Source organism: Ranitomeya imitator, chromosome 3 (genome assembly GCF_032444005.1).
Source record: "Ranitomeya imitator isolate aRanImi1 chromosome 3, aRanImi1.pri, whole genome shotgun sequence".
Classification (NCBI taxonomy): domain Eukaryota; kingdom Metazoa; phylum Chordata; class Amphibia; order Anura; family Dendrobatidae; genus Ranitomeya; species Ranitomeya imitator.
This window is the reverse complement of record NC_091284.1, coordinates 606,969,248-607,257,605: the sequence shown is the minus strand read 5'-3', so window position 1 is coordinate 607,257,605 and position 288,358 is coordinate 606,969,248. Positions and strand designations below refer to the sequence as shown.

The following is a 288,358-nucleotide window of genomic DNA, read 5'->3' as shown; positions in this document are numbered from 1 at the left end:
TCAGACTTCTGCAAAACACAACTGATGGTCCCAACACCATTTGTAAGGCAAGATTTGTAAGTCTGTATGATCATGTTCACACACCACCAAGAAACCTGAAGACACAAAAGAGAATAGTAAAACCAAAAACACTCAGTTTGAAAAAATGTTGCAGTAATCCGCAAGTGCTAGTAAAAGATGTAAAAAACAGGGTATTTGGTTGATACGTTTTTTGCAAAAAATGTATACTAAGCTGCTCTACCAATCTTCACGGTATACCCTTATCAGAGCAGTCCTAACTAATGTATGCAATCCCTATCTGATGTATTTAAAAACCTGATCATCTGTATATAACCTGTGTGAACAGGGTTCAGAGAGGAAAAATCCATGTGTGCATACAGGGTAGAACAGCTTTTGTGCAGATAGCCCAAGAGGAGTGGTGGAACTCCCCAGTCTTGTAGACACAAGAGAACAATTATGGAAACAGGAACACATGGGCTACTTGCACAGTGAACAAGTCTGTATGATCATGTTCACACACCACCAGTTTGGTACTATCCTAATAGAGGAAACTCTATTAGGTATATACTCACCCTCGGACGTGCCCTGCTTCTTTCCGGCAGCCTTCCTTCCTAAGAATCAGCGCTTGAAGGACCTTCGGTGACGTCGCAGCTTGTGATTGGTCGCGTGAGTGGTCACATGGGCGGTCGCGTGACCAATCACAAGCCGCGACGTCATCTAAGGTACTTCACGCGCTGATTCTAAGGAAGGAAGGCTGCCGGTTAGTACCAGGGCGCGTCAGAGGGTAAGTATAGCAATATTTTTTATTTTAATTCTTTATTTTACACTTAAATATGGATTCCGATACCGATTTCCGATATTGCAAACATATCGGAACTCGGTATCGGAATTCCGATACCAGATTCAGAAGATCGCCGACCTCATGGCCGACCCCACACGGGGGTCGGGTCGGGTTTCATGAAACCCGACTTTGCCAAAAGTCGGCGACTTCTGAAAATGGCCGACCCGTTTCGATCAACCCTACTGATAACCTATCTGTATCAATATAAGATCAATGGAAGTCCAACAACCAGCACCACCACTGATCAGCTGTCATCACGTCTCACAATGGCTGGATTTTAGCTGTGTACGGAGCAGATCACCACAGCTCCATAGTCGTATAGTGGTCACTGTTTGGTACTATCCTGGATCTCCTCATACCTTTCCAACTGCACATTCAGCATCTCCCACTCCCACACTACCTCCTCATCCCACCCTCTCTCTGTTGGAGTTCCATGGATTCCAGTACCACCTGTATGCAGATAACACTCAGATCTACCTATCTGGCCCAGACGTCACCTCTCTGCTGTACAGAATCCCGGAGTGTCTATCAGCCATATGCTCCTTCTTCTCCTCTCGCTTCCTCAAGCTCAATGTGGACAAATCTGAACCCATCATCTTTCCTCCATCTCATAGATCTTCCTTACCTGACCAATCTATCGCAATTAACAACATCACGCTTTCCCCGGTACCGGAAGTCCGCTGCCTCAGAGTAACCCTTGACTCTGCCCTGTCCTTCAAACCACACATCCAAGCTCTTTCCACCTCCTGTCACCTCCAGCTCAAAAATATCTCCAGAATCTGTCCTTTCCTCAACCGTCACTCTACTAAAATGCTTGTGCATGCCCTCATCATATCCCACCTTGACTACTGCAACATCCCTTTCTGTGGCCTCTCTGCTAACACCCTTTCACCTCTCCAGTCCATCCTTAACACTGCTGCTTGACTAATTCATCTCTCTCCTCGCTACTCCTCCGCTTCCCCCCTCTGCAAATAACTTCACTGGCTCCCATTCCCTCAGCGTATCCAGTTCAAATTACTAATACTAACCTTCAAAAACATCCACAACCTGTCTCCTCCAGATATCTCTGAACTAATCTCCCGATATCTTCCCTCACGTAATCTCTGGTCCTCCCAAGACCTCCTTTTCTCCTCCACACTTATTCGCTCCTCATCCAATCACCTCCAAGACTTCTCTCGAATATCCCCCATTCTCTGGAATTCTTTGCCCCAACACGTCCGACTATCAACCACATTCGGATCCTTCAGACGGAACCTGAAAACCCATCTCTTCAGGAAAGCCTACAGCCTGCACTGACCCCGCTGCCTCCTCATCACTACCGAAGCTACCGCCTCACCAACACCAGAGCTCCTGCAACCCTCAGCCTACTGGCTCCTTCCCCATAATCCTGTAGAAGGTAAGCCCGCAAGGGCAGGGTCCTCGCCCCTCTGTATCAGTCTGTCATTGTTAGTTTGTTTACTGTAAGTGATATCTGTAACTTGTATGTTACCCCTTCTGATGTACAGCACCATGGAATCAATGGTGCTATATAAATAAATAAATAACAATAATAATAATCTATAGACATATCTACAGATAGATATATCCATAGATAGGCCGATGTTGATTAATGAACATAAAGAAAAAAACAGGAAAAAAAATGGCGTGGGCTCCCGTGCAATTTTCTGCGCCAGAGGGGGAAAGCCGACGGCCGGGTAGTAGTGTAGTATGCATGTTGTACAGTACAGACCAAAAATTTGGACACACCTTCTCATTTAAAGATTTTTCTGTGTTTTCATGACTATGAAATTTGTACATTCACACTGAAGGCATCAAAACTATGAATTAGCGCCTGTGGAATTATATACTTAACAAAAAAGTGTGAAACAACTGAAAATATGTCTTATATTCTATGTTCTTCAAAGTAGCCACCTTTTGCTTTGATGACTGTTTGCACACTCTTGGCATTCTCTTGATGAGCTTCAAGAGGTAGTCACCAGAAATGGTCTTCCAACAATCTTGAAGGAGTTCCCAGAGATGCTTAGCACTTGTAGGCCCTTTTGCCTTCACTCTGCTGTCCAGCTCACCCCAAGCCATCTGGGTTCAGGTCTGGTGACTGTGGAGGCCAGGTCATCTGACGTAGGCACCCTATCACTCTCTTTCTTGGTCAATTAGCCATTACACAGCCTGGAGGTGTGTTTGGGGTCATTGTCCTGTTGAAAAATAAATGATGGTCCAACTAAATGCAAACCTAATGGAATACCATGCCGCTGCAAGATGCTGTTGTTGCCATGCTGGTTCAGTATGCCTATCCCCAACAGTGTCACCAGCAAAGCACCCCCACACCATCCTCCTCCATGCTTCACGGTGGGAACCAGGCATGTAGAGTCAATCTGTTCTTCTTTTCTGTGTCTCACAAAAACCAAATCAGCTGAGAGACATAGCTCTCAGTAATCTTCAGTAACAAGGTTTAACTCCTGCCCTGCTGGCACAAGACCACCAGGTCAGAATTTGGGAGAAGAGCTTCTGTTCATCGTATGTGAACGAGGCCCAGAGCGCTGCGGTTCTCTGTAACCTCTCTGTCGTGGTAGCCCCGTGACAGTACCCCCCCTTCTACGAGGGACCTCCGGAACCTCAGGACCAGGTTTCTCAGGATGAGCTGAATGAAATGCCCGGACTAACCTAACCGCATGGACATCGGTTGCAGGTACCCACATCCTCTCCTCAGGACCTTACCCTTTCCAATGTATAAGATACTGTAGAGACCGGCAAACAAATTGAGAATCCATGACCCTGGCTATCTGGAACTCGAGATTTCCATCAACAAGGACTGGAGAGGGAGGTAAAGGTGATGGATTAGGTGATGCCTCAAACCTCTTAAGGATCGATGAAAAACATTATGAATCCTAAACGACTGAGGTAAAGCCAGCCGAAATGCAACAGGATTGACGACGGCCACAATCCTATAAGGGCCAATAAACTTAGGGCCTAATTTCCACGAGGGAACTCTCAGTTTAATATTCTTTGAGGACAACCAAACCCAATCACCCACACATAGGTCCAGACCTTTCATACGTCTCCGATCAGCCGCATTCTTATATCTGGAACTCATCCTCTTTAACTTATCAAGAACCCCTTGCCATATGGACGTGATGGACGAAGAAAACCTCTCCTCTTCAGGCACCCCCAAGGAATCCTTCCTATTAAATGAACTGAATTAAGGATGAAAACCATATGCCTTGAAAAACGGGGACTTACCAGTGGACTCATGAGTACGGTTGTTTATGCAAACTCTGCCAATGGTAAGTACTTTATCCAGTCCTCTTGATTTTCTGAAATGAAACACCCGAGATAAGTTTCAAGATTTTGATTTACACGTTCTGTTTGACCATTAGATTGAGGATGAAAAGCTGAAGAAAACGACAAATGAATCCCCAGCTGGCTGCAAAAAGCCCTCCAAAACTTAGAAATAAACTGCACCCCACGGCCTGACACAATATCTGAAGGAACACCATGTAATCTCACAAACTCCTTAATAAAGATCTGTGCCAGAGTCTTGGCATTAGGTAACGCGGGAAGGGTAATAAAATGTGACATCTTGCTAAATCTGACAACTACGACTAAAATAACTGTATTACCCTCAGAAACCGGTAAGTCAGTGATGAAGTCTATTGACAAATGGGTCCAAATGGGTCCAAGGTCTACTGGGAATCTCCAGAGGTTGGAGAGACCCAGATGGGCGAGTACGAGGGGTCTTGGAACACGCACACGCAGGCAGCGACATATTCCTGTACATCATGATTTACCTCAGACCACCAAAAACGCTGAGTGAGAAGGTCCATAGTAACTTTACTTCCAGGGTATCCGGCCAGGACCTAATCATGATGTTCATTAATGACCCTAAGACGAAGATTAGGAGGAACATAAAGTTTACCTAAAGGACAGGCTGTTGGGGCGTCCCCCTGCGCCTCTAGGACCTCTCTCTCAAGATCCAAATTAATTGCGGCAACAATTACACCCTTCTGAAGTATAGGACCTGGCTCACAATTATCCCCACCCCCTGGAAAACAACGGGATAACGCATCAGCCTTGACATTCTTGCTTCCTGGCCTATACGTAATGTAGAAATTGAACCTGGCAAAAAACAGAGACCACCTAGCTTGCCTAGGTGTGAGACACTTCGCAGATTCTAGATACAACTGATTCTTGTGATCTGTGATCACCATGACTGGGTGAAGTGCTCCCTCCAAAAAATGGCGCCATTCCTCAAATGCCCATTTAATTGCCAACAGCTCCCTGTTACCAATATCATAATTCCTCTCAGTAGGCGATAATTTTTTTCGAGAAAAATGCACATGGATACCACCTACTCGGAGAAATCCCCTGAGACAATACAGCTCCCACTCCCACCTCAGAGGCATCCACCTCTACCACAAATGGCTGCATGATGTCAGGCTGTATTAGTATGGGTGCAGTGGAAAATCACTTCTTCAAAGTCTCAAAAGCCTGACAGGCCGTACTGGACCAGGCAGAGAAGTCCGTGCCTCTATTGGTCATGTCTGTTAAAGGTTTGGCTACTACTGAAAAGTTAATAAATTTGCGATAGTAGTTTGCAAAACCTAAAAACCTCTGTAAGGCCTTAAGGTCCTCAGGACGCTCCCACTCCAAGACAGCCTTGACCTTAGCCAGATCCATACAAACTCCTGTGGAGAATAAGAAATAACCCAAAAGCAGAATCTCTTTGACCGCGAACATGCATTTCTCAAGTTTGGCAAACAGTTTATTGTCCCTGAGTACCTGAAGGACATGCTGTACATAATCCTGATGGGACTCGAGGTCAGGGGAATAAATTAAGATGTCATCGAGATATACCACCACAAATCTACCTATTAGGTGACTAAGTATATGATTGACAAAGTGTTGAAACACAGCAGGAGCATTACTTAACCCAAAAAGGCATAACCAAGTTCTCGTAATGTCCCTCTGGAGTATTAAACACCGTCTTCCATTCATCCCCCTCCTTCATCCGAATTAGATTATATGCCCCCCCCCCCCAAGATCTAATTTGGAGAACCATTTAGCCCCCACAATTTGATTAAAGACGTCTGGAAAAAGAGGAAGCGGGAAAGAATCCTGGACCGTAATTTGGTTTAATTCACGGAAGTCTAAGCATGGGCGTAAGCCCCCGTCCTTCTTCTTTACAAAGAAGAACCTGGCAGCAATGGGTGATGATGAGAGTCTGATATGACCCTTGGCCAGACTCTCCGTGATATAGTCCTTCATGGCCTGTCTCTCTGGGGCAGAGATATTGTATAGCCTACTCTTAGGCAGTTTAGCACCAGGAATGAGACGTATGGTGCAATCATAAGGGCGGTGTGGAGGTAGCTCTTGACTCCCCTCCTCAGAGAATACATCCTCAAAATCTGAGATGAACTCTGGCATAACCTGAGAACTCAACCCGGCCAGCCGAGTGCCCAGGCAATGTTCCTGACAAAACTCGCTCCATCTAGTAATCTCCCGTGTCTGCCAGTCTAACACCGGGTTATGTAACGTGAGCCATGGTAAACCGAGAACTACAGGCGACAGCATACCCCCCAACACATAACAATCTATTGACTTAGAGTGCAATGCCCCTATTTGTAGGCTCACCCCACGGACGATCTGAGTGAAAGTCCCCTGGCTCAAAGGTGCAGAATCAATAGCAATTAGAGGTATGGGTCTAGACAACTCTTGAGTTTTAAGCCCATGTACCTGAACAAACCCAGCATCAATTAAATTAATCCAAGATGAATCTCGGCTGGTAGGAAAAATTGTGGTTTACCTAAGGAGGAAACTAGTACACCCGAGTTGCCAACCTCCCCGCAAACCGGGCTCAATAGTTTTCCAGCGGTTGTCTTTTAGAAGGACACACATTCACATAATGACCCCTTCTGCCACAAAAAAACATGCACCTTCCATACACCGTACTACTGCAGCCCCCTTAGAACGAGAAGCGCCACTCAACTGCATAGGTTCTCCTAGAGTCTCAGATTCTGGTGAGTCCAAATCTGAATTACCCTTGAATAGCGGCGATTCATTAAGTCTCTGGCACAGGCGGTGGTCCACATGGATCGCAAGAGACATAGCTGCCTCCAGTGTGGTTGGTGTCTCCTGTAGGGCGAAGGCATCTTTTAATTTATCAGATAGACCCTAATAAAATTGACTGCGGAGTGCAGGTCCATTCCACATTGTGTCAGTAGCCCAACTCCGAAACTCAGAGCAGTACTCCTCTACTGGCCGGTCTCCCTGTGTAAGAAGGCGTATTGTGGACTCAGGGAGGGAGACACAGTCAGGATCATCATACACTTGACCTAAAGCTCAAAAAAACTCCTCCACAGTCCGTAGCGGCAAAGCATCAGCGGGAAGTGAAAAAGCCCAGGCCTGAGGGTCACCTTGTATGAGCGATACTACAATTCCAACCCTCTGTTCCTTTGAACCTGAAGTGTGAGGACACAACCTAAAATACAAATTACAGGCCTCCCTGAATGTAACAAATTTGTCGCGCCCCCCAGAGAACCTGTCAGGTAACGCAATTTTAGGTTCCAGCGAAGCTTGTGGAGGTGTAGCAACCCCTGCATTGGCCACTGGAGTGCGCTGTACAACCGCCGAGCGGAGGTCAGCAACCTCTAGACTGAGTTGTTGCAATTGTCCAGCTAAAGCAGCAATGGGGTCCATATTGGACCAAGAAAATATTTAAGGTCAGTGATACTGTCACGCAATTAACGGCGATAAAGGGGCAGGACGGCGTACTGGGACCCGCACCTGTCCCTGCCACTATAATGGGGCCCTGTCTTTCCCTTATCTCAGGGGTACCTATATTGGTTAGGAGGCCTGAGCCGCCAGCATATCCCTGTCTCCTGTGCAGGCCCTATCAGTGGCCCCCTCTTCCCCCAAGGGAGGTGGACTGCACCAGTGTATAAATTCGACAATTAAACAGGGTATACAGACAAGGTAACTAAAAGTCTCAAATTCACCAAATGCTCACACAACCACAGAGGAAACACAGAGAAGGGAAGAGAAGGAAACCACTAGGAAGGAAAACAGGTTTAACATGCAACCAAAACAGCAGACAAAAATCTCTTTAAATAAACCTCCAAGCTCCTAATACCACGCTCCTTCTCACTCCAAGCCAGGCAACAGAACTGATCACTGACAATAGTTGTGGACAAAGCTGAGTCTATATAGAAGCGGAGATTACAAAAACCAAATCAAGTGAGAGACATAGCTCTCAGTAATCTTCAGTAACAAGGTTTAACTTATGCCCTGCTGGCAGAAGACAGCCAGGTTAGAATTCAGGAGAAGAGCTTCTGTTCATCGTGTGTGAACGAGGCCCAGAGTGCTGCGATTCTCTGGAATCTCTCTGTCGCGGTAGCCCCATGACACATTCCTTGTGTTCTTTCACCCAAACAAGTCTCTTCTGCGTGTTGCCTGTCCTTAGCAGTGGTTTCCTAGCAGCTATTTTACCATGAAGGCCTGCTGCACAAAGTCTCCTCTTAACAGTTGTTGTAGAGATGTTTCTGCTGATAGAACTTTATGTGGCATTGAACTGGTCTCTAATCTGAGCTGCTGTTAACCTGCAATTATTTTGTTTCTGGTGACTCGGATAAACTTATCTTCAGAAGCAGAGGTGACTCTTGGTTTTCTTTCCTGGGGCGATCCTCATGTGAGCCAGTTTCTTTGTAGCGCTTGATGGTTGTTGCCACTGCACTTGGGGACACTTTCAAAGTTTCCCCAATTCTTCGGACTTACTGACCTTAAATTCTTAAAGTAATGATGGCCACTCATTTTCCTTTACTTAGCTGCTTTTTTCTTGCCATAATACAAATTCTAACAGTCTATTCAGTAGAACTATCAGCTGTGTATCCATCAGACTTCTGCAAAACACAACTGATGGTCCCAACACCATTTGTAAGGCAAGAAATCCCACTTATTAACCAGACAGGGCCCACCTGTGAAGTGAAAACCATTCCCGGTGACTACCTCTTGAAGCTCATCAAGAGAATGCCAAGAGTGTGCAAAGCAGTCATCAAAGCAAAAGGTGGCTACTTTGAAGAACCTAGAAAATAAGACATAATTTCAGTTGCTTAACACTTTTTTGTTAAGTATATAATTCCACATGTGTTAATTCATAGTTTTGATGCCTTCAGTGTGAATGTACAATTTTCATAGTCATGAAAATACAGAAAAATCTTTAAATGAGGTGTGTCCAAACTCTTGGTCTGTACTGTTTATATGTATGTATGTATGCACGTAGTATGTATGTAGTATGTACAGTACAGACCAAAAGTTTGGACACACCTTCTCATTTAAAGATTTTTCTGTATTTTCATGACTATGAGAATTGTAAATTCACACTGAAGGCATCAAAACTATGAATTAACGCATGTGGAATTTTATACTTAACAAAAAAGTGTGAAACAATTGAAAATATGTCTTATATTCTAGGTTCTTCAAAGTAGCCACCTTTTGCTTTGATGACTGCTTTGCACACTTTTGGCATTCTCTTGATGAGCTTCAAGAGGTAGTCACCAGAAATGGTCTTCCAACAATCTTGAAGGAGTTCCCAGAGATGCTTAGCACTTGTTGGCTCTTTTGCCTTCACTCTGCGGTCCAGCTCACCCCAAACCATCTCAAATGGGTTCAGGTCTGGTGACTGAGCATCCCTTCACTCTCCTTCTTGGTCAAATAGCCCTTACACAGCCTGGAGGTGTGTTTGGGGTCATTGTCCTGTTGAAAAATAAATGATGGTCCAAGTAAGCGCAAACCGGATGGAATAGCATGCCTCTGCAAGATGCAGTGGTAGCCATGCTGGTTCAGTATGCCTTCAATTTTGAATAACTCCCCAACAGGATCACCAGCAAAGCACCCCCACACCATCACACCTCCTCTTCCATGCTTCACGGTGGGAACCAGGCATGTAGAGTCCATCCGTTCACCTTTTCTGCGTTGCACAAAGACACAGTGGTTGGAAACAAAGATCTCAAATTTGGACTCATCAGACCAAAGCACAGATTTCCACTGGTCTAATGTCCATTCCTTGTGTTCTTTAGCCCAAACAAGTCTCTTCTACTTGTTGCCTGTCCTTAGCAGTGGTTTCCTAGCAGCTATTTTACCATGAAGGCCTGCTGCACAAAGTCTCTTCTTAACAGTTGTTGGATAGATGTATCTGCTGCTAGAGCTCTGTGTGGCATTGACCTGGTCTCTAATCTGAGCTGCTGTTAACCTGCGATTTTTGAGGCTGGTGACTCGGATAAACTTATCTTCAGAAGCAGAGGTGACTCTTGGTCTTCCTTTCCTGGGGCGGTCCTCATGTGAGCCAGGTTCTTTGTAGCGATTGATGGTTTTTGCAACTGCACGTGGGGACACCTTCAAAGTTTTCCCAATTTTTCAGACTGACTGACCTTCATTTCTTAAAGTAACGATGGCCACTCGTTTTTATTTACTTAGCTGCTTTTTTCATGCCATAATACAAATTCTTATAGTCTATTCAGTAGGACTATCAGCTGTGTATCCCGAAGCCTTCTGCTCAACACAACTGATGGTCCCAACCCCATTTATAAGGCAAGAAATCCCACTTATTAAACCTCACAGGGCACACCTGTGAAGTGAAAACCATTTCCGGTGACTACCTCTTGAAGCTCATCAAGAAAATGCCAAGAGTATGCAAAGCAGTCATCAAAGCAAAAGGTGGCTACTTTGAAGAATCTAGAATATAAGACATATTTTCAATTGTTTCACACTTTTTTGTTAAGTATATAATTCCACATGTGTTAATTCATAGTTTTGATGCCTTCAGTGTGAATTTACAATTTTCATAGTCATGAAAATACAGAAAAATCTTTAAATGAGAAGGTGTGTACAAACTTTTGGTCTGTACTGTATGTAAGTATGTAGTATGTATGTTGTATGTATGTAGCATGTTGTATGTATGTTATATGTATGTTGTATGTATGTAGTATGTAGTATGTATGTTGTATGTATGTAGTATGTATGGAAACAGGAACACATGGGCTACTTGCACAGTGAACAAGTCTGTATGATCATGTTCACACACCACCAAGAACCCTGAAGACACAAAAGAGAATAGTAAAACCAAAAACACTCAGTTTGAAAAAATGTTGCAGTAATCCGCAAGTGCTAGTAAAAGATGTAAAAAACAGGGTATTTGGTTGATACGTTTTTTGCAAAAAATGTATACTAAGCTGCTCTACCAATCTTCACGGTATACCCTTATCAGAGCAGTCCTAACTAATGTATGCAATCCCTATCTGATGTATTTAAAAACCTGATCATCTGTATATAACCTGTGTGAACAGGGTTCAGAGAGGAAAAATCCATGTGTGCATACAGGGTAGAACAGCTTTTGTGCAGATAGCCCAAGAGGAGTGGTGGAACTCCCCAGTCTTGTAGACACAAGAGAACAATTATGGAAACAGGAACACATGGGCTACTTGCACAGTGAACAAGTCTGTATGATCATGTTCACACACCACCAAGAAACCTGAAGACACAAAAGAGAATAGTAAAACCAAAAACACTCAGTTTGAAAAAATGTTGCAGTAATCCGCAAGTGCTAGTAAAAGATGTAAAAAACAGGGTATTTGGTTGATACGTTTTTTGCAAAAAATGTATACTAAGCTGCTCTACCAATCTTCACGGTATACCCTTATCAGAGCAGTCCTAACTAATGTATGCAATCCCTATCTGATGTATTTAAAAACCTGATCATCTGTATATAACCTGTGTGAACAGGGTTCAGAGAGGAAAAATCCATGTGTGCATACAGGGTAGAACAGCTTTTGTGCAGATAGCCCAAGAGGAGTGGTGGAACTCCCCAGTCTTGTAGACACAAGAGAACAATTATGGAAACAGGAACACATGGGCTACTTGCACAGTGAACAAGTCTGTATGATCATGTTCACACACCACCAAGAAACCTGAAGACACAAAAGAGAATAGTAAAACCAAAAACACTCAGTTTGAAAAAATGTTGCAGTAATCCGCAAGTGCTAGTAAAAGATGTAAAAAACAGGGTATTTGGTTGATACGTTTTTTGCAAAAAATGTATACTAAGCTGCTCTACCAATCTTCACGGTATACCCTTATCAGAGCAGTCCTAACTAATGTATGCAATCCCTATCTGATGTATTTAAAAACCTGATCATCTGTATATAACCTGTGTGAACAGGGTTCAGAGAGGAAAAATCCATGTGTGCATACAGGGTAGAACAGCTTTTGTGCAGATAGCCCAAGAGGAGTGGTGGAACTCCCCAGTCTTGTAGACACAAGAGAACAATTATGGAAACAGGAACACATGGGCTACTTGCACAGTGAACAAGTCTGTATGATCATGTTCACACACCACCAAGAAACCTGAAGACACAAAAGAGAATAGTAAAACCAAAAACACTCAGTTTGAAAAAATGTTGCAGTAATCCGCAAGTGCTAGTAAAAGATGTAAAAAACAGGGTATTTGGTTGATACGTTTTTTGCAAAAAATGTATACTAAGCTGCTCTACCAATCTTCACGGTATACCCTTATCAGAGCAGTCCTAACTAATGTATGCAATCCCTATCTGATGTATTTAAAAACCTGATCATCTGTATATAACCTGTGTGAACAGGGTTCAGAGAGGAAAAATCCATGTGTGCATACAGGGTAGAACAGCTTTTGTGCAGATAGCCCAAGAGGAGTGGTGGAACTCCCCAGTCTTGTAGACACAAGAGAACAATTATGGAAACAGGAACACATGGGCTACTTGCACAGTGAACAAGTCTGTATGATCATGTTCACACACCACCAAGAAACCTGAAGACACAAAAGAGAATAGTAAAACCAAAAACACTCAGTTTGAAAAAATGTTGCAGTAATCCGCAAGTGCTAGTAAAAGATGTAAAAAACAGGGTATTTGGTTGATACGTTTTTTGCAAAAAATGTATACTAAGCTGCTCTACCAATCTTCACGGTATACCCTTATCAGAGCAGTCCTAACTAATGTATACAATCCCTATCTGATGTATTTAAAAACCTGATCATCTGTATATAACCTGTGTGAACAGGGTTCAGAGAGGAAAAATCCATGTGTGCATACAGGGTAGAACAGCTTTTGTGCAGATAGCCCAAGAGGAGTGGTGGAACTCCCCAGTCTTGTAGACACAAGAGAACAATTATGGAAACAGGAACACATGGGCTACTTGCACAGTGAACAAGTCTGTATGATCATGTTCACACACCACCAAGAAACCTGAAGACACAAAAGAGAATAGTAAAACCAAAAACACTCAGTTTGAAAAAATGTTGCAGTAATCCGCAAGTGCTAGTAAAAGATGTAAAAAACAGGGTATTTGGTTGATACGTTTTTTGCAAAAAATGTATACTAAGCTGCTCTACCAATCTTCACGGTATACCCTTATCAGAGCAGTCCTAACTAATGTATGCAATCCCTATCTGATGTATTTAAAAACCTGATCATCTGTATATAACCTGTGTGAACAGGGTTCAGAGAGGAAAAATCCATGTGTGCATACAGGGTAGAACAGCTTTTGTGCAGATAGCCCAAGAGGAGTGGTGGAACTCCCCAGTCTTGTAGACACAAGAGAACAATTATGGAAACAGGAACACATGGGCTACTTGCACAGTGAACAAGTCTGTATGATCATGTTCACACACCACCAAGAAACCTGAAGACACAAAAGAGAATAGTAAAACCAAAAACACTCAGTTTGAAAAAATGTTGCAGTAATCCGCAAGTGCTAGTAAAAGATGTAAAAAACAGGGTATTTGGTTGATACGTTTTTTGCAAAAAATGTATACTAAGCTGCTCTACCAATCTTCACGGTATACCCTTATCAGAGCAGTCCTAACTAATGTATGCAATCCCTATCTGATGTATTTAAAAACCTGATCATCTGTATATAACCTGTGTGAACAGGGTTCAGAGAGGAAAAATCCATGTGTGCATACAGGGTAGAACAGCTTTTGTGCAGATAGCCCAAGAGGAGTGGTGGAACTTCCCAGTCTTGTAGACACAAGAGAACAATTATGGAAACAGGAACACATGGGCTACTTGCACAGTGAACAAGTCTGTATGATCATGTTCACACACCACCAAGAAACCTGAAGACACAAAAGAGAATAGTAAAACCAAAAACACTCAGTTTGAAAAAATGTTGCAGTAATCCGCAAGTGCTAGTAAAAGATGTAAAAAACAGGGTATTTGGTTGATACGTTTTTTGCAAAAAATGTATACTAAGCTGCTCTACCAATCTTCACGGTATACCCTTATCAGAGCAGTCCTAACTAATGTATGCAATCCCTATCTGATGTATTTAAAAACCTGATCATCTGTATATAACCTGTGTGAACAGGGTTCAGAGAGGAAAAATCCATGTGTGCATACAGGGTAGAACAGCTTTTGTGCAGATAGCCCAAGAGGAGTGGTGGAACTCCCCAGTCTTGTAGACACAAGAGAACAATTATGGAAACAGGAACACATGGGCTACTTGCACATGTTGTATGTATTGTAGCGTTTCCCCTACTTCGTCTCTTGGGGGGCACTCGCTTGGTACAGGAATAACGCATACAGGCACAGTTTTCTTACAAAACACAGTCTCTTAGGTTTATTTCACAACACTATAAACCACATCCTCAGAAACTTGATAACAGCTTGAACACCGTCTGCCCATATTCAGCTTTACCACAGTTCCTCACTGACCCCGGTCAGCATTACCTATGGTTATCAGACCGTTTTGACAGACTGGCATGTGCCAGGTCCAGAGCCCCACCATGTGCTCTTCAGGAATCCTATTATCCAGGACTTCCAGCACAGACAATTCAGGTCCACACTCAGAGACATGTGACCCACACCCTGGTCACATTATATACCTTTTAACCACTCCCCTGGGTGGGAGTGTGGATGTGTGGCTAGTTTGTCCCCCCCATCTCACATAACTAGCCTAGTAAGTCTCCCTTCATAACTATACAAACTCTTGAGGGACTACAGGTCCCAGAACAACAACATTGCATCAGACTTACCACACAGACTCCCTCTGCGACACATATTGGCCACTCTCAACTCTGCCAGTCACTGTTTCATCACATTTATGCCTCCAAGCGCATCTTGACGCGCACACACAGTGCCCTGTTGTGAATTCTGTTGTCGAGCTCCCTCCTGTAGTCGTGAATGGTACTTCGGCGAGTTCTGTCTATGGGCTCCCTCTGGTGGCTATGAGTGAAGCTGCGGCTTCTGAGGTTCCTTACACAGGTGACGTGGTTTGTTCTTTGGTTGGCTGCTCTATTTAACTCCTCTCAGATCGTTACTCCATGCCAGCTGTCAATGTTTTATCATTGGTTCAGTTCGCTACTGGATCTGTCTGGTGTCCTGTCTTCTCCTGCAGAAGCTAAGTTCCTGATTATTATTTTTGCTCATTGTTTCTTGTCCAGCTGGTTATCATGATTTTGTCTTGCTTGCTGGAAGCTCTGGGATGCAGAGTGGCCCCGCCGCACCGTGAGTCGGTGCGGAGGTCTTTTTTGCACACTCTGCGTGGTCTTTGTAGGTTTTTGTGCTGATCGCAAAGTTACTTTTCCTATCCTCTGTCTATTTAGTAAGTATGGCCTCCCTTTGCTGAACCTGTCTCATTTCTGAGTTTGTGACTTTCATCTTTACTCACAGTCAATATATGTGGGGGGCTTTACCTTTGGGGAATTTCTCTGAGGCAAGGTAGGCTTTATTTTCCATCTCTAGGGCTAGATAGTTCTTAGGCTGTGACGAGGCGCCTAGGGTCTGGTCAGGAGCGCTCCATGGCTATTTCTAGTGTGTGTGATAGGATTAGGGCTTGCGGTCAGCAGAGTTCCCACATCCCAGAGCTCGTCCTGTATGAGGTTTAACTATCAGGTCATTCCGGGTGCTCCTAACCACCAGGTCATAACAGTACAGCTGGCCCAAAGTATTAATGCATCTCAATAGAGGGATAAGAGAAGTTCTGAGACCATTTTTTTTTCTTTGCACTGTGTTTTGTCTTTCTTTTCCCCTAAACCTTTGGGTGGTTCAGGACACAGGTGTAGAGATGGACATTCAAGGTCTGTCCTCTTGTGTGGATCATCTCACTGCAAGGGTACAAAACATTCAAGATTTTGTGGTTCAGAATCCGATGTTAGAGCCTAGAATTCCTACTCCTGATTTATTTTCTGGAAATAGATCTAAGTTTCTGAATTTCAAAAATAATTGTAAACTCTTTCTAGCTTTGAAACCCCGCTCCTCTGGTGACCCCGCTCAACAAGTAAAAATCATTATTTGTTTATTGCGTGGTGACCCTCAAGACTGGGCATTTTCCCTTGCGCCAGGAGATCCTGCATTGCGTGATGTTGATGCATTTTTTCTGGTGCTAGGATTGCTTTATGATGAACCAAATTCCGTGGATCAGGCAGAGAAAATCTTGCTGGCTTTGTGTCAGGGTCAGGATGAGGCGGAGGTGTACTGTCAGAAGTTTAGAAAGTGGTCTGTGCTTACTCAGTGGAATGAATGTGCCCTCGCGGCAATTTTCAGAAAGGGTCTTTCTGAAGCCCTTAAGGATGTCATGGTGGGATTTCCCACGCCTGCTGGTCTGAATGAGTCTATGTCATTGGCCATTCAGATCGATCGGCGCTTGCGTGAGCGCAAAGCTGTCCACCATTTGGCAGTGTTCTCTGAGAATTGGCCTGAGCCTATGCAGTGTGATAGAACTTTGACCAGAGCTGAACGGCAAGAACACAGACGTCGGAATGGACTGTGTTTTTACTGTGGTGATTCCACTCATGCTATCTCCGATTGTCCTAAGCGCACTAAGCGGTTCGCTAGGTCTGCCACCATTGGTACGGTACAGTCAAAATTTCTTTTGTCCGTTACTCTGATTTGCTCTCTGTCGTCTTATTCTGTTATGGCATTTGTGGATTCAGGCGCTGCCCTGAATTTGATGGACTTGGAGTTTGCCAGGCGCTGTGGTTTTTCCTTGGAGCCCTTGCAGCATCCTATTCCATTGAGAGGAATTGATGCTACGCCTTTGGCCAAGAATAAACCTCAATACTGGACGCAATTGACCATGTGCATGGCTCCTGCACATCAGGAGGATATTCGCTTTTTGGTGTTGCATAATCTGCATGATGTGGTCGTTTTGGGGTTGCCATGGCTACAGGTTCATAATCCAGTGTTGGATTGGAAATCTATGTCTGTGTCCGGCTGGGGTTGTCAAGGGGTACATGGTGATGTTCCATTGTTGTCAATTTCGCCTTCCACTCCTTCTGAAGTCTCTGAGTTTTTATCAGATTACCGGGATGTATTTGAGGAGCCCAAATCCGGTGCCCTACCTCCTCATAGGGACTGCGATTGTGCTATTAATTTGATTCCTGGTAGTAAGTTTCCTAAGGGCCGTCTGTTTAATTTATCTGTGCCAGAGCACGCTGCTATGCGGAGTTATATAAAGGAATTCTTGGAGAAGGGTCATATTCGCCCGTCGTCGTCACCATTGGGAGCAGGGTTCTTTTTTGTGGCCAAGAAGGATGGCTCTTTAAGACCTTGTATTGATTACCGCCTTCTTAGTAAGATCACAGTCAAATTTCAGTATCCTTTGCCGCTGATGTCTGATCTGTTTGCTCGGATTAAGGGGGCTAGTTGGTTCACCAAGATAGATCTTCGAGGGGCGTATAATCTGGTGCGAATTAAACAGGGCGATGAATGGAAAACGGTATTTAATACGCCCGAGGGCCATTTGGAGTACCTGGTTATGCCATTTGGGCTTTCTAATGCTCCATCTGTGTTTCAGTCCTTTATGCATGACATCTTCCGAGAGTACCTGGATAGATTCATGATTGTATATTTGGATGACATTTTGGTCTTTTCGGATGATTGGGAGTCTCATGTGAAGCAGGTCAGAATGGTGTTCCAGGTCCTTCGTGCGAATTCCTTGTTTGTGAAGGGGTCAAAGTGTCTCTTTGGAGTTCAGAAGGTTTCATTTTTGGGTTTCATTTTTTCCCCTTCTACTATCGAGATGGACCCTGTTAAAGTTCAGGCCATTTACGATTGGACTCAGCCGACATCTGTGAAGAGCTTGCAGAAGTTCCTGGGCTTTGCTAATTTTTATCGTCGCTTCGTCGCTAATTTTTCCAGTATTGCTAAACCGTTGACTGATTTGACCAAGAAAGGTGCTGATGTGGTCAATTGGTCCTCTGCGGCTGTAGAGGCTTTTCTGGAGTTGAAGCGATGTTTTGCTTCTGCCCCTGTGTTGTGCCAGCCAGATGTTTCGCTCCCTTTTCAGGTTGAGGTTGATGCTTCTGAAATTGGAGCAGGGGCTGTTTTGTCGCAAAGAAGTTCTGATGGCTCAGTGATGAAACCCTGTGCCTTCTTTTCTCGAAAATTCTCGCCTGCTGAGCGCAATTATGATGTGGGCAATCGGGAGTTGTTGGCCATGAAGTGGGCATTCGAGGAGTGGTGACATTGGCTTGAAGGAGCTAAACATCGCGTGGTGGTCTTGACGGATCACAAGAATTTAACTTATCTCGAGTCTGCCAAACGGTTGAATCCTAGACAGGCTCGGTGGTCGCTCTTTTTCTCCCGTTTTGATTTTGTGGTTTCATACCTTCCGGGATCTAAGAATGTGAAGGCTGACGCCCTGTCAAGGAGTTTTGTGCCTGACTCTCCGGGTGTTCCGGAGCCGGCGGGTATTCTTAAAGAAGGGGTAATTTTGTGTGCCATTTCCCCTGATTTGCGGCGTGTGCTGCAAAAGTTTCAGGCTGATAGACCTGACCGTTGTCCTACGGAGAAACTGTTTGTCCCTGATAGATGGACTAGTAGAGTTATCTCTGAGATTCATTGTTCAGTGTTGGCTGGTCATCCTGGAATCTTTGGTACCAGAGATTTGGTGGTTAGATCCTTTTGGTGGCCTTCTTTGTCACGGGGTGTGCGTTCTTTTGTGCAGTCCTGTGGGACTTGTGCTCGGGCTAAGCCCTGCTGTTCTCGTGCCAGTGGGTTGCTTTTGCCCTTGCCGATCCCGAAGAGGCCCTGGACACATATTTCTATGGATTTTATTTCAGATCTCCCTGTTTCTCAAAGGATGTCGGTCATTTGGGTGGTTTGTGATCGCTTCTCTAAGATGGTCCATTTGGTACCCTTATCTAAATTGCCTTCCTCCTCTGATTTGGTGCCATTGTTTTTCCAGCATGTGGTTCGTTTGCATGGCATTCCAGAGAACATCGTTTCGGACAGAGGTTCCCAGTTTGTTTCGAGTTTTTGGCGGTCCTTTTGCGCTAAGATGGGCATTGATTTGTCTTTTTCTTCGGCTTTCCATCCTCAGACTAATGGCCAAACCGAGCGAACTAATCAGACTTTGGAGACATATCTGAGATGCTTTGTTTCTGCTGATCAGGATGATTGGGTGTCCTTCTTGCCTTTGGCTGAGTTCGCTCTCAATAATCGGGCCAGCTCGGCTACTTTAGTTTCTCCTTTTTTCTGTAATTCTGGTTTCCATCCTCGTTTCTCTTCAGGGCAGGTTGAGCCTTCGGACTGTCCTGGTGTAAATGCGGTGGTGGACAGGTTGCAGCAGATTTGGACTCATGTGGTGGACAATTTGACATTGTCCCAGGAGAAGGCTCAACGTTTCGCTAACCGCCGGCGATGTGTTGGTCCCCGACTTCGTGTTGGGGATTTGGTTTGGTTGTCATCTCGTCACGTTCCTATGAAGGTTTCCTCTCCTAAGTTTAAGCCTCGTTTCATTGGGCCTTATAAGATTTCTGAAGTTCTTAATCCTGTGTCATTTCGTTTGACCTTCCAGCTTCTTTTGCCATCCATAATGTGTTCCATAGGACGTTGTTGCGGAGATACGTGGCGCCTATGGTTCCCTCCGTTGATCCCCCTGCCCCGGAGTTGGTTGAGGGGGAGTTGGAGTATGTGGTGGAGAAGATTTTGGATTCTCGTGTTTCGAGACGGAAACTTCAGTACCTGGTCAAGTGGAAGGGTTATGGTCAGGAAGATAATTCCTGGGTTTTTGCCTCTGATGTTCATGCTGCCGATCTTGTTCGTGCCTTTCATCTGGCTCATCCTGATCGGCCTGGGGTCTATGGTGAGGGTTCGGTGACCCCTCCTCAAGGGGGGGGTACTGTTGTGAATTCTGTTGCCGAGCTCCCTCCTGTGGTCGTGAATGGTACTTTGGCGAGTTCTGTCTATGGGCTCCCTCTGGTGGCTATGAGTGAAGCTGCGGCTTCTGAGGTTCCTTACACAGGTGACGTGGTTTGTTCTTTGGTTGGCTGCTCTATTTAACTCCTCTCAGATCGTTACTCCATGCCAGCTGTCAATGTTTTAGCATTGGTTCAGTTCGCTCCTGGATCTGTCTGGTGTCCTGTCTTCTCCTGCAGAAGCTAAGTTCCTGATTATTATTTTTGCTCATTGTTTCTTGTCCAGCTGGTTATCATGATTTTGTCTTGCTAGCTGGAAGCTCTGGGATGCAGAGTGGCCCCGCCGCACCGTGAGTCGGTGCGGAGGTCTTTTTTGCACACTCTGCGTGGTCTTTGTAGGTTTTTGTGCTGATCGCAAAGTTACCTTTCCTATCCTCTGTCTATTTAGTAAGTCTGGCCTCCCTTTGCTGAACCTGTCTCATTTCTGAGTTTGTGACTTTCATCTTTACTCACAGTCAATATATGTGGGGGCTTCCTTTACCTTTGGGGAATTTCTCTGAGGCAAGGTAGGCTTTATTTTCCATCTCTAGGGCTAGATAGTTCTTAGGCTGTGACGAGGCGCCTAGGGTCTGGTCAGGAGCGCTCCATGGCTATTTCTAGTGTGTGTGATAGGATTAGGGCTTGCGGTCAGCAGAGTTCCCACATCCCAGAGCTCGTCCTGTATGAGGTTTAACTATCAGGTCATTCCGGGTGCTCCTAACCACCAGGTCATAACAGTGCCCCCTGGCAGTAATATTGGTCACTGCACCACAGTATGTAGTATATTGTATGTATGAATGCATGTAGTATGTATGTTGTATGTATGTAGTATATATATAGTATGTAGTATGTATGTAGTATGTATGTTGTATGTATTATGTTGTATGTAGTATGTAGAATGTATGTTTGTGTTTGTTTTTACATTCAACACATTAGCCGGATGATGGGACTACTACTGTCCCATTATTGGCTGATGTGTCAATCACTGTCATTGTAGCAGGTATAGCCCGATGGTACTTGTAGTCCCATCGGACGATGCCTGCACACACACACAAAGACCCCTGAGAGGCCCGCACAGACTCCCGACAGGCCCACACAGACCCCCAAGAGGCCCGCACAGACCCCCGGCAGCCCGCACAGACCTCCGGCAGCCCACACAGATCTCCTGGCAGCCCACACAGACCCCCGGCAGGCCCGCACAGACCCCCAACAGGCCCGCACAGACCCCTAGTAGCCCACACAGACCCCCGGCAGGCCTGCACAGACCCCCGGCACCCCGCACAGACCCCCAAGAGGCCCGCACAGACCCCCGGCAGGCCCGCACAGACCCCCATCAGCCCGCACAGACCCCCGGAAGCCCGCACAGACCCCTAGCAGGCCCTCACAGATTCTCGGCAGGCCCGCACAGACCCCCAACAGTCTCCGCCCACGCACCGCCCACACTCCATTATAGTGCATCATGACATAATTTCAGCAGCCAATCACAGCCATGCCATTAGTTAACATGCCTAACATGCCTAACAGGATATGCCCACACCTCTTAGGATCCTCATTGGCTGAATAAAAAGAAACTGGCTCATTGTATTATGGGAACTTTGATATTCTAAAAGTATCGGAACTCAGTATTGGAACTCCGATACAGCGAATATCGGTCGATACCCGATATTTCAGTATCGGAATGCTCAACACTACTCACCACTCTTACAAATTTTAATTCTATTAAGAGCTGCTGGATCTCACTCTTTTTTTTAAGTGCCCAAAAGTGCAATGGGATATTCATACTGACATCATGGGTTCTACTGTACCTTTACAGAATCCATGATGAAATTGATAGCAATCGTACAGCAGATCACTCTTTCTATAATCCTGCTTCCACACATTACAATTGTCACTTCTCCTCTCACTCATCTTACACTGAAAGGAAAGAAAGACTTAAGCAGTCCCAGTGCTTCTGTGAGCACAGGAATTTATTAGCTAGTAAGTTCACCCTAAAGACACTTATTGCTAATCTATGGACAAGACTTTGAAGTTATGTTTGCCATTTCCCTCACTATCACAGAAGATACAAGTGATGATGGTATTAAAAGAAATGAAGTACTGCCTGTATAGAATGAGGATTTTGCACCATGTGGAGATTGGCAGCAGATGGCTATATAAATGACCATAGGGCTTATTACACTACATGTTTTGTGAATATAAGGTTATTCACTAGTCACAGTGACATTTGATTCATCCTAATCTGTGTTGGATTGCCAGTTCGATGATACGTATATACCATGTAACGTTATGTTATGCAACTTCATGTGGTTTTGTACAGTATATAATGAGAACTTTGTTTCTTTGTATTTGTAATTCATTTTATAAGATATATATTGATACATCGGCCCGTTTTTTCTTTCTGTTTTTGATCCTAGTCTGATGAAGGTCTAAATATAAGACCAAAACGTTACAAATATTGGGATTGCTTCATTATAATAAATCTTCACTTGCAAAATTCATTGGAGTGCCAGAATTTTTTATATACAGTATATTAAAAGAAATGAAGCACTGACAGGTAAGATGGTTGAAACCACCATGCATGGTGCCTATTTCAACTGACAACTGTGAACACCTGAACCCTCCCTGCTATCCCTTAGTGGGAATGGCCCTCTCAATTTTTTTTAAAAGGCTTTATCATCCTCTAACACTTCTATAAACTGTTACGGATCTGCAACACAGGACTAAGGTAGAAGGGGGAAAACTGACCATGTACTATGGCTAGGCTGAAACCCTACGATGGAGTGGGTGACCCATTCCTTGCGAATAGACCCACCGACGATCCTAGATTAATCTCAAGCAAAGACCTATAGATAAAGGGTTCCCTAAAAGAACTAAGGACTGGGTACAAAAATGGGTCACCTCCTAATAGAAAACAAAGATAAGGCTGCAGAAACCAATAGAAATCAGAAACTAAGGTTAGTAGAACCAGAGGTACCAGCACTGCACAAATACCACACACAGAAGACAAAGCAAAGCACCAAGCTAGAGCTCAAGCAGATAAACACTGTTGTCCAGCAAGGACCGGGAGGCAAGTGCTAGTTAATAAAGAGTGAAACAAACACCTGACCCAAGACAAACCCAGTACCAGAGGAAAAAGACCAGCAGCCAGAACTCCACAAGAAAATGGTGGATAGTCACAAACTAAACAGATTCTAACGTAAACAACATTAATTACACTAGTAGACCCTTTACAAGCCACATTTTTATAAGAACATTTTTATAAGAAGAGGACAAAAACTTAGAAGGAATCTAAGATGATGGTTTAAAGTTCCATACATTGTATAGATCTTTCCCACTGTAGAATATTTTTTACTTGTCTACGGGTACGTAATACTGTTATGCAGGTTACAGACCTGTGTGTAAAATATTAGACATCAGTGATCATAGGACATCATTATATACTGTAAATCTAGATAAATACTTATATAACAACCCATATCCTCTTTCAGTGTGTCATCAGTAAATGAAATAATTGGTCCACACTGTAGAAGCATTTCCTTTTGCTATTTTTATTGTAGAAAATGTCATAAAGATAAGTTTAGCAGGGTGTGGATTGTTTCAGGGATAAATTTCAGGCGGTTCAAGGTTCTGGGAAAGTTACCTGGGATTTGGAAACACAATTTGGTTCCACAGTCCCAAGGATATAGACATCCTGTTTATTTTTTCTAAATATAATTTGAAGGAAGTGTTACCTGTGACTAGTCTGCAATCTATATTAGATTTGAGTGGTTGTCTTATTAATAATTTTCAAATAAAAGTCCTGAAATGTTGTGATTATTTATTACAACAATATTATTTCAAAATAATATTATAAAATAAATGTCATCCGATCTTGCTTTCATTTGTTAATATTGTTGCTGCTTCTAATCTACATAGTCAGTCTCATTTTCCCTTTGGTAGTTGGCATTTCAGTATTTTCTTACTTATATACAGTGCCTTGCGAAAGTATTCAGCTCCCTGGAACTTTTCAACCCTTTCGCACATATCATGCTTCACACAAAAAGATACCAAATGTAAATTTGTGGTGAAGAATCAACAACAAATGGAACACAATTGTGAAGTTGAACGAAATGTATTGGTTTTTTAAAATTTTTGTGGAAATTCAAAAACTGAAAAGTGGGGCGTGCAATATTATTCGTCCCCTTTAACTTAATACTTTATTGTGCCACCTTTTGCTGCGATTACAGCTGCAAGTCGCTTGGGATAAATCTCTATCAGTTTTGTATATCGAGAGACTGAAATTCTTGCCCATTCTTCCTTGGCAAACAGCTCGAGCTTAGTGAGGTTTAATGGAGATCGTTTGTGAACAGCAGTTTTCAGATCTTACCACAGATTCTCGATTGGATTGAGGTCTGGACTTTGACTTGTCCATTCTAACACCTGGATACATTTATTTGTGAACCATTCCATTGTAGATTTTGCTTTATGTTTGGGATCATTGTCTTGTTGGAAGACAAATCTCCGTCCCAGTCTCAGGTCTTTTGCAGACTCCAGCAGGTTTTCTTCAAGAATGGTCCTGTATTTGGCTCCATCCATCTTCCCATCAATTTTAACCATCTTCCCTGTCCCTGCTGAAGAAAAGTGGCATCAGCATCTGTGTCATGAAGGGAGGATATGTCTGTAAGAGGGAGAAGAGACAAAGAGTGATTGTAAGTTGAGATGTTTGAGATTTCTGCGAGGGTGAGTGAGTTTGTGGAGTGGGAGTTGCACACTAGGAGAGGAGAGGGAAGAGAATGTCAGTAGGTTGTGGTCAGACAGGGGGAGGGGTGTGTTAATGAGATTAGTAAGGGAGCAGAGGTGGGTAACGATGAGGTCCAGCGTGTGGCCATCTTTGTGAGTAGCCTCAGAGGACCATTGAGTGAGGCCACAGGGGGCAGTCAATGATAAAAGTTTAGAGGCAGCTGAGGTGGAAGTGTCAATGGGGATATTGAAATCACCCATGATGATAGTGGCAATGTCAACAGAGAGGAAATGAAGTAGCCAGGTGGTGAAGTGGTCGAGAAAAGTGGAGATGGCTAGTTATGGGGTGTTGTGAATTCTGCTTTTGGGCTCCCTCCGGTGGTTGTAGGTGGTAATGCAGTTGTCTCTGGGCTGCAGTCCTGGACAGGTGTATCTGCTGATTGCAAATCTGACTGGGGTATTTAGGTTTGCAGGACTCATTAGTCCTTGCCAGTTGTCAATGTTTCTTGGGAAGTGTTGGATCTCTGTCTGGCTTCTCCTGCTTAGCTGCCAATTCAGCAAAGATAAGTGTCTGTTTCTTTTTCTATGGCACACAAGCTGTGTGCTTGTTTTTTTGCTTGTATTCCTGCTCTGAGTTTAGTAGTCTCTGGAGTTGCAGATATACGTTCCACGTCTTTAGTTAGTTGGAGGAATTTTATACAAAAAAGATTTGTATAATCTGGAGTTGCAGATATACGTTCCACGTCTTTAGTTAGTTGGAGGAATTTTATACAAAAAAGATTTGTATAATCTGCTGTGGATATTTTTGGAAGGGTTTTAATACTGACCGCACAGAACTCTGTCCTATCCTTTCCTATTTTAGCTAGAGTGGCCTCTTGTGCTAAATCCTGTTTTCTGACTGTGTGTGTCTGTGTGTCCCAAAAAAAAAGTTATACCGAAATGTCTGTAACATAAAAATATATGAATAACTGGAAATTACTAACAACTATATACCTAAGGAATACCTAGAGTTTCAAAATTCTAACTAAAGTAATTTTACAGAAAATAGAAAACAAGTAACCTGGCAGGCCTGCGAGGCCCCAGGTATGCGTTCAAGGGTTAAATTGACAACAAGTTTCTATACGTCAGTACTGTTTGTCATATATCTGCCAGCCACATTCTGCCACTTACATTGTGTAGTGTAATACACAGGGCCTGTTTTTTGCTGCAGTCTCCCCCCCAAAAAAGGGAGATTTTAATTGACAACAAGTTTCTATACGTCAGTTCTGTTTGTCATATATCTGCCAGCCACGTTCTGCCACTTGCATTGTGTAGTGTAATACACAGGGCCTTTTTTTGCTGCAGTCTCCCCCCCAAAAAAGGGAGATTTAAATTGCCAACAAGTTTCTATACGTCAGTTCTGCTTGTCGTATATCTGCCAGCCACGTTCTGCCACTTACATTGTGTAGTGTAATACACAGGACCTGTTTTTGCTGCAGTCTCCCCCCCAAAAAGGGAGATTTAAAGGGAACCTGTCACCCCATTTTTTTAGATTGGTCAGGTCGGGTGGGCGTGGTGACATCGCTCTTTTCTTCCCCAGCTTTGAGATGCAAACTCGGCTTTGGGAAAATGGCCGCCGCGATCTCTTCTGCGCACGCGCGGCATCCCGCGGCCATTTTCCTGAAGCCCCGTGCAGCAGAGCACTCCATCTGCGCACGCGATGCCCCAGGAAGATGGCCGCCCCCACCGATGAAAGGGATAACAGCGCAGATCGCGCGCTGTTTCTTCACGTGCGCGCAGGGAATTCGAAACTTGGACATGCGCACACCACTACGCCACCAACGGAAAGCTGGGGAAGAAAAGAGCGATGTCACCACGCCCACCCGACCTGACCAGCCTGATTGACAGGCGAAAACGGCGACTTTGGTAATGTATTTCTCAGCATAGGTGGGAAATCAGGGTACACTACATACACTATAGTAACGCACAGCGCAGGCCCTATTTAACAGTATTTATATCTCAATCTGAAAAAACGGGGTGACAGGTTCCCTTTAAATTGCCAACAAGTTTCTATGTGTCAGTTCTGTTTGTCGTATATCTGCCAGCCACGTTCTGCCACTTACATTGTGTAGTGTAATGCACAGTGCCTGTTTTTTACTGCAGTCTCCCCCCAAAAAAGGGAGATTTCAATTGCCAACAAGTTTATATACACCTTCAACCTTGTTTAACAGTACCATATAACGGTTGTTATTTTGGTTAGATTTTCCCAAAAAATGAGGAAGTCTGGTGGAAGAGGCCGTGGGCGGTTGTTGTCAGCTGGTACTGATGGTGGTGGTGGAGCATCTGGTGGTAGTGGGAAAAGCAAAATAGCACCTAAGGCTGGAGGTGTTGAGCCAGGGTCATCGTCTGGCTACACAAGGCCTCGAAGGCTCCCTTATCTGGGAGTAGGAAAACTGCTTTTAACCCCTTCCCGACCTTTGACGCCACGTAGGCGTCATGAAAGTCGGTGCCAATCCGACCCATGACGCCTATGTGGCGTCATGGAAAGATCGCGTCCCTGCAGATCGGGTGAAAGGGTTAACTCCCATTTCACCCGATCTGCAGGGACAGGGGGAGTGGTAGTTTAGCCCAGGGGGGGTGGCTTCACCCCCCCGTGGCTACGATCGCTCTGATTGGCTGTTGAAAGTGAAACTGCCAATCAGAGCGATTTGTAATATTTCACCTATTATAACTGGTGAAATATTACAATCCAGCCATGGTCGATGCTGCAATATCATCGGCCATGGCTGGAAATACTAATGTGCCCCCACCCCACCCCACCGATCGCCCCCCCAGCCCCCCGATCTGTCCGGTACACTGTACCGGCTCCCCGCCGTCCTGTGCTCCGCTCCCCCGTGCTCTTGTCCGCTCCCCCCGTGCTCCAATCACCCTCCCCGTGCTCCAACCACCCCCCCTGCACTCCAATCCACCCCCCGTGCTCCGTTACACCCCCCGTGCTCCGTTCCACCGCCCCCGTGCTCCGTTCCACCCCTCCCGCGCTCCGATTCACCCCCCCATGCTCCGATCCCCCCCCGTGCTCCCCCCCAACCCATCATACTTACCGATCCTGCCGGGGTCCATCCGTCTTCTCCCCGGGCGCCGCCATCTTCCAAAATGGCGGGCGCATGCGCAGTGCGCCCGCCGAATCTGCCGGCCGGCAGATTCGTTCCAAAGTGCATTTTGATCACTGAGATAGATTATATCTCAGTGATCAAAATAAAAAAAATAATAAATGACCCCCCCCCCTTTGTCACCCCCATAGGTAGGTACAATAAAAAAATAACAAAATTTTTTTTTCCACTAATGTTAGAATAGGGTTAGGGTTAGGGGTAGGGTTAGGGGTAGGGTTAGGGCTAGGGTTAGGGTTAGGGCTAGGGCTAGGGTTAGGGTTAGGGTTAGGGGTAGGGTTAGGGTTAGGGCTAGGGTTAGGGCTAGGGTTAGGGTTAGGGGTAGGGTTAGGGGTAGGGCTAGGGTTAGGGCTAGGGTTAGGTTCAGGGCTAGGGTTAGGTTTAGGGCTAGGGTTAGGGTTAGGGCTAGGGTTAGGGTTAGGGTTAGGGCTAGGGTTAGGGCTAGGGTTAGGGTTTCGGTATGTGCACACGTATTCTGGTCCTCTGCGGATTTTTCCGCTGCGGATTTGATAAATCCGCAGTGCTAATCCGCTGCAGATTTATGGCAGATTTACCGCGTTTTTTCTGCGCATTTCACTGCGGTTTTACAATTGCGATTTTCTATTTGAGCAGTTGTAAAACCGCTGCGGAATCCGCACAAAGAAGTGACATGTGTACACCGATTTTTGTTTACCATAGGTTTACATTGAACTGTAAACTCATGGGAAACTGCTGCGGATCCACAGCGTTTTCCGCAGCGTGTTCACATACCTTTAGAATTAGGCTATGTGCACACGGTGCGGATTTGGCTGCGGATCCGCAGCAGTGTTCCATCAGGTTTACAGTACCATGTAAACATATGGAAACCAAATCCACTGTGCCCATGGTGCGGAAAATACCGTGCGGAAACGCTGCGTTGTATTTTCCGCAGCATGTCAATTCTTTGTGCGGATTTTGCAGCGTTTTACACCTGTTCCTCAATAGGAATCCGCAGGTGAAATCCGCACAAAAAACACTGGAAATCCGCGGAAAATCCACAGGTAAAACGCAGTGCCTTTTACCCGCGGATTTTTCAAAAATGATGCTGAAAAATCTCACACGAATCCGCAACGTGGGCACATAGCCTTAGAGTTAGGGTTGGAATTAGGGTTGTGGTTAGGGTTAGGGGTGTGTTGGGGTTAGGGTTGTGATTAGGGTTATGGCTACAGTTGGGATTAGGGTTAGGGGTGTGCTGGGGTTAGTGTTGGAGGTAGAATTGAGGGGTTACCACTGTTTAGGCACATCAGGGGTCTCCAAACGCAACATGGCGCCACCATTGATTCCAGCCAATCTTGTATTCAAAAAGTCAAATGGTGCTCCCTCACTTCTGAGCCCCGACGTGTGCCCAAACAGTGGTTTACCCCCACATATGGAGTACTAGCATACTCAGGACAAACTGCGCAACAATTACTGGGGTCCAATTTCTCCTGTTACCCTTGTGAAAATAAAAAAATGCTTGCTAAAACATCATTTTTGAGGAAAGAAAAATGATTTTTTATTTTCACGGCTCTGCGTTGTAAACGTCTGTGAAGCATTTGGGGGTTCAAAGTGCTCACCACATATCCAGATAAGTTCCTTTGGGGGTCTAGTTTACAAAATGGGGTCACTTGTGGGGGGTTTCTACTGTTTAGGCACACCATGGGCTCTGCAAACGCAACGTGATGTCCGCAGACCATTCCATCAAAGTCTGCATTTCAAAAGTCACTACTTCCCTTCTGAGCCCCGACGTGTGCCCAAACAGTGGTTTACCCCCACACATGGGGTATCAGCGTACTCAGGACAAACTGGACAACAACTTTTGGGGTCCAATTTCTCCTGTAACCCTTGGGAAAATAAAAAATTCTGGGCTAAATAATTATTTTTGAGGAAAGAAAACATATTTATTATTTTCACGGCTCTGCATTATAAACTTCTATGAAGCACTTGGGGGTTCAAAGTGCTCACCACACATCTAGATAAGTTCCCTTCGGGGTCTAGTTTCCAAAATGGGGTCACTTGTGGGGGGTTTCTACTGTTTAGCCACATCAGGGGCTCTGCAAACGCAACGTGACGCCCGCAGAGCATTCCATCAAAGTCTGCATTTCAAAACATCACTACTTCAATTCCGAGCCCCGGCATGTGCCCAAACAGTAGTTTACCCCCACATATGGGGTATCACCGTACTCAGGAGAAACTGGACAACAACTTTTGGGGTCCAATTTCTCCTGTAACCCTTGGGAAAATAAAAAATTCTGGGCTAAATAATTATTTTTGAGGAAAGAAAACGTATTTATTATTTTCACGGCTCTGCATTATAAACTTCTGTAAAGCACTTGGGGGTTCAAAGTGCTCACCACACATCTAGATAAGTTCCTTTCGGGGTCTAGTTTCCAAAATGGGGTCACTTGTGGGGGTTTCTACTGTTAAGCCACATCAGGGGCTCTGCAAACGCAACGTGACGCCCACAGAGCATTCCATCAAAGTCTGCATTTCAAAACATCACTACTTCACTTCCGAGCCCCGGCATGTGCCCAAACAGTGGTTTACCCGCACATATGGGGTATCAGCGTACTCAGGAGAAACTGGACAACAACTTTTGGGGTCAAATTTCTCCTGATACCCTTGGGAAAATAAAAAATTGCAGGCTAAAAGATCATTTTTGAGAAAATAATTTTTTTTTTTTATTTTCATGGCTCTGCGTTATAAACTTCTGTGAAGCACTTGGGGGTTCAAAGTCCTCACCACACATCTAGATTAGTTCCTTTGGTGGACTAGTTTCCAAAATGGGGTCATCTCTTTGGGATCTTTAATGTTTAGGCACACAGGGGCTCTCCAAACGTGACATGGTGTCCGCTAATGATTGGAGCTAATTTTCCATTTAAAAAGCCAAATGGCGTGCCTTCCCTTCCGAGCCCTGCCGTGCGCCCAAACAGTGGTTTACCCCCACATATGGGGTATCAGCGTACTCAGGACAAATTGGACAACAACTTTCGTGGTTCAGTTTCTCCTTTTACCATTGGGAAAATAAAAAAATTGTTGCCAAAAGATAATTTTTGTGACTAAAAAGTTAAATGTTCATTTTTTCCTTCCATGTTGCTTCTGCTGCTGTGAAGCACCTGAAGGGTCAACAACATTTGAGGTCCAATTTCTCCTATTACCCTTGGCAAAATAGGAAATTCCAGGCTAAAAAATAATTTTTGAGGAAAGAAAAATTATTTTTTATTTTCATGGCTCTGCGTTATAAACTTCTGTGAAGCACCTGGGGGTTTAAAGTGCTCAATATGCATCTAGATAAGTTCCTTGGGGGGTCTAGTTTCCAAAATGGGGTCACTTGTGGGGGAGCTCCAATATTTAGGCACACAGGGGCTCTCCAAACGCGACATGGTGTCCGCTAACAATTGGAGCTAATTTTCCATTCAAAAAGTCAAATGGCGCGTCTTCCCTTCCGAGCCCTGCCGAGTGCCCAAACAGTGGTTTACCCCCACATATGAGGTATCGGCGTACTCAGGAGAAATTGCCCAACAAATTTTATGATCCATTTTATCCTATTGCCCATGTTAAAATGAAAAAATTGAGGCGAAAAATTTTTTTTGTGAAAAAAAAGTACTTTTTCATTTTTACGGATCAATTTGTGAAGCACCTGGGGGTTCAAAGTGCTCACTATGCATCTAGATCAGTTCCTTGGGGCGTCTAGTTTCCAAAATGGGGTCACTTGTGGGGGAGCTCCAATTTTTAGGCACACGGGGGCTCTCCAAACGTGACATGGTGTCCGCTAAAGAGTGAAGCCAATTTTTGATTCAAAAAGTCAAATGGCGCTCCTTCCCTTCCAAGCCCTGCCGTGCGCCCAAACAGTGGTTTACCCCCACATATGAGGTATCAGCGTACTCAGGACAAATTGGACAACAACTTTCGTGGTTCAGTTTCTCCTTTTACCATTGGGAAAATAAAAAAATTGTTACCAAAAGATAATTTTTGTGACTAAAAAGTTAAATGTTCATTTTTTCCTTCCATGTTGCTTCTGCTGCTGTGAAGCACCTGAAGGGTTAATAAACTTCTTGAATGTGGTTTTGAGTACCTTGAGGGGTGCAGTTTTTAGAATGGTGTCACTTTTGGGTATTTTCAGCCATATAGACCCCTCAAACTGACTTCAAATGTGAGGTGGTCCCTAAAAAAATGGTTTTGTAAATTTTGTTGTAAAAATGAGAAATCGCTGGTCAAATTTTAACCCTTATAACTTCCTAGCAAAAAAAAATTTTGTTTCCAAAATTGTGCTGATGTAAAGTAAACATGTGGGAAATGTTATTTATTAACTATTTTGTGTCACATAACTCTCTGGTTTAACAGAATAAAAATTCAAAATGTGAAAATTGCGAAATTTTCAAAATTTTCGCCAAATTTCCGTTTTTATCACAAATAAACGCAGAATTTATTGACCTAAATTTACCACTAACATGAAGCCCAATATGTCACGAAAAAAGAGTCTCAGAACCGCTAGGATCCGTTGAAGCGTTCCTGAGTTATTACCTCATAAAGGCCCAACTTGGGTCTCTCCCTAAGGTGGCTAGCATGTATGTACCTCATAAAGGGACACTGGTCAGAATTGCAAAAAACGGCAAAGTCTTTAAGGTCAAAATAGGCTGGGTCATGAAGAGGTTAAAGCCGGAGCATCAGGAAAAAGTTTTGGCTTTCCTTGCTGACTCAACCTCTAGCTCTTTCGCCTCCTCTTCAGAAAGTTCAAAATATAAAAGCAGCGAGTCATCAGTGGATGCTCCCGGTCAGGAACAAGTCGCTTCCTTGTGTCCTTCACCCAAAGCAAAAGTGAAGGATGTGGCAGGCGATACTACAGTTTACTCCATGAAGCTCTTTACACATACCGTGCCAGGGTTAGAAACGGAAATAGTTAACAGCCCATTACAAGATGAATAGGACATGGAGTGCAGAGATGCACAGCCACAGCTAGATTATTATGCTGTTCCATTGACTCAGATCACTACATTGCCCTCGCAGTGTACTGAGCCAGAATCTGACCCTGATGAGACTATGGTGCCCCATCCCGAATGCTATAGCACCTTACACGGTAACACTGAGGAAGGTGCACACGACATTGAAGAGGTAATAGATGACCCAGTTGTTGACCCAGATTGGCAGCCATTGCGGGAACAGGGTGACGCTGGCAGTAGCTCTGAAGCGGAGGAGGATGATCCGCAGCAGGCATCTACATCACAACAGCTTTCATCTGGCAGGTCCGTATCTGGCCAAAAACGTTTGCCAAAACCAAAAACACTTTTAGAACAGCGTGGCCATCCGGTGAAAGGAGAACAGCGTGCAATGCCTGAAAAGGTATTCATTAGTAGGAAGAGTGCAGTTTGGGAATTTTTTAACCAAGATCCGGATGATCAGCGCAAAGTTATCTGTAAGAAATGCTCAAAGACCTTTAGCAGAGGGAAGAATGTCCAAAATTTAAATACAACGTGCATGCGTAGACATTTAACCAGTATGCACTTGCAAGCCTGGACTAACTACCAAACATCCCGTACTGTTGGTGCACCTGCTCAGAATGAAGGTAGTCAGCAATGCTACATTGCTTCCCTCACTGAAAGCTCACAGGTTAGGACACCACCAACAGCAAATGTGGAGGTATCGTCGCCAGGCCAAAGTAGTCAGGGAATCACAAGGTTCTTGGTAAGAGACACTGTAGGCCAACATCAAGAATACCATCACCCACACTCTATCAATCTGCCATGTCCACCACCACCCCCGCTAGTTCCACCATATGCAGCTCTCCAGTCCAGCTCACCCTACAAGAGACTCTCGTTAGGAAAAGGAAGTACTCATCCTCTCATCCGCGTACACAGGGTTTGAATGCCCACATTGCTAGACTAATCTCGTTAGAGATGATGCCCTACCGGTTGTTTGAAAGCAAAGCTTTCAAAGCCCTGATGGCCTACGCAGTACCACGGTATGACCTACCCAGTCGACACTTCTTTGCGAGAAAAGCCATCCCAGCCCTCCACCAGCATGTCAAAGGCCGCATTGTCCATGCACTCAGGCAATCAGTCAGTAGAAAGGTGCACCTCACAACAGATGCATGGACCAGTAGGCATGGCCAGAGACGTTACGTGTCCATCACAGCGCACTGGGTTAATGTGGTGGATGCAGGGTCCACAGGGGACAGCCATAGTGGGACAGTTCTGCCTAGCCCACGGTCTAGGAAACAGTTGGCAGAAGACGTTCGACACCCCTCCTCCTCCTCTAAAAGTGAAAGCTCATCCACAGAGCGCAGTCGCCCGACCACTCCATCCACACCTGCCAGTGTTGCACATGAGGTGTCACATTATGGAACAGCTAGTGGTAAGCGTCAGCAGGCTGTGTTGGAAATGAAGTGTTTGGGCAACAACAGACACATTGTGGAAGTGCTGGCCGAGTACTTGCGACAAGAAACTCAGTCATGGCTGGGCAGGGTACATCTTGGGGCAGGCAAGGTAATCAGTGATAACGGAACGAATTTTATGGCTGCCATAGCCATTTCAGAACTGAAACACATACCTTGCCTGGCTCACACCTTGAACCTGGTGGTGCAGTGTTTCCTGAAAAATTATCCGGGGTTACCAGCCCTGCTCCTGAAGGTGCGAAGACTTTGCTCGCACATCCGCCGGTCGCCGCACTCTCCAGCCGTATGCTGAACCATCAGCGATCGCTGAAGCTTCCCCAGCACCGCCTAATAATCGACGTTGCAACAAGGTGAAACTCCACACTGCATATGCTTCAGAGGCTGTGTGAACAGAGGTGTGCTGTAATGTATTTGTGGGAGGATACACATACACGGGCAGGCAGTTGGATGGCAGACATGGAGTTGTCTGGTGTGCAGTGGTCAAAGCTCCAAGACCTCTGTCAAGTCCTTCAGTGTTTTGAGGAATGCACACGACTGGTAAGGGCAGAAGACGCCATCATAAGCATGAGCATCCCAATAATGCGTCTGCTGATGCAAAGTTTGACGCACATTAAGGAGCAGGCGTCTGTGGCCGAGGAGGAGGGAAGCCTTGATGACAGTTAGTCATGTCTGCTCAGGGAACTCTCCTGGATGAGGTGGCAGATGAAGAGGAGGAGGATGATGGGGATGAATATTTATGGGAGAAGGATGCTTCTCAGCGGTGTCTGCCGCTGCTTGTTGTTCTCCTCCACTGTACAAAGCTGAGCCTCAATTTTCATCCTGTTTCGGATATTGAACTGCATTTGGCCTACTTGTTTGGTTGGGCCTACTAACGATGTCTGCTGCTGCTTGTTGTTCTCCTCCACTGTACAAAGCTAAGCCTCAATTTTCATCCTGTTTCGGATTTTAAACTGCATTTGGCCTACTTGTTTGGTTGGGCCTACTAATGGTGTCTGCCGCTCCTTGCTTTTCTCCTCCACTGAACAAAGCTGAGCCTCAATTTTCATCCTGTTTCAGATATTAAACTGCATTGGGCCTACTTGTTTGGTTGGGCCTACTAACGGTGTCTGCCGCTCCTTGCTTTTCTCCTCCACTGAACAAAGCTGAGCCTCAATTTTCATCCTGTTTCGGATATTAAACTGCAATTGGCCCACTTTATTACTTGGGCCTACTAACTGTGTCTGCCACTCATTACAGTTGTCCTCCACTGAACAAAGCAATGCCGCCTGTTTAGTCCTGTTACCACTTTTGAACTGCATTTAGCCTACTTTATTATTTGGGCCTATATCTGTGTTTCCTCCTCATTCTGCCCATTGGCCAGCCACTGCTAGATGAGTCTGCTATTAGATTGACCCAGACCACTACATTCCCCTTGCACTCTACACAGCCAGAATCTCACCCTGCTGAAAGTCAGGTTCCCCTTCCCGCATACGATACCACCTTACACGGGGACAAAGAGGAAGGTGCAGATGAAAGTACAGGTCCCTTCATCAGGTGGGGGGGCATACTCATTGGCACAGGGCCCCTCATAGTATGCAAAAGTGTCTCTGGCAGTGGGAGGCGCCACCCGCCGTCAAACACACCGCCATACTATGAGGGGCCCTGTGCCAGTGCCAACTATTGGGCCCCCCTGCTTGCTCAGGATTGCAGCACTTGCAAAGTTGAAATACTTACCTCTCCCTGCTCCACCGCCGTGACGTTTTCCGCGTTTCCCAGGCCCACGACAATCTTGAGCCAGCCCTACCCCCCACAAGTTTAGCCAAATGAGCCCCTGTTTTCAATGCCTAACTATTATTATAAAGTAAATTAAGATTGACAAGCTTCAGTAATACGAATTGATGTTTTTGGCATTAAAATGGACACTGTAGGTGTTTTCCTGTCCTCCACTCACTGCCGACTTTGATTCCCCATTGACTTGCATTGGGTTTCGTGTTTCGGCCGACCCCCGACTCATCGCAATAATCGGCCGATTTCACCCGACCCGACTTTTGAGAAAGTCGGGTTTCGCGAACCCGAAACGCTCCTAAAAAAGTAAAAGTCGCCCAACTCTCCCTTTGACCTCATGATTCTCATTTGGTCTGACATGCACTGTGAGCTCTGAGGTCTTATATAGACAGGTGTGTGCCTTTCCAAATCAATTCATATCCGCTTAATTAAGCACAGCTGGACTCCAATGAAGGAGGAGAACCATCTCAAGGAGGATCACAAAGAAATGGACAAAATATGACTTAAATATGAGTTTCTGAGCAAAGGGTCTGAATAATTATGGCATTGTGATATTTCAGTTTTTGGAAAAATTTCTACATTTCTGTTTTTTTCAGGCAAGATGGGGTGCAAGTATACTCCTTTAATGTGAAAAAAATAATCTTTTTTGAATGTGGCTGCAATTAAACAGAGAAACAAAGACTGAATACTTTCTATACCCACTGTAAAATATATACAGGATGGTCCAAAAGTAGGCGGACAGAAAATAATAACATTTATTTTGATTTATAAATAAAATTATATTTACTAACACAAGCATAACACTGACAATTAAATTTTATTCGAAACAATAATACAAAAGTCCTTAAATTTTATCAACGCATGTGCTCAAACTGTTTTCCATCACAATTTGCACAGCTTTGAAGTCTGCCTCTTACTCTTCAACAAACATTTTTGCACAAGTCTCTTTGGGTATTAATTTCTTGAAATGCATCTCTTATGTAATTTTTCAAATCACGAACACTTTTTGATTTTCGACTCTAAACTTTGTCCTTGAGTACTCCCCAAAAGAAAAATGCTCCCCAAAAGAAAAAAATCCAATGGGGTCAAATCTGGTGAACGTGCTGGCCAATTATGTCTGGGGGGCAGTGAACATGGAATGGATTGAAAAAATGCTGAATGGAAGGAATACAGCATGGGGAAGACCCCTGGAAGCATCCCTGACTCCCAGATCGCTGCTGAGAACAATGGTGTCACACTTTTATTACACTTTAATGAATGACAATAAAACATTCAAAATCAACGATAAATTGGAGTTTACAGTACAAAAAAGGTTAAGAAACATTTTTTCCTCTATTTCTTCTTTTCCTCTATGAGGCAAAATTTTAAAAGGATTTAAAAAAAATTATAATTTAAGTAAACCAAAATTGATTTTTTATTAAAAAATTTTAAATTTCAGTGCCAAAGTGCCAAAAATTAGGGACTCAGAAACACACTGTATTAGACATAAAGTAGGACCTCATAAATATTCTGCTCAAGTTGTAATTTAGTGGTACTCTTAGGCCGGAATCAGACTATCGTACAACACGGCTGAGTGCTATCGAATAAAACATCACATAGCACTCAGCCCAGTGTCACTCTATGGGACAGCTAATATCTGCGATTATTTTCTCATGCCGAATCGGCATGCAAAAACAATTGCAGCAAAACTCAGAGAAACTGTGCGAAACCCGCAACCATGTAAGTCTATGGGTGCGAGTGACACAACGCACAACACTCAGATATCATCTGAGTGCTCTGCGATATACACTGACACCGGCAGCAGAGAGATGGAAAAACTAATTTCTCTGCCTCCTCCCAGCTGTTCTCCGATCCTCTCTGTGTGAGAGGATCGGAGCACAGCAGCATGACACTTGACACCTGCTCACAGCAGATCGGGAGCCATGGGTCATTAGCATATCGCATTCGATGCTCTCACATCGGATGTGACACACTGCTGTGAATCCAGCCTCAGACTCATAAAGGCTATGCACCAAGTGCAAATCCTGCCAAAAAATACACGCAGGGTCATCTGTACACCTTTGAAGGCACCAACTGTGGTGCCTCATTCAAATAATTTGAACAAAGTGTAGTTGTGTTACTCCTACAGTCATAAAAGCTCTGTACACAGTGTAAAGCATGCCAATAATTACAAGCAGGGTCAGCCATACACCCTTGAAGGCACCAATTGAAGTGCCTCATAAAAAATTAAGACTCTTCTCAAAGTGCAAAGCCAAGAAAAAAATATAAGTAGGGTTATCCAGTCATCCGTAGATCCTAGAAAGCAAAAACTGGCGGCCTCAATCAAATATTTAACATTAAAAACACTTTATGTGCTGCTGTCATCTGGTAGTGAGGAAAAGTCTGGTCTAATCCAAGCTTTATTCATTATTATCAGAGTGAGCTTATCAGCACTTTCTGTTGACAAGTGATAGCAATATAATATCGATAAATTTTTTAACAAGTTTTTTGAGCGTTATATACCACTGAAATGTACCCAAGAAGATGCGATACCCTATGGGTGAGCAATGTGATATTAATAGATTTGGACAAGTTTGTGGAGGTTTATATAGCTACAAAATGTACCCAAGAAGATGTAATACCCTATGGGTGAGCAAAATATGATACCGATAAACTTGGAACAAGTTTTTGGAGGCTTTATAATAGCAATACATTTTTAGCAAGTTTTATGAGGGTTATATACCAGCGAAGTGTACCAAAAAAAATGTAATACCATATGGCTGAGCAATATAATACCAATAAATTTGGAATACTTTTTTGAGGCTTATATAGCAACTATGTGTACCCAAGAAGATGTAATACCCTATAGATGAGCAATATAATACCGAAAAAGGTTGTAAACAAGTTTTGGGAGATTTATATATCAACGAAATATAATGTACTCCAGACCATGGAATAGTCTATGGATGAGCAATATAATATCGATAAAATTTAGAAAATTTTTTTGTAACTTGTAGCAACAAACTTTACCCAACAAGATGTAATACTCTATGGATAAGCAATATAAAACCAATACATATGGAAGAAGTTTTTTGAGGGTTATATACCAAAGAAATGTATTCTAGACCTCTGAATAGTCTATGGGTGATCAATATAATAACAATAACATTTTTAACAAATTGTTTTGAGGATCTTATTGTCACGCCTGCCGCACCTCCTGCACCTCCCTCTGGCTCTTTACATATTTACCTATCCTGGCATGCCTCTGACGCTGATGCCGCTTCTGCTGGGTCTTCATCTGGCTCCCGGCATGCGTGTCCGGCTCTGCACGCTCCCGGGGTGTCCGTGCCCCGCCTGGCCTCCTCTCTTATTGTCTCCTTGATGGATCCTGGTTCTTGGCGGCGGCGCTTGCGCACTTCACCTTCCTCCTCAGGCGGCGCATGCGCACTCCCACAGGCTGGTCTTCGTTCGCTCCGTTCCTCCCCTTCGTGATCCTGGAGGTTGCCTGACCCGGAGGTTCTGAGCTATTCGTGCTATATCAGGTAGCCTCTCCCCCTGCTCTTTGCCTGATTGTCTATTGTGCTTCTCGCTAGCTTCAGATCCCTTGCTTCCCTGAGCTTTCCTGTTTCTCTGCCACTCAGTCAAGTATTTTTGCACTGTCTCGTATCCAGTGGTTCCCTATCCTGTTCCCCTCAGTAGCACTCTCTGTGTGCCTTCTGTCTGTCCCTGTCTGCTCCTTGATCTCCCGTTTCCCAGTCTCTCCTAAGGTTCCTCCCTATGTCCTCCTCTGTCTGTTTTGTATCAGTCCCTCTTGTTATCTCCAGTCTCCGCTTCCCATTTTTTCCTTCACCTGCCTTTTGTGCTTCTCCTGCGTCCTGTCCCCGGGTATCAGCATCCATGGCAATAGTCTCTTTTGGGCCTGCCTGTCCCTGACGCTCCCTGGTTAGGGGGTGGTTTACCAGGCCAGCTCACCCTTGGGAGGTTTGTTGTCGCGGTTCTCTGGGTTCACCTTAGGAGTTCCACAAATCCTACACTTATACTAACAAAATGTACCCAAGAACACATAATACTGCATGGCTGAGAAATGTAACCCAGAACATAGAATAATATACGGGCAAGAAATGAGAAGAAACAAGCTAAATTTTCAAATGCTTTTTTTCTACTGTTATATACCACCAAAAGGTGACAGACAGCATGTACTGTATGGATGATTAAGCTACCGTATATACTCGAGTATAAGCCGACCCGAGTATAAGCCGACCCCCCCTAATTTTGCCACAAAAAACTGGGAAAACTTATTGACTCGAGTATAAGCCTAGGGTAGAAAATGCAGCAGCTACCGGTGAATTTCAAAAATAAAAATAGATGCTCCATACTGTTCATTATTGCCCCATAGATGCTCCATATACAACTGTGCTATATAGAATGCTCTGCACCGTTCATTATTGCCCCATAGATGCTCCATATACAACTGTGCTATATAGAATGCTCTGCACCGTTCATTATTGCCCCATAGATGCTCCTTATAAAGCTGTGCCATATAGAATGCTCTGCACCGTTGATTATGGCCCCATAGATGCTCCTTATAAAGCTGTGCCATATAGAATGCTCTGCACCGTTGATTATGGCCCCATAGATGCTCCTTATAATGCTGTGCCATATATGCTCTGCACCTTTGATTATGGCCCCATAAATGCTCCTTATAAAGCTGTGCCATATATGCTCTGCACCTTTGATTATGGCCCCATAGGTGCTCCTTATAAAGCTGTGCCATATATGCTCTGCACCTTTGATTATGGCCCCATAAATGCTCCTTATAATGCTGTTCCATATATGCTCTGCACCTTTGATTATGGCCCCATAGATGCTCCTTATAATGCTGTGCCATATATGCTCTGCACCTTTGATTATGGCCCCATAGGTGCTCCTTATAATGCTGTGCCATATAGAATGCGGCTGCAATAAAAAAAAAAATCACATACTCACCTCTCTTCTCAGGACGCCGGCGCTTTCAATAATTACCTGCTCCTCTGCGGCTCCGTCTCCAGCACTGACGCTCAGCAGAGGGCGCGCACTGACTACGTCACAGCGCCCTCTAACCTGAGCGTCACTGCTAGAGGACGCTGCAGACGGAGCCGCACTGGAGCGAGGAGCAGGTAAATATAGCGCTGCGCTCCCCTTACCTGCTGCGGCGCGGTCCCTGCAGTCCCTGGCTTCTCCGGCGCTGCAGCTTCTTCCTGTAATTGAGCGGTCACATGGCACCGATCATTTACAGCAATGAATATGCGGCTCCTCCCCTATGGGGGTGGAGCCGCCTATTCATTTCTGTAATGAGCGGTGCCATGTGACCGCTCAGTACAGGAAGAATCTGCAGCGCCGGAGAAGCCAGGGACTGCAGGGACCGCGCCGCAGCAGGTAATTATGACTACACAGCCCCCGCTCCCCCTCCCCTGCCGACACCCGGGTATATGACTCGAGTATAAGCCGAGAGGGGGACTTTCAGCCCAAAAAAATGGGCTGAAAATCTTGGCTTATACGCGAGTATATACGGTAATTCTGAAATATTTTCAACGCTTTTTGCAAGTTTTACCTATCAACAAAATGCAACAATAACCATGCTAAACTGTATAGATGAGTCATTGAATCCATAAAAAAATTTGAGCAAAAAATATTTTGAAAGGGTAGTTGATGTACTTATTCAGTCATAAAGGCTTTGAAGAAAGTGCAAAGCCAGACAGAAATTATGAGAAGGGTCATCCATAGACCCCTGAAAGGCAACAACTGGTGGGCCTGATTAAAATATTGAATATTACTAACACTTTATTTGCTGCTGTCATCTGGTGGTGTGGAAAAGTGTGCACAAATGCAAGTTTTGTTCATTTTTATGAGAGAGAGCCTTCATTCTCTGTTGACAGGTGGAAGCGCCTGTCTGTTATGACCCACCCTTCTGCAGCACTAAAAACCTGCTCAGGCAAGACTCTAGCGGCAGGGCAGCACAACACCTCCAAGGCATAGTGGGACAGCAGCTTTTGGGGAACTGCCCGGTGGACCTTGAGCAGCACCTTCATGATCAAGCCAAAGGGGGCCACTGCAACAGAAACACTTGCCGACAAGTACTCCAAAAACAGGACTTCAGAGGCCAAGAGACCTACCAGCTGGAGAGGGAGTAAGATGAACGTAGTTCCTGCAGTCCCTGCCCCCAAGCCCAAGGTGGCACTTGCTTATGCTTACCTCTCCACAACGGTGGGGGAATTCCAACTATCTCATCTCTGCAGTCATCTGGATCACTTTAAAGCCATGTGTCCCTAGCATCATAAGGTCCCGTCCCCATGCCAGAAATCGTCCACTGTTTTGTGTGTGGGTGCGGGTGGTGGGAGGTCTCTTGACAACCATCAACCCATCACCATAGGCGAGGCCATGGCCATGGGACTTCAGGACACCAGCGCTGAGATGACTCTTGTGCGGCATGAGCTTTTGTCACCACAGGATTTGGTACCCGGAAAAAACCCTTGCCCTCCCCAAGATTGGTGGCTGCCCATTGCCAAGGTGTATTTAGACTGGGGCACCAGTGAGCTGGAGGTAACCTCAAATATTCCCGCAAGTGTTTTGTTGGGATGGACTTGAGGTGGCTAGGGTCCCAGTATGTGGCCACTGAACCCCCAAGACCTTATCCTTCAGACAACAACGTAATGTGCACCTTGGTTGATGTTAATGTGATTAATATGCATACTGATGGATATATGACAGTGGGTCATGTACTGTGTTCCTCTTCCCTCGGGAGAAGCAGATCAATCAAGCAAGCTATAATAATGTATTAGAGTGTAACCAGCTGGCATTCTGGAACCAGTTGTCATGTGAGATTGTCACAAAAGGGACAGACAGGGGGCAAACAGCTGTGAAGGGAAAGCAAGCATTTGAGAAAGGAGCTGTCCCCGGAGAGGTAGGACTCCCAGGTAAGGCTGCATTGCAGGGTTCCTCCACAACTGGGATGTCAGAGAGCCAGGTTAGTCAGTCTGGACTGGAGACTTGGTCGGTAGCAGTGGAAAGTTTTCACTACCCACAGTGGAAGTACCAGGCACCCCTTGGTAGCCCAACAGCTTCCCCCCTTCTGACCAAAGGGATGCTTGGTCAGATGGATACCAGGAGACAGGTCCCAGGGGAATTGATAGAAGATGTGGTGGTCTGGCTACATCCATTCAGGTTTCAGGTGGCGTTGGAAACCGATAACAGTCTAATAGCTCTTAAGGAGCAGGTGACTCAGACCTTCAACGGTTAGTCTGGGACAAAGGACGGCTGTACCGGGTAACAGTCCAGCAATGTTCACTGGAGGTGCAGCCCAGGAACTAACAATTAGTGGTATGGTACCCTATCTGTTCAGGGAGGAGTTGCTGCACAATGCAACATTTTGATGGTTGGACATCTAAAAATCACCAAGACAAAGGCCAGGCTAGCCCAGCATTTCTACTGGCCCAGGATGGGGGCCAATGTGTCTGCCTACTACCTTTTGTGCGACACTTGTCAGAAGATGGGGAAGGCGGAATGGAACCCCAAAAGCCCCACTTGTAACTCTGCCCATCATTGAAAAGGGTGGATGTGGATTTAGTAAGCCCAATGGCCACTCCCAGCAGCTCCAGGAAATGCTACATTCTGATGGTAGTAGACTAAGCCACCCGGTGCCTGAAGCGGTAGCCTTTTTGTCCATTCGGGCTGAAAAAGTGACCACAACCATTCTGGAGATTTTATCCTGAGTGTTTATTCCCCAAGGAAATGCTTACCAACCGGGGGACCCAGTTCATGTTGCAGATGATGAAGTCTCTCTGTAAGCAGATACACAACATCTGGTGACCAGTCCATTCCACCAGCAAACCTGTGTGAACAGTTCAAAGCACCCTGAAGCAAATGCTTAAAGGGAACCTGTCACCCCCAAAATCGATGGAGAGGTAAGCTCACCATCACCAGGGGCTTATCTACAGCATTCTGTAATGCTGTAGATAAGCGTCCGATGTAACCTGAAAGAGGAGAAAAAGGTTAGATTATGCTCATCCAGGGGCGGTCCCGCTGCGGTCCGGTCAAATGGGAGTCTCAGGTCCGCTCTGGTGTCTCCTATTTTCATTCCATGACGTCCTCTTCTGGTCTTCATGCTGCGGCTCTGGCGCAGGTGTACTTTGTCTGCCCTGTTGAGGGCAGAGCAAAGTACTGCAGTGCGCAGGCGCTGGGCCTCTCTGACCTTTCCGGCACCTGCGCACTGCAGTACTTTGCTCTGCCCTCAACAGGGCAGACAAAGTATGCCTGCGCCGGAGCCGCGGCATGAAGACCAGAAGAGGATATCATGGAATGAAGATGCGAGACGCTGTTCTGGACCTGAGACACCTATCGGAGCAGGACCGCCCCTGGGTGAGTATAATCTAACATCTTTTTCTCCTCTTTCAGGTAACATCGGCAGCTTATCTACAGCATTACAGAATGCTGTAGATAAGCCCCTGATGATGGTGAGCTTACCTCACCATCGATTTTGGGGGTGACAGGTTCCTATTAAGATATTGTATCATAGAGAAATAAGGAAGCTTTATGCCAATAAAAACAAGTATACTTTATTAATCAAAAAAACAATAAAAACCTTACAAGTTGTATGTCAATCAATGGGAATACGTATGCAGAATAAGCTGTCTGCACCAGAAATACACCACCATACACCTATAAATAATCAAGTGATCCAAGAATGCCTATACAGAGAGGTTTACAGAGACCACAATATTACTATAGAACACCTAGCTGATATAAATGAGAAGATAAAACACCCGAAAATCACAACAGGAAAAATTCATATATATATATACAGTATATATATATATATATATATATACATATACAGTATGTATAAGCTAATACATAGTCACCTTGTCGGAAATCTACATACACAGTATAAGGAGAGCAAGCCAAGTGGACAAATAAATAATATGAACTCCTAGATGAACATATGTTATGCTATTAGATTTAGATAACGAAAAAATGCGAATATATATATATATATATATATATATATATATATATATATAAAAATACTAGCTGAAGAGCCTGGCGTTGCCTGGGCATAGTAAATATCTGTGGTTAGTTATAGCACCTCACTTCTCTTATTTTCCCATCACGCCTCTCATTTTCCCCATCACGCCTCTCATTTTCCCCCTCACATGTCTCATTTTCTCCCTTACACCTCTCATTTTCCCCCTCACTCCTCTTATTTTCCCCCTCACTCCTCTCATTCCCCCCAACACTTGTCATTTCGACCTCACATCTGTCATTTTCCGATCACTCCACTATTTTCCCTCCCTCCTCTCATTTTGCACACACACCTTTTCATTTTCACCTCACACCCCTCATTTTCACCTCACACCTCTCATTTTCCCCTCAGTATATACATGTTTGTCATCTCCCTTATATATAGTATACACCTGTATGTCATCTCCTGTATATAGTATATACCTTTATGTCATCGCCCCTGTAAATAGTATATACCTGCTGTATGTCATCTCTTCCTGTATATTGTATATACAGTACCTATGTGTCATCTCCTCCTGTATATATAGTATATACCTGTATGTCATCTCTTCTGTATATACTATATACCTGTATGTCATCTCCTCCTATATATAGTATATACCTGTATATCATTTCCTGTACATAGTATATGCCTGTATGTCATCTCCCCTGTATATAGTATATACCTGCTGTATGTCATCTCCTCCTCTATATACCTATGTATCATCTCCTCTTTTATATAGTATATACCTGTATGTCATCTCCTCCTGTATATAGTATATATGTGTGTCATCTCCTCCTGTATATAGTATATACCTGTAAGTCATCTCCTCCTGTATATAGTATATACCTGTGTGTCATCTGCTCCTGTAGATAATATATATCTGTGTGTCATCTCCTCCTGTTTATAGTATATACCTGTGTGTGTCATCTCCCCTGTATATAGTATATACCTGTGTGTCATCTGCTACTGTATATAGTATATATGTGTGTGTCATCTCCTCCTGTATATAGTATATACCTGTATATCAACTCCTCCTGTATATAGTATATGCCTGTGTCATCTCCACTGTATATAGTATATATGTGTGTGTCATCTACCCTGTATATAGTATATACCTGTGTGTCATCTCCTCCTGTATATAGTATATATCTGTGTGTCATCTCCTCCTGTATTAGACCTCGTTCACACGTTATTTGCTCAGTATTTTTACCTCAGTATTTGTAAGCTAAATTGACAGCCTGATAAATCCCCAGCCAACAGGAAGCCCTCCCCCCTGGCAGTATATATTAGCGCACACATACACATAATAGACAGGTCATGTGACTGACAGCTGCAGTATTTCCTATACGGTACAGTTGTTGCTCTTGTAGTTTGTCTGCTTATTAATCAGATTTTTATTTTTGAAGGATAATACCAGACTTGTGTGTGTTTTAGGGCAAGTTTCATGTGCCAAGTTGTGTGTGTTGAGTTGCATGTGGCGACATGCATGTAGCGACTTTTGTGAGATGAGTTTTGTGTGGTGACATGCGTGTAGCAACTTTTTGTGTCGAGTTGCACTTGACAACTTGGTGTAGCAAGTTGTGTGCAGCAAGTTTTGCGCATGGTGAGTTTTGCGCATGGCGAGTATTATGTGTGGTGCGTTTTGAGTATGTGCAAGTTTTGTGTGAGGCAACTTTTGCATGTGTTACAACTTTTGTGCATGTGGCAGTTTTTCCGCGTGTGGCGAGTTTTCCATGAATTAGGTTTGGAAGTGTGGCGAGTTTTGCGTGAGCCTAGTTTTGCACGTGGCGTGTTTTGTGCGTGGCGAGTTTTGAGCGTCAACTTTTGTGTTTCGAATTTTATGTGGCGAGGTTGGTGTATGTGTGGTGAAATGTGTGCTGAGGGTGGTATTTGTGTTCAAGCATGTGGTAGTGTTTGGCGCATTTTGTGTGTGTGTGTTCATATCCCCGTGTGTGGTGAGTATCCCATGTTGGGGCCCCACCTTAGCAACTGTATGGTATATACTCTTTGGCACCATCGCTCTCACTCTTTAAGTCCCCCTTGTTCATATCTGGTAGCTGTCAATTTGCCTCCAACACTTTTCCTTTCACTTTTTCCCCATTATGTAGATAGGGACAAAATTGTTTGGTGAATTGGAACGCGCGGGGTTAAAATTTCGCTTCACAACATAGCCTATGACGCTCTCGGGGTCCAGACGTGTGACTGTGCAAAATTTTGTGGCTGTAGCTGCAATGGTGCAGATGCCAATCCCGGACATACACACACACATTCAGCTTTATATATTAGACTAGCTGAAGAGCCCGGCGTTGCCTGGGCATAGTAAATATCTGTGGTTAGTTATAGCACCTCACTTCTCTTATTTTCCCATCACGCCTCTCATTTTCCCATAAACATCTTTCATTTTCCCCCTCACATCTCTCATTTTCTCCCTCACATCTCTCATTTTCTCCCTCACTCCTCTCATTCCCCCCTAACACTTGTCATGTCAACCTCACATCTGTCATTTTCTGATCACTCCACTATTTTTCCTCACTCCTCTCATTTTGCACTCACACCTTTTCATTTTCACCTCACACCTCTCATTTTCACCTCATCACCTCAGTATATACATGTTTGTCATCTCCCTTATATATAGTATACATCTGTATGTCATCTCCTGTATATAGTATGTACCTGTATGTCATCTCCCCTGTATATATTATATACCTGCTATGTGTCATCTCCCCTATATATAGTATATACCTGAATGTCATCTCCTTCTATATATAGTATATACCTGTATGTCATCTCCTCCTGTATATAGTATATACCTGTGTGTCATCTCCCCTGTATATAGTATATATCTGTGTGTCATCTCCTCCTGTATATAAACAGGAACACATGGGCTACTTGCACAGTGAACAAGTCTGTATGATCATGTTCACACACCACCAAGAAACCTGAAGACACAAAAGAGAATAGTGAAACCAAAAACACTCAGTTTGAAAAAATGTTGCAGTAATCCGCAAGTGCTAGTAAAAGATGTAAAAAACAGGGTATTTGGTTGATACGTTTTTTGCAAAAAATGTATACTAAGCTGCTCTACCAATCTTCACGGTATACCCTTATCAGAGCAGTCCTAACTAATGTATGCAATCCCTATCTGATGTATTTAAAAACCTGATCATCTGTATATAACCTGTGTGAACAGGGTTCAGAGAGGAAAAATCCATGTGTGCATACAGGGTAGAACAGCTTTTGTGCAGATAGCCCAAGAGGAGTGGTGGAACTCCCCAGTCTTGTAGACACAAGAGAACAATTATGGAAACAGGAACAAATGGGCTACTTGCACAGTGAACAAGTCTGTATGATCATGTTCACACACCACCAAGAAACCTGAAGACACAAAAGAGAATAGTGAAACCAAAAACACTCAGTTTGAAAAAATGTTGCAGTAATCCGCAAGTGCTAGTAAAAGATGTAAAAAACAGGGTATTTGGTTGATACGTTTTTTGCAAAAAATGTATACTAAGCTGCTCTACCAATCTTCACGGTATACCCTTATCAGAGCAGTCCTAACTAATGTATGCAATCCCTATCTGATGTATTTAAAAACCTGATCATCTGTATATAACCTGTGTGAACAGGGTTCAGAGAGGAAAAATCCATGTGTGCATACAGGGTAGAACAGCTTTTGTGCAGATAGCCCAAGAGGAGTGGTGGAACTCCCCAGTCTTGTAGACACAAGAGAACAATTATGGAAACAGGAACACATGGGCTACTTGCACAGTGAACAAGTCTGTATGATCATGTTCACACACCACCAAGAAACCTGAAGACAAAAAAGAGAATAGTGAAACCAAAAACACTCAGTTTGAAAAAATGTTGCAGTAATCCGCAAGTGCTAGTAAAAGATGTAAAAAACAGGGTATTTGGTTGATACGTTTTTTGCAAAAAATGTATACTAAGCTGCTCTACCAATCTTCACGGTATACCCTTATCAGAGCAGTCCTAACTAATGTATGCAATCCCTATCTGATGTATTTAAAAACAAGTAGCCCATGTGTTCCTTTTTCCATAATTGTTCTCTTGTGTCTACAAGACTGGGGAGTTCCACCACTCCTCTTGGGCTATCTGCACAAAAGCTGTTCTACCCTGTATGCACACATGGATTTTTCCTCTCTGAATCCTGTTCACACAGGTTATATACAGATGATCAGGTTTTTAAATACATCAGATAGGGATTGCATACATTAGTTAGGACTGCTCTGATAAGGGTATACCGTGAAGATTGGTAGAGCAGCTTAGTATACATTTTTTGCAAAAAACGTATCAACCAAATACCCTGTTTTTTACATCTTTTACTAGCACTTGCAGATTACTACAACATTTTTTCAAACTGAGTGTTTTTGGTTTCACTATTCTCTTTTGTGTCTTCAGGTTTCTTGGTGGTGTGTGAACATGATCATACAGACTTGTTCACTGTGCAAGTAGCCCATGTGTTCCTGTTTCCATAATTGTTCTCTTGTGTCTACAAGACTGGGGAGTTCCACCACTCCTCTTGGGCTATCTGCACAAAAGCTGTTCTACCCTGTATGCATACATGGATTTTTCCTCTCTGAACCCTGTTCACACAGGTTATATACAGATGATCAGGTTTTTAAATACATCAGATAGGGATTGCATACATTAGTTAGGACTAGGGTTGAGCGAAACGGGTCGAACATTTTCAAAAGTCGCCGACTTTTGGCTAAGTCGGGGTTTCATGAAACCCGATCCGACCCCTGTGCGGGGTCGGCCATGCGGTACGCGACTTTCGCGCCAAAGTCGCGTTTCAATGACGCGAAAAGCGCCATTTCTCAGCCAATGAAGGTAAACGCAGAGTGTGGGCAGCGTGATGACATAGGTCCTGGTCCCCACCATCTTAGAGAAGGGCATTGCAGTGATTGGCTTGCTGTCTGCAACGTCACAGGGGCTATAAAGAGGCGTTCCCGCCGACCGCCATCTTACTGCTGCTGATCTGAGCTTAGGGAGAGGTTGCTGCCGCTTTGTCAGAAGCAGGGATAGCGTTAGGCAGGGTCCATTAACCACAAAACCGCTTGTGCTGCAGCGATTTGCACTGTCCAACACCACCCTCGGTGTGCAGGGACAGTGGAAGTTTTTTTTTTTTTTTTTTCCCCTCAGCGCTGTAGCTCATTGGGCTGCCCTAGAAGGCTCCCTGATAGCTGCATTGCTGTGTGTACGCCGCTGTGCAAACCAACTGCTTTTTTCAAAGCACAAATCCTCTTGTTCCTTCCTTTCTGCACAGCTATCTTTTTTGTTTGTCCACACTTTTTATTTCATTTGTGCATCAGTCCACTCCTTATTGCTGCCTGCCATACCTGGCTGAGATTACTGCAGGCAGGGAGATAGTAGCTGCCTGCCATACCTGGCTGAGATTACTGCAGGCAGGGAGATAGTAATTGTAGGACATTCCCTGTGTTTTTTTTTTTTTTTTTTTTTGGTGGGAGATTAAGATTGGCAATTTGGCATTTCTGCTAGAGTGCCATCCCTGTGTGTGCCATCTCTCTCACATAGTGGGCCATAGAAAGCCTTTTCATTTTTCTGTATTTTTTTTTGTGGGGTGTATAAATTCTCCCTGATAAAAATACAGTGGGAGATTAATATTGGCCTTTGGGCTTGTGTGCCAGTCCTGAGTGTGCCATCTCTCTCACAAATAGTGGGCCATAGAAAGCCTATTTTATTTTTTTTTGGGTTTTATAAATTCTCCCTGAAAAAAAGGGAGATTAATATTGGCCTCTGGGCTTCTGTGCCAGTCCTGAGCGTGCCATCTGTGCCAGTCCTGAGCGTCCCATCTCTCTCACAAATAGTGGGCCATAGAAAGCCTATTTAATTTTTTTTTTGGTTTTATAAATTTTCCCTGAAAAAAGGGAGATTAATATTGGCCTCTGGGCTTGTGTGCCAGTTGTGAGCGTGCCATCTGTGCCAGTCCTGAGCGTGCCATCTCTCTCACAAATAGTGGGCCATAGAAAGCCTATTTAATTTTTTTTTTGGTTTTATAAATTTTCCCTGAAAAAAGGGAGATTAATATTGGCCTCTGGGCTTGTATGCCAGTTGTGAGCGTGCCATCTGTGCCAGTCCTGAGCGTGCCATCTCTCTCACAAATAGTGGGCCATAGAAAGCCTATTTAATTTTTTTTTTGGTTTTATAAATTTTCCCTGAAAAAAGGGAGATTAATATTGGCCTCTGGGCTTGTGTGCCAGTTGTGAGCGTGCCATCTGTGCCAGTCCTGAGCGTGCCATCTCTCTCACAAATAGTGGGCCATAGAAAGCCTATTTAAATATTTTTTGGTTTTATAAATTCTCCCAGAAAAAAAGGGAGATTAATATTGGCCTCTGGGCTTGTGTGCCAGTTGTGAGCGTGCCATCTGTGCCAGTCCTGAGCGTGCCATCTCTCTCACAAATAGTGGGCCATAGAAAGCCTATTTAATTTTTTTTTTGGTTTTATAAATTTTCCCTGAAAAAAGGGAGATTAATATTGGCCTCTGGGCTTGTGTGCCAGTTGTGAGCGTGCCATCTGTGCCAGTCCTGAGCGTGCCATCTCTCTCACAAATAGTGGGCCATAGAAAGCCTATTTAAATATTTTTTTGGTTTTATAAATTCTCCCAGAAAAAAAGGGAGATTAATATTGGCCTCTGGGCTTCTGTGCCAGTCCTGAGCGTGCCATCTGTGCCAGTCCTGAGCGTCCCATCTCTCTCACAAATAGTGGGCCATAGAAAGCCTATTTAATTTTTTTTTTGGTTTTATAAATTTTCCCTGAAAAAAGGGAGATTAATATTGGCCTCTGGGCTTGTGTGCCAGTTGTGAGCGTGCCATCTGTGCCAGTCCTGAGCGTGCCATCTCTCTCACAAATAGTGGGCCATAGAAAGCCTATTTAATTTTTTTTTTGGTTTTATAAATTTTCCCTGAAAAAAGGGAGATTAATATTGGCCTCTGGGCTTGTGTGCCAGTTGTGAGCGTGCCATCTGTGCCAGTCCTGAGCGTGCCATCTCTCTCACAAATAGTGGGCCATAGAAAGCCTATTTAAATTTTTTTTTGGTTTTATAAATTTTCCCTGAAAAAAGGGAGATTAATATTGGCCTCTGGGCTTGTGTGCCAGTTGTGAGCGTGCCATCTGTGCCAGTCCTGAGCGTGCCATCTCTCTCACAAATAGTGGGCCATAGAAAGCCTATTTAAATATTTTTTTGGTTTTATAAATTCTCCCAGAAAAAAAGGGAGATTAATATTGGCCTCTGGGCTTCTGTGCCAGTCCTGAGCGTGCCATCTGTGCCAGTCCTGAGCGTCCCATCTCTCTCACAAATAGTGGGCCATAGAAAGCCTATTTAATTTTTTTTTTGGTTTTATAAATTTTCCCTGAAAAAAGGGAGATTAATATTGGCCTCTGGGCTTGTGTGCCAGTTGTGAGCGTGCCATCTGTGCCAGTCCTGAGCGTGCCATCTCTCTCACAAATAGTGGGCCATAGAAAGCCTATTTAATTTTTTTTTTGGTTTTATAAATTTTCCCTGAAAAAAGGGAGATTAATATTGGCCTCTGGGCTTGTGTGCCAGTTGTGAGCGTGCCATCTGTGCCAGTCCTGAGCGTGCCATCTCTCTCACAAATAGTGGGCCATAGAAAGCCTATTTAAATATTTTTTTGGTTTTATAAATTCTCCCAGAAAAAAAGGGAGATTAATATTGGCCTCTGGGCTTCTGTGCCAGTCCTGAGTGTGCCATCTGTGCCAGTCCTGAGCGTCCCATCTCTCTCACAAATAGTGGGCCATAGAAAGCCTATTTTTTTTGGGGGGGGGGTTTTAGAAATTCTCCCTGGAAAAAAAAAGGGAGATTAATATTGCCCTTTGGGCTTGTGTGCCAGTACTAAGCGTTCCATCTCTCTCTCTCTCTCTTAGTCAGTGGGCCATAGAACGCCTATTTTTGGTTTTATTTGTTTTCTAAATTCTCCCTGAAAAAATCATTTTATTTTATTTGGTTTCTAAATTCTTCCTGATAAAATCATATTTTTTTTATTATTTTTTTTTCTAAAGTCTCCCTGAAAAAAAAAAAAAAAACAGTGGGAGATTAATATTGGCCTTTCTGCTTGTGTGCCAGTCTTGACTCCTGGGTGTGCCATCTCTCTCTCTCTCTCTCTCTCTCTCTCTCTCCAATTGTGGTCCATAGAAAGCCTATATTTTTTTTCCTTGATTTGGGTTCCAAAATCTACCAGAGAAAATAACTCCATCAATCATTGGTAGAAAAATATTGGCCTCTGGGCTTGTGTGCCACTCCTGATTCCTGTGTGCGTCATCTCTCAGTCAGTGGGCCATAGAACGCCTATTTTTGGTTTTATTTGTTTTCTAAATTCTCCCTGAAAAAATCATTTTATTTTATTTGGTTTCTAAATTCTTCCTGATAAAATCATATTTTTTTTATTTTTTTTTTTTCTAAAGTCTCCCTGAAAAAAAAAAAAAAAAAAAAAAAACAGTGGGAGATTAATATTGGCCTTTCTGCTTGTGTGCCAGTCTTGACTCCTGGGTGTGCCATCTCTCTCTCTCTCTCTCTCTCTCTCCAATTGTGGTCCATAGAAAGCCTATATTTTTTTTCCTTGATTTGGGTTCCAAAATCTACCAGAGAAAATAACTCCATCAATCATTGGTAGAAAAATATTGGCCTCTGGGCTTGTGTGCCACTCCTGATTCCTGTGTGCGTCATCTCTCACTCAGTGGCCCATAGAAAGCATATAGTTTGTTACATTTGTTTTCTAAATTCTCCCTGCAAAAATCAATTTTTTTTTTTTGGGGGGGTTTCTAAAGTGTTCCTGAAAAAAATAAAAATAAAAAACAAATAATAGTGTGACATTAATATTAACATTTGTGCTTCAGTGACAGTCCTGCGTGTGGGGCATCTCTCTAATTTGCAGCCACCAAAAAAAGAGTGTGTAACATTGTGCCTGATTTTCGCGGTGGTCTCACCAACCTGTAAAGGGGTAGCTAAATCATACTGAAGTTATAGCTCACCGTGTAAGTTGTGTGACTGCAACAAATAACGTTAGTTTGGTTACGTTTTTAAAACAATGAGGAAGTCTAGTGGAAGAGGTCGTGGCCGGGGGCGTTCATTGTCAGCTGGTAATGAGGGTAGTGGTAGTGGTGGAGCATCAGGTGGTCGTGGGGAAAAAAATATTGCACCTAAGTCTGGAGCTGTGGAGCCAGGTTCGTCGTCCGGCTACACAAGGCCTCGAACGCTCCCTTTTCTGGGATTAGGAAAACCGCTTTTAAAGCCGGAGCAGCAAGAGCAAGTTTTGGCTTATCTTGCTGACTCAGCCTCTAGCTCTTTTGCCTCCTCTCGTGAAACTGGTAAAAGTAAAAGCAGCGCGTCGTTAGTGGATGTTCACGGTCAGGGACAAGTCACTTCCTTGTCCTCTTCAGCAAAAACAACAACAGAGAAGAATGCAGCAGGCGACACAACGGGTTACTCCATGGAGCTCTTTACACATACCGTCCCTGGCTTAGAAAGTGAAGCAGTTAACAGTCCATGCCCATTACAAATTGAATCTGACATGGAGTGCACTGACGCACAGCCACAGCCAGACTACTATGCTGGTCCTTTGACTCAGACCACAACATTGCCCTCGCAGGGTGCTGATCAAGAATCAGACCCTGATGAGACTATGTTGCCCCATCACGAACGCTATACCACCGAACGACACGGTGACACAGACGAAGTTGCGCAGGAGGTACAAGAAGAGTTATTAGATGACCCAGTTCTTGACCCCGATTGGCAGCCATTGGGGGAACAGGGTGCAGGCGGCAGCAGTTCTGAAGCAGAGGAGGAGGAGGGGCCGCAGCAGGCATCAACATCGCCACAGGTTCCATCTGCCGGGCCCGTATCTTGCCCAAAACGCGTGGCAAAGCCAAAACCTGGTGGAGGACAGCGTGGCCATCCGGTTAAAGCTCAGTCTGCAATGCCTGAAAAGGTATCCGATGCTAGAAAGAGTGCAGTCTGGCATTTTTTTAAACAACATCCAATTGATCAGCGCAAAGTCATCTGTCAAAAATGTTCTACTTCCTTAAGCAGAGGTCAGAATCTGAAAAGTCTCAATACTAGTTGCATGCATAGACATTTAACCACCATGCATTTGAAAGCTTGGACTAACTACCAAACGTCCCTTAAGGTTGTTGCACCCTCGGCCAATGAAGCTAGTCATCAACGCAACATCCCTTCCGGCAGTGTAGGACCACCATTTAGCGCACCACCTGCTGTATCTGTGCAGGTATCTTTGCCAGGCCAAAGCAGTCAGGGTCAGGGAATCACCAGTTTCGTAGTAGGAAACACTGCATCTAGGGCACCGGCGGCAACAATACCATCTCCCACCGTCTCTCAGTCTGCCATGTCCACCGGCACCCCCGCTAGTTCCACGATCTCCATCTCTCCAGTCCAGCTCACCCTACATGAGACTATGGTTAGAAAAAGGAAGTACTTAGCCTCGCATCCGCGTACACAGGGTTTGAACGCCCACATAGCTAGACTAATCTCGTTAGAGATGATGCCCTACCGGTTAGTTGAAAGCAAAGCTTTCAAAGACCTGATGGACTACGCTGTACCACGCTACGAGCTACCCAGTCGACACTTTTTTTCCAGAAAAGCCATCCCAGCCCTCCACCAGCATGTTAAAGAGCGCATCGTCCATGCACTCAGGCAATCTGTGAGCACAAAGGTGCACCTGACAACAGATGCATGGACCAGTAGGCATGGCCAGGGACGTTACGTGTCCATCACGGCACACTGGGTAAATGTGGTGGATTCAGGGTCCACAGGGGACAGCAAGTTTGGGACAGTTCTGCCTAGCCCACGGTCTAGTAAACAGTTGTCTGTAGCCGTTCGCACCCCCTCCTCCTCCTCCTCCTCCTCGTCCTCCTGCAGAAGCAAGAGCTCGTCCACAGACCGCAGTCGCACAAACACTCCATCCGCACCTGCCACTGTTGCACACCAGGTCTCCCATTATGGGGCAGCTACTGGCATACGTCAGCAGGCTGTATTGGCTATGAAGTGTTTGGGCGACAATAGACACACCGCGGAAGTTCTGTCCGAGTTCTTGCAGCAAGAAACGCAGTCGTGGCTGGGCACTGTAGATCTTGAGGCAGGCAAGGTAGTGAGTGATAACGGAAGGAATTTCATGGCTGCCATCTCCCTTTCCCAACTGAAACACATTCCTTGCCTGGCTCACACCTTAAACCTGGTGGTGCAGTGCTTCCTGAAAAGTTATCCGGGGTTATCCGACCTGCTCCTCAAAGTGCGTGGACTTTGCGCACATATCCGCCGTTCGCCTGTACACTCCAGCCGTATGCAGACCTATCAGCGTTCTTTGAACCTTCCCCAGCATCGCCTAATCATAGACGTTGCAACAAGGTGGAACTCAACACTGCACATGCTTCAGAGACTGTGCGAACAGAGGCGGGCTGTTATGTTTTTGTGGGAGGATACACATACACGGGCAGGCAGTAGGATGGCAGACATGGAGTTGTCAGGTGTGCAGTGGTCGAAGATTCAAGACATGTGTCAAGTCCTTCAGTGTTTTGAGGAATGCACACGGCTGGTTAGTGCAGACAACGCCATAATAAGCATGAGCATCCCCCTAATGCGTCTGCTGATGCAAAGTTTGACGCACATAAAGGATCAGGCGTCTGCACCAGAGGAAGAGGAAAGCCTTGATGACAGTCAGCGATTGTCTGGTCAGGGCAGTGTACATGACGAGGTACCGGGCGAAGAGGAGGTGGAGGATGAGGAGGATGATGGGGATGAGTATATTTTTAATGAGGAAGCTTTCCCGGGGGCACGGGAAATTGGTGGCGTGGCAAGGCCGGGTTCTGGTTTTTTGAGGGACACAAGTGACGTAGATTTGCCTGCAACTGCCCCTCAACCAAGCACAACCGCAGATTTGACAATGGGAACTTTGGCCCACATGGCGGATTATGCCTTGCGTATCCTCAAAAGGGACACACGCATTACAAAAATGATGAACGATGACGATTACTGGTTGGCCTGCCTCCTTGATCCTCGCTATAAAGGCAAATTGCAAAATATTATGCCACATGAGAACTTGGAACTAATATTAGCAACAAAACAATCAACTCTTGTTGACCGTTTGCTTCTGGCATTCCCTGCACACAGCGCCCGTGATCGTTCTCACACGAGCTCCAGGGGCCAGCAGACCAGAGGTGTTAGAGGGGCAGAAATCAGAAGTGGCGTTGGCCAGAGGGGTTTTCTGACCAGGTTGTGGAGTGATTTTTCTATGACCGCAGACAGGACAGGTACTGCAGCATCAATTCAAAGTGACAGGAGACAACATTTGTCCAGTATGGTTACAAACTATTTTTCATCCCTTATCGACGTTCTCCCTCAACCGTCATTCCCATTTGATTACTGGGCATCCAAATTAGACACCTGGCCAGAATTGGCAGAATATGCATTGCAGGAGCTTGCTTGCCCGGCAGCTAGTGTCCTATCAGAAAGAGTATTCAGTGCTGCAGGTTCAATACTAACAGAAAAAAGGACTCGTCTGGCTACCCAAAATGTAGATGATCTAACCTTCATTAAAATGAACCACAACTGGATTTCAAAATCTTTTGCCCCACCCTGCCCGGCTGACACCTAGCTTTCCTATGAAAAGGTCTTGCCTGTGGACTATTCTGAATGACTTTTCCAATCTCGTAATTTTCTTCACCTGATTGTCCAGCATACGACATGTTTCCACCTCACGAAATGGCCAAACTCCCCACACGGGGTCGTGCTATCGCCACTTTGCGCTTGGACCCTTGAGAGTGCTGTTTGTCTGAAGAGGTGGGTGTGGCCGCTTTTGGTCGACGGCACTGCCACTGGGTCCCTCATAGTACAATAAAGTGTCTCTGGCGGTGGTGGTGCGCACCCAACGTCAGACTCACCGTTGTAATATGAGGGGCCCTGTGCCTGTACCGCCGGCCACAAGCCAGTTCCCCCCCCCCCAGCTCAAACAGTGCTCTACCACTAGCAAAATTATCTCTCACAGCTTCACCAATGTGTAGTCTAGGCGCTGACATCCTTCAATGCCTGGCACTGACAATACCATTGTTTTGACATTTTTGTTATGTTAGGCCTTCGAAGCCTGTCTGCGGTCACTCCTTCCACTAGACTTCCACTGACCATACACTGCTGCCCATGTACCCCTGGAACCAATTTAAAGTGCCTACAGCCAGCCCAATTTTGTTATGTTAGGCCTTCGAAGACTGTCTGCCGTCACTCCTTCCACTAGACTTCCACTGACCATACACTGCTGCCCATGTACCCCTGGAACCAATTTAAAGTGCCTACAGCCAGCCCAATTTTGTTATGTTAGGCCTTGGAAGCCTGTCTGCGGTCACTCCTTCCACTAGACTTCCACTGACCAGACCACTGCTGCCCATGTACCCCTGGAACCAATTTAAAGTGCCTACAGCCAGCCCAATTTTGTTATGTTAGGCCTTGGAAGCCTGTCTGCGGTCACTCCTTCCACTAGACTTCCACTGACCAGACCACTGCTGCCCGTGTACCCCTGGAACCAATTTAAAATTGCCTACAGCCATGTGTGATTATTTTAGGCCTTCGATGCCTGTCTGCGGTCACTCCTTCCACTAGGCCTCCACTGACCACACCACTGCTGCCCGTGTACCCCTGGAACCAATTTAAAATTGCCTACAGCCATGTGTGATTATTTTAGGCCTTCGATGCCTGTCTGCGGTCACTCCTTCCACTAGGCCTCCACTGACCACACCACTGCTGCCCGTGTACCCCTGGAACCAATTTAAAATTGCCTACAGCCATGTGTGATTATTTTAGGCCTTCGATGCCTGTCTGCGGTCACTCCTTCCACTAGGCCTCCACTGACCACACCACTGCTGCCCGTGTACCCCTGGAACCAATTTAAAATTGCCTACAGCCATGTGTGATTATTTTAGGCCTTCGATGCCTGTCTGCGGTCACTCCTTCCACTAGGCCTCCACTGACCACACCACTGCTGCCCGTGTAACCCTGGAACCAATTTAAAATTGCCTACAGCCATGTGTTATTATTTTAGGCCTTCGATGCCTGTCTGCGGTCACTCCTTCCACTAGGCCTCCACTGACCACACCACTGCTGCCCGTGTACCCCTGGAACCAATTTAAAATTGCCTACAGCCAGCCCAATTTTTTTATTTTAGGCCTTCGATGCCTGTCTGCGGTCCATTCTTTCAACTACTACTACACTGACCAGGGCACTGCTGCCCAAGTACCCCTGGAACCAATTTAAAATTGCCTACAGCCATGTGTTAATATTTTAGGCCTTCGATGCCTGTCTGTGGTCACTCCTTCCACTAGGCCTCCACTGACCACACCACTGCTGCCCGTGTACCCCTGGAACCAATTTAAAATTGCCTACAGCCATGTGTGATTATTTTAGGCCTTCGATGCCTGTCTGCGGTCACTCCTTCCACTAGGCCTCCACTGACCACACCACTGCTGCCCGTGTAACCCTGGAACCAATTTAAAATTGCCTACAGCCATGTGTTATTATTTTAGGCCTTCGATGCCTGTCTGCGGTCACTCCTTCCACTAGGCCTCCACTGACCACACCACTGCTGCCCGTGTACCCCTGGAACCAATTTAAAATTGCCTACAGCCAGCCCAATTTTTTTATTTTAGGCCTTCGATGCCTGTCTGCGGTCCATTCTTTCAACTACTACTACACTGACCAGGGCACTGCTGCCCAAGTACCCCTGGAACCAATTTAAAATTGCCTACAGCCATGTGTTAATATTTTAGGCCTTCGATGCCTGTCTGTGGTCACTCCTTCCACTAGGCCTCCACTGACCACACCACTGCTGCCCGTGTACCCCTGGAACCAATTTAAAATTGCCTACAGCCATGTCTGATTATTTTAGGCCTTCGATGCCTGTCTGCGGTCACTCCTTCCACTAGGCCTCCACTGACCACACCACTGCTGCCCGTGTAACCCTGGAACCAATTTAAAATTGCCTACAGCCATGTGTTATTATTTTAGGCCTTCGATGCCTGTCTGCGGTCACTCCTTCCACTAGGCCTCCACTGACCACACCACTGCTGCCCGTGTAACCCTGGAACCAATTTAAAATTGCCTACAGCCAGCCCAATTTTTTTATTTTAGGCCTTCGATGCCTGTCTGCGGTCCATTCTTTCAACTACTACTACACTGACCAGGGCACTGCTGCCCAAGTACCCCTGGAACCAATTTAAAATTGCCTACAGCCATGTGTTAATATTTTAGGCCTTCGATGCCTGTCTGTGGTCACTCCTTCCACTAGGCCTCCACTGACCACACCACTGCTGCCCGTGTACCCCTGGAACCAATTTAAAATTGCCTACAGCCATGTGTGATTATTTTAGGCCTTCGATGCCTGTCTGCGGTCCCTCCTTCCACTAGGCCTCCACTGACCTGTCTACTGCGGCCCGTGTACCCCTTGAACCAACCTAATAAAATATTTAAAAAATTAATTTGATTATAAAAAATAAGATCGTGTTGAGATCTCAAATGCAGACATTTTAACAATCAAAACAAACACACAACAAATATCTGGAACTGTACTACAAAGGTCCAACAGCTACAATTTCTTTCTCCTGCAAGAAGTTAACTGAAAGTTTTTTGGAGTTGTTAACACAGATATGGCATCCACCGAGTGTTGTCCTGTCGCGTCTCCTTTAAATTATTTCCAATAAGATGTTAAACTATTAATTTAATAAAATCAATAATTAAAAAAATAATTGAGTAAGTCAAAAGCACATTGCAAATAAACATTAATTACAAATCAAGAAGCATGGCGCGTCCGAGGGTGAGTAGATACCGAATAAGAATATAATCACCCTCGGACGCGCAATGCTTATTTACAACAGCCTTCCTTCCTAAGAATCAGCCCTTCCGTGGTGTAGAGAGAGGTTGTTGTTACACTCCAAGGTGTTCCCCAGGTTGCCTTTCCTGAGCTTCGATCTTCATGCTCTCGTTTAGTAGGTGTCGGAAAGTAGGCTGCATTAGGCCTAAAAAATGGGGAATGGGGTGGAGAGAGATGGTGTGTTACACTCCAAGGTGTTCTCCAGGTTTCCTCGCCATTGCTTCGATCTTCCGACTCTCGTTTAGTAGTTGTAGAAAACTACACTGCATTAGGCCTACAAAATGGGTATGGGGTGGAGAGAGATGGTGTGTTACACTCCAAGGTGTTCCCCAGGTTGCCTTTCCTGAGCTTCTATCTTCAGGCTCTCATTAAATTGTGGTTAAATGGAACAACTGCATTTGGCGTACTAGTTGGTTTGGGGCCTACTATCGGTGTCTGCCACTCCTTGCTGTTCTCCTGGTTTCCTGTCCTGAAATTCCATTTTCAGCCTCTCGTTAAGTAGTTGTTAATGTTAGACTGCATTTGGCCTACTAGTTGGGTTGGGGCCTACTATCGGTGTCTGCCACTCCTTGCTGTTCTCCTCCACTGAACAAAGCTGTGCCGCCTGTTTACTACGGTTGCCAATTTTGAACTGCATTTCGACTACTTACTGATTTGGCCCTACTCTCTGTGTCAGCCTCTCATTCCAGTTGTCCTCCACTGCAATGCCCCCTGGTTATTCCTGTGTTACCAATTTTGAACTGCATTTAGCCCACTTTATTCTTTGGGCCTATATCTGTGTTTCCACTTCATCGTGCCCATTGCCCAGCCAGTGATAGATGAGTCTGCTGGTACATTGACCCATAACGCAACATTCCCCGTGCACGCTACACAACAACATTGTGACCCTGCTGAAAGTCAGGTTGCTCTTCCCGCATACCATACCACCTTACACGGGGACAAAGAGGAAGGTGCAGATGAAAGTGCAGGTTCCTTCATCAGGTGGGGGGAGGAATACTAGTTGGCAACGTCACTGGCACAGGGCCTCTCATAGTACGCAAAAGTGTTGCTGCCGGTGGGAGGCGCCCCCGCCGTGCAAACACACCGCTGTACTTTGAGGGGCCCTGTGCCAGTGCCAATGCCAACGAGTGGGCCCCCCCTGCTTGCTCAGGATCACAGCACTTGCAAAGTTGAAATACTTACCTCTCCCTGCTCCACTGCCGTGACGTGGTCCAGATTTACTGGGCCCACTAATTACTTGAACCAGCCCTACCCCCCACAACTTTAGCCAAATGACCCCCAATTTCAAATGCCTTCCAATTATTTTAAGGTAAATTACGCTTGACAAGCTTCATTAAGAAGAATGGATGGTTTTGACATTAAAATGGGCACTCTAGGTGTTTTCCTGGCCCCCACTCACTGCCGACTATGCTGCCCCATTGACTTGCATTGGGTTTCGTGTTTCGGTCGATCCCGACTTTACGTCATAATCGGCCGATTTCACTCGACCCGACTTTGGACATAGTCGGGTTTCGCAAAACCCGGCTCGACTCTAAAAAGGTCAAGGTCGCTCAACTCTAGTTAGGACTGCTCTGATAAGGGTATACCGTGAAGATTGGTAGAGCAGCTTAGTATACATTTTTTGCAAAAAACGTATCAACCAAATACCCTGTTTTTTACATCTTTTACTAGCACTTGCGGATTACTGCAACATTTTTTCAAACTGAGTGTTTTTGGTTTCACTATTCTCTTTTGTGTCTCCTCCTGTATATAGTATATACCTGCATGTCATCTTCTATATATAGCATATACCTGTATGTCATCTCCTCCTGTATATAGTATATACCTGTAGGTCATCTGCTCCTGTATATAGTATATACCTGTATGTCATCTCCTCCTGTATATATATGTACCTATATGTCATCTCCTCCTCTATATAGTATATACCTGTGTGTCATCTCTCCTGTATATAGTATATATCTGTGTGTCATCTCCCCTGTATATAGTATATACCTGTGTGTCATCTCCTCCTGTATTAGACCTCGTTCACATGTTATTTGCTCAGTATTTTTACGTCAGTATTTGTAAGCTAAATTGGCAGCCTGATAAATCCCCAGCCAACAGGAAGCCCTCCCCCTGGCAGTATATATTAGCTCACACATACACATAATAGACAGGTCATGTGACTGACAGCTGCCGTATTTCCTATATGGTGCAATTGTTGTAGTTTGTCTGCTTATTAATCAGATTTTTATTTTTGAAGGATAATACCAGACTTGTGTGTGTTTTAGGGCGAGTTTCGTTTGTCAAGTTGTGTGTGTTGAGTTGCGTGTGGCGACATGCATGTTGCGACTTTTGTGAGATGAGTTTTGTGTAGCAACATGCGTGTAGCAACTTTTTGTGTGTCGAGTTACATGTGACAGGTTAGTGTAGCAAGTTGTGTGCAGCAAGTTTTGCGCATGGCGAGTTTTGTGCGTTGCGAGTATTATGTGTAGTGCCTTTTGAGTATGTGCAAGTTTTGTGTGAGGCAACTTTTGCATGTGTTGCAACTTTTGTGCATGTGGCAATTTTTCCGCGTGTGCAAGTTTTGCGTGTGGCGAGTTTTTCATGAGGAGAATTTTGCACTTGTGGCGAGTTTTGCAAGAGCCTAGTTTTTGCATGTGGCGAGTTCTGCGCGTGGCGAGTTTTGAGTGGCGACTTTTGTGTTTTGACTTTTATGTGGCGAGGTTGGTGTATTTGTGGTGAAATGTGTGCTGAGGTTAATATGTGTTCAAGCACGTGGTAGTGTGTGGCGCATTTTGTGTGTGTTCATATCCCCGTGTGTGGTGAGTATCCCATGTCGAGGCCCCACCTTAGCAACTGTACGGTATATACTCTTTGGCGCCATCGCTCTCATTCTTTAAGTCCCCCTTGTTCACATCTGGCAGCTGTCAATTTGCCTCCTACACTTTTCCTTTAATTTTTTCCCATTATGTAGATAGGGGCAAAATTGTTTGGTGAATTGGAAAGCGCGGGGTTAAAATTTCACCTCACAACATAGCCTATGACGCTCTCGGGGTCCAGATGTGTGACTGTGCAAAATTTTGTTGCTGTAGCTGCGACGCTTCCAACACTTTTCCTTTCACTTTTTTCCCCATTATGTAGATAGGGGCAAAATTGTTTGGTGAATTGGAACGCGCGGGGTTAAAATTTCGCCTCACAATATAGCCTATGACGCTCTCGGGGTCCAGACGTGTGACTGTGCAATATTTTGTGGCTGTAGCTGCGACTCCTCCAACACTTTTCCTTTCACTTTTTCCCCATTATGTAGATAGGGGCAAAATTGTTTGGTGAATTGGAACGCGCGGGGTTAAAATTTCACCTCACAACGTAGCCTATGACGCTCTCAGGGTCCAGACGTGTGACTGTGCAAAATTTTGTTTCTGTAGCTGCGACGCCTCCAACACTTTTCCTTTCACTTTTTTCCCCATTATGTAGATAGGGGCAAAATTGTTTGGTGAATTGGAAAGCGCGGGGTTAATATTTCACCTCACAACGTAGCCTATGACGCTCTCAGGGTCCAGACGTGTGACTGTGCAAAATTTTGTTGCTGTAGCTGCGACGCTTCCAACACTTTTCCTTTCACTTTTTTCCCCATTATGTAGATAGGGGCAAAATTGTTTGGTGAATTGGAACGCGCGGGGTTAAAATTTCGCCTCACAATATAGCCTATGACGCTCTCGGGGTCCAGACGTGTGACTGTGCAAACTTTTGTGGCTGTAGCTGCGACGGTGCAGATGCCAATCCCGGACATACACACATACACACACACACACACACACACACACACACACACACACACACACACACACACACACACACACACACACACACACACACACACATTCAGCTTTATATAGTAGATATACCTGTAAGTCATCTCCCCTCTATATAGTATATACCTGTATGTCATCTCCCCTGTATATAGTATATACCTGTATGTCATCTCCTCCTGTATATAACATATAGCTGTATATCATCTCCCCTGTATATAGTATATAAAGGTATGCCATCTCCTCCTGGCTGTCAATTTGCCTCCAACACTTTTCCTTTCACTTTTTCCCCATTATCTAGATAGGGACAAAATTGTTTGGTGAATTGGAATTGTTTGGGTTAAAATTTTGCTTCACAACATAGCCTATGACGCTCTTGGGGTCCAGACGTGTGACTGTGCAAAATTTTGTGGCTGTAGCTGCACATACATACACACACACATTCAGCTTTATATATTAAATACATTCCCCAGTGGACAGAAAGGAGGTGTAACATATACCTATATAGAACGTAGATGTTTAAAAGCAAAAAGTGACATCTAAATACATATGTGCCAAGTGCAAATAATATGTCATCTATAGTCCTTGCAGCATAATCATGGGGGTATACATGTGGCACATGGCTCAATAGAAAAAGACCCACATATGTGCAACATATAGTAAAAGTGTCTCTAGTGCATAATATAAGTCATGAAAAAGGGCGTAGGTGTATTACCTATAGGTGCAGCACAGTATGGGTCCTCGACGTGCGTTTCGCGTGATGCTTCGTCCTCGGGGATAGTCATATCAAACAGTGGGCATGTGGTTACTTATATAGTGCGTGTAATCAGTGGTGGCAGCAGTTTGTAATGGCGCTCGCTTTGACAAGCCAGGTAGGACGTCACTGCCGGTCAGCGTCACATGAGGCCTGTCCACTCCCCTGTCCGACGCGTCAAGACAGGGGGCAGAGTCAGACGCACCATGGACGCGTCTGCACAGCAACCCAGGGCCGGAAGTCTGCTTAAAGGGAACCTGTCACCCCGAAAATCGCGGGTGAGGTAAGCCCACCGGCATCAGGGGCTTATCTACAGCATTCTGTAATGCTGTAGATAAGCCCCCGATGTTACCTGAAAGAGGAGAAAAAGACGTTAGATTATACTCACCCAGGGGCGGTCCCGCTGCTGGTCCGGTCGGACGGGCGTCTCTGGTCCGCTACGGCGCCTCCTATCTTCATTCCAAGACGTCCTCTTCTGATCTTCAGCCACGGCACCGGTACAGGCGTACTTTTTCTGCCCTGTTGAGGGCAGAACAAAGTACTGCAGTGCGCAGGTGCTGGAAAGGTCAGAGAGACCCGGCGCCTGCGCACTGCAGTACTTTGTTCTGCCCTCAACAGGCCATGGCTGAAGATCAGAAGAGGATGTCTTGGAATGAAGATAGGAGGCGCCGCAGCGGACCAGAGACGCCCATCCGACCGGACCAGCAGCGGGACCGCCCCTGGGTGAGTATAATCTAATGTCTTTTTCTCCTCTTTCAGGTAATATCGGGGGCTTATCTACAGCATTACAGAATGCTGTAGATAAGCCCCTGATGCCGGTGGGCTTACCTCACCCGCGACATTTCGGGGTGACAGGTTCCCTTTAAGATATTGGTCGACTCCCATGGGTGCGACTGGGAGCAGTACATCCCCCTTTGAGCTTTTTTCTTGCCAGTGTTTACGGGGGCCCCTGACTCTGATGAATGAGGTCTGGGAAGGAGACTTAGCTACTAGAGATGAGCAAACATCGTCGGCTAACATAGAAAAAAACTAAAAAAAACACATACCATAAGATACGGCCTTCCCATAACTCTGTCTGATGACAAATGCACACCGAGCAGGATGCAGCAGGCCTCCACTGATAAAGGTAAGGGGTAGCACAGGTGCAAACTACTGATAAAAACAGCCACCGCCGCACTAACCAGACATTGGAGAGATTGGCTGCTTAGTAGAAAAAATCTGCATTGATATATAGCACGACAGTCACACAGGTAAGTGTGATGCGCAGTGTCTGGTTTGCAGCCTATAAATGACGCCCTTGTATTAGCAGGCGGGTTGCCCAGCACTATAGTATGCAGCAAGCAGGGACAGACACTCCAATATTCCAAGCCAACAAAAAGAGGCCTGGCCACATCCTGCACAAAATGATATGATAAAAAGTGCAAAAAATTTATGCATATGATAAATACATTAAATGCGGTATTGGTTAATATTTTGGCCAAAATAGATAAACTCGCAGCCCACGTCACAGGTCCTCATTACTTGCGAGTCCTACCACTAATATAAAAAACAGCTAACATAGAAAAAACTCAAAAAAACACATACCATAAGAAACGGCCTTCCCAAAACCCTGTCTGATGACAAATGCACACCTAGCAGGATGCAGCAGGCCTCCACTGATAAAGGCAAGGGGCAGCACAGGTGCAAACTACTGATAAAAACAGCCACCCCAGCACTAACCAGACATTGGAGGGGTTGGTTGCCTTGTAGAAAAAATGCATTTTTTTCTACTAGGCAGCCAAACCCCCAAAATGTCTGGTTAGTGCAGGGTGACTGTTTTTATCAGTAGTTTGCACCTTTGCTGCCCCTTGCCTTTATCAGTGGAGGCCTGCTGCATCCTGCTAGGTGAACATCGTCAGCTCCCTCCTTATTTGGTAAGCTATAGCGCTTACCGAAGAAGCTGCATCGGGAAGCCGGATACCTGGGGTGCTCCTGATGATCAGCTGTTCTGCGCTGCAGCTGCATGTGTCACAGCTGTGTGACAGTCAAAACACAGGTAGTTTAATTGTATAAAACAGGAAAGGGATATATAATGATATCCAAGGAATTGATAATGCCTGTCAGCAGAATTTAAACTGTAATTAACAAATGGAAAATCAGGGGCTCTGTAAAAACAAAACCATGGTCAGGTAGACCAACAAAAATTTCGTCCACAACTGCCATGAAAATTGTTTGGGATGCAAAGAAAAACCCACAAATAACATCAGCTGAAATACAGGACCCTCTGAAAACTAGCGGTGTGGCTGTTTCAAGATGCACAATAAGGAGGCACTTGAAGAAAAATGGGCTGCATGGTTGAATCGCTAGAAGAAAGCCATTACTGCGCAAATGCCACAAAGCATCTCACCAACAATATGCAAAACAGCAAAGAGACAAGCCTCAAAACGTCTGGAACAAGGTAATTTGGAGTGATGAGACCAAAATAGAACTTTTTGGCCACAAGCATAAACGTTACATTTGGAGAGAGGTCTATGATGAAAGAAACAGCAGTCCTACTGTAAAGCATGGAGGTGGATCACTGATGTTTTGGGATGTGTGAGCTATAAAGGGACAGGAAACTTGGTCAAAGTTGAAGGACAGATGAATGTAGAACGTTATCACCAAATACTAGAGGCAAATTTACACTCATCCGCCCAGAAGCTGCGCATGGGACGTACTTGGACATTCCAAAGATCCAAAACACAAGGCCAAGTTAACCTGTCATTGGCTACAGCAGAACAAAGGGAATGTTCTGGAGTGGCCATCACAGTCTCCTGACCTTAATATCATTGAGCCACTCTGGGGAGATCTCAATCACATATTTCATGCTAGACAGCCCAGGAATTTACAGAAACTGGAGGCTTTTTGCCAAGAAGAGTGGGCAGCTTTACCATCTGAGAAAATAAAAAACCTCATCCACAACTACTATAAAAGACTTCAAGCTGTCATTAATGTTAGATGGGGCAATACATGGTATTAAGAAATGGGGTACGTGAACTTTTGATCAGGCTCATTTGGATGTTTTGTCATTATGATTTAAAAAGAGAAAACACAGTAGTTTGACAATAAATGGCTACACTCAACCACTAAACATGAGTGGAGAAAAAGTTTTGTTGTTATCTACAGTTAGGTCCATATATATTTGGACAGAGACAATATTTTTCTAATTTTGGTTATAGACATTGCCACAATGAATTTTAAACAAAACAATTCAGATGCAGTTGAAGTTCAGACTTTCTTTTGAGGGTATCCACGTTAAAATTGGATGAAGGGTTTAGGAGTTTCAGCTCCTTAACATGTGTCACCCTGGTTTTAAAGGGACCAAAAGTAATTGGACAATTGAGTCCAAGGCTATTTCATGGACAAGTGTGGGCAATCCCTTCGTTATGTCATTCTCAATTAAACAGATGAAAGGCCTGGAGTTGATTTGAGGTGTGGTGCATGCATTTGGAAGGTTTTGCTGTGAAGTAAACATGTGGTCAAAGGAGCTCTCCATGCAGGTGAAACAAGCCATCCTTAAGCTACGAAAACAGAAAAAACCCATCTGAGAAATTGCTGCAATATTAGGAGTGGCCAAATCTACAGTTTGGTACATCCTGAGAAAGAAAGAAAGCTCTGGTGAACTCATCAATGCAAAAAGACCTGGGCGCCCACAGAAGACAACAGTGGTGGATGATCGCAGAATAATCTCCATCGTGAAGAGAAACCCCTTCACAACAGTCAAACAAGTGAACAACACTCTCCAGGAGGTAGGAGTATCAATATCCAAATCTACCATAAAGAGAAGACTGCATGAAAGTAAATACAGAGGGTTCACTGCATGGTGCAAGCCACTCATAAGCATCAAGAAGAAAAAGGCTAGACTGGACTTTGCTAAAAAACATCTAAAAAAGCCAGCGCCCAGCACAGTTCTGGAAGAACATTCTTTGGACAGATGAAACCAACATCAACCTCTACTGGAATGATGGAAAGAGAAAAGTATGCCGAAGGCGTTGTACAGCTCATGATCCAAATCATACCACATCATCTGTAAAACACGGCGGAGGCAGTGTGATGGCTTGGGCATGCATGGCTGCCAGTGGCACTGGGTCACTAGTGTTTATTGATGATGTGACACAGGACAGAAGCAGCCAAATGAATTCTAAGGTATTCAGAGACATACTGTGTGCTCAGATCCAGCCAAATGCAGCCAAACTGATTGGTCGTCATTAGTGTTGAGCGATACCGTCCGATACTTGAAAGTATCGGTATCGGATAGTATCGGCCGATACCTGAAAAATATCGGATATCGCCGATACCGATATCCGATATCAATACAAGTCAATGGGACACCAAGTATCGGAAGGTATCCTGATGGTTCCCAGGGTCTGAAGGAGAGGAAACTCTCCTTCAGGCCCTGGGATCCATATTAATGTGTAAAATAAAGAATTAAAATAAAAAATATTGATATATTCACCTCTCCGGCGGCCCCTTGACATCACACTGGTAACCGGCAGGCTTCTTTGTTTAAAATGAGCGCCTTTAGGACCTGCGAATGACATCGCGGCTTCTGATTGGTCGCGTGCCGCTCATGTGACCGCCACGAGACCAATCAGAAGCCGCGACGTCATTCGCAGGTCCTTAATTCCTAGAATTAGGAGTTTAGTGAATGAGAATGACGTCGCGGCTTCTGATTGGTCGCGTGGCGGTCACATGAGCGGCACGCGACCAATCAGAAGCCGCGACGTCATTCGCAGGTCCTAAAGGCGCTCATTTTAAACAAAGAAGCCTGCCGGTTACCAGCGTGATGTCCAGTGGCCGCCGAAGAGGTGAATATATCAATATTTTTTATTTTAATTCTTTATTTTACACATCCCTATGGATCCGATACCGATGCCCTATACCACAAAAGTATCGGATCTCGGTATCGGAATTCCGATACCGCAAGTATCGGCCGATACCCGATACTTGCGGTATCGGAATGCTCAACACTAGTCGTCATTTCATACTACAGATGAACAATGACCCAAAACATAAAGCCAAAGCAACTCAGGAGTGTATTAAAGCAAAGAAGTGGAATATTCTTACAGATGTACCTTTTCTGGGGTGGCTGGGGGCAGATGTTTTTAGCCAGGGGGGGGCAAAAACCATGGACCCTCTCTAGGCTATTAATATCTGCCCTCAGTCACTTGCTTTACTACTCTGGCAGAGAAAATTGCGCGGGAGCCCACGCCATTTTTTTTTTTAGCGAGTTAACCCTTAAATTGCCATTAACCCTTAAATTTAATAGTTTTCAGCAATTTAAGGGTTAAATCGCTGAAAAAATTGGCGTGGGCTCCCGCGCAATTTTCTCCGCCAGAGTAGTAAAGCCAGTGACTGAGGGCAGATATTAATAGCCTAGAGAGGGTCCACGGTTTTTGGCCCCCCTGGCTAAAAACATCTGCCCACAGCCACCCCAGAAAAGGCACATCTGTAAGATGTGCCTATTCTGGCACTTGGGAGGAATGTGGAAACCACAAGGAAAATGACCAAACGGAAAAAACTGTAAGCAATAAAACAACTCTTTATTAAATACAAATATTAAAATGTACAGGTACACAAAAGAACAAGGATGGGGGAAATGGCACAGGTCACAGAACGAATACTACCATGTGAAAATGAAACGTGCAGGCCTCACATAATCTCCCTAAATGTAAAAGATGGAAGTATGGGGAGTGGACACCATTTAAAGCAGAATGGCTGTGGTAAGCATAATAGTATGACATAAAATCATACACCCCCTGAACACTTCACAAAAAGACATATGTCCCTCATATATAAGAGGCAGCCGTGTGCATATGTGTGAGAGATTCTACCAAAGTCATAATAAGGATGTCCGGGGAAAACTCATGGTATCAAATATCCAGAACAGCCACTACTGCATACATGTGACAACCCACCAAAGGTATAACCAGGAGGGTATCAATATGGTCCAAACCGCAAAACAGCACCAGCTGTATATTTTACCTGGTCCGAGGTGGTACATGCACCAGTGTCCGATATGCAGGTCCGCACGTCCAGACCCGATGCGCATTTCGGAGCAGGGGCTCCTTCGTCAGGGCGTGAATGAAGGTAACTATAGGTCATTGACCTACATTACCTTCATTCGCTGGGGTTTACAGCCACGAGTACAGCTGCATTATAGCAGAGCTCCTGGCTGTACAATATTTTAACCCTTTCAGATGGATTTACTTCGTGGGACGTTACAGATCAACGGAAGGTATGTATATTGTTGGTTTATTATTTTTAATTTGTTACAGAACGAGGGTCTTCAGGTGGATTACCTGTATAATAAAATATTAAAACAAACAGTGTGTTTATTTCATTAAAATACTTTTTAATAATGTGTGTGTGTTTTTTTAACTCTTTCATACAATTGGATTAATAATGGATAGGTGTCAGAATTGACGCCTCTCCATTATTAATCTGGCTTAATGTCACCTTACAATAGCAAGGTGGCATTAACCCTTCATTACCCCATATACCACCAGTGCCAGAACAGGCGCATCTTATAGATATGCCTTTTCTGAAGTGGCTGGGGGCAGATGTTTTTAGCCGGGGGGGGGGGGGAAACCGTGGACCCTCTCTAGGCTATTAATATCTGCCCTCAGTCACTTGCTTTACTACTCTGGCGGAGAAAATTGCGTGGGAGCCCACACCAATTTTTTCCGCGATTTAACCCTTAAATTTAAGAGCTAGAGCGCCGAAGTTTTGCATATACACACTACTAACATTATTAGTGTGGAATATGCAAAAATAAGGGGGATATGACATGGTTTACTGTATGTAAACCATGTCTCATATCATGTTGGGTTTTGGCAGGAGAAATGAAAAGCCGGTAATTGAATTACCGGCTTTTCTGCTATATCACTCTGAAGTAAATATATAAAAAAAAAAATCCCATTGACTTGCATTGGGTTTCGAGTTTCGGCCGATCCCCGACCCCGACTTTTCAATTGGATCGGCCGATTTCACTCGACCCGAGGTCTGAGGGATACTTACCTGGTCCCAGCGATCCTGGCACTCCCCCTGCCTGTCCCACGGTCTTCGGGTGCTGCAGTTCTTCCCCTGTACAGCGGTCACGTGGGACCGCTCCATAGGGGTGGAGCCGCATATTCATTTCTCTAATCAGCGGTAACGGTGACCGCTGATAGAGGAAGAGGCTGCGGCACCCGAAGACCAGCTGTGCGGGGGAAGGAGCGGGACGCCGGGAGCAGGTAAGTATTACATATTCACCTGTCCACGTTCCACACGCCGGGCGCCGCTCCATCTTCCCGGTGTCTCTCCGCTTTGACTGTGCAGGTCAGAGGGTGCGATGACGCATATAGTGTGCGCGGCGCCCTCTGCCTGATCAGTCAGTGCAGAGAGACGCCGGGACCGGACGCTGAGGAGCTGCAAGCAAGAAAGGTGAGTATGGCTTTTTTTTTTTTTTATTGCAGCAGCAGCAATGGCAGAGCTTTCTATGGTACATCAATGGGGCAAGAATGAACGGTGCAGAGCACTATATGGCACAGCTATGGGGCAATAATGAACGGTGCAGAGCACTATATGGCAGAGCTATGGGGCAATAATGAACGGTGCAGAGCACTATATAGCACAGCTATGGGGCAATAATGAATGGTGCAGAGCACTATATGGCACAGCTATGGGGCAATAATGAACGGTGCAGAGCACTATATGGCACAGCTATTGGGCAATAATGAACGGTGCAGAGCACTATATGGCACAGCTATGGGGCAATAATGAACGGTGAAGAGCACTATATGGCACAGCTATGGGGCAATAATGAACGGTGCAGAGCACTATATGGCACAGCTATGGGGCAATAATGAACGGTGCAGAGCACTATATGGCACAGCTATGGGACAAAAATGAACGTTGCAGAGCACTATATGGCACAGCTATGGCACAAAAATGAACGGTGCAGAGTAGGGTTGAGCGACTTTTGTTTTTTTAGGGTCGAGTCGGGTTTTGCGAAACCCGACTATCTCAAAAGTCGAGTCGAGTGGAATCGGCCGATTATCGCGAAAAGTCGGGGATCGACCGAAACACGAAACCCAATGCAAGTCAATGGGGGAGCATAGTCGGCAGTGAGTGGAGGCCAGGAAAACATGTACAGTGCCCATTTTAATGGCAAAAACATACATTCTTGTTACTGAAGCTTGTCAATCTTAATTTACCTTATAATAATAGTAAGGCATTGGAAATTGGGGGTCATTTGGCTAAAGTTGTGGGGGGTAGGGCTGGTTCAAGTATTTAGTGGGCCCAGGAAATCTGGACCACGTCACGGCAGTGGAGCAGGGAGAGGTAAGTATTTCAACTTTGCAAGTGCTGTGATCCTGAGCAAGCAGGGGGGCCCACTCGTTGGCATTGGCACTGGCACAGGGCCCCTCAAAGTACGGCGGTGTGTTTGCACGGCGGGGGCGCCTCCCACCGGCAGCGACACTTTTGCGTACTATGAGGGGCCCTGTGCCAGTGACGTCGCCAACGAGTATTCCTCCCCCCACCTGATGAAGGAACCTGCACTTTCATCTGCACCTTCCTCTTTGTCCCCGTGTAAGGTGGTATGGTATGCGGGAAGGGGAACCTGACTTTCAGCAGGGTCACAATCTTGCAGTGTAACGTGCACGGGGAATGTTGCGTTATGGGTCAATGTACCAGCAGACTCATCTATCACTGGCTGGGCAATGGGCAGGATGAGGAGGAAACACAGATATAGGCCCAAAGAATAAAGTGGGCTAAATGCAGTTCAAAATTGGTAACAGAACTAACCAGGGGGCATTGCTTTGTTCAGTGGAGTACAACTGTAATGAGAGGCTGACACAGTGAGTAGGCCCAAATCAGTAAGTAGGCTAAATGCAGTTCAAAATTGGTAACAGAAGTAAACAGGCGGCACTGGTTTGTTCAGTGGAGGAGAACGTCAAGGAGCGGCAAACACCGATAGTAGGCCCCAACCCGACTAGTAGGCCAAATGCAGTCTAACATTAACAGCTACTTAACAAGAGCCTGAAAATGGAATTTCAGGACAGGAAACCAGGAGAACAGCAAGGAGTGGCAGACACTGTTAGTAGGCCCCAACCCAACTAGTAGGCCAAATGCAGTTGTTCCATTTAACAACTATTTAACAAGAGCCTGAAGATAGAAGCTCAGGAAAGGCAACCAGGAGAACACCTTGGAGCGGCAGACACTGTTAGTAGGCCCCAACCAAACTAGTAGCCCCACTGCAGTTTTAAAATTCCGATAGGCTGAAAACCTGATAATTGCAGATATTTTTTTTAAAGAGGACAGCTGTATTGAGTGGCGCAGCCAGACACTGCAAGTAGGCCTTACACCACAAAGTTGGCTCGACGCCGGTTTAAAAAAGGTTACATGGGTACACGGTCTTCATTGGTGTGCTCACTGGAGGAGAATTGGAAGGAGGGACCGCAGAAAGACTTAGTAGGCCTAAAATAACAAAATAGGCTCTATGCAGCTTCGATTATGTGGCAACCTGGAGAACACCTTGGAGTGGGAGACACCGTCTCTACAAGCCAGACCCAACTTGTAGGCCTAATGCAGTGTTGTTTCAACAACTACATAACGAGAGCAAGAAGATAGAAGCTATGGAGAGGCAACCTGGAGAACACCATGGAGAGGCAACCTGGAGAACACCTTGGAGCGGGAGACACCGTCTCTACAACCCAGACCCAACTTGTAGGCCTAATGCAGTGTTGTTTCAATAACTACTTAACAAGAGCATGAAGATTGAACCTATGGAGAGGCAACCTGGAGAAGACCTTGGAGCGGCAGACATCGTCTCTACAACCCAGACCCAACTTGTAGGCCTAATGCAGTGTTGTTTCAACAACTACTTAACAAGAGCTTCAAGATAGAAGCGAAGGAGAGGCAACAGAGAGAACACATTGGAGCGGAAGACTCAGTATGTAGACCACAATGAAACTTGTGGCCCCAATGCAGTTTTATAATTCTGACAAGGTGAAAATCCGCCATTTTTTTTTAGAGGAGGACAGCTGTATTAAGTGGCGCAGACAGACACTGCTAGTAGGCCTTGCACCACAAAGTAGGCTCACTGCAAGATGACAAAAAGTTACATGGGTACACGGTCGGCATTGGTGTGCTCAGCGGAGGACAAATGGAAGAAGGGACCGCAGACAGACTTAGTAGGCCTAAAATAAAAAAAAATTAGGCTCAAGGCAGTTTCAATTATCTTGCAGGGGTACACAGGCAGCATTGTTGTGTTCAGTGGAGGACAATTGGAAGGAGGGACCGCAGACAGACTTAGTAGGCCTAAAATAAAAAAATTAGTCTCAAAGCAGTTTGAATTATCTTGCAGAGGTACACAGGCCGCATTGGTGTGGTAAGCGGAGGACGATTGGAAGGAGTGTCTGACACAGTTAGTACTCCCAAAAAATAAATAGATGTTAATGTCTCGCAAAACAACAAAACCAAAAAACAAAAGGGTGGCATACTTAGGTACAGGGGTGGGCTCCTCTGCTGAGTTTCAAACATAGTAATTTGGCGCTAAGTATTTACTGGTGTCAATATAGGACACTGACCCTGACTATTTTAACTAGCATCATACATGTCAAGAAATTGGTATTGTCAGTGCCAGGCATTGAAGGATGTCAGTGCATAGACTAAACATTGGTGGAGCTGTTAGAGATAATTTTGCAAGTGGTAGAGCACTGTTTGAGCTGGGGGGGAACTCTCTTGTGGCCGGCGATACAGGCCCAGGGCCCCTCATGTTACAATGGTGTGTCTGACGTTGGGTGCGCACCACCACCGCCAGAGACACTTTATTGTACAATGAGGTACCCAGTTGCTGTGCCATTGACCAAAAGTGGGCACACCCACCTCTTCAGACAAACGGCACTCTCACGGGTGCTTGCGCCAAGTGGCGCGACCACGGCCCCGTGGGGGGAGTTAGCCTATTTAGGGAGGTGTAAACATGTTGCATGCTGGACAAACAGCTGCTGCAAATTAAGAGATTGGAACAGTCAGTAAGACGAGTCCACAAGCAAGACCTTTTTATAGGAAAGCTAGGTGTCAGCCGGAAAGGTGGGGCAAAATAATTCGAAATCCATGAGTGGTTCATTTTAATGAAGGTTAGATCATCAACATTTTGGGTAGCCAGACGAGTCCTTTTTTTGGTCAATATTGAACCAGCAGCACTGAATACTCTTTCTGATAGCACTCTAGCTGCTGAGCAAGCAAGCTCCTGCAATGCATATTCTGCCAATTCAGGCCAGGTGTCTATTTTGGATGCCCAGTAATCAAATGGGAATGACGGTTGAGGGAGAACATCGATAAGGGATGAAAAATAGTTAGTAACCATACTGGACAAATGTTGTCTCCTGTCACTTTGAATTGATGCTGCAGTACCTGTCCTGTCTGCGGTCATTGCGAAATCACTCCACAACCTGGTCAGAAAACCCCTCTGTCCAACGCCACTTCTGATTTGTGCAACTCTAACACCTAACGCTGTGTGCTGGGAATGCCTGAATCAAACGGTCTACAAGAGTTGCTTGTTTGGTTGCTAATATTTGTTCGAGGTTCTCATGTGGCATGATATTTTGCAATTTGCCTTTATAGCGAGGATCAAGGAGGCAGGCCAACCAGTAATCGTCATCGGTCATCATTTTAATTATGCGTGGGTCCCTTTTGAGGATACGTAAGGCATAATCCGCCATGTGGGCCAAAGTTCCAGTTGTCAAATCTGCGGTTGTGCTGGGTTGATGGGCAGTTTCAGGCAAATCTACGTCACTTGTCTCCCTAAAAAACCCTGAACCCGGCCTTGCAACGCCACCAGTTGCTATTGGCCCCGGAGAAGCTTCCTCATACAAGAAATACTCATCCCCATCATCCCCCTCGTCCTCCACCTCTTCGCCCGCTACCTCGTCCTGTAGACTGCCCTGACCAGACAATGGCTGACTGTCATCAAGGCTTCCCTCTTCCTCGGCTGCAGACGCCTGCTCCTTTATGTGCGTCAAACTTTGCATCAGCAGACGCATTAGGGGGATGCTCATGCTTATTATGGCGTTGTCTGCACTAACCAGCCGTGTGCATTCCTCAAAACACTGAAGGACTTGACACAGGTCTTGTACCTTCGACCACTGCACACCTGACAACTCCATGTCTGCCATCCAACTGCCTGCCCGTGTATGTGTATCCTCCCACAAATACATAACAGCACGCCTCTGTTCGCACAGTCTCTGAAGCATGTGCAGTGTGGAGTTCCACCTTATTGCAACGTCGATGATTAGGCGATGCTGGGGAAGGTTAAAAGACCGCTGATGGTTCTGCATACGGCTGGAGTGCACGGGCGAACGGTGGATATGCGAGCAAAGTATGCGCACTTGGAGGAGCAGGTCGGGTAACCCCGGATAACTTTTCAGGAAGCACTGCACCACCAGGTTTAAGGTGTGAGCCAGGCAAGGAATGTGTTTCAGTTGTGAAAGGGCTATGCCAGCCATAAAATTCCTTCCGTTATCGCTCACTACCTTGCCTGCCTCAAGATGTACAGTGCCCAGCCATGATTGAGTTTCTTTCTGCAAGAACTCGGACAGAACTTCTGCGGTGTGTCTGTTGTCGCCCAAACACTTCATTGCCAATACAGACTGCTGACGCTTGCCACTAGGTGTCCCATAATGGGACACCTCGTGTGCAACAGTGGCAGCTGCGGATGGAGTGCTCGTGCGACTGCGGTCTGTGGATGAGCTCTTGCTTCTGCAGGAGGACGAGAAGGAGGAGGAGGGGGGCAAACGCCTACAGCCACCTGTTTCCTAGACCGTGGGTTAGGCAGAACTGTCCCAATATTGCTGTCCCCTGTGGACCCTGCATCCACCACATTAACCCAGTGAGACATCCCTGGCCATGCCTACGGGTCCATGCATCTGTTGTCAGGTGCACCTTTGTACTCACAGATTGCCTGAGTGCATGGACGATGCGGTCTTTTACATGCTGGTGGAGGGCTGGGATGGCTTTTCTCGAAAAGACGTGTCGACTGGGTAGCTCGTAGCGTGGTTCTGCGTAGTCCATCAGGGCTTTGAAAGCTTCGCTTTCAACTAACCGGTAGGGCATCATCTCTAATGAGATTATTCTAGCAATGTGGGCGTTCAAACCCTGTGTACGCGGATGCGAGGATGAGTACTTCCTTTTCCTAACGAGAGTCTCATGTAGGGTGAGCTGGACTGGAGAGCTGCAGATCGTGGAACTAGCGGGGATGCCGGTGGACATGGCAGACTGAGAGAGGGTTGGAGATGGTATTCTTGCTGGTGCCCTACATGCAGTTTTTCCTACTACGAAACTGGTGATTCCCTGACTGCTTTGGCCTGGCGATGAAATCTGCACATTTGCTGCAGGTGGTGCAGGAAATGGTGGGCTTACAGTGAGGGAAGGGATGTAGCGTTGCTAACTAGCTTCATTGGCCGAGGGTGCTACAACCTTAAGGGACGTTTGGTAGTGAGTCCAGGCTTGCAAATGCATGGTGGTTAAATGTCTACGCATGCAACTTGTATTTAGACTTTTAAGATTCTGACCTCTGCTTAAGGTAGTTGAACATTTTTGACAGATGACTTTGCGCTGATCATTTGGATGTTGTTTAAAAAAATGCCAGACTGCACTCTTTCTACTATCGGATACCTTTTCAGGCATTGCAGACTGAGCTTCTTTAACCGGATGTCCACGCTGTCCTACAACTGGTTTTGCCACGTGTTTTTGGCCAGATACGGGCCTGCCAGATGGAACCTGTTGCGATGTTGATGCCTTCTGCGGCTTCTCCTCCTCAGCTTCAGAGCTACTGCCGCCTGCACCCTGTTCCCCCAATGGCTGCCAATCGGGGTCAACAACTGGGTCATCTATGACCTCCTCTTCTATCTCGTGTGCAACTTCGTCTGTGTCACCGTGTAAGCCGGTGGTATAGCGTTCGTGATGGGGCACCATAGTCTCATCAGGGTCTGATTCTGGATCAGTACACTGCGAGGGCAATGTTGTGGTCTGAGTCAAAGGAACAGCATAGTAATCTGGCTGTGGCTGTGCATCTGTGCACTCCATGTCCGATTCAACTTGTAATGGGCATGGCCTGTTAACTGTTTCACTTTCTAACCCAGGAACGGTATGTGTAAAGAGCTCCATGGAGTAACCCGTTGTGTCACCTGACGCATCCTTCTCTGTTGTTCTTGGTGAAGAAGACAAGGAAGCGACTTGTCCTTGACCGTGAACATTCACTAACGACGCACTGATTTTACATTTAGCACTTTCCGAAGAGGAGGCGAAAGAGCTAGAGGCTGAGTCAGCAAGGAAAGCCAAAACTTGTTCTTGCTGCTCCGGCTTTAAAAGCGGTTTTCCTACTCCCAGAAAAGGCAGCGTTCGAGGCCTTATGTAGCCAGACGACGAACCTGGCTCAACAACTCGAGACATATGTGCTATATTGCTTTTCCCATGACCACCTTATGCTCTACCACCACTACCATCATTAACAGCTGGCAATGACCGCCCACGGCCACGACCTCTTCCACCAGACTTCCTCATTGTTTGAAAAACGTAACCAAACTAACGATATTTGTTACTGTAAAACCAGTTACAAGGTGAACTCAAACTTCTGTTGGATTTATATATCCCTGTATAGTTGGGTCAGACTGCAGGGAAAATCAGGCCCAATGTATAACAGTACACAGCTTAAGTGGCAGACATATATGCCACTAACAGGAATGACGCTGATGCAGACACTAACAATTCAAATCTCCCCCTTTTTATTTTTTCTGGGAGAATATTGAAGAAATGTGGCCCACTCTCATACAGTATATGTTCTGTGGCACAAAATTTGAGACAGGTGGCACACACAGGAGTGGCACTGAAGCAGAAATGCCAATCTTAATCTCCCACTATTTTTTTTTTCAGGGAGAATTTAAAAGAAATCTGATCCAGTATTACACACTAGGTTTAATGTGGCACACAATTTGAGACAGGTGGCACACACAGGAGTGGCACTGAAGCAGAAATGCCAATCTTAAACTCCCACTATTTTTTTTCAGGGAGAATTTAAAAGACATCTGACCCAGTATTACACACTAGGTTTAACGTGGCACACAATTTGAGACAGGTGGCACACACAGGAGTGGCACTGAAGCAGAAATGCCAATCTTAATCTGCCACTATTTTTTTTTTCAGGGAGAATTTAAAAGAAATCTGACCCAGTATTACACACTAGGTTTAATGTGGCACACAATTTGAGACAGGTGGCACACACAGGAGTGGCACTGAAGCAGAAATGCCAATCTTAATCTCCCACTATTTTTTTTTCAGGGAGAATTTAAAAGAAATCTGGCCCAGTATTACACACTAGGTTTAATGTGGCACACAATTTGAGACAGGTGGCACACACAGGAGTGGCACTGGAGCAGAAATGCCAATCGTAATCTCCCACTATTTTTTTTTCAGGGAGAATTTAAAAGAAATCTGACCCAGTATTACACACTAGGTTTAATGGGGCACACAATTTGAGTCAGATGCCACACACAGGACTGCCACTGATACAGATTTGCCAATTTTAATCTGCACTCTTTTCTTCTTCAGGGAGACTAGTGAATAAATCTGGGCCACTGTATTAGAGTATATTTTCTGTGGCAGAAAGTGGCTTGAAGAGATATAACGAAACAAAAAAAAAAAAGGGACTGTCCTACAATTACTATCTCCCTGCAGTAATCTCAGCAATGTATGGCAGGCAGCAATAACAAGGAGTGGACTGCTGCACAAAAAAAGTCAACAGTGTGGACAAACAAACAAGAAAGCTGTGCAGAAAGGAAGGAGCAACAGGACTTGTGCTTTGAAAAAAGCAGTTGGTTTTCACAGCGGTGTACAAACAGCAATGCAGCTATCTGGGAGCCTTCTAGGGCAGCCCATTGAGCTACAGCGCTGAGGAAAAAAAATGTAGCCTCCACTGTCCCTGCAAACAAAAGGTGGTGTTGGACAGTGGAAATCGCTACAGCACAACTGGTTTGGGGGTTAATGGACCCTGCCTAACGCTATCCCTGCTTCTGACGAAGCAGCAGCAACCTCTCCCTATGCTCAGATCAGCAGCAGTAAGATGGCGGTCGGCGGGAACGCCCCTTTATAGCCCCTGTGACGCCGCAGAAAGCAAGCCAATCACTGCAATGCCCTTCTCTAAGATGGTGGAGACTGAGACCTATGTCATCACGCTGCCCACACTCTGCGTCCACCTTCATTGGCTGAGAAATGGCGCTTTTCGCGTAATTGAAACGCGACTTTGGCGCGAAAGTCAAGTACTGCATGGCCGACCCCACACAGGGATCAGGTCGGGTTTCATGAAACCCGACTTTGCCAAAAGTCGGCGACTTATGAAAATGAACGACCCGTTTCGCTCAACCCTAGTGCAGAGCATTGTTTATGGGGAACAGCTTTATATGGAACATCTATGGGGCAATAATGAACTGTATGGAGCATTATATGTGGCACATTTTTATATAGAGCATCTTATGGGCCCATCATGAACTGTATGGAGCATTATACCATTATACCATTATATGGGGCTCCTGATTCAATATGGATATTCAAAAACACTTAACCTACTGATGTCTCAATTAATTTTACTTTTATTGGTATCTATTTTTATTTTTGACATTAACCTGTAGCTGCTGCATTTTCCACCCTAGGCTTATACTCGAGTCAATAAGTTTTCCCAGTTTTTTGTGGCAAAATTAGGGGGGTCGGCTTATACTCGGGTCGGCTTATACTCGAGTATATACGGTATGTATACCCCTCCTCACATTTAAAGCGCCAGTGAATAAATGGCGCTATAATAATAAATAATAATAATAATTTTCAGGACAAGAACAGAGAGTTTATGTCTATTCATTTATAAATTGTGGGATTATTTTCTTGTATTTTATTTTCTTCCCTGGATCTGATGCTTTTTTGAAGGATGAAGGGCATCCTAATGGTGGTTAATGATGAAACCTCTAAATATGCTTGTGGTATTTTATAAATCTAATCTTCAATGCATTGTAACTAACATTATCACTACAGGTCTGTTGGCACAAACCAGTGTCTTTTCTTAGTTACATGTGGTTGATTGGAAATGTTGTACAAATATAATATGGCAAACTTCAGCCAGGCACAGTTCTAAGACTATAAAATATAAAGAGCTCCATCAATGATTGCTTTCTTAGTTAGTTCATGAAGCAAACAGTAAAGTGACGGCACACAGGAAAGTACGATAAAAATATTTTGAGCACTAATTGTTATGCACTCATGTATCTCACCCGACCACTGTGAAGTATCTGTATGTTTTTCTTCAAAGCAATTAACAGAGAGCAACAGTTGACTATGAGCATAGCATGCGAGAAAATTACACAGCGGTCACTGTGTCATTGTCCCCAATCATTCATGGTCATAGAGTTCTAAGAATTCCAATTATAACAAAACACACTCTGCTCTTGTTTGGATGTTATTCTTTTCCTTTGTGCTAAGCATGACATACACAAATTTTATTTTCTGCAGTTGAACATGATGTAAATAAGAATCACTCTTCATTAGTATATCAGTATATCGGTATGTTTTATTGTTTTTTGTATTACAAAAATGCTGGTGTAGGTCATTATATATACACTAAGGGGGTAGCTTTACTTTAAGACTGATCTGCTCAGAACATCTATTTTTTGCTTTAGCTTTTTTTGTGAAATATTTCTGGATGTTTCTGGTTATCTTGCAACTAAACTGGGACTGACAGCAGAAAAAAGCACAAGATGGGAAATTTATGTTGGCATCTGCGGTCTCGGGACTCTTGTGCGGTGACATGTGACGCTGGCTCCCAAGCGCTGGCATCACTGTCCCCGTCTTCGTACAAATCGAACATGCAGAGGAAGTCCGGGCTGCAGTTGATCCCTGACTTCCTCTTCATGCTCAATTCGTACAAAGGCAAGGACAGTGACACTCGCGCTCATTGGGCACCGGCATCACGTGTCACAACAACCACATGAGAGTCCCGGAGAGAGCAAGTGCTGACACTGGGGGAACGGTGCCAGCATGGTAGTAGAGTATAGGTTTTATTATTTTTTGTGGGGGCCAAGCAAGGGGTATGAGAAGAAGTTGTCCAAGTCGTGGACAACTTTAGTATTTATTGGCAACAGTCAGCAAGTGTTGAAGTGCTTATGATGCTGAGCACAGGCTATGCTGAGCCAACAATATTAACAGCAACAAAGAATGCACAGCACAAATAAACAACCATAATTGAATCCTTTTTTAGTCCAGAATTTTTGTGAGTGAGTGGTGCACTCATTTTCCTCCCTTTTCTAAGACCAGTAAAGTGATCTGAACCCATCGTGGCCCCACAAATACAATTCCTTGTAGGGCTTACAGCACTTTGGTCTCTTCGTAGTTTCACTGTTGTGTACTGTACCAAGTGCGTGCAATTTAATGTGTTACTGGCAATATTTGCACTTCTCTGTTGTGTAACCACTGTGCTTTGTGTCTCAATTCTTAAAGGGATTGTGCCATCATAAGTAATACATTTAGCCAAGCAAAATAGGTGGAAATAAATGATTTTGTAATTTACAGTTATTTAAAACTAGATGGTGGCCCGATTCTAACGCATCGGGTATTCTAGAATATGTATGTAGTTTATTTATGAAGATTTAAGAATAATGCAATGAATACACAGGATTTTCAGGGTAAAATATATCAATTATCATTACATTTTATTGCACGTAGAACTTAATACAACTGAACAAAAATTATTAAACAGATCATCAAAATATATAAACCATTACATGAATATCTAACTGTATTTAAATAAATCATCGGACGAAAGAAGTACATCGACACTATAATATATTTGTTAACAATATCAACCCATTAACTGACTGAACATGTTCAGTAAACGTGACTGAACTACGTGGCACTGTGACTGACAGAACTTATTTAGTAAACGTGAGTGAATTATGTCGCACTGTGACTGACAGAACTTGTTCAGTAAACATGACTGAACTGCGTGGCACTGTGACTGACAGAACTTGTTCAGTAAACGTGAGTGAACTATGTGGCGACCAATCAGGGATGTGGGATTTCCAATACAGATAAACAGAATTAGTAGATTATGCTCCATTCAAAAAAAAAGTTAGGTTCAATATCTGAGGTGGATATGCGAAAAACAGCACACAAGTGATCATCACTGAGAGAGGATCTGTATCTGGATTTGTTGAACTTCATCAGTGAGAATATTTGTTCACATACGTAGGTAGATCCAAAGAGAACTAACATCCTCTGAGCATGCCTCGTTATGTGTGGAAAGTTTTCCTCTTTGAGAGAAGAATAAAACTCCAGCAGTGATGCTGATTTAAAAACCTCTGCCAGTAGATTGTCAGACTGCAGATCAATGAGTTCTAACTGGATATCACTGGGGGCAGTATCCACACAGACTGTAAAGGGAGAAGAAATCATGTGCATTTCACTCTCAACTGCTTTGAAGTCTTCAAATCTTCTGGAAAATTCATCATGCAAAGCCGCAAACATGGATGAATACTTGGGGTGATCAGCTGATGGTGTGACTTCTATCAGTGTTGGCATGTGAGTGAGAATATTGATCTTCAATTGGCTAGAAAGAAACTTCAATTTTCTCATAAAAGCTGTCACCAAGGAGAACATTTCATGTGCAAAGGGGCCTTTACCTTGCAGCTTGGTATTCAGCTCATTCATTAGTGTAGTCACATCAATGGCAAAGGCCAGATCTGCTATCCAGTGCTTATCTGAGAACTCTGGGATGTCTTTGCCTTTCATTTGACAAAATGTGTGAAAATCACCTCTCAGGACCCATACTCTTTTATGCACCTTCCCAAGGCTGAGCCATCTCACAGCAGTGTGGTAGCCTATGTCACTATGTTCACTTTCTTGCTCCTCCAACAGTGAAACAAATTGTCTGTGATTCAGTGCTCTTGCCCTGATGAAATTAACTATCTTAGTTACAACATCAACAACATGGCTGATTTTTAGCACCGACTTGCACAGCACTTCTTGATGTATAATGCAATGCAAAAATATCAATTTCTGTTCTGGGTTTATTTCATTCACTTTATCTTGCATCCGCTTCAAAAGTCCAACATTTTTCCCTGTCATATTTGGACATCCCTCGGTTATAACACTTACTAATTTGTTCCATTTTTTTTTTTTAGGCCCAGTTTGTCCACGGATGCATTAACTTTGGTGAACAAATCACTCCCCTTCGTGGTACCTTTCAATGATCGCAAAGCTACCAGCTCTTCAGTCATCTCAAAGTTATTTGTTATTCCGCGTACAAAGATAAGTAACTGGGCAATATCACGGACATCACAGCTCTCGTCCAGAGCCAGGAAAAAAGAAAATAAAATGATCAACTTTGTTTTTAAGCTGAAACTCCAAATTCCCCGCAATGTCTTCTACCCGTCTTGTTACGGTTCGCCTGGAGAGGGGCACATTTGAAAACGCTTCTTTTTTTGTCAGGACAAATTATTGCAACAGAGTCCACCAAACATTCTTTCACAAACTCCCCATCAGAGAATGGCTTACTGTTTCTTGCAATTTTGTTGGATATTACAAAGCTTGTCCTGATGGCTGCATCCCTTGATACCTGGAGTTTTGTAAAAAATCCTTTCTGCGTTTGCAGTTTTAATAGCAAATCTTCAGATGCCCGTGCCCGCTCTGCCTCTGTCAAGTTCTTGTATTTCTGTGCATGTTTTGTTTCGTAATGGCGATTTAAATTATAATCTTTAAACACAGCTATTTGCTCTCCACAAACTAAGCACACAGCTTTGCCTTTGGTTTCAGTGAATAAATATTTAGCAGTCCATTCCTTGTTAAAAACTCTGCATTCTCCATCAATCTTTCTTTTTTTAGCAGACCTATTTAAGGGCTAACAGCTTGGCTAATTCTTCTGATGGGAGTCACGATTCTCTGCAGAAGGAGAAAATGCAGATTTATACAATAAATATTACAAGGTTTCTTTTTTTCATGAGTACTATTAATTTATGGTAAAAAAAATATGATTACTAAATTTTCTACTCTTTTTTTATTAGTGGAAATGTTAGGACTTCTGCACTGATCCAGAGGACACGTCTAAATCAAATCCACTGATGGACTTTTAGTAGTCTCCTGACAATGCAAATTCCTTTCAATGGGAATCACTGAGCACAAACATCAGATTGCCTAAATTCCCATAATGGAGAAAAAATATGTCATTTTCAGAAGGGGACGCTCAGCACTAAAAATATTATTACCCACAGAGGTATAAGCGAGTTTAAACAAATAAACATATTGCGACAATACCAGATAATCACATTCATCTTGTTCTGTGCCCTTACTGAGCAGCACTAGCTCATCTCTTCTTGCTACCTACAACACAATGACATATGGACTGCGCTGTACCCCTATATATAATAAGGCCATCTGCATGGGGCATTACAGCTGGCGGGTTACATGATACATATGATGGGCAATGCCCCATACAGAAGCGCACGGATCAGCGCTCACACTAACCTACCACCTGGGTATAGACACAGCTACACTGACTCAGGGCTTTACATAAGATAAGAGGTATATGCAAGCATGGCCGTGGTGTAGCTGACCCCATTTCATTACTCTCATTTAACACAATGGGTTGTTGAAAAATTGCACTGTTGTACAGAGTCCTCCAGAGAGAGAGATGCTTTAGGGAGCTGCTCTTTGGTCAATCTGCACATGATCAACAAAAACCAAAACAGTAGCAGAAAAGCAGTGTCGGTCCTGGGGAGGGTGAGTCTGTTTGTGATGTTTGACCTCTGCAACCCTATGGTAAAATCTAGTGTTAAAAGATCAGCAGTGTGGAGCAGGTGGTCTAATCTACGGATTTATACTAATATGGACGTACTTAAAGGGAAACTGTTACCTGCATATAGGGTTAATATGCAGGCAATAGCATTACATTGCTGCCCGGCCGCAGCTGCCGCTGGAGGTGAGCATACATAGAACCACAAGAGTCATGGATCACAGGACCTGTAAGCGCGCCCCAACACTAACTGCTCACTCTGCAAAATATCTGTGTCTCAAAGAGTCTGGATTCCATCCCGCGCGGCGCTGGAGTGAAGTACGCACGTGACATACACACGTGACATACGCACGTGACATATGTACAGGGCCGATACGGAGCTCAGCCTCTTGTGACTGGTGGCATAATGCTGCCTCCGGTCACAAGAATGATTGACACAGCCGGGAGCCAATGGCTCCTGATGCTGTGTCAATCACATCCTGACCCTGGAGTCTGGAGGAACTGTATGCAAGCGTGTGGATGAGCTCAGGGCCTTCACTCCAGCCGCCAGCGGTCCTCCTCAGAAGTGGACTCGGGCGGCTGGCCGAGCGGTGGCGGGGGCGGCTGTCAGAAGTGACAGCTAGCTGGCGGGCCGTTTAAAATCGTCAGGCGGGCCACATCTTGCCCAGGTCTGGTCTAAGGCATAAAGGGATGAAGTTGCATTCTGAATTTCTCTGCATGCTCAGCCACTGATCATTGGGAAATACAGGATGCTGTTAATAGCAACAGGCTGCACCCAAACAGTAAAGTACGTAGAATTTCTTTTTTCTCATGGATTCTTTAAAAATAATGATATTATACAGTGCATTATTTTTATAACCTACAATTGCATTTATTTGGAGATTATAATTCTTAATGTGTTACCACTTAATATGGGTTGTCTACATCATGTTTCTTAAGAAATCTGTTGGTCACATCATTTTTTGGCACTTACAGTACAGATATAAGTGCGCAGACTTGTAGCATTCATATCCAACCAAGGACAAAATTTGCAAGGAGTTTGTACGTCCTCCTATGTTTCCTCCAGTTTCCTTCCATACACTAAAGATATAGTGTTAAGGACTGGCGGAACGCACCAAGTATAGAAGATATGAAACTAGGTGCGTTCGCAGTCCGAGGTCCACCGTGCAGGTAAAAACCCTGCTGCTAGTAAGACGGACTATATGGCGGTACTATAAGTATACACGCACAGGTTAACTTCACCCTGCGTGAAGGAAGCGATCCTGTTGAGTCACAGGACCGCGGTACCGCACATAGAACGCGAGCAAGATGTCAGCGAACACAACCCCAACACAGGATTGAAGTCCGATTAGACCACTTGCTGGCACAACACCGCAACTGGGTGTGTAAGGAAACTATAAAAATAGTATATAAAGGCACGAGAGTGCATGCAGTGCCGCACTGACGGACGCCACTAACCACCCAGGCTTGGGTAAGGAAAGCACAGAGGAAGCGCACGACGCCGTACAGGCGGTCACAGCAACTAGACGCTGTTATTTGTGTAACGTGCTGTTGGATAAGTCGGGCGCTAGATAGCAAACATACACCTTCCGCGAACAGTCATCCAATAGGGAGGGTATTTTAAAGAGCGACTCTCACTCACAAAACACACACATATTATCAAGACAATACTAGCGCATGGCCGTGCGGTCATGCGCAGTTTATATAGTTGCAGCACAGGAAACAGCTACAGAATTTTTGCCCTTTCAGGACCTGCCAAAAGGACCAATGGGATGTGCTGCAGTACCTGAGCATGTGACCCTCGATCTCCAACGGGAGATCTTGCCCTGGGCATGCTCAGTGTGTGCAAATAAGGACTTAGTCCCAGGGAAGCCCGCTCGCCGCAGAGCAGTGCAGGGTACAACAGGAGAGCCGGAAAAGGCAGCAGTAACCCTATGCACAGAATCAGTCCCAGCGAGACGCTGGGAGCGACGCCTCTGCTGAGCAGAGCCCACTGCGGCCGAAGCAGAATGGGAGACCGCAGCAGACACGGATCGAGATTCCCCCTGTGCAGCAGAGGAAACTCAACTCCTAACATATAGTAATAGGGAATTAAGATTGTGAGCTCCAAGGGGACAATGATGATGATGTCTGTAAAGCACTGTGTAATATGATTGTGCTTTATAATTGTATATAAATGAGGAATGTAAGAAAAAACTAAATACGTAGATTCTCCTACATTGTAAAGTGTGATCAATTGTTATCGCAATCTTCATTACAGACTACACATCTCTCCTGTTCTCACAGCTGTCCTGTTCTCAAAATGGCTGCTGATGGAGGAGCAAGTGACCAGACCTGCAATTTTGAGAAAATAAGATTTGTTATGTCTGTGAGGAAAGTTGTAATAACAAGTGTAGAAGGAAAACCTGTAATAATTACTTATTAGGGCCAAATAAATGAAGTTCAACCTTAATAACAAAATGTTTTTGTACCTAAAGAGGACCTTTCTTTAATTTTAGCATGTTATATTGGTCACACCATGTAAGGCTACGTTCACATTAGCGTTGCGCGCCGCTGCGTCGGCGACGCAACGCACGACGCACCAAAAAACGCGCGCAAACGCACGCAAAAACGCTGCGTTTTGCGACGCGTGCGTCGTTTTTTGACGAAAATCGGACGCACGAAAAATGCAACTTGTTGCATTTTCTTGCGTCCGACGCTAGCGTCGGAAACGACGCACGTGTCGGAAAACGCAACAAAAAAAACGCACGCGTCCCCATGTTAAACATAGGGGCGCGTCGCCGCTGCGTCGCCGCTGCGTCGCCGCTGCGTCGACGACGCAACAGCGACGCACATTAGCGGAACGCTAATGTGAACGTAGCCTAATAGTGGCTTTATGAAATGTAGATTTTTTTTTTTAGTTTCTCATCCCCTTTGTGGAGATATTAGCTTGTATTGTTTAGATTTTAGTTTATGCTAAGAACACGCACCTAGAGAAGCTTAGAGCCAGCTTTCTCCTGTGAGACATGTAATGACATACAGCTCTGTTTTCCTCTGTGATCTCATGGCTAGCATCTGCTAGGTAGAGTAGAGTAGAGCTATGTGTCATTACAGACACATTTGCAGCTTTCCTCCCATTGCAGTCAGTATGGGCAACAGGGAGAAGAGCAGAGCTATGTGTCCTTACAAACACTGTTTGCAGCTTTCCTCCCACTGCAGTCAGTATGGGCAACAGGGAGGAGAGCTGACAGCTATGAGAGAGCAGAGCTATGTGTCATTACAAACATCTTTTGCAGCTTTCATCTCAGGACATTTTCAGCTTTGCGCTACACTCCCTACCCCCACACTGACTGCCCTGAGACGAAAGCTTCAAGACACATATGGCTCCTCTACAAGGCTGCCATCAGGGCATTACTGCCCTGACTGGCGTATGTAGCACGATGAGCAGAGGGGGCCCGCATTGGGCCCCACATCTTCTGGTCATTGAGCCCCAGTGGATTCTGCCGGTGCGAAACTGAGCGCAGGTTCTGTTAAACTCTATTGTCTTGCGGGCCTGCACGGCAATAGTTAAAAGCCGCCAGCCAATCGGAGGCTGGCAGCTGAGGTCAGCATGCAAGTCACCAGTGTATGACATCATTGTCATTTGCCAGCGAGTGCACGCTTGAACTGCATGGAGGGAACTTCACCGCCGGAATGTGGCAAGGTAAAAAGACATTTTTTTTATTTTTATTGAAAGCGGCAGGGGGATGGGATGGGAGACACAGGGGCAAGTGGGAGACACAGGCGAAAGAATGGAGACACAGAGAAAAAGGGGGAAGAATAGAGATACAAGGGGGCAAGAATGGAGACACAGGGGGCAAGAATGGAGACACAGGCGGGCAAGAATGGAGACACAGAGGCAAGAATGGAGACACAGGGGCAAGAATAGAGACACAGGGGCACGAACGGAGACACAGGGGGCAAAAATTGGAAACGCAGGGGGCAAGAATGGAGACACAGGCGGGAAGAATGGAGACACAGGGGCAAGAATGGAGACACGGGGAAGAATGGAGACACAGGGGGAAGAATGGAGACACAGTTGGCAAGAATGGAGACAAAGGGGGGAAGAATGGAGACACAGGAGGCAAGAATGGAGACACAGGAGGAAGAATGGAGACACACAGGGCAGGATGGAGACACTGGGGCAGGATCATGGGGCAGAATGGATAAAGATGGGGCAGGATCATGGGGCAAGATGGAAATAGATGGGGCAGGATCATGGGACAAATGGGGCAGGATCACAGGGCAGATGGGGCAGGATCACGGGACATCACTCACATGGGGGCAGAATGGATACTGATGAGGGCAGGATGGGAGAACATGTAGCTGGAGCCAGGAATCAGACACACAGGGGACAGGATTTGGGATATTATTACCATAGGGGCTAATTAAGGGATATTATTACATCTGTACTGTATTTATTTTATTTTTTGAGGATACTGTTTCAAATGGGGGGTCCTATTACTGTGCAGAGCGACACTATGTTACCTATTTTTTCTTCATCTGATGTAGTGTAGAAGTTGGGAAAAAATTAAGTAATGAGTTCTGCAAGCGGTGCTCTAGATAACTGTTTTATTCCCTGCAGAGATGAGCCCTGGCTGAAAGAAGTGATAGCAGTCTGTGCTGGATGAAGATGAAAAGCAAAGATGAAGGATTTTACCTAGAGATGTGACTGGTGAGTCAGTGTGTTACCTGTACACAGACACTATACACTATATACAGTGGTCCTTGTGTACAATGTCAACAGTGATCACTGTATTACCTTTACACTGACACTATATACAGCGCTCCTGTGTATAATGTCATAGATCACTGTATAACCTGTACAATATCTACAGCACTCATGTGTATAATGTCACTTGTGATCACTGCATTACCTGTACACTGATACTGTATACAGAGCTGCTGCATACAATGTCACTGGTGATCACTGTATTACCTATACATTGTATACAGAGCTCCTGTGTATAATGTCATCGGTAATCACTGTATTACGTGTACACAGACACTGTGTTAGGGGTCGAGTTCCTGCCTCTGCACAGAGGGAATCTCAAGCCATCTTCGCTGCGGTCTCCCATTCTTCTCCTGCCGCAGTGGAGCCTGCTCAGCGGAGGCGTCGGTCCCAGCATCTTGCTCAGTCTGACACTGTGCAAAGGGTTACTGCTGCCTTTCCAGCTTCTGCCATTGTAGCCAGTACTGGTCAGCAGTGAGCAGACGTCTTTGGGACTAAGTCCTACTTTTCCCCTTCTGAGCATGCCCAGGGTAAGATCTCTCATTGGAGATCAAGGGTCACATGCTCAGGTACTGCAGCAACTCCCTGCAGCAACTTCCATTGCTATAAAAGGTTCTCATGACCGCACGGCCATGGGCTAGTATCAATCTAAGTTATGTGCTTTGCACCAGTTTGGTTATGTGTGTATGTATTCAGGGACCCGGCTGAAATAAGCCCCTAGAATACCGGCACCTCTGGTGAGGAGATTGTGTGTTTGCATGACCACTGACTGCTATCAGCTCGGCAGTTAGCATTGTGCTCCTGTGAGTCTAACAGGGTGCAGTGCTTTACTTTCACGGTGACTCTGTGAAGTAATAGAGCTAGCTTATACTGCAAAATAGTGCCACCATTCACTAGTAGCAGGTTCCTCCTGCACTGTGGACCCCGGGCTGCGAACGCACCAATAATAAAAATCTATATTTACTTGGTGCGTTCCGCTAGCCCTAACACACTGCATACTAAGTACAGATCTCCTGTGTATAATGGCACTTATGGAGATATTAGTATTTTTTTTTATTAATGTTCAATATTGCAGTATTCAGTCAATATGTGGTGGTAAACTGGTAATATGTTGTCCGGTCATGGTGTGGCAGTATTTGTTCCTTGTGTGTGCTGTTATTTGGTCACTAAGTGGTGGTAATATGTTGTCTGGTCATGGTGTGGTGGTATTTTTCTCTTGTATGTGATATTATTGGTCATTTTAAAAATTGAAAAATAAATAAAAATATACCAAAATTGTATCGGATATTTTAACAAATGATTAGCAGGATAGGGTAGAGTAGTGCTCGGCCAAAAGATTCAACTTTGTCTTGGTGGCAGCTTAAAAAATCTTTTGGTCAAAGCAAAAGCTTCTGGCTATATGTGTGATCTGGTGATGGGAACTGTTAATGTGTGATTAGTGAGAAGTGGAGTTTTTTCAAGAGAGAGCGGTGGGGCTGTGGACAGTCCGAGGGATGGAGCTTGGGCGGAGTCTCAAGGGGGCCCAAAAAATTTTGCAAGTATGGGGCCCCGAAATTCCTAGTGGCAGCCCTGCTCCTCTACTCCACACACAGGTACAGCGGAGAACACGTCTATGTGCAATTACATGTTGGACACAGAGAAAGCCAAGTCCAAGCTTTTCTAGGGGTGTTTTTTCCCCTGATTTATGCCTCCTACTTATGATGTGGCAATATCACTCATAGAATAAAGTCAAACACCTCAAAGACAAATCTCTGCTAATGGTCCCTTGATCTTAGCATTAATTACAATCTAAACTTTACAAGCTAATATATCTGCATTGTAGATGAGAAATTAAAAAGTAAAATCTACTTTTTATTTAGTTCTGTGGTGACAATTCCATGATATTGTCAATTTAGCATGCTAAAACTAGTAAAAGATGGATTAAAGTGGCTGTCTATGCAATTTATTGGGTAACATTGTAAAGTGCTTGTATAAAAAATCAACTTTGAAATTCATCTTATAATTTAAAATCCTCTTTTTTTCTGAAGGAAAGATTTTTAACTCTGTACTTACAGTAGGGTACAGCTTGTTACCAAGTTTACTGGTCTCCTAGACAATAAGTGTGTACTTGCAAGCTGTTTGCTACATCGGCGAGTGCACAGTTCAGGTCAGCATCCCAGCCATGCTTTTGACCTGCAATTTCAAGGTTCAGGAGTGCTTATCTCCCTTGGCAAGCAGGGTGCCGATAGGCAGGAGACAGGTGTTCTCCTGAGGAAGCAAAGTTTACATTTTTAAATAAACCCCTGAGAGTCACATATTTACTTTGAACATTCACATTACAGTGGCTGCATTAATCACTATGAATTTTTAAACTCAATCTCCACCCACCCAACCTGATTGACAGCTCATCAGTGTCCCTCCTGCTGCTGAGATCTCAAACTGCTCTATACAAGCTGTAATTTTAGGCAAAGTACAGCAGATATCTAGTAAATTATACAGTAATGCATGTGCAGTTTTCATTTTGTTATCTGGTGATTTACTTAATTTTTTTTTATTTTACCCACTTATAAAGTTCCATTATTTTGACAGCACTTTACAGACATCATCACTGTCTCCATTGAGACTCACAATCTAAATTCCTTAGTATTGCTGATACATCCACTCTATAATATCATGTACTAAAAGCTATAGAAACAGTGCTGTATCCAGGGATCATGTTTTGTTTAATTACATAACAAATAATTGACAAGGGATGCAAAATACCTAAAATATCTATACCATAGTGCATAAACTATCCAAGGACTAGTTAAATCATTTTCATAATAAAAGAAAAGTCCAAATCTAAACATACTTTCAGTATTGCAGAAATGTTTTCTTTTTATGCAGTTTTACTGGCATATTAAACTTTGCTCCTTTTAGCAGACTTTGCCATTAGAACATATACTGTAAATATTTGTAACAGAGAACTTACGTTTTTAGCATATTTAAATGGGAACAACCACTCTAGACATGCTTTCCTTTGGTCAATCACCTTTTACAAGAAAATGGAGCTTTCTTTAGAAGACATTATTTTTGAATGAACATTTGTATACATCCTAGCTGGGTTGCACATTGTACATAATTTTTGTACTGAAAAAAAACATCATCCAGAGTCATGACAGTACCCCCTCTCAATGGGGAGCCACTGGATCCTCAGGTTTCTCAGGAACCTGAGCAAGAAAAGGCAGAAACAGACGGTCGGCATGAACTGATTGGGCAGGAACCCAAGAACAATCCTCAGGACCATACCCTTTCCAGTGCAAAAGATACTGGAGAGTACGACGGACCAATCGAGAATCCACAATGCGCTCCACCTCTTACTCCTCCTGACCATCAACCAACATGGGTGGTGCGGAACCAAATGACCCCTCATCCACTGCTCCCAATGGCTTCAGCAGGGACCTATGGAACACATTGGAGATCTTAAAGGACGAAGAGAGGCGTAAACGAAAAGCCACAGGATTGACCACTTCCATGATTTCATAGGGACCAATAAACTTAGGTCCCAATTTCGACGAAGGAACCCTAAGCTTAATGTTCCTGGTAGACAACCACACTTTATCCCCAACCCGGAGAGAAGGTCCCGCAGCCTGTCTCCTGTCTGCAAAAACCTTAAACTTCCCCTGAGCCTCTTCAATGTTCCTTTGGACTTCCCACCATAAATCCCCAACCGCTGTACAGCAACATCAGCCCCAGGGCACTTGGAGTCCAAACAAGAGAACTCCCCGAAGTGTGGATGGAACCTGTAATTGCAGAAGAAAGGAGATGCCTGTGGAGTGATTCACATGGTTATTAAAAGTGAACTCCGTTAAAGGCAAAGCATCACACCAATACTCATGTCTGGAAGTGGAGAGACAACGCAAAATTTGTTCCAACAACTGGTTCGTCCATTCCATCTGACAATTGGTCTCCGGATAGTATGTTGATCAAAAAGACCACGCAATACCCAATTTTTTGCAAAATGCGTTCCAAAATCAGGACACAAACTGCACTCCACAATCAGACATCACACTCAAGGGCACACCATGCAAACGAACCACATGTTGTACAAACAACCTAGACAGGGTTTCTGCAGAGGGTAAAGCCACCAAGGGTAAAAAGTGTTCTTGTTTAGAAAACCTGTCCATTACTACCCATATGACAGTATTACCCTTAGAAGAGGGAAGACTGGTGAAAAAATCCATGGACAAATGTGTCCATGGTCTATCATGAACTGGCAAAGGCAGCACCAATTCCTCGGCCAGCCGATTATGAGAGCTCTTAGCGCGGGCACACACTTCACATGCAGACATAAACTTCTTCACATCAGATGAAAGTGTGAACCACCAGGACACCCTCACAATGGCCCCATGAGTAGCCTAGTTCCCAGGATGTCCACCCAATGCTGAGTCATGAAACTCCTGAAGAACTCTGAGACGAAATTGAATTGGGACCAACAGCTTATCAGACAGTTTGGACGGGGGGCATGAGATTGGGTCTCCCGAATCTCCCGTTCCAAACCAGACGACACATCAGCCACCAACCCCCTGGTTGAAGAATGAAGGATGGAGGTTCAGGAGGATCCAGGATCCAGGAAGAAAAGTGATTGAAAACTGGAACCGAGAGAAAAACAGAGACCATCTAACCTGCCTAGGGGTCAAGCTCTTAGCTGATTTAATGTACACCGGGTTTTATGTGACCAGAAACCACCGTAATAGGATGAGCTGCCCCCTCCAAAAAATGCATCCATTCCTCAAAAGCCAACTTGAGAAGTTCCCGATGCCCATGTCATAATTTCTCTCAGCTGGGGAGAACTTCTTGGAGAAGAGGACGCATGGTCTCAGATTGTTCAATGTGGCAGGCCCATCAGACAATACCGCCCCCACCCCCACCTCTGAGGCTTCAACCTGTACAATAAAGGGCTCAGATCGATCTGGCTGTACCAGAACCAGGGCAGTCATGAAACTTTTTTTTTACAGTTAAAATGCTGGTACCGCTGAGGCAGGCCAGTTCTTAACATCAGCCCCCTTCTGTATCAAATCAGTGAGGGGCTTGACTACCAGTGATAACCCCGTAATAAACCTCCGGTAGTAATTGGCGAATCCCAAAAAGCGTTGCAGGTCACGAAGCTCAACCCAATCTACAATGGCCTGAATCTTCTTGGGATCCATGCGAAACCCCTCCGTGGATACAAAGAACCCCCAGAAAGACAGTTCCTGGACAAAAAATGATCATTTTTCCAACTTAGTGAAAAGCAGGTTCTCCTTGAGTCTCAGGAGAACTGCCAGAAGATGACCAACATGGGCCTGCTTATCCAATGAATAAACCAGAATGTCATCTAAGTAGATAACCACAAACAGCCCAATAAAATCAGAGAACACAAATTTAATAAAGTTTTGGAAGACTACAGGAGCATTGGCCAAACCAAATGGCATAACTAAATTTTCAAATAAATCTTCAGAAGTGAGTAACGCAGTCTTCCACTCATCCCACCTGTACCCGAATCAGGTTATATGCCTCCTGCAAATCCAGCTTAGAAAACCATTTGGCCTCAAACAATTGATTACACAAATCGAGAATGAGTGGAAGGGGATAGGTGTTTCTCACAGTAAGTTCCTGAAAGTCAAGGCATGGGCGGTGGCCACCGATTTTTTTTTTTTATAAAAAGAACCTTGCAGCAACAGGAGAAACAGAAGGGTAAATATGTCCCTTGTGGAGAATGGCAGCCTATGGTCCATATGGATGGCCTTTGTCATAGCTTCTTCCAGAGACTCAGGTGGTGGATGCAGGGCTAGCACATCCTTTAAATGCTTGGACAGTCCCCTATGGAATAGCCCTCTGAGCGCTGTCATTCCAAGACACTTCTGGTACCCACCGCCTGTATGCAGAATAGTACCACTCGGCAGAGAGCTTCCCGAGTGAGACCCATAATCGTGTCCTCAGCCAATCTCACTCGATCGGGTTCATCATAAATGAGACCCAAGGCCACGAAGAACTGATCCACAGACAATCTCTCAGGGGAGGTAGGTGGCAGGGAGAAAGCTCAGGACTGCGGGCCCTGATGTAACAAAAATATCACTATCCCCACCCTTTGACTCTCATCCTCTGAAGACTTAGGATGCAGGGAAAACAATAATTTGCAACTCTCCTTAAAGACCTGGAATTTATTTTTATCCCCAGAAAAGTTATCCGGTAATTTTTCAGAGGGTTCAGGAGAAGAAAGGGAAACATCTGAGACAGCCCCATCCATACTGCCAGACGGAGAGGAGGCACCCTGAACCGCACTAACTGTATCCGCCAACTCCATTTGCACCTGTCGGTTTGAAGCAACCAAAGCTCTTTTCTCCATCATCAGATTCTGCATCATTTTGGTCAGGTTATCTACCTGATCTGACAGAGTTTGGAGCGTATCCATATCAGAGGAAAAAAGGAAAATAAGTTCAGAATAACTCTTATACGCTTATACGCGAGTGAGAGCAAAGCAGTGTATGGGGATGCGCCTAAGGACTCCTAGCTAGACCAATCTAAAGGACCTTAGAGAGGCTACAATACATCACAAGTTAGTTTGACTACAATTTAAGCTTTGCTATTATGGTTGGTAAACATCTTAATTTCATTATTCCGTGTAATATTTCATTATTGTATATTCATTATTTATTAAATATACTGATATGAGTAATAAATGATTCATTTTGCCGGTTACAATCTTCTCCTTTCTAAACTAACACTACATCTATGATTTCATCGATTCGTGACTAATGAGCATTCATGGATCTACATCTACGTTTATTTGCCTCACAATCTCTGCATAAAAGTAGTTTATTTCAAATCTAGGGTCTTGTTCTGTGATGAACTTTCCTGAACTTCCCACCAGTCACTAACTCATTGTTCCAGTCTTATTTTATGTCCTGTTCCACATAGATTGTTTCGCCTTTGAAGATTGTCTTGAGTGTGTTTGGCATGCCTGTCTCCAGAATATTTCACATCCTAGAAGTTTAATGGGATGACTTTGTGGTCACTATAATTAAGCCGCAATTTAACTGGTTACACAGTAAGACAACAGAGAACTGGCTGAAAAAAGGTCAAAGATCAGTCATTAGGGGATTTCTGTCTGGCTGTGGGTTTCTAATATATGTGTGTGTATGTGGTTTCCTTTGAAAACAGAAAGAATGAGGATTATGCTTAGTCTCTTATTTGAACATTATTCCTATTAAAGAGAGTCCATACAGATCCATAACTGTATTTTCCAGAAATACTTTTTTATGCAGATATCTTAATGAGGTGCTTGGTATACCCTTGTTGTGGTTGATTAGTTCAGTGTACCTTCCCACCTACTTATTTTTCATAAAGGTATAATTTTTATTATGATTATGTTGTCCCCTAAAAGGTGCTGACTGAATCCCTAAATCTCCTTGGCAACATCTATCATACATGTACAGCAAATATATGCACTAACTGTAAAGAGCAGGCTCAGGAGTTGAGCCTACTCCTTGCAGCTCAGGTCCTGGCTGCATTATACAGTTTAGCACCCAAAATGTATCTGCTCCTATTGGAGCCACCTCCTAGAGTACAGTATGTGACTGGACTTCACTGGATATTGCAATATTTCATTACTGCAGTGTATTGTATAGGTGATCAAGAGATTTCAAGTCCTCTAAGGGGGCTAAAAAAAGTTTAAAAAATATTTAAAAAAATATGTTAAAAGAACAACAAGTATAGTTGTAGTCACCACCTCCAATAGTACACTACATAAAACAAAAACTGAAAAGCACTTCCTAATAGAATGAGGCAAGTGTGAACAGCTGCTATAAGCTTCTATAACTGCATATGACTATATTGCAATATAGAATATACTTACAAAATATCGTAGATGGTGGAGAGACATGAATTTGTGCACTAGGTACCTATATTTTATAAGTACTGTATATTCTATGTAATAGTAATGCAATTTTAATTTCATACATTCATTGTTTGTAAACTGTTAGCACAAGCAGTCTGCTGCTGTATTCCTTGGTTTGCATGTGTATATACAGCTTTGGCAAAAGTTAAGAGACCACTGCAAAATGTTCAGTTTGTTTGATTTTTCTCTTTATAGGTATATTTTTAAGTAAAATGCAAATTGTTCTTTACTCTATAAACGTCTAACAACATGTCTCCGAATTTACAAGTAATACATTTTTTTTCTGAAAAGGAGAAATGGTCAAAATTAATAAAAAAACTCAGTGCTTTCAGACCTCAAATATTGTAAAGAAAACAAGTTCATAATCACTTAGAAACAACAATACTAATGTTTTAACTCGGGAAGAGTTCAGAAATCAATATTTTGTGGAATAACCATGATTTTTAATCACAGCTCTCATGCGTCTTGGCATGCAATACACCAGTCTTTCACACTGCTTCTGGTGCAAAAATTTAAACAGTTCTTCTTTGTTTGATGGCTTGTGCCTATCCATCATCCTCTTGATTACATTCCAGAGGTTTTCAATGGGGTTCAGGTCTGGAGATTTGGCTGCCTATAACAGGGTTTTGATATGGTGGTCTCTTAATTTTTATCAGAGCTGTATATAAATATATTTTTTTTTTCTTAACTTGTTTTTACAACACTGTTGACTATTTAGAACAACATTTTTGATGGATCTGTGTTCCATCCTGACACATTAACTTAGCAATGTCAAGAGTACTCTGTTAGACTTGTAAAAAATTTTGACTTTCCAGTGTCAGTTATATCTTTTTTTTGGCCCATTTTGCTTGAGGAAAAGAAATTGCCTAATTCTGCACATCTTGTCAAAGTGCATTGATATCCTTAAGTTATAATCTCTCTCATTACATGAATACACATCAATGGATCTGCATCATCCATATATATAATATACACATGTGTTCTTGCTATCACTGGAAATTAGATTATCAAAATTTGAATCATATTTTCTAATTATATTTTGAACTTTGGAGTAGGGAAAAAAAATCAAAATCACAATTTTTTGGTCACATGATGTCCCCCCCAAAAAGGAATAAAAAGAGATCAAAAATTCATATGAGTCCTATATAAACAAATAAAAGCTCCAGTTCAACCTGCAAAACATAAGCCCTCATTTTTACAGTGGGGAAAAAAGTATTTAGCCAGCCACCAATTGTGCAAGTTCTCCCTCTTAAAAAGATGAGAGAGGCCTGTAATTGACATCATAGGTAAACCTCAACTATGAGAGTCAAAATTAAAAAGAAACAAATCCATAAAATCACCTTGTCTGATTTGACAAGATTTATTTTGCAAATTATGGTGGAAAATAAGTATTTGGTCATTAACAAAAGTTCACCTCAATATTTTGTTATATATCCTTTGTTGGCAATGACAGACATCTGGAGACTGGCTAGGCCACTCCAGGACCTTCATATGCTTCTTACGAAGCCACTCCTTCATTGCCCTGGAGGTGTGCTTGGAATCATTATCATGCTGAAAGACCCATCCACGTTTCATCTTCAATGCCCTTACTGATGAAAGGAGGTTTGCACTCAAAATCTCACGATACTTGGCCCCACTCATTCTTTCATGCACATGGATCAGTCGTCCTGGTCCCTTTGCAGAGAAACAGCCCCAAAGCATGATGTTGCCACCCCCATGCTTCACAGTAGGTATGGAGTTCTTTGGATGTATCTCAGCATTCTGTCTCCTCCAAACATGACAAGTTTTGTTTCTACCAAGCAGTTTTACTTTGGTTTCATCCTACCATATGACATTCTCCCAATACTTGTCTGGATAATCCAAAGTGTCTTTTATACTGATAACAAGTTCAAACAGGTGCCATTACTACAGGTAATGAGTCGAGGATAGAGAAGCCTCTTAAAAAAGAAGTTACAGATCTGTGAGAGCCAGAAATTTTGCATGTTGTAAGGTGACCGAATACTTATTTTCCACCATAATTTGCAAAATAAATCTTGCCAAATCAGACAAGATGATTTTCTTTTTTTTTTTTTGCCATTTTGACTCTCATAGTTGGGGTTTACCTATGATGTCAATCACAGGCCTCTCTCATCTTTTTAAGTGGGAGAACGTGCACAATTGGTGGCTGACTAAATACTTTTTTCCCCACTGTATGTGCCACCCAAAAAAAATCTGATGGCTCCCAGAATATGACAAGTGCAGTTACATTTCTATTTGCAAGTTTTTTTTAAAGGGAGTATCTGTTTATGAAAACAAAAAATGTACCTAAGCACTAACAGGCAGGTAATTGCAACTTACCTGCTTGTTGTGTCCAGCTCCGTTCTTCCCTGCCACACAGCAGTCACAGACCACTCCTTCCGTGGATTCAGAAGCCTCTGCTGATGTCACATCTACAGACTGTAGGCTTTTTGTCCACTCTGTTCTGTCGATGGGTCAGGACATCCGACGTCATTCTGATTGTCAACCAGAATGATATTGGAAGTCTAGCCCATCACGTCAATGGAGACAGCTGAATACCCTGCAGGAGCAGCATGTGACCGCTCTGTGCCAGGGAACAATGGCGCCGTGCACAACAGGCAGGTAAGATGCAATTATCTGCCCGTTAGTGCGTAGGTACATTTTTGGCTTTATATAATGTTCTGGATATACCCTTTAAGTAAAAAATAAAATCTAAATAAATTTGGCACTGTAACCTGTAATCACTGTAATTGTACTGACAATTGTATAGTAGAATAAATTCATTTTTTTAATGCAAAGTGCACACTGTGAGAACAAAATCCAAAAAAACAACAGTGGACATGTTTTTATTTTCTATTTCACCGCACTTGGAATTTTTAAAAAAATGTTTTAGTACATTATTTAATTAAAAGAATGATGTTATCATCTTCTCTCCAGATATTGACTCCCACCGGAGAGATGTTGGCAGAGTCTTCGAACTTTTACGGGTGAATTCCCTTTATGCAAAGTTGGAGAAATGTGTGTTTGAGCAGGAGTCTTTACCTTTCCTGGGCTATATCATCTCCGCCCAGGGATTGGCTATGGATCCTGCCAAACTACAGGCTGTGATGGACTGGCAAGAACCCCATTCTCTTAAAGCGGTGCAGCGCTTTATGGGGTTCATAAATTACTATCGCCAGTTCATTCCCCACTTCTCAACTTTGGTAGCTCCCTTGGTATCCCTCACCAAGAAGGGAGCGAATCCCAAATTGTGGTTGGAAGAGGTCTCCAAGGCCTTCACTTCTAAAGTCTCATTTTGCTAGCGCTCCCATCTTACATTGTCCCGATGTGGATAAGCCATTCCTAATGGAGGTGGATGCCTCATCCGTTGGTGCTGGAGCAGTCCTCTATCAAAAGGATGCTCAAGGTTGGAAGCATCCATGCTTCTTCTTCTCAAAGACCTTCACACCAGCGGAGAGAAATTACTCCATCGGGGATAGGGAGTTGCTAGCAATGAAGTTGGCCTTTTCGGAGTGGAGACATCTTTTGGAAGGTGCTCGCTTTCTCTTCCAAGTCTTCACGGACCACAAAAATTTGGTCTATTTGCGTACAGCTCAGCGGCTCAATTCTCATCAGGCCAGATGGTCCTTGTTCTTCTCTCGGTTCCACTTCACTCTCCATTATCTCGCCGGGGAGAAGAACATTCGTGCTGACGCTCTCTCTCGCTCCCTTGTGTCAACTGAGGAGGAGGAAGAGGAGCCTTGGCTTATTGTCCCTTCAGAGAGTCTGAGAACTGTAGCCCCGGTTTCGCTAGAGTCTGTGCCTCCGGGTTAGACTTTTGTTCCCATCAATTTGCGACCGGAGGTTCTCTCTTGGGTTCATTCATCCAGAGTGGGTGGACACTTTGGGGCAAAGAGGACATCTGAGTTGCTGGCGAGAATGTACTGGTGGCCACATATGGTTTGTGACGTCGGAGACTATGTTCAGGCATGTGTCTCCTGGGCCAAAAATAAGTCTCCCCGACAATGGCCAGCTGGATTGTTATATCCTCTGCCAGTGGCAGACAGGCTCTGGGAGATGGTTGGGATGGACTTTGTGGTGGGTTTGCCCAAGTCACGTGGCTGTACCATCATTTGGGTAATCACCGACCATTTTTCTAAAATGGTGCATTTGGTGCTGCTTCCTCAGCTACCTTCTGCATGGGCCTTGGCAGCGTTGTTTATTAAACATATCTTCCGCCTTCACGGTATGCCAGACAAAATTGTCAGTGATCGGGGTCCCCAGTTTGCATCTCGGTTCTGGAGAGAGCTTTGTCATCTTCTCAGTATTGAGTTAAATCTCTCTTCTGCCTATCATCCTGAGACGAATGGGTTGGTAGAGAGAGCCAACCAGACCTTGGTCACATATCTGCGACATTTTGTCTCTGCTAGGCAAGATGACTGGGCATCTTTGCTATCGTGGGCGGAGTTTGCTCTGAACAATGCTGTAGCCGACTCCACTGGACAGACTCCATTCCTCCTTAACTATGGTCAGCATCCGCGGGTACCTGTGCCCATACCTGTGTCTTCCGCCGATTCCAGGGTGACAGACTGGGCTGTGGAGGCACGGGACATTTGGGATTGCACTCAGGATGCCATTTGGGCTTCCATGGAGAGAATGAGGTCCTCCGCCGATGTACATCGGGCCCCACTCCGACCTTTGCTCCTGGCGACTTAGTGTGGCTCTCTGCCCGTAACATAAGGCTGCGAGTTGAGTCCACTAAGTTTGCACCTCGCTACTTGGGTCCTTTTAAGGTCCTCAAACAGGTTAATCCTGTGGTCTACCGTTTAGCCCTTCTGCCTCGCCTAGGTATCACCGACACCTTTCATGTGTCCCTTTTGAAGCCCGTATACATGTCCCGGTTTTCCGAGTCATCTGCTAGGACATCGGGTTCATCTACAGACGATTAAGAGGTGAATGTCATTCTGGGGTACAAGGTGGTACGTGGCAAAAAATTTTATCTGGTGGATTGGAAGGGCTATGGTCCTGAGGACAGGTCTTGGGAGCCTGCTGAGCACATTCGGGCTCTGCAGCTCATTGCTGCCTTCGAGCGTAGCGAGGTCCAAGGAGGGGGGGTAATGTTAGGGGTCGAGTTCCCGCTTCTGCACAGGGGGAATCTCGGGCTGTTTCTACTGCGGTTGGTCCTTGCGTCTGGCTCAGTCTCACTCTGTGCTTAGGCTTGCTGTTGCTTTTCCAGCTTTTGCCATTAAAGCAGTGCTGGGCAGCAGAGAGCGGACGCTTTTAGGACTAAGTCCTGCTTTTTCCCTTCTGAGCATGCCCAGGGTGAGATCTCCCGTTGGAGATCAAGGGTCACATGCTCAGATGCTGCAGCGGTTCCCATTGGTCCTCCTGGAAGGTCCTGAAGGTGCTAACTTCTGTGGCAGCTTCCCATTGGTCCTTTATTTGAAGGTCCTGAACATGCTGCAACTATATAAGGTTCGCATGACCGCACGGCCATGCGCTAGTGTACAATTGTATATGTGTGTTTGTTGATGAGTGCAAGTCGTTTTTTAAATACCCCTACCCTATTTTATGACTGTTCGCGTAAGGTGTATGGCTGCTATCTAGCACCCGACTATCCTCTCAACGTGTTACACACGAATCAGCGTCTATTGCTGTGACCGCCAGTGCGGCGCCACGCGCCAGTAGTGCGCTTCCTAACCCACGTCCGGGTGCTTAGTGGTTTCTGCCAGCACGGCACAGTCAGCACTTCGGTGCTCTAACTATTTCTATTAGTTACCTAACACACCCAGTTGCGGTGTTGTGCGCAAGTAGTCTGAATGGACTTCAACCCTGAGTCTTGGGATTAAGTTCGCTGACTCCTTGCTTGCACTCTTTAGTGCGGTATTGCGGTCCTGTGGCTTTACAGGGTTCGCTTCCACCGCCATATATATATCGCTGCCATTTACTAGCAGCAGGTTTTCACCTGCACGGTGGACCCCAGACTGCGAACGCACCAATATTATTTCACCTTATACTTGGTGCATTCCGCCAGTCCTAACAGTGTTGGAGCTGCCACAAGAACAATTGCGAACCCCCAGGTGAAGCCACTTCAGGAAATATACAAAACATTGTCTTCCTGAAGCAACTTTGCCTAGGAATACTTGGGGGGTACACCGGCATCTTAGAGAAGCTGTGTGCACAAAGCCAAAGGGTATAATGCATTTCCACATACAGGTTTTTTACAGTACTTGAAATGGACCATAAATGGACAACACCTGTAAAGAAAAGATGTAGGCAGTGATTCATCAAGACTGGCATTTTGCGTAGATGAAGAGTGCACCTGAGTAAGGTGCGCCAAATTAATTGAGAGGAGTGCATCTCTTAAAATGTTTGGCGCATGTTTCAGCTGCCATTCACCACCACAGAAATTCCAACTCAAACACTGCCATGCCCCCCTTCCAGCTAATCTGTGCCCACTTTTCAAAAATGTTTTGCACAAAACCTTCAACTATGAGATACCCAAAATATTATCCCATTTCAATCAGTTTACAAGTAAATTGTAGTGAAAACTGTTTGAAGAATTGGGGCCTGAGCTTTTTCCAATTTTTGAATAAAAAAAGAACAAAAAAGGTGGCACACACGTGTTCTCGCATTCTATAACTGGCCTCATGGTAGAGTGTGACAGATATGATGGATGGCGACCGTTTAGCACCTGCTTTCACTTCAACAGCTCCAGGACCCGTTGAAGCACAGGCAGGCGCAAAATATCCATCATCCATCCTATGTGTCTCTCTCCCCTGCTACCAGTTTTAAAATACAATGTGTTGAATAATAAAGTTGGATATTAAAAGGACCAGTGAGTGCCACCTTTTTTCTTCTTTTTCAATCTACATGGACTTGGCTTGGTGAGCACCCGGTACATGTTGACATGTGCGCTCTGTCTAATTTTATATTAATATATGGAAACACACAGGTTTTTGGTACCAGCTTACAATCTCTGTTTGCACTATTTTTGAATCTACTCTTCAGTTTGGATTAGAAAATTGCACTAAAAACATGAAGATGTGATCATGAATATCCAAGAGATTCCATCAACTCATTGAACGGTCTGTCTGTGTTCCATAAAGGATAGCACTACCTATGACCCTATACTTGTTGTTCAAAATAAAGGAAAGCCCCAAACAAATATACACATAGCCTAAGACTTAATGTAAAAGCATACTGCAACAGAATAATTTTAATTTCCTAATTATTAATATGTGGTATACTCCTAGTTAATTGAATGGAAGATTTGCATATTGGGCACTGTTTATTACTGGGGAGCATAACTTTGGAATAGAATCAAGAGAGCAACGGCAATTAGAGGAGGAACTCTGTTTAAATATAATAAAAATCCAGTGAATGGTCCTCTTAGTTTGCCTATGTTTGTAAATGTTCTTATCATAGTAATAATTGTATGTTTATATTCTTAATAATGTTTGTGCTCATATACAGCTCTGGAAAAAAATAAGAGACCACCACATCAAAACCCTGTCATGGGCAGCCCAATCTCCAGATCAGGAAACCTCTGGAATGTAATCAAGAGGATGATGGATAGTCAAAAGCCATCAAACAAAGAAGAACTGCTTACATTTTTGCTCCAGAAGCAGTGTGAAAGACTGGTGGAAAGCATGGCAAGACACATGAAAGCTGTGATTAAAAATCATGGTTATTCCACAAAATATTGATTTCTGAACTCTTCCTAAGTTAAAACATTAGTATTTTTGTTTCAAAATGATTATGAACTTGTTTTCTTTGCATTATTTGAGCTCTGAAAGCACTGCTTTTTTTAACTTTGACCATTTTTTTTCTTCAGAAAGAAAATGCAAAATGTATTGCTTGGACATTCGGAGACATGTTGTCAGAAGTTTATAGACTAAAGGAACAATTTACATTTTACTCAAAAATATACCTATAAAGAGAAACATCAGATGAACTGAACATTTTGCAGTGGTCTCTAAATTTTTGCCAGAGCTGTATAAGCCTATATCTTACCTGTCAAAGATCACGTGGGTAACACAGATCCACCCATTGTTCCTACAGTATTTGTCATGATCAGCCCTCTACTGCCCCTATCATCAAGATAATTATGCAATTGATCAAAGATTAATGTAGCAGGCCGCGGTTATTTACATTACAAGGCCAATTATTTGGGAACTCACAGTGAGGCCGGCATCACACTTGGCGTAAGACAATACGGTTCGTATTTTACGGCCTTAATACGTGCGTAATACGCCGAAATGTCACAGAAATATTGTTCCGTAGGTAATCCGTTGCCTAGGTGTGGTCGTGTATTTTGCGCATGTACTGTTGCGTGTGTGATCCGTATGTGATCCGTAGGGCGTATTTTTCATGCAACATCACAAAATGGACATTTACTGGTTCTATGGCCTGCAAATAATTCAAGTCATCATCAACATCACTATTTAAGCCCTCTACAACAGATGGCACCCTCCCATCTGCCCATTTATTTGTTGTGCTTATTTTGGGCAGCCATATCCGGTGAATGTTGATCCACGAAGGAGGAGACGAAGATTGTGGGTGCATCCTCTATTGACCCAACGCCTCAGTAAAGGACATTTTGAGAGGCTCTATACAGCTTTGAGGTCACATCCTGACAAGTTCTATCTGTACTGTCGCATGACCATCATTACCTTTGATATCTTGTTGGAGATCTTACATCCAGGTATTACCTATCAGGACACAAGGATGAGAAAAGCCATATCTGCTGAGGAGCGTCTTCTCCTAACCTTACGGTATGTATTCAACATTCTCACATACTGTATGTTGATGATATTTTTTTTCTATGTGTTGTGTTTTAGAATGTTTTTGAAAGTATATGTGGACATTATGGCACAAGCACATCACCAAAACTGTGGTTAATGTTGTAGTTAAGTAACCAAGGTATTTTTTTACTTTTTTTAAAGAAAATAATGTCTTTGTAAATATACACTTGTGCTTCTTCATGTTTTCTTTGTACTCATGTTAAATACCTAATATTATCTTAATTTGTCTTTCAGCTTCCTGTCCACAGGCTTGTCGTATGCGGGACTACACCTGGAGTTTCTGATTGGGCGGTCGACAATTTCTGGTATTGTTCGTTCAACCTGTTTTCAACTTTTTCACTTGTTTCACTTGTTATGCCTGAGCCCAAACAGGAGGCTTGGCTCAAAATCACCCGTGTATTCCAGAACACTTGTGACTTCCCTAACTGCATTGGAACTGTGGATGGGAAACATATCAGGGTGCGTAAGCCGCCGAACTCTGGCTCCCAATTCTACAATTATAAGCAGTTTTTCTCTGTAGTTCTGTTAGCTGTTGCTGACAGTAACTACAGATTTATAATTGTAGACATTGGGGCCTATGGGCGAACTGGAGACTCTAGGGTCTTCAATTCGTCCATAATGGGTCATCGGCTACGCGACAACCAGTTAGACCTCCCACCACCACAACAACTCCCAGGCTCCAATGCGGAAGCAGTGCCTTTTGTTTTGGTTGGAGATGAGGCTTTCCAACTGACGAGGCATGTCATGAGGCCTTATCCCCGGCGCAACCTGGACCACCGGCGGAGGGTCTTTAATATGAGGCTTTCCAGGGCGCGGAGACTGGTGGAGTGCGCCTTTGGGATTCTTGTTGCAAAATGGCGTGTTCTCCAGTCTGCCATTCAGCTCAGTGAGGTTACAGTGAATGAAGTCATAAAAGCCTCTGTAATTTTGCACAATTTTACCCGTATACATGATTGTTCCTCAGCTGATATTGGTGAACATCTGATGAGCATTGTGATTAGGCCTACACCATATGGCCCTCCTCCGCGGCGTCCCCTTTCTGGCCTAAAAGTTAGGGATGTATTCACCAATTTTTTTCTTTCTCCTCATGGTGCAACTCCCTGGCAAGATTCAGCAATTTTGCATGTTTGATTTTTTTTCTTTCTAAATATTTGTCATATTTCCCCAACAATTTAAAGTGGAAACTAAAACAACCGTGTGTTGTATTTACTTAATTCGCATATGGTTATGAGCTTAGCATGTGTGTGTGATGTAAGAATGATTGGACCACAATCATAACTAGGCTTTTTAAATATTCAATTTTACTTAACTGAAAAGCCTTTTTGAGGTAATCTTTTTTTAAACTCTTTTTTTTTTAAGAAAAATCTTTTTTTTGGCAATATATGCCTAAAACCAGAACATATGAACAAAGTGCTATGTCAGCACAAACATAAACAACACATGGATATGTCCTCAAAAATAATAAAAAAACAAAAAAAAACATCACATTTTTGGTACGTAGGTGGTGGAGATGGGGATAGATCTGGGTCATCATCAGGTGGCCTTTGTTGGCCCAATTGTCCTTCACCCTGTGTGGATGATGTGTGGGCTGGAGGAACATTCTGCCTGGACTCATGTGGGCCAGTTGTGGAATGGCCATAAGGATTTAGAGCAAATCCCTCATGTTCTTGAAAATATGGCCTGGAATCATATCCAAACCCAATATGGCCATGTCGTCCAAACCCAGGTTGGGACCAGCCTCCAGCACTGGGTCTGGACAAGTAGCCATATTGGGATGGTTGCTGATAGCCTGCCATATGGGACTGAGGTTGCCATGGTGGGTTGCGTGTGGGTAGGGGTTGAGGTGTAGGCTCACGTGGAGGGGGTGGTTCAGATCCCTGTTGAGCATGCACCTGTTGACATCTTTGCAGCCGCAGGAGATTTTGTGGTGACAGCTGCCAATTTTCAATAGTCTCCATAAGCTGGTATGGGTTATTTGGGGGGTGCATGCATCAATAAGGATCTGAATGCACCCTCTCACACGAAGCCTCACCTCACGCTCTAGAGGCCGTAAATACTGGGCCAGGCTCCTCGTAAAGCCCTCCTCACCATCATCCTCACGAACCCTTGCCAGGTAGTTCAACACCCCAGCATCAACATTTCTCCTACTTTGGAGTAGCTCTCTTCTGCGGCAAGCACGCTGTGAGATCACTGCAGCCTGTGGTGAACACTCCAGGGCAACAGTAGGGCTGCTGCTGTTTGCAGGGTCATCCTGGCTAGCTTGTGCTGCTGCTGATGTTGATGGTGGGGCATCTTCTTGTCCTGGTGCTGCTGGAGCTGGATGGGCAGATGTCGAGGATCCTGGAGGGATGGAGCCTGAAGGATCAGAAGATGGGCCTGCCACCTCTTCTCCTTCCCCAACTGGGTCTATGGCCACCTCTGAATCCGACCCTGTCTCCCTGTCAGTGAGGTTAGACTGTGTTCTGTAATGAAAGTATTTATTTTAATTTTTTCATATTAAAAAATTTTCAAAAAAAGGTCAAACGGTAAAAATAGATGTATTTTTTTTTTTTGGGAGGTGCGCCTGCCCCACTCCTGTCATGCTGCTGCCTCTCCCTCCTATACTGATCGCGCATGCTCCGCCATCTTGTCATCACATCACCCACTGAAACAAAATACAATAAACAAATTGATTACCCCATTATGCACAGTGGTCACGGTCACACAAGGTGTAATTGACTACACAGATTTTAGTGTAGCATAGGAATATGCATTTGTGGAATACATTTATTAGTAATTGTGATCAAATAATACAATTTGTATGTAAGGCCACAAGGACAGAGTCCGCTACCCTCTATCCCAGAATGTAATTTTGGTGGTTAACACTGTAAGGGACATCTGTTCCAACCATTTATTTAATCTGTTTATCATGTACAGCACCATGTACGTACTGGTGTTCTTTAAATTAAGTTCTGAAATAATTAACAATTTCATGTATAAAACTTCAAAGGAGTTAGGTACTGCTGTTTCACAAGAAAATTAAATTACAAACATGAGTGTACTTACTTATTTGTCTCTGTGCCTCACGTGGCTGCTGCTCATAATGTGGGAATAGGGACCCACATACACTCCTCCATGCTGCCTCTTTTTGGACCCTGTTGGCATAGTTTGGATCTCTTTGGTCCCAAAGAATTGGCCTTTCTTGCACCAAAATTATAAGCATGTCCACATTTATAATGTTAGCCATGCTGATTCTCACTCCGTGGAGGCGTGCAGCAGACTTCCGGGCTCACTGTCTGGCTTTTTCAGCTAATTAGCATGTCTCACCTGCCTGATTGAGGCCTTTGGACATTTCCGGACATCTGCCAGAGTGTAGCATATTTCTCGCAAGTCACACGCATGGTCCGTATACATTCCGTATTTTGCGTGCCCCCATAGACTTTCATTGGCGTATTTTTTGAGCAATACGCTGACAAACGCACCATGCTGCGATTTTGTACGGCCGTAGAAAGCCGTGTAATACGGATGCGTAATATACGGCTGATAGGAACTGACCCATTGAGAATCATTGGGCCGTGTGTAATGCGTGTTTTACGGACGTATTTTATGCGCTCTTACGTCCGTAAAACTCACCAGTGTGACGCCGGCCTGAGGGTATTGTGCATATACAACTGATTCCAACGCATGGAACACTGTATATGTAGGTACCTCAGTATGGTCACTGCCAACTCCACAATACCTAAGAAATATTATAAGCTTCCACCACCAATCGTTTTACAGGCCGTTTGGACACTTGTTACAGATAGCGTATTGCCTCTGAGTGCAGTTTACAGAGCAAAGGGAACAGAACTATTAAATTTTACATTTATTCCAGAAAGATAGGCAGTGTTTATAAAATATATACAAAAGATTTCATAAAGGGGACAAAACAATACAATATATACCATTACATAAAATACACACGTGGTCAAAATTGTTACTACCCCTCGTTTAATGACAGAAAAACCCACAATGGTCACAGTAACTTGAATCTGACAAAAGTAATAATAAATAAAACATCTATGAAAATGAAGAAATGAAAGTCAGACATAGCTTTTCAACCAAGCATCCTCAGAATAAAAAAAAAAATAAAACTCTTGAAATAGGTCTACTCTGGACAGAAATGATGATACCCTTAACTTTGTTGCACAACCTTTTGAGGTAATCACTGCAATCAAATGATTCCTGTAACTGTTAATGAGACTTCTGTACATCTCGACAGGTATTTTGGCTCACTCCTCTAGAGCAAACTGCTCCAGTTGTATCGTGTTTGAAGGTTGCCTTTTCCAGATGGCATGTTTCAGCTCTTTCCAAAGATGCTCAATAGGATTTAGGTTAGGGCTCATAGAATGCCACTTCAGAATAGTCCAATGTTTTCCTCTTAGGGTATGTGTCCACCTTCAGGATTGCATCAGGATTTGGTCAGGATTTTCCATCAGTTTTTGTAAGCCAAAACCAGGAGTGGATGATAAATACAGAAGTGGTGCATATGTTTCTATTATACTTTTCCGCTAATTGTTCCACTCCTGGTTTTGGCTTACAAATACTGATGAAAAATCCTGACCAAATCCTGATGCAATCCTGAACGCGGACACATACCCTTAGCCATTCTTGGGTGTTTTTAGCTGTGTGTTTGGGGTCATTATCTTGTTGCAAGACCTATGACCTGAGACTGAGACCAAGCTTTCTGACACTGGGCAGCACATTTCTCTCTAGAATCCCTTGATAGTCTTGAGATTTCATTGCACCCTGCACAGATTCTAGACACCCTGTGCCAGATGAAGCAAAGCAGCCCCAGAACATAACAGAGCCTCCTCCATGTTTCACAGTAGGGACAGTGTTTTTTTTCTTGACATGCTTCATTTTTCCGTCGGTGAACATAGAGCTGATGTGCCTTGCCAAAAAGTTCCATTTTTGTCTCATCTGTCCATAGGATATACTCCCAGAAGCTTTGTGGCTTGTCAACACGTAGTTTGGCAAATTCCAGTCTGGCTTTTTTATGATTTTTTTTTTCAACAATGGTGTCCTCCTTGGTTGTCTCCCATGAAGTCCACTTTGACTCATACAATGATGGATGGTGTGATCTGACTCTTAACGTCCTTGAGCTTGAAGTTCACGTTTAATCTGTTTAGACATTTTTCTGGGCTCTTTTGTTACCATTCGTATTATCCGTCTCTTTGATTTGGCACAAATTTTCCTCCTGCGGCCACGTCCAGGGAGGTTGGCTACAGTCCCATGGATCTTACATTTCTGAATAATATGTGCAACTGTAGTCATAGTCACATCAAGCTGCTTGGAGATGGTCTTATAACTTTTACCTTTAACATGTTTGTCTATAATTTTCTTTCTAATCTCCTGAGACAACTCTTTCCTTCGCTTTCTCTGGTCCATATTGAGTGTGATACACATTATGAATGACAAAAAAATGACAAAAAAAAAAGACTCGCACATCCAAACTAGTGTGAATAGGTGCATACCAGGAGCAGCTACCTCCATACATAAATATACAAAAAAGGTTGCACTCTATTGTGCAAAAGCATGTCTAATCTGAAATATATGAACATATATTTCAGATTAGACATGCTTTTGCACAATAGAGTGCAACCTTTTTTGTATATTTAGTGATACACATTATGTCACCAAACAGCGCAGTGTGTATCTGTAGCCCTATATACAGGCCCACTCACTGATTCCAAGATTGTAGACACCTGTGATGCTAGTTAGTGGACACACCTTGATTTAACATGTCCCTTTTGTCACATTATTTTCAGGGGTACCATCATTTCTGTCCAGACCTATTTCATGAGTTTCATTTTTTTTTTAATTCTATGGAAGCATGGCTGAAAAGCAATATCTGTCTTTCATTTCTTCATTTTCATAGATCTTTTGTTTATTATTACTTTTGTGGGATTCAGGTAATTTCTGTGACTATTGTGGGTTTTCTGTCATTAAACGAGGGGTACCGAGAATTTTGACCATGTGTATAAAAGCATAAATAAGAAACCTACTAAACTTGGTCACAGAAATGGCTCATAGCTTAGTGAAGTGAAGCGCTAGGATTGGGGAATGGACAGAACCTTCACAGCGAAATATGTCTTCTTAGGTACTGACTATTGTTCCAGACCCAGTTACTTCTTTTTACTAACTCCTAAGCTACGCCCACAAACTTCCACTAGGAAATCTCATGGGGGGTTGATTTGTGGGATGTTTTCAGCCATTCAGGATGTTATGAAATCTGTCATGATCCCAATGTCAGGGGATCACAAAAGGACAAGCACAAAAACAAAACAAGCTCTAGGGTGATGGAACCTGAGCTGACCGCGATCCTGAACCTAACACACAACTAGCAGTAGCCGGGGAACGTGCCTACGATGATTCCTAGACGTCTCGCGCCAGCCGAAGGATTAACTTCCCCTATCAGAAGAAACACAGACCTCACTTGCCTCCAGAGAAACACCCCACAGAAATAGCAGCCCCCCACATGTAATAACGGTGAAATGAGAGGAAAGCACATACGTAGTTATGAAAATAGAATCAGCAAAAATGAGGCCCGCTAAAGCTAGATAGCAGAGGATACAAAAGTGAACTGCGCGGTCAGCGAAAAACCCTTCAAAAAACCATCCTGAAATTACTTGAACTCATGTGCCAACTCATGGAACATGAGGAGTAATTTCAGCCCACTAGAGCAACCAGCAGCAAGGAATCACATATCTGCAAGCTGGACTAAGACAAAAATAAAGCAAAACGTGGAACAGGAAAATCAAAACTTAGCTTGTCCTGAAGATAACAGACGCAGGGATCAGAGGAAAAAAGACACGCTGATTACATTGATAGCCGGCGAGGAAATGACAAAAAAGCCAGGTTAAATAGGAAACTCCCATAACCTGATGGAACAGGTGGACACCAGAGACCGCAGAGAACACAAGTCACCCAGTACCATCAGTTACCACCAGAGGGAGCCCAAAAACAGAACTCACAACAGAAATCCCTAACTTACGAGATATCTTTGCCTCTGAAGATCCCAGGCATTCATTATGATGTAATATTTTATTATGATGATTTTATTTTTATATGTGGACCAAATATGATGGGTATAGCATTATCTATCAGTTTGTTCTTCAATTGGAGGGATTCTATTGGCCCCACGGCAATGTGAGTGAGTGCATGACATCCATCGCTTTGCTACATTGCTGAAAACCTATATCTTGTAAATATCAGATGGATACCGAACTCAATTATTTCTATCTAGACGATGGAGAAACCATGGCTGGACCCTTCCCATAAGGATCGGTTGATGGTAGGAAGATCTATCTTTGAACAAAAGAGCCCCTGCTTCCTGAAGCCACAAATCTTAGATTAATCACTTGGGCACTGCAGAAAATCTGTGCTTCTAAGGGGATTTTAATTTGTTTTCCTCACTACCTATCTATACAAAAGTTTTCCTTCCTTCCCCCATAAGTTCTATTATGAGGTGTTACTTCCAAAAGGGGCTTGGATTGTCAGCTCTGACTCTTCTGGAGATGATTTATGGATTTTAATTTTTTCTATGACATTACCGATAACCCAGTCTACTTTAACATACGAGCTCCGGGCAGTCCCTGTCACGTCCCGGTGCCAGAGTGTATCACATCCAGTAGTTAAAATGCTCTCCTTAATTGCGGTGAACTGACAACATCAATTCCGGTCCATCCTTATGAACTGCTGACATCACCCCAGGAATGGAAGCTAAGTTGTAGTTACTATTCCTGCAGTGCCGAATAGGGGATGAGTATAAATATATTCTGAGACACTAAAACAGTTGTGTCTCAAAAGGTCCTGGAAGTTGTGATTAGCTTTTTGTTTATATATAAAAAATTTTTATATCTATAAAAAATATTATTTAAGCCCTTTCTGACATTAGACGTACTATCCCATTGAGGTGGGGTGGGCCCGTACGCCCACCGATGGGATAGTACGTCATAGCGATCAGCCGCACTCACGGGGGGAGCGCGGCCGATCGCAGCCGGGTGTCAGCTGACTATCGCAGCTGACATCCGGTACTATGTGCCAGGAGCGGTCACGGACTGCCCCCGGCACATTAACCCCCGGCACACTGCGATCAAACATGATTGCAGCGTTCTGGGGGCATAGGGAAGCATCGCGCAGGGAGGGGCTCCTTGCGGGCTTCCCTGAGACCTCGGTGTACTCACCTTGTACCGAGCATCTCCTCCCTGCAGGCTCCAGATCCTAAATGGCCGTGGGGCTGCATCCAGGTCCTGCAGGGAGGTGGCTTACAAGCGCCTGCTCAGAGCAGGTGCCGGGAAGCCTCCCTGCTGTGCTTTTGTGATTGCTGATCTGACTCAGTGCACAGCAATGTGTCAGATCAGCGATCTGTCACTTTACTGTGATGTCTCCCCCTGGGGCAAAGTAAAAAAAAAAATATTTACATGTGTAAAAAAAAAAAATTCCTAAATTAAAAAAAAATATATACAGTCATGTCCAAAAGTATTGACACCCCTGCAATTCTGTCAGATAATACTCAGTTTCTTCCTGAAAATGATTGCAAACACAAATTATTTGGTATTATTATCTTCATTTAATTTGTTTTAAACGAAAAAACACAAAAGAGAATGAAGCAAAAAGTAAAACATTGATCATTTCACACAAAACTCCAAAAATGGGCCAGACAAAAGTATTGGCACCCTCAGCCTAATACTTGGTTGTACAACCTTGAGCGAAAATAACTGCGACCAACCGCTTCCGGTAACCATCAATGAGTTTCTTACAATGCTCTGCTGGAATTTTAGACCATTCTTCTTTGGCAAACTGCTCCAGGTCCCTGATATTTGAAGGGTGCCTTCTCCAAACTGCCATTTTTAGATCTCTCCACAGGTGTTCTATGGGATTCAGGTCTGAACTCATTGCTGGCCACCTTAGAAGTCTCCAGTGCCTTCTCTCAAACCATTTTCTAGTGCTTTATGAAGTGTGTTTTTGGTCATTGTCTTGAAGACCCATGACCTCTGAGGGAGACCCAGCGTTCTCACACTGGGCCCTACATTATGCTGCAAAATTTGTTGGTAGTCTTCAGACTTCATAAAGCCATGCACACGGTCAAGCAGTCCAGTGCCAGAGGCAGCAAAGCAACCCCAAAACATCAGGGAACCTCCACCATGTTTGACTGTAGGGACCATGTTCTTTTCTTTGAATGCCTCTTTTTTTCTCCTGTAAACTCTATGTTGATGCCTTTGCCCAAAAAGCTCTACTTTTGTCTCATCTGACCAGAGAACATTCTTCCAAAACGGTTTAGGCTTTTTCAGGTAAGTTTTGGCAAACTCCAGCCTGGCTTTTTTATGTCTCGGGGTAAGAAGTGGGGTCTTCCTGGGCCTCCTACCATACAGTCCCTTTTCATTCAGACGCCGACTGATAGTACGGTTGACACTGTTGTACCCTCGGACTGCAGGGCAGCTTGAACTTGTTTGGATGTTAGTCGAGGTTCTTTATCCAACATCCGCACAATCTTGCGTTAAAATCTCTTATCAATTTTTCTTTTCCGTCCACATCTAGGGAGGTTAGCCACAGTGCCATGGGCTTTAAACTTCTTGATGACACTGCGCACGGTAGACACAGGAACATTCAGGTCTTTGGAGATGGACTTGTAGCCTTGAGATTGCTCATGCTTCCTCACAATTTGGTTTCTCAAGTCCTCAGACAGTTCTTTGGTCTTCTTTCTTTTCTCCATGCTCAATGTGGTACACACAAGGACACAGGAGAGCAGTTGAGTCAACTTTAATCCATGTCAACTGGCTGCAAGTGTGATTTAGTTATTGCCAACACCTGTTAGGTGCCACAGGTAAGTTACAGGTGCTGTTAATTATGCAAATTAGAGAAGCATCACATGATTTTTCGAACAGTGCCAATACTTTTGTCCACCCCCTTTTTTATGTTTGGTGTGGAATTATATCCAATTTGGCTTTAGGACAATTCTTTTTGTGTTTTTTTTCAATTAAGACAAACTAAATGAAGATAATAATACCAAATAATTTGTGTTTGCAATCATTTTCAGGAAGAAACTGAGTATTATCTGACAGAATTGCAGGGGTGTCAATACTTTTGGCCATGACTGTATATATTGTTCCAATAAATACATTCCTTTAGCTAAATAAAAAAAAACAATAAAAGTACACATATTTAGTATCACCGCATGCATAACGACCCGACCTATAAAACTGTTCCACTAGTTAACCCCTTCAGTGAACACCGTAAAAAAATAAAAAAAGAGGCAAAAAACAACCCTTTATTATCATACCGCCGAAAAAAAAAAAAGTGGAATAGCACGCGATCAAAAAGACATATAAATAACCATGGTACCGCTGAAAACGACATCTTGTCCCGCAAAAAACGAGCTGCCATACAGCATCATCAGCAAAAAAAATAAAAAAGTTATAGTCCTGAGAATAAAACGATGCAAAAATAATTATTTTTTCTGTAAAATAGTTTTTATTGTATAAAAGTGCCAAAACATAAAAAAATAGTCTAAATGAGGTATCACTGTAATCGTACTGACCTGAATAATAAAACTATTTTATCCATTTTACCAAATGTGGAACGGTATAAACGCCCCCCCCCCCAAAAAGAAATTCATGAACAGCTGGTTTTTGGTCATACTGCCTCACAAAAATCGGAATAAAAAGCGATCAAAAAATGTCACGTGCCCAATAATGTTACCAATAAAAACATCAACTCGCAAAAAAACAAGACCTCACATGACTCTGTGGACCAAAACATGGAAAAATTATAGCTCTCAAAATGTGGTAACGCAAAAAATATTTTTTTGCAATAAACAGCATCTTTTAGTGTGTGACAGCTGCCAATCATAAAAATACACTAAAAAACCCGCTATAGAAGTAAATCATACCCCCCTTCATCACCCCCTTAGTTAGGGAAAAATAAAAAATATAAAAAAAGTATTTATTTCCATTTTCCCACTAGGGTTAGGGCTATGGTTAGGGCTAGAGTTAGGGCTAGGGTTAGGGCTAAGGATAGGGCTAGGGTTATGGTTGGGGCTAGGGTTGGGGCTAGGGTTAGGGCTAGGGTTAGGGTTGGGGCTAGGGTTAGGGCTACGGCTAGGGTTAGGGTTGGGGTTAGGATTACATTTACGGTTGGATTAGGGTTAGGGGTGTGTCAGGGTTAGGGGTGTAGTTAGGTTTATGGATGTGATTAGGGTTAGGGGTGTGTTGGAGTTAGGGGTGTGGTTAGGGTTGGGATTAGGGTTAGGGGTGTGTTGGAGTTAGGGGTGTCGCTATGGTTGGGGTTAGGGGTGTTGTTGGGATTAGGGGTGTGTTTGGGTTAGGGTTAGAATTGGGGGTTTCCACTTTTTAGGCACATCAGGGCTCTCCAAACGCAACATGGCATCCGATCTCAAGTCCAGCCAATTCTGCGTTGAAAAAGTAAAACAGTGCTCCTTCCCTTCCAAACTCCGTGTGCCCAAACAGGGGTTTGCCCCAACATATGGGGTATCAACGTACTCAGGACAATTTGCACAACAACTTCTGGGAAAATAAAAATTTGGGGGGCAAAAAAAAAACATTTTTGTGGGACAAAAATGATTTTTTATTTTCATGGCTCTGCATTATTAACTGTAGTAAAACACTGGGGGGTTCAAAGTTCTCACATCACATTTAGATAAGTTCCAATATGGGGTCACTTGTGGGGGGTTTCTATTGTTTAGGTACATTAGGGGCTCTGCAAACGCAATGTGACGCCTGCAGACCATTCCACCTAAGTCTGCATTACAAATGGCACTCCTTCCATTCCGAGCTCTGCCATGCACCCAAACGGTGGTTTCCCCCCACATATGGGGTATCAGCGTACTCAGGACAAATTGCACAACAACTTTTTTGGGGTCCATTATCTCCTGTTACCCTTGGGAAAATACAAAATTGGGGTCTAAAAAATAATTTTTGTGGAGAAAAGAAACCGCTCTGCGTTATAAACTGTAGTGAAACACTTGGGGGATAAAAGCTCGCACAACACATCTAGATAAAATCTTTAGGGGGTCTACTTTCCAAAATGCTGTCACTTGTGGGGGGTTTCAATGTTTAGGCACATCTGGGGCTCTCGAAACGCAGCATGGTGTCCCATTTCAATTCCAGCCAATTTTTCATTGAAAAGTCAAATGGTGCTCCTTCCCTTCCCAGCTCTGCCATGCACCCAAACAGTGGTTTACCCCCACATATGGGGTATCAGCCTACTCAGGACAAATTGCACAACAACTTTTAGGGTCGAATGTCTTCTGGTACCCATGGGAAAATAAAAAATTTGGGGCCAAAATTTCATTTTTGTGAAAAAATATAATTTTTTATTTTTATGGCTCTACATTGTAAACTTCTGTGAAGCACTTGGTGGGTCAAAGTGCTCACCACTAGTGTTGAGCGATACCTTCCGATATCGGAAAGTATCGGTATCAGATAGGATCGGCCGATATTCAAAAAATATCGGATATCGGCGATACCGATACCCGATCCCAATGCAAGTCAATGGGACCAAAATATCGGAATTAAAATAAACCCTTTCTTGCCTTGTAGGTTCATTCTACATGAAGGAAAACAACTAAGAATAATGCCGGATGTATTTGGGGAGGTGGCGGAGACATTAAAGTCATAGAGGTTTAGCCCAATCAAATAGAATAGCATGTTTGTTTGTTTTTTTTAAGACGTTCGGAGTGACAAAGATATTGACTATGTAAATTTTTTTTTTATTTTGTCAGATATTGATGTTTCACTATTCCACGCCCTTCCCCTTCTTTTTTTTCTTTTTTTTTTCTTTTCCCACACTTTCATCTTCATCATCATCAGCATCTTTGACATCAACTTCTTCTTCACCTTATTCATCTTCTTCTTCATCCTTTACTTTTTTTTTTTTTTTGATTACATTCTTCATATTCATTTTATTCAGCTATATTATTATTCCTATTCTACATATTCTTTTTATTCCACTGTTATTATTCTTCCTATTCTACTTCTTCATCATATTCTCATTTGTGACAGGCATTCCCGTAGTTGTTATCTATAAAAGTTTGAAGATTACACCTTCCGTTCTGCCAGTCACAAAAGTTACATTTGTCCGCGTTCAGTTTGGCCTGCAGCATCAGGCTTTATCCAGGGGCACCACGAGGAGGAACGGACTCACCCCCATACACTGCTTAGTCTTCTTCTGCATATAATTTAGATAATATCTTTTGCTCTGATATTAAGTCTTATGCTTAATGTTCTTCAGCTCTTTGTTCTGCAGCCTCTTGTTCTTCTGCTTCTCGGTCTTCCATGTCGTCGTCTCCAGGGTCGTCGTCTCCAGTGTCGTCATCTCCGCCGTCGTCGTCTCAGCCTTCGTCGTCTCCGCCGTCGTCGTCATCGGGGTGGTCTTCCGGGTCGTCGTCGTCGTCATCGGGGTGGTCTTCCGGGTCGTTGACTTTAGGGTCTTCAACTTGGAAATGTAGCAGAAGGTACAAGAAGGCTGAGAAAATGCCAAGAACCAGCTGATGGAACTGGAACTCGGATGGCTACCCGAAGGTTCAAGAGCCTATGGAACTACCGAGGACCAGCTGACGTTACTGGAACCCGGTTACTAAGCAGGAGGTACCCGTGCTAAAAAGCACTACCAAGGACCGCCTGACGTTGGCGGAACTCGGATACCCAGAAGGAGGCACCTAAGCCAAAGGCTCTGCCCGGAACCAGCTGACGTTACTGGAACCAGGATGGGGAGCAGAAGGTACAAGAGCAAAAGACACTGCCGAGAACCAGCTGACGGTACTGGAACCCGGATGGGTAGCCGAAGGTCCAAGAGCCAATGGAACTACCGAGGACCAGCTGACGTTACTGGAACCCGGTTACTAAGCAGGAGGTACCCGTGCCTGAAAGCACTACCAAGGACCACCTGACGTTGGTGGAACTTGGATACCCAGAAGGAGGCACTAAGCCAAAGGCTCTGCCCGGAACCAGCTGACGGTACTGGAACCAGGATGGGGAGCAGAAGGTACAAGAGCAAAAGACACTGCCGAGAACCAGCTGACGGTGCTGGAACCAGGTGGTGGACCCGAAGGTCCACAGGAGAGGAGAGAACAGCTAGGCCGCGAGGCAGCCGCAGTTACCGAACCCCAACAGTCCTACAGGGGGAGCTGGGCCTACTGGCACTACAGATCCAGCCTTGACTACCAGTTCACGCAGCCCACATAGGAAGCTCCTAAACTGGAGGCACCCTGGAGTTGGCTAACCCGACCGCACCACGACGGGGCAAGCATAGGCGTCTCAGTGAGCTTGACACAACCCGGAAACAGCTGACGGTGCTGAAACCAGGCTTGGCACGAGGGAGTACCTGTGACAAGAACACTGCCGAGAACCAGCTGGCGGTGCTGGAACCCGGATGCGTTGCCCCAGTGTGCAAGAGCCAATGGCACGACCAAGGACCAGCTGACGGTGCTGGAACCCGGTTACTAAGCTGTAGGTGCCCGCGCTTAAAAGCACTACCAAGGACCGCCTGGCGTTGGCGGAACTGGGATACCCAGGAGGAGGCACCTAAGCCAAAGGCTCGGCCCGGAACCAGCTGACGGTGCTGGAACCAGGTGGTGGACCCGAAGGTCCACAGGAGAGGAGAGAACAGCTAGGCCGCGAGGCAGCCGCAGTTACCGAACCCCAACAGTCCTACAGGGGGAGCTGGGCCTACTGGCACTACAGAACCAGCCTTGACTACCAGTTCATGCAGCCCACATAGGAAGCTCCTAAACTGGAGGCACCCTGGAGTTGGCTAACCCGACCGCACCACGACGGGGCAAGCGTAGGCGTCTCAGTGAACTTGACACAACCTGGAAACAGCTGACGGTGCTGAAACCAGGCTTGGCAAGAGGGAGTACCTGTGACAAGAACACTGCCGAGAACCAGCTGGCGGTGCTGGAACCCGGATGCCTTGCCCCAGTGTGCAAGAGCCAATGGCACCGAGGACCAGCTGACGGTGCTGGAACCCGGTTACTAAGCTGTAGGTGCCCGCGCTTAAAAGCACTACCAAGGACCGCCTGACGTTGGCGGAACTCGGATATCCAGGAGGAGGCACCTAAGCCAAAGGCTCGGCCCGGAACCAGCTGACGGTGCTGGAACCAGGTGGTGGACCCGAAGGTCCACAGGAGAGGAGAGAACAGCTAGGCCGCGAGGCAGCCGCAGTTACCGAACCCCAACAGTCCTACAGGGGGAGCTGGGCCTACTGGCACTTCAGATCCAGCCTTGACTACCAGTTCACGCAGCCCACATAGGAAGCTCCTAAACTGGAGGCACCCTGGAGTTGGCTAACCCGACCGCACCACGACGGGGCAAGCATAGGCGTCTCAGTGAGCTTGACACAACCCGGAAACAGCTGACGGTGCTGAAACCAGGCTTGGCACGAGGGAGTACCTGTGACAAGAACACTGCCGAGAACCAGCTGGCGGTGCTGGAACCCGGATGCCTTGCCCCAGTGTGCAAGAGCCAATGGCACGACCGAGGACCAGCTGACGGTGCTGGAACCCGGATACTAAGCTGTAGGTGCCCGCGCTTAAAAGCACTACCAAGGACCGCCTGGCGTTGGCGGAACTCGGATACCCAGGAGGAGGCACCTAAGCCAAAGGCTCGGCCCGGAACCAGCTGACGGTGCTGGAACCAGGTGGTGGACCCGAAGGTCCACAGGAGAGGAGAGAACAGCTAGGCCGCGAGGCAGCCGCAGTTACCGAACCCCAACAGTCCTACAGGGGGAGCTGGGCCTACTGGCACTACAGAACCAGCCTTGACTACCAGTTCACGCAGCCCACATAGGAAGCTCCTAAACTGGAGGCACCCTGGAGTTGGCTAACCCGACCGCACCACGACGGGGCAAGCGTAGGCGTCTCAGTGAACTTGACACAACCTGGAAACAGCTGACGGTGCTGAAACCAGGCTTGGCAAGAGGGAGTACCTGTGACAAGAACACTGCCGAGAACCAGCTGGCGGTGCTGGAACCCGGATGCGTTGCCCCAGTGTGCAAGAGCCAATGGCACCGAGGACCAGCTGACGGTGCTGGAACCCGGTTACTAAGCTGTAGGTGCCCGCGCTTAAAAGCACTACCAAGGACCGCCTGACGTTGGCGGAACTCGGATATCCAGGAGGAGGCACCTAAGCCAAAGGCTCAGCCCGGAACCAGCTGACGGTGCTGGAACCAGGAGGTGGACCCGAAGGCCCACAGGAGAGGAGAGAACAGCTAGGCCGCGAGGCAGCCGCAGTTACCGAACCCCAACAGTCCTACAGGGGGAGCTGGGCCTACTGGCACTACAGAACCAGCCTTGACTACCAGTTCACGCAGCCCACATAGGAAGCTCCTAAACTGGAGGCACCCTGGAGTTGGCTAACCCGACCGCACCACGACGGGGCAAGCATAGGCGTCTCAGTGAACTTGACACAACCCGGAAACAGCTGACGGTGCTGAAACCAGGCTTGGCACGAGGGAGTACCTGTGACAAGAACACTGCCGAGAACCAGCTGGCGGTGCTGGAACCCGGATGCGTTGCCCCAGTGTGCAAGAGCCAATGGCACGACCGAGGACCAGCTGACGGTGCTGGAACCCGGTTACTAAGCTGTAGGTGCCCGCGCTTAAAAGCACTACCAAGGACCGCCTGACGTTGGCGGAACTCGGATACCCAGGAGGAGGCACCTAAGCCAAAGGCTCGGCCCGGAACCAGCTGACGGTGCTGGAACCAGGAGGTGGACCCGAAGGCCCACAGGAGAGGAGAGAACAGCTAGGCCGCGAGGCAGCCGCAGTTACCGAACCCCAACAGTCCTACAGGGGGAGCTGGGCCTACTGGCACTACAGAACCAGCCTTGACTACCAGTTCACGCAGCCCACATAGGAAGCTCCTAAACTGGAGGCACCCTGGAGTTGGCTAACCCGACCGCACCACGACGGGGCAAGCATAGGCGTCTCAGTGAACTTGACACAACCTGGAAACAGCTGACGGTGCTGAAACCAGGCTTGGCACGAGGGAGTACCTGTGACAAGAACACTGCCGAGAACCAGCTGGCGGTGCTGGAACCCGGATGCGTTGCCCCAGTGTGCAAGAGCCAATGGCACGACCGAGGACCAGCTGACGGTGCTGGAACCCGGTTACTAAGCTGTAGGTGCCCGCGCTTAAAAGCACTACCAAGGACCGCCTGACGTTGGCGGAACTCGGATACCCAGGAGGAGGCACCTAAGCCAAAGGCTCGGCCCGGAACCAGCTGACGGTGCTGGAACCAGGAGGTGGACCCGAAGGCCCACAGGAGAGGAGAGAACAGCTAGGCCGCGAGGCAGCCGCAGTTACCGAACCCCAACAGTCCTACAGGGGGAGCTGGGCCTACTGGCACTACAGAACCAGCCTTGACTACCAGTTCACGCAGCCCACATAGGAAGCTCCTAAACTGGAGGCACCCTGGACTTGGCTAACCCGACCGCACCACGACGGGGCAAGCATAGGCGTCTCAGTGAACTTGACACAACCTGGAAACAGCTGACGGTGCTGAAACCAGGCTTGGCAAGAGGGAGTACCTGTGACAAGAACACTGCCGAGAACCAGCTGGCGGTGCTGGAACCCGGATGCGTTGCCCCAGTGTGCAAGAGCCAATGGCACGACCGAGGACCAGCTGACGGTGCTGGAACCCGGTTACTAAGCTGTAGGTGCCCGCGCTTAAAAGCACTACCAAGGACCGCCTGACGTTGGCGGAACTCGGATAGCCAGGAGGAGGCACCTAAGCCAAAGGCTCGGCCCGGAACCAGCTGACGGTGCTGGAACCAGGAGGTGGACCCGAAGGCCCACAGGAGAGGAGAGAACAGCTAGGCCGCGAGGCAGCCGCAGTTACCGAACCCCAACAGTCCTACAGGGGGAGCTGGGCCTACTGGCACTACAGAACCAGCCTTGACTACCAGTTCACGCAGCCCACATAGGAAGCTCCTAAACTGGAGGCACCCTGGACTTGGCTAACCCGACCGCACCACGACGGGGCAAGCATAGGCGTCTCAGTGAACTTGACACAACCTGGAAACAGCTGACGGTGCTGAAACCAGGCTTGGCAAGAGGGAGTACCTGTGACAAGAACACTGCCGAGAACCAGCTGGCGGTGCTGGAACCCGGATGCGTTGCCCCAGTGTGCAAGAGCCAATGGCACGACCGAGGACCAGCTGACGGTGCTGGAACCCGGTTACTAAGCTGTAGGTGCCCGCGCTTAAAAGCACTACCAAGGACCGCCTGACGTTGGCGGAACTCGGATACCCAGGAGGAGGCACCTAAGCCAAAGGCTCGGCCCGGAACCAGCTGACGGTGCTGGAACCAGGAGGTGGACCCGAAGGCCCACAGGAGAGGAGAGAACAGCTAGGCCGCGAGGCAGCCGCAGTTACCGAACCCCAACAGTCCTACAGGGGGAGCTGGGCCTACTGGCACTACAGAACCAGCCTTGACTACCAGTTCACGCAGCCCACATAGGAAGCTCCTAAACTGGAGGCACCCTGGAGTTGGCTAACCCGACCGCACCACGACGGGGCAAGCATAGGCGTCTCAGTGAACTTGACACAACCCGGAAACAGCTGACGGTGCTGAAACCAGGCTTGGCACGAGGGAGTACCTGTGACAAGAACACTGCCGAGAACCAGCTGGCGGTGCTGGAACCCGGATGCGTTGCCCCAGTGTGCAAGAGCCAATGGCACGACCGAGGACCAGCTGACGGTGCTGGAACCCGGTTACTAAGCTGTAGGTGCCCGCGCTTAAAAGCACTACCAAGGACCGCCTGACGTTGGCGGAACTCGGATACCCAGGAGGAGGCACCTAAGCCAAAGGCTCGGCCCGGAACCAGCTGACGGTGCTGGAACCAGGAGGTGGACCCGAAGGCCCACAGGAGAGGAGAGAACAGCTAGGCCGCGAGGCAGCCGCAGTTACCGAACCCCAACAGTCCTACAGGGGGAGCTGGGCCTACTGGCACTACAGAACCAGCCTTGACTACCAGTTCACGCAGCCCACATAGGAAGCTCCTAAACTGGAGGCACCCTGGAGTTGGCTAACCCGACCGCACCACGACGGGGCAAGCATAGGCGTCTCAGTGAACTTGACACAACCTGGAAACAGCTGACGGTGCTGAAACCAGGCTTGGCACGAGGGAGTACCTGTGACAAGAACACTGCCGAGAACCAGCTGGCGGCGCTGGAACCCGGATGCGTTGCCCCAGTGTGCAAGAGCCAATGGCACGACCGAGGACCAGCTGACGGTGCTGGAACCCGGTTACTAAGCTGTAGGTGCCCGCGCTTAAAAGCACTACCAAGGACCGCCTGACGTTGGCGGAACTCGGATACCCAGGAGGAGGCACCTAAGCCAAAGGCTCGGCCCGGAACCAGCTGACGGTGCTGGAACCAGGAGGTGGACCCGAAGGCCCACAGGAGAGGAGAGAACAGCTAGGCCGCGAGGCAGCCGCAGTTACCGAACCCCAACAGTCCTACAGGGGGAGCTGGGCCTACTGGCACTACAGAACCAGCCTTGACTACCAGTTCACGCAGCCCACATAGGAAGCTCCTAAACTGGAGGCACCCTGGACTTGGCTAACCCGACCGCACCACGACGGGGCAAGCATAGGCGTCTCAGTGAACTTGACACAACCTGGAAACAGCTGACGGTGCTGAAACCAGGCTTGGCAAGAGGGAGTACCTGTGACAAGAACACTGCCGAGAACCAGCTGGCGGTGCTGGAACCCGGATGCGTTGCCCCAGTGTGCAAGAGCCAATGGCACGACCGAGGACCAGCTGACGGTGCTGGAACCCGGTTACTAAGCTGTAGGTGCCCGCGCTTAAAAGCACTACCAAGGACCGCCTGACGTTGGCGGAACTCGGATAGCCAGGAGGAGGCACCTAAGCCAAAGGCTCGGCCCGGAACCAGCTGACGGTGCTGGAACCAGGAGGTGGACCCGAAGGCCCACAGGAGAGGAGAGAACAGCTAGGCCGCGAGGCAGCCGCAGTTACCGAACCCCAACAGTCCTACAGGGGGAGCTGGGCCTACTGGCACTACAGAACCAGCCTTGACTACCAGTTCACGCAGCCCACATAGGAAGCTCCTAAACTGGAGGCACCCTGGAGTTGGCTAACCCGACCGCACCACGACGGGGCAAGCATAGGCGTCTCAGTGAACTTGACACAACCTGGAAACAGCTGACGGTGCTGAAACCAGGCTTGGCAAGAGGGAGTACCTGTGACAAGAACACTGCCGAGAACCAGCTGGCGGTGCTGGAACCCGGATGCGTTGCCCCAGTGTGCAAGAGCCAATGGCACGACCGAGGACCAGCTGACGGTGCTGGAACCCGGTTACTAAGCTGTAGGTGCCCGCGCTTAAAAGCACTACCAAGGACCGCCTGACGTTGGCGGAACTCGGATACCCAGGAGGAGGCACCTAAGCCAAAGGCTCGGCCCGGAACCAGCTGACGGTGCTGGAACCAGGAGGTGGACCCGAAGGCCCACAGGAGAGGAGAGAACAGCTAGGCCGCGAGGCAGCCGCAGTTACCGAACCCCAACAGTCCTACAGGGGGAGCTGGGCCTACTGGCACTACAGAACCAGCCTTGACTACCAGTTCACGCAGCCCACATAGGAAGCTCCTAAACTGGAGGCACCCTGGAGTTGGCTAACCCGACCGCACCACGACGGGGCAAGCATAGGCGTCTCAGTGAACTTGACACAACCTGGAAACAGCTGACGGTGCTGAAACCAGGCTTGGCAAGAGGGAGTACCTGTGACAAGAACACTGCCGAGAACCAGCTGGCGGTGCTGGAACCCGGATGCGTTGCCCCAGTGTGCAAGAGCCAATGGCACGACCGAGGACCAGCTGACGGTGCTGGAACCCGGTTACTAAGCTGTAGGTGCCCGCGCTTAAAAGCACTACCAAGGACCGCCTGACGTTGGCGGAACTCGGATACCCAGGAGGAGGCACCTAAGCCAAAGGCTCGGCCCGGAACCAGCTGACGGTGCTGGAACCAGGAGGTGGACCCGAAGGCCCACAGGAGAGGAGAGAACAGCTAGGCCGCGAGGCAGCCGCAGTTACCGAACCCCAACAGTCCTACAGGGGGAGCTGGGCCTACTGGCACTACAGAACCAGCCTTGACTACCAGTTCACGCAGCCCACATAGGAAGCTCCTAAACTGGAGGCACCCTGGAGTTGGCTAACCCGACCGCACCACGACGGGGCAAGCATAGGCGTCTCAGTGAACTTGACACAACCTGGAAACAGCTGACGGTGCTGAAACCAGGCTTGGCAAGAGGGAGTACCTGTGACAAGAACACTGCCGAGAACCAGCTGGCGGTGCTGGAACCCGGATGCGTTGCCCCAGTGTGCAAGAGCCAATGGCACGACCGAGGACCAGCTGACGGTGCTGGAACCCGGTTACTAAGCTGTAGGTGCCCGCGCTTAAAAGCACTACCAAGGATCGCCTGACGTTGGCGGAACTCGGATACCCAGGAGGAGGCACCTAAGCCAAAGGCTCGGCCCGGAACCAGCTGACGGTGCTGGAACCAGGAGGTGGACCCGAAGGCCCACAGGAGAGGAGAGAACAGCTAGGCCGCGAGGCAGCCGCAGTTACCGAACCCCAACAGTCCTACAGGGGGAGCTGGGCCTACTGGCACTACAGAACCAGCCTTGACTACCAGTTCACGCAGCCCACATAGGAAGCTCCTAAACTGGAGGCACCCTGGACTTGGCTAACCCGACCGCACCACGACGGGGCAAGCATAGGCGTCTCAGTGAACTTGACACAACCTGGAAACAGCTGACGGTGCTGAAACCAGGCTTGGCAAGAGGGAGTACCTGTGACAAGAACACTGCCAAGAACCAGCTGGCGGTGCTGGAACCCGGATGCGTTGCCCCAGTGTGCAAGAGCCAATGGCACCGAGGACCAGCTGACAGTGCTGGAACCCGGTTACTAAGCTGTAGGTGCCCGCGCTTAAAAGCACTACCAAGGACCGCCTGACGTTGGCGGAACTCGGATACCCAGGAGGAGGCACCTAAGCCAAAGGCTCGGCCCGGAACCAGCTGACGGTGCTGGAACCAGGAGGTGGACCCGAAGGCCCACAGGAGAGGAGAGAACAGCTAGGCCGCGAGGCAGCCGCAGTTACCGAACCCCAACAGTCCTACAGGGGGAGCTGGGCCTACTGGCACTACAGAACTAGCCTTGACTACCAGTTCACGCAGCCCACATAGGAAGCTCCTAAACTGGAGGCACCCTGGAGTTGGCTAACCCGACCGCACCACGACGGGGCAAGCATAGGCGTCTCAGTGAACTTGACACAACCTGGAAACAGCTGACGGTGCTGAAACCAGGCTTGGCAAGAGGGAGTACCTGTGACAAGAACACTGCCGAGAACCAGCTGGCGGTGCTGGAACCCGGATGCGTTGCCCCAGTGTGCAAGAGCCAATGGCACCGAGGACCAGCTGACGGTGCTGGAACCCGGTTACTAAGCTGTAGGTGCCCGCGCTTAAAAGCACTACCAAGGACCGCCTGACGTTGGCGGAACTCGGATACCCAGGAGGAGGCACCTAAGCCAAAGGCTCGGCCCGGAACCAGCTGACGGTGCTGGAACCAGGAGGTGGACCCGAAGGCCCACAGGAGAGGAGAGAACAGCTAGGCCGCGAGGCAGCCGCAGTTACCGAACCCCAACAGTCCTACAGGGGGAGCTGGGCCTACTGGCACTACAGAACCAGCCTTGACTACCAGTTCACGCAGCCCACATAGGAAGCTCCTAAACTGGAGGCACCCTGGAGTTGGCTAACCCGACCGCACCACGACGGGGCAAGCATAGGCGTCTCAGCGAGCTTGACACAACCCGGAAACAGCTGACGGTGCTGAAACCAGGCTTGGCACGAGGGAGTACCTGTGACAAGAACACTGCTGAGAACCAGCTGGCGGTGCTGGAACCCAGATGCGTTGCCTATCAAACATTGTCTTCCTACAGCCCCAACTAGCGGTGTTGGAGCAAAGGGTAAGCAGGGGGAGCAGAGTGTAGGCCGAAGCCTGCACTGGAGTCAGCTTTGTGTCTGCGTTGCGTTTGCAGGACACTTTGCCGGCTACACAGTGGGGGAACAGCAGGCGGTGCTGAACCCCACTAACACATTGGCTGGTGTTTTTCTCTGTGCAGCTAGCACTTCCGGGCAAAAACTAGCGTTGTTACAGCCCAGGGTCAGCAGGAGGAGGAGAGGAGCAGAGTCTAGGCCGAAGCCTAGTTGAACCAATTTCAAAGGTAACCTTTAACCCCCCCTCAGGTGTTACAAAGTACAAGAGCCACACCTTGTGCAGCATTAATGCTGCACAAGAAAAGGTTGCTCTATTAATTTGTCTACTTGCACACGCTGAATGCAACATGTACACAATTTAGCCCATTCTACAGTCAAACTGTAGTTGAGGCGTGACTTGTATTTTTAAGGAGACGCAGCATAGGTGTCCCAAATACCGCCTTTGTGCTAGGCGCTGCTTCCTGAGCGTTGTTTTTTGCTGTACAGGAGTCTGCGCTCTTCTGTTATCCCTTGGCAATGCCCTGTTAGCGCTGCCCGTCTTATGACCTCATTTCATGTTGGCCGCTGTGGTTAACGATGTCCATAAATCCCAGACCCACACTGCCTTTTCATAAAGTCACACTGCGGTTCTGGGATTCTTGGCCTTGAGCAGTAAATATTTTTGACGCTCACACACGTCCTTACACCTGCTTCAGACTGGGCGGCCTGTGCTGATCCCTTTTCGCATGCCGCGGCCAGGAGGCCGCACAGTCTGAAGAAGGCGGAAGGAGATGAGTGACGACAGGCGAACATATGCACTGCTCGTGCCGATAAACCACACCCTCGCTGACAAAATAAATAAGACAACGAGGGGCGTTGTTTCACGCAGGGCGGATGCACAGGCGCAGCCAGCTAACCATGATGTCAAAAGACGGGAAGCGCTAACAAGGGGGGTGCTGCGTATCATTAGAAAGGAAAGTCACACCTCAGGGACAGTGGAAAGGTCTCAATGAGACACATTTTGTACGTGTTGAGTTCCACGTGGGCAAGGAGAAAAAGTCAGCCACCTTGTACAAATGCAGCAGTACTGCTGAACAAGGTGGCTGTTATACATAGAAACACCTGGGGGTGGGGGACAGGCTCCCTTCAATTTCAGTTCATGTGCCTGCCTGGCGTTTGCAGGTCACGTTGCCGGCTACACAGCTGGGGAACAGCTGGCGGTGCTGAACCCCACTGACACATTGGCTGGTGTTTTTCTCTGTGCAGCTAGCAATTCCGGGCAAAAACTAGCGTTGTTAGAGCCCAGGGTCAGCAGGAGGAGGAGAGGAGCAGAGTGTAGGCCGAAGCCTGCACTGGTGGCAGCTTTTGATCAGTTGTGCCAGCGTGGCTTGTGCTGGACACGATGCCGGCTACACAGCAGGGGAACAGCTGGCGGTGCTGAACCCCACTAACACATTGGCTGGTGTTTTTCTCTGTGCAGCTCGCATGTCCGGGCAAAAACTGGCGGTGTTAGAGCCCAGGGTCAGCAGGAGGAGGAGAGGTGCAGAGTGTAGGCCGAAGCCTAGTTGAACCAATTTCAAAGGTTACCTGTAACCCCCCCTCAGGTGTTGCAAGGTACAAGAGCCACACCTCGTGCAGCATTAATGCTGCACAAGTAAAAGGTTGCTCTCTTAATTTTTCTACTTGCACACGCTGAATAAAACACGTACACTATTTAGCCCATTATACTGTCAAACAGTAGTGGAGGCGTTACTTGTCTTTTTAAGGAGATGCAGCACAGGTGTCAAAATTTACACCTAGGTGCTGGGCGCAGATTCCTGAGCGTTGTTATTTGCTGTACAGGAGTCTGCGCTCTTGTTATCCCTTGGCCATGCGCTGTGAGCAATGCCTGTCTTCTCACCTCATTTCATGTTTACCGGTGCGGTTAGCGATGGCCATGAAACCCAGACCCGCAGTGTCTTTTAATAAAGTCACACTGCAGAGCTGGGATTCGTGACCTTGCGCAGTAAATTTTGTCGCCTGTCCCTCATGTCCTTACACCTGCATCAGACTGGGCGGCCTCATCTGATCCCTTATCGCATGCCGCGGCCATGAGGCCGCATAGTCTGAAGAAGGCGGAAGGAGATGAGTAAAGACAGGCGAAGATATCCACTGCTCGTGCCCATCAATCACACCCTCGCAGTCAAAATAAGTAAGACAACGAGGAGCGTGGTTTCAGGCAGGGAGGACGCACAGCCGCAGCCAGCCAACCAAAGATGTCAGAAGACGGGCAGCGCTAACAAGGGGGGTGCTGCGTGTCATTAAAAAGGAAACTCTCTTATACGAGGCCCTACGCTTGACCTACCTCTCTGAGAATAAACGTCTCCATCTGAATGGGTACATGTGAAACCTCTCCTTGGACTCAAATTCTCTCTCACTGTGGAGGGGTATTGGACCTATTATAATTAAAACACCTGAAGCTAGGAGGCGGGGAGTGCACGATCAGAAGGCTAGAGAATACATTTCAAAAAACCTGATCTGCACATCCAAACATAGACACAGTGTGAACAGGTGCTGAACCCAGAGTCGCCAACTCGTATATATTTAAGTAAATAGGGCAGCACACTGCAGCGCCAAAACATGCAAACTTGAAAACACAAAATTTGAACTGCATTACTGCACTGAAAATATGAAAAATGAGAGCTTTTAGCGCATAAAAATGGCCAATTTTATGTGTACCTCGTAGCCACGATAAGGCATCTCTCTTATACGAGGCCCTACGCTTGACCTACCTCTCTGAGAATAAACGTCTCCATCTGAATGGGTACATGTGAAACCTCTCCTTGGACTCAAATTCTCTCTCACTGTGGAGGGGTATTGGACCTATTATAATTAAAACACCTGAAGCTAGGAGGCGGGGAGTGCACGATCAGAAGGCTAGAGAATACATTTCAAAAAACCTGATCTGCACATCCAAACATAGACACAGTGTGAACAGGTGCTGAACCCAGAGTCGCCAACTCGTATATATTTAAGTAAATAGGGCAGCACACTGCAGCGCCAAAACATGCAAACTTGAAAACACAAAATTTGAACTGCATTACTGCACTGAAAATATGAAAAATGAGAGCTTTTAGCGCATAAAAATGGCCAATTTTATGTGTACCTCGTAGCCACGATAAGGCATCTCTCTTATACGAGGCCCTACGCTTGACCTACCTCTCTGAGAATAAACGTCTCCATCTGAATGGGTACATGTGAAACCTCTCCTTGGACTCAAATTCTCTCTCACTGTGGAGGGGTATTGGACCTATTATAATTAAAACACCTGAAGCTAGGAGGCGGGGAGTGCACGATCAGAAGGCTAGAGAATACATTTCAAAAAACCTGATCTGCACATCCAAACATAGACACAGTGTGAACAGGTGCTGAACCCAGAGTCGCCAACTCGTATATATTTAAGTAAATAGGGCAGCACACTGCAGCGCCAAAACATGCAAACTTGAAAACACAAAATTTGAACTGCATTACTGCACTGAAAATATGAAAAATGAGAGCTTTTAGCGCATAAAAATGGCCAATTTTATGTGTACCTCGTAGCCACGATAAGGCATCTCTCTTATACGAGGCCCTACGCTTGACCTACCTCTCTGAGAATAAACGTCTCCATCTGAATGGGTACATGTGAAACCTCTCCTTGGACTCAAATTCTCTCTCACTGTGGAGGGGTATTGGACCTATTATAATTAAAACACCTGAAGCTAGGAGGCGGGGAGTGCACGATCAGAAGGCTAGAGAATACATTTCAAAAAACCTGATCTGCACATCCAAACATAGACACAGTGTGAACAGGTGCTGAACCCAGAGTCGCCAACTCGTATATATTTAAGTAAATAGGGCAGCACACTGCAGCGCCAAAACATGCAAACTTGAAAACACAAAATTTGAACTGCATTACTGCACTGAAAATATGAAAAATGAGAGCTTTTAGCGCATAAAAATGGCCAATTTTATGTGTACCTCGTAGCCACGATAAGGCATCTCTCTTATACGAGGCCCTACGCTTGACCTACCTCTCTGAGAATAAACGTCTCCATCTGAATGGGTACATGTGAAACCTCTCCTTGGACTCAAATTCTCTCTCACTGTGGAGGGGTATTGGACATATTATAATTAAAACACCTGAAGCTAGGAGGCGGGGAGTGCACGATCAGAAGGCTAGAGAATACATTTCAAAAAACCTGATCTGCACATCCAAACATAGACACAGTGTGAACAGGTGCTGAACCCAGAGTCGCCAACTCGTATATATTTAAGTAAATAGGGCAGCACACTGCAGCGCCAAAACATGCAAACTTGAAAACACAAAATTTGAACTGTATTACTGCACTGAAAATATGAAAAATGAGAGCTTTTAGCGCATAAAAATGGCCAATTTTTATGCGCTAAAAGCTCTCATTTTTCATATTTTCAGTGCAGTAATGCAGTTCAAATTTTGTGTTTTCAAGTTTGCATGTTTTGGCGCTGCAGTGTGCTGTCCTATTTACTTAAATATATACGAGTTGGCGACTCTGGGTTCAGCACCTGTTCACACTGTGTCTATGTTTGGATGTGCAGATCAGGTTTTTTGAAATGTATTCTCTAGCCTTCTGATCGTGCACTCCCCGCCTCCTAGCTTCAGGTGTTTTAATTATAATAGGTCCAATACCCCTCCACAGTGAGAGAGAATTTGAGTCCAAGGAGAGGTTTCACATGTACCCATTCAGATGGAGACGTTTATTCTCAGAGAGGTAGGTCAAGCGTAGGGCCTCGTATAAGAGAGATGCCTTATCGTGGCTACGAGGTACACATAAAATTGGCCATTTTTATGCGCTAAAAGCTCTCATTTTTCATATTTTCAGTGCAGTAATGCAGTTCAAATTTTGTGTTTTCAAGTTTGCATGTTTTGGCGCTGCAGTGTGCTGCCCTATTTACTTAAATATATACGAGTTGGCGACTCTGGGTTCAGCACCTGTTCACACTGTGTCTATGTTTGGATGTGCAGATCAGGTTTTTTGAAATGTATTCTCTAGCCTTCTGATCGTGCACTCCCCGCCTCCTAGCTTCAGGTGTTTTAATTATAATAGGTCCAATACCCCTCCACAGTGAGAGAGAATTTGAGTCCAAGGAGAGGTTTCACATGTACCCATTCAGATGGAGACGTTTATTCTCAGAGAGGTAGGTCAAGCGTAGGGCCTCGTATAAGAGAGATGCCTTATCGTGGCTACGAGGTACACATAAAATTGGCCATTTTTATGCGCTAAAAGCTCTCATTTTTCATATTTTCAGTGCAGTAATGCAGTTCAAATTTTGTGTTTTCAAGTTTGCATGTTTTGGCGCTGCAGTGTGCTGCCCTATTTACTTAAATATATACGAGTTGGCGACTCTGGGTTCAGCACCTGTTCACACTGTGTCTATGTTTGGATGTGCAGATCAGGTTTTTTGAAATGTATTCTCTAGCCTTCTGATCGTGCACTCCCCGCCTCCTAGCTTCAGGTGTTTTAATTATAATAGGTCCAATACCCCTCCACAGTGAGAGAGAATTTGAGTCCAAGGAGAGGTTTCACATGTACCCATTCAGATGGAGACGTTTATTCTCAGAGAGGTAGGTCAAGCGTAGGGCCTCGTATAAGAGAGATGCCTTATCGTGGCTACGAGGTACACATAAAATTGGCCATTTTTATGCGCTAAAAGCTCTCATTTTTCATATTTTCAGTGCAGTAATGCAGTTCAAATTTTGTGTTTTCAAGTTTGCATGTTTTGGCGCTGCAGTGTGCTGCCCTATTTACTTAAATATATACGAGTTGGCGACTCTGGGTTCAGCACCTGTTCACACTGTGTCTATGTTTGGATGTGCAGATCAGGTTTTTTGAAATGTATTCTCTAGCCTTCTGATCGTGCACTCCCCGCCTCCTAGCTTCAGGTGTTTTAATTATAATAGGTCCAATACCCCTCCACAGTGAGAGAGAATTTGAGTCCAAGGAGAGGTTTCACATGTACCCATTCAGATGGAGACGTTTATTCTCAGAGAGGTAGGTCAAGCGTAGGGCCTCGTATAAGAGAGATGCCTTATCGTGGCTACGAGGTACACATAAAATTGGCCATTTTTATGCGCTAAAAGCTCTCATTTTTCATATTTTCAGTGCAGTAATGCAGTTCAAATTTTGTGTTTTCAAGTTTGCATGTTTTGGCGCTGCAGTGTGCTGCCCTATTTACTTAAATATATACGAGTTGGCGACTCTGGGTTCAGCACCTGTTCACACTGTGTCTATGTTTGGATGTGCAGATCAGGTTTTTTGAAATGTATTCTCTAGCCTTCTGATCGTGCACTCCCCGCCTCCTAGCTTCAGGTGTTTTAATTATAATAGGTCCAATACCCCTCCACAGTGAGAGAGAATTTGAGTCCAAGGAGAGGTTTCACATGTACCCATTCAGATGGAGACGTTTATTCTCAGAGAGGTAGGTCAAGCGTAGGGCCTCGTATAAGAGAGATGCCTTATCGTGGCTACGAGGTACACATAAAATTGGCCATTTTTATGCGCTAAAAGCTCTCATTTTTCATATTTTCAGTGCAGTAATGCAGTTCAAATTTTGTGTTTTCAAGTTTGCATGTTTTGGCGCTGCAGTGTGCTGCCCTATTTACTTAAATATATACGAGTTGGCGACTCTGGGTTCAGCACCTGTTCACACTGTGTCTATGTTTGGATGTGCAGATCAGGTTTTTTGAAATGTATTCTCTAGCCTTCTGATCGTGCACTCCCCGCCTCCTAGCTTCAGGTGTTTTAATTATAATAGGTCCAATACCCCTCCACAGTGAGAGAGAATTTGAGTCCAAGGAGAGGTTTCACATGTACCCATTCAGATGGAGACGTTTATTCTTTTTTTTCCTTAAAAAGGAAAGTCACACCTCAGGGAAATTGTAATGGTCTGTAATGAGACACATTTTTTACGTGTTTAATTAAACGTGGGCAAGTAGACAAAGTCAGCCACCTTGTACAAATGCAGCAGTACTGCTGTACAAGGTGGCTGTTATACATAGAAACACCTTGGGGTGGGTGGCAGGGTCCCTTTAATTTCAGTTCATGTGCCTGCATGGCGTTTGCAGGTCACGTTGCCGGCTACACAGCAGGGGAACAGCTGGCGATGCTGAACCCCACTAACACATTAGCTGGTGTTTTTCTCTGTGCAGCTAGCACTTCCAGGCTAAAACTGGCGGTGTTATGAGCCCAGGGTCAGCAGGAGGAGGAGAGGAGCAGAGTGTAGGCCGAAGCCTGCACTGGTGGCAGCTTTTGTTCTGTTGTGCCTGCGTGGCGTTTGCAGGTCACGTTGCCGGCTACACAGCTGGGGAACAGCTGGCGGTGCTGAACCCCACTAACACATTGGCTGGTGTTTTTCTCTGTGCAGCTAGCACTTCCAGGCAAAAACTAGCGGTGTTTAAGCCCAGGGTCAGCAGGAGGAGGAGAGGAGCAGAGTGTAGGCCGAAGCCTAGTTGAACCAATTTCAAAGGTAACCTTTAACCCCCCTCAGGTGTTGCAAGGTTCAAGAGCCACACCTCGTGCAGCATTAATGCTGCACAAGTAAAAGGTTGCTCTCTTAATTTCTCTCCTTGCACACGCTGAATAAAACACGTACACTATTTAGCCCATTCTACTGTAAAACAGTAGTGGAAGCATGACTTTTCTTTTTAAAGAAAAGCAGCCCAGGTGTCGAAAATAACACCTTGGTGCATGGGCGCAGCTTCCTGAGCGTTGTTATTTGCTGTACAGGAGTCTGCGCTCTTGTTATCCCTTGGCCATGCGCTGTGAGCGCTTCCTGTCTTCTGACCTCATTTCATGTCGGCCGTTGCGGTTGCCGATGGAAATGAATCCCAGACCCACAGTGTGTTTTCAAAAAATCACACTGCGTGGCTGGGATTCGTGGCCTTGTGCAGTAAATATGTTTGCCGCTCACACATGTCCTTACACCTGCTTCAGACTGGGCGGCCTCATCTGATCCCTTATCGCATGCCGCGGTCATGAGGACGCTTAGTCTGAAGAAGGCGGAAGGAGATGAGTTAAGGCAGGCGAACATATGCACTGCACATGCAAATCAATAACACCCTCGCAGCCAAAATATATGAGACAACGAGGGGCGTTTTGTTGGGCAGGGCGGACGCACAGGCACAGGCACAGGCAGCCAACCAATGATGTCAGAAGACGGGCAGCGCTACCAAGGTTGGTGCTGCGTATCATTAGAAAGGAAAGTCACACCTCAGGGACAGTTGAATGGTCTCAATGAGACACATTTTGTACGTGTTGAGTTCCACGTGGGCAAGGAGAAAAAGTCAGCCACCTTGTACAAATGCAGCAGTACTGCTGTACAAGGTGGCTATTATACATAGAAACACCTGGGGGTGGGGGGCAAGCTCCCTTCAATTTCAGTTCATGTGCCTGCGTGGCGTTTGCAGGTCACGTTGCAAGCTACACAGCAGGGGAACAGCTGGCGGTGCTGAACCCCACTAACACATTGGCTGGTGTTTTTCTCTGTGCAGCTAGCAATTCCGGGCAAAAACTAGCGGTGTTAGAGCCCAGGGTCAGCAGGAGGAGGAGATGAGCAGAGTGTAGGCCAAGGCCTCCACTGGTGGCAGCTTTTGGTCGGTTGTGCCAGCGTGGCTTGTGCTGGACACGATGCCGGCTACACAGCAGGGGAACAGCTGGCGGTGCTGAACCCCACTAACACATTGGCTGGTGTTTTTCTCTGTGCAGCTAGCACTTCCGGGCAAAACTAGCGGTGTTAGAGCCCAGGGTCAGCAGGAGGAGGAGAGGAGCAAAGTGTAGGCCGAAGCCTAGTTGAACCAATTTCAAAGGTAACCTTTAACCCCCCCTCAGGTGTTGCAAGGTACAAGAGCCACACCTTGTGCAGCATTAATGCTGCACAAGTAAAAGGTTGCTCTCTTAATTTTGCTCCTTGCACACGCTGAATAAAACACGTACACTATTTAGCCCATTCTACTGTAGAACAGTAGTGGAGGCGTGACTTGTCTTTTTAAAGAAAAGCAGCACAGGTGTCGAAAATAACACCTTGGTGCATGGGCGCAGCTTCCTGAGCGTTGTTATTTGCTGTACAGGAGTCTGCGCTCTTGTTATCCCTTGGCCATGCGCTGTGAGCGCTTCCTGTCTTCTGACCTCATTTCATGTCGGCCGTTGCAGTTAACGATGGCCATAAATCCCAGACCCACAGTGCCTTTCCATAAAGTCACACTGCGGTGCTGGGATTCGTGGCCTTGTGCAGTCAATATGTTCGCCGCTCACACATGTCCTTACACCTGCTTCAGACAGGGCGGCCTCAGCTGATCCCTTATTGCCTGCCACGGCCATGACCGCACAGTCTGAAGAAGGCGGAAGGAGGGGAGTGAAGACAGGCGAACATATGCACTGCTCGTGCCCATCAATCACACCCTCGCAGTCAAAATATATGAGACAACGAGGGGGGTTGTGTCGGGCAGGGCGGACGCACAGGCACAGGCAGCCAACCAATGATGTCAGAAGACGGGCAGTGCTACCAAGGGGGGTGGTGCGTGTCATTAAAAAGTAAAGTCACACCTCAGGGACAGTTGACTGGTCTCAATGAGACACATTTTGTACGTGTTGAGTTCCACGTGGGCAAGGAGAAAAAGTCAGCCACCTTGTACAAATGCAGCAGTACTGCTGTACAAGGTGGCTGTTATACATAGAAACACCTGGGGGTGGGGGGCAGGCTCACTTCAATTTCAGTTCATGTGCCTGCGTGGCATTTGCAGGACACGTTGCCAGCTACACAGCAGGGGAACAGCTGGCGGTGCTGAACCCCACTAACACATTGGCTGGTGTTTTTCTCTGTGCAGCTAGCAATTCCGGGCAAAAACTAGCGGTGTTAGAGCCCAGGGTCAGCAGGAGGAGGAGATGAGCAGAGTGTAGGCCAAAGCCTCCACTGGTGGCAGCTTTTGGTCGGTTGTGCCAGCGTGGCTTGTGCTGGACACGATGCCGGCTACACAGCAGGGGAACAGCTGGCGGTGCTGAACCCCACTAACACATTGGCTGGTGTTTTTCTCTGTGCAGCTAGCACTTCCGGGCAAAAACTAGCGGTGTTAGAGCCCAGGGTCAGCAGGAGGAGGAGAGGAGCAAAGTGTAGGCCGAAGCCTAGTTGAACCAATTTCAAAGGTAACCTTTAACCCCCCCTCAGGTGTTGCAAGGTACAAGAGCCACACCTTGTGCAGCATTAATGCTGCACAAGTAAAAGGTTGCTCTCTTAATTTTGCTCCTTGCACACGCTGAATAAAACACGTACACTATTTAGTCCATTATACTGTCAAACAGTAGTGGAGGCGTGACTTGTCTTTTTAAGGAGACGCAGCAGAGGTGTCAAAATTTACACCTAGGTGGTGGGCGCAGAATCCTGAGCGTTGTATTAGCTGTACAGGAGTCTGCGCTATTGTGATCCCTTGGCCATGCGCTCTGAGCGCTGCCTGTCTTCTCACCTCATTTCATGTTGGCCGTTGCGGTTAGCAATGGATATGAATCCCAGGCCCACAGTGTGTTTTCAAAAAATCACACTGCGTGGCTGGGATTCGTGGCCTTGTGCAGTAAATATGTTTGCCGCTCACACATGTCCTTACACCTGCTTCAGACTGGGCGGCCTCAGCTGATCCCTTATCGCCTACCACGGCCAGGAGGCCGCACAGTCTGAAGAAGGCGGAAGGAGATGAGTTAAGACAGGCAAACATATGCACTGCACATGCCCATCAATCACACCCTCGCAGCCAAAATATATGAAACGAGGGGGGTTGTGTCGGGCAGGGCGGACGCACAGGCACAGGCAGCCAACCAATGATGTCAGAAGATGGGCAGCGCTACCAAGGGGGGTGGTGCGTGTCATTAAAAAGTAAAGTCACACCTCAGGGACATTGTAATGGTCTGTAATGAGACACATATTTTACGTGTTTAATTCTACGTGGGCAAGGATAAAAAAACAGCCACCTTGTACAAATGCAGCAGTACTGCTGTACTAGGTGGCTGTTATACATAGAAACACCTGGGGGGGTGGGGCCAGGTTCCCTTTAATTTCAGTTCATGTGCCTGCGTGGCGTTTGCAGGTCACGTTGCCGGCTACACAGCAGGGGAACAGCTGGCGGTGCTGAACCCCACTAACACATTGGCTGGTGTTTTTCTCTGTGCAGCTAGCACTTCCGGGCAAAAACTAGCGGTGTTTGAGCCCAGGGTCAGCAGGAGGAGGAGAGGGGCAGAGTCTAGGCCGAAGCCTGCACTGGTGTCAGCTTTTGTTCTGTTGTGCCAGCGTGGCTTGTGCTGGACACGTTGCCGACTACACAGCAGGGGAACAGCTGGCGGTGCTGAACCCCACTGACACATCACCTAGTGTTTTTTCTGTGTAGACAACACTTCCAGGTGGCAACTGACAGTGTTGAAACCCAGGGAATCAAAGAGGAGCAGAGTGTAGGCCGAAGCCTGCAGTGGAGCAAGTTGAAAGGGAACATTTAACCCCCCCCCCCCCCCCCAGGCATTTGTTGCTGAAAGAGCCATCTTGTACAGCAGTAATACTGCACATGGAAAATGGTGGCTCCGAAAATTATGCTCCTTGCAAACGCTGAAGTACACACTCATATAATGTGTCCCCTCACACCGTCAAACCATCCCGGAAGTGGGACTTTCCTTTGTAATGTGACCCAGCACAGCCGTCATTCCAACCCCCTTGGTGCCGGGCGCCATCTCCTCAACGTTGTTTGGTTCTGTCACGGAGCCCGCGCTGTAATGTTATCCCTTGGCCATGCACAGTTAGCGGTGTCCGTCTTCTGACATCATGTAGGTGTCAGGCTGGCAGTGCCTGTGCGTCCAAGCTGCCCGAGATCCAACCTTGCAGTGTCATCTAATGTAGTCCCACTGCGGGCCTGGGATCCATGGGCATGCGCAGTGCATATCATCGCCTCTCACTCACCTCCTTCCTGCTTCTTCAGACTGTGCGGCGTCACGGCCGTGGCATGCTATTAGGGATCAGCTGACGCCGCCTAGTCTGAAGAAGCGTGAAGAAGGGGAGTGAGAGGCTAGTATATACACTGCGCATGGCCATGGATACCAGGCCCACTGTGGGATCACATTAGACGACACTGCGAGGTGTGATTTCGGGCAGCGTGGACGCACAGGCGCAGCAAGGACGACAACAAATGATGTCAGAGGACGGGCAGCGCAAACTGTGCATGGCCAAGGGATAACATAACAGCGCAGGGTACATGACGGAATCAAACAACGCTAAGGAGGCAGCGCACGGTGCCAAGGGGGTAGCAATGACGGCTGTGCTGCGTCACATTACAAAGGAAAGTCCCACCTCCGGGACGGTTGGACGGTGTGAGGGGACACATTACATGATTGTGTAGTTCAGCGTTTGCAAGGAGCATAATTTCAAGAGCGACCTTTCCCTTGTGCAGTATTAGTGCTGCACATGGTGGCTCTTTCAGTAACAAACGCCTAGGGGGGGGGGGGAGGGGGGGGAGGGGGGGACAGGTCCCCTTACATTTTAGTTGTGCCAGCGTGGCGGTCGCATGACACGTTGCCGGATACACAGCTGGGGATCAGCTGACGTTACTGAACCCCAATAACAGAGGAGCGACTGTTGACTGTGCACACAGCACTTCCAGGCACCAACTGGCGGTGTTAGAGCCCAGGGACAGCAGGAGGAGCAGATTGGAGGTATTGCCGCACACACAGCTGGGGATCAGCTGACGTTACTGAACCCCAATAACAGAGGAGCGACTGTTGACTGTGCACACAGCACTTCCAGGCACCAACTGGCGGTGTTAGAGCCCAGGGACAGCAGGAGGAGCAGATTGTAGGTATTGCCGCACACACAGCTGGGGATCAGCTGACGTTACTGAACCCCAATAACAGAGGAGCGACTGTTGACTGTGCACACAGCACTTCCAGGCACCAACTGGCGGTGTTAGAGCCCAGGGACAGCAGGAGGAGCAGAGGAACAGAGTGTAGGCCGAAGCCTGATTTTTTGAAGTTGAAAGGGAACCTTTAACCCCCCCCCCCAAGACGTTTGTAGCTGAAAGAGCCATCTTGTGCAGCACTAATGATGCAAAAGGAAAAGGTGGTTCTTTTAATTATGCTCCTTGCAAACACCGAAGTAAGCACTAAAAATGTGTCCCCTTATACCGTTAAACCGTCCCGGAGGTGCGAATTTCCTTCGTAATGGGACACAGCACAGCTGTCATTCCTATCCCCTTGGTGACGTGCGCTGCCTCCTCAGCGTTGTTTTAATCTGTCACGGAGCCTGCGCTGTTCTGTTAGCCCTTGGCCATGCCCAATTAGCACTGCCTGTCTTCTGACATAATTTGGTGTCAGGCTGTCAGTGCCTGTGCGTCCACGCTGCTCCAGATCCCACCTCGCAGTCTCGTCCAACGTAATCCCACTGCGGGCCTTGGAACCATGGGCATGCACAGTGCATATCCTCGACTCTCACTCCCCTCCTTCCCTCTTCTTCAGACTGTGCGGTGTCACGGCCGTGGCATGCTATTAGGGATCAGATGACGGCGCACAGTCTAAAGAAGGCGGAGGGAAATGAGCGAGAGCCCGAGGGGAAGATATGCACTGCGCATGCCCATGGATCCCAGGCCCGCAGTGTGACTCAATCAGAAGAGACTGCGAGGCGGGATCTCGGGCAGCGCAGCCGCACAGGCGCAGCCAGCCTGACACCAAATTATGTCAGAAGACAGGCAGCGCAAATAGGGCATGCCCAAGGGATAACAGAACAGCGCAGGCTCCGTGACAGCTTAAAACAACGCTGAGGAGGCAGCGCATGGCACCAAGGGGGTAGGAATGACGGCTGTGCTGCGTCACATTACGAAGGAAAGTCCCAGCTCCGGGACAGTATAACGGTATCAGTGAACACATTTTATAAGTGTTAAGTTCTGCGTGTGCAAGGAGCTAAAAAAAAGAGCTACCTTTTCCTTGTGCAGCATTACTGCTGCACAAGATGGCTCTTTCAGTAACAAACGACGGGGGGGGGGGGGGACAGGTTCCCTTACATTTAGGTTGTTGTGCCAGCGTGGCGGTCGCAGGACACATTGCCGGCTACACAGCTGGGGATCAGCTGACGTTACTGAAACCCAATAACACTGGGTCGTATGTTTTTACTGTGCAGCCTGCACTTCTGAGCCACAACTGGCGGTGTTGGAGCCCAGGAATAGCAGTTCAGGTGGTAGAAAGATGAACACAGCAGGAGACCTGGATGACACCCAATTACTTAATCAGGCAGAAGAGTGGCAAATTCCTGCGAGATACAGGCCTGGTTCATTTTCAGGAAAGTAAGCCGGTCAACGTTATCGGAGGATAGTCGCATGCGACGGTCTGTTAGTACACCACCTGCGGCACTAAAGACACGTTCCGATAAGACACTAGCCGCAGGGCAAGCCAGCACCTCCAATGCATACTGGCTTAGCTCTGGCCATGTATCCAGCTTAGAGACCCAAAACTTGAACGGGGAAGAGCGGTCTGGGAGTACAGTAAGAGGGCAAGCCATGTAGTCTGTCACCATCTGACGGAACCTTTGCCTCCTGCTGACTGGAGCCGCCGGTGATGGTGTAGACATTTGGGGCGGGCACACAAAAGTGTGCCAGAGTTGTGCCATACTGGGCTTGCCTTGGGCAGAGGCACTGCTTCTGCTCCCTCTTTGGGCAGAGCCTACCCCACTGCCTCGACACACTGAGCTGCTTTGTAAAGCATTAGCAGCACTCCTCTCAGTTGGACAGAAGAAGATGATGGAATTCACCAGTGTGTCGTGGTACTCCCGCAATTTACGCTCCCGGGTCAACGCAGGGATGAGGTTTTGGACGTTGTCCCGGTAGCGAGGATCGAGGAGGGTGAACACCCAATAATCAGGCATGTTGAGAATGTGGTCGATGCGGCGGTCGTTTCTCAGGCACTGCAGCATGAAATCCACCATGTGCTGCAGAGTGCCAACTGGCCCAGAAACGCTGTCCCCTGCTTGAGACATGATCTCTGCCCGCTCGTCATCACCCCACCCTCGCTGTACACACTGACCACTGGACAATTGTGTCGCTCCCTCCTCTGGACGGAGCTCTTCCTCCTCCATTGACTCCTCCTCATCCTCCTCACAAATTGGCCCCTGCGTACCCCTTTGTGAGGAACCACGTGGCGCTGACTCTCCAGAAGCTGATGGAAAAGGTGACTCCTCATCCTCCACCTCTTCCACAACATCATCCCTTAACCCTTGCAAAGTTTGCTGAAGCAGGCAGATAAGGGGGACAGTCATGCTGACTAGTGCATCATCTGCACTTGCCATCCGCGTGGAATAATCAAAAGGATGCAAAACCTGGCAGACGTCCTTCATAGTGGCCCACTCTGTGGTTGTGAAGTCTGATCGGCGCTGACTGCGACTTCTTTGCGCCTGATGCAGCTGGTACTCCATAACTGCTTGCTGCTGCTCACACAACCGCTCCAACATATGTAACGTGGAATTCCACCGGGTAGGTAGGTCACATATGATGCGGTGTTCCGGAAGGCGGAATCGGCGCTGCAGAGCAGCAATGCGGGATCTGGCCAAGCTGGAACGCCGCAAGTGAGCACACTCTAGGCGGACCTTGTGCAGCAGGGCATCAAGATCCGGATAGTCCCTCAGAAAACTCTGCACAACCAAATTGAACACATGTGCCAGACATGGGATGTGAGTGAGGTTGCCAAGGGCCAAAGCTGCCACCAGATTTCGGCCATTGTCACACACTACCATGCCTGGCTGGAGATTCGCTGGCAGTAACCACACATCGCTCTCCTGCTTGATGGCATTCCAGAGCTCCTGCGCTGTGTGGCTTCGATGCCCCAATGAAACTAGTTTCAAGACGGCCTGCTGACGTTTGGCCACGGCTGTGCTCATGTCGGTCATAGGTAAACGTTCAGGGGTTCATGTGGAGGTGGACTGTGACGGATCCTGCAGAGAGGAATCTGAGGAACTGGTGTAAGAGGAGGAGTCGATGCGTACAGACTGGATTCCTGCAATCCTTGGAGTGGGCAGGACACGTCCTGCGCCACTCGCACGATCTGTACCTGGCTCAACAACATTAACCCAATGGGCAGTGAGGGAAACATATCGCCCCTGTCCATGCTGACTGGTCCACGCATCGGTGGTGAGGTGGACCTTGCTACTGACGGCGTTCAGTAGCGCATGTTTTATGTTTGCCTCAACATGCCTGTGCAGGGCAGGGACAGCCTGCCTGCTGAAGTAAAAGCGGCTGGGCACCTTGTACTGTGGGACTGCCAATGCCATCAAGTCACGGAAGCTGTCAGTCTCAACCAGCCTGAACGAGAGCATTTCCAGGGACAACAGTTTGGCAATGCCTGCATTCAGAGCCTGTGCTCGGGGGTGGTTGGCCGAGAATGCCCGCCTTTTCTCCCATGCCTGTACTACCGATGGCTGTAGAGTAGACTGGGAGTGTGAGGATGACTGGGAAGGTGGTGCTGTGGGTGGAATTACACTAGGTCTCTGGACAACAGTGGATGAAGAGGCAACATGAGATGAAGAGGTGGTAGCTGCCGCTGTTGGTTGGCCTACGTCTTCACTGTGTTTCTGTAACTCCACCGCGTGCCTGGTCCGCACATGTTTCCAGATATTTGTGGTATTGAGGTTGCTGACATTTTTCCCTCTTTTTACTTTCTGATGACACAGCTTGCATTTGACAAAACAAATGTCATCTGCAACTGTGTCAAAAAAGGACCAGGCACTGCAAGTCTTGGGAGCGCCCTTTTTGGCTTTGGAAAGAGACAGGCTCCTAACGGGTGCCAAAGTGGAGGCTACAGGCTCCGCAGTCTTCCCCCTCCCTCTCCCTCTTTGGCCCGTAAGGGGAAGCTCTTCCTCAGAGCTGCTCCCACCACCTTCCTGTTCCTCACGCCACGATGGGTCAAGGACCTCATCATCTCCACTACCCTCTGCCACCAACTGCTCCTCCTGGGTAGTCTCGGCAGCACAGTACGCATCAGAAAGCGGCACCTGAGTTTCATCATCAGATGCGTACTGCGCTGTGGTCACCGGAGGCACTGGCCCACCTGCCTCTTCAGAGTCAGGGAGAAAAAGCTGTTGGGCATCACTGCACACTGCCTCTTCTTCCATTTCTCCAATGCTGCTTGGCTGGCCCCCTGTTTCCAAGCCAAGAGATTCAGAGAACAGAAGTAGAGACGGCTCCTGTCCTGGGCTCTCTGACTGCCTGGCCAATTTGGCAGGTGGTGAAGAGACAGATGGCTGCTCTCCAGTGCTCTGTGCCTGAGAGGATGTGGCACTAACTGAAGTCGATGCCGAGGCGTTAGCTGCCATCCACCCGACAACGGCTTCAATTTGGTCTTCACGCAGCAGCGGTGCACGGCGCTCTCCGACAAAGCTGCGCATGAAGGACTGTTCCCTGCTGAAACTGAGTGACGACGAGTCACCGGCGCCCGCAGCAGGCACAGAATCACCACGTCCTCTCCTTGCTCCTCTCCCTGCTCCGCGCCCACGCCCACGTGCCTTACTCCCTGCCCTCTTCATCTTGGTTGACAGATAAAGATAAGCAGAAAAGTACTAAGGCCTTAGTGTGCTTATTCCTGAAATGCTTCTCCTAACAGGTGTAAGAAACACTAATGTTGTAAAGTGTGGACTAAACTTTATTATTTTTCAAATGTGGCCTACACAAGTGTTACGTTGTGTTTGGTGAACTTTACTTTTTTTTTTGTGCAGATCGGGCTACAGAGCTAGTTTAAATCACACGGAGACCGTGCAGACAGCCGTAAACGGCGCTGCAAGGCCAAAAAACCCTCCTCTAGGTTATCCTATGTAGTGTTTTTCCACTATTTAGCTGGTGACGGGTGGAAAGACACTAATAGGATTTTTTTTTTTAAATTTTAAACAGGCTGCACTATTTGAAAAAAAGGAAATTGTTTTTCAAGGTATGAGGCAGTAACGCACCCTGAGCTGAATCCAACCGGCTATAGCTGCACACAGACTACAGGGCGAGCTGCGCTCACACAGAGACCGTGCAGACAGCCGTAAACGGCGCTGCAAGGCCCAATAAACCCCCTCTAGGTTATCCTATGTAGTGTTTTTCCACTATTTAGCTGGAGACGGGTGGAAAAACACTAATAGGGAATTTTTTTTTAAATTTTTAAACAGGCTGCACTATTTGAAAAAAAGGAAAATTTTTCTCAAGGTATGAGCCAGTAACGAACCCTGAGCTGAATCCAACCGGCTATGGCTGCACACAGACTACAGGGCGAGCTGGGCTCACACGGAGACCGTGCAGACAGCCGTAAACGGCGCTGCAAGGCCCAAAAACCCCCCTCTAGGTTATCCTATGTAGTGTTTTTCCACAATTTAGCTGGAGACGGGTGGAAAAACACTAATAGGGAATTTTTTTTAAAATTTTTAAACAGGCTGCACTATTTGAAAGAAAGGAAATTTTTTCTCAAGGTATGAGCCAGTAACGAACCCTGAGCTGAATCCAACCGGCTATGGCTGCACACAGACTACAGGGCGAGCTGGGCTCACACGGAGACCGTGCAGACAGCCGTAAACGGCGCTGCAAGGCCCAAAAACCCCCCTCTAGGTTATCCTATGTAGTGTTTTTCCACAATTTAGCTGGAGACGGGTGGAAAAACACTAATAGGGAATTTTTTTTTAAATTTTTAAACAGGCTGCACTATTTGAAAGAAAGGAAAATTTTTCTCAAGGTATGAGCCAGTAACGAACCCTGAGCTGAATCCAACCGGCTATGGCTGCACACAGACTACAGGGCGAGCTGGGCTCACACGGAGACCGTGCAGACAGCCGTAAACGGCGCTGCAAGGCCCAAAATCCCCCCTCTAGGTTATCCTATGTAGTGTTTTTCCACAATTTAGCTGGAGACGGGTGGAAAAACACTAATAGGAAATTTGAGAAAAAATGTGCAGCAGGCTGCACTATGAGCAAAAAAGGACAACTGTGTGAGGCAGTTTGAATCCCCCCTGAGCTGAATACAACCGGGTATATGGCTGCACACAGACTACAGAGTGAGCTGCACACACACACACACACACAGAGACCTTGCAGAACGCTGTTAAAACAGCGCTGCAAGGCAAGAGCAAGGTGAACACTGAAGAACACACAGCGTTTTGCTAAATTAGCCTTTGGAAAGGAAAATAAAGCAATTAGCTAGCTCAACTGGCCCTCAGTTAGAACACAGCGTCCTGTCCCTAACTGAAATCACAGCAGAGTGAGCGCAAAATGGCGGCAGCGTTTTTTATAGTGCAGAGTGACATCATTTCAGCAGCCAATCACAGCCTTGCCAGTACTTACATGCCCACCATGCTAAACAGGATGTGCCCACACTTCCAATCATTCCTCATTGGCTGCTGCGTTCTGTTTGAATTCTGGGAACTTCCGATTCCGGTATCCGATACGCGGGAAGTATCTGAATTCGGTATCGGAATTCCGATACCGCAAATATCGGCCGATACCCGATACTTGCGGTATCGGAATGCTCAACACTACTCACCACACACCTAGATAAGTTCCTTAGGGGGTCTACTTTTCAATATGGTGTCAGTTGTGGGGGGTTTCAATGTTTAGGCACATCAGGGGCTCCCCAACGCAACATGGCATCCCATCTCAATTCCAGCCAATTTTGCATTGAAAAGTCCATCGGCGCTCCTTCCCTTCTGAGCTCTGCCATGCACCCAAACAGTGGTTTACCCCCACATATGGGGTATCAGCGTACTCAGAACAACTTGCACAACAACGTTTTGGGTACAATTTTTTCTGGTAACCTTGGGAAAATAAAAAATTGGGGGCGAAAAGTTCATTTTTGTGAAAAAAAATTATTTTTTATTTTTACGGCTCTACATTATAAACTTCTGTGAAGCACTTGGTGGGTTAAAGTGCTCACCCCACATCTAGATAAGATAGGTACATTAGTGGCTCTCCAAACGCAACATGGCATCCCATCTCAGTTCCAGCCAATTTTTCATTGAAAAGTCAAATGGCGCGCTTTCCCTTCCGAGCTCTGCCATGCGCCCAAACAATGGTTTACCCCCACATATGGGGTATCCGGGTACTCAGGACAAATTGTTCAACAACTTTTGGGGTCCATTTTCTCCTGTTACCTTTGGTAAAATAAAACAAAATTGGAGCTGAATTAAATTTTTTTTGAAAAAAATTAAATGTTCATTTTTTTTAAACATTCCAAAAATTCCTGTGAAACACCTGAAGGGTTAATAAACTTCTTGAATGTGGTTTTGAGCACCTTGAGGGGTGCAGTTTTTAGAATGGTGTCACACTTGGGTATTTTCTATCATATAGACCCCTCAAAATGACTTCAAATGTGACGTGGTCCGTAAAAAAAATGGTGTTGTAAAAAAAATGAGAAATTGCTGGTCAACTTTTAACCCTTATAACTCCCTAACAAAAAAAATTGTTTCCAAAATTGTGCTTATGTCAAGTACACATGTGAGAAATGTTACTTATTAAGTATTTTGTGTGACATATCTCTGTGATTTAAGGGCATACAAATTCAAAGTTGGAAAATTGCGAAATTTTCAAAATGTTTGCCATATTTCTGTTTTTTTTCATAAATAAACGCAGGTAATATCAAAGAAATGTTACCACTTTCATGAAGTACAATATATCTCGAGAAAACAATGTCAGAATCACTGGAATCCGTTGAACCGTTCCAGAGTTATAACAGCAAAGGCTGCCGTCACACTAGCAGTATTTGGTCAGTATTTTACATCAGTATTTGTAAGCCAAAACCAGGAGTGGTTGATAAATGCAGAAGTGATGCATATGTTTCTAGTATACTTTTCCTCTATTTGTTCCACTCCTGGTTTTTGCTTACAAATACTGATGTAAAATACTGACCAAATACTGCTAGTGTGACGGCAGCCATAAAGGGACAGTGGTCAGAAATGTAAAAATTGGCACGGTCATTAATGTGCAAACCACCCTTGGGGGTAAAGGGGTTAAACTTTCATTATGGCTTTCAAATCTACCACCAGTAATGGATTGTGAGTGGGTAAAAAAAACATGTCCACTTATCAAGAATCAGATAACAAATAATAACCATAGAATCAAGCTTTAGGTCGGTGTAATCTTGAGTATATGGATATTAGAAATATTAGTATACAGCTGATAAAGTCAAGATATAAATGTAAACAAATTAGAAATGTTGTATGGTGTAAAAATGGAGATTAACCCCTTAATGACAGCCAATACGTCTTTTAACTGACCTGACATATAAGAGAATAGCCTCCCCATACAGGTAACAATCCAGCAGCTGTCGGCTGTACACTGTAGCTGACAACTTTCTGCATCAGCCACAATCAGTGTTTGCACCATCCAAATCTGTCTAACCGCTTAGATGCTGCTGTAAATAGTGACTCCATCATTATATATGGTTAACAGAGTGTGGGGGCTTCCTATTTATCCAAACTTGTGCCCTCAGATCATGATTGTGTGGTCCTGATGTTTGCCGTGGCAATTCATGACCAAATCGCGGCCTTAGAGTCTGACGGCTGTTGTAACCTGTTCAGAAGTTAGAGGCATTTAGGTGGTAAAAATACACATTTTCATTCCTATCATGCCACTTTGCATTAATTCCTGTAAAGCACCTGAAGGGTTAATAAACTACATGACAGCAGTTTTCGATATGTCAGGGGGTGCTGTTTTTAAAATGGTATCACGTTTGTGGGTTTCCCAATATATGAGATCCCTAAAGTCACTTCAAACATGGATAAGTGCACAAAAAAATAAATGTAGTAAATTTCGTTGAAAAAATGAAAAATTGCTGCTACATTTTTAAGCCTCCTAAAATGCTAACAAAATAAAATAACATTTTACAAATTATGTTGCTGTAAAGCAGACATGTGGGAAATGTTATTTATTAATGGTTTGCTGTGGTATGACCATCTGGATTAAAGGGATAATCATTCAAATTTTGAAAATTGCTAATTTTTTAACATTTTTCTAACATTTTTGATATTTTTTTTATAAATAAACACAAAACATATTGACCTAAATTTACCATTATCATAAAGTATAATGTGTCACGAAAAAACAGTCTCAAAATCACTGGGATTTGTTGAAGCATTGCAGAGTTATTACCACATAAAGTGACACTGGTCAGATTTAAAAAATTTGGCTCCGTCACTAAGGGGCTAAAGCCAGTGGTTTATGTCTGTCGTCAAAATGTAATAGGATCATTTGTAGAATAGGGCCATCAATAACAAAACCCGGATGAAGTGTATATGTGTATGAGACATAAATATGGTTTAAGTTCTTTAGTAGGAAATCCAGAGAAGCTGAGGCACAACAAATGCAGGTTCTTGATAAAAGACTTGAACATTATTCCATATTCGTTAAAACAGGAAGACAAAGCTGAAAACGTGTCAGCCATAATTGGCTTTTCTTAAGCCTAAAAAAATACAGCTCTAAAATACTGACCACGTGGCAAAGCTTTAAATACACTCCTTATGACACTGGCTCCTCCTCTTCCTCCTCCCAGAAGCTCATTTCAGTTGTCAAAACAGTCTGGCACATAAGATAAATAATACTTTAAAAAAAAAAAAAACAACCAAAGCATATATAAACACATATGTTCACTATTTACTAATTTGCTGTATAAACAATGGCATCTGATTGTAATGTCCCAGTCATCAACACATATAACATTAGATGTATAATTAAAAGCATAACTTATGGGTGTTTATGTTCATTCACAATAGGGGAGGATGTTGTCAGAAGGTCCTTGTGTGAATAGATCGCAAAATAATCCAGCTGATGATCAACAGGGAATAGTAGCAGATGACATCATCCCACAATGCTGTAGGAGTAATGAATAGTCACATGATCGGCGATCACATGTAATCGCGTCATCTACTAGTGATCATGTGACACTGGCTGGGACTATGCATTATCCCAAGCCACACCAGCATAGTGTTTGCCTGTACAGGGTGTCTCATCCACTAAACCAATGTCTATTATGTCACCAGATCATGTGACACTGAGGGGGACTATACAATATCCCAAGCCACACCAACATTGTGTTTGGCAATACAGGGTGTTCCATCTACTAAACACATTTCCAGGAATATGGTTTGAGTTCATCAGTACCTATGACACCCTAATATGTCCTACACTATTATACTAACCTTGCCTTACCATAGGAGTTGGCACCCTAATTACCTGCACAAACGATACCCTTACTCCTCTTCATCTCTCCCCCACTAAATAAACCTGTTGATCCCTATAAATAAAAATCAATTATTTGTCAATTGTTTATTGAGACTAAATGCTGATGCAGGTTTCAGGCAATAGATCCACTTTACTACAGAATGAAAAATGGATCTATCCCAGTCCCCTCCACTAGGTGGTTTCTTAACTCAATCCCCATGAATATAACTGATGAAATAAGTCCTTGATGTGTTAGATTTAGGTGTCTAGATAGTGGAGTGTCCCTTTTCTTTTTTATGTCACGAGGATATTCCCCTATTCATCTCCTGAATTCTCTGCTAGTCTTACCAATTTATACCAAGCCACACATGCAAGTGGCTTTGTAAATCACCTCTTCAGTTTGACAATTAATGAACCATCTGAAAGGCAAGTAGTCTGTCTAAGTGTAGTGGAATGGTTGTTTACTAGTCGGTCTTTAAGGAATCTTCTTTTCTTGTAATTAGCATATTTTCCCATTATAAAACACACGTTTTTGTGTGGGTGTGCATCTTATAAACCGAATGTAGCTTACCGGGAGGGAAGCGGCTGCTTTGGAATTGAGTCCCAGGAGGTAGAGCCCCTGCGGCACGAAACTGGCTGTGGCAGGTGTGGAGCAAAGCTGCCAGCCCTTGGCTGGGATGATGGGGTGAGAGGCAATGAGAGGCTGCAGCAGGCTTCAGACTTTCAGAAAATGTTTGCGGAGTCCCTCACTGCCCATTGTTTCCATTGCGGTGGGCTTTTGGAAAATGGCTGCAGGAGGCAGGGCATGCACAGATTCGTAGATTGAGAACTATAAAAAATATGGAAGTGCTGGGACTCCGACAAAATGATTGCAAAGCCCAGGGCCTGACGTGGCCTCGCACCGGTGAACACCCCCTGTCCCCCAGCCTGGAGCCCGCAGCATCACCCCACTCCATCTGCAGCAGCCAGCTTCCTGAAGCATCGACAATGCCTCCTGGGACTCCACTCCACTGCAGCCCACCACCCGGTAAGCTACCGCAAAAACATATTATAAGACGCCCGTGCCGATGGTACCCGTGGAAGAAGCACCAAGTGTGCCATCTTGGACAATTGGTCGTGACCACCCAGATTACAGTACAGTTATGGGATTTGGGTAAACCCACAACAAAGTTCATCCCACCCATCTCCCAGGGCCGGCAGGGAACACAGTAAACCCAAAGGCCGCTGCCGAGAAGACCGTTTTTTGGCGCAAGAAACACATGGCCGAAGTAGTCTCCAATGTCACGTGCCTTATGCGGCCACCAATACGACCTCGCCAAGAGCTCTGATACCCTCTTGGTGCCGAAATGTCCACCCATCATGGACAAATGAGCCCAAGAGAGAACCTCCGGTCGCAAATAAGGTGGAACAAAAGTCTTGCCCGGAGGCACAGACTCTAGCGAAACCTGAGCTATGGTTCTCAGACTCTCCGATGGGACAATAAGCCGAGGCTCCTCTCCCTACTCAGATGAGACTACGGAATGGGAGAAAGCATTGGCGTGAGAGTTCTTTTCCCCGGAATGAAAGTGGAGGGTAGAATTAAAGCGGGACAAGAACAGGGACCATCTGGCCTGGCGAGAGTTCAACCACTGGGCTGTTTGTAAATATAGAATGTTTTTGTGGTCGGTGTATACTTGGAAGTGGTAGTGATCCCCCTCAAAGAGATGCCTCCTCTCCGAAAAGGCAAGCTTCATAGCTAGCAACTCAGTGTCCCCAATGGAATAATTCCTCTCTGTTGGTGTGAAGGTCTTAGAGAAGAAAAAATAGGGTTGTTTTTGAACTTGAGCATCATTTTGAAAGAGGATGGCTCCAGCACCGATGGAAGAGGCATCCACCTCCATAATAAATGGTTTGTCAACATCAAGATGATGTAGAATGGGACCGCTAGTGAAGTGGAACTTTATGGAGAGAAAGGCCTTGGAGACCTCCTCCGACCACAACTTGGAATTAGCTCCTTTCTTGGTGAGGGCTACCAGAGGAGCAACTAAAGTTGAGAAGTGGGGAATGAACTGGTGATAGTAATTAATGAACCCCATAAAGCACTGCACCTCTTTAAGAGAATGGGGTTCTTGCAAGTACATCACAGACTCCAGCTTGGTAGGATCCATGGCGAAACCCTGGGCCGAGATGATATAGCCCAGAAAAGGCAAGAACTCCTGCTCAAACATGCACTTCTAAAGCTTTGCGTAGAGGACGTTAGCCCATAGGAGGTCGAAGACTTTGCAGACATCTCTCCGGTGCGCATCTATATCTGGAGAGTAGATGAGAATATCATCAATATAGACTATGACCGAGGTGGATAACAGATCCCGGAAGATGTCATTCACAAACTCTTGGAATATGGCTGGAGAATTACAAAGCCTGAAGGGCATCACCAAGTACTCATAGTGACCGTCCCTAGCATTAAATGCTGTCTTCCACTTGTCCCCCTCACGGATACGTATCAGGTTATAAGCGCCCTGCAGATCCAGTTTAGTAAATACCCTCGCTCCCCCCAACCTATCGAAGAGCTCAGAAATAAGAGGTAGAGGGTATTTATTTTTAACGTTTATTGTATTAAGACCCCTGTAGCCAATGCATGGCCGTAACTCCCCGTTCTTCTTCTTCATAAATAAAAAGCCAGCCCCTGCAGGTGACACTGAGTTCCTAATGAACCCTCTCACCAGATTCTCCTTAATATATTGGCACATTGCCTATGTCTCCAGGAGAGATAACGGATAGACTCGACCCCAGCGAGGCTCTGCACCTAGCAAGAGATCAATAGGACAGTCATAAGGGCAGTGAGGTGGAAGGATCTCTGCAGCTTTTTTGGAAAATACATCCACATGAGACCAATAGTGTTGGGGGAGAGAGTTAGATCTGCGGGCTCCAGGTAGTGGCCACCTGAATGTTTACCCTCTGACATCTACCCTCACAAGAATCACTCCATCCCAATATTCCCCAAATGACCACTCAATAAGAGGAGAATGATGATGAAATAATGGTACCCCTAGTAAGACCTCATCAATACCCTCAGGTATGATTAACAGGGAGATTGTCTCCTGATGTGCTGTAGACATGGTAAGAGTGAGTAGGATGGTCTGGTGAGTAATTTGTGAGGGCAAAGTCAACCCATTTACCACTTGGACAGTCACTGGCATTGTGAGCATCACTAGAGGTATAGCGTGCCATTGGTCGAAGGCAGAAGACATGAAATTTCCCTCTGCCCCAGAATCCACACAAACCTCCATCGCATGAGTGGATGGGCCAAAGGATAGTGTCCCCTTAAAGGACAATTTGGAGGAAAATGCTGCTGTGTCTAATGAGCCTCCTCCTATAGCTACTAGATGTGGTCATTTCCCGACCGCTGGGGGCATCTGTTGGCATGATGTCCCAACTGCTGACAGACATGACAGGCCAAGGATGCATGAGTGGTCCGAGACTTAGGTCCCGCTCGAGAAACCTCCATGGCCTCTTGAGGCTTTGATGCATGGACCAGAGATTCCAGAGGTTTGGCGAAGTTAGGAGCCTGCCGAAACCTCTGCCAACACTGAGCTCACTCCAACCTTCCCTCGGAGTATCGAAGGTCGATACGTGTGGAGATAGCTTTTAGCTCCTCTAGTGTGCCTGGATCATCATGCTCCCACTCCAATAACCTGTCCGACAAGATTGAGATAACACACCCAATTCTAGCCTGCTCTGAGGGGAAACATGCAGCCAGCAGCTCAAGATGTATCGCACACTGGTTCATGAATACCCTACATGACTTGCTATCGCCTGTAAACTTTTCAGTCAGCGGGAGATAGGTTAAAGTCAGAACAGGGATGGCAGCAGACATATGGGATGCAGCTTCACTAGCTGCCTGAGCCACCACTGCTGTAACATACACAGCTGAAGTTTAATGCTGATAGCAGACATCCTGCTCTCCAGCTGCTGGATGTACAGCTGCAGATGCTGCTCGTTCGCCATTATAAGCCAGACCCTGGTGCTGGTATAATGTTAGGGTTGGCGGAACGCACCAAAATAAAGTATATTAATAATAAGGTGCATTCGTAACCTGAGGTCCACCATGCAGAGATGGAAACTGCTGCTGAGCAATGGCAGATACTACATGGCAGTAGAACACCTAATATAGGCGGGTTAATAGTCAAGCGGTGTGAACATTTATTTCTGCTCCAATTTGTTTTATTTTACCAAGGGTAACAGGAGAAGTTGGACCCCAAAAGTTGTTGTACAATTTGTCCTGAGTACGCCGATACCCCAGATGTGGGGGTAAACCACTGTTTAGGCGCATGGCAGAACTCAGAATGGAAAGAGCGCCGTTTGACTTATCAATGCAAAATTGACTGGAATTGAGATCGGATGCCATGTCGCGTTTGGAGAGCCCTTGATGTGCCTAAATATTAACCCCCCCACAAGTGACACCATTTTGGAAAGTAGACCCCCTAAGGAACTTATCTAGAGGTGTGGTGAGCACTTTGACCCACCAAGTGCTTCACAGAAGTTTATAATGCAGAACCGTAAAAATAAAAAATCATATTTTTTCACAAAAATTATCTTTTTGCCCCCAATTTTTTATTTTTCCAAGGGTTAGAGAAGAAATTGGACCCCAAAAGTTGTTGTACAATTTGTCCTGAGTACGCTGATACCCCATATGTGGGGGTAAACCACTGTTTGGGTGCATGGCAGAGCTCGGAAGGGAAAGAGTGCTATTTGACTTTTCAATGCAAAATTGACTGGAATTGAGATGGGACGCCATGTTGCGTTTGCAGAGCCCCTGATGCGCCTAGACATTGAAACCCCCCACAAGTGACACCATTTTGGAAAGTAGACCCCCTAAGGAACTTATCTATATGTGTTGTGAGAACTGTGAACCCCCACTACAGTTTATAACGCAGAGCCGTGAAAATAAAAAAGGACCGCCTTTTTTATTCACAAAAATTATATTTAGCCCAAAGTTTTGTATTTTTCTGAGGGTAACAGGAGAAATTGGACTCCAAAAGTTGTTATCCAATTTGTCCTGAGTACGCTGATACCGCATATGTGGGGGGGAAACCACGGTTTGGACACATGGCACAGCTCGGAAGGAAAGGACCACCGTTTGGAATGCAGACTTAGATGGATTGGTCTGCAGGCATCACATTGCATTTGCAGAGCCCCTGATGTACCTAAACAGTAGAATGCCACCACAAGTGACCCCATATTGAAAACTAGACTCCCCAAGGAATTTACCTAGATGTGTTGTGAGATCTTTGAACCCCCAAGTGTTTCACTACAGTTTATGACGCAGAGCGGTGAAAATAAAAAAATCTTTTTTTCCCACAAAAATTATTTTTTAGCCCCAAGTTTTGTATTTTCCCAAGGGTAACAGGAGAAATGGACCCCAAAAGTTGTTTCCAATTTGTCCTGAGTACGCTGATACCCCATATGTTGGAGTAAACCCCTGTTTGGGCGCACAGGAGAGCTCGGAAGGAAAGGAACACTGTTTTACTTTTTCAATGCAGAATTGGCTGGAATTGAGATTGGATGCCATGTCGCATTTGGAGAGCCCCTGATGTGCCTAAAAAGTGGAAACCCCCGAATTCTAACTGAAACCCTAACCCAAACACACCCCTAACCCTAATCCCAACCCTAACCATAACTCTAACCACACCCTTAACCCGAACATGCCCCTAGCCCAAATCCCAACCACACCCCTAACCTCAACACACCCCTAACCCCAACACACCCCTAACCCTAACCACAACTCTAACTCCAACACACCCCCAACCCTAATCCCAACCATAACCCTAACCACACCCCCAACCCTAATCCCAACCCTAATTCCAACTGTAAATGTAATCCCAACCCTATCCTTAACTTTAGCCAAAACCCTAACTTTAGCCCCAACCCTAACCCTAACTTTAGCCCCAACCCTAACCCTAATGGGAAAATGGAAATAAATACATTTTTTTTAATGTTATTATTTTTCCCTAACTAAAGGGGTGATGAAGGGGGTTTGATTTAATTTTATAGCGTGTTTTTTAGCGGATTTTTAAGTTTGGCGGCACTCACACACTAAAAGACGCTTTTTATTGCAAAAAATAGTTTTTGCGTCTCCACATTTTGAGAGCTATAATTTTTCCATATTTTGGTCCACAGAGTCATGTGAGGTCTTGCTTTCTGCGGGACGAGTTGATGTTTTTATTGGTACCATTTTCGGGCATGTGACATTTTTTGATCACTTTTTATTTTGATTTTTGTGAGGCAGAATGACCAAAAACCAGCTGTTCATGAATTTCTGTTTTGGAGGGGCGTTAATACGGTTCCACGGTTAGTAAAATTAATAAAGCAGTTTGATACTTCGGGTCAGTAGGATTACAGCGATACCTCATTTATATCATTTTTTATGTTTTGTTGCTTTTAAACGGTAAAAACTATTTTATATAAAAAATAATTAATTTTGCATCGCTTTATTCTGAGGACTATAAGTTTTTTATTTTTTCGCTGATGATGCTGTATGGCAGCTCGTTTTTTGCGGGACAAGATGACGTTTTCAGCGTTACCATGGTTATTTATATCCGTCTTTTTGATCACGTTTTATTCCACTTTTTGTTCGGTAGTATGATAATAAAGCGTTGTTTTTTGCCTCGTTTTTTTTAACTGTGTTCACTGAAGGGGTTAACTAGTGGGACAGTTTTATAGGTCTGGTCGTTACGGAAGCGGCAATACTAAATATGTGTACTTTTATTGTTTTTTTATTTAGATAAAGAAATGTATTTATTGGAACAATATATTTTTTTTTTCTTTATTTAGGAATTTTTTTTTTTTTACACATGTAATTTTTGTCTTTTTTTACTTTTTTACATTGCTCCTGGGGGGGACATCACTGTATAGTGACAGATCGCTGATCTGACACTTTGCAGTGCACTGTGTCAGATCAGCGATCTAACAGGCACTGCAGGGAGGCTTGCCGGAGCCTGCTCTGAGCAGGCGCTTGAAAGCCACCTCCCTGCAGTACCCGGAAGGCCCACCACGGCCATTTTGGATCCGGGCCTGCAGGGATGAGGAGGTAGGAGACCCTCGGAGCAACGCGATTACATCTCGTTGCTCCCAGGGTCTCAGGGAAGCACGCAGGGAGCCCCCTCCCTGTGCAATGCTTCCCTGTGCCGCCGGAACACTGCGATCATCTTTGATCGCAGTGTGCTGGGGGTTAATGTGCTGGGAGCAGTCCATGACCGCTCCTGGCACATAGTGCCAGATGTCGACTGTAATAATCAGCAGACACCTGGCGGGTATCGGGGGGAGAGCGGCCGATCGACTATGATGTACTATCCTGTCACTGGGAATTAAGTCCCAGGTCACCTCGACGGGATAGTATGTCATATGGGGTTAAGTTAATGATTAGTTTTATCATATTTTCTCCTTTACCTTTGCCTGACATTGCCATCTCCGTGTGTGTTTCCACCATTACTCCCAAGCAACATACCTGCTGCCTTGGGGTCATACTTGATTGCGAGCTTTCATTCACCCCCACATTCAGTCACTGGCTCACTCTTCTTATCTGCATCTCAAAAACATTTCTAGAATTCACCCTTTTCTTACTTTCGACTCTGCAAAAACTCTTACTGTTTCTCTTATTCATTCTCGTCTGGACTATTGTAACTCTCTACTAATCGGCCTCCGTCTTACCAAACTCTCCACAAATTGTTATACCGATGCCTCTACCTTGTGCCAGTCATTACACTGGCTACCCATCCACTCCAGAATCCAGTACAAAACTATTACCCTCATCAACAACGCACTCCATGGCTCAGCACCACCCTACATCTCCTCCCTGGTCTCAGTCTACCACCCTACCCATGTTCTCCATTCTGCTAATGACCTGAGGTTAGCATCCTCAATAATCAGAACCTCCCACTCCCGTCTCCAAGACTTTTCACATGCTGTGCCAATTCTTTGGAATGCACTACCCAGGTTAATACGATTAATCCCAATCCCCTCAGTTTTAAGCGTCTAAAACCGCATTTGATCAGACTGGCCTATCACCTCAATGCATGAACCTAACTATCCCTGGGTAGCCCATTCAAAAAACTTAAACCATAATCAGGTTCCTCGCATCATGTTCTCATATGCTTTATGCAGTTAATAGCCCTCTGTGTCTGTACTGCTACATACTTAGGCAGTTAACTGGTTCATGCAGCTTTACATGAACACCCGATCCTTACACTATGGCTGGTCCGAACAACGAAAGCAATTGTTACCATCCACCTCTCGTGTCTCCCCTTTTCCCTTATAGATTCTAAGCTTGCGAGCAGGACCCTCACTCCTCTTGGTATCAGTTTTGAATTGTGATTATTGTTATGCTGTAATGTCTATTGTCTGTACAAATCCCCTCTATAATTGTAAAGTGCTGCAGAATATGTTGGCGCGATATAAATAAAATTATTATTATTTATTAATATTACCTTAAATCTTATTGATCTCCCTAACAAGCTGCATAAAAATCAGTAAAATTGTCTGGTTAGAATTGGCAGACATTTCTAGAAAGATGGTGTGTGCTTATGTGAACTTTCAATAACTTTACGTGTAATACCATAAATCTGTTATCACTAAAGGAACTTAAAGGTTTGGCCGCTAGTATTAATCAGGTCGACTGCAAAAATGTATAGTGTTTTTGCATTATCCTTTTTATCTGATATGCAGAATACATATGCACAACAGATGGACTGTACTCTTAATCATCTTTTGACTCTATGTATATTAGTAGCTATAGTTCGGCATATTCAAAGATTTTATAAACGCTGGTTTATATTCCACCGTTAACTTATACGACACAATTTTCAATAGCTCTTAACCTTTCCATATATTCCACTGTCAGGGTCTGTTTCCACGATCAGGAAACGCTGCGTGTCTGACGCTGCATAGAGCCGCAGCGTCAGACACGCAGCGTCCAGATGTTACAGCATAGTGGAGGGGATTTAATGAAATCCGGTCTCCACTATGCGTGGTAACACGCACGCGGCGGCCCTGCGACTCCGGACATGCTGCGCGTCTTTTCAGATCGCAGCATGTCCGTATATCTTGCGGCGACGCTGCGTCGCCGCAAGATATAGCACAGGGCCCTATGGTGGGGAGCGATGATGCCGGATGTGTGCTGTGAACACATCCGGCATCATCGCGTCCCAGAAAGGGGGCGGGGCTACCGCAGAGCGGCTAAGCCGCTCCGGCGATACCGCCGGCCATCCTGAAAGTGGACACATACCCTTATAGACATTGTCCTTATGCAGAGGATTGTACAAGCAAGATGTGGCACAATGTATAAAAAAGAGACTTTAATCCTCACACATTACCACATTACACTAATGGGGCTGCACCCGTGATATTGACAGATACTCTAATGTGTATGGGTGGCATGCCGATTGCTTATTCTCCTGGAGTTGCTGACTGCTGCTTTGTTATATTGAGCACTGAGCTAAATGAGAAAAGGACTTCATCAGTGAAAATAACTTTACAGTAATTGGACTAGGGAGCAGTGGAGTAAAAGTATTTTCCGCAATGAAGCCCCTTTCACAGTGTTTGGGGCATCTAGAAGAGTGGCCATTCATGTGTGGGGTTGCTTTTCATTCAAAAGAATGGGATAACACACAGCACACTATGAATAAAGACTGTTATGCAGACAGCAATTTGATGATGAACAATGCTTTTTGAAAAATTGGCAAATCATTTGGCAAAAATGATAGCTATGTGGCTTGGTGAATTAAGCATAAAAATTTTGAGTCCATGGCCAGAATACTCCTTATATCTCAATCCAATGGATAACCTATGGTCAATCTTGAAAAAGTGGGTGGACAAAATAAAAGACAGAAATTGTAATAAACTCCAAGCGCTAATGACAAAAACATGGTTAGCACTGTATCCTAGCTTATTAGCTCTGGGGTCTTGGAGTCATATGAAATAGGTAATTTAGATTGTGAACTGCAATGTGAACAGTGATGACTAGGGTTGAGCGAAACGGGTCGGCCATTTTCAGAAGTCGCCGACTTTTGGCAAATTCGGGTTTCATGAAACCCGACCCGACCCCTGTGTGGGGTCGGCCATGAGGTCGGCGATCTTCTGAATCTGGTATCGGAATTCCAAAACCGAGTTCCGATATGTTTGCAATATCGGAAATCGGTATCGGAATCCATATTTAAGTGTAAAATAAAGAATTAAAATAAAAAATATTGCTATACTTACCCTCTGACGTGCCCTGGTACTAGCCAATCACAAGCCGCGACGTTATCTAAGGTCTTTCACGCGCTGATTCTAAGGAAAGAAGGCTGCCGGTGAGAACCAGGGCGTGTCCGAGGGTGAGTATAGCAATATTTTTTATTTTAATTCTTTATTTTACACTTAAATATGGATCCCAGGGCCTGAAGGAGAGTTTCCTCTCCTTCAGACCCTGGGAACCATTAGAAACCCAATGCACTGCATTGGGTTTCGTGTTTCGGCCGACCCTGACCCCTTCTATAGGATCGGCCGATTTCACTCGACCCGACTTTTGAGAAAGTCGGGTTTCGTGAAACCCAACCCGATCCTATAAAAGTAAAAGTCGCTCAACCCTAGTGATGACAATATCTGTAAAGCACTGTGTAATATGATTGCACTTTGATCGTGCTACTGACAGCTGTTAAAGGGAACCAGTCATCACAAGAAAGCTATTAACCTGCAGATATGGGTTTAATGTGCAGGCTAATAGGGTTACTAACCTGCCCGGAACCTGCACTTAGCTGAACGCTGCAGGGAGAAAGTGAACTTTATTCGCTTTCAGTCACGGTGGTGGCACCGGCATGGGCTCAGTCACCGATCTGAGAATATAGAGCGGCGGCTGTAACTGTGCCCCTGGCCCTGACAGACCACTGGCCCTAATTTAGAGCGAGCATCAGTCTGGGCTGGGGGCTTTGTTACTGACGCTGCTCTGTATACTCAGAGTGGTGACTGAACCTTCGCCAGCGCCACCCCCATGACTGACACCGGAATGCTGCAAGGGGAATAAAGTTAATTATCTCCCGTAACCCCTTTTCTCATGTACAGCACCATGGAATTAATGATGCTATATAAATAAATAATAATAATTATCTTCATTTGGCTAAATGCTGGCATCGGGCAGGTTGGTATCACTATTAGCCTGCAGATTAACCCCATATCTGCAGGTTAATAGCATTTTTTCTGGTGACAGGTTACCTTTAAAGGCAGGTCCTGGCTGTAACGCACAGACATTACCTGCTTGGTATGGGGAAATTTCACCAGGAGGCGGTTCCATACAACCGCTTACAGAAGATGTCGGTAAGGTGTTAAAGAGACACATCTTAACTTGTCTTCCATTCTGACCTATGTGCTTAGGTTAACTCCTTTCTGACCTCGGAGGGGATAGTATGTCCGAGGTCAGAACCCCCGCTTTGATGCGGGCTCCGGCGGTGAGCCTGCATCAAAGCCGGGACATGTCAGCTGTTTTGAACAGCTGACAGTAGGTTTTCTGTTTGTATTGTCAATGGCACATACACTTGATAATTTAAACTTAGCTATTTGCAACATTTAGTGGTGTCTTGTGTACTGTGGCAGCCTGGTTTAACATTAAGTGGCAGATATTCATTTTTTGTCACCATTTTATATTTATTTATTTTTTCTTATTGTGCTGCATCTTTGCACTTTGCACTTTATTTGCTACCAATCCATTTACCTTGGGTTACACTTCAATATTTTGACTTACTTGTTTTTTGAATATTTTTGCTTTTTGTACTTTAATGGTAACAGTCTGCCCCTGCTTGGTTTGGAGTCCCGTAGTTTCTAGATTTCCATTGTATATTTTAAAGTAAAATAATGCAAATAATATAATTTTATTCTTGTGGTGTTCCATTTGCTTCCACCTTTCAGTGTTCTGATGTACTTTTTGAGTTTTCTGTTCTTGATAAGTGAATTGGGACTTATGTGCTAAATACTTCAATAAGCTCCCAGAAATAGATGGAAGCAAAGCACTGGAGAGTTCAGAAGTAGCAATTCCAGCTCCAGTAGTGTAAAGTCTCCCACCACTACCTTTTACATGCAGATGCTACAGAGAAACTGTGAATAAACACATTGAATAATTAAATTTGCCTGCTTTGATGAATTTCTGAGTACAGAATACCATAAAAAAATGAATAGGTCAATGGGTGTATGGAAAAAAACACTAAGGCATAGAATTTAAAAGGCAATAGGCTAGATGCCTGTCATACGTTATTCATACTGCCATATCTTACTTCAGGTAAGAGCGGCATTATCTACTATATAAAGCTGAATGTGTGTGTGTGTGTGTGTGTGTGTGTGTATGTCCGGGATTGGCATCTGCACCGTCGCAGCTACAGCTACAAAATTTTGCACAGTCACACGTCTGGACCCCGAGAGTGTCATAGGCTATATTGTGAGGCGAAATTTTAACCCCGCGCGTTCCAATTCACCAAACAATTTTGCCCCTATCTACATAATGGGGAAAAAAGTGAAAGGAAAAGTGTTGGAAGCGTCGCAGCTACAGCAACAAAATTTTGCACAGTCACACGTCTGGACCCTGAGAGCGTCATAGGCTATGTTGTGAGGTGAAATTTTAACTCCGCGCTTTCCAATTCACCAAACAATTTTGCCCCTATCTACATAATGGGGAAAAGTGAAAGGAAAAGTGTTGGAGGCAAATTGACAGCTGCCAGATGTGAACAAGGGGGACTTAAAGAGTGAGAGCGATGGCGCAAAAGAGTATATACCGTACAGTTGCTAAGGTGGGGCCCCGACATTGGATACTCACCACACACGGGGATATGAACACACACACAAAATGCGCCAAACACTACCACATGCTTGAACACATATACCACCCTCAGCACACATTTCACCACACATACACCAACCTCGCCACATAAAAGTCGAAACAAAACTCGCCGCTCAAAGCTCACCACATGCAAAACTAGGCTCACGCAAAACTCGCCACATGTGCAAAACTCACCTCATGGAAAACTCGCCACACACGGAAAAATTGCCACATGCACAAAAGTTGCAACACATGCAAAAGTTGCCTCACACAAAACTTGCACATACTCAAAAGGCACCACACATAAAACTCGCCATGCACAAAACTCACCATGCGCAAAACTTGCTGCACACAACTTGCTACACTAACCTGTCACATGCAACTCGACGCACAAAAAGTTGCTACATGCATGTCGCCACACAAAACTCATCTCACAAAAGTCGCTACATGTATGTAGCCACATGCAACTCAACACACACAACTTGACATACGAAACTCGCTCTAAAACACACACAAGTCTGGTATTATCCTTCAAAAATAAAAATCTGATTAATAAGCAGACAAACTACAAGAGCAACAAATGTACCATATAGGAAATACGGCAGCTGTCAGTCACATGATCTGCCTATTATGTGTATGTGTGAGCTAATATGTACTGCCGGGGGGGAGGGCTTCCTGTTGGCTGGGGATTTATCAGGCTGCCAATTTAGCTTACAAATACTGAGGTAAAAATACTGACCAAATAACGTGTGAACGAGGTCTAATACAGGAGGAGATGACATACAGATATATACTATGTACGGTGAGATGACACACAGGTATATACTATATACAGGAGAGATGACACACAGGTATATACTATATAGAGGAGGAGATGACATACAGGTACATACTATATTCAGGAGGAGATGACACACAGGTATATACTATATACAGGAGCAGATGACCTACAGGTATATACTATATACAGGAGGAGATGACATACAGGTATATGCTATATATAGGAGGAGATGACATACAGGTATATACTATATACAGGAGGAGATGACATACAGGTATATGCTATATATAGGAGGAGATGACAAACAGGTATATAATATATACAGGAGGAGATGACACACAGATATATACTATATACAGGGGAGATGACACACAGGTATATACTATATACAGGGGAGATGACATACAGGTATATACTATATACAGGAGATGACATACAGGTGTATACTATATATAAGGGAAATGACAAACATGTATATACTGAGGTGAAAATGAGAGGTGTGAGTGCAAAATCAGAGGAGTGAGGGAAAATAGTGGAGTGATCGGAAAATTACAGATGTGAGGTCGAAATGACAAGTGTTAGGGGGGAATTAGAGGAGTGAGGGGGAAAATAAGAGGAGTGAGGGGGAAAATGAGAGGTGTGAGGGAGAAAATGAGAGATGTGAGGGGGAAAATGTAAGATGTGATGGGGAAAATGAGAGGTGTGATGGGAAAATAAGAGAAGTGAGGTGCTGTAACTAACCACAGATATTTACTATGCCCAGGCAACGCCGGGCTCTTCAGCTAGTTGTAGAATATAGAAGGGATTTGAATCAGCCCTGAAATTTTTTTTTCTTGCATGTGGCTGCAAGAATCTGGAGTAACACAAGTAACATTGTTAACTTTGATGTATTTCTGAGTACAGATGACAGTAAAAAAACATAAATTAGTCAATGAGTGCATGGAAATAACAGCAGCAAGGCTTACAATTTATAAGGCAATAATCCCTGACTGGTTGCCTGACATATGCGCTATACCTACTGCCACACCTCACCCTGCAGATAAGAGCAGTATTATTATGACAGAACAGAATCTATTTGAATTAGCCCTGAAAACAATTAGTTTAATATAGCCGCATCAAGGACTGTTAGTTCATCAACCCTTCTGGTTAATATAGTGGAGAGTTTCACATCTACTTAGTCTGCTATGGAGGATACCAGGATCTTCTGTACTTACTGAACAAACTGTCCTGTCCTGGCTGTGAAATCCTGTATGCAGTGTGAGAACTCCCTATGTGACAACCACATGACAGCCCACAATAAGGCACTGGATCATATACTACCCATCGGTTCTTTTGGTTTAAAAAAATGTTCCCTCAACTACAAGATGGTTCCACAGAAAAGTATTTTTCACATTACTAAGGAGTGGATCTCCTACACTGGTAAGCATATGAGCTATGTGCAAGGTATGTCAAAAATTAAAAGGAAGCACTCCAATACCGCTTTGAATAAATCTAGTGCAGGGCCTCAGAAAACATTTTTTTCCCATTATCAAGGAGTGGATATCCTAGACTGGTAATGCACTAAGTGCATGGGTTGAAAAACATTTACCCCTGGAGGTATACATACACCCTTAGAAAATGTATAGCAAGAGTAGCATTATCCCATTGTTGATATGGTGGTGGAGAAGGGGGACACAAAAAAGACAAAATCCTGAAGTGTATACCCATGTTTGGATGGGAAGAGATGCATGTGAGTATACCAGAAAAAACACTGGATTTAAGCTTATGCTCTTCCGCTGTCATCTAATAGTGTACAGATGTCTGGCCCAATCCAGCCCTTGTTCATTTTGATAAGAGTCAGCCTGTCAGAATTTTCAGTTCACAGGCAGATGTGTCTATTGGTTATAATACCCACTGCAGCACTAAAAACCCGCTCTGACAATACGCTAGTGGCAGGGCAGGCCAGGACCTCCAAGGCGTAGAGAGACAGTTCATGCCACATGTCTAGCATGGATACCCAATAGTTGAAAGGCGCAGAGGAATCACAGAAAGCACTGGTATATTTGGCGTACTCCTCCAGGATCTTCCAAAACTTTTCCTTTCTTGTCAGAGTACCATATGCATCAGAGCCTTGGTGCTGGGAGGGTCTGAGAAAACTGTCCCAGACCATTGAGAGTGTTCCCCCACCTCTACTGCATCTAGTGTGTGTCTCCCTAGTCTCCACTCCTTGGTTGTTCAATGAACTGTGACCTCTGCCACCAACGTTCTCAGATGGACATTTAAAAAAAAATAATTCTTCAACTAGGGCCTTCTAGTACAGCACAATTTTATTTGACCTCTCAGCCAAGGGAAGGACAGATGTAAAGTTCTACTTGTAGCGTAGGTCTAAAAGTGTGACCAACCAGTAATTGGTGTTGGCAAAAATGCATACAACATGAGGGTCACGAGAATGGCAGCGGAACATAAACTCAGTCGTGTATGCCAGACTGCCAAAAGCCAAGACTTCCCTGTCCCCACCAAGAGGGCAACTGCCCATGTTGTCCTCCTCATCCTTCCTCTCTTCCTTGTCTTCAGGCCATCCATGCTGAACAGATGGAATGAAGGTGGTGTGGGTACTACCATCAGCAGTGCAGGCAACCAGCCCCTCTTCCCTCTTCTCCTCATTATCACCAAATACGCATTGAGAGATGAGATTAGGCTCCACAGCGGTTTGCAGTTTGTCATCTAAGCAGATTAGCTTTAGCACAGATTGTTGCAGCTTGACCGAGGAACTGCTGCAGTGCTTCCAGCATGCGACTGAAGTTGACGTTTGTGAGACGAAGGGTGAGGAGGAAGAGGAGGTGTAGGAGCTGTTGTCAAGGTGGGGGCAACCCTGATTGAACCAGGGCCTGCAATGCTTGGTGTCAGTATCACGTGTACTATCCCAGGGTCCGACTGGGTTCCGGCTTCCACAATGCTCACCCAGTGTGCCATCAGGGAAATGTAGCATCACTGGCCACAAGCACTTGTCCAGGTGTCGGTGGTTAAGAGGACCTTCCCAGTCACAGCGTTTCTCAGGGCATGGCTGATGTTACGAGACACGTGCTTGTGTAAGGCAGGGGTGGCACACCGGGAGAAACAGTGGCACAAGGGGATTGAGTACCAAGGGATGCCCACCTCCATGATATTATGGATAAGTTCCAAGCAAGATGGTTATGGCATTACAGTGACTGGCAGGCAATTCCCACATGTTCATTGGCTGTCTGCAAAGCTCCAAACATGCGGGGCGGGGACTCAAGCATTAAAAAGAATACTCGCCGAGCATCTCAAGCACAGTGATATTTCAATGTTCGGTTCGGATTACGATTGCTGAATTTGCAATATAATTCAGCAAATGTTCGCTGAACATAGTAGAACAACATTGAGGTTAATGGGATGCAAAAACAAACGCATACACAACACATTCAAACGGGCCCAAAAACTGCCAAAACACATCAAATGAGGGGCAGACACAGGAAAGTGGCTTCAATTCACCCACAGTACATATTTTAGAAAGGCATGGCACCAATCAGCCATGCATGAGGTATCAGGGTCTGGGCCAGCATTTGCAGCTTTGAATTAAATGTCAAATTTTGATGAGGAGGGGGACGGATCGGTGTAGACCTGCTGTACTGGGAGCTTCGAACTATAGTCAAAAATAAGCAGTATGCAACACTGCGGCCAAGACAGGAAAACACCTCACTCCCTAAATATATCCACCATGGTCAGGATAGTGAATTAATGGACTACTCCAAAAAGTCTAAACACAAGAGAAAACAGAGTACAAATAAACAACCAAAGATTAAAAAATAGAAAATGCTATTACCAATATTTATACAAATAGAAAGACAATCGATATAATTTTACAGAAAAGAAGGGGATCAAGGAGACATGCTGATACAGCAGAAGAGGCTGGGTCACATATTCAGAGAGAAAACCAACAAAAAATATATATACTCTAGAACCCTATGAAGCTCAAGAACCAGAAAAAACAGGATTCATAAAAAATTACTTTTAATGGTATATAATACTAAAAACTCTAATCATTAAGACATAAACAACAAAGATGTGCCTGTTTGATCCTAGAGCGACACTAAGCTTTGTCCTACCTGGCAGCGGGGGTTGGCACCCTAAATAACGCTTGGCGCCCCCACTCCTGGGCGGCTCGCCCTCAGAATCCCTAGAGATCCCTACTATACAGGAAAACTAGAATGACCTAATATGTGCCTAACGGACAAACCCTACCTAACAGTGGAGGTTGGCACCCTACTTTGAAACGGTTGGCGCCCCCACTCAATGTCGACTCACCCTAAGATCCCTCAAAAATCCCTACAATGGAGATAAAGGATAGAAAAATGTCCCAATACACCCTGATAACCACAAGAAAAAAATAAGAAAAATGTGAAACAAAAGCCTAAAAAATAAACAAAACAAAATAATATACTGTCATAGAAAAATCAGTGTATCACAAATTGGGCTTCGGTAGACAGAATCAGAAATGCCCAGCTAATAGAGGGTACTGTTGTGAATTCTGTGGTCAAGCTCCCTCCTGTGGTCATGAGTGGTACTTCGGCTGGTTCTGTCTATGAGCTTCCTCTGGTGGATGTGAGTGGGGCTGCGGTTTCTGAGTTTCCTTCCTCAGGTGACGAGGTTAAGTCGTTAGGTGCTGCTCTATTTAACTCCACCTAGTTCTTTGTTCCTGGCCTCCAGTCAATGTTCCAGTATTGGTCTTGCTTTCTCCTGGATCGTTCTTGTGGCCTGTCTGCCCTGCATAAGCTAAGTTTTGCTTGTGTTACTTTTGTTTGCTATATTTTCTGTCCAGCTTGCTATATTGGTTTTTCTTGCTTGCTGGAAGCTCTGAGACGCAGAGGGAGCACCTCCGTACCGTTAGTCGGTGCGGAGGGTCTTTTTGCCCCTCTGCGTGGTTGTTTGTAGGTTTTTGTGCTGACCGCAAAGCTATCTTTCCTATCCTCGGTCTATTCAGTAAGTCGGGCCTCACTTTGCTAAAATCTATTTCATCTCTGTGTTTGTATTTTCATCTTTTCTCACAGTCATTATATGTGGGGGGCTGCCTTTTCCTTTGGGAAATTTCTCTGAGGCAAGGTAGGCTTATTTTTCTATCTTCAGGGCTAGTTAGTTTCTCAGGCTGTGCCGAGTTGCATAGGGAGCGTTAGGCGCAATCCACGGCTACCTCTAGTGTGGTATGATAGGATTAGGGATTGCGGTCAGCAGAGTTCCCACGTCTCAGAGCTCGTCCTATGTTAGTAACTATCAGGTCACTTTGTGTGCTCTTAACCACTAGGTCCATTGTGGTTCTGAATCACCTGTTCATAACAGGGTACATCTGGATGCAATAAATAAATCTCACATCATCAAAATAAGAAAAATGGTAACAAGTATCCAAGAGGGGGACACATTTATATCTTGAAATTAATCAATAAATGGTTATGCTGCCGAGACACGATCGTCTCTAAAGGATCAGGCAATATACTAATGTATAGATCATAGACAAATTGCCCAAAACGCCCCCTCATATGGACACAAAAAAGCGCTATTCCATCAATCTCCAAACATATAATGCAAACGGCAATAGTAAAGTGCAAAGTGCCAAATTAATCCTACACTTGATAGAGGGTATAGAACCGATAATCACAGCAGCGTAGTCATCACAAAATGCAAGGTGCCAACTTGAACTAACACTCATTGATAGAGGATACGGAACCAATAATCACAGCAGCATAGTGATTCAATAATTAACACAGTAAGATCAAAGATACTCATCTGTGAGCTGCGGCACAAAATCCCGACATCCGGGTAACGCCGTTAGAGATGATGATCAGGAGATGAAAAAAAGCGCTCAATCAATATCTTATCCCCAAAACAATGCCCGACGCGTTTCCCCCCCCATTGTTACAAGGGGGTTCATCAGGGGTCAGCAGCACGTGTAGTGTCGCTCTAGGATCATACAGGCACATCTTTGTTGTTTATGTCTTAATGATTAGAGTTTTTAGTATTATATACCATTAAAAGTTATTTTTTATGAATCCTGTTTCTGGTTCTTGGGTCACATATTCCCAAGGGTGAGCAGGGTCAAAAGCGTAAATCAGTGAAAATACTAATTATAATATGCATAATACTTAGAAGCTAGTGAACAATCAAGAAAATATCAGTGTATAATACACACCGAGTTCCCAAGAAGATTAATCCTGCTTACCCATCGGCAGAGGTAGTGACCTGGCGTCTCCCTGCTGGCCCCTTTTTCAAAAATGGGGTACATTGTGCTCAGTGTTAGGGCTAGCGGAACGTACCAAGTAATAGGGTGAAAGATACAAGGTGCGTTCGCAGCCCGGGGTCCACCGTGCAGAGATACCTGATGCAAGTAATGGCGGATGGACACTGAGCTCACACGTGGGTTAAACTTCACCCCGTGTGAAATGAAAGCAAGCTCTGTTGCCTCACAGAGTCGTGCTGAACAGAGGGACTAAAACCCTAACTTAAAGTTGTGATTGCTCTGGAACTCTTCTGTGCTAACTGCACACATGAAGGAACCTGATGCTAAGCCAAGGCTAATTGCCCCCACTGACGCTAGCTGCCTGCCTGAGTGTACAGCCCGAAGGCTAAACAGACTCACACCACTTATATACAGTGTGGTAGAGTATCCACTGGCAACTGCCAAACACAAATGATACTAGCACATGGACGTGCGGCCATGCAAACCTTTTATAGCTATAGCAGGACCTTCCTAGTGGATCAATAGGAGCTGCTACAGGACCTGAGCGTAAGACCCCTGACCTCCATGAGAGGTCTTCTCCTGGCATAGTTCGGGGGGGGGGGGGAAGCAGGACTTAGTCCCAGGAGCGCCTGCTCACCGCCAAACAGCACTAGTTATAATGGCTGAACCTGGAAGGGCAGCAGTAACCAAATGTGCAGTTTCTGTCCTGGCTTTCTCCACTGAGCAGGCTCCACTGTGGCTGGAGAAGAATGGGAGACCACAGCAGACATGGCTCGAGATTCCCCCTGTGCAGCGGCAGGAACTCGACGCCTAACACTCAGTCCCATAGGTTTAAATAGCAATGGAGCCGGACATCCTAGCCCATGTGGCGCACGCGTCCCCGGAAATCATGTGCTGAGATATTACCTTCCCCCTGGCCGTCGATACACTGTGCGCATGCAGGTGAAACTACACCCAATGACGTCAACGGGCATGCGCACAGTGCATATGCGATAACCATAAAGAATACAAAGTAGCACAAGGATCAAGGCACGCGTGCGCACTGCAGCAGCCATTTTAAAGAAGACCAAAGACGCGGCTATCACACAAGATGTCACCCACCCCCCTTGCACACAGTAACAAAAAAGGTACAAAGAACAAAAAATAAGAGATCTTTGACTAATAAATGTGTCATGTCTGGCATTCACAAGGCCATTAAGCATAATTCAAGTAAGGCAATTAATTTGCTTAAAAAAGGATACAATCCATTATGCAGAATGTTGTGCAAATTAGCAAAAAAGATTACATATTTCTATAAAGTGACATAAGTGCAATAATATAATATACATCTACACATCAACAAAAGTATATAGACTACATAACAATTCCAAGTAACATTATACAAAAAAATAAATAAATAAAAGAATAAAAAAGATGCTGTCCAAGGGGGATGTGACTACGTCTTCATTAAATGTACCAAAAATAAGGAGATGAAGGGGTTAAGAGTCCGACATAGATGGAAAAATCCAGGGCACAGAAGCCAACTGTTTATGAATGAAAATAAAAAGCTATAAAAGAGACAAACACAAAGTTAAAAATACAACAATAAAAACAAAGTGGAGAACGACTCAGTGAAGGAAAAGAGTTTAATGTAACAGAGAAGTAGACGATGCTACAAAGTGGGCAAAATATCAAAAAGTTTAGAAAAGATCCTCTCTATATACATACATATACCCATATACATTACAAGAGGGTCATAGTAAAAAGTAGTCACTAAGTCCACAGGAAAGCCAGATCACAAGAAGGGAACAAAACTCAATTTCTCATTAAGTCCTTTTTGAGCCATGGTGTCAAGAGTAACAATCCACCTACACTCTTGCTGTGCCAATATCTGAGTCAGGTTGCCACCCCTGACACCACCATGAATTCTATCAATGCCTTTTACCCTCAAGCCACTGAGATCAGAGCCGTGAGCAACCCTAAAGTGTCTAGGTAATGTCTTCAAAGTCGAGGTGTCTTGCACATCCCTTGTGGCTAAGATGTCTTGTACGTGCTCGCGAATCCTGACCTTCAGCTCCCTAGACGTGAGACCCACATAATTAAGGGAGCAGGGACTAGTCGCATAGTAGATAACATGTGTGATGTTACATGAAATGTAATTGTGAATTGTGACCTCCCTGCTCCCGTCTGACAAATTGAAGGTCCCACATCTAAGGATATTTGGGCAAGAGATGCATGAGCCACAGAGGAAACAACCACGTTTGGGAGCCCCCAAATTAGTAAAGTTTGTGGTTTAGCTACATAATGGCTTCTTACAAGCTAGTCCTTTAAATTTTTCCCTCTCCGTTGTGTCAACTGTGGGTATGCGGGTAACTGATCTGCTAAAACATTGGTCAGAATCTCACAGATCTGATCCCAGCGGCAATTGGAGGCAGAAACAAACCTTATTTCACCAAAATCCTGTCCTTTCTTTCTTTTAGATTGTGTAAGTAAGTCCTCCCTTCTCGTAGACCTGGCCATCCGATAGCCCGCCTTGATGCTCCGGGCACTGTAACCCCTCTCCTTACACTGATTAGTTAGAGCAACAGACTGTCTCTCGAAGTGGGTCAAAGTTGAGCAAACCCGTCTGTTCCTGAGAAACTGGCCAACTGTGATGGCCTTAATCACAGAATAATTGTGTTCCGAGGAGGCATGTAGGAGGGAATTGATGGCTGTATCCTTACGATACAGATCCGTCTCAATAGCTCCATCCTCCCCAACAAAGTAATATCAAGAAAATAAATCTTATTGAGATGTCGCTTATACATAAATTTCAAATTAAATGAATTGTTGTTGAGTTGTTAAATGAATTTGGATAGGCTGGTTTCGTCACCCTTCCAAATCATCAAACCGTCATCAATGTAACAAAACCAGCCCATCACTGTAATTTCTGTTAAATTATATTGATTGTCTTTCTATTTGTATTAACATTGGTAATAAAATTAATATTTTTTATTCTTTGGTGGTTTATTTGTACTCTGTTTTCGCTTCTGCTGTACTGGGAGCCCTGATACCACGTGCAACAGCTCAATCTACTTTCATGCTCACCCACACTCAGGTGGCACAAATATCAGATTTGTAAACTACTATTGTCAGAAAAATCTAAGGATAATAACACGGGTAGTTGACTCAAAGGAGATTGAAGCCTGTCGGTCTCGGAGGCCAATTGCTACAGGCAACACACATGAAGGAGACCCAACCAAGAGTCTACACATTTACAAAAATTTGTGGCAGACAACAACAAAGTGGCATCAATTTCATCACAGTAGAAATAGCAAAATAGAGACCGACACCTCTTACACTGCCTGCCAACCCAGCAGATGGACACATAGCTAAGAGTGTTCAAATTCCAAAAATTAGTGGCAGACACCAATAAAGTCGCACCGATTTCACCACAGTAGAAATAGTATAATGGGGAGTGACATTTTTTCCATAACAGCCAACCCAGCAGATGGACACCTAACCAGGAGTGTTCACATTTCCATAAATTATTGACAAACACCATCAAAGTGGCACCAATGTCACCATAGTAGAAATAATATGATGGGGAGTAACATTTTTTTCATGACAGCTAACCCATCAGATGGAGACCCAATCAAGAGTCTTCAAATGTCAAAAAATTAGAGCTTGACACCACTGAAGTGGTATCAATTTCACAAGAGTAGTAATAGTATAATTCAGCAACCCAGAAGATGGAGACTCAATCAGGAGTCTTTAAATTTAAGATGAGATGTGAGCTCAGGGCATGTTGCAGATAGTGTAGCAAGAAGGCACTCATATGTCGGGCACTTCCATGAGGTCCAAGCCCATGCTGTGTTGGTGGCTTAATATTTGTTTCCTCCATCCCCTCCCACCAACCATGAACAACAGAGAGGGGATGATTATACTCTTCATCTCCTGATAGTTGCTCGCCCATCACCTATTCCCCCTCCATTCATTCCTCGGATCTTGCACCTTCACTAACAGTTTGTCTGTTATCACCAGCCCCCCTCGATTGCAGTAATCCACCCTTAATTGGCACCCGACTGTGTTGCAACAGTCTGGAACTTTGAGACAATGTTATCCCTTCCGCATCCTCCTTGACCTCCTCCTCTTCCTCTGGGACCACCACCTCCTCTCGCATGCTCTCAAAGTCTGCTACACCATATAGATGACTGGAATAGTGATGCTGATGACAGTATCATCAGCACTAAGCATCATAGTAGCCATTTTGAAACTGTGCAGAAGTGTGCAGAGGTCCTTAATCTGTGCCCACTCTGTAAATGTGATATGCACCACTTCTGTACTGCATTGGCCCAGGCTATACAACATGGCATACTGTGTCAGGGTTCCTTGTTGCTGCTACAGTCGCTGCAACAAGGGCAGAGTGGAATTTCACCACGTGAGCACATCCCATATCAACTTGTCAAATAGCATGGACAAAGACCTCTGTATCAATGCAAGTCGATGACCTGAGGGGTGTAAAGGGCAGAAGTGCTTCTGCAGCAGGTCAAGCAGGCCAGGGCTGTGGCAGAGAAAACGCTGTACCACCAGGTTGAGGATGTGAGCCATTCAAGGCACATGTGTGAGCATAGGCCTGCCACCAGGTTTGCATCATTATTGGACACAGTCTTCCATGGATGCAGGTTTAGCAGAGACAGTCATTGCTTAAACTCGACCTGGAGAGCTGTCCACAACTATTCAGCTGTATGACTGCGATCTCCAAGGCATATCAATTTTAACAGTGCCTGATTATGGTGAGCCTTGTCTGTGCAGTACGGAGATGGTGGGGATTCACTCTCCACTGTTAATGCAGAGGTTGAAGACACTGGTAGAGGCCCTAGAGGAGATAGAAGAGGTGGCAGAAGCAGTGGAAGAAGTGTGAAATATAAAGGTTTGTCCTACAAGCCTTGGGGATTCCACGACTTGTGGAGCAAGACCTTCCCCGCCTGCCCCCACAGCCACCAGAATCACCCAGTTGCCAGTCAGCGAGATGTAACACCCTTACCCATGCTTACTCATTCAAGTTTCTGTGGTGAAATGCACACTGGCAGATATAGATATAGTCAAGGAACGGGTGATGTTCTCTGCGGCATGCTGGTGTAGCGCAGGCATAGCTTTCTTAGAAAAGTAATGGTGACTGGGCAACTTGTACTGGGAGACTGCGACTGCCATCAGCTTTTGGAAACCGTCTGTATCTACCAGGTGAAAAAGGAAGCATTTCTATGACCAATAGATTGGAGATGGTGGAGTTCCACCTTTTAGCTTTGTCATGTGTAGGCTGAGATATTACGGTGTATTGAGAAAGTTATTATTATTATTATTATACATTTTTATAGCGCCATTTATTCCATGGCGCTTTACATGTGAATACGGGGCAAATATAGACAAATACATTAAACATGAGCAGATAACAAGGCACACGAGTACATAAGGAGGGAGGACCCTGCCCGCGAGGGCTCACAGTCTGCAGGGGGTGGGTGAGGATACACTAGGAGAGGGAAGAGCTGGCTGTGCGGCTGTTCAGTAGGTTGAGGATCACTGCAGGCTGTAGGCTTGTCGGAAGAGATGAGTCTTCAGGTTCTTTTTGAAGGTTTCTATGGTAGGCGCAAGTCTGATGTGTTGGGGTAGAGAGTTCCAGAGTATGGGGGAAGCACGGGAGAAGTCTTGGATGCGGTTATGGGTTGTGGTGTGCTTGTTCTCTCAGATCAGTAAAAAATAGCAGGCATGTCCACTTCTGTTACAGCCGACGGGCTTTCACTCAGCCTGACTGGAGCAGGTAAAGAACTCAAGGTTCTGCGTTCGGAGCCCCGGTTGTTACATCATACCCTGTCCTGGGGCTTGGATAACCACATATGCACCGCTTTTCACACATTTGATTGTAATCCCTATATAAAGAGCCATTGTAACACACAGTTAGTCACAGCCCTCCGAGGAAGCCTACGCGAAACGCATGTTGGGGCTGCTAGCATCTGGTCTCAGGTGGATACAATGGGTAAGAGCAGAATTTAGCTTTACTTTTGCAGTTTTTTGTCTCCATTAAAGCGGTACATGTGACGCCCTAGGGTCCTGGTTGTCACAGTGCCACGGGGAGAGTGATGTCATGCTTGGAAGCGATAGAAGATTCCTTTTAACAGATAATTAGCACATACAACATTGTTCTAACTCCAGGCCAGAAGGGGGAGCTCTGAACCTGACTTCAGGGGAGCTGCTCTCTCTGGTCGGGAGGAGGAATTAGTTGCTAGGCAGTTGTGAAGAATTAGACAGTTGGTGCCGGACAGCAGACTGGAGCAGTCTGAGGCAGAAGGACGGTGAGGGGCCGTACAGCCTGAAGTGCTGTAGCTCCTAGATAGCGAGATACAGAAGGAAGAACAGCCTTTAGCTAACGTACAGGACAGCAAAGCACAGGAGAGTGACAACAAGGTACAATATATGGGACTGGGCTACATCCCTGATTGAGCGCACAGACCGGTAGCTGGACGACCGAGGCTTTTGTGGGACTCTAAGTCACATAGCAGAAACTGGAAGGACAGCTGGATTATACATCACCTGTTCACCCTTAAACCCAGGAGATAGAGTGACATATAGAGCCCGGGTCATGATGGAGACCCTGTAAAAAGGCTCGAGTCACCTGTCATATGGGTTTGTGTCCCACTTCACTAAAGGACAGAGAGAACTGAGAGGACCTTGCTATAAAGCCATAGGCGGTAACTATAACAACACAGCGCTAGAAGGAAGGCTTTTAACTCCACCTGGTAAAGCTGGACTCTGACCTCACTTCCAAGCCGGCCAGACCCTGCCTGTATCTGTAACAGATATCGAGAAACATGAATAGCAATCGGGCCTCCTGATGAGCCAGCGAGGCGAAACGCGTAGAGGCTAAAAGAGACAACAGGCGGGCGGCAGTGTATCCGAACGATGAGTATCATATTTGAAAGGCGTTTTATGCTCTAGTTTCTGCACTATACCTTCTAGTTAAAATGTTTTAGCTCCGAAATGTGCCATTCATCATTTCACCTATGCAAAATTGTATGTATGATGGGATGGGCACAGGCGCTATAACCAATGCTAGTGGGGACAGCTATAATAGATTATCTTATAAAAGAGCTGTGTAGTAACTGACCAGGTATAACTGGGATATATGGTGCTTATTGGTTCATCTATTGAAGTGTGCTATCTGAACGCAACAAATAGTTGTGCACTAGAGCCTGGGCCAAAGATACCATCTATATTGTTGTTAGACGTATATTGTTTACTAAAGCCTATCCAAAATCAGAGATAAGCTTAAAAGTCTGCCGCCTAGACGCCTTAGTCACATGTTCTCCTACTGTATCTGTAACAGGTAAAAGACTGCACCCCTGTGTCCTCTGTTCTTTACTGCACCACTCACCATCTTTCATCTATTCACCGGGAGCCCTGGGGACCTACTTTACCTGTGGGAAGTTATACCATCTGGCTGCCATAACATCGCCCCAGAGGACCCCTTTAAACAGCGTTGGTCATCCCTGACTGAATACTACAGGTGGCATCACAAATTCTTATTATCTCACAAATCCCTTTAAAGACCTTTCCTTTAACATGGGCATCCAGAGCCACGGACTGGGTTGCCGCCGTCGTGACACATCCCTTTAAGTACCAGACCCAATACCAAGTACCTCACGGCCCTGACGGGCGACTCATACAGACCATATTCCTTCAGTTAAGAAATATGTACGCATGTTGTGCAAAAAAGTTTATGGATTAATACCTTTTGTAACCTGGGAACAATTACTGTATGAGCACTAGCACTTTATTAATATTTGCTGCTATTTTTTGCTATCCCCTTATCAATTACAAATTACTGGGACCAATGAGCTTTACATCTGTGTAAATCATCTATTCACTTTGTCGCTTTATGTTAATTTTGATATGAAATTCTCAATGTATTAGTTTGTTTATAAATAAACTTTATGTCATTTTTATGGGATGTATTTTGCTCTTTTTTTCCTTTCGTTTTCATTAATTATGGGAGTATCCCGTGCTAAAATAGCTTCCCTCACCACTTGGTATAGGGTTTAATTTATCTTTAGTGTTGAGCATTCCGATACCGCAAGTATCGGGTATCGGCCGATATTTGCGGTATCGGAATTCCGATACCGAATTCCGATACTTCCCGCGTATCGGATACCGGATTCGGAAGTTCCCAGAATTCAAACTGAACGCAGCAGCCAATGAGGAATGATTGGAAGTGTGGGCACATCCTGTTTAGCATGGTGGGCATGTAAGTACTGGCAAGGCTGTGATTGGCTGCTGAAATGATGTCACTCTGCACTATAAAAAACGCTGCCGCCATTTTGCGCTCACTCTGCTGTGATTTCAGTTAGGGACAGGACGCTGTGTTCTAACTGAGGGCCAGTTGAGCTAGCTAATTGCTTTATTTTCCTTTCCAAAGGCTAATTTAGCAAAACGCTGTGTGTTCTTCACTGTTCACCTTGCTCTTGCCTTGCAGCGCTGTTTTAACAGCGTTCTGCAAGGTCTCTGTGTGTGTGTGTGTGTGCAGCTCACTCTGTAGTCTGTGTGCAGCCATATACCCGGTTGTATTCAGCTCAGGGGGGTTCACACTGCCTCACACAGTTGTCCTTTTTTGCTCATAGTGCAGCCTGCTGCACATTTTTTCTCAAATTCCCTATTAGTGTTTTTCCACCCGTCTCCAGCTAAATTGTGGAAAAACACTACATAGGATAACCTAGAGGGGTTTTTTTGGGCCTTGCAGCGCCGTTTACGGCTGTCTGCACGGTCTCCGTGTGAGCCCAGCTCGCCCTGTAGTCTGTGTGCAGCCATAGCCGGTTGGATTCAGCTCAGCGTTCGTTACTGGCTCATACCTTGAGAAAAATTTCCCTTTTTTTCAAATAGTGCAGCCTGTTTAAAAAATTTTAAAAAAATTCCCTATTAGTGTTTGTCCACCCGTCTCCAGCTAAATTGTGGAAAAACACTACATAGGATAACCTAGAGGGGTTTTTTTGGGCCTTGCAGCTCCGTTTACGGCTGTCTGCACGGTCTCCGTGTGAGCCCAGCTCGCCCTGTAGTCTGTGTGCAGCCATAGCCGGTTGGATTCAGCTCAGGGTTCGTTACTGGCTCATACCTTGAGAAAAATTTCCCTTTTTTTCAAATAGTGCAGCCTGTTTAAAAATTTAAAAAAAAATTCCCTATTAGTGTATTTCCACCCGTCTCCAGCTAAATTGTGGAAAAACACTACATAGGATAACCTAGAGGGGGGTTTCTGGGCCTTGCAGCGCCGTTTACAGCTGTCTGCACGGTCTCCGTGTGAGCCCAGCTCGCCCTGTAGTCTGTGTGCAGCCATAGCCGGTTGGATTCAGCTCAGGGTTCGTTACTGGCTCATACCTTGAGAAAAATTTTCCTTTTTTTCAAATAGTGCAGCCTGTTTAAAAATTTTAAAAAAAATTCCCTATTAGTGTTTTTCCACCCGTCTCCAGCTAAATTGTGGAAAAACACTACATAGGATAACCTAGAGGGGGGTTTTCGGGCCTTGCAGCGCCGTTTACGGCTGTCTGCACGGTCTCCGTGTGAGCCCAGCTCGCCCTGTAGTCTGTGTGCAGCCATAGCCGGTTGGATTCAGCTCAGGGTTCGTTACTGGCTCATACCTTGAGAAAAATTTTCCTTTTTTTCAAATAGTGCAGTCTGTTTAAAAATTTAAAAAAAAATTCCCTATTAGTGTTTTTCCACCCGTCTCCAGCTAAATTGTGGAAAAACACTACATAGGATAACCTAGAGGAGGGTTTTTTGGCCTTGCAGCGCCGTTTACGGCTGTCTGCACGGTCTCCGTGTGATTTAAACTAGCTCTGTAGCCCGATCTGCACAAAAAAAAAAGTAAAGTTCACCAAACACAACTTAACACTTGTGCAGGCCACATTTGAAAAATAATAAAGTTTAGTCCACACTTTACAACATTAGTGTTTCTTACACCTGTTAGGAGGAGCATTTCAGGAATAAGCACACTAAGGCCTTAGTACTTTTCTGCTTATCTTTATCTGTCAACCAAGATGAAGAGGGCAGGGAGTAAGGCACGTGGGCGTGGGCGTGGAGCAGGGAGAGGAGCAGGGAGAGGACGTGGTGATTCTGTGCCTGCTGCGGGCGCCGGTGACTCGTCGTCACTCAGTTTCAGCAGGGAACAGTCCTTCATGCGCAGCTTTGTCGGAGAGCGCCGTGCACCGCTGCTGCGTGAAGACCAAATTGAAGCCGTTGTCGGGTGGATGGCAGCTAACGCCTCGGCATCGACTTCAGTTAGTGCCACATCCTCTCAGGCACAGAGCACTGGAGAGCAGCCATCTGTCTCTTCACCACCTGCCAAATTGGCCAGGCAGTCAGAGAGCCCAGGACAGGAGCCGTCTCTACTTCTGTTCTCTGAATCTCTTGGCTTGGAAACAGGGGGCCAGCCAAGCAGCATTGGAGAAATGGAAGAAGAGGCAGTGTGCAGTGATGCCCAACAGCTTTTTCTCTCTGACTCTGAAGAGGCAGGTGGGCCAGTGCCTCCGGTGACCACAGCGCAGTACGCATCTGATGATGAAACTCAGGTGCCGCTTTCTGGTGCGTACTGTGCTGCCGAGACTACCCAGGAGGAGCAGTTGGTGGCAGAGGGTAGTGGAGATGATGAGGTCCTTGACCCATCGTGGCGTGAGGAACAGGAAGGTGGTGGGAGCAGCTCTGAGGAAGAGCTTCCCCTTACGGGCCAAAGAGGGAGAGGGAGGGGGAAGACTGCGGAGCCTGTAGCCTCCACTTTGGCACCCGTTAGGAGCCTGTCTCTTTCCAAAGCCAAAAAGGGCGCTCCCAAGACTTGCAGTGCCTGGTCCTTTTTTGACACAGTTGCAGATGACATTTGTTTTGTCAAATGCAAGCTGTGTCATCAGAAAGTAAAAAGAGGGAAAAATGTCAGCAACCTCAATACCACAAATATGTGGAAACATGTGCGGAACAGGCACGCGGTGGAGTTACAGAAACAGACTGAAGATGTAGGCCAACCAACAGCGGCAGCTACCACCTCTTCAGCTCGTGTTGCCTCTTCCTCCAGCTCACGCACAGCTGGTTTGGCTTCCTCCCAGGATCACCATGGAAGAACCTCTGGCACTGTTGTCCAGAGACATTGTGTAATTCCACCCACAGCACCACCTTTCCAGTCATCCTCACACTCCCAGTCTACTCTACAGCAATCGGTAGTACAGGCATGGGAGAAAAGGCGGGCATTCTCGGCCAACCACCCCCGATCACAGGCTCTGAATGCAGGCATTGCCAAACTGTTGTCCCTGGAAATGCTCTCGTTCAGGCTGGTGGAGACTGACAGCTTCCGTGACTTGATGGCATTGGCAGTCCCACAGTACAAGGTGCCCAGCCGCTTTTACTTCAGCAGGCAGGCTGTCCCTGCGCTGCACAGGCATGTTGAGGCAAACATAAAACATGCGCTACTGAACGCCGTCAGTAGCAAGGTCCACCTCACCACCGATGCGTGGACCAGTCAGCATGGACAGGGGCGATATGTTTCCCTCACTGCCCATTGGGTTAATGTTGTTGAGCCAGGTACAGATCGTGCGAGTGGCGCAGGTCGTGTCCTGCCCACTCCAAGGATTGCAGGAATCCAGTCTGTACGCATCGACTCCTCCTCTTACACCAGTTCCTCAGATTCCTCTCTGCAGGATCCGTCACAGTCCACCTCCACATGGACCCGTGAACGTTTACCTATGACCGACATGAGCACAGCCGTGGCCAAACATCAGCAGGCCGTCTTGAAACTAGTTTCATTGGGGCATCGAAGCCACACAGCGCAGGAGCTCTGGAATGCCATCAAGCAGGAGAGCGATGTGTGGTTACTGCCAGCGAATCTCCAGCCAGGCATGGTAGTGTGTGACAATGGCCGAAATCTGGTGGCAGCTTTGGCCCTTGGCAACCTCACTCACATCCCATGTCTGGCACATGTGCTCAATTTGGTTGTGCAGAGTTTTCTGAGGGACTATCCGGATCTTGATGCCCTGCTGCACAAGGTCCGCCTAGAGTATGCTCACTTGCGGCGTTCCAGCTTGGCCAGATCCCGCATTGCTGCTCTGCAGCGCCGATTCCGCCTTCCGGAACACCGCATCATATGTGACCTACCTACCCGGTGGAATTCCACGTTACATATGTTGGAGCGGTTGTGTGAGCAGCAGCAAGCAGTTATGGAGTACCAGCTGCATCAGGCGCAAAGAAGTCGCAGTCAGCGCCGATCAGACTTCACAACCACAGAGTGGGCCACTATGAAGGACGTCTGCCAGGTTTTGCGTCCTTTTGATTATTCCACGCGGATGGCAAGTGCAGATGATGCACGAGTCAGCATGACTGTCCCCCTTATCTGCCTGCTTCAGCAAACTTTGCAAGGGTTAAGGGATGATGTTGTGGAAGAGGTGGAGGATGAGGAGTCACCTTTTCCATCAGCTTCTGGAGAGTCAGCGCCACGTGGTTCCTCACAAAGGGGTACGCAAGGGCCAATTTGTGAGGAGGATGAGGAGGAGTCAATGGAGGAGGAAGAGCTCCGTCCAGAGGAGGGAGCGACACAATTGTCCAGTGGTCAGTGTGTACAGCGAGGGTGGGGTGATGACGAGCGGGCAGAGATCATGTCTCAAGCAGGGGACAGCGTTTCTGGGCCAGTTGGCACTCTGCAGCACATGGTGGATTTCATGCTGCAGTGCCTGAGAAACGACCGCCGCATCGACCACATTCTCAACATGCCTGATTATTGGGTGTTCACCCTCCTCGATCCTCGCTACCGGGACAACGTCCAAAACCTCATCCCTGCGTTGACCCGGGAGCGTAAATTGCGGGAGTACCACGACACACTGGTGAATTCCATCATCTTCTCCTGTCCAACTGAGAGGAGTGCTGCTAGTGCTTTACAAAGCAGCTCAGTGCGTCGAGGCAGTGGGGGAGGCTCTGCCCAAAGAGGGAGCAGAAGCAGTGCCTCTGCCCAAGGCAAGCCCAGTATGGCACAACTCTGGCACACTTTTGTGTGCCCGCCCCAAACGTCTACACCATCACCGGCGGCTCCAGTCAGCAGGAGGCAACGGTTCCATCAGATGGTGACAGACTACATGGCTTGCCCTCTTACTGTACTCCCAGACGGCTCTTCCCCGTTCAAGTTTTGGGTCTCTAAGCTGGATACATGGCCAGAGCTAAGCCAGTATGCATTGGAGGTGCTGGCTTGCCCTGCGGCTAGTGTCTTATCGGAACGTGTCTTTAGTGCCGCAGGTGGTGTACTAACAGACCGTCGCATGCGACTATCCTCCGATAACGTTGACCGGCTTACTTTCCTGAAAATGAACCAGGCCTGGATCTCGCAGGAATTTGCCACTCCTCTGCCTGATTAAGTAATTGGGTGTCATCCAGGTCTCCTGCTGTGTTCATCTTTCTACCACCTGAACTGCTATTCCTGGGCTCCAACACCGCCAGTTGCGGCTCAGAAGTGCAGGCTGCACAGTAAAAACATACGACCCAGTGTTATTGGGTTTCAGTAACGTCAGCTGATCCCCAGCTGTGTAGCCGGCAATGTGTCCTGCGACCGCCACGCTGGCACAACAACCTAAATGTAAGGGAACCTGCCCCCCTCCCCCGTCGTTTGTTACTGAAAGAGCCATCTTGTGCAGCAGTAATGCTGCACAAGGAAAAGGTAGCTCTTTTTTTTAGCTCCTTGCACACGCAGAACTTAACACTTATAAAATGTGTTCACTGATACCGTTATACTGTCCCGGAGCTGGGACTTTCCTTCGTAATGTGACGCAGCACAGCCGTCATTCCTACCCCCTTGGTGCCATGCGCTGCCTCCTCAGCGTTGTTTTAAGCTGTCACGGAGCCTGCGCTGTTCTGTTATCCCTTGGGCATGCCCTATTTGCGCTGCCTGTCTTCTGACATAATTTGGTGTCAGGCTGGCTGCGCCGGTGCGGCCGCGCTGCCCGAGATCCCGCCTCGCAGTCTCTTCTGATTGAGTCACACTGCGGGCCTGGGATCCATGGGCATGCGCAGTGCATATCTTCCCCTCGGGCTCTCGCTCATTTCCCTCCGCCTTCTTTAGACTGTGCGCCGTCAGCTGATCCCTAATAGCATGCCACGGCCGTGACACCACACAGTCTGAAGAAGAGGGAAGGAGTGGAGTGAGAGTCGAGGATATGCACTGTGCATGCCCATGGTTCCAAGGCCCGCAGTGGAATTACGTTAGACGAGACTGCGAGGTGGGATCTGGAGCAGCGTGGACGCACAGGCACTGACAGCCTGACACCAAATTATGTCAGAAGACAGGCAGCGCTAATTGGGCATGGCCAAGGGCTAACAGAACAGCGCAGGCTCCGTGACAGCTTAAAACAACGCTGAGGAGGCAGCGCACGGCACCAAGGGGATAGGAATGACAGCTGTGCTGTGTCCCATTACGAAGGAAATTCGCACCTCCGGGACGGTTTAACGGTATAAGGGGACACATTTTTAGTGTTTACTTCGGTGTTTGCAAGGAGCATAATTAAAAGAGCAACCTTTTCCTTTTGCATCGTTAGTGCTGCACAAGATGGCTCTTTCAGCTACAAACGTCTTGGGGGGGGGGGTTAAAGGTTCCCTTTCAACTTGCTCCAATCAGGCTTCGGCCTACACTCTGTTCCTCTGCTCCTCCTGCTGTCCCTGGGCTCTAACACCGCCAGTTGGTGCCTGGAAGTGCTGTGTGCACAGTCAACAATCGCTCCTCTGTTATTGGGGTTCAGTAACGTCAGCTGATCCCCATCTGTGTGTGCGGCAATACCTCCAATCTGCTCCTCCTGCTGTCCCTGGGCTCTAACACCGCCAGTTGGTGCCTGGAAGTGCTGTGTGCACAGTCAACAGTCGCTCCTCTGTTATTGGGGTTCAGTAACGTCAGCTGATCCCCAGCTGTGTGTGCGGCAATACCTCCAATCTGCTCCTCCTGCTGTCCCTGGGATCTAACACCGCCAGTTGGTGCCTGGAAGTGCTGTGTGCACAGTCAACAGTCGCTCCTCTGTTATTGGGGTTCAGTAACGTCAGCTGATCCCCAGCTGTGTATCCGGCAACGTGTCATGCGACCGCCACGCTGGCACAACTAAAATGTAAGGGGACCTGTCCCCCCCCCCTAGGCGTTTGTTACTGAAAGAGCCACCATGTGCAGCACTAATGCTGCACAAGGGAAAGGTCGCTCTTGAAATTATGCTCCTTGCAAACGCTGAACTACACACTCATGTAATGTGTCCCCTCACACCGTCCAACCGTCCCGGAGGTGGGACTTTCCTTTGTAATGTGACGCAGCACAGCCGTCATTGCTACCCCCTTGGCACCGTGCGCTGCCTCCTTAGCGTTGTTTGATTCCGTCATGGACCCTGCGCTGTTATGTTATCCCATGGCCATGCACAGTTTGCGCTGCCCGTCCTCTGACATCATTTGTTGTCGTCCTGGCTGCGCCTGTGCGTCCATGCTGCCCGAAATCACACCTCGCAGTGTCGTCTAATGTGATCCCACAGTGGGCCTGGTATCCATGGCCATGCGCAGTGCATATACTAGCCTCTCACTCCCCTTCTTCACGCTTCTTCAGACTAGGCGGCGTCAGCTGATCCCTAATAGCATGCCACGTCTGAAGAAGCAGGAAGGAGGTGAGTGAGAGGCGATGATATGCACTGCGCATGCCCATGGATCCCTGGCCCGCAGTGGGACTACATTAGATTACACTGCAAGGTTGGATCTCGGGCAGCTTGGACGCACAGGCACTGCCAGCCTGACACCTACATGATGTCAGAAGACGGGCACCGCTAACTGTGCATGGCCAAGGGATAACATTACAGCGCGGGCTCCGTGACAGAACCAAACAACGTTGAGGAGGTGGCTCCCGGCACCAAGGGGGTTGGAATGACGGCTGTGCTGTGTCACATTACAAAGGAAAGTCCCACTTCCGGGATGGTTTGACGGTGTGAGGGGACACATTATATGAGTGTGTACTTCAGCGTTTGCAAGGAGCATAATTTTCGGAGCCACCATTTTCCATGTGCATTATTACTGCTGTACAAGATGGCTCTTTCAGCAACAAATGCCTGGGGGGGGGATTAAAGGTTCCCTTTCAACTTGCTCCACTGCAGGCTTCGGCCTACACTCTGCTCCTCTTTGATTCCCTGGGTTTCAACACTGTCAGTTGCCACCTGGAAGTGTTGTCTACACAGAAAAAACACTAGGTGATGTGTCAGTGGGGTTCAGCACCGCCAGCTGTTCCCCTGCTGTGTAGTCGGCAACGTGTCCAGCACAAGCCACGCTGGCACAACAGAACAAAAGCTGCCACCAGTGCAGGCTTCGGCCTACACTCTGCTCCTCTCCTCCTCCTGCTGACCCTGGGCTCAAACACCGCTAGTTTTTGCCCGGAAGTGCTAGCTGCACAGAGAAAAACACCAGCCAATGTGTTAGTGGGGTTCAGCAACGCCAGCTGTTCCCCTGCTGTGTAGCCGGCAACGTGACCTGCAAACGCCACGCAGGCACATGAACTGAAATTAAAGGGAACCTGGCCCCACCCCCCCAGGTGTTTCTATGTATAACAGCCACCTAGTACAGCAGTACTGCTGCATTTGTACAAGGTGGCTGACTTTTTATCCTTGCCCACGTGGAACTCAACACGTACAAAATGTGTCTCATTGAGACCATTCCACTGTCCCTGAGGTGTGACTTTCCTTTCTAATGATACGCAGCACCCCCCTTGGTAGCGTTTCCCGTCTTTTGACATCATGGTTAGCTGGCTGCGCCTGTGCATCCGCCCTGCTAGAAACAACGCCCCTCGTTGTCATATTTATTTTGTCAGCGAGGGTGTGGTTTATGGGCACGAGCAGTGCATATGTTCGCCTGTCTTAACTCATCTCCTTCCGCCTTCTTCAGACTGTGCGGCCTCCTGGCCGTGGTAGGTGATAAGGGATCAGCTGAGGCCGCCCAGTCTGAAGCAGGTGTAAGGACATGTGTGAGCGGCAAACCTATTTACTGCAAAAGGCCACGAATCCCAGCCACGCAGTGTGTTTTTTGGAAAACACACTGCGGGCCTGGGATTCATATTCATTGCTAACCGCAACGGCCAACATGAAATGAGGTGAGAAGACAGGTAGCGCTCACAGCGCATGGCCAAGGGATCACAATAGCGCAGACTCCTGTACAGCTAATAACAACGCTCATGAATCTGCGGCCAGTACCTAGGTGCAAATTTTGACACCTGTGCTGCGTCTCCTTAAAAAGACAAGTCACGCCTCCACAACTGTTTGACAGTATAATGGGCTAAATAGTGTACGTGTTTTATTCAGCGTGTGCAAGGAGCAAACTAAATAGAGCAACCTTTTACTTGTGCAGCATTAATGCTGCACAAGGTGTGGCTCTTGTACCTTGCAACACCTGAGGGGGGGTTAAAGGTAACCTTTGAAATTGGTTCAACTAGGCTTCGGCCTACACTCTGCTCCTCTCCTCCTCCTGCTGCCCCTGGGCTCAAACACCGCCAGTTTTTGCCCGGACATGCGAGCTGCACAGAGAAAAACACCAGTCAATGAGTCAGTGGGGTTCAGCAACGCCAGCTGTTCCCCTGCTGTGTAGTCGGCAACGTGTCCAGCACAAGCCACGCTGGCACAACAGAACAAAAGCTGCCACCAGTGCAGGCTTCGGCCTACACTCTGCTCCTCTCCTCCTCCTGCTGACCCTGGGCTCTAACACCGCCAGTTTTTGCCCGGACATGCGAGCTGCACAGAGAAAAACACCAGTCAATGTGTCAGTGGGGTTCAGCAACGCCAGCTGTTCCCCTGCTGTGTAGCTTGCAAGGTGACCTGCAAACGCCACGCAGGCACATGAACTGAAATTGAAGGGAGCCTGCCCCCCACCCCCAGGTGTTTCTATGTATAACAGCCACCTTGTACATCCGTACTGCTGCATTTGTACAAGGTGGCTGACTTTTTCTCCTTGCCCACGTTTAATTAAACACGTACTAAATGTGTCTCATTGAGACCATTCCACTGTCCCTGAGGTGTGACTTTCCTTTCTAATGATACGCAGCACCACCCTTGTTAGCGCTGCCCGTCTTTTGACATCATTGGTTAGCTGGCTGCGCCTGTGCGTCTGCCCTGCTCGAAACAACGCCCCTCGGTGTCTTATTTTTTTGGACAGCGAGGGTGTGATTGATGGGCATCTGCAGTGCATATGTTTGCCTGTGTTCACTCATCTCCTTCCGCCTTCTTCAGACTGGGTGTCCTCATGGCCGCGGCAGGCGATAAGGGATCAGATGAGGCCGCCCAGTCTGAAGCAGGTGTAAGGACATGTGTGAGCGTCAAACATATTTACTGCACAAGGCCACGAATCCCAGCCACGCAGTGTGATTTTTTGAAAACACACTGTGGGTCTGGGATTCATGTCCATCGCTAACCGCAACGGCCGACATGAAATGAGGTCAGAAGACAGGAAGCGCTCACAGCGCATGGCCAAGGGATCACAATAGCGCAGACTCCTGTACAGCAAATAACAACGCTCAGGAATCTGCGCCCAGCACCTAGGTGTAAATTTTGACACCTGTGCTGCATCTCCTTAAAAAGACAAGTCATGCCTCCACTACTGTCTGACAGTATAATGGGCTAAATAGTGTACGTGTTTTATTCAGCGTGTGCAAGGAGCAAATTAAATAGAGCAACCTTTTACTTGTGCAGCATTAATGCTGCACAAGGTGTGGCTCTTGTACCTTGCAACACCTGAGGGGGGGTTAAAGGTAACCTTTGAAATTGGTTCAACTAGGCTTCGGCCTACTGTCTGCTCCTCTCCTCCTCCTGCTGCCCCTGGGCTCAAACACCGCTAGTTTTTGCCCGGAAATGCGAGCTGCACAGAGAAAAACACCAGTCAATGTGTCAGTGGGGTTCAGCAACGCCAGCTGTTCCCCTGCTGTGTAGCTTGCATCGTGTCCAGCACAAGCCACGCTGGCACAACCGACCAAAAGCTGCCACCAGTGCAGGCTTCGGCCTACACTCTGCTCCTCTCCTCCTCCTGCTGCCCCTGGGCTCAAACACCGCTAGTTTTTGCCCGTAAATGCGAGCTGCACAGAGAAAAACACCAGTCAATGTGTCAGTGGGGTTCAGCAACGCCAGCTGTTCCCCTGCTGTGTAGCTTGCATCGTGTCCAGCACAAGCCACGCTGGCACAACCGACCAAAAGCTGCCACCAGTGCAGGCTTCGGCCTACACTTTGCTCCTCTCCTCCTCCTGCTGACCCTGGGCTCAAACACCGCTAGTTTTTGCCCGGACATGCGATCTGCACAGAGAAAAACACCAGTCAATGTGTCAGTGGGGTTCAGCAATGCCAGCTGTTCCCCTGCTGTGTAGTCGGCAACGTGTCCAGCACAAGCCACGCTGGCACAACAGAACAAAAGCTGCCACCAGTGCAGGCTTCGGCCTACACTCTGCTCCTCTCCTCCTCCTGCTGACCCTGGGCTCTAACACCGCCAGTTTTTGCCCGGACATGCGAGCTGCACAGAGAAAAACACCAGTCAATGTGTCAGTGGGGTTCAGCAACGCCAGCTGTTCCCCTGCTGTGTAGCTTGCAACGTGACCTGCAAACGCCACGCAGGCACATGAACTGAAATTGAAGGGAGCCTGCCCCCCACCCCCAGGTGTTTCTATGTATAACAGCCACCTTGTACAGCAGTACTGCTGCATTTGTACAAGGTGGCTGACTTTTTCTCCTTGCCCACGTGGAACTCAACACGTAAAAAATGTTTCTCATTAGAGACCATTACAATGTCCCGGAGGTGTGACTTTCCTTTTTAATGACACGCAGCACCCCCATTGTTAGCGCTGCCCGTCTTCTGACATCATTGGTTGGCTGCCTGTGCCTGTGCGTCCGCCCTGCCTGACACAACGCCCCTCGTTGTCTCATATATTTTGGCTGCGAGGGTGTTATTGATGGGCATGTGCAGTGCATATGTTCGCCTGTTTTAAGTCATCTCCTTCCGCCTTCTTCAGACTGTGCGGCCTCATGGCCGCGGCATGCGATAAGGGATCAGATGAGGCCGCCCAGTCTGAAGCAGGTGTAAGGACATGTGTGAGCGGCAAACATATTAACTGCACAAGGGCACGAATCCAAGCACCGCAGTGTGATTTTTTCAAAACACACTGTGGGTCTGGGATTCATGTCCACCGCTAACCGCAACGGCCAACATGAAATGAGGTCAGAAGACAGGAAGCGCTCACAGCGCATGGCCAAGGGATAACAAGAGCGCAGACTCCTGTACAGCAAATAACAACGCTCAGGAAGCTGCGCCCAGCACGTAGGTGTAAATTTTGACACCTGTGCTGCATCTCCTTAAAAAGACAAGTCATCACGCCTCCACTACTGTTTGACAGTATAATGGGCTAAATAGTGTACGTGTTTTATTCAGCGTGTGCAAGGAGCAAATTAAATAGAGCAACATTTTACTTGTGCAGCATTAATGCTGCACAAGGTGTGGCTCTTGTACGTTGCAACACCTGAGGGGGGGTTAAAGGTAACCTTTGAAATTGGTTCAACTAGGCTTCGGCCTACACTCTGCTCCTCTCCTCCTCCTGCTGCCCCTGGGCTCAAACACCGCTAGTTTTTGCCCGGAAATGCGAGCTGCACAGAGAAAAACACCAGTCAATGTGTCAGTGGGGTTCAGCAACGCCAGCAGTTCCCCTGCTGTGTAGCTTGCATCGTGTCCAGCACAAGCCACGCTGGCACAACCGACCAAAAGCTGCCACCAGTGCAGGCTTCGGCCTACACTCTGCTCCTTTCCTCCTCCTGCTGCCCCTGGGTTCAAACACCGCTAGTTTTTGCCCGGACATGCGAGCTGCACAGAGAAAAACACCAGTCAATGTGTCAGTGGGGTTCAGCAACGCCAGCTGTTCCCCTGCTGTGTAGCTTGCATCGTGTCCAGCACAAGCCACGCTGGCACAACCGACCAAAAGCTGCCACCAGTGCAGGCTTCGGCCTACACTCTGCTCCTCTCCTCCTCCTGCTGACCCTGGGCTCAAACACCGCTAGTTTTTGCCCGGAAATGCGAGCTGCACAGCGAAAAACACCAGTCAATGTGTCAGTGGGGTTCAGCAACGCCAGCTGTTCCCCTGCTGTGTAGCTTGCAACGTGACCTGCAAACGCCACGCAGGCACATGAACTGAAATTGAAGGGAGCCTGCCCCCACCCCCAGGTGTTTCTATGTATAACAGCCACCTTGTACAGCAGTACTGCTGCATTTGTACAAGGTGGCTGACTTTTTCTCCTTGCCCACGTGGAACTCAACATGTAAAAAATGTGTCTCATTAGAGACCATTACAATGTCCCGGAGGTGTGACTTTCCTTTTTAATGACACGCAGCACCCCCATTGTTAGCGCTGCCCGTCTTCTGACATCATTGGTTGGCTGCCTGTGCCTGTGCGTCCGCCCTGCCCGACACAACGCCCCTCGTTGTCTTACTTATTTTGACTGCGAGGGTGTGATTGATGGCCACGAGCAGTGGATATATTTGCCTATCTTTACTCATCTCCTTCCGCCTTCTTCAGAATGTGCGGCCTCATGGCCGCGGCATGCGAGAAGGGATCAGATGAGGCCGCCCAGTCTGATGCAGGTGTAAGGACATGAGGGACAGGCGACAAAATTTACTGCGCAAGGTCACGAATCCCAGCTCTGCAGTGTGACTTTATTAAAAGACACTGCGGGTCTGGGTTTCATGTCCATCGCTAACCGCACCGGCCAACATGAAATGAGGTGAGAAGACAGGCATCGCTCACAGCGCATGGCCAAGGGATAACAAGAGCGCAGACTCCTGTACAGCAAATAACATCGCTCAGGAAGCTGCGCCCATGCACCAAGGTGTTATTTTCGACACCAGTGCTGCTTTTCTTTAAAAAGACAAGTCACGCCTCCACTACTGTTTTACAGTATAATGGGCTAAATAGTGTACGCGTTTTATTCAGCGTGTGCAAGGAGCAAAATTAAGAGAGCAACCTTTTACTTGTGCAGCATTAATGCTGCACGAGGTGTGGCTCTTGTACCTTGCAACACCTGAGGGGGGTTAAAGGTTACCTTTGAAATTGGTTCAACTAGGCTTCGGCCTACACTCTGCTCCTCTCCTCCTCCTGCTGACCCTGGGCTCTAACACCGCCAGTTTTTGCCCGGACATGTGATCTGCACAGAGAAAAACACCAGTCAATGTGTCAGTGGGGTTCAGCAACGCCAGCTGTTCCCCTGCTGTGTAGTCGGCAACGTGTCCAGCACAAGCCACGCTGGCACAACAGAACAAAAGCTGCCACCAGTGCAGGCTTCGGCCTACACTCTGCTCCTCTCCTCCTCCTGCTGACCCTGGGCTCTAACACCGCCAGTTTTTGCCCGGACATGCGAGCTGCACAGAGAAAAACACCAGTCAATGTGTCAGTGGGGTTCAGCAACGCCATCTGTTCCCCTGCTGTGTAGCTTGCAACGTGACCTGCAAACGCCACGCAGGCACATGAACTGAAATTGAAGGGAGCCTGCCCCCCACCCCCAGGTGTTTCTATGTATAAAAGCCACCTTGTACAGCAGTACTGCTGCATTTGTACAAGGTGGCTGACTTTTTCTACTTGCCCACGTGGAACTCAACACGTACAAAATGTGTCTCATTGAGACCATTCCACTGTCCCTGAGGTGTGACTTTCCTTTCTAATGATACGCAGCACCCCCCTTGGTAGCGTTTCCCATCTTTTGACATCATGGTTAGCTGGCTGCGCCTGTGCATCCGCCCTGCTAGAAACAACGCCCCTCGTTGTCATATTTATTTTGTCAGCGAGGGTGTGGTTTATGGGCACGAGCAGTGCATATGTTCGCCTGTCGTCACTCATCTCCTTCCGCCTTCTTCAGACTGTGCGGCCTCATGGCCGCGGCATGCGAAAAGGGATCAGATGAGGCCGCCCAGTCTGAAGCAGGTGTAAGGACGTGTGTGAGCGGCGAAAATATTTACTGCTCAAGGCCACGAATCCCAGCACCGCAGTGTGACTTTATGAAAAGGCACTGTGGGTCTGGGATTTATGGCCATCGTTAACCGCAGCGGCCAACATAAAATGAGGTCATAAGACGGGCAGCGCTAACAGGGCATTGCCAAGGGATAACACAAGAGCGCAGACTCCTGTACAGCAAAAAACAACGCTCAGGAAGCTGCGCCAAGCACCAAGGCGTTATTTGGGACACCTGTGCTGCGTCTCCTTAACCCCTTCCCGACCCATGACGCCACGTAGGCGTCATGAAAGTCGGTGCCAATCCGACCCATGACGCCTATGCGGCGTCATGGAAAGATCGCGTCCCTGCAGATCGGGTGAAAGGGTTAACTCCCATTTCACCCGATCTGCAGGGACAGGGGGAGTGGTAGTTTAGCCCAGGGGGGGTGGCTTCACCCCCTCGTGGCTACGATCGCTCTGATTGGCAGTTTCACTTTCAACAGCCAATCAGAGCGATTTGTAATATTTCACCTATTATAACTGGTGAAATATTACAATCCAGCCATGGCCGATGCTGAAATATCATCGGCCATGGCTGGAAATACTAATGTGCCCCCACCCCACCCCACCGATCGCCCCCCCAGCCCCCCGATCTGGCCGGTACACTGCTCCGGCTCCCCTCCATCCAGTGCTCCGCTCCCCCCGTGCTCTTGTCCGCTCCCCCCGTGCTCCAATCACCCCCCGTGCTCCAATCACCCCCCTGCACTCCGATCCACCCCCCCCGGTGCTCCGTTCCACCCCCCCGTGCTCCATTCCAGCCCCCCCCGTGCTCCGTTCCACGCCCCCGTGCTCCGTTCCACCCCTCCCGCGCTCCGATTCCCCCCTCGTGCTCTGATCCCCCCCCTGTGGTCCCCCCCCACCCCATCATACTTACCGATCCAGCCGGGGTCCCGTCCGTCTTCTCCCTGGGCGCCGCCATCTTCCAAAATGGCGGGCGCATGCGCAGTGCGCCCGCCGAATCTGCCGGCCGGCAGATTCGTTCCAAAGTGCATTTTGATCACTGAGATAGATTATATCTCAGTGATCAAAATAAAAAAAATAATAAATGACCCCCCCCCTTTGTCACCCCCATAGGTAGGGACAATAAAAAAATAAAGAAATTTTTTTTTTCCACTAATGTTAGAATAGGGTTAGGGTTAGGGGTAGGGTTAGGGGGAGGGTTAGGGTTAGGGGTAGGTTTAGGGGTAGGGTTAGGGGTAGGGGTAGGGTTAGGGTTAGGGGTAGGGTTAGGGTTAGGGGTAGGGTTAGGGGTAGGGTTAGGGTTAGGGGTAGGGTTAGGGGTAGGGTTAGGGTTAGGGCTAGGGTTAGGGCTAGGGTTAGGGTTAGGGCTAGGGTTAGGGTTTCGGTATGTGCACACGTATTATGGTCCTCTGCGGATTTTTCCGCTGCGGATTTGATAAATCCGCAGTGCTAAACCGCTGCGGATTTATGGCGGATTTACCGCGTTTTTTTCTGCGCATTTCACTGCGGTTTTACAATTGCGATTTTCTATTGGAGCAGTTGTAAAACCGCTGCGGAATCCGCACAAAGAAGTGACATGCTGCGGAATGTAAACCGCTGCGTTTCCGTGCAGTTTTTCCGCAGCATGTGTACAGCGATTTTTGTTTCCCATAGGTTTACATTGAACTGTAAACTCATGGGAAACTGCTGCGGATCCGCAGCGTTTTCCGCAGCGTGTGCACATACCTTTAGAATTAGGCTATGTGCCCACACTGCGGATTGGCCGCTGCGGATTCGCAGCAGTGTTCCATCAGGTTTACAGTACCATGTAAACATATGGAAAACCAAATTCGCTGTGCCCATGGTGCGGAAAATACCGAGCGGAAACGCTGCATTGTATTTTCTGCAGCATGTCAATTCTTTGTGCGGATTCCGCAGCGTTTTACACCTGTTCCTCAATAGGAATCCGCATGTGAAATCCGCACAAAAAACACTGGAAATCCGCGGAAAATCCGCAGGTAAAACGCAGTGCCTTTTACCCGCGGATTTTTCAAAAATGGTGCGGAAATATCTCACACGAATCCGCAACGTGGGCACATAGCCTTAGGGTTAGGGTTGGAATTAGGGTTGTGGTTAGGGTTGTGATTAGGGTTATGGCTACAGTTGGGATTAGGGTTAGGGGTGTGGGGGGGTTAGTGTTGGAGGTAGAATTGAGGGGTTACCACTGTTTAGGCACATCAGGGGTCTCCAAACCCAACATGGCGCCACCATTGATTCCAGCCAATCTCGTATTCAAAAAGTCAAATGGTGCTCCCTCACTTCCGAGCCCTGACGAGTGCCCAAACAGTGGTTTACCCCCACATATGGGGTACCAGCATACTCAGAACAAACTGCGCAACAATTACTGGGGTCCAATTTCTCCTGTTACCCTTGTGAATCTAAAAAAATGCTTGCTAAAACATAATTTTTGAGGAAAGAAAAATGATTTTTTATTTTCACGGCTCTGCGTTGTAAACGTCTGTGAAGCACTTGGGGGTTCAAAGTGCTCACCACATATCTAGATAAGTTCCTTGAGGGGTCTAGTTTCTAAAATGGGGTCACTTGTGGGGGTTTCTACTGTTTAGGCACACCAGGGGCTCTGCAAACGCAACGTGACACCCGCAGACCATTCCATCAAAGTCTGCATTCCAAAAGTCACTACTTCCCTTCTGAGCCCCGACGTGTGCCCAAACAGTAGTTTACCCCCACATATGGGGTATCATTTCTCCTGTAACCCTTGGGAAAATAAAACATTCTGGGCTAAATAATTATTTTTGAGGAAAGAAAACGTATTTATTATTTTCACGGCTCTGCATTATAAACTTCTATGAAGCACTTGGGGGTTCAAAGTGCTCACCACACATCTAGATAAGTTCCTTTCGGGGTCTAGTTTCCAAAATGGGGTCACTTGTGGGGGGTTTCTACTGTTTAGGCACATCAGGGGCTCTGCAAACGCAACGTGACGCCCGCAGAGCATTCCATCAAAGTCTGCATTTCAAAACGTCACTACTTCAATTCCAAGCCCCGGCATGTGCCCAAACAGTAGTTTACCCCCACATATGGGGTATTACCGTACTCAGGAGAAACTGGACAACAAATATTGGGGTCAAATTTCTCCTGTTACCCTTGGGAAAATTAAAAAATTCTGGGCTAAATAATTATTTTTGAGGAAAGAAAACGTATTTATTATTTTCACGGCTCTGCATTATAAACTTCTATGAAGCGCTTGGGGGTTCAAAGTGCTCACCACACATCTAGATAAGTTCCTTTCGGGGTCTAGTTTCCAAAATGGGGTCACTTGTGGGGGGTTTCTACTGTTAAGCCACATCAGGGGCTCTGCAAACGCAACGTGACGCCCACAGAGCATTCCATCATAGTCTGCATTTCAAAACGTCACTACTTCACTTCCGAGCCTCGGCATGTGCCCAAACAGTGGTTTACCCCCACATATGGGGTATCAGCGTACTCAGGAGAAACTGGACAACAACTTTTGGGGTCCAATTTTTTCTGTAACCCTTGGGAAAATAAAAAATTCTGGGCTAAATAATTATTTTTGAGGAAAGAAAACGTATTTATTATTTTCACGGCTCTGCATTATAAACTTCTATGAAGCACTTGGGGGTTCAAAGTGCTCACCACACATCTAGATAAGTTCCTTTGGGGGTCTAGTTTCCAAAATGGGGTCACTTGTGGGGGGTTTCTACTGTTGAGCCACATCAGGGGCTCTGCAAACGCAACGTGACGCCCACAGAGCATTCCATCAAAGTCTGCATTTCAAAACGTCACTACTTCACTTCCGAGCCCCGGCATGTGCCCAAACAGTGATTTACCCCCACATATGGGGTATCAGCGTACTCAGGAGAAACTGGACAACAACTTTTGGGGTCAAATTTCTCCTGTTACCCTTGGGAAAATAAAAAATTGCAGGCTAAAAGATCATTTTTGAGAAAATAATTTTTTTTTTTTTTTTTCATGGCTCTGCGTTATAAACTTCTGTGAAGCACTTGGGGGTTCAAAGTCCTCACCACACATCTAGATTAGTTCCTTTGGGGGTCTAGTTTCCAAAATGGTGTCATTTCTGGGGGATCTCCAATGTTTAGGCACACAGGGGCTCTCCAAACGTGACATGGTGTCCGCTAATGATTGGAGCTAATTTTCCATTTAAAAAGCCAAATGGCGTGCCATCCTTTCCGAGCCCTGCCGTGCGCCCAAACAGTGGTTTACCCCCACATATGGGGTATCAGCGTACTCAGGACAAACTGGACAACAATATTTGGGGTCCAATTTCTCCTATTATCCTTGGCAAAATAGGAAATTCCAGGCTAAAAAATCATTTTTGAGGAAAGGAAAATTATTTTTTATTTTCATGGCTCTGCGTTATAAACTTCTGTGAAGCACCTGGGGGTTTAAAGTGCTCAATATGCATCTAGATAAGTTCCTTGGGGGGTCTAGTTTCCAAAATGGGGTCACTTGTGGGGGAGCTCCAATGTTTAGGCACACAGGGGCTCTCCAAACGCGACATGGTGTCCGCTAACAATTGGAGCTAATTTTCCATTCAAAAAGTCAAATGGCGCGCCTTCCCTTCCGAGCCCTGCCGAGTGCCCAAACAGTGGTTTACCCCCACATGTGAGGTATCGACGTACTCGGGAGAAATTGCCCAACAAATTTTATGATCCATTTTATCCTACTGCCTATGTGAAAATGAAAAAATTGAGGTGAAAAGATTTTTTTTGTGAAAAAAAAGTACTTTTTCATTTTTACAGATCAATTTGTGAAGCACCTGAGGGTTTAAAGTGCTCACTAGGCATCTAAATAAGTTCCTTGGGGGGTCTAGTTTCCAAAATGGGGTCACTTGTGGGGGAGCGCCAATGTTTAGGCACACAGGAGCTATCCAAACGCGACATGGTGTCCGCTAACGATGGAAATAATTTTTCATTCAAAAAGTCAAATGGCGCTCCTTCCCTTCCGAGCCTTACCATGTGCCCAAACAGTGGTTTACCCCCACATGTGAGGTATTGGTGTACTCAGGAGAAATTGCCCAACACATTTTAGGATCCATTTTATCCTGTTGCCCATGTGAAAATGAAAAAATTGAGGCTAAAAGAATTTTTTTGTGAAAAAAAAATACTTTTTCATTTTTACGGATCAATTTGTGAAGCACCTGGGGGTTCAAAGTGCTCACTATGCATCTAGATAAGTTCCTTAGGGCGTCTAGTTTCCAAAATGGGGTCACTTGTGGGGGAGCTCCAATTTTTAGGCACACGGGGGCTCTCCAAACGGGACATGGTGTCCGCTAAAGAGTGGAGCCAATTTTTGATTCAAAAAGTCAAATGGCGCTCCTTCCCTTCCAAGCCCTGCCGTGCGCCCAAACAGTGGTTTACCCCCACATATGAGGTATCAGCGTACTCAGGACAAATTGGACAACAACTTACATGGTTCAGTTTCTCCTTTTACCATTGGAAAAATAAAAAAATTGTTGCTAAAAAATAATTTTTGTGACTAAAAAGTTAAATGTTCATTTTTTCCTTCCATGTTGCTTCTGCTGCTGTGAAGCACCTGAAGGGTTAATAAACTTCTTGAATGTGGTTTTGAGTACCTTGAGGGGTGCAGTTTTTAGAATGGTGTCAATTTTGGGTATTTTCAGCCATATAGACCCCTCAAACTGACTTCAAATGTGAGGTGGTCCCTAAAAAAATGGTTTTGTAAATTTCGTTGTAAAAATGACAAATCGCTGGTCAAATTTTAACCCTTATAACTTCCTAGCAAAAAAAAATTTTGTTTCCAAAATTGTGCTGATGTAAAATAAACATGTGGGAAATGTTATTTATTAACTATTTTGTGTCACATATCTCTCTGGTTTAACAGAATAAAAATTCAAAATGTGAAAATTGCGAAATTTTCAAAATTTTCGCCAAATTTCCGTTTTTATCACAAATAAACGCAGAATTTATTGACCTAAATTTACCACTAACATGAAGCCCAATATGTCACGAAAAAACAATCTCAGGACCGCTAGGATCCGTTGAAGCGTTCCTGAGTTATTACCTCATAAAGGGACACTAGTCAGAATTGCAAAAAACGGCAAGGTCTTTAAGGTCAAAATAGGCTGGGTCATGAAGGGGTTAAAAATACAAGTCACGCCTCAACTACAGTTTGACTGTAGAATGGGCTAAATTGTGTACGTGTTGCATTCAGCGTGTCCAAGGAGCAAATTAAATAGAGCAACCTTTTACTTGTGCAGCATTAATGCTGCACGAGGTGTGGCTCTTGTACCTTGCAACACCTGAGGGGGGGTTAAAGGTTACCTTTGAAATTGGTTCAACTAGGCTTCGGCCTACACTCTGCTCCTCTCCTCCTCCTGCTGACCCTGGGCTCTAACAACGCTAGTTTTTGTCCGGAAGTGCTAGGGGCACAGAGAAAAACACCAGCCAATGTGTTAGTGGGGTTCAGCACCGCCTGCTGTTCCCCCACTGTGTAGCCGGCAAAGTGTCCTGCAAACGCAATGCAGACACAAAGCTGACTCCAGTGCAGGCTTCGGCCTACACTCTGCTCCCCCTGCTTACCCTTTGCTCCAACATCGCTAGTTGGGGCTGTAGGAAGCCAATCTTTGATAGGCAACGCATCTGGGTTCCAGCTCCGCCAGCTGGTTCTCGGCAGTGTCTTTGTCACGGGTACTCCCTCGTGCCAAGCCTGGTTTCAGCACCGTCAGCTGTTTTCGGGTTGTGTCAAGCTCACTGAGACGCCTATGCTTGCCCCGTCGTGGTGCGGTCGGGTTAGCCAACTCCAGGGTGCCTCCAGTTTAGGAGCTAACTATGTGGGCTGCGTGAACTGGTAGTCAAGGCTGGTTCTGTAGTGCCAGTAGGCCCAGCTCCCCCTGTAGGACTGTTGGGGTTCGGTAACTGCGGCTGCCTCGCGGCCTAGCTGTTCTCTCCTCTCCTGTGGGCCTTGGGGTCCACCACCTGGTTCCAGCACCGTCAGCTGGTTCCGGGCCGAGCCTTTGGCTTAGGTGCCTCCTCCTGGGTATCCGAGTTCCGCCAACGCCAGGCGGTCCTTGGTAGTGCTTTTAAGCGCGGGCACCTACAGCTTAGTAACCGGGTTCCAGCACCGTCAGCTGGTCCTCGGTCGTGCCATTGGCTCTTGCACACTGGGGCAACGCATCCGGGTTCCAGCACCGCCAGCTGCTTCTCGGTAGTGTTCTTGTCACAGGTACTCCCTCGTGCCAAGCCTGGTTTCAGCACCGTCAGCTGTTTCCGGGTTGTGTCAAGTTCACTGAGACGCCTATGCTTGCCCCGTCGTGGTGCGGTCGGGTTAGCCAACTCCAGGGTGCCTCCAGTTTAGGAGCTTCCTATGTGGGCTGCGTGAACTGGTAGTCAAGGCTGGTTCTGTAGTGCCAGTAGGCCCAGCTCCCCCTGTAGGACTGTTGGGGTTCGGTAACTGCGGCTGCCTCGCGGCCTAGCTGTTCTCTCCTCTCCTGTGGACCTTTGGGTCCACCACCTGGTTCCAGCACCGTCAGCTGGTTCCGGGCCGAGCCTTTGGCTTAGGTGCCTCCTCCTGGGTATCCGAGTTCCGCCAACGCCAGGCGGTCCTTGGTAGTGCTTTTAAGCGCGGGCACCTACAGCTTAGTAACCGGGTTCTAGCACCGTCAGCTGGTCCTCGGTGCCATTGGCTCTTGCACACTGGGGCAACGCATCCGGGTTCCAGCACCGCCAGCTGCTTCTCGGCAGTGTTCTTGTCACAGGTACTCCCTCGTGCCAAGCCTGGTTTCAGCACCGTCAGCTGTTTCCGGGTTGTGTCAAGTTCACTGAGACGCCTATGCTTGCCCCGTCGTGGTGCGGTCGGGTTAGTCAACTCCAGGGTGCCTCCAGTTTAGGAGCTTCCTATGTGGGCTGCGTGAACTGGTAGTCAAGGCTGGTTCTGTAGTGCCAGTAGGCCCAGCTCCCCCTGTAGGACTGTTGGGGTTCGGTAACTGCGGCTGCCTCGCGGCCTAGCTGTTCTCTCCTCTCCTGTGGACCTTCGGGTCCACCACCTGGTTCCAGCACCGTCAGCTGGTTCCGGGCCGAGCCTTTGGCTTAGGTGCCTCCTCCTGGGTATCCGACTTCCGCCAACGCCAGGCGGTCCTTGGTAGTGCTTTTAAGCGCGGGCACCTACAGCTTAGTAACCGGGTTCCAGCACCGCCAGGTGGTCCTCGGTGCCATTGGCTCTTGCACACTGGGGCAACGTATTCGGGTTCCAGCACCGCCAGCTGCTTCTCGGCAGTGTTCTTGTCACAGGTACTCCCTCGTGCCAAGCCTGGTTTCAGCACCGTCAGCTGTTTCCGGGTTGTGTCAAGTTCACTGAGACGCCTATGCTTGCCCCGTCGTGGTGCGGTCGGGTTAGCCAACTCCAGGGTGCCTCCAGTTTAGGAGCTTCCTATGTGGGCTGCGTGAACTGGTAGTCAAGGCTGGTTCTGTAGTGCCAGTAGGCCCAGCTCCCCCTGTAGGACTGTTGGGGTTCGGTAACTGCGGCTGCCTCGCGGCCTAGCTGTTCTCTCCTCTCCTGTGGACCTTCGGGTCCACCACCTGGTTCCAGCACTGTCAGCTGGTTCCGGGCCGAGCCTTTGGCTTAGGTGCCTCCTCCTGGGTATCCGAGTTCCGCCAACGCCAGGCGGTCCTTGGTAGTGCTTTTAAGCGCGGGCACCTACAGCTTAGTAACCGGGCTCCAGCACCGCCAGCTGGTCCTCGGTGCCATTGGCTCTTGCACACTGGGGCAATGCATCCGGGTTCCAGCACCGCCAGCTGCTTCTTGGCAGTGTTCTTGTCACAGGTACTCCCTCGTGCCAAGCCTGGTTTCAGCACCGTCAGTTGTTTCCGGGTTGTGTCAAGTTCACTGAGACGCCTATGCTTGCCCCGTCGTGGTGCGGTCGGGTTAGCCAACTCCAGGGTGCCTCCAGTTTAGGAGCTTCCTATGTGGGCTGCGTGAACTGGTAGTCAAGGCTGGTTCTGTAGTGCCAGTAGGCCCAGCTCCCCCTGTAGGACTGTTGGGGTTCGGTAACTGCGGCTGCCTCGTGGCCTAGCTGTTCTCTCCTCTCCTGTGGACCTTCGGGTCCACCACCTGGTTCCAGCACTGTCAGCTGGTTCCGGGCCGAGCCTTTGGCTTAGGTGCCTCCTCCTGGGTATCCGAGTTCCGCCAACGTCAGGCGGTCCTTGGTAGTGCTTTTAAGCGCGGGCACCGACAGCTTAGTAACCGGGTTCCAGCACCGCCAGCTGGTCCTCGGTGCCATTGGCTCTTGCACACTGGGGCAACGCATCCGGGTTCCAGCACCGCCAGCTGCTTCTCGGCAGTGTTCTTGTCACAGGTACACCCTCGTGCCAAGCCTGGTTTCAGCACCGTCAGCTGTTTCCGGGTTGTGTCAAGTTCACTGAGACGCCTATTCTTGCCCCGTCGTGGTGCGGTCGGGTTAGCCAACTCCAGGGTGCCTCCAGTTTAGGAGCTTCCTATGTGGGCTGCGTGAACTGGTAGTCAAGGCTGGTTCTGTAGTGCCAGTAGGCCCAGCTCCCCCTGTAGGACTGTTGGGGTTCGGTAACTGCGGCTGCCTCGCGGCCTAGCTGTTCTCTCCTCTCCTGTGGGCCTTCGGGTCCACCTCCTGGTTCCAGCACCGTCAGCTGGTTCCGGGCCGAGCCTTTGGCTTAGGTGCCTCCTCCTGGGTATCCGAGTTCCGCCAACGTAAGGCGGTCCTTGGTAGTGCTTTTAAGCGCGGGCACCTACAGCTTAGTAACCGGGTTCCAGCACCGCCAGCTGGTCCTCGGTGCCATTGGCTCTTGCACACTGGGGCAACGCATCCGGGTTCCAGCTCCGCCAGCTGCTTCTCGGCAGTGTTCTTGTCACAGGTGCTCCCTCGTGCCAAGCCTGGTTTCAGCACCGTCAGCTGTTTCCGGGTTGTGTCAAGTTCACTGAGACGCCTATGCTTGCCCCGTCATGGTGCGGTCGGGTTAGCCAACTCCAGGGTGCCTCCAGTTTAGGAGCTTCCTATGTGGGCTGCGTGAACTGGTAGTCAAGGCTGGTTCTGTAGTGCCAGTAGGCCCAGCTCCCCCTGTAGGACTGTTGGGGTTCGGTAACTGCGGCTGCCTCGCGGCCTAGCTGTTCTCTCCTCTCCTGTGGACCTTCGGGTCCACCACCTGGTTCCAGCACTGTCAGCTGGTTCCGGGCCGAGCCTTTGGCTTAGGTGCCTCCTCCTGGGTATCCGAGTTCCGCCAACGCCAGGCGGTCCTTGGTAGTGCTTTTAAGCGCGGGCACCTACAGCTTAGTAACCGGGTTCCAGCACCGTCAGCTGGTCCTCGGTGCCATTGGCTCTTGCACACTGGGGCAACGCATCCGGGTTTCAGCACCGCCAGCTGCTTCTCGGCAGTGTTCTTGTCACAGGTACTCCCTCGTGCCAAGCCTGGTTTCAGCACCGCCAGCTGTTTCCAGGTTGTGTCAAGTTCACTGAGACGCCTATGCTTGCCCCGTCGTGGTGCGGTCGGGTTAGCCAACTCCAGGGTGCCTCCAGTTTAGGAGCTTCCTATGTGGGCTGCGTGAACTGGTAGTCAAGGCTGGTTCTGTAGTGCCAGTAGGCCCAGCTCCCCCTGTAGGACTGTTGGGTTTCGGTAACTGCGGCTGCCTCGCGGCCTAGCTGTTCTCTCCTCTCCTGTGGACCTTCGGGTCCACCACCTGGTTCCAGCACCGTCAGCTGGTTCCGGGCCGAGCCTTTGGCTTAGGTGCCTCCTCCTGGGTATCCGAGTTCCGCCAACGCCAGGCGGTCCTTGGTAGTGCTTTTAAGCGCGGGCACCTGCAGCTTAGTAACCGGGTTCCAGCACCGTCAGCTGGTCCTCGGTCGTGCCATTGGCTCTTGCACACTGGGGCAACGCATCTGGGTTCCAGCAACGCCAGCTGGTTCTCGGCAGTGTTTTTGACACAGGTACTCCCTCGTGCCAAGACTGGTTTCAGCACCGTCAGCTGTTTCCGGGTTGTGTCAAGCTCACTGAGACGCCTATGCTTGCCCCGTCGTGGTGCGGTCGGGTTAGCCAACTCCAGGGTGCCTCCAGTTTAGGAGCTTCCTATGTGGGCTGCGTGAACTGGTAGTGAAGGCTGGTTCTGTAGTGCCAGTAAGCCCAGCTCCCCCTGTAGGACTGTTGGGGTTCGGTAACTGCGGCTGCCTCGCGGCCTAGCTGTTCTCTCCTCTCCTGTGGGCCTTCAGGTCCACCACATGGTTCCAGCACCGTCAGCTGGTTCTCAGCAGTGTCTTTTGCTCTTGTACCTTCTGCTCCCCATCCTGGTTCCAGTACCGTCAGCTGGTTCCGGGCAGAGCCTTTGGCTTAGGTGCCTCCTTCTGGGTATCCAAGTTCCACCAACGTCAGGTGGTCCTTGGTAGTGCTTTCAGGCACGGGTACTTCCTGCTTAGTAACCGGGTTCCAGTAACGTCAGCTGGTCCTCGGTAGTTCCATTGGCTCTTGGACCTTCGGCTACCCATCCGGGTTCCAGTACCGTCAGCTGGTTCTCGGCAGTGTCTTTTGCTCTTGTACCTTCTGCTCCCCATCCTGGTTCCAGTACCGTCAGCTGGTTCCGGGCAGAGCCTTTAGCTTAGGTGCCTCCTTCTGGGTATCCGAGTTCCGCCAACGTCAGGCGGTCCTTGGTAGTGCTTTTTAGCACGGGTACCTCCTGCTTAGCAACCGGGTTCCAGTAACGTCAGCTGGTCCTCGGTAGTTCCATAGGCTCTTGAACCTTCGGGTAGCCATCCGAGTTCCAGTTCCATCAGCTGGTTCTTGGCATTTTCTCAGCCTTCTTGTACCTTCTGCTACATTTCCAAGTTGAAGACCCTAAAGTCGACGACCCGGAAGACCACCCCGATGACAACGACGACGACCCGGAAGACCACCCCGATGACGACGACGACGGCGGAGACGACGACGGCGGAGACGACGACGGCGGAGATGACGACACTGGAGACGACGACCCTGGAGACGACGACATGGAAGACCGAGAAGCAGAAGAACAAGAGGCTGCAGAACAAAGAGCAGAAGAACATTAAGCATAAGACTTAATATCAGAGCAAAAGATATTATCTAAATTATATGCAGAAGAAGACTAAGCAGTGTATGGGGGTGAGTCCGTTCCTCCTCGTGGTGCCCCTGGATAAAGCCTGATGCTGCAGGCCAAACTGAACGTGGACAAATGTAACTTTTGTGACTGGCAGAACGGAAGGTGTAATCTTCAAACTTTTATAGATAACAACCACGGGAATGCCTGTCACAAATGAGAATATGATGAAGAAGTAGAATAGGAAGAATAATAACAGTGGAATAAAAAGAATATGTAGAATAGGAATAATAATATAGCTGAATAAAATGAATATGAAGAATGTAATCAAAAAAAAAAAAAAAGTAAAGGATGAAGAAGAAGATGAATAAGGTGAAGAAAAAGTTGATGTCAAAGATGCTGATGATGATGAAGATGAAAGTGTGGGAAAAGTAAAAAAAAAAAAGAAAAAAAAGAAGGGGAAGGGCGTGGAATAGGGAAACATCAATATCTGACAAAAAAAAAAATTTACATAGTCAATATCTTTGTCACTCCGAACGTCTTAAAAAAAAACAAAAAACATGCTATTCTATTTGATTGGGATAAACCTCTATGACTTTAATATCTCCGCCACCTCCCCAAATACATCAGGCATTATTCTTAGTTGTTTTCCTTCATGTAGAATGAACCTACAAGGAAAGAAAGGGTTTATTTTAATTCTGATATTTTGGTCCCATTGACTTGCATTGGGATCGGGTATCGGTATCGGCGATATCCGATATTTTTTGAATATCGGCCGATCCTATCCGATACCGATACTTTCCGATATCGGAAGGTATCGCTCAACACTATTTATCTTTTAATATATGTTCTGTTTCAAGGATTGTGATTATGTATGACGTTAGTAGCAGAATTTTTTTTTGTGTGGATGAGGCCTCTATAAAATAGACTAGATGCTCCAAACATTTTAAAAGTGAGATCTACCCTTCTGTAAGACGTTAGTAGCCGAATAAAATTTTTTGGGCTGTGGATGAAGCCTGTATAACATAAACTAGATGCTCCAAACAATTTCAAACGAAGACCTCCCCTACTGTAGAATATTAGTAACTGAACAAATTTGTTTTTAGTGTGGATGAGGCCTGTATAACCTAGAAGATATGCTCCAATTTATTTCAAACTCGGATCTACCCTGCTGTATCACATTTGTAAAAAAAATATATATATTTTACGTGCAAGAGTTCTGCACAGACAATAATTTCACCGCCACCATCCTTATATGGGAGGGATATGTCATTTCAGCAGGCAATTACACAAACCGTTATGTCAGAATATTATGGATGTTTCCTGTGCCCTGATTGGTTAGTCACAATGTGCACATATAAAGTTAGAAGAAGAAAAAAGTATACAAGCATGCCACTCCTCAGAGTTCTGCCAACCCCCTACCCTCATCAAACACGTGCCCTACGCTCATCATACACCACCATTATAGTTGCCAAATTGCTCAAAATACTTTAGTGACAACGCAAATATTTTCCGGCAGTTTATGATTTTTTCCGATTTTACAAAAATTTGCTTGTGTTTCCAGTCATGAATCTGAATGTGCCATTTTCGTGCCGAATTTATGTTTGGCGATCGTTTTTTCAAGCAAATTCACTCATCACTAAAAATGAGTTGTGAGAAGTTGGCTCGCTCATCACTAACAAAGACACAACATCATCATCAATGTTGGAACATTGTTTGGAAAACCTGAATATTATCTTTTGCCTATATTTCAATTTAAAAAAAAAGAGAAGTGTTTCCTTTATTTCTATTTAAAAAATTGAATATCATATGCCTAGCTCAACTATTAATTGGAAGACCTTACGTTACTAATCCAAGGTTTATCTGGTCTAGAATATACATATAACCTTCCATCTCCCATTGCATAAAGGCAGCCTCAGTTATACTTTATACAGTTAGGGCCAGAAATATTTGGACAGTGACACAAGTTTTGTTATTTTAGCTGTTTACAAAAACATGTTCAGAAATACAATTATATATATAATATGGGCTGAAAGTGCACACTCCCAGCTGCAATATGATAGTTTCCACATCCAAATCGGAGAAAGGGTTTAGGAATCATAGCTCTGTAATGCATAGCGTCCACTTTTTCAAGGGACCAAAAGTAATTGGACAATGGACTCTAAGGGCTGCAATTAACTCTGAAGGCGTCTCCCTCGTTAACCTGTAATCAATGAAGTAGTTAAAAGGTCAGGGGTGGATTCCAGGTGTGTGGTTTTGCATTTGGAAGCTGTTGCTGTGAGCAGACAACATGCGGTCAAAGGAACTCTCAATTGAGGTGAAGCAGAACATCCTGAGGCTGAAAAAAAAGAAAAAATCCATCAGAGAGATAGCAGACATGCTTGGAGTAGCAAAATCAACAGTTGGGTACATTCTGAGAAAAAAGGAATTGACTGGTGAGCTTGGGAACTCAAAAAGGCCTGGGCGTCCATGGATGACAACAGTGGTGGATGATCGCCGCATACTTAATTTGGTGAAGAAGAACCCGTTCACAACATCAACTGAAGTCCAGAACACTCTCAGTGAAGTAGGTGTATCTGTCTCTAAGTCAACAGTAAAGAGAAGACTCCATGACAGTAAATACAAAGGGTTCACATCTAGATGTAAACCATTCATCAATACCAAAAATAGACAGGCCAGAGTTAAATTTGCAGAAAAACACCTCAAGAAGCCAGCTCAGTTCTGGAAAAGTATTCTATGGACAGATGAGACAAAGATCAACCTGTACCAGAATGATGGGAAGTAAAAAGTTTGGAGAAGAAAGGGAACGGCACATGATCCAAGGCACACCACATCCTCTGTAAAACATGGTGGAGGCAACGTGATGGCATGGGCATGCATGGCTTTCAATGGCACTGGGTCACTTGTGTTTATTGATGACATAAGAGCAGACAAGAGTAGCCGGATGAATTCTGAAGTGTACCGGGATATAGCCCAGCCCAGATTCAGCCAAATGCTGCAAAGTTGATTGGACGGCGCTTCATAGTACAGATGGACAATGACCCCAAGCATACATCCAAAGCTACCCAGGAGTTCATGAGTGTCAAAAAGTGGAACATTCTGCAATGGCCAAGTCAATCTCCAGATCTAAACCCAATTGAGCATGCATTTCACTTGCTCAAATCCAGACTTAAGACGGAAAGACCCACAAACAAGCAAGACCTGAAGGCTGCGGCTGTAAAGGCCTGGCAAAGCATTAAGAAGGAGGAAACCCAGCGTTTGGTGATGTCCATGGGTTCCAGACTTAAGGCAGTGATTGCCTCCAAAGGATTTGCAACAAAATATTGAAAATAAAAATATTTTGTTTGGGTTATGTTTATTTGTCCAATTACTTTTGACCTCCTAAAATGTGGAGTGTTTGTAAAGAAATGTGTACAATTCCTACATTTTCTATCAGATATTTTTGTTCAACCCTTCAAATTAAACGTTACAATCTGCACTTGAATTCTGTTGTAGAGGTTTCATTTCAAATCCAATGTGGTGGCATGCAGAGACCAACTCGCGAAAATTGTGTCACTGTCCAAATATTTCTGGCCCTAACTGTATTTGGATTTTGTACAGAGAAAGTTGAAACTCTTAAGACACATACTGTTATTCTTAAAATACCTTTCTTGTTGTTAAAGCAGACAAGTTCACGATGGCACTCAACGGTCCCTAAAGACAACAGCGATTGATTAGGGCACAGTACAGATATATTAAGAGATAAATTTTGCACCATTACATGTGGTTTATATAATTTTAATTTATAACTAAGTGAAAATAATATTTTCTCATTTGAAAGGAAAATAATGTTCAAAGTTTGCTGTTTACTGTTAATAGTTATAAAATGACCAATTAATGGTGGGAAGGGGATAATTACATTTTTGTCCATAGCTGTGGAACAGAAAACTTCTCACTTTGAAATATAGCAAGTGTACTCTAAAAACTAGAAAAAACAGTCAAGTACATAGTCTAACAAATGTCAGGATTTTCATTCCTGGTGTTAAATCATCTGTATTAACAGCTTGTGGTTTTATGTAGAGAAACATGCCAAGTCTCTGCAATAATGAGGGTTTTTATGTAAGATATACTAAGCAAGCATTGATGGTGATCTTGCAAACATAAGTTGTAACAGTTGAAGTAATAAAGAAATCATCAAAATAGACAAAGAACAAACAAGAGCTGTAGGAACTATTGTAATGATTTCATTAAACAACAGCTGTCCTGGGTTTATTATGTACTTATTAAGTATGTATTAGACTAAATTTGGAATTTCTGTACTTGTGGGGTTTCCTCCAGGTGTCACCCATTCTCGGTCATTACCTGGCTGTTTAGCTGGCTAGTAATGATTACTAGGGTTGAGCAAAACGGATCAGCCAATTTCATAAGTCGCCGACTTTCGGCAAAGTCGGGTTTCATGAAACCCGACCCGATCCCAGTGTGGGATCGGCCATGCGGTACGCGATCTTCGCGCCAAAGTCGCGTTTCATATGAAGCGTTCAGCGCCATTTCTCAGCCAATGAAGGTGGACGCAGAGTGTGGGCAGCGTAATGACATAGGTCTCAGTCCCCAGCATCTTAGAGAAGGGCATTACAGTGATTGGCTTGCTTTCTGCGGCATCACAGGGGCTATAGAGGGGCGTGCACGCTGACCGCCATCTTACTTCTGCCGATCTGAGCATAGGGAGAGGTTGCTGTAGCTTCGTCTGAAGCAGGGATATTGTTTGGAAGGGAAGATTTACCCCCAAACAGCTTGTGCTGTAGCGATTTCCACTGTCCAACACCACCTTTTCTTTGCAGGGACAGTGGAGGCTAGATTTCTGTGCATCAGCTCTGTAGCTTATAAGGCTCCCTGATAGCTGCATTGCTGTTTGTACGCCGCTGTGCAAACCAACTGCTTTTTTCAAAGCAAAAATCCTGTTACTCCTTCTTTTCTGCACAGTTCTCTTGTTTATTTGTCCACACTTTTGTGTGCAGCAGTCCTTTTTATTGCTGCCATACTTGTCCTTTGATCATTGTAGGGAGATTGAAATTCTACTACAGCCCTTGTATTTTTTGATATATCTGCCAACCACTTTCTGCCACTCAAACTGTGTAGGGTAATACAGTGGGCCTGGTTTTTTCCTGCATTCTCCCACACATAAAAAAGGGAGATTTATATTGCCACTGAGTGCATCTGCATCAGTCGTGTTTATGGTATATCTGTCATCCACTGTCTGCCACTCAAACTGTGTAGTGTAATACAGTGGGCCTGATTTTTTCCTGCATTCTCCCACACCTAAAAAAGGGAGATTTATATTGCCACTGAGTGCATCTGCGTCAGTCCTGTTTGTGGCATATCTGTCATCCACTTTCTGCCACTCAAACTGTGTTGTATAATACAGTGGGCCTGATTTTCCCAGCAGTCTCACACACCTATTAAGGGAGATTTAAACTCACAACAAGTTTACGTACACCTTCTAACTGGTTTTACAGTACCATATAACGTTTGTTAGTTTGGTTACATTTTTCCAAGAATGAGGAAGTCTGGTGGAAGAGGTCGTGGCCGTGGGCGGTCATTGCCAGCTGGTAATGATGGTAGTGGTGGTGGAGCATCAGGTGGTCGTGGAAAAAGCAACATAGCACCTAAGTCTCGAGTTGTTGAGCCAGCGTCATCGTCTGGCTACACAAGGCCAGAAACGCTTCCTTTTCTGGGAGTAGGAAACCCGAATTTAAAGCCAAAGCAGCAGGAACAAGTTTTGGCTTTCCTTGCTGACTCTGCCTCTAGCTCTTTCGCCTCCTCTTCGGAAAGTGCAAAATTTAAAAGCAGCGTGTCATCAGTGGATGCTCCCGGTCAGGAATAAGTCGCTTCCTTGTGTCCTTCACCAAGAACAACAGAGAAGGATGCGTCAGGCGACACAACGGTTTACTACATGGAGCTTTTTACACATACCATGCCTGGGTTAGAAAGGGAAATTGTTAACAGGCCATGCCCATTACAAGATGAATCGGACATGGAGTGCACAGATGCACAGCCACAGCTAGATTATTATGCTGTTCCATTGACTCAGATGACAACATTGCCCTTGCAGTGTACTGAGCCAGAATCTGACCCTAATGAGACTATGGTGCCCCGTCCCGAACGCTATAGCACCGGCTTACACGGTGACACAGAGGAAGATACACAGGACATAGAAGAGGAGGTGATAGATGACCCAGTTGTTGACCCCGATTGGCAGCCATTGGGGGAACAGGGTGCCACTGGCAGTAGCTCTGAAGCGGAGGAGGAGGAGCCGCAGCAGGCATCAACATCGCAACAGCTTTCATCTGAAAGTGATCTGTAAGAAATGCTCAAGGACCTTTAGCAGAGGTCAGAATGTCAAAAATTTAAATACAAGTTGCATGCGTAGACATTTAACCACCATGCACTTGCAAGCCTGGACTAACTACCAAACGTCCCGTAAAGTTGTTGCACCCCCTCACAATGAAGCTAGTCAGCAACGCTACATTCCTTCCCTCACTGTAAGCCCACCGTTTACGACACCACCTGCAGCAAATGTGGAGGTATCGTCGTAAGGCCAAAGCAGTCAGGGAATCACCAGGTTCTTGGTAGGAAACACTGTATGTAGGCCAACAGCAAGAATACCATCACCAACCCTCTCTCAGTCTGCCATGTCCACCACCACACCGGCTAGTTCCACCATATGCAGCTCTCCAGTTCAGCTCACCCTACAAGAGACTCTCCTTAGGAAAAGGATGTACTCATCCTCTCATCCGGGTACACAGGGTTTGAACGCCCACATTGCTAGACTAATCTCGTTAGAGATGATGCCCTACCGGTTGGTTGAAAGCAAAGCTTTCAAAGCCCTGATTGCCTACGCAGTACCACGCTATGACCTACCCAGTTGACACTTCTTTGCGAGAAAAGCCATCCCTCCCCACCACCAGCATGTCAAAGACCGCATTGTCCATGCACTCAGGCAATCAGTCAGTAGAAAGGTGCACCTCACAACAGATGCATGGACCAGTAGGCATGGCCAGGGACGTTACGTCTCTATCATGGCGCACTGGGTTAATGTGGTGGATGCAGGGTACACAGGGGACAGCCATAGTGGCACAGTTCTGCCTAGCCCACGGTCTAGGAAACAGTTGGCTGTAGGCATTTGCCCCTCCTCCTCGTCCTCCAGAAGCGAAAGCTTGTCCACAGAGCTCAGTCACACAACCACTCCATCCACAGCTGCCAGTGTTGCAACCGTGGTGTCCCATTATTGAACAGCTTGAGGGAAGCGTCAGCAGGCTTTGTTGGAAATGAAGTGTTTGGCCGACATCTTGAGGCAGGTAAGGTAGTCAGTGATAACAGAAGGAATTTTATGGCTGCCATAGCCCTTTCACAACTGAAACACATTCCTTGCCTGGCTCACACCTTGAACCTGGTGGTGCAGTGCTTCCTGAAACGTTATCCGGGGTTACCCGCCTTGCTCCTGAAGGTGCGAAGACTTTGCTCGCACATCCGCCATTCGCCCGTACACTCCAGCCGTATGCAGAACCATCAGCGATCTTTGAATCTTCCCCAGCACCGCCTAATAATCGACGTTGCAACAAGGTGGAACTCCACACTGCACATGCTTCAGAGACTGTGCGAACAGAGGCGTGTTGTTTTGTATTTGTGGGAGGATACACATACACGGGCAGGCAGTTGGATGGCAGACATGGAGTTGTCAGGTGTGCAGTGGTCGAAGCTACAAGATCTGTGTCAAGTCCTTCAGTGTTTTAAGGAATGCACATGCCTGGTTAGTGCAGACGACACCATCATAAGCATGAGCATCCCCCTAATGCGTCTGCTGATGCAAAGTTTGATGCATATAAATGAGCAGGCGTCTGCAGCCGAGGACGAGGATAGCCTTCATGACAGTCAGCCACTGTCTGCTCAGGGAAGTCTCCTGGACGAGGTGGCGGACGAAGAGGAGGAGGACGAGGAGGATGATGGGGATGAATATTTATGGGAGGAGGAAGCTTCTCAGGGGGCAATAGAAACTGGTGGCGTTGCAAGGTCAGGTACAGGGTTTTTGAGGGAGACAAGTGATGCTGATTTGCCAGAAATTGCTCCTCAACCCAGCACAAGCAGTGAATTGACACCTGGAACATTGGCCCACATGGCGGATTATGCCTTGCGTATGCTAAAAAGGGACCCCCGCATTATCAAAATGATGGCCGATGACGATTACTGGTTGGCCTGCCTCCTGGATCCACGCTACAAAGGGAAATTGCAAAATATCATGCCACATGAGAACCTTGAACAAATATTGGCTACCAAACAAGCAACTCTTGTAGACCGTTTGGTTCAGGCATTCCCAGCACACAGAGGCAGTGATGGTTCTCACACGAGCTGCAGGGGGCAACATGGCAGAGGTGTTAGAGGTGCACAAATCAGAAATGGCGTTAGACAGAGCGGTTTTATGACCAGGTTGTGGAGTGATTTCGCAATGACCGCAGACACGACAGGTACTGCAGCATCAATTCAAAGTGACAGGAGACATTTGTCCAGTATGGTTACTAACTATTTTTCCTCCCTTATCGATGTTCTCCCTCACAAGTCATTCCCATTTGATTACTGGACATTCAAAATAGACACCTGGCCTGAATTGGCAGAATATGAATTGCAGGAGCTTGCTTGCCTAGCATCTAGTGTGCTATCAGAAAGAGTATTCAGTGCTGCTGGGTCAATACTGACCGAAAAAAGGAGTCGTCTGGCTACCCAAAATGTTGATGATCTAACCTTCACTAAAATGAACCGATCATGGATTTCTAATTATTTAGCCCCACCTTTCCCGGCTGACACCTAGCTTTCCAGTAAAAAGGTCTTGCTTTTGGACTGGTCTTAGTGACTGTTCCAATTTCTCCATTTGCAGCTGCTGTATGTCCAGCATACGCCATTTTACACCTCCCTAAATGGGCTGACTCCCCCAATGGGCTCGTGGTCACCACTTGGTGCAAGCACTCGGGCGAGTGCCATTTGGCTGAAGAGGTGGGTGTGCCCACTTTTGAGCGACGGCACTGGCACAGGGTCCCTCATAGTACAATGAAGTGTCTCTGGCGGTGGTGGTGCGCACCCAACTTCAGACACACCATTGTAACATGAGGGGCCCTGGGCCAGTACCGCCGGCCACGAGAGAGTGTTCCCCCCAGCTCAAACAGTGCTCTACCACTTGCAAAATTATCTCTCACTGCTCCTCCACTGTTTAGTCTATGCGGTTAAATCCTTCAATGGCACTGCCATTACCAATTTTCTTACATGTATTATGTTACTAAAAATATACTGGGGCCCTGTCCTACATTTACACCAGTTTATACTTTGCGCCAAATACCACTGTCTGCAAGTCAGCAGAGGAGCCCACCCCTGTACCTAGGTATGCCACCTGTTTATTTTTTTTTGCCAGACATTAACATCAATTTATTATTTTGAACTACTAACTGTGTCAGACACTTCTTCCAATTGTCCTCCGTGGACCACACCAATGCTGCCTGTGTACCCCTGGAACCTATTTAAACCTGCATCGAGCCTACTTTTTTATTTTAGGCCTAGTAAGTCTGTCTGCGGTCCCTCCTTCCAATTGCCCTCCGCTGACCACACCAATGCTGCCTGTGCACCCCTGGAACCTATTTAAACCTGCATCGAGCCGACTTTTTTATTTTAGGCCTAGTAAGTCTGTCTGCGGTCCCTCCTTCCAATTGTCCTCCGCTGACCACACCAATGCTGCCTGTGTTCCTTTCCTGAGCTTCTATCTTCAGGCTTTCATTAAGTAGTTTTAATATTAAACTGCATTTGGCCTATTAGTTTTGTTGGGGCCTACTAACGGTGTCTGCCGCTCCTAGGTGTTCTCCTGGTTTACTTGCCTTAGCATCAATCTTCAGGCTTTCATTAAATATTTCTAATATTAAACTGCATTTGGCCTACTAGTTTGGTTGGGCTTACTAACGGTGTCTGCTGCTCCTGGCTGTTCTCCTACACTGAACAAAGCAGTGCCGCCTGTTTACTACTGTTACCAATTTTGAACTGCATTTAGCCTACTTACTGATTTGGGCCTACTCACTGTGTCAGCCTCTCATTACAGTTGTCCTCAACTGAACAAAGCAATGCCGCCTGGTTAGTCCTGTTACCAATTTTGAACTGCATTTAGCCCACTTTATTATTTGGGCCTATATCTGTGTTTCCTCCTCATCCTGCCCATTGCCCAGCCAGTGCTAGACTAGCTAGTGCTAGTCTGCTGGTACATTGACCCACACCACTACATTCCCCTTGCACGCTACACAGCCAGAATCTGACCCTGCTGAAAGTCAGGTTCCCCTTCCCGCATACTATACCACCTTACAGGGGGACAAAGAGGAAGGTGCAGATGAAAGTGCAGGTTCCTTCATCAGGTGGGGGGGCATACTCGTTAGCGACGTCACTGGCACAGGGCCCCTCATAGTTCGCAAAAGTGTCGCTGCCGGTGGGAGGCGCCTCCGCCATGCAAACACACCTCCGTACTTTGAAGGGCCCTGTGCCAGTGCCAATGCGAATGAGTGGGCCCCCTCTGCTTGCTCAGGATCACAGCACTTGCAAACTTGAAATACTTACCTCTCCCTGCTCCACTGCCGTGACGTAGTCCACGTTTCCTGGGCCCACTAAAAACTTGAACCAGCCATACCCCCCACAACTGTAGCCAAATGACCCCCAATTTCCAATGCCTAACTATTATTATAAGGTAAATTAATATTGAAAAGCTTTAGTAACAAGAATGGATGTTTTTGACATTAAAATGGGCACTGTAGGTGTTTTCCTGGCCTCCACCCAATGCCGACTTTGCTTCCCCATTGACTTGCATTGGGTTTCGTGTTTCGGTCGATCCCCGACTTTTCGCGATAATCGGCCGATTTCACTCGATTCGACTTTTGAGATATTCGGGTTTCGCGAAACCCGACTTGATCTAAAAAAAGTAAAAGTCGCTCAACCCTAATGATTACAACATTGCTAGATTAGCTTAGCTCAAGTGGCGTGAGTTCTGATATTCTGATGTTTGTTGCCCAACCTTGGATTTGCCTAGCCCCTTTGTCTTCATCTGCTACCTTCTTGGAATTCTAACCCAGGACTGTGACCTGACTACACCTTTGTCTCACGCCTCTGTTTATAACGTACTCCCTTGGCTTATGGCTTCAGACTCCTTAACTTCCCTGACTCACTGCTTGTCCATGAGATGTGACTCAGCGTCACACCCATGCATACAGATTTTTTTGAGCTGTATTGAACCAAATGCAGCAATGTTTCTTCTGTTTGGTCTAATTGTCTAGTGAGCCTGTCACCTCAATAGCCTACTTCATTTTTGGGTGACAGATGTACATTAGTAATAATTCAAACAATAATGAATCGGCATATATTTAGGGCCAATTATTCATTAGGTACTAGAAGCCCAGTTTCACGCCGTAAGCGGCGTTAAAGGTGCAGGATGGCGTACTGGGACCCGTACCTGTCCCTACCACTTTAATGTGCCCTGTCTTTCCCTTATCTCGAGGGTACCTATGATGATTAGGAGGCCCGAGTTGCCAGCGTATCCCTGTCTCCTGTGCAGGCCCTATCAGTGGCTCCCTCTCCCCCCAAAGGAGGTGGACTGCACCAGTGTAATAATACAACAAATAACAGGGTATACAGACAAGGTAACTAAAAGTCTCAAACTCACCAAATGCTCACACAACCACAGAGGAAACACAGAGAAGGGAAGAGAAGGAATAAACTAGGAAGGAAAACAGGTTAAACATGCATCCAAAACCACAGACACCAATCTCTGTAAATAAACCTCCAACACCAACACTACACTCCTTCAACCTCCAAGCCAGGCAGTAGAACTGATTACTGACAATAGCTGAAGTCAGGACTGGGTCTATATAGAGGATCAGATTACAAAATCCACTTCAGCTGAGAGAGACCCAGCTCTCAGCAACTCAGCAATAAGCTTAACTCCTGCACTGCTGGCACAAAGCAGCCAGGTCAGAATATAGGTTACATTAGTTACATAGTTATTAAGGTTGAAGGAAGACTATAAGTCCATCTAGTTAAACCCATAGCCTAACCTAACATGCCCTAACATGTTGATCCAGAGGAAGGTAAAAAAAACCATGTGGCAAAGAGTAAGCTCCACCTTGGGGAAAAAAAACCCTTCCCGACTCCACATACGGCAATCAGACCAGCTCCCTGGATCAACGCCCTATCAAGGAATCTAGTGTATGTACCCTGTAACGTTATACTTTTCAAGAAATGTATCCAGTCCCCTCTTAAATTTAAGTAATGAATCACTCATTACAACATCATATGGCAGAGTTCCATAGTCTCACTGCTCTTACAGTAAAGAATCCGCGTCTGTTATTATGCCTAAACCTTTTTCCTCCAAAAGTAGAGGATGCCCCCTTGTCCCTGTTTCAGGTCTATGATTAAAAAGATCATCAGAAAGGTCTTTGTACTGTCCCCTCATATATTTATAAATTAAAATAGGATCACCCCTTAGTCTTCGTTTTTCCAAACTAAATAGCCCCAAGTGTAATAACCTATCTTTGTATTGCAGACCCCCCAGTCCTCTAATAACCTTAGTGGCTCTTCTCTGCACCCACTCTAGTTCAGCTATGTCTTTCTTATACACCGGAGACCAGAACTGTGCACAGTATTCTAAGTGTGGTCGAACTAGTAACTTGTATAGAGGTAAAATTATGTTCTCCTCATGAGCATCTATGCCTCTTTTCATGCATCCCATTATTTTATTTGCCTTTGTAGCAGCTGCCTGACACTGGCCACTGAATATGAGTTTGTCATCCACCCATACACCCAGGTCTTTTTCATTGACGGTTTTGCCCAGAGTTTTAGAATTAAGCACATAATTGTACATCTTATTACTTCTACCCAAGTGCATGACCTTACATTTATCCCCATTAAAGCTCATCTGCCATTTATCAGCCCAAGCTTCTAGTTTACATAAATCATCCTGTAATATAAAATTGTCCTCCTCTGTATTGATTACCCTGCAGAGTTTAGTGTCATCTGCAAATATTGAAATTCTACTCTGAATGCCCCCTACAAGGTCATTAATAAATATGTTAAAAAGAAGAGGGCCCAATACTGACCCCTGTGGTACCCCACTGCTAACCGCTACCCAGGCCGAGTGTGCTCCAATAATAACCACCCTTTGTTTCCTATTCCTGAGCCATCTCTCAACCCACTTACACATATTTTCCCCTATCCCCATTATTCTCATTTTATGTATCAACCTTTTGTGTGGCACCATATCAAAAGCTTTTGAAAAGTCCATATACACTACATCCACTGGGTTCCCTTGGTCCAGTCCGGAACTTACCTCTTCATAGAAACTGATCAAATTAGTCTGACATGAATGGTCCCTAGTAAACCCGTGCTGATACTGGGTCATGAGGTTATTCCTCTTCAGATACTCCAGTATAGCATCCCTTAGAATGCCCTCCAGGATTTTACCCACAGTAGAGGTTAAGCTTACTGGCCTATAATTTCCGAGTTCAGTTTTTGTCCCCTTTTTGAATATTGGCACCACATTTGCTATACGCCAGTCCTGTGGTACAGACCCTGTTATTATGGACTCTTTAATGATTAAAAATAATGTTCTATCAATGACTGTACTTAATTCCTGCAGTACTCGGGGGTGTATCCCATCCGGGCCCGGAGATTTGTCAATTTTAGTGATTTTTAGACGCCGCCGCATTTCCTGCTGGGTTAAGCAGGTGACATTTAATTGGGAATTTTTATCACTAGTCATTTTGTCTGCCATGGGATTTTCATGTGTAAATACTGATGAAAAGAAAAGTCATTTAGCATATTGGCTTTTTCCTCATCCTCATCCACCATTTCACCCAGACTATTTTTAAGGGGGCCAACACTATCATTTTTTAGTTTCCTACTATTTATGTAGTTAAAGAATATTTTGGGATTATTTTTACTCTCTCTGGCAATGAGTCTCTCTGTCTCAATCTTTGCTGCCTTGATTTGCTTTTTACAGAATTTATTTAATTTTTTGTATTTATTTAATGCCTCCTCACTACCTACTTCCTTTAATTCTCTAAATGCTTTCTTTTTGTCACTTATTGCGCCCCTTACAGCTCTATTTAGCCATATTGGTTTTCTCCTATTTCTAGCATGTTTATTCCCATACGGTATATACTGTGCACAGGTCCTATCCAGGATGCTAATAAACGTCTCCCATTTTATTTGTGTATTTTTGTGTCTCAGGATATCGTCCCAGTTAATTGCACTAAGATCCTCTCTCATCCGTTGGAAATTTGCCCTCCTGAATTTTACTGTCCTCGTAACCCCTCTATTACACATCTTTTTAAAGGATACATGAAAACTTATTATTTTTGTGATCGCTATTTCCCAAGTGACCCCCAACCCTTATATTTGCTATGCGGTCTGGCCTGTTGGTTAATATTAGGTCTAGCAGTGCCCCCCTTCTTGTTGGGTCCTGAACCAGTTGTGAAAGGTAATTGTCTCTCACAGTTGTCAAAAACCGATTACCTTTGCAGGAACTGCAGGTTTCTGTTCCCCAATCTATTTCTGGGTAGTTGAAGTCCCCCATAATAATGACTTCTCCTTGAGTCGCAGCTTCATCTATTTGCTTTACGAGGATATTCCCCATTGCTTCCATTATTTTTGGAGATTTATAACAAACCCCTATCAGTAATTTATTATTTTTTCCCCCTCCCCTTATCTCCACCCACAGGGATTCTACATTTTCATTAAATTCACCTATATTATCACGCAGGATGGGTTTTAAGGACGATTTTACATATAGACACACCTCACCCCTCGCTTATCTGTACGGTCATTTCTGAACAGCCCAGTCATGGCTCTCATCCAGCCATGTCTCAGATATCCCCACCATGTCATAATTATGCTCCAACAACATTAGTTCTAATTCGTCCATTTTGTTGGCGAGGCTTCTGGCATTAGTATACATGCACTTGATGTTCCTCTCTGTACCTCTATTTCTTAAATTATTAACTGTTCTAACCCCACCCCCCATACCACCGCCAACCCCCAACTTCCTTATTTGTGCCCAGGTCTCTGTCTGCACTATCTTCCCCTCCTATAAATTGAATACCCTCCCCCCATCCCTAGTTTAAACACTCCTCCAACCTTCTAGCCATTTTCTCCCCCAGCACAGCTGCACCTTCCCCATTGAGGTGCAGCCCGTCCCTAGCGTAGAGCTTGTAGCCAACTGAGAAGTCGGCCCAGTTCTGCAGGAACCCAAACCCCTCCTTCCTATACCAATTCTTGAGCCACTTATTAACCTCCCTAATCTCCCATTGCCTCTCTGGCGTGGCATGTGGTACAGGCAGTATTTCGAAAAATACCACGTTGGAGGTCCTTGCTTTCAGCTTGTAGCCTAATTCCCTGAAATCATCTTTAAGGACCTTCCACCTACCTCTAACTTTGTCATTTGTGCCAATGTGCACCATGACCCTTCCAGTAATCTATCCACCCGATCAGCAATGTGTCGGACTCGAGCACCAGGTAGGCAGCACACCGTTCGACGATCCCTGTCTTTGTGACAGATTGCCCTATCTGTTCCCCTAATAATTGAGTCCCCCACTACCAGCACCTGTCTGGCCTGCCCTGCTCTCCTATTTCCCTCCTTACTGGAGCAGTCACTCCGCCGGCTTTCAGAGGACAAACCTGGCTGTAGCAGTGCTACCCATGTACTGGCACCCCCCTCATCTGCCAACTTAGCAAACTTATTGGGGTGTTCCAGATCAGGACCAGCCTTCCTGGCACTCTTCCCTTTACCCCGCTTCCTAACTGTCACCCAGCTTGCTACTTCATCGTCCTGCAGCTCCATCCTACCATCCCCCCCTCATCTATCCCATTGAGCGTCTGCACAGTGAGCAGAAGACTCCTCTCCATATTGTCTATGGATCTCAGTGCTGCCAGCTGCACATTTAGATTCAGAATCTGGATTTCCAAATGCACAACGTGCTCACATCTCGCACAGCAGTATGCACCCTCGATCGGCTGATCAAGGACTGCATACATGTGGCAAGATGTGCACTGGATGGCACTAACAATAGTGGAGCACATTTCCTAATGGGGATTGCACCAGACAGAAAAGGTAAATAATACAAAAATAATAAAAATAAATAAATAAATAAATAAATAAATACAAAGTATTAATAAAAAACAGACAGCAATTCCTCCCTTGGAAACTCCCTGAATCCAAAGTCACTGAAACACAAGTCACACTTACCGCCGTTCACACTTACGCTCTGGTCACACTCAGCTCGCTCACACTCGCTATGCTGAAGATGTGAAGAGCTTCTGTTCATTGTGTGTGAACGAGGCCCAGAGCGCTGCGGTTCTCTGGAACCTCTCTGTCGCGGTAGCCCCGTGACAGTACCCCCCTTCTACGCGGGACCTCCGGAACATCAGGACCAGGTTTCTCAGGATAAGCTGTATGAAATGCCTGAACCAACCTAACCGCATGGACATCGGCAGCAGGTACCCACGTCCTTTCCTCAGGACCGTACCCTCTCCAGTGTACCAGATATTGTAGGGATCGACGAAATAAACAAGAATCTATAACCCTGGAAATCTGGAACTCGAGATTTCCATCAACATGGACCGGACATGGAGGTGAAGGGGACTGATTGGATGACGCCACAACCTTTTTGAGTAAGGAGCGATGAAAAACATTATGGATCTTAAATGACTGAAGCAAAGCCAGCCGAAAAGCAACGGAATTCACGATGGCCACAATCCTATAAGGGCCAATGAACCTAGGGCCCAATTTTGATGAGGGAACTCTCAGCTTAATATTTTTCAAGGACAACCAAACCCAATCACCCACACACAGGTCCGGACCTTCCACACGTCTCCGATCAGCCACATTCTTATACCTGGAACCCACCCTCTTTAATTTTTCAAGAACCCCTTGCCATACGGACGTGATGGATGAAGAAAACCTCTCCTCTTCAGGAACACCTGAGGAATCCCTCCTATTAAATGAACTAGATTGAGGATGAAAACCATATGCCCCAAAAAACGGGGACTTACCAGTAGACTCATGAGTACTATTGCTTATAGCAAATTCTGCTAGCGGTAAGTATTTAACCCAGTCCTCCTGATTCTCTGAGATGAAACACCTGAGATAAGTCTCAAGATTTTGATTTACGCGTTCAGTCTGACCATTGGATTGAGGATGAACAGCTGAAGAAAACGACAAATGAGTCCCCAGACGGCTGCAGAAAGCCCTCCAAAACTTAGAAATGAACTGCACCCCCCGGTCTGAGAATATATCTGAAGGAATACCATGCAGTCTCACAAACTCCTTAATAAAGACCTGTGCCATAGTCTTAAAATTTGGTAATGCTGGGAGCGCAATGAAATGAGAAATCTTGCTAAATCTATCAACTACGACTAAAATAACTGTATTACCCTCCGAAACCGGTAAGTCAGTGATGAAGTCTATTGACAAATGAGTCCAAGGTCTATTGGGAATCTCCAAAGGTTGGAGAGACCCAGACGGGCGAGAATGAGAGGACTTGGAACGCGCACACACACTGCAGGCAGCGACATATTCCTGTACATCATGTCTTACCCCAGACCACCAAAAACGCCGAGTGAGTAGGTCCACGGTAACCTTACTTCCAGGGTGTCTGGCCAAAACCGAGTCATGATGCTCATTTATGACCCTGAGACGGAGATTAGCTGGAACAAAAAGTTTACCTAACGGACAGGCTGCTGGGGCGTCCCCCTGTGCCTCTACCACCTCTTTCTCAAGATCAGAATTAATCGTGGCGACTACTACACCCTTCTGCAGTATAGGACCTGGTTCACAATTATCCCCACCCCCCGGGAAACAATGGGATAACGCATCAGCCTTGACATTCTTATTTCATGGCCGGTACGTAATGTAGAAATTGAACCTGGCGAAGAACAGAGACCACCTTGCCTGCCTAGGTGTAAGACGCTTTGCAGATTCTAAATATAACAGATTTTTGTGATCTGTGATCACCATGACAGGGTGAAGTGCTCCCTCCAAAAAATGACGCCATTCCTCAAATGCCCATTTAATTGCCAACAGCTCCCTGTTACCAATGCCATAATTCTTCTCCGTAGGAGATAACTTTCTTGAGAAAAATGCACATGGACGCCATTTACTCAGAGAAATCCCCTGAGGCAATACAGCTCCCACCCCTACCTCGGAGACATTCACCTCTACCACAAATGGCTCAGTGATATCAGGCTGTATTAATATGGGTGCAGTGGAAAAACACTTTTTCAAAGTTTCAAAAGCTTTACTGGCCGCACTGGACCATACGGAGAAATCCGTGCCTCTCTTGGTCATGTTTGTCAATGGTTTGGCTACCACTGAAAAGTCTTTAATAAATTTGCGATAGAAATTTGCAAAACCTAAAAACCTCTGTAAGGCTACGTTCAGATTAGCGTTTCCCGACGCTGCGTCGGGAAACGCAGCGGCGACGCACGCGTCATGCGCCCCTATGTTTAACATGGGGGACGCATGCGTTTTTCTTGTTGCGTTTTCCGACACGTGCATCGTTTTTGACGCTAGCGTCGGACGCAAGAAAATGCAACAAGTTGCATTTTTCTTGCGTCCGATTTTCGTCAAAAAACGATGCACGCGTCGCAAAACGCAGCGTTTTTGCGTGCGTTTGCACGCGTTTTTTCGTGCGTCGTGCGTTGCGTCGCCGACACAGCGGCGCGCAACGCTAATCTGAACGTAGCCTAAAGCCTTAAAGGGACACTGTCACCTGAATTTGGAGGGAACAATCTTCAGCCATGGAGGCGGGGTTTTTGGGTGTTTGATTCACCCTTTCCTTACCCGCTGGCTGCATGCTGGCTGCAATATTGGATTGAAGTTCATTCTCTGTCCTCCATAGTGCACGCCTGCGCAAGGCAAGATTGCCTTGTGCAGGCATATACTACAGAGGACAGAGAATGAACTTCAATCCAATATTGCAGCCAGCATGCAGCCAGCGGGTAAGGAAAGGGTGAATCAAACACCCAAAAACCCCGCCTTCATGGCTGAAGATTGTTCCCTCCAAATTCAGGTGACAGTGTCCCTTTGAGGTCCTCAGGACGATCCCACTCCGAGACCGCCCTGACCTTAGCCGGATCCATACGAAAACCTGTGGAGGATAAGAAATAACCCAGAAACAGAATCTCTTTGACCGTGAACATGCATTTCTCAAGTTTGGCAAACAGTTTATTGCCCCTGAGTACCTGAAGGACCTGCCATACATGATCCTGATGAGACTCGAGGTCAGGGGAATAAATTAAGATGTCATCGAGATATACCACCACAAACCTACCTATTAAGTGACTAAGTATATCATTGACAAAGTGTTGAAACACAGCAGGAGCATTACTTAACCCAAAAGGCATAACCAAGTTCTCGTAATGTCCCTCTGTAGTATTAAACGTCGTCTTCCATTCATCCCCCTCCTTCATCCGAATGAGATTATATGCACCCCTGAGGTCTAATTTGGAGAACCATTTAGCCCCCACAATTTGGTTAAAGAGGTCCGGAATAAGAGGGAGCGGAAAAGAATCCCGGACTGTAATCTGATTTAATTCACGGAAGTCTAAGCATGGACGTAAGCCCCCGTCCTTCTTAAGAAAAAAGAACCCGGCAGCAATGGGTGATGACGAGGGTCTGATATGACCCTTGGCCAGACTCTCCGTGATATAGTCCTTCATGACCTGTCTCTCTGGGGCTGAGATGTTGTATAGCCTACTCTAAGGCAGTTAAGCACCAGGAATGAGACGTATGGCGCCATCATAAGGACGGTGTGGAGGTAGCTCTCGACTCCCCTCCTCAGAGAATACATCCTCAAAATCTGAGATGAATTCTGGCAAAACCTGAGAACTCAATCCGGCCAGCCGAGTACCCAGGCAATGTTCCTGACAAAACTCACTCCATCTAGTAAACTGCCGAGTCTGCCAGTCTAACACCGGGTTGTGTAATGTGAGCCATGGTAAACCGAGAACTACAGGCGATGGCAAACCCCCCAACACATAACAATCTAATGACTCAGAGTGTAACGCCCCTATTTGTAGGCTCACCCCATGGACGATCTGAGTGAAAGCCCCCTGGCTCAAAGGTGCAGAATCAATGGCAATTATAGATATGGGTGTAGACAACTCTTGAGTCTTAAGCCCATGTGCCTGAACAAACCCAGCATCAATTAAAGTAAACCCTGCCCCAGAGTCCAGAAAGGCAGAGATATGGAACCTATTTTCACCAAGACAAATCTCGGCTGGTAGGAAAAATTGAGGTTTACCTAAGGAAGAAATTAGTACACCCGAGTTTCCAACCTCCCCGCAACCCGGGCTCAATAGTTTTCCGACGGTTGTCTTCTAGAAGGACACACATTCACATAATGACCCCTTCTGCCACAAAAAAAGATGCACCTTCCATACGCCGTACTACTGCAGCCCCCTTAGAACGAGAAGCGCCACCCAACTGCATAAGTTCTCCTAGAGTCTCAGATTCTGGTGAGTCCAAATCTGAATTACCCTTGAATAGCGGTGATTCATTAAGTCTCTGGCGCAGGTGGTGGTCCACACGGATCGTAAGAGACATAGCTGCCTCCAGTGTGGTTGGTGTCTCCTGTAGGGCGAAGGCATCTTTTATTTTATCAGATAGGCCCTTATAAAATTGACTATGGAGTGCAGGGTCATTCCACAATGTGTCAGTAGCCCATCTCCAAAACTCAGAGCAGTACTCCTCTACTGGCCGGTCTCCCTGTGTAAGATGGCGTATTGTGGACTCAGCGAGGGAGACGCGGTCAGGATCATCATACACCTGACCTAAGGCTCGAAAAAACTCCTCCACAGTCCGTAACGGCAAAGTGTCAGTGGGAAGTGAAAATGCCCAGGCCTGAGGGTCACCTTGTAGGAGCGATACTATAATTCCAACCCTCTGCTCCTCGGAACCTGAAGTGTGAGGACGCAACCTAAAATACAATTTACAGGCCTCCCTGAATGTAACAAACTTGTCACGCCCCCCTGAGAACCTGTCAGGTAACACAATCTTCGGCTCCAGCGAAGCTTGTGGAGGTGTAGCAACCCCTGCAGTGGCCACTGGAGTGCGCTGCACAACCGCCGAGCGGAGGTCAGCCACCTCTAGACTGAGTTGCTGCATTTGTCCAGCTAAAGCAGCAATGGGGTCCTTATTGCACCCAAAAAAATTTTTTAGGTCAGTGATACTGTCACACCGTAAGTGGCGTTAAAGGGGCAGGACGGCGTACTGGGACCCATACCTGTCCTTACCACTTTAATGGGGCCTGGCTTTCCCTTATCTCGGGAGTACCTATGATGGTTAGGAGGCCCGAACCGCCAGCGTATCCCTTTCTCCTGTGCAGGCCCTATCAGTGGCCCCCTCTCCCCCCAAAGGAGATGGACTGCACCAGTGTAATAATACAACAAATAACAGGGTATACAGACAAGGTAACTAAAAGTCTCAAACTCACCAAATGCTCACACAACCACAGAGGAAACACAGAGAAGGGAAGAGAAGGAATAAACTATGAAGGAAAACAGGTTACACATGCAACCAAAACCGCAGACACCAATCTCTGTAAATAAACCTCCAACACCAACACTACGCTCCTTCAACCTCCAAGCCAGGCAGTAGAACTGATCACTGACAATAGCTGAAGTCAGGACTGGGTCTATATAGAGGATCAGATTACGAAATCCACTTCAGCTGAGAGAGACCCAGCTATCAGCAACTCAGCAATAAGGTTAATTCCTTCACTGCTTGCACAAAGCAGCCAGGTCAGAATATAGGTGAAGAGCTTCTGTTATCTGTGTGTGAACGAGGCCCAGGGCGCTGCGGTTCTCTGGAACCTCTCTGTCGTGGTAGCCCCGTGACACCCAGGGTCGGACATATCATTGGTGCAATCTGTGCAGCTGTACAGGGCCCAAGAGTATGGGGGCCATTTTCCATTTACAATTCAGGTGGAATATTGCATTATGATGTGCGAATGGACTGCAAAGTGTCCGTATATTGTTCTTGCACAGGGACCCTCTTATCTTTGTGTCTGTCAGTGAAAAACCTATACCTGTGGTTAGTCTTATTTAAAGCTCAGCTGCATTCAGACTAAGATGTGCTCAGTCTTGCTCAACACAAGTGAATTGAGTGAGGCCACGCAACTCTAGACGGAATGGGGTAGAAGTATTCATATCGCATACTGGGGGCCTGACTGCCCAGTCACACCACCTGCATTTGAGAATCCTGAGAGCAAGCTAAGATGACTTACATGTCTGCAGCCACATAGAGTGACTGCAGAATTTTGTGCCAAACCTGACCACCCCCTTTAACCTCTTAAGGAGCAAGGGTATTTCCATTTTCCCATCTCCGTTTTTTGCTCCCTTTCTTCCCAGAGCCATAACTTTGTTATTTTTCCATCAATATGGCCATGTGAGGGCTTTTTTTTGCAGAACAAGTTGTAATTTTGACTGACATGATTGGTTTTAGCAAATAGTGTATTAGAAAACAGGAGAAAAAATTCAAAGTGCGGTGAAATTGAAAAAAAAGTGCAATTCTACAATTTTTTTTTGTTTTTTCACCTTGTTCACGAAATGCTAAAACTGACCTGCTATTGTGATTCTCCAGGTCATTGCAAGTTATTATATACCAAGTATGTGTAGGTTATTTTTTATTTACCGTTTATATTTGATTATAAGCTGACCCTAGTATAAGCCGAGACCCCTAATTTTGCCACAAAAAATGGGAAATCTTAAAGACTCGAGTATAAGCCTAGGGTGGGAAATGCAGCAGCTACTGGTAAATATTAAAAATAAAAATAGATACTAATAAAAGTAAAATTATTTGAGACATCAGTAGCTTAAGCGTTTTTGAATATTCATATTGAATCAGGAGCACCATATAATGCTCCATACGAAAATATGCCCCATATAATGCTCCATAATGTTTATGATGGGCACCATAAGATGCTTCATACAAAAATATACCCAATATAATGCTGCACAAAGGTTGATTATGGCCCCATAAGATGCTCCATAGAAACATTTGCCCCATATAATGCTGCATAAAGGTTGATTATGGCCCCATAAGATGCTCCATAGCAACATTTGCCCCATACAATGCTGCATAAAGGTTGATTATGGCCTCATAAGATGCTCCATAGAAATATTTGCCCCATAATGCTGCATAAAGGTTGATTATGGCCCCATAAAATGCTCCATATGAAAATATGCCCCATATAATGCTCCATAATGTTTATGATGGGCACCATAAGATGCTTCATACAAAAATATACCCAATATAATGCTGCACAAAGGTTGATTATGGCCCCATAAGATGCTCCATAGAAACATTTGCCTCATATAATGCTGCATAAAGGTTGATTATGGCCCCATAAGATGCTCCATAGCAACATTTGCCCCATACAATGCTGCATAAATGTTGATTATGGCCTCATAAGATGCTCCATAGAAATATTTGCCCCATAATGCTGCATAAAGGTTGATTATAGCCCCATAAAATGCTCCATAGCAACATTTGCCCCATACAATGCTGCATAAAGGTTGATTATGGCCTCATAAGATGCTCCATAGAAATATTTGCCCCATAATGCTGCATAAAGGTTGATTATGGCCCCATAAAATGCTCCATAGAAAATGTGCACCATATAATGCTGCATAAAGGTTAATTATGGCCCCATAAGATGCTCCATAAAAACATTTGCCCCATACAATGCTGCACAAAGGTTGATTATGGCCCATAAGATGCTCCATAGAATATTATGTCCCATATGCTGCTGCAATTAAAAAAAAATTACATACTCACGTCTTGTCCTGAGCAGGTGGGGACACTGGCACTTGTGATATTCACCTGTCCCCGTTCCACCTCTGCGCGCTGCTGTGTCTTCTGGGTCTCTGGCTGTAACTGTTAAGGCAGAGGGCGGCGCACACACTTAACATGTCATCGCGCCCTCTGACCTGAACGTCACAGCCAAAGGACACAGAAGACACAGCGTGGCAGTGGAAAGGGGACAGGTGAATATCGCATGGCTCACACTTCCCCATTATACTCACCCTCCTGGCATGGTTTGCACATCCCTGCTTCTCCGATGCAATGGTCTCTCCGGCACCGGCAGCTTGATCCTGTGTTCAGCGGTCACTGGTACCGCTTATTAAAGTAATGAATATGCGCGCCATGCCTATGAGAGTGGAGTTGCATCCATATTCATTACTTTAATGAGCAGTACCATGTGACTACTGAACACAGGAACAAGCTGCCGGCGTGAGAGACAATCTGAGAAGCAGGGATTGCAGGTGAGTATGATGTGACAGCCGCTGCTCCCCGACTGACCCCCTGGGACAATGACTTGAGTATAAGCTGAGAGAGGCACTTTCAGCCTAAAAAAACGGGCTGAAAATCTCATTTTACACTCAAGTATATACGGTAAGTGGTGAAAAAAAAAATCCAAAGTTAGTGAAAAAAAAATGCAGTTTTCCGAGACCGGTAGCGTTTCTATTTTTCGTGATCTGGGGCTGAGTGAGGGCTTATTTTTTGCGTGCCGAGCAGATGTTTTTATTGATACCATTTTGGTGTAGACATAATCTTTTGATAGCTCATTATTGCATTTTAAAGCAATGTTGCGGCTACCAAAGCAAGTAATTATTTTTTTTCTTGTTACACCATTTACCGATCAGATTATTTCTTTTCACATATTGATAGATCGGACGATTCTAAACTCGGCAATACCAAATATGCGTATTTTTTATTCTATTGTTTTATTTTGAATGGACTGAATGGGTGATGATTTAACAGTATATATTTTTTATTTTTTTCTCAATATTTGTTTATTTTTTTTCACGTTTTACTTGCTTTACAGTAATAATCTCCATAGGAGGCTAGAAGTTGCAATCATCCAATTGCTTGTGATGCCAACCCATCTGCCACCTGCGGTCATGTGAAAAAGGCGCCATTGGCCGTGGTTTGCGACGCACTTCTGGCATGTGCATGTTAAGTGCCTCTGTCAGAGATAGACAGTGGCATTTTACATGTTAACAGCCATGGGTGGATTGTGATTCCTCTCGCGGCTGTTAGGGGCACATGACAGCTTATCAGATCAGCTGTCATGTGCCATAAAAGATGCAGGCTCATCGCCAGAGCCCGCACCAAACAGGGGGAGGCACCCAATGACAGTCTCTGCACGTCATTGCGTGTTAATGAGTTAAGCACTGAAAATGTATTTAGAAAGGTTTTACTTGGATGCTATTTTTCAGTCTGTTTTTTTAATTTACTTTTGCTTTTCTTCTTTCTGTAAAATTTATGTTACAATTAAGCACATGAAATTATTGTCTTTGTAAAGTTCATGTTAAATATTATTATTACATTTTTAGGACCATAAGGGTAATGTTTTTTGCTGTTGGGTTAATGATGATGGGGTAATAAGATGCTAGCCATTTTACACCTATACATGTCAAAAACTGCAAAGCAGGTACTGCCTGTGTAGGGCCACAATAAGGCAATACAGGTAAGGCTGATTTCACACTTGCATAGGGCAGAGCTGCGGAGGGCTGCATACTTTCTCATAGTTCCTCCATTAGGCCCCGCCCACTGTCACACTTCTTCCATTCAGCTCCACCTATGTCGGCATGTGTCCTGCGTACCTCTTTTTAACATTGGGTACATGGGCCATGTGAATGTATGCAGATGCCTCCACATGCGCCATTTTGATGCTGCGCCGACTGCATCAAAATGCAACATGTTGCTTTTCGTTCAGTTCGTTGCAGCGACAAAACGACGCATGCGGAGCCATCCGCATACATTCGCATGGCCTGCATACTCTGTTAAAGATAGGAAGAGGTGTGGAAACCACATGAAACGACCAAAACTGGTAATTCAAATATATAAATAATTTTATTGAACATATAAAATATTACACATAGAAAAAAACAGGACATAAATGGTACAAAGTGGGACCATGGTGTGAAACACCGCACAGAGGTGTGATTGTGTCAGCGGATGGAAAGACACAGACTCCTAATAATAAAGAATGGTCATATAGAGGAGAGGACTCCGGAGTACAGATATAAATAACACAGGTATGGGGCATAGAACAATAATAAACCCTAGTCCTAGAATGTGGGTACTACAATATGCTCATATTTACCATATAGGGTTTAAATGCAATCAGTATCTGTAGCACAGCGACACATGTACACACCTAGGAAAACCAAGTGGGGAAGACAAATGATAGTGCACCATCCACCTAACCTAATTAGTTCCCCCCATAGTCACGGTAGACAAAATATGGTAAGAGTCTAACTATAACTCCATGGGCTAGCGGCCGCTCAGCCCAAATGTATATTACCTCTCAAGACAAGGGGGGGAGGAAGAAGTACTCCGGTGTCCCTGGGTCCGGTCCGCTGGTCACCCGACGCGCGTTTCGGAGCTCGCAAGCTCCTTCGTCAGGGGATAGGTTAAAGATAGGTATTCAGGACGCATGCCGACGTAGGCGGAGCTGAATAGAAGAGGTGTGGCAGTGGGTGGGGCTTATCGGAGGAACTGCGTAGGTCTCTGCAGCTCAACCCTACGCAAGTGTGAAACCAGCCTAAAAATGTTTTTAGGAGGGCAGTCTTAATAGTCCAAAAATGTGCATACACTCACCTATAATTGAACCTGCAAAAAGACAGTATTATTAATTTTACTCAATTATTGATGTGAAAAAATAGAAAAAATAAAAACTATTTGTTCACAGCTTGTTTGGCCAAGAAGTCCTAATCATTTAACAGTATTTTTCTCCAGATGCTACTTAAATTAACCCTTCATGTTTGCTATTCTAACAGGTAAATCACAAAAAGGAAATGAGACTAAAACAATAATTTTCACATTGTAGCTAAAACAAGCTGAAGATGATCATGTCCATTATTTAGTTTTAAAGTAATAATTTATGATAATCCTTGTTATTTTCAATATTGTATCAAAACCTTGCAACTAATTGCAATTGTTACCATCCACCTCTCGTGTCTCCCCTTTTCCCCATAGTTTGTAAGCTTGCGAGCAGGGCCCTCACTCCTCCTGGTATCTGTTTTGAACTGTATTTCTGTTATGCTGTAATGTCTATTGTCTGTACAAGTCCCCTCTATAATTTGTAAAGCGCTGCGGAATATGTTGGCGCTATATAAATAAAAATTATTATTATTATTATATTATAACTAATTCTTATTTTCATGTGATTTACAGCTTATGCATATGGTCAGTATCTCGGCATGAACTGTTGATTAAATGACAAGGATGGGTTTGAACCTGGACCTAAGATATTCTTTTTGAGACATGAACCCAAGGATAAAATAACCAAGACAGCCAAGACAGCAAATATAAGAGATCAGCCAACCAACTAATGGTATGCAAAACCTCAGCATTCTTCAGCAATCCTCTAAGGGATTACCTGTAAGGAAACCCAGTCCATGTTTTGCAATGGGGCCTTATAATAATTAGTAACATCTTTGCATAGTTCCACAAGTTTATAAGTTATTCTTGACATCTAAGCAATGGAAATTCTATGCAGGTGTCTTCTGTAGCTATTATTAGGATCTCTTTGAAGTGGGCAAATATCCTTATATAAATCCATTGCAAAAACACAATTTTAGGTTTAGTGAGATTAGTGTAGCTCAAGTGCTATGCAAAAAAAATAAAAAAAGAAAGCCAGAATAACAGCCAAATTACAGTTTAGCTCTTTTCTCCAGATCCCATCTCTTTCTTTGAAACACAAAATATAGTGACCAGTAGAAATGGAATCTAAATATGGATTTACCGGCATCTATAACACTGGGAGCGTCAGTCTGTTCGAAGCCTTTCTGCCCAGTCTGGACCCCACAGATAATTATACAATTTAAAAAGATTTACACAATGAAATCTGTAAAGAATAAAATATTCATGGATAAAACATTCTGACTGGACAAAAATTCCATTTCTTTGGAATTTTTGTCCAGTCAGAATTTTTTATCCATGAATATTTTTTTCTTTACAGATTTCATTGTGTAAATCTTTTTAAATTGTATAATTGTCTGTAACATTTTTGTTTTGTTGTTGTGCAATGTCTTATAAATGTATGTTGTTCAAATAGATTATCATGTTATGTAACCTTTCACACTTGTTCATTTTACGCCCACTTTTCAAACTAGTTATATCAATCACTTATCTTACCGGTGTGTTCACCGGCAGGGCCGGCGTCAGCACCCAGCGTACCGGGGCAAGTGCTGGGGCCCTGAACAAATGGGGGGCCCACTCGTGGCCGGGATACCAGGGGGCCCGGGCCGCTCCCCCAGCAGCTTCGGCACTACTTGAGCTCAGCCGTCACTTAAATAAACATGGCCGCGCACAGTGCACTGTGCAGCGATGTCTCTGCTAGTAATGACGTGGCCGGGCAGACACACAAGCAAAGTTAAAGGCACAGTGTCTGCCTGACCGCACCGCATCATTAGCAGCAGACACGGCTGCAGAGTGCACTGTGGGTGGCCATGTCTGTTTAAGTGACGGCCATCGATGAAGCAGCGCGCCCTCCATATCCACATGCCAGAGGAGCCTGATGGGTGCCAAGCCTGGGGGAGGTGAGTGAGGCTTGTGTCTGTCTGTATGTCTGTGTATGCCTGTATGATGTGCATATCTGTGTATATCAGTGTGTTTGACTGTCCATAACAAACTTGGGGGACGTAGAATAGAAAGAACGAGAAAGAACTAGAAAGAACTGGAACGAACAAGAATAGAAGTTGTGAGGACTACCCCGAATGCTCAGCAGGGAAGCACTACAACACACAGACGCTAGTGGTAGGCAACGATTTCCACCTGCAAAGGGAACTCTGGATGTGCCTTCGGACCGGCCGGTCTCAGACAGCCCTGTTAACAGTGCTCTGGATTGAGGATCCTGAAGTCACCAGTAAAGAGGTAAAGAGACTGCAACCCTGTGTCCTCGTTATTGACTGCACCTCACACCATCGCCACCTACACCACTGGGAAGCCCTGGGGACTCACTTCACCTGTGGGAAGGTATACCATCTAGCTGCCATCACATCGCCCCCAGTGGACCCCAAGCAGCGTCGGTCACCCTGACCGAATACCACAGGTGGCGTCACAAAACCTTGACAGACTTGTATCACCTTTTATTGGACGCACCTTAGCAGGGTCATGGACCGGATCCAGCCACCGTGACATCCCCAGAACTGAGCCAGAGAGGACCGGCACCGAGTATCCCGCAGCCCTGCGTCTGGGGGCGCTCCAACTGCGTACTGTATGTGTGTGTGCATGTCTGTGTACTGTATGTGTGTGTGCATGTCTGCGTACTGTATGTGTGTGCACATGTCTGCGTACTGTGTGTGTGCATGTCTGCGTACTGTATGTGTGTGTGCATGTCTGCGTACTGTGTGTGTGCATGTCTGCGTACTGTGCGTGCATGTCTGCGTACTGTGTGTGTGCATGTCTGCGTACTGTATGTGTGTGTGCATGTCTGCGTACTGTGTGTTCATGTCTGCATACTGTGTGTGTGCATGTCTGCGTACTGTATGTGTGTGTGCATGTCTGCGTACTGTGTGTGTGCATGTCTGCGTACTGTATGTGTGTGTCCATGTCTGCGTACTGTATGTGTGTGTGCATGTCTGTGTACTGTATCCGTGTGCGCATGTCTGCGTACTGTATGTGTGTGCATGTCTGCGTACTGTATGTGTGCGCATGTCTACGTACTGTATGTGTGTGCATGTCTGAGTACTGTATGTGTGTGTGCATGTCTTTGTATTGTATGCGTGTGCGCATGTCTGTGTACTGTGTGTGTGCATGTCTGCATACTGTATGTGTGTGCATGTCTGCGTACTGTGTTAGGAGTCGAGTTTCCTCTGCTGCACAGAGGGAATCTCGATCCGTGTCTGCTGCGGTCTCCCATTCTGCTTCGGCCGCAGTGGGCTCTGCTCAGCGGAGGCGTCGCTCCCAGCGGCTTGCTGGGACTGATTCTGTGCAAAGGGTTACTGCTGCCTTTTCTGGCTCTCCTGTTGTACCCTGCACTGATCTGCGGCGAGCGGGCTTCTCTCGGACTAAGTCCTTATTTGCACACACTGAGCATGCCCAGGGCAATATTTTTTTCTTTACAGATTTCATTGTGTAAATCTTTTAAAATTGTATAATTGTCTGTAATATTTTTGTTTTGTTGTTGTGCAATGTCTTATAAATGTATGTTGTTCAAATAGATTATCATGTAACCTTTCACACTTGTTCATTTTACGCCCACTTTTCAAACTAGTTATATCAATCACTTATCTTACCGGTGTGTTCACCGGCAGGGCCGGAGTCAGCACCCAGCGTACCGGGGCAAGTGCTGGGGCCCTGAACAAATGGGGGGCCCACTCGTGGCCGGGATACCAGGGGGCCCGGGCCGCTCCCCCAGCAGCTTCGGCACTACTTGAGCTCAGCCGTCACTTAAATAAACATGGCCGCGCACAGTGCACTGTGCAGCGATGTCTCTGCTAGTAATGACGTGGCCGGGCGGATACACAAGCAAAGTTAAAGGCACAGTGTCTGCCTGACCGCACCGCATCATTAGTAGCAGACACGGCTGCAGAGTGCACTGTGGGTGGCCATGTCTGTTTAAGTAACGGCCATCGATGAAGCAGCGCGCCCTCCATATCCACATGCCAGAGGAGCCTGATGGGTGCCAAGCCTGGGGGAGGTGAGTGAGGCTTGTGTCTGTCTGTATGTCTGTGTATGCCTGTATGATGTGCATATCTGTGTATATCAGTGTGTTTGACTGTACATATTTATGTATTTTTGTGAATTTGTCTTCAAATATATGTATGTAAATATCTGCGTATTTTATGCGTGCATGTCTGTGTATTTTACTGTATGTGTGTACATGACTGCATATTGTATGTGTGTCTGTGCATGTCTGCTTATTGTATGTGTGTGCATGTCTGCGTACTGTATATGTGTGTGCATGTCTGCATATTGTATGTGTGTGCATGTCTGCGTACTGTATATGTGTGTGCATGTCTGCATATTGTATGTGTGTGCATGTCTGCGTACTGTATATGTGTGTGCATGTCTGAGTACTGTATGTGTGTGCATGTCTGAGTACTGTATGTGTATGTATGTCTGAGTGTATGTGTGTGTATGTCTGCGTATTGTATGTCTGTGCATGTCTGCGTATTGTATGTGTGTGCATGTCTGCGTATTGCATGTGTTTGCATGTCTACGTATTGCATGTGTGTGCATGTCTGCGTATTGCATGTGTGTGCATGTCTGCGTATTGCATGTGTGTGCATGTCTGCATATTGCATGTGTGTGCATGTCTGCGTACTCTATGTGTGTGCATGTCTGCATATTGTATGTGTGTGCATGTTTGCGTACTGTATATGTGTGCGCATGTCTGCGTACTGTGTGTGTGCATGTCTGCGTACTGTATGTGTGTGCACATGTATGTGTACTGTGTGTGTGCGCATGTCTGTGTACTGTGTGTGTGCATGTCTGCACACTGTGTGTGTGCATGTCTGCGTACTGTATGTGTGTGTCCATGTCTGTGCAGCGCCCCAGAGACCTGGTCGTTACAGTAATGTCGCTCTGCCACTAAGGGGAGTGATGGTACGTCTGATGGCACTAAAGGAGTTCATCTGACCAGGTATCACCAGCACACATTACACTTCACACTCCGGCCACCAGGGGGAGCAAAAGGTTCTATTTATTAGGCCACTCATCACACTGGTAAAACTAGGGGTTGGATAGGAAGTTAGAACAGAAGCTGACTGGGTTTTGCCCAGGCAACCTCCCGTGGCAGGGGGTGTTGCAGGGGAGACTTCAGGGGAGTCCCTGTCAGGCGTGGGAACCTGGCAGAGACTTAGCGACAAGAGCAGAATGAAACGGAACCGTGCCTGCACTACCTTGCGGCGGTATCCTTAGAAAGGACACGAAGTGAAGGATATTGTGGACAGTGAGAAATGAGATCAAGCACAAAGGAGAGCCAGTAGGAGTCGTGCCCCGAGAATGGCAACATCCTACTGAGGTGCGTAGCCGGTGCCCGGAACACCGAAGAAGTAACTGACTTTATGCCTTACTTCAAATACCGCAGGAGAGTTAATTATAGGTTGGCTGTCTACCTCACATCACCTAAGCAGACATAGGGGGCAACCATGGAGAGGGGCGTCTCTAGGGTCCCAGAATAGCTCCGAGCCTACCCGTCAAACGGGTGCGTCCTAGCCATAACAAACTTGGGGGACGTAGAATAGAAAGAACGAGAAAGAACTAGAAAGAACTGGAACGAACGAGAATAGAAGTTGTGAGGACTACCCCGAATGCTCAGCAGGGAAGCACTACAACACACAGGCGCTAGTTGTAGGCAACGATTTCCACCTGCAAAGGGAACTCTGGATGTGCCTTCGGACCGGCCGGTCTCAGACAGCCCTGTTAACAGTGCTCTGGATTGAGGATCCTGAAGTCACCAGTAAAGAGGTAAAGAGACTGCAACCCTGTGTCCTCGTTATTGACTGCACCTCACACCATCGCCACCTACACCACTGGGAAGCCCTGGGGACATACTTCACCTGCGGGAAGGTATACCATCTAGCTGCCATCACATCACCCCAGTGGACTCCGAGCAGCGTCGGTCACCCTGACCAAATACCACAGGTGGCGTCACAAAACCTTGACAGACTTGTATCACCTTTATTTGGACGCACCTTAGCAGGGTCATGGACCGGATCCAGCCACCGTGACATCCCCAGAACTGAGCCAGAGAGGACCGGTACCGAGTATCCCGCAGCCCTGCGTCTGGGGGCGCTCCAACTGCGTACTGTATGTGTGTGTGCATGTCTGTGTACTGTATGTGTGTGTGCATGTCTGCGTACTGTATGTGTGTGCACATGTTTGCGTACTGTGTGTGTGCATGTCTGTGTACTGTATGTGTGTGTGCATGTCTGCGTACTGTGTGTGCATGTCTGCGTACTGTATGTGTGTGTGCATGTCTGCGTACTGTGTGTGCATGTCTGCGTACTGTATGTGTGTGTGCATGTCTGCGTACTGTGTGTGTGCATGTCTGTGTACTGTGTGTGTGCATGTCTGCGTACTGTATGTGTGTGTCCATGTCTGCGTACTGTATGTGTGTGTGCATGTCTGTGTACTGTATCCGTGTGCGCATGTCTGCGTACTGTATGTGTGTGCATGTCTGCGTACTGTATGTGTGCGCATGTCTACATACTGTATGTGTGTGCATGTCTGAGTACTGTATGTGTGTGTGCATGTCTGTGTATTGTATGCGTGTGCGCATGTCTGTGTACTGTGTGTGTGCATGTCTGCATACTGTATGTGTGTGCATGTCTGCGTACTGTGTTAGGAGTCGAGTTTCCTCTGCTGCACAGGGGGAATCTCGATCCGTGTCTGCTGCGGTCTCCCATTCTGCTTCGGCCGCAGTGGGCTCTGCTCAGTGGAGGCGTCGCTCCCAGCATCTTGCTGGGACTGATTCTGTGCAGGTGGTTACTGCTGCCTTTTCTGGCTCTCCTGTTGTACCCTGCACTGATCTGCGGCGAGCGGGCTTCTCTGGGACTAAGTCCTTATTTGCACACACTGAGCATGCCCAGGGCAAGATCTCCCGTTGGAGATCGAGGGTCACATGCTCAGATACTGCAGCACATCCCATTGTTCCTTTTGGCAGGTCCTGAAAGGGCAAAACTTCTGTAGCTGCTTCCTGTGCTGCAACTATATAAACTGCGCATGACCGCACGGCCATGCGCTAGTATTGTCTTGATATTATGTGTGTGTGTAGATGGATGTATGTCGATGGATGAAAGCTCCTAAGTATCCCTCCCTAGTGTTGTTCACTGCTCGCGGATGATGGTAGCTATCTAGCGCCCGACTAGCCATCTGCATGTAACACACATCACAGCGTCCTGTTGCTGTGCCCGCCAGTACGGCGCCGTGCGCTTCCTCTGCGCTTTCCTTACCCACGCTTGTGTGGTTAGTGGCGTCCGTCAGTGCGGCACCGCACGCACTCTCGTGCCTATAGATTCTATTTTATAAGTTTCCTTACACACCCAGTTGCGGTGTTGTGCCAGCAAGTGTCTAATCGGACTTCAATCCTGTGTAGGGGTTGAGTTCGCTGACTTCTTGCTCGCGCTCTATGTGCGGTACTGCGGTCCTGTGACGCAACAGGATCGCTTCCTTCACGCAGGGTGAAGTTAACCCATGTGTGTATACTTAGTACCGCCATATAGTCCGTCTTACTAGCAGCAGGGTCTTTTACCTGCACGGTGGACCTCGGACTGCGAACGCACCTAGTTTCATATTATCTATACTTGGTGCGTTCCGCCGGTCCTTAACATACTGTATGTGTGTGCATGTCTGAGTACTGTATGTGTGTGCATGTCTGCGTACTGTATGTGCATGTCTGCATATTGTGTGTGTGTGTGCATGTCTGCGTATTGTGTGTGCATGTCTGAGTACTGTATGTGTGTGTATGTCTGCGTATTGTGTGTGTGTGCATGTCTGCGTACTGTAGATGTGTGTGTATGTTTGCGTATTGTATGTGTGTGTGCATGTCTGCGTATTGTGTGTGTGCATATCTACCTATGTGATGGATGAGGGGGAAGGCTCGGCTCTGTGTAGTACATCTTTATTTCTCCGCCGTATCTCTGCATCATGAATCGTGGTATCTGGGCCCACTGAGACTCTTTTGCCCGGGGCCACAAAAACCTGGAGCCGGCCCTATTCACCGGTCTAGGGTTATTTAAGTGGGATACATGGGTCATTTGGAATGTTATAATTAAGGGAGCTCAGTCTCCAGAAACGCGTTGAGATTCTTACCCATATGGTTTGTGCTGAAGTTTGTATCCTCCATGTTTAAGTTTGTGAATAAAAAAAAACTTTTTTTCACGGATTCGGTGAAGCTGGACATTTTCTTCTTTTGGATTCTACATGCCTGGACACAGCAGGTCCGTGCTCCCGAAACTCAGCTTATGCATCATGAGTGATCTGGTTTATATTCCTTTTTGACATTTTTGGCACTATTGATATATAATCTAAATGGTTTATTGAAAAACATCTTTAAAAATCATATTATAGAACAGGTTGGAGTTATAACTTAAAATAAAATGACCTGCACAGATAATAACCTAAGACATTTCCAGAAGGCTGAAGACTTAAGTAGAGTCTAAAAATAAACAGAACATTTGAGCATTATTTTCCTAGAATTTCGCAGGACCAAGGTCAGCAACATTCCATGGAACCCTGCTGATGCAAATCTTTCTTCTACTTGTCATGTCAATGTCCATCAGATGATCCGACAAAAAGGGGAGGAAAACATTTCTAGACATTTTAGACATTGAAAATATATAAACTCCGGATGAGTGCTGGAATCCAGTTCCCTATCTAGTCTATGTTCTTCAACCACAGATCTTTATGTTAAGAAATAAGTATGTTTCTTGTTTTTACTTTACAATTATTTTTATGTATTTTAAATACAGTGCAAGAATAAAAACAGTCTCACAAGACTTTGAATCATAAATCTCAAATCTCAGACATACCCAAGCAGAGGGATAACAGGCTGCACCACAATTGCGACCTGGATGGACTAAAAATCAAAAGCATTGTTAGTTTCCCCGGTGGCACTAGAGCGGTAGATTTGAGGCGAATGCTGGTGCAGCTTGAATGCCGATGGATAGTTAAGCTGGGTACTTCAAATCATAAATCTCAAATCTCAGACATACATGAACAGAGGGATAATAATAACCATTAACAATTAGTATATTTAGCAGTAATTCTATTTTAACTGCATAAATTACCAAATGGAGTCAGAAAACCAATAAAGGGAATAATGAGCAATGGAAAGCATGATGATGTTAAAAGAAATCCTGGGAACTCTTTTTCAGACTTAACTCTGCTGTGTGATTGTAATAGCAGAACCCAGGTCTGCTTACTAGAAGGTGGTATAAGCTAGGACGACTAAGTGGGTGTAACAACTCTGCTGGCATCACGGCATGGCCTCACATCTCTCACACAATCTTACCCACTGCTCCAGGCCATGATGTGCTTTCTCTTTAATGCCAGCTCCATGTTCTGTGTCTCTGCTCTCTGCATGCCTCATGGCTATGTGTATAGGGGTCCGGCGCCTGAACTCTCTGGTTCTTATAGGAATCAGGTGCATCTGTCTAATCAGTTCCTGACCAATTACCAAGAGGCCTCCTGTATATAGTGCAGCTCCACCCTGTGCTCTGGGCCTGTGCAATGTGTTAGCTCAGTTAGTGTTTAGCTGCTGAGTTTGCCTGGCCTTGCTCTGAGTTATTCCTCTGAGCTTTTGCCATGTCCTTGTAGTCCGCCCTCCAGGAGGCAGAATATCCTGGTCCCTGTGTCTTTGTCCCTGTGTCTTGTTCTATTGCCTTGTCTGTACTTTGTCTTTTCTCAGTCTCCTTGTCCGTGGCTTCCTTCCCTGTTTTCTTTCCTTGTGTTTTCTGTCTTCTTATACTCCGCACTCTCGCGGCTCTGCACTCAGACCTTGCTTCGCACTCTCTGGCTTTGCTCTGTGGCTCCGCTCTTTGCGGTTCTATCTGGCTCCGCCTCCAGCGTCTCCGCTCTTGGCTCCGCCTCCAGCGTCTCTGCTCTTGGCTCCGCCTCCAGCGTCTCTGCTCTTGGCTCCGCCTCCAGCGTCTCCGCTCTTGGCTCCGCCTCCAGCATCTCCGCTCTTGGCTCCGCCTCCAGCGTCTCCGCTCTTGGCTCCGCCTCCGGCGTCTCCGCACTTGGCTCCGCCTCTAGCGTCTCCGCTCTTGGCTCCGCCTCTAGCATCTCCGCTCTTGGCTCCGCCTCCAGCGTCTCCGCTCTTAGCTCCGCCTCCAGCATCTCCGCCCTTGGCTCTGCCTTCTCCTTCTCTTTTCTTAGTTCCACCTTCTACTTGTTACTTGGTCCTCCTGTGTGAACAGGTCCCTACCTGTTTCTTCATACCTCCTTCCTTTCTGCTTGTTTCCTTTCCTGCACCTCCTGTGTGAACAGGTCCCTACCTGTTCCTTCATTCTCCTTTCCTTCTGGCTTGTTTCCGTACCTGCATCTTCTGTGTGTACAGGTCCCTACCTGTTCCTTCATCACACTCACATTAGGACTGCACTCGGGTGTCATCTGAGTGCAGCCTGATTCATACACCACATCAACGAGTCCTGTGTATCCTGTGTTCCTGCCAGTCCTGCCGTTCCTGCCCTGCCTTCCAGTCCTGTGTTCCTGCTGTCCTAGCCAGTCCTGTTTCCTGCCGTGTCTCTGCCAGCCCTGAGTTCTCCGCCGTGTCTCTGCCAGCCCTGTCTCAGCCGTGCCAGCCTACTCGTCTGTGTTCCAGCCCTGCTCTTCTGCCAGTCCTGCCTGATGCCCGCACCAATCCTGGTGTTCCTGTCTCCCAAGTGGGATCAGCAGCCACAGCCAGACACCACCCTGGAGTAGCACCTGGCAGCTGCCTGCTGCACAAGCCTGTCCTCACCATCAGAGGCTCCAGTGAAAACCCAGGCAGCTGTCATAGTCACGCCTAGAGTTGAGCGACCTTGACCTTTTTAGAGTCGAGCCGGGTTTTGCGAAACCCGACTATGTCCAAAGTCGGGTCGAGTGAAATCGGCCGATTATGACGTAAAGTCGGGATCGACCGAAACACGAAACCCAATGCAAGTCAATGGGGCAGCATAGTCGGCAGTGAGTGGGGGCCAGGAAAACACCTAGAGTGGCCATTTTAATGTCAAAACCATCCATTCTTCTTAATGAAGCTTGTCAAGCGTAATTTACCTTATAATAATTGGAAGGCATTTGAAATTGGGGGTCATTTGGCTAAAGTTGTGGGGGGTAGGGCTGGTTCAAGTAATTAGTGGGCCCAGGAAATCTGGACCACGTCACGGCAGTGGAGCAGGGAGAGGTAAGTATTTCAACTTTGCAAGTGCTGTGAACCTGAGCAAGCAGGGGGGGCCCACTCGTTGGCATTGGCACTGGCACAGGGCCCCTCAAAGTACAGCGGTGTGTTTGCACGGCGGGGGCGCCTCCCACCGGCAGCAACACTTTTGCGTACTATGAGAGGCCCTGTGCCAGTGACGTCGCCAACTAGTATTCCTCCCCCCACCTGATGAAGGAACCTGCACTTTCATCTGCACCTTCCTCTTTGTCCCCGTGTAAGGTGGTATGGTATGCGGGAAGAGCAACCTGACTTTCAGCAGGGTCACAATGTTGTTGTGTAGCGTGCACGGGGAATGTTGCGTTATGGGTCAATGTACCAGCAGACTCATCTATCACTGGCTGGGCAATGGGCACGATGAAGTGGAAACACAGATATAGGCCCAAAGAAGAAAGTGGGCTAAATGCAGTTCAAAATTGGTAACACAGGAATAACCAGGGGGCATTGCAGTGGAGGACAACTGGAATGAGAGGCTGACACAGAGAGTAGGGCCAAATCAGTAAGTAGTCGAAATGCAGTTCAAAATTGGCAACCGTAGTAAACAGGCGGCACAGCTTTGTTCAGTGGAGGAGAACAGCAAGGAGTGGCAGACACCGATAGTAGGCCCCAAACCAACTAGTACGCCAAATGCAGTTGTTCCATTTAACCACAATTTAATGAGAGCCTGAAGATAGAAGCTCAGGAAAGGCAACCTGGGGAACACCTTGGAGTGTAACACACCATCTCTCTCCACCCCATACCCATTTTGTATGGCCTAATGCAGTGTACTTTTCTACAACTACTAAACGAGAGTCGGAAGACCGAAGCAATGGCAAGGAAACCTGGGGAACACCTTAGAGTGTAACACACCCTCTCTCTACACCCCATACCCAATTTGAAGGTCTAATGCAGTGTAGTTTCCAAGAACTACTAAACGAGAGCCGGAAGATCGAAGCTCAGGAAAGGCAACCTGGGGAACACCTTGGAGTGTAACACACCCTCTCGCTACACCCCATACCCAATTTGAAGGCCTAATGCAGCGTAGTTTCCAACAACTACTAAACGAGAGCCGGAAGATCGAAGCTCAGGAAAGGCAACCTGGGGAACACCTTGGAGTGTAACAAACCCTCTCTCTACACCCCATACCCAATTTGTAGGCCTAATGCAGCGTAGTTTCCGACAACTACTAAACGAGAGCATGAAGATCGAAGCTCAGGAAAGGCAACCTGGGGAACACCTTGGAGTGTAACACACCCTCTCTCTACACCCCATACCCAATTTGTAGGCCTAATGCAGCGTAGTTTCCGACAACTACTAAACGAGAGCCGGAATATCGAAGCTCAGGAAAGGCAACCTGGGGAACACCTTGGAGTGTAACACACCCTCTCTCTACACCCCATACCCAATTTGTAGGCCTAATGCAGCGTAGTTTCCGACAACTACTAAACGAGAGCCGGAATATCGAAGCTCAGGAAAGGCAACCTGGGGAACACCTTGGAGTGTAACACACCCTCTCTCTACACCCCATACCCAATTTGAAGGCCTAATGCAGTGTAGTTTCCAAGAACTACTAAACGAGAGCCGGAAGATCGAAGCTCAGGAAAGGCAACCTGGGGAACACCTTGGAGTGTAACAAACCCTCTCTCTACACCCCATACCCAATTTGTAGGCCTAATGCAGCGTAGTTTCCGACAACTACTAAACGAGAGCATGAAAATCGAAGCTCAGGAAAGGCAACCTGGGGAACACCTTGGAGTGTAACACACCCTCTCTCTACACCCCATACCCAATTTGTAGGCCTAATGCAGCGTAGTTTCCGACAACTACTAAACGAGAGCCGGAATATCGAAGCTCAGGAAAGGCAACCTGGGGAACACCTTGGAGTGTAACACACCATCTCTCTACGCCCCATACCCAATTTGTAGGCCTAATGCAGCGTAGTTTCCGACAACTACTAAACGAGAGCCGGAATATCGAAGCTCAGGAAAGGCAACCTGGGGAACACCTTGGAGTGTAACACACCCTCTCTCTACACCCCATACCCAATTTGAAGGCCTAATGCAGTGTAGTTTCCAAGAACTACTAAACGAGAGCCGGAAGATCGAAGCTCAGGAAAGGCAACCTGGGGAACACCTTGGAGTGTAACACACCCTCTCGCTACACCCCATACCCAATTTGAAGGCCTAATGCAGCGTAGTTTCCAACAACTACTAAACGAGAGCCGGAAGATCGAAGCTCAGGAAAGGCAACCTGGGGAACACCTTGGAGTGGAACACACCATCTCTCTACACCCCATACCCAATTTGTAGGCCTAATGCAGCGTAGTTTCCGACAACTACTAAACGAGAGCATGAAAATCGAAGCTCAGGAAAGGCAACCTGGGGAACACCTTGGAGTGTAACACACCCTCTCTCTACACCCCATACCCAATTTGTAGGCCTAATGCAGCGTAGTTTCCGACAACTACTAAACGAGAGCCGGAATATCGAAGCTCAGGAAAGGCAACCTGGGGAACACCTTGGAGTGTAACACACCCTCTCTCTACGCCCCATACCCAATTTGTAGGCCTAATGCAGCGTAGTTTCCGACAACTACTAAACGAGAGCCGGAATATCGAAGCTCAGGAAAGGCAACCTGGGGAACACCTTGGAGTGTAACACACCCTCTCTCTACACCCCATACCCAATTTGAAGGCCTAATGCAGTGTAGTTTCCAAGAACTACTAAACGAGAGCCGGAAGATCGAAGCTCAGGAAAGGCAACCTGGGGAACACCTTGGAGTGTAACACACCCTCTCGCTACACCCCATACCCAATTTGAAGGCCTAATGCAGCGTAGTTTCCAACAACTACTAAACGAGAGCCGGAAGATCGAAGCTCAGGAAAGGCAACCTGGGGAACACCTTGGAGTGGAACACACCATCTCTCTACACCCCATACCCAATTTGAAGGCCTAATGCAGAGTAGTTTCCAAGAACTACTAAACGAGAGCCGGAAGATCGAAGCTCAGGAAAGGCAACCTGGGGAACACCTTGGAGTGTAACACAACGTCTCTCTACACGACGGAAGGGCTGATTCTTAGGAAGGAAGGCTGTTGGAAATAAGCATTGCGCGTCCGAGGGTGATTATATTCTTATTAGGTATATACTCACCCTCGGACGCGCCCTGCTTCTTTATTTGGAATGAATGTTTATTTGCAATGTGGTGTTGACTTTCTCTATTATTTTGGTAATTAATGATTTTATTATTTTCATTATTTTGCATCTTCTCGGCAATAATATAAAGAAGACGCGACAGGACAACACTCGGTGGATGCCATATGTGTGTTTTCAATTTAAAAAAACTTTCAGTTAACTACTTGCAGGAGAAAGTAATTGTAGCTGGTGGCCATTTTTAGTACTGTACCAGATTTTAGTTGTGTGTTTGTTTTTAATGTTAAAATGTCTGCATTTGATATCTCACCAGTATTTTCTTTTTTATAAGCAAAATACTTATTTTTATATTTTCTGATGTTGGTTCCAGGGGTACACGGCCAGCAGTGCCCTGGTCAGTGTAGTAGTAGTTGAAAGAATGGACCGCAGACAGGCATCGAAGGCCTAAAATAATAACACATGGCTGTAGGCAATTTTAAATTGGTTCCAGGGGTACACGGACAGCAGTGGTGTGGTCAGTGGAGGCCTAGTGGAAGGAGTGACCGCAGACAGGCATCGAAGGCCTAAAATAATAACACATGGCTGTAGGCAATTTTAAATTGGTTCCAGGGGTACACGGGCAGCAGTGACCTGGTCAGTGTAGTAGTAGTTGAAAGAATGGACCGCAGACAGGCATCGAAGGCCTAAAATAAAAAAATTGGGCTGGCTGTAGGCAATTTTAAATTGGTTCCAGGGGTACACGGACAGCAGTGGTGTGGTCAGTGGAGGCCTAGTGGAAGGAGTGACCGCAGACAGGCATCGAAGGCCTAAAATAATAACACATGGCTGTAGGCAATTTTAAATTGGTTCCAGGGGTACACGGGCAGCAGTGACCTGGTCAGTGTAGTAGTAGTTGAAAAAATGGACCGCAGACAGGCATCGAATGCCTAAAATAATAACACATGGCTGTAGGCAATTTTAAATTGGTTCCAGGGGTACACGGACAGCAGTGGTGTGGTCAGTGGAGGCCTAGTGGAAGGAGTGACCGCAGACAGGCATCGAAGGCCTAAAATAATAACACATGGCTGTAGGCAATTTTAAATTGGTTCCAGGGGTACACGGGCAGCAGTGACCTGGTCAGTGTAGTAGTAGTTGAAAAAATGGACCGCAGACAGGCATCGAATGCCTAAAATAATAACACATGGCTGTAGGCAATTTTAAATTGGTTCCCGGGGTACACGGGCAGCAGTGACCTGGTCAGTGTAGTAGTAGTTGAAAAAATGGACCGCAGACAGGCATCGAATGCCTAAAATAATAACACATGGCTGTAGGCAATTTTAAATTGGTTCCAGGGGTACACGGGCAGCAGTGACCTGGTCAGTGTAGTAGTAGTTGAAAAAATGGACCGCAGACAGGCATCGAATGCCTAAAATAATAACACATGGCTGTAGGCAATTTTAAATTGGTTCCAGGGGTACACGGACAGCAGTGGTGTGGTCAGTGGAGGCCTAGTGGAAGGAGTGACCGCAGACAGGCATCGAAGGCCTAAAATAATAACACATGGCTGTAGGCAATTTTAAATTGGTTCCAGGGGTACACGGGCAGCAGTGACCTGGTCAGTGTAGTAGTAGTTGAAAGAATGGACCGCAGACAGGCATCGAAGGCCTAAAATAAAAAAATTGGGCTGGCTGTAGGCAATTTTAAATTGGTTCCAGGGGTACACGGACAGCAGTGGTGTGGTCAGTGGAGGCCTAGTGGAAGGAGTGACCGCAGACAGGCATCGAAGGCCTAAAATAATAACACATGGCTGTAGGCAATTTTAAATTGGTTCCAGGGGTACACGGGCAGCAGTGACCTGGTCAGTGTAGTAGTAGTTGAAAAAATGGACCGCAGACAGGCATCGAATGCCTAAAATAATAACACATGGCTGTAGGCAATTTTAAATTGGTTCCAGGGGTACACGGACAGCAGTGGTGTGGTCAGTGGAGGCCTAGTGGAAGGAGTGACCGCAGACAGGCATCGAAGGCCTAAAATAATAACACATGGCTGTAGGCAATTTTAAATTGGTTCCAGGGGTACACGGGCAGCAGTGACCTGGTCAGTGTAGTAGTAGTTGAAAGAATGGACCGCAGACAGGCATCGAAGGCCTAAAATAAAAAAATTGGGCTGGCTGTAGGCAATTTTAAATTGGTTCCAGGGGTACACGGACAGCAGTGGTGTGGTCAGTGGAGGCCTAGTGGAAGGAGTGACCGCAGACAGGCATCGAAGGCCTAAAATAATAACACATGGCTGTAGGCAATTTTAAATTGGTTCCAGGGGTACACGGGCAGCAGTGACCTGGTCAGTGTAGTAGTAGTTGAAAAAATGGACCGCAGACAGGCATCGAATGCCTAAAATAATAACACATGGCTGTAGGCAATTTTAAATTGGTTCCAGGGGTACACGGACAGCAGTGGTGTGGTCAGTGGAGGCCTAGTGGAAGGAGTGACCGCAGACAGGCATCGAAGGCCTAAAATAATAACACATGGCTGTAGGCAATTTTAAATTGGTTCCAGGGGTACACGGGCAGCAGTGACCTGGTCAGTGTAGTAGTAGTTGAAAGAATGGACCGCAGACAGGCATCGAAGGCCTAAAATAAAAAAATTGGGCTGGCTGTAGGCAATTTTAAATTGGTTCCAGGGGTACACGGACAGCAGTGGTGTGGTCAGTGGAGGCCTAGTGGAAGGAGTGACCGCAGACAGGCATCGAAGGCCTAAAATAATAACACATGGCTGTAGGCAATTTTAAATTGGTTCCAGGGGTACACGGGCAGCAGTGACCTGGTCAGTGTAGTAGTAGTTGAAAAAATGGACCGCAGACAGGCATCGAATGCCTAAAATAATAACACATGGCTGTAGGCAATTTTAAATTGGTTCCAGGGGTACACGGACAGCAGTGGTGTGGTCAGTGGAGGCCTAGTGGAAGGAGTGACCGCAGACAGGCATCGAAGGCCTAAAATAATAACACATGGCTGTAGGCAATTTTAAATTGGTTCCAGGGGTACACGGGCAGCAGTGACCTGGTCAGTGTAGTAGTAGTTGAAAAAATGGACCGCAGACAGGCATCGAATGCCTAAAATAATAACACATGGCTGTAGGCAATTTTAAATTGGTTCCAGGGGTACACGGACAGCAGTGGTGTGGTCAGTGGAGGCCTAGTGGAAGGAGTGACCGCAGACAGGCATCGAAGGCCTAAAATAATAACACATGGCTGTAGGCAATTTTAAATTGGTTCCAGGGGTACACGGGCAGCAGTGACCTGGTCAGTGTAGTAGTAGTTGAAAAAATGGACCGCAGACAGGCATCGAATGCCTAAAATAATAACACATGGCTGTAGGCAATTTTAAATTGGTTCCCGGGGTACACGGGCAGCAGTGACCTGGTCAGTGTAGTAGTAGTTGAAAAAATGGACCGCAGACAGGCATCGAATGCCTAAAATAATAACACATGGCTGTAGGCAATTTTAAATTGGTTCCAGGGGTACACGGGCAGCAGTGACCTGGTCAGTGTAGTAGTAGTTGAAAGAATGGACCGCAGACAGGCTTCGAAGGCCTAACATAACAAAATTGGGCTGGCTGTAGGCACTTTAAATTGGTTCCAGGGGTACATGGGCAGCAGTGTATGGTCAGTGGAAGTCTAGTGGAAGGAGTGACGGCAGACAGTCTTCGAAGGCCTAACATAACAAAATTGGGCTGACTGTAGGCACTTTTAAATTGGTTCCAGGGTAACACGGCCAGCAGTGGCCTGGTCAGTGTAGTAGTTGTAGAAAGAAGGGACCGCAGACAGGCTTCGAAGGCCTAACATAACAAAAATGTCAAAACAATGGTATTGTCAGTGCCAGGCATTGAAGGATGTCAGCGGCTAGACTACACATTGGTGAAGCTGTGAGAGATAATTTTGCTAGTGGTAGAGCACTGTTTGAGCTGGGGGGGGGAACTGTCTTGTGGCCGGCGGTACAGGCACAGGGCCCCTCATATTACAACGGTGTGTCTGACGTTGGGTGCGCACCACCACCGCCAGAGACACTTTATTGTACTATGAGGGACCCAGTGGCAGTGCCGTCGACCAAAAGCGGCCACACCCACCTCTTCAGACAAACAGCACTCTCAAGGGTCCAAGCGCAAAGTGGCGATAGCACGGCCCCGTGTGGGGAGTTTGGCCATTTCGTGAGGTGGAAACATGTCGTATGCTGGACAATCAGGTGAAGAAAATTACGAGATTGGAAAAGTCATTCAGAATAGTCCACAGGCAAGACCTTTTCATAGGAAAGCTAGGTGTCAGCCGGGCAGGGTGGGGCAAAAGATTTTGAAATCCAGTTGTGGTTCATTTTAATGAAGGTTAGATCATCTACATTTTGGGTAGCCAGACGAGTCCTTTTTTCTGTTAGTATTGAACCTGCAGCACTGAATACTCTTTCTGATAGGACACTAGCTGCCGGGCAAGCAAGCTCCTGCAATGCATATTCTGCCAATTCTGGCCAGGTGTCTAATTTGGATGCCCAGTAATCAAATGGGAATGACGGTTGAGGGAGAACGTCGATAAGGGATGAAAAATAGTTTGTAACCATACTGGACAAATGTTGTCTCCTGTCACTTTGAATTGATGCTGCAGTACCTGTCCTGTCTGCGGTCATAGAAAAATCACTCCACAACCTGGTCAGAAAACCCCTCTGTCCAACGCCACTTCTGATTTCTGCCCCTCTAACACCTCTGGTCTGCTGGCCCCTGGAGCTCGTGTGAGAACGATCACGGGCGCTGTGTGCAGGGAATGCCAGAAGCAAACGGTCAACAAGAGTTGATTGTTTTGTTGCTAATATTAGTTCCAAGTTCTCATGTGGCATAATATTTTGCAATTTGCCTTTATAGCGAGGATCAAGGAGGCAGGCCAACCAGTAATCGTCATCGTTCATCATTTTTGTAATGCGTGTGTCCCTTTTGAGGATACGCAAGGCATAATCCGCCATGTGGGCCAAAGTTCCCGTTGTCAAATCTGCGGTTGTGCTTGGTTGAGGGGCAGTTGCAGGCAAATCTACGTCACTTGTGTCCCTCAAAAAACCAGAACCCGGCCTTGCCACGCCACCAATTTCCCGTGCCCCCGGGAAAGCTTCCTCATTAAAAATATACTCATCCCCATCATCCTCCTCATCCTCCACCTCCTCTTCGCCCGGTACCTCGTCATGTACACTGCCCTGACCAGACAATCGCTGACTGTCATCAAGGCTTTCCTCTTCCTCTGGTGCAGACGCCTGATCCTTTATGTGCGTCAAACTTTGCATCAGCAGACGCATTAGGGGGATGCTCATGCTTATTATGGCGTTGTCTGCACTAACCAGCCGTGTGCATTCCTCAAAACACTGAAGGACTTGACACATGTCTTGAATCTTCGACCACTGCACACCTGACAACTCCATGTCTGCCATCCTACTGCCTGCCCGTGTATGTGTATCCTCCCACAAAAACATAACAGCCCGCCTCTGTTCGCACAGTCTCTGAAGCATGTGCAGTGTTGAGTTCCACCTTGTTGCAACGTCTATGATTAGGCGATGCTGGGGAAGGTTCAAAGAACGCTGATAGGTCTGCATACGGCTGGAGTGTACAGGCGAACGGCGGATATGTGCGCAAAGTCCACGCACTTTGAGGAGCAGGTCGGATAACCCCGGATAACTTTTCAGGAAGCACTGCACCACCAGGTTTAAGGTGTGAGCCAGGCAAGGAATGTGTTTCAGTTGGGAAAGGGAGATGGCAGCCATGAAATTCCTTCCGTTATCACTCACTACCTTGCCTGCCTCAAGATCTACAGTGCCCAGCCACGACTGCGTTTCTTGCTGCAAGAACTCGGACAGAAATTCCGCGGTGTGTCTATTGTCGCCCAAACACTTCATAGCCAATACAGCCTGCTGACGTATGCCAGTAGCTGCCCCATAATGGGAGACCTGGTGTGCAACAGTGGCAGGTGCGGATGGAGTGTTTGTGCGACTGCGGTCTGTGGACGAGCTCTTGCTTCTGCAGGAGGACGAGGAGGAGGAGGAGGAGGGGGTGCGAACGGCTACAGACAACTGTTTACTAGACCGTGGGCTAGGCAGAACTGTCCCAAACTTGCTGTCCCCTGTGGACCCTGAATCCACCACATTTACCCAGTGTGCCGTGATGGACACGTAACGTCCCTGGCCATGCCTACTGGTCCATGCATCTGTTGTCAGGTGCACCTTTGTGCTCACAGATTGCCTGAGTGCATGGACGATGCGCTCTTTAACATGCTGGTGGAGGGCTGGGATGGCTTTTCTGGAAAAAAAGTGTCGACTGGGTAGCTCGTAGCGTGGTACAGCGTAGTCCATCAGGTCTTTGAAAGCTTCGCTTTCAACTAACCGGTAGGGCATCATCTCTAACGAGATTAGTCTAGCTATGTGGGCGTTCAAACCCTGTGTACGCGGATGCGAGGCTAAGTATTTCCTTTTTCTAACCATAGTCTCATGTAGGGTGAGCTGGACTGGAGAGCTGGAGATCGTGGAACTAGCGGGGGTGCCGGTGGACATGGCAGACTGAGAGACGGTGGGAGATGGTATTGTTGCCGCCGGTGCCCTAGATGCAGTGTTTCCTACTACGAAACTGGTGATTCCCTGACCCTGACTGCTTTGGCCTGGCAAAGATACCTGCACAGATACAGCAGGTGGTGCGCTAAATGGTGGTCCTACACTGCCGGAAGGGATGTTGCGTTGATGACTAGCTTCATTGGCCGAGGGTGCAACAACCTTAAGGGACGTTTGGTAGTTAGTCCAAGCTTTCAAATGCATGGTGGTTAAATGTCTATGCATGCAACTAGTATTGAGACTTTTCAGATTCTGACCTCTGCTTAAGGAAGTAGAACATTTTTGACAGATGACTTTGCGCTGATCAATTGGATGTTGTTTAAAAAAATGCCAGACTGCACTCTTTCTAGCATCGGATACCTTTTCAGGCATTGCAGACTGAGCTTTAACCGGATGGCCACGCTGTCCTCCACCAGGTTTTGGCTTTGCCACGCGTTTTGGGCAAGATACGGGCCCGGCAGATGGAACCTGTGGCGATGTTGATGCCTGCTGCGGCCCCTCCTCCTCCTCTGCTTCAGAACTGCTGCCGCCTGCACCCTGTTCCCCCAATGGCTGCCAATCGGGGTCAAGAACTGGGTCATCTAATAACTCTTCTTGTACCTCCTGCGCAACTTCGTCTGTGTCACCGTGTCGTTCGGTGGTATAGCGTTCGTGATGGGGCAACATAGTCTCATCAGGGTCTGATTCTTGATCAGCACCCTGCGAGGGCAATGTTGTGGTCTGAGTCAAAGGACCAGCATAGTAGTCTGGCTGTGGCTGTGCGTCAGTGCACTCCATGTCAGATTCAATTTGTAATGGGCATGGACTGTTAACTGCTTCACTTTCTAAGCCAGGGACGGTATGTGTAAAGAGCTCCATGGAGTAACCCGTTGTGTCGCCTGCTGCATTCTTCTCTGTTGTTGTTTTTGCTGAAGAGGACAAGGAAGTGACTTGTCCCTGACCGTGAACATCCACTAACGACGCGCTGCTTTTACTTTTACCAGTTTCACAAGATGAGGCAAAAGAGCTAGAGGCTGAGTCAGCAAGATAAGCCAAAACTTGCTCTTGCTGCTCCGGCTTTAAAAGCGGTTTTCCTAATCCCAGAAAAGGGAGCGTTCGAGGCCTTGTGTAGCCGGACGACGAACCTGGCTCCACAGCTCCAGACTTAGGTGCAATATTTTTTCCCCCACGACCACCTGATGCTCCACCACTACCACTACCCTCATTACCAGCTGACAATGAACGCCCCCGGCCACGACCTCTTCCACTAGACTTCCTCATTGTTTTAAAAACGTAACCAAACTAACGTTATTTGTTGCAGTCACACAACTTACACGGTGAGCTATAACTTCAGTATGATTTAGCTACCCCTTTACAGGTTGGTGAGACCACAGCGAAAATCAGGCCCAATGTTACACACTCTTTTTTTGGTGGCTGCAAATTAGAGAGATGCCCCACACGCAGGACTGTCACTGAAGCACAAATGTTAATATTAATGTCACACTATTATTTTTTTTTTATTTTTATTTTTTTCAGGAACACTTTAGAAACCCCCCAAAAAAAAAAAAATAGATTTTTGCAGGGAGAATTTAGAAAACAAATGTAACAAACTATATGCTTTCTATGGGCCACTGAGTGAGAGATGACGCACACAGGAATCAGGAGTGGCACACAAGCCCAGAGGCCAATATTTTTCTACCAATGATTGATGGAGTTATTTTCTCTGGTAGATTTTGGAACCCAAATCAAGGAAAAAAAATGTAGGCTTTCTATGGACCACAATTGGAGAGAGAGAGAGAGAGAGATGGCACACCCAGGAGTCAAGACTGGCACACAAGCAGAAAGGCCAATATTAATCTCCCACTGTTTTTTTTTTTTTTTTTTTTTTTTTTTTTTCAGGGAGACTTTAGAAAAAAAAATAATAAAAAAAATATGATTTTATCAGGAAGAATTTAGAAACCAAATAAAATAAAATGATTTTTTCAGGGAGAATTTATAAAACAAATAAAAACAAAAATAGGCGTTCTATGGCCCACTGACTGAGAGATGACGCACACAGGAGTCAGGAGTGGCACACAAACCCAGAGGCCAATATTTTTCTACCAATGATTGATGGAGTTATTTTCTCTGGTAGATTTTGGAACCCAAATCAAGGAAAAAAAATGTAGGCTTTCTATGGACCACAATTGGAGAGAGAGAGAGAGAGAGATGGCACACCCAGGAGTCAAGACTGGCACACAAGCAGAAAGGCCAATATTAATCTCCCACTGTTTTTTTTTTTTTTTTTTTTTTTTCAGGGAGACTTTAGAAAAAAAAATAATAAAAAAAATATGATTTTATCAGGAAGAATTTAGAAACCAAATAAAATAAAATGATTTTTTCAGGGAGAATTTATAAAACAAATAAAAACAAAAATAGGCGTTCTATGGCCCACTGACTGAGAGATGACGCACACAGGAGTCAGGAGTGGCACACAAACCCAGAGGCCAATATTTTTCTACCAATGATTGATGTAGTTATTTTCTCTGGTAGATTTTAGAACCCAAATCAAGGAAAAAAAATATAGGCTTTCTATGGACCACAATTGGAGAGAGAGAGAGAGAGAGAGAGAGAGAGAGAGAGAGAGAGATGGCACACCCAGGAGTCAAGACTGGCACACAAGCAGAAAGGCCAATATTAATCTCCCACTGTTTTTTTGGTTGTTTTTTTTTTTTTTTTTTCAGGGAGACTTTAGAAATAAAAATAATAAAAAAAATATGATTTTATCAGGAAGAATTTAGAAACCAAATAAAATAAAATGATTTTTTCAGGGAGAATTTAGAAAACAAATAAAACCAAAAATAGGCGTTCTATGGCCCACTGACTGAGAGAGAGAGAGAGAGATGGAACGCTTAGTACTGGCACACAAGCCCAAAGGGCAATATTAATCTCCCTTTTTTTTTCCAGGGAGAATTTCTAAAACCCCAAAAAAAAATAAAATAGGCTTTCTATGGCCCACTATTTGTGAGAGAGATGGGACGCTCAGGACTGGCACAGATGGCACGCTCAGGACTGGCACACAAGCCCAGAGGCCAATATTAATCTCCCTTTTTTTCTGGGAGAATTTATAAAACCAAAAAAATATTTAAATAGGCTTTCTATGGCCCACTATTTGTGAGAGAGATGGCACGCTCAGGACTGGCACAGATGGCACGCTCACAACTGGCACACAAGCCCAGAGGCCAATATTAATCTCCCTTTTTTCAGGGAAAATTTATAAAACAAAAAAAAAAATTAAATAGGCTTTCTATGGCCCACTATTTGTGAGAGAGATGGCACGCTCAGGGCTGGCACAGATGGCACGCTCAGGACTGGCACACAAGCCCAGAGGCCAATATTAATCTCCCTTTTTTTCAGGGAGAATTTATAAAACCCCCCAAAAAAATAAAATAGGCTTTCTATGGCCCACTATTTGTGAGAGAGATGGGACGCTCAGGACTGGCACAGATGGCACGCTCAGGACTGGCACAGAAGCCCAGAGGCCAATATTAATCTCCCTTTTTTTCTGGGAGAATTTATAAAACCAAAAAAATATTTAAATAGGCTTTCTATGGCCCACTATTTGTGAGAGAGATGGCACGCTCAGGACTGGCACAGATGGCACGCTCACAACTGGCACACAAGCCCAGAGGCCAATATTAATCTCCCTTTTTTCAGGGAGAATTTCTAAAACCCAAAAAAAAAATAAAATAGGCTTTCTATGGCCCACTATTTGTGAGAGAGATGGGACGCTCAGGACTGGCACAGATGGCACGCTCAGGACTGGCACAGAAGCCCAGAGGCCAATATTAATCTCCCTTTTTTTCTGGGAGAATTTATAAAACCAAAAAAATATTTAAATAGGCTTTCTATGGCCCACTATTTGTGAGAGAGATGGCACGCTCAGGACTGGCACAGATGGCACGCTCACAACTGGCACACAAGCCCAGAGGCCAATATTAATCTCCCTTTTTTCAGGGAAAATTGATAAAACAAAAAAAAAAATTAAATAGGCTTTCTATGGCCCACTATTTGTGAGAGAGATGGCACGCTCAGGGCTGGCACAGATGGCACGCTCAGGACTGGCACACAAGCCCAGAGGCCAATATTAATCTCCCTTTTTTTCAGGGAGAATTTATAAAACCAAAAAAAAAAATAAATAGGCTTTCTATGGCCCACTATTTGTGAGAGAGATGGCACGCCTAGGGCTGGCACAGATGGCACGCTCAGGACTGGCACACAAGCCCAGAGGCCAATATTAATCTCCCTTTTTTTCAGGGAGAATTTATAAAACCCCCAAAAAAATAAAATAGGCTTTCTATGGCCCACTATTTGTGAGAGAGATGGCACACTCAGGACTGGCACACAAGCCCAAAGGCCAATATTAATCTCCCACTGTATTTTTATCAGGGAGAATTTATACACCCCACAAAAAAAAATACAGAAAAATGAAAAGGCTTTCTATGGCCCACTATGTGAGAGAGATGGCACACACAGGGATGGCACTCTAGCAGAAATGCCAAATTGCCAATCTTAATCTCCCACCAAAAAAAAAAAAAAAAAAAAAACAGGGAATGTCCTACAATTACTATCTCCCTGCCTGCAGTAATCTCAGCCAGGTATGGCAGGCAGCTACTATCTCCCTGCCTGCAGTAATCTCAGCCAGGTATGGCAGGCAGCAATAAGGAGTGGACTGATGCACAAATGAAATAAAAAGTGTGGACAAACAAAAAAGATAGCTGTGCAGAAAGGAAGGAACAAGAGGATTTGTGCTTTGAAAAAAGCAGTTGGTTTGCACAGCGGCGTACACACAGCAATGCAGCTATCAGGGAGCCTTCTAGGGCAGCCCAATGAGCTACAGCGCTGAGGGGAAAAAAAAAAAAAAAAAAACTTCCACTGTCCCTGCACACCGAGGGTGGTGTTGGACAGTGCAAATCGCTGCAGCACAAGCGGTTTTGTGGTTAATGGACCCTGCCTAACGCTATCCCTGCTTCTGACAAAGCGGCAGCAACCTCTCCCTAAGCTCAGATCAGCAGCAGTAAGATGGCGGTCGGCGGGAACGCCTCTTTATAGCCCCTGTGACGTCGCAGACAGCAAGCCAATCACTGCAATGCCCTTCTCTAAGATGGTGGGGACCAGGACCTATGTCATCACGCTGCCCACACTCTGCGTTTACCTTCATTGGCTGAGAAATGGCGCTTTTCGCGTCATTGAAACGCGACTTTGGCGCGAAAGTCGCGTACCGCATGGCCGACCCCGCACAGGGGTCGGATCGGGTTTCATGAAACCCCGACTTAGCCAAAAGTCGGCGACTTTTGAAAATGTTCGACCCGTTTCGCTCAACCCTAGTCACGCCCCTTCCAGGGTAGTCTGACTTGTGGCACAGTGGGGCCACAAACCCCCCGAGCTCACGCCCACCAGTCAGGGCGTGAGCGTGACAGTGGGTCTTAATATTTAATATGCTTTATAGATCCAAAAACAAATTTTTGGACAGATGTTGACTTTAAGGCAATAGGAAAATATGAAATGCAGTGCAAAATATTTGTGACATTTTTGTTTGCACTTTTGGTGCATCTTTTTGCCTGCGTGAGGCTTAAACATGAAGAATATCATTGAGCTCATATAAGACATATAGCTCACCATCCTTGCTCTACCCTAACCACTGGGCTAACTTAACCCCTTCATAACTGAGATAATTTCCATTTTTTCCTTATTGTTTTTTCCTCCCCTTCTTCCAAGAGCCATAACTTTTTTATTTCTCAGTCTACATAACCATATGAAGAAGCGACAATTTGTACATGAAATGCGCGAAGGGGTACATGGCCGAGGTAAAGGCATGACATGTCACCATCATGGGTAATTAACCCCCTTTTTTCTTACCAATATTATTCTGTATTGATACTGGGAGCAGCAGTGAGATTTAGGGATCGTTACATTGGACTATTAAGGTTAATATAGCCACACATGTGATATCCTTTTGTCTATTACAATAGTTTGTACCTCATGCATGTGCTGATCCTGTCCTTTTCTTCGGTCCATTTTCTACACCTGTGGACTCAATCACTTTGTGATTAAAAACCCATGTATTATACAAGTTGTACACTTTTTTTGAATATAATTTGTTTTGTATGCTATTCATTTTCATTGTAATAATAAATTTTGGTGATATTTTATTGGTACATTTTGATTCGATGTTCTCCTTGATTATGCATAACCAGGTGAGGGCTTGTTTTTTGGAGGACAAGTTGTACTTTTGAATGAGTGCATTCATTTTATCATGTAAAGCACTGGAAAGCAGGAAAAAATCCAAGTGCATTAATATTGCAAAAAAGGCAATTCAAAAATTGTTGTTTGGGTTTTTATTTTACCATGTTCTCTATACATATGGCAATATGATTCTCCAGGTCAGTATGACTATGTAGATACCAAACATATGCATATCTTGTTTTATTTAAGTGGTGAAAAAAATGCAGAAATTTGTAAAATTAAAAAAAAATTGGGGGTTTTGTCGCCATTTCTAAGGCTCGTAGAATTTTCATTTTTCGGCTCTGTGCGTTCTTTATGAGCTCTGAGCTGACATTTTTACTGATATCATTTTGGGGAAGAATATGAAAACCTATAACTTGTTAAACATTGTTGATGTATGCAATTGTCTAATTTTGCGTTTAATATTAGAGTTGATGCCATTATGTTGGATCTTATAGTGTATTTTTATGTCAGCAACATTTTCACTTCTTTGGCTATACCTAAAATGTAATTGCAAGCTTTATAATAGCCAATTATCACTGTTAACATACTCTTCACTATTGGAGTTTTTATTGAATCTCTATAAGACTAATGGTTCATAATACTGCTCATTCACAATCATGGCTGAAAGTGTTGGAACCTTTGAAATTGTTCAAGAAAATGTAGCATTTCTTCCAGAAAATTATTGTAATTACACATTTTTTGTTATACCCATGTTTACTTCCTTAGTGTGTATTGAAAAAAAGAATTGAAAATTGCACATCATTTCAAACAAAACCCCAAAAATGGGCATGACAAAATTGTTGGCACCCTGAACTTAATATGTGGTTATACACCTTTTGGAATAAATAACTGCAATCAATCTCTTCCTATAACCATCAACAAGCTTCTTACACCTCTCATCTGGAATTTTGGACCACTCTTCAATGTAAAATACTCCCTGTCTATCATATTTGAAGGGTATCTTGTCCAAACAGCAATTTTAAGATCTCGCCACAGGTGTTCACTGGGATCCGGACTCGTTGCTGGCTTAAGAACTCTCCAGCATTTTTTTCTAACCATTTCTGGGTGCTTCTTAAAGGATGTTTGGGGTTATTGCCCCTCTAGGTTATGCATGTCCTAGGATACAAAACCAGCTTTCTGACATTGGGCACTACATTACCACCAAAAATCCTTTGGTAATCTTCCGATTTCATGATGCCTTGCTCACAGTCAAAGCACACAGTGCCAGAGGCAGAAAAACAACCCCAAAACATCTTTAAACCTCCATCATATTTGATTGTGAGAACTGTGTTCTTTTCTTTGTCTCTGTTTTTTATAGAATGGTAGAACAGAAAAATGATATGCTTTACCAAAAAGTTCTATCGTGGTCTCAACAGTCCACAAGATGCTTTCCCAGAATAATTTTGGCTGACTCATGTACACTTTGGCAAACTGCAGTCTAGCTTTTTATATCTCTGTGTCAGCAGTGGGGTCCTCCTGGATCTTCTGCCATAGTGTTTCATTTCATTCAAGTGTTGATTGATATTTCACGCTGACACTGATGTACCCTGAGCCTGCAGGACAGCTTAAATTTGTTTAGAACTTGATTGCTTATTCACCATCTGGACTATCCTGCATTACAACCTTTACTCAATTTTTTTCTGCCATTAATGTTTACAGTGCCATGAGTTTAATCTTCTTGATTATGCGTTCTATGGACAAAGGAACAACAAGATCTCTGGAGATGGATTTGTAACCTTGAGATTGTTGATATTTTTAAACAATTTTGGTTCTCAAGTCCTCAGACAGTTTTCTTCTCTTTCTGTTCTCCATATTTAATGTGGCACACACACAGACACACAATGCAAAGATTGAGTCAACTTCTCCCCTTTTTATCTAGTTTCAGGTGTCATATTCAGATTGCTGACACCTGTTACTTGCCACAGGTGAGTTTGAATGAGCATCACATGCTTGAAACAAAGTTGTTTACCAACAATTTTGAAAAGGCACCAACAATTTTGTCTGGCCCTTTTAGGAGTTTTGGGTAAAATTATGTCCAATTTGCCTTTTTTTCTATTTTTTTTCTGTTTTCCAATGCACACAAAGGAAAGAAACATGTGTATAATAAAACGTGTGTAATTGCAATAATTTCCTGGGAGAAATGCTTAATTTTCTGGAACAATTTCAAGGGTGCCAGTATTTTCAGCATTGACTATATGTGGTGTCATCATTACAGATCTTAATGTACAGCAAGCAGCAGCTTTGAATTCATGAATTGTAAGGACTTTAGTTCAATTACCGTTTTACTCGAGTATAAGCCGAGATTTTCAGCCCACTTTTTTGGGCTGAAAGTCCCCCTCTCGGCTTATACTCGAGTCATATACCCGGGGGTCGGCAGGTGAGGGGGAGCGGGGTCTGTGTAGTTATACTTACCTGCTGCGGCACGGTCCCTGCAGTCCCTGGCTTCCCCGGCGCTGCAGATTCTTCCTGTACTGAGCGGTCACATGGCACCGCTCATTACAGAAATGAATAGGCGGCTCCACCTCCCATAGGGGAGGAGCCGCATATTCATTGCTGTAAATGATCGGTGCCATGTGACCGCTCAATTACAGGAAGAAGCTGCAGCGCCGGGGAAGCCAGGGACTGCAGGGACCGCGCCAGGAGCAGGTAAGGGGAGCGCAGCGCTGCGCTATATTTACCTTCTCCTCGCTCCGGTGCGGCTCCTTCTGCAGCGTCTCCTGGCAGTGACGCTCAGGTTAGAGGGCGCGGTGACGTAGTCAGTGCGCGCCCTCTGCTGAGCGTCAGTGCTGGAGACAGAGCCGCACGAGGAGCAGGTAAATATTGAAAGCGCTGGCGTCCTGAGCAAGAGAGGTGAGTATGTGATGTTTTTTTTATGGCAGCACCAGCAGCATTCTATATGGCACAGCATTATATAAGGAGCATCTATGGGGCCAAAAAGTACGGTGCAGAGCATTATATATGGCACAGCTTTATATGGCACATCTATGGGGCCATAAAGAACGGTGCAGAGCATTATATATGGCACAGTTTTATAAGGAGCATCTATGGGGAAATAATGAACGGTGCAGACTCAGAGCAATATACCATATATGGGGCACAGCTTTATAAGCAGCATCTATGGGGCCATAATCAACGGTGCAGAGCAATATATATATGGCACAGCTTTATATGGAGCATCTATGGGGCCATAATGAACGGTGCAGAGCATTATATGTGGCACAGCTTTATATGGAGCATCTATGAGGCCATAATGAACGGTGCAGAGCATTATATGTGGCACAGCTTTATATGGAGCATCTATGAGGCCATAATGAACGGTGCAGAGCATTATATGTGGCACAGCTTTATATGGAGCATCTATGGGGCCATAATGAACGGTGCAGAGCATTATATGTGGCACAGCTTTATAAGGAGCATCTATGGGGCCATAATGAACGGTATAGAGCATTCTATATAGCACAGTTGTATATGGAGCATCTATGGGGCAATAATGAACGGTATGGAGCATCTATTTTTATTTTTGAAATTTACGAGTAGCTGCTGCATTTTCCACCCTAGGCTTATACTCGAGTCAATAAGTTTTCCCAGTTTTTTGTGGCAAAATTAGGGGGGTCGGCTTATACTCGGGTCGGCTTATACTCGAGTATATACGGTACTACATTGAGCTGTTTGGACAAAGTAATACTGCTGAGCTGTAAGATTTTACTGTACATGTATCAATGTCCCCGGCACTTGTCTTCCTTATAAACATGAATGTTATACACTAACACAAAAGCTTTAAGGAATGTTCTTTTTAGTTATTCAATTGGCTCAGCATGTTAGATACATGAAGGAAATTGAAGTAACATCTGGACATGAATTCCTTAGTGTTGCATAATATTTTTGATTAAAATTACTTTATTGAAATGACCACTTTTATAATATGTTGATCTAAATTATTCAGTAGTTTTCTTTTTTTTTCTTTTTAATAACTAAGTCAGTGCTAAGGATTACAAACAGCTGCAAATAAAGCTTGCTTTCCTTAGCAGAATTAGCCTCACAATAAAAACGGATTGAAAGATAAAGAGGCGTAGAAGGTACTAATAATGACAAAAGATCACAAGTTCAATGCTGCAGTTCTGTATCAGAGCATTTGTAGTCATGGGGCATAGATTATTGGACTCGATAGTAAAGAATCACACAAAATGATTAGTTGTAATTAAAACAATTCACGGCTAAGAATAAATGAAATCTGGTAAGTCATACAACACTGGATTGTCTTGTTTTTTCTTGTCATCCTATTTTTTGCATGTAGATGTATTCAAATCTGCATTCTTTGTTACAGTTGTTCTGTTCCATCATAGAAACAGTACAATAGGAATAACAGCAGTGTTGGATTGGTACATGGCAGATCTCTTTATCTAAAGGAATCCCTTAGATTTCCATAACGATGTTCAAAATTTTTCCATGCTGTGCAATTTTAGCCTATATTTTTGGACAGATCTGCAACAGAGCCTTCAACGCAAAAGTGAAAATATTTTTTAACATAAAATTTACATTAATTCAAAATGTAATGACTGTACAGCAATATTTTCTTTCCCTGGAATACTGTTTATTCATTGCATTTTGCAACTCTATTTTTCTTCAGTAAAAAATTGCACTGTTGTTGACTGAAATGTGACTTGCGTGATTGCGTCTTCTGGTTTAGTAAAACTTTGTCATGTCATAAGGTGTATTGCATTTACAGTCCCGGAGCCAGCAGGAAGTTTCACAGATGCCTTAATCTCCACCAATCAAATAAGAAACATATTAAAAAGGTTGTCCATATTTATCTTTATTTAGAAAAAGGTATTCGAGATTTGATTTTGTGGTATAATTACTGTTATATAAGCACTACAGATTCATGTCTTACACTTGCTAGTGCAGCCTTTCTCATAGAGTGCACGGGACTTTTGTTTTCAAATTGACCATTAATGTAAGAGTATGTGGCCAGCCCTGTACATTACCCTCATCCAATTGAAAAGCAGCTTTCCCTTTGAAAGTATTTTTCTTTTAGAGAAGGTCATGGAAAGGTCATAGAAACATAGAATGGTAGAGTTGGAAGGGACCTTCTGTGTCATCTGGTCCAACCCCGTGCTCAATGCAGGATTCACTAAATCATCCCAGACAGATGTCTGTCCAGCCTCTGTTTGAAGACTTTCATTGAAGGAGATATCAAAGGAAAGAAATCCGTGCTGCTATCACACCAGAGCCCTATATCCACAATGTTCAGTCACCTCATTCCGAGTATAATCACGAGAACTCACCGGTGCCAACCCAAAGTAAACAGTCCAAATTTTCCATGCAAAAATAGAAAAAATGGGGGGGGGCACTCATTATTCTTAAAATCCAGACTTTGTTAGTACAACATTAAAACATTTTCAAACCGGCAGGATGAGGACAAGTAAATAAAGGATTGGACGATGGCCGTTTCGCGCACGTGAGCTTCTACCAATCTTCATTGAAGGAGAACTCACCACCTTTCATGGCAGCCTGTTCCACTCATCCATCACCCTCACTGTCAGTTTTTTCTAAAACCTAATTTGTGTCTCCTCCCATTCAGTTTCATCCCATTTCTTCTAGTTATTAGTTGTACACTTGAAAATGAAGCTGATCCCTCTACAGTGTGACAGCCCTTGAGATATTTGTAGACAGCTATTAACGGGAACCTGTCAGCTGATTTTGCTGCTATGAGATGCGGTCACTGCCTTTCAGGGCTTAGGCTAAGTTCACACTGCGTTAGTGCAGTCCATTCAACACATCCTTAAATGGACTGCACTAACGCAAGTGCCGGCGCTTGCACAGCGCTAGTGCAAATGGAGCATCTGCTAGCTCCATCTGTGCTAGCAGTGACGGACCCGGAAACGCTGCAGCCCGCGTCTCGGGTCCATCACTCAATGATGACATATTGTGGAAATGCGCTAGCGATGTGTCCACCATTGAAAGAAATGGCGGCGTTAACGGACTACGTTACACCGCGTTATGCCACGGTGTAACGTAGTCTGTTAAACGGGTCACACTAGCGCAGTGTGAACCAAGCCTTATCTACAGCATTTTATAATGCTGTAGATAAGCCCCCAGTCTGACCTGCAAGTGAAGAAAAATAAGTTATATTATACTGACCTAGGGGCGCTCCTGTGCCGTTCGGTTCAATGGGTGTCACAGGTCCGGGTCTGGCAGCTACCATCTTCTTGCGACACCACCTTCCTGCTTCTTCATCGGAGCTCCTGTACAGGCATACTTCTCTGCCCTGTTGAGGACAGAGTAAAGTACTGCAGTGCGCAGGTGCTGGGCCTCTCTGACCTTTCCCAGCATCTGCGCACTGCAGTACTTTACTCTGCCCTCAAAAGGGCAGAAAAATACAAATGCACATCAGCGCCGATGCTGGGGAGCAATGAAGCAACAGGAGGACGGCATCGCAAGAAAATGGGAGGTGCCGGACCACCCCCCGGATGAGTATAATATAACTTATTTTTCTTCACTTGTAGGTCAGATCGGGAGCTTATATACAGCATTATACAGTAGAATGCTGTAGATAAGGCCTGAAAGGCAGTGGCTGCATCTTATAGCGGCAAAATCTGCTGACAGGTTCCCTTTAAGTCTCCTCACAGTCTTCTCTTTTGCAAGCTAAACATTCCCAAATCCTCTTACCGTTCCTTATAAGACATTGTTTGCAGACTGGTCACCATTCTGGTCCTTCGTCTGTGAACGTGCTCCAGTTTGTTCATGTCTTGTTTTAAATGTGGTGCTCAGAATTGGGCACAGTAATTATTAGGGATAATTACTTCACATGATCTAGACTGTACTTTTCTGTTAATCTAAACCAGAATTGTGTTTGCTTTTTTGCTGCTGCATCACACTGTTGACCTGTGACCTGTTGTCTGTGATCTACTAGTATACCCAAGTCTTTTTCACATGTGCTGTTCCTTAGCCATAGTCCTATCATTCTGTATATGTTTTTCTCATTTCTCTTGCCCAGATGTAGGACTTTGCATTGCCCCCCTATTAAATTCATTTTGATAGTTGCTGCCCACAGTTCCAGTTTGTTCAGATATTTTTTAATCCTCTCTCTTCTGTAGTATTAGCTATCCCTCATAGCTTTGTGTCATCAGCAAATTTAACCCCTTCTAGTCGCGGCCCTCTTTCATTTTTGCGTTTTCGTTTTTCACTTCCCTCTTTCCCTGAGCCATAACTTTTTTATTTTTCCGTCAATATGGTCATGTGAGGGCTTATTTTTTGCGGGACAAGTTGTACTTTTGAACGCCACCATTGGTTTTACCATGTCTTTTACTAGAAAACGGGAAAAAAATTCCAAGTGCGGTGAAATTGCAAAAAAAGTGCAATCCAACACTTGTTTTTTATTTGGCTTTTTTGCTAGGTTCACTAAATGCTAAAACTAACCTGCCATTATGATTCTCTAGGTCATTACGAGTTCATAGACACCTAACATGACTAGGTTATTTTTTATCTAAGTGGTGAAAAAAAATTCCAAACTTTGCTAAAAAAAAAAAAAAAAAAAAAAAAGGGCCAATTTCCCATACCCGTAGCGTCTCCATTTTTCGTGATCTGGGGTCGGGTGAGGGCTTATTTTTTGCGTGCCGAGCTGATGTTTTTAATGATACCATTTCTGCACAGATTCGTTCTTTTGATCGCCCGTTATTGCATTTTAATGCAATGTCGCGGCGACCAAAAAAACGTAATTCTGGCGTTTCGGATTTTTTTCTCGCTACGCCGTTTAGCGATCAGGTTAATGCTTTTTTTTATTTGATAGATCGGGCGATTCTGAACACGGCGATACCAAATATGTGTATGTTTGATTTTTTTTTATTGTTTTATTTAGGATGGGGCGAAAGGGTGGTGATTTAAACTTTTATATTTTTTATATTTTTTTCATATTTTTAAAAACATTTTTTTTTTACTTGTGCCATGCTTCAATAGCCTCCATGGGAGGCTAGAAGCTGGCACCACTTGATCGGCTCTACTACATAGCAGCGATCATCAGATCGCAAATGCGATCACAGCAGGTGTGCTGTGAGCGCCGACCACAGGGGGGCGCTCACAGCAGGCCTGCATCAGTAACCATAGAGGTCTCAAGGACCTCTATGGTTACCTTCCTGATGCATCACCGACCCCCGATCATGTGACGGGGGTCGGCGATGACGTCATTTCCGGCCGCCCGGCCGGATGCGGTAGTTAAATGCCGCTGTCTGTGTTTGACAGCGGCATTTAGCAGGTTAATAGCGGCGGGTGAATAGCGATTTCACCCGCCGCTATTGCGCGCACATGTCAGCTGTACAAAACAGCTGACATGTCGCAACTTTGATGTGGGCTCACCGCCAGAGCCCACATCAAAGGGGGTGACACGGCATGCGCCGTACTAGTACGGCGCATGTCGTGAAGGGTTAATCAGTTTACCTTCAATTCCTTTGTCTAAATCATTGATAAAGATGTTGAACAACACAGGGCCCAGGACAAAGCCCTGTGGTACCGTACTCGAGACATTCTTCCAACTGGATGTGCAACAATTCATGACGACTCTTTGGATCCGTTCATAAGCTCCTCCATTACCTAACATGTTTAGTGCAGTAGAGTTGTGGAGTCTCTGAATGATTTAAACCCAGAATAGAAAAAAAATATTGAAATAAAATATCTCCTGGTGACAAGAGCCACTCAGAATTTGGAAATTCAAGGAAAACAGCAATGTGAAAAGCTTTTTCTTACCCCAGCACTCACGATATCTTCAGTATTAGACAGCATTAGTTTTAGTATCAGGCAGACAGGGTGAAAAGCAGCTTGGTTGCCTTTTCTTACCTCAGCACTGGTGACGGGGTTTACAGCAGTGTGAGTAGCTTAGGGTTACCTCAGCACCTCTAGCATCTACAGTATTAGATCAGATAGACTTGCTGGACAACAGTATGAACAGCTCTTTCTATCTTGAGCATTCCAAATATCTTCAGTATTACAGAGTACGGTACATTTTTTTCCCCAGATCCATAGACTGGAATGGCCAAGTATGATCCGATTATCGGAGGTAAACCATGCATGCAAGCAGTGATTTTTTTTTGTTCTGACCATTCAGTGCTAGGAAAAAAATCAGACATGTACATGGCCTCATTGAATAATATTGGTTGGAGTGTGATCCAATGTTTTCACGGATTGCGCTCGGACTGAAACTACGGTACTCTGCTTAAGCCCTAAGATAGAGCTTGATTCATTATCACATTTGTGCCTGTTTTCTGTTGCATTTTTGTTTTTTGCTTGCACAATATTTATGCTTCCATTCCATTTGTGACTCTTTTGAAGACTATTTTTATAAGAGGGATTGATTTATTTGTGACTTTTTGAAAAGTCACAAAATGTGTAGCAAATATATTCCAGTCCCCAACTGGAGCTACTTTATGTATGTCAGATATATCTGTGTAATTTTTGCACCATTTCGCGGAATGCACAACTTTTTACTCTAAAACGTTGAAAAAAGTTAAAGATAAACACAAAGACCCATTTTTACTTTGAGCAAACATCATGATCTGTTTGCGCCATTTTTAAGAATTTGTCTTCAATAAAATGGCAATGAGTAGAACAAGACGAAAAAGAAAAGTAATTTAAAAAAGAACGCAAATGATAAATCAGAACCACAGTGTAGTTATCTCTTTATAACATTCATATCTTTCCACTCACTTTTGTGTGATAAACAAAAAAGGAAAAACAACAATCTGTTTGATCGGATTTCCATCAGGACTTTGAACTCTGTGATAGTACTGCAGTACAGGTGTTTCCTGTTAGGTCACAAGCACGCCAGAACACGTGTTTGTATTGCTGCTCCCATCTGGACTGAAACATGGCAGGAGTCTGAATACGTCCAAATAACGTAATATGAACCAGAGATAAGCAGAGTTATAAAAATAGAAGAGGAACCTGTTTATTGAATTATTGACCTTGTGTTCATGCCGTGCTATGAACTGAAAGAACTTTCGGCATTTCTGTTATATCATTGCTAAAATTCTTGACCTGTAGGTGAATTGGCAACAAGCTTCCTACAATTTTAGATGTCTCCTATATTATTGAATATTGTACTTGAAAATGTTTGGATACATGACCATTTACCTACTGTCTATGAATATAAAGGCTAATTACAATTATTATTTATTTATATAGCACCATTGATTCCATGGTGCTGTACATGAGAAGGGGTTACATACTGTTAGGAGTCGAGTTTCCTCTGCTGCACAGGGGGAATCTCGAGCCGTCTCCGCTGCGGTCTCCCATTCTCCTCCAGCTGCAGTGGAGTCTGCTCAGCAGTAGAGTTGAGCGACCTTGACCTTTTTAGAGTCGAGCCGGGTTTTGCGAAACCCGACTATGTCCAAAGTCGGGTCGAGTGAAATCGGCCGATTATGACGTAAAGTCGGGATCGACCGAAACACGAAACCCAATGCAAGTCAATGGGGCAGCATAGTCGGCAGTGAGTGGGGGCCAGGAAAACACCTAGAGTGGCCATTTTAATGTCAAAACCATCCATTCTTCTTAATGAAGCTTGTCAAGCGTAATTTACCTTATAATAATTGGAAGGCATTTGAAATTGGGGGTCATTTGGCTAAAGTTGTGGGGGGTAGGGCTGGTTCAAGTAATTAGTGGGCCCAGGAAATCTGGACCACGTCACGGCAGTGGAGCAGGGAGAGGTAAGTATTTCAACTTTGCAAGTGCTGTGAACCTGAGCAAGCAGGGGGGGCCCACTCGTTGGCATTGGCACTGGCACAGGGCCCCTCAAAGTACAGCGGTGTGTTTGCACGGCGGGGGCGCCTCCCACCGGCAGCAACACTTTTGCGTACTATGAGAGGCCCTGTGCCAGTGACGTCGCCAACTAGTATTCCTCCCCCCACCTGATGAAGGAACCTGCACTTTCATCTGCACCTTCCTCTTTGTCCCCGTGTAAGGTGGTATGGTATGCGGGAAGAGCAACCTGACTTTCAGCAGGGTCACAATGTTGTTGTGTAGCGTGCACGGGGAATGTTGCGTTATGGGTCAATGTACCAGCAGACTCATCTATCACTGGCTGGGCAATGGGCACGATGAAGTGGAAACACAGATATAGGCCCAAAGAAGAAAGTGGGCTAAATGCAGTTCAAAATTGGTAACACAGGAATAACCAGGGGGCATTGCAGTGGAGGACAACTGGAATGAGAGGCTGACACAGAGAGTAGGGCCAAATCAGTAAGTAGTCGAAATGCAGTTCAAAATTGGCAACCGTAGTAAACAGGCGGCACAGCTTTGTTCAGTGGAGGAGAACAGCAAGGAGTGGCAGACACCGATAGTAGGCCCCAAACCAACTAGTACGCCAAATGCAGTTGTTCCATTTAACCACAATTTAATGAGAGCCTGAAGATAGAAGCTCAGGAAAGGCAACCTGGGGAACACCTTGGAGTGTAACACACCATCTCTCTCCACCCCATACCCATTTTGTATGGCCTAATGCAGTGTACTTTTCTACAACTACTAAACGAGAGTCGGAAGACCGAAGCAATGGCAAGGAAACCTGGGGAACACCTTAGAGTGTAACACACCCTCTCTCTACACCCCATACCCAATTTGAAGGTCTAATGCAGTGTAGTTTCCAAGAACTACTAAACGAGAGCCGGAAGATCGAAGCTCAGGAAAGGCAACCTGGGGAACACCTTGGAGTGTAACACACCCTCTCGCTACACCCCATACCCAATTTGAAGGCCTAATGCAGCGTAGTTTCCAACAACTACTAAACGAGAGCCGGAAGATCGAAGCTCAGGAAAGGCAACCTGGGGAACACCTTGGAGTGTAACAAACCCTCTCTCTACACCCCATACCCAATTTGTAGGCCTAATGCAGCGTAGTTTCCGACAACTACTAAACGAGAGCATGAAGATCGAAGCTCAGGAAAGGCAACCTGGGGAACACCTTGGAGTGTAACACACCCTCTCTCTACACCCCATACCCAATTTGTAGGCCTAATGCAGCGTAGTTTCCGACAACTACTAAACGAGAGCCGGAATATCGAAGCTCAGGAAAGGCAACCTGGGGAACACCTTGGAGTGTAACACACCCTCTCTCTACACCCCATACCCAATTTGTAGGCCTAATGCAGCGTAGTTTCCGACAACTACTAAACGAGAGCCGGAATATCGAAGCTCAGGAAAGGCAACCTGGGGAACACCTTGGAGTGTAACACACCCTCTCTCTACACCCCATACCCAATTTGAAGGCCTAATGCAGTGTAGTTTCCAAGAACTACTAAACGAGAGCCGGAAGATCGAAGCTCAGGAAAGGCAACCTGGGGAACACCTTGGAGTGTAACAAACCCTCTCTCTACACCCCATACCCAATTTGTAGGCCTAATGCAGCGTAGTTTCCGACAACTACTAAACGAGAGCATGAAAATCGAAGCTCAGGAAAGGCAACCTGGGGAACACCTTGGAGTGTAACACACCCTCTCTCTACACCCCATACCCAATTTGTAGGCCTAATGCAGCGTAGTTTCCGACAACTACTAAACGAGAGCCGGAATATCGAAGCTCAGGAAAGGCAACCTGGGGAACACCTTGGAGTGTAACACACCCTCTCTCTACGCCCCATACCCAATTTGTAGGCCTAATGCAGCGTAGTTTCCGACAACTACTAAACGAGAGCCGGAATATCGAAGCTCAGGAAAGGCAACCTGGGGAACACCTTGGAGTGTAACACACCCTCTCTCTACACCCCATACCCAATTTGAAGGCCTAATGCAGTGTAGTTTCCAAGAACTACTAAACGAGAGCCGGAAGATCGAAGCTCAGGAAAGGCAACCTGGGGAACACCTTGGAGTGTAACACACCCTCTCGCTACACCCCATACCCAATTTGAAGGCCTAATGCAGCGTAGTTTCCAACAACTACTAAACGAGAGCCGGAAGATCGAAGCTCAGGAAAGGCAACCTGGGGAACACCTTGGAGTGGAACACACCATCTCTCTACACCCCATACCCAATTTGAAGGCCTAATGCAGAGTAGTTTCCAAGAACTACTAAACGAGAGCCGGAAGATCGAAGCTCAGGAAAGGCAACCTGGGGAACACCTTGGAGTGTAACACAACGTCTCTCTACACGACGGAAGGGCTGATTCTTAGGAAGGAAGGCTGTTGGAAATAAGCATTGCGCGTCCGAGGGTGATTATATTCTTATTAGGTATATACTCACCCTCGGACGCGCCCTGCTTCTTTATTTGGAATGAATGTTTATTTGCAATGTGGTGTTGACTTTCTCTATTATTTTGGTAATTAATGATTTTATTATTTTCATTATTTTGCATCTTCTCGGCAATAATATAAAGAAGACGCGACAGGACAACACTCGGTGGATGCCATATGTGTGTTTTCAATTTAAAAAAACTTTCAGTTAACTACTTGCAGGAGAAAGTAATTGTAGCTGGTGGCCATTTTTAGTACTGTACCAGATTTTAGTTGTGTGTTTGTTTTTAATGTTAAAATGTCTGCATTTGATATCTCACCAGTATTTTCTTTTTTATAAGCAAAATACTTATTTTTATATTTTCTGATGTTGGTTCCAGGGGTACACGGCCAGCAGTGCCCTGGTCAGTGTAGTAGTAGTTGAAAGAATGGACCGCAGACAGGCATCGAAGGCCTAAAATAATAACACATGGCTGTAGGCAATTTTAAATTGGTTCCAGGGGTACACGGACAGCAGTGGTGTGGTCAGTGGAGGCCTAGTGGAAGGAGTGACCGCAGACAGGCATCGAAGGCCTAAAATAATAACACATGGCTGTAGGCAATTTTAAATTGGTTCCAGGGGTACACGGGCAGCAGTGACCTGGTCAGTGTAGTAGTAGTTGAAAGAATGGACCGCAGACAGGCATCGAAGGCCTAAAATAAAAAAATTGGGCTGGCTGTAGGCAATTTTAAATTGGTTCCAGGGGTACACGGACAGCAGTGGTGTGGTCAGTGGAGGCCTAGTGGAAGGAGTGACCGCAGACAGGCATCGAAGGCCTAAAATAATAACACATGGCTGTAGGCAATTTTAAATTGGTTCCAGGGGTACACGGGCAGCAGTGACCTGGTCAGTGTAGTAGTAGTTGAAAAAATGGACCGCAGACAGGCATCGAATGCCTAAAATAATAACACATGGCTGTAGGCAATTTTAAATTGGTTCCAGGGGTACACGGACAGCAGTGGTGTGGTCAGTGGAGGCCTAGTGGAAGGAGTGACCGCAGACAGGCATCGAAGGCCTAAAATAATAACACATGGCTGTAGGCAATTTTAAATTGGTTCCAGGGGTACACGGGCAGCAGTGACCTGGTCAGTGTAGTAGTAGTTGAAAAAATGGACCGCAGACAGGCATCGAATGCCTAAAATAATAACACATGGCTGTAGGCAATTTTAAATTGGTTCCCGGGGTACACGGGCAGCAGTGACCTGGTCAGTGTAGTAGTAGTTGAAAAAATGGACCGCAGACAGGCATCGAATGCCTAAAATAATAACACATGGCTGTAGGCAATTTTAAATTGGTTCCAGGGGTACACGGGCAGCAGTGACCTGGTCAGTGTAGTAGTAGTTGAAAAAATGGACCGCAGACAGGCATCGAATGCCTAAAATAATAACACATGGCTGTAGGCAATTTTAAATTGGTTCCAGGGGTACACGGACAGCAGTGGTGTGGTCAGTGGAGGCCTAGTGGAAGGAGTGACCGCAGACAGGCATCGAAGGCCTAAAATAATAACACATGGCTGTAGGCAATTTTAAATTGGTTCCAGGGGTACACGGGCAGCAGTGACCTGGTCAGTGTAGTAGTAGTTGAAAGAATGGACCGCAGACAGGCATCGAAGGCCTAAAATAAAAAAATTGGGCTGGCTGTAGGCAATTTTAAATTGGTTCCAGGGGTACACGGACAGCAGTGGTGTGGTCAGTGGAGGCCTAGTGGAAGGAGTGACCGCAGACAGGCATCGAAGGCCTAAAATAATAACACATGGCTGTAGGCAATTTTAAATTGGTTCCAGGGGTACACGGGCAGCAGTGACCTGGTCAGTGTAGTAGTAGTTGAAAAAATGGACCGCAGACAGGCATCGAATGCCTAAAATAATAACACATGGCTGTAGGCAATTTTAAATTGGTTCCAGGGGTACACGGACAGCAGTGGTGTGGTCAGTGGAGGCCTAGTGGAAGGAGTGACCGCAGACAGGCATCGAAGGCCTAAAATAATAACACATGGCTGTAGGCAATTTTAAATTGGTTCCAGGGGTACACGGGCAGCAGTGACCTGGTCAGTGTAGTAGTAGTTGAAAGAATGGACCGCAGACAGGCATCGAAGGCCTAAAATAAAAAAATTGGGCTGGCTGTAGGCAATTTTAAATTGGTTCCAGGGGTACACGGACAGCAGTGGTGTGGTCAGTGGAGGCCTAGTGGAAGGAGTGACCGCAGACAGGCATCGAAGGCCTAAAATAATAACACATGGCTGTAGGCAATTTTAAATTGGTTCCAGGGGTACACGGGCAGCAGTGACCTGGTCAGTGTAGTAGTAGTTGAAAAAATGGACCGCAGACAGGCATCGAATGCCTAAAATAATAACACATGGCTGTAGGCAATTTTAAATTGGTTCCAGGGGTACACGGACAGCAGTGGTGTGGTCAGTGGAGGCCTAGTGGAAGGAGTGACCGCAGACAGGCATCGAAGGCCTAAAATAATAACACATGGCTGTAGGCAATTTTAAATTGGTTCCAGGGGTACACGGGCAGCAGTGACCTGGTCAGTGTAGTAGTAGTTGAAAGAATGGACCGCAGACAGGCATCGAAGGCCTAAAATAAAAAAATTGGGCTGGCTGTAGGCAATTTTAAATTGGTTCCAGGGGTACACGGACAGCAGTGGTGTGGTCAGTGGAGGCCTAGTGGAAGGAGTGACCGCAGACAGGCATCGAAGGCCTAAAATAATAACACATGGCTGTAGGCAATTTTAAATTGGTTCCAGGGGTACACGGGCAGCAGTGACCTGGTCAGTGTAGTAGTAGTTGAAAAAATGGACCGCAGACAGGCATCGAATGCCTAAAATAATAACACATGGCTGTAGGCAATTTTAAATTGGTTCCAGGGGTACACGGACAGCAGTGGTGTGGTCAGTGGAGGCCTAGTGGAAGGAGTGACCGCAGACAGGCATCGAAGGCCTAAAATAATAACACATGGCTGTAGGCAATTTTAAATTGGTTCCAGGGGTACACGGGCAGCAGTGACCTGGTCAGTGTAGTAGTAGTTGAAAAAATGGACCGCAGACAGGCATCGAATGCCTAAAATAATAACACATGGCTGTAGGCAATTTTAAATTGGTTCCAGGGGTACACGGACAGCAGTGGTGTGGTCAGTGGAGGCCTAGTGGAAGGAGTGACCGCAGACAGGCATCGAAGGCCTAAAATAATAACACATGGCTGTAGGCAATTTTAAATTGGTTCCAGGGGTACACGGGCAGCAGTGACCTGGTCAGTGTAGTAGTAGTTGAAAAAATGGACCGCAGACAGGCATCGAATGCCTAAAATAATAACACATGGCTGTAGGCAATTTTAAATTGGTTCCCGGGGTACACGGGCAGCAGTGACCTGGTCAGTGTAGTAGTAGTTGAAAAAATGGACCGCAGACAGGCATCGAATGCCTAAAATAATAACACATGGCTGTAGGCAATTTTAAATTGGTTCCAGGGGTACACGGGCAGCAGTGACCTGGTCAGTGTAGTAGTAGTTGAAAGAATGGACCGCAGACAGGCTTCGAAGGCCTAACATAACAAAATTGGGCTGGCTGTAGGCACTTTAAATTGGTTCCAGGGGTACATGGGCAGCAGTGTATGGTCAGTGGAAGTCTAGTGGAAGGAGTGACGGCAGACAGTCTTCGAAGGCCTAACATAACAAAATTGGGCTGACTGTAGGCACTTTTAAATTGGTTCCAGGGTAACACGGCCAGCAGTGGCCTGGTCAGTGTAGTAGTTGTAGAAAGAAGGGACCGCAGACAGGCTTCGAAGGCCTAACATAACAAAAATGTCAAAACAATGGTATTGTCAGTGCCAGGCATTGAAGGATGTCAGCGGCTAGACTACACATTGGTGAAGCTGTGAGAGATAATTTTGCTAGTGGTAGAGCACTGTTTGAGCTGGGGGGGGGAACTGTCTTGTGGCCGGCGGTACAGGCACAGGGCCCCTCATATTACAACGGTGTGTCTGACGTTGGGTGCGCACCACCACCGCCAGAGACACTTTATTGTACTATGAGGGACCCAGTGGCAGTGCCGTCGACCAAAAGCGGCCACACCCACCTCTTCAGACAAACAGCACTCTCAAGGGTCCAAGCGCAAAGTGGCGATAGCACGGCCCCGTGTGGGGAGTTTGGCCATTTCGTGAGGTGGAAACATGTCGTATGCTGGACAATCAGGTGAAGAAAATTACGAGATTGGAAAAGTCATTCAGAATAGTCCACAGGCAAGACCTTTTCATAGGAAAGCTAGGTGTCAGCCGGGCAGGGTGGGGCAAAAGATTTTGAAATCCAGTTGTGGTTCATTTTAATGAAGGTTAGATCATCTACATTTTGGGTAGCCAGACGAGTCCTTTTTTCTGTTAGTATTGAACCTGCAGCACTGAATACTCTTTCTGATAGGACACTAGCTGCCGGGCAAGCAAGCTCCTGCAATGCATATTCTGCCAATTCTGGCCAGGTGTCTAATTTGGATGCCCAGTAATCAAATGGGAATGACGGTTGAGGGAGAACGTCGATAAGGGATGAAAAATAGTTTGTAACCATACTGGACAAATGTTGTCTCCTGTCACTTTGAATTGATGCTGCAGTACCTGTCCTGTCTGCGGTCATAGAAAAATCACTCCACAACCTGGTCAGAAAACCCCTCTGTCCAACGCCACTTCTGATTTCTGCCCCTCTAACACCTCTGGTCTGCTGGCCCCTGGAGCTCGTGTGAGAACGATCACGGGCGCTGTGTGCAGGGAATGCCAGAAGCAAACGGTCAACAAGAGTTGATTGTTTTGTTGCTAATATTAGTTCCAAGTTCTCATGTGGCATAATATTTTGCAATTTGCCTTTATAGCGAGGATCAAGGAGGCAGGCCAACCAGTAATCGTCATCGTTCATCATTTTTGTAATGCGTGTGTCCCTTTTGAGGATACGCAAGGCATAATCCGCCATGTGGGCCAAAGTTCCCGTTGTCAAATCTGCGGTTGTGCTTGGTTGAGGGGCAGTTGCAGGCAAATCTACGTCACTTGTGTCCCTCAAAAAACCAGAACCCGGCCTTGCCACGCCACCAATTTCCCGTGCCCCCGGGAAAGCTTCCTCATTAAAAATATACTCATCCCCATCATCCTCCTCATCCTCCACCTCCTCTTCGCCCGGTACCTCGTCATGTACACTGCCCTGACCAGACAATCGCTGACTGTCATCAAGGCTTTCCTCTTCCTCTGGTGCAGACGCCTGATCCTTTATGTGCGTCAAACTTTGCATCAGCAGACGCATTAGGGGGATGCTCATGCTTATTATGGCGTTGTCTGCACTAACCAGCCGTGTGCATTCCTCAAAACACTGAAGGACTTGACACATGTCTTGAATCTTCGACCACTGCACACCTGACAACTCCATGTCTGCCATCCTACTGCCTGCCCGTGTATGTGTATCCTCCCACAAAAACATAACAGCCCGCCTCTGTTCGCACAGTCTCTGAAGCATGTGCAGTGTTGAGTTCCACCTTGTTGCAACGTCTATGATTAGGCGATGCTGGGGAAGGTTCAAAGAACGCTGATAGGTCTGCATACGGCTGGAGTGTACAGGCGAACGGCGGATATGTGCGCAAAGTCCACGCACTTTGAGGAGCAGGTCGGATAACCCCGGATAACTTTTCAGGAAGCACTGCACCACCAGGTTTAAGGTGTGAGCCAGGCAAGGAATGTGTTTCAGTTGGGAAAGGGAGATGGCAGCCATGAAATTCCTTCCGTTATCACTCACTACCTTGCCTGCCTCAAGATCTACAGTGCCCAGCCACGACTGCGTTTCTTGCTGCAAGAACTCGGACAGAACTTCCGCGGTGTGTCTATTGTCGCCCAAACACTTCATAGCCAATACAGCCTGCTGACGTATGCCAGTAGCTGCCCCATAATGGGAGACCTGGTGTGCAACAGTGGCAGGTGCGGATGGAGTGTTTGTGCGACTGCGGTCTGTGGACGAGCTCTTGCTTCTGCAGGAGGACGAGGAGGAGGAGGAGGAGGGGGTGCGAACGGCTACAGACAACTGTTTACTAGACCGTGGGCTAGGCAGAACTGTCCCAAACTTGCTGTCCCCTGTGGACCCTGAATCCACCACATTTACCCAGTGTGCCGTGATGGACACGTAACGTCCCTGGCCATGCCTACTGGTCCATGCATCTGTTGTCAGGTGCACCTTTGTGCTCACAGATTGCCTGAGTGCATGGACGATGCGCTCTTTAACATGCTGGTGGAGGGCTGGGATGGCTTTTCTGGAAAAAAAGTGTCGACTGGGTAGCTCGTAGCGTGGTACAGCGTAGTCCATCAGGTCTTTGAAAGCTTCGCTTTCAACTAACCGGTAGGGCATCATCTCTAACGAGATTAGTCTAGCTATGTGGGCGTTCAAACCCTGTGTACGCGGATGCGAGGCTAAGTATTTCCTTTTTCTAACCATAGTCTCATGTAGGGTGAGCTGGACTGGAGAGCTGGAGATCGTGGAACTAGCGGGGGTGCCGGTGGACATGGCAGACTGAGAGACGGTGGGAGATGGTATTGTTGCCGCCGGTGCCCTAGATGCAGTGTTTCCTACTACGAAACTGGTGATTCCCTGACCCTGACTGCTTTGGCCTGGCAAAGATACCTGCACAGATACAGCAGGTGGTGCGCTAAATGGTGGTCCTACACTGCCGGAAGGGATGTTGCGTTGATGACTAGCTTCATTGGCCGAGGGTGCAACAACCTTAAGGGACGTTTGGTAGTTAGTCCAAGCTTTCAAATGCATGGTGGTTAAATGTCTATGCATGCAACTAGTATTGAGACTTTTCAGATTCTGACCTCTGCTTAAGGAAGTAGAACATTTTTGACAGATGACTTTGCGCTGATCAATTGGATGTTGTTTAAAAAAATGCCAGACTGCACTCTTTCTAGCATCGGATACCTTTTCAGGCATTGCAGACTGAGCTTTAACCGGATGGCCACGCTGTCCTCCACCAGGTTTTGGCTTTGCCACGCGTTTTGGGCAAGATACGGGCCCGGCAGATGGAACCTGTGGCGATGTTGATGCCTGCTGCGGCCCCTCCTCCTCCTCTGCTTCAGAACTGCTGCCGCCTGCACCCTGTTCCCCCAATGGCTGCCAATCGGGGTCAAGAACTGGGTCATCTAATAACTCTTCTTGTACCTCCTGCGCAACTTCGTCTGTGTCACCGTGTCGTTCGGTGGTATAGCGTTCGTGATGGGGCAACATAGTCTCATCAGGGTCTGATTCTTGATCAGCACCCTGCGAGGGCAATGTTGTGGTCTGAGTCAAAGGACCAGCATAGTAGTCTGGCTGTGGCTGTGCGTCAGTGCACTCCATGTCAGATTCAATTTGTAATGGGCATGGACTGTTAACTGCTTCACTTTCTAAGCCAGGGACGGTATGTGTAAAGAGCTCCATGGAGTAACCCGTTGTGTCGCCTGCTGCATTCTTCTCTGTTGTTGTTTTTGCTGAAGAGGACAAGGAAGTGACTTGTCCCTGACCGTGAACATCCACTAACGACGCGCTGCTTTTACTTTTACCAGTTTCACGAGATGAGGCAAAAGAGCTAGAGGCTGAGTCAGCAAGATAAGCCAAAACTTGCTCTTGCTGCTCCGGCTTTAAAAGCGGTTTTCCTAATCCCAGAAAAGGGAGCGTTCGAGGCCTTGTGTAGCCGGACGACGAACCTGGCTCCACAGCTCCAGACTTAGGTGCAATATTTTTTCCCCCACGACCACCTGATGCTCCACCACTACCACTACCCTCATTACCAGCTGACAATGAACGCCCCCGGCCACGACCTCTTCCACTAGACTTCCTCATTGTTTTAAAAACGTAACCAAACTAACGTTATTTGTTGCAGTCACACAACTTACACGGTGAGCTATAACTTCAGTATGATTTAGCTACCCCTTTACAGGTTGGTGAGACCACAGCGAAAATCAGGCCCAATGTTACACACTCTTTTTTTGGTGGCTGCAAATTAGAGAGATGCCCCACACGCAGGACTGTCACTGAAGCACAAATGTTAATATTAATGTCACACTATTATTTTTTTTTTATTTTTATTTTTTTCAGGAACACTTTAGAAACCCCCCAAAAAAAAAAAAATAGATTTTTGCAGGGAGAATTTAGAAAACAAATGTAACAAACTATATGCTTTCTATGGGCCACTGAGTGAGAGATGACGCACACAGGAATCAGGAGTGGCACACAAGCCCAGAGGCCAATATTTTTCTACCAATGATTGATGGAGTTATTTTCTCTGGTAGATTTTGGAACCCAAATCAAGGAAAAAAAATGTAGGCTTTCTATGGACCACAATTGGAGAGAGAGAGAGAGAGAGATGGCACACCCAGGAGTCAAGACTGGCACACAAGCAGAAAGGCCAATATTAATCTCCCACTGTTTTTTTTTTTTTTTTTTTTTTTTTTTTTTCAGGGAGACTTTAGAAAAAAAAATAATAAAAAAAATATGATTTTATCAGGAAGAATTTAGAAACCAAATAAAATAAAATGATTTTTTCAGGGAGAATTTATAAAACAAATAAAAACAAAAATAGGCGTTCTATGGCCCACTGACTGAGAGATGACGCACACAGGAGTCAGGAGTGGCACACAAACCCAGAGGCCAATATTTTTCTACCAATGATTGATGGAGTTATTTTCTCTGGTAGATTTTGGAACCCAAATCAAGGAAAAAAAATGTAGGCTTTCTATGGACCACAATTGGAGAGAGAGAGAGAGAGAGATGGCACACCCAGGAGTCAAGACTGGCACACAAGCAGAAAGGCCAATATTAATCTCCCACTGTTTTTTTTTTTTTTTTTTTTTTTTCAGGGAGACTTTAGAAAAAAAAATAATAAAAAAAATATGATTTTATCAGGAAGAATTTAGAAACCAAATAAAATAAAATGATTTTTTCAGGGAGAATTTATAAAACAAATAAAAACAAAAATAGGCGTTCTATGGCCCACTGACTGAGAGATGACGCACACAGGAGTCAGGAGTGGCACACAAACCCAGAGGCCAATATTTTTCTACCAATGATTGATGTAGTTATTTTCTCTGGTAGATTTTAGAACCCAAATCAAGGAAAAAAAATATAGGCTTTCTATGGACCACAATTGGAGAGAGAGAGAGAGAGAGAGAGAGAGAGAGAGAGATGGCACACCCAGGAGTCAAGACTGGCACACAAGCAGAAAGGCCAATATTAATCTCCCACTGTTTTTTTGGTTGTTTTTTTTTTTTTTTTTTCAGGGAGACTTTAGAAATAAAAATAATAAAAAAAATATGATTTTATCAGGAAGAATTTAGAAACCAAATAAAATAAAATGATTTTTTCAGGGAGAATTTAGAAAACAAATAAAACCAAAAATAGGCGTTCTATGGCCCACTGACTGAGAGAGAGAGAGAGAGATGGAACGCTTAGTACTGGCACACAAGCCCAAAGGGCAATATTAATCTCCCTTTTTTTTTCCAGGGAGAATTTCTAAAACCCCAAAAAAAAATAAAATAGGCTTTCTATGGCCCACTATTTGTGAGAGAGATGGGACGCTCAGGACTGGCACAGATGGCACGCTCAGGACTGGCACACAAGCCCAGAGGCCAATATTAATCTCCCTTTTTTTCTGGGAGAATTTATAAAACCAAAAAAATATTTAAAAAGGCTTTCTATGGCCCACTATTTGTGAGAGAGATGGCACGCTCAGGACTGGCACAGATGGCACGCTCACAACTGGCACACAAGCCCAGAGGCCAATATTAATCTCCCTTTTTTCAGGGAAAATTTATAAAACAAAAAAAAAAATTAAATAGGCTTTCTATGGCCCACTATTTGTGAGAGAGATGGCACGCTCAGGGCTGGCACAGATGGCACGCTCAGGACTGGCACACAAGCCCAGAGGCCAATATTAATCTCCCTTTTTTTCAGGGAGAATTTATAAAACCCCCAAAAAAAATAAAATAGGCTTTCTATGGCCCACTATTTGTGAGAGAGATGGGACGCTCAGGACTGGCACAGATGGCACGCTCAGGACTGGCACAGAAGCCCAGAGGCCAATATTAATCTCCCTTTTTTTCTGGGAGAATTTATAAAACCAAAAAAATATTTAAATAGGCTTTCTATGGCCCACTATTTGTGAGAGAGATGGCACGCTCAGGACTGGCACAGATGGCACGCTCACAACTGGCACACAAGCCCAGAGGCCAATATTAATCTCCCTTTTTTCAGGGAGAATTTCTAAAACCCAAAAAAAAAATAAAATAGGCTTTCTATGGCCCACTATTTGTGAGAGAGATGGGACGCTCAGGACTGGCACAGATGGCACGCTCAGGACTGGCACAGAAGCCCAGAGGCCAATATTAATCTCCCTTTTTTTCTGGGAGAATTTATAAAACCAAAAAAATATTTAAATAGGCTTTCTATGGCCCACTATTTGTGAGAGAGATGGCACGCTCAGGACTGGCACAGATGGCACGCTCAGGACTGGCACACAAGCCCAGAGGCCAATATTAATCTCCCTTTTTTTCAGGGAGAATTTATAAAACCAAAAAAAAAAATAAATAGGCTTTCTATGGCCCACTATTTGTGAGAGAGATGGCACGCCTAGGGCTGGCACAGATGGCACGCTCAGGACTGGCACACAAGCCCAGAGGCCAATATTAATCTCCCTTTTTTTCAGGGAGAATTTATAAAACCCCAAAAAAAATAAAATAGGCTTTCTATGGCCCACTATTTGTGAGAGAGATGGCACACTCAGGACTGGCACACAAGCCCAAAGGCCAATATTAATCTCCCACTGTATTTTTATCAGGGAGAATTTATACACCCCACAAAAAAAAATACAGAAAAATGAAAAGGCTTTCTATGGCCCACTATGTGAGAGAGATGGCACACACAGGGATGGCACTCTAGCAGAAATGCCAAATTGCCAATCTTAATCTCCCACCAAAAAAAAAAAAAAAAAAAAAACAGGGAATGTCCTACAATTACTATCTCCCTGCCTGCAGTAATCTCAGCCAGGTATGGCAGGCAGCTACTATCTCCCTGCCTGCAGTAATCTCAGCCAGGTATGGCAGGCAGCAATAAGGAGTGGACTGATGCACAAATGAAATAAAAAGTGTGGACAAACAAAAAAGATAGCTGTGCAGAAAGGAAGGAACAAGAGGATTTGTGCTTTGAAAAAAGCAGTTGGTTTGCACA

At 46.0% G+C, this 288,358-nt stretch overlaps 1 protein-coding gene across 1 annotated transcript; it reads right to left on the bottom strand.

Annotated features, from left to right (window-relative positions):
- Positions 1 to 84,305: 84,305 nt before the first annotated feature.
- On the bottom strand, positions 84,306 to 85,855 carry LOC138671699 (general transcription factor II-I repeat domain-containing protein 2B-like). The gene is made up of 3 exons (XM_069759857.1): positions 85,819 to 85,855; positions 84,825 to 85,732; positions 84,306 to 84,314 (listed from the first exon to the last, which is right to left on the bottom strand). Exons 1-3 carry the CDS (start codon positions 85,853 to 85,855, stop codon positions 84,306 to 84,308), a joined length of 954 nt encoding a protein of 317 aa, XP_069615958.1.
- Positions 85,856 to 288,358: the final 202,503 nt, after the last annotated feature.

Coding starts and splice junctions, on each gene's coding strand:
- LOC138671699 (XM_069759857.1), bottom strand. CDS start 85,855: ATGACTGAAGAGCTGGTAGCTTTGCGATCATTGAAAG. Junction 85,733..85,818: donor AGCTTTGCGATCATTGAAAG/GTACCACGAAGG, acceptor GGAACAAATTAG/TAAGTGTTATAACCGAGGGA.